General features: G+C 43.1%; 8 protein-coding genes across 16 annotated transcripts in view; 5 read left to right on the forward strand and 3 right to left on the reverse strand.

Annotated features, from left to right (window-relative positions):
- The first annotated feature begins 7,356 nt into the window (after nt 1-7,356).
- LOC106584957 (fibroblast growth factor 10) lies at nt 7,357-21,729 on the forward strand. The gene is made up of 3 exons (XM_014170643.2): nt 7,357-8,479; nt 18,316-18,419; nt 20,795-21,729. Exons 1-3 carry the CDS (start codon nt 7,984-7,986, stop codon nt 20,984-20,986), a joined length of 792 nt encoding a protein of 263 aa, XP_014026118.1. The 5' UTR covers nt 7,357-7,983; the 3' UTR covers nt 20,987-21,729.
- Nucleotides 21,730-24,076: 2,347 nt separating this feature from the next.
- Nucleotides 24,077-46,999, forward strand: LOC106585163 (polyadenylate-binding protein-interacting protein 1). The gene is made up of 11 exons (XM_014171070.2): nt 24,077-24,519; nt 40,093-40,241; nt 40,793-40,990; nt 41,108-41,220; nt 41,378-41,489; nt 43,552-43,677; nt 43,885-43,991; nt 44,154-44,268; nt 44,461-44,515; nt 44,597-44,678; nt 45,353-46,999. Exons 1-11 carry the CDS (start codon nt 24,330-24,332, stop codon nt 45,441-45,443), a joined length of 1,338 nt encoding a protein of 445 aa, XP_014026545.2. The 5' UTR covers nt 24,077-24,329; the 3' UTR covers nt 45,444-46,999.
- Nucleotides 47,000-68,558: 21,559 nt separating this feature from the next.
- Nucleotides 68,559-96,138, forward strand: LOC106585162 (rapamycin-insensitive companion of mTOR). Of its 2 annotated transcripts, XM_014171067.2 has the most exons (39): nt 68,559-68,646; nt 68,772-68,819; nt 70,528-70,625; nt 73,143-73,207; nt 73,415-73,546; nt 74,365-74,428; nt 77,920-78,046; nt 78,143-78,312; nt 79,108-79,175; nt 79,289-79,356; nt 79,630-79,712; nt 79,832-79,919; nt 80,052-80,142; nt 80,392-80,458; nt 80,575-80,655; nt 80,868-80,968; nt 81,066-81,231; nt 81,341-81,442; nt 81,551-81,597; nt 81,694-81,829; nt 81,991-82,190; nt 82,441-82,567; nt 82,710-82,874; nt 83,024-83,100; nt 83,225-83,303; nt 85,398-85,507; nt 85,817-85,904; nt 85,987-86,079; nt 86,312-86,418; nt 86,496-86,725; nt 88,539-89,580; nt 89,943-90,110; nt 90,381-90,449; nt 91,712-91,971; nt 92,099-92,317; nt 92,416-92,565; nt 92,725-92,848; nt 94,041-94,179; nt 94,514-96,138. In XM_014171067.2, exons 1-39 carry the CDS (start codon nt 68,598-68,600, stop codon nt 94,592-94,594), a joined length of 5,379 nt encoding a protein of 1,792 aa, XP_014026542.1. In that variant the 5' UTR covers nt 68,559-68,597; the 3' UTR covers nt 94,595-96,138. The 2 variants fall into 2 exon arrangements, with proteins under 2 accessions (XP_014026542.1, XP_014026543.1); XM_014171068.2 differs by lacking the exons at nt 89,943-90,110; nt 90,381-90,449.
- Nucleotides 96,139-99,420: 3,282 nt separating this feature from the next.
- On the reverse strand, nt 99,421-140,307 carry LOC106585161 (elongation of very long chain fatty acids protein 7). 4 transcript variants are annotated; one of them, XM_014171064.2, is made up of 12 exons: nt 139,856-140,307; nt 136,560-136,673; nt 135,610-135,691; nt 135,125-135,219; nt 134,425-134,493; nt 106,163-106,251; nt 105,619-105,809; nt 105,284-105,364; nt 104,894-104,950; nt 101,964-102,069; nt 101,485-101,621; nt 99,421-101,356 (listed from the first exon to the last, which is right to left on the reverse strand). In XM_014171064.2, the coding sequence occupies exons 5-12, from the start codon at nt 134,442-134,444 to the stop codon at nt 101,093-101,095; spliced, it is 945 nt and encodes a 314-aa protein (XP_014026539.2). In that variant the 5' UTR covers nt 134,445-134,493; nt 135,125-135,219; nt 135,610-135,691; nt 136,560-136,673; nt 139,856-140,307; the 3' UTR covers nt 99,421-101,092. The 4 variants fall into 4 exon arrangements, with proteins under 4 accessions (XP_014026539.2, XP_014026538.2, XP_014026540.2 ...); XM_014171063.2 differs by lacking the exon at nt 135,125-135,219; XM_014171065.2 differs by lacking the exons at nt 135,125-135,219; nt 135,610-135,691.
- Nucleotides 140,308-140,400: 93 nt separating this feature from the next.
- Nucleotides 140,401-177,822, forward strand: LOC106585159 (NADH dehydrogenase [ubiquinone] 1 alpha subcomplex assembly factor 2). The gene is made up of 4 exons (XM_014171060.2): nt 140,401-140,631; nt 173,047-173,136; nt 173,933-173,973; nt 176,098-177,822. The coding sequence occupies exons 1-4, from the start codon at nt 140,517-140,519 to the stop codon at nt 176,338-176,340; spliced, it is 489 nt and encodes a 162-aa protein (XP_014026535.1). The 5' UTR covers nt 140,401-140,516; the 3' UTR covers nt 176,341-177,822.
- LOC106585160 (small integral membrane protein 15) lies at nt 177,668-183,282 on the reverse strand. 2 transcript variants are annotated; one of them, XM_014171061.2, is made up of 2 exons: nt 183,142-183,282; nt 177,668-178,717 (listed from the first exon to the last, which is right to left on the reverse strand). In XM_014171061.2, the coding sequence occupies exon 2, from the start codon at nt 178,690-178,692 to the stop codon at nt 178,468-178,470; it is 225 nt and encodes a 74-aa protein (XP_014026536.1). In that variant the 5' UTR covers nt 178,693-178,717; nt 183,142-183,282; the 3' UTR covers nt 177,668-178,467. The 2 variants fall into 2 exon arrangements, with proteins under 2 accessions (XP_014026536.1, XP_045562635.1); XM_045706679.1 differs by having other exon boundaries at nt 183,146-183,224.
- Nucleotides 183,283-187,642: 4,360 nt separating this feature from the next.
- LOC106585158 (zinc finger SWIM domain-containing protein 6) lies at nt 187,643-235,546 on the forward strand. Of its 4 annotated transcripts, none has more exons than XM_045706720.1 (15): nt 187,643-188,349; nt 219,903-220,259; nt 220,638-220,786; nt 221,845-221,995; nt 223,463-223,642; nt 223,882-224,052; nt 224,246-224,392; nt 224,542-224,718; nt 225,117-225,377; nt 226,454-226,589; nt 230,087-230,244; nt 230,389-230,552; nt 230,640-230,721; nt 231,002-231,846; nt 234,454-235,546. In XM_045706720.1, the coding sequence occupies exons 1-15, from the start codon at nt 187,923-187,925 to the stop codon at nt 234,562-234,564; spliced, it is 3,516 nt and encodes a 1,171-aa protein (XP_045562676.1). In that variant the 5' UTR covers nt 187,643-187,922; the 3' UTR covers nt 234,565-235,546. The 4 variants fall into 4 exon arrangements, with proteins under 4 accessions (XP_045562676.1, XP_045562677.1, XP_014026532.1 ...); XM_045706721.1 differs by having other exon boundaries at nt 187,645-188,349; nt 224,572-224,718; nt 234,454-235,543; XM_014171057.2 differs by lacking the exon at nt 234,454-235,546 and having other exon boundaries at nt 187,645-188,349; nt 231,002-232,707.
- A 30,575-nt stretch (nt 235,547-266,121) lies between these two features.
- Nucleotides 266,122-281,698, reverse strand: part of pgm5 (phosphoglucomutase 5) — a 49,133-nt gene continuing 33,556 nt past the window's right edge. The window contains exons 8-11 of the mRNA XM_014171055.2: nt 279,456-279,591; nt 278,415-278,598; nt 275,425-275,562; nt 266,122-267,065 (exon numbers count right to left, since the gene is read on the reverse strand). Of these exons, the coding sequence (XP_014026530.1) occupies nt 266,976-267,065; nt 275,425-275,562; nt 278,415-278,598; nt 279,456-279,591 (548 nt within the window). The 3' untranslated portion in view covers nt 266,122-266,975. The remainder of the gene's footprint in view (nt 267,066-275,424; nt 275,563-278,414; nt 278,599-279,455; nt 279,592-281,698) is intronic.

Raw genomic sequence — 281,698 nt, forward strand, 5'->3', positions numbered from 1 at the left:
TCAAGGTGATGTGAGTATAGGAATGGATGCGTTGGACGCCGAGGTGTAGCCCAGTCCCTCCCATCTGGGCCAATCAGACTGTGTACCTACGCAGTAACACAGGCATCCCTGTCTGTACTGTACTGTACCAGCCCTGTTCCTTTAGCAAAGAGAATATATTGCCCACCTGTCAAATCGCTGACGTTGTCATTTTGAACAGTCCATCGGAAATCATGCCATAAACGCTCTGCTCTGATTTCAAATCCACTTTTGGTATGAGGAACGTGTCAACTCAAATCCTATTTGATGCACGTGTATCTATGGTGTTTTCCATTTCAGTGTTCCTTGTTCCTTGGTGTTTTTGTTTCTGCACGGTACAAGGCCAGCTGCTGTAGCCTTCAGCTGGAGATCAGAAACACATTGGCCTGTTGCATTGTCTTTGCTTTTTGAACTTCAAAAGCAATACTCTGAGATAGATCAATAAAGATAGGGTAAACACTACATCCAGGGAGAGGGTAGAGAGATGAGACCCTGGCCACTCTCCAGTAACTCCAAAGTCTACTTATATTGTTATAGGAGAAAAAAACACAGGCATGGTTGCATTTACAAGGAATTTGCTCTTCGAATTTGCTCTTCCGCTTCTCCGCTCGGATGCACCTGCAAAGGACAGTATCCTCTGTCTGAAAGGAAAGAAAAACCACTCAATAGAAGGGAATATCACGATACTTAAAAAAACGTCACCTTCACCTAGAAAAAGAGAGATGCCCACCAGAAACCAGGGTACAGTGCCTTTGGAAAGTATTCAGTCCCCTTGACTTTTTCCACATTTTGTTAGGTTACAGCCTTATTCTAAAATTGAGTAAATTGTTTTTTTCCCCTCATCAATCTGCACACAATACCTCATAATGGCAAAGCAAAAATAGGATTTTAGAATTTTTTGCTAAAATGTTTTTAAAGAATAAACTGAAATATCACATTTACATAAGTATTCAGACCCTTTACCAAGTACTTTGTTAAAGCACCTTTGGCAGTGATTACAGCCTAGTCTTTTTCTTTTTTTTTTAGGGGTGGATCAGCTTAATATTGCGGAAAGATTGTTGCTTCCATTAATGTAGTTGTCTGCATCATTTCCAATCCCCCATATTTTTTGGTCAAATATATATATCCATATACATACACGTATGCATACATATCTACATATATACATACACATACCTATATAGATACACATACTTTTTTAAGAATATACCTTTATTATTCCCCGCAAACCCTACCACCCTTCCCCCAATTGGAGTAAACTAATAAACACTTAGGCTTCTACCTTCAGTTTATACATCTTATACACATTTTACAGACACAATCTATTTTACAATAGTTATATTTTGTTTGTTTTTAGTCCTTCCTCTATTTCTGATGTCCATCCAGTTTGATTTCTATTTGTAACTGTGCTATTTCACAAAATTTGTGAACCTATATACATTTTACAGACCCCGTATGTTTTACATTGGTTATCTTGTTATTAGTCCCACCCTTCAGCTCCATTGAACCCCACCCATCTATCTCTCAACATCATCCATTTTGGATTTCTATTTGTCATGCTCGTCGTTTGAAATGGCGGACCAAAACGCAGCAGGTATGTGTATACTCATCTTCTTTATTTAACGGAAAAGAAGGAAAAAACCAAACAAACACGTATACAAAAAATAAGCAAAACGATGAACGACAAAATGACAGCCTTGAAGGCAACACAGCAATCCAAAGACAATCTCCCACAATTAGACAAACAAACACACCCAACTAATATAGGACTTCCAATCAAAGGCAACACCACACAGCTGCCTTCAATTGGAAGTCCACCCCAATTAACCAAACATAGACATACAACTAACTAGATAACACATAGAAATACATAAACACAGACCATAAACCAAAAACCCGGAAATACTAAATCAAACACCCTATTTTCCAAACCACCACCCCGAACCACATAAAACAAATACCCTCTGCCACGTCCTGACCAAACTACAATACCAATTAACCTTATACTGGCCAGGACGTGACAGTCATATATTTTTCAACTGTGCTGTGATGCTTCACAAAAGTACTGAACCTTTCTATTCTCATTGCTTATACAGATTGTAAATTTAAACATTTTGCTAAAATAATCATTATATTATTGATTGATTGACTATAGCTTTTCAAATCACCCAGTTTGCTATCTGCAGCGTTAGTTCTAGGCAAATGTTGCAATTCTTCAGCCATTCCTGGACCTGTGACCAAAAACGAGCTACATATGGACAGTACCAAAATAAATGATCTAATGACTCTGCCACCTCACAGCAAAATCTGCAGAGCTGGGAAGATTGTATCCCCCATATATATAACATTCTATTGATTGCAAGAATTTTGTATAGTAATTTAAATAGAAAAATTAGAAGTTTTGAATCCGGCGTTGTTTTGCGTATCAATTCATAAACCATGTGCCATGGTACATCGAAAATCTCTTCCCAACTTTTTTACAATTTATATGGCACAGCTGTCAGTTTTTGGTCCTTAAATGAAATTGGTATATGTTTTTATTTATCACACTTTTCTTTAACCATTTATGTTCTTTAATACAGAGCCGACATACAAGTTCCTTACTTTTTTCCCCTTCTACTTGCCTCTTCCATTTTTGTGGTAATGCTGCAATTAGTTGGTTGTAATTATGGGTAGAGCAGACATTTCCATATGTCTGTGTTAGCTGCATGTGTGACATAACTCCACCAGTCCTATTTATGATATCATTCACAAAAATTATACCTTTTTTTAAAATGTCTTCAAAAAATACATATTTTTATCAATTAGTATATTTGAGTTTAACCACAATATTTGTTGTATTATTTGTTCTGTGTTTTCAGGTGGATTAAACTGAAATTGCAACCAACTTTCTAAGGCTTGTTTTTTAAAAAACTATATTTTGGAGATGATTTCCTTTTCAAACAACCGAAAGTGAGCAGGTGTAATCTGAATAAAGGGAAAAAGGCCATTCTTGAACATAGGATGAGACATTCCTACCAATTTACTAGAGATCCAGTTTGGATTTAAGTATAACTTTTGTATGACTGATGCGTTTAGTGAGAGGTCTAATGCTTTAATATTTAATCATTTCTGCCCTCCTAATTCATATTCGTTATATAAATAGGCCCTATTAATTTTGTCTGGATTACCATTCCAAATAAAATGGAATATATTTGAGGAGTTTCTCCCATTCTTCTCTGCAGATCCTCTCAAGCTCTGTCAGGTTGGATGGGGAGTATTGCTGCATAGATATTTTCAGGTCTCTCCAGAGATTTGTTTGATCGGGTTCAAGTCCAGGCTCTGGCTGGGCCACTCAAGGACATTCAGAGACTTGTCCCAAAGCCACTCCTGCGTTGTCTTGGCTGTGTGCTTAGGGTCATTGTCCTATTGGAAGGTGAACCTTCACCCCAGTCTGAGGTTCTGAGCTCCGTTCATCTTTCCCTCGATCCTGACTAGTCTCCCAGACCCTGCCACTGAAAAACATCCCCACAGCATGATGCTGCCACCACCATGCTTCACCGTAGGGATGGTGCCAGGTTTCCTCCAGATGTGACGCTTGGCATTCAGGCCAAAGAGTTCAATCTTGGTTTCATCAGACCAGAGAATCTTGTTTCTCATGGTCTGAGAGTCTTTAGGTGCCTTTTGGCAAACTCCAAGCAGGCTGTCATGTGCATTTTACTAAGGAGTGGCTTCTGTCTGGCCACTCTACCATAAAGACCTGATTGGTGGAGTGCTGCAGAGATGGTTGTTCTTTTGGAAGCTCCTCCCACCTCCACAAAGAAACTCTAGAGCTCTATCAGGGTGACCATCGGTTTCTTGGTCACCTCCCTGACCAAGGCCCTTCTCCCCCGATTGCTCAGTATAGCTTGGAGACCTTCAATGCTGCAAAAATGTTTTGGTACCCTTCCCCAGATCTGTGCCTTGACACAATCCTGTCTCGGAGCTCTACGGACAATTTTTTTGGCCTCATGGCTTGGTTTTTGCTCTGATATGCACTGTCAACTGTGGGACCTTATATAGACTGGTGTGTGCCTTTACAAATCATGTCCAATCTATTGAATTTACCACATGTGGACTCCAATCAAGTTGTAGAAACATCTCAAGAATGATCAATGTAGACAGGATGTACCTGAGCTCAATTTTGAGTCTCATAGAAAAGGGTCTGAATACTTATGTAAATAAGGTATTTATTTGTATTATTTTTAATACATTTGCAAAATTTTCTAAAAACCTGTTTACACTTTGTCATTATGGGGTATTGTGTGTAGATTGCTGAGGATTTTTTTTACATCCATTTTAGAATAAAGCCGTAACGTAACAAAATGTGGAAAAGGTCAAGGGGTCTGAATACTTTCTGAATGCACTGTATATGAGGAGATTTGGGATTATGATATCTGGATAAAGGTTTTCAAATACATACCTGCTGTATCTAATGGGGCAATAACTATAGATGGGGCATTCAGCCTGTCAGAGAGAGAATGTTATATTGGCTCTCACATTTTCCATGAGAGGAACACAGGTTGTGCTTTAGCAATTGATTGGGATCATCAAAAAATACTTAACTATCAGAACCAGTGGTGGAAAAAGTACCTAATTGTCATACTTGAGTAAAAGTAAAGATACCTTTATAGAAAATGACTCAAGTCAAAGTGAAAGTCACCCAGTAATATATTACTTAAGTTAATTTCTAAAAGTATTTGGTTTTAAATATACGTTAGTATCAAAAGTGTCATCATTTTAAATTCCTTATATTAAGCAAACCAGACCGCACAAATTTCTTGTTTTTTATTTATTTACAGATAGCCAGGAGCACACTCCAACACTAAAACATAATTTACAAACTAAGCATTTGTGTTTAGTGAGTCCGCCAGATCAGAGGCAGTAGGGATGACCAGGGATGTTGTCTTGACAAGTGTGTGAATTGGACCATTTTCCTTCCCTGCTAAGCATTCAGAATGCAACAAGTACTTTTGGGTGTCAGGGCAAATGTATGGAGTAAAAAGTACATTATTTTCTTTAGGGATGTAGTGAAGTAAAAGTTGCGAGAAATAGAAATAGTAAAGTAAAGTACAGATACCCCAAAAAACTACTTAAGTAGTACTTTATAGCATTTTTACTTCAGTACTTTATACCACTGATCAGAACATACAGTGTAAGGAAGGGCCTCAAATGCGGCGCGGTTAAAAAAGAAATGTAGTTATGTAAATTCCATGGGAATCGTATGGATGTTCATTATAATTAGGTCAATAATCAATATCAACTTATCCCTGCTCCTCCCAGCTCTGTTTCCTTTAAGTGCTGATTCCGGCTATCATGGTGGGAAGGTAGACAACAAAGGAAGTAGTCTACTGATAAGATTTTGTTTGTGGGGTACCTGATGAACACAGACAGCTAGCTTAAGACCAGACTTAGAACCCGACCAATGCTCTGGCAGCATGTCATTGACAGACATTAAAGCAGCCACTAAGAAAACCGTAGGGACTTCAGGAGACAAAGCAGAAGGCAAGACATGGCATCAACTTCTAAAGGGATGAGAGGAGGAGACAAGGAAAAAAGGTGGTTTCAGAAGTATAATTTACAGTTACACTCAGAAAGATCATGATTTACAACAATTAACACTGGCAGTCTTGACAGATTTTAATTCTTAGTTTTTTTCTCTAAGTAGGAAATTACTCCCCTGTGTATGATGATGTCATCTTGCTGAGTCTACCTTTCATTTCTTAGAGATTCAGTAACAGTCTCAGAAACCACCAATTCACAGATTGGAAATGTAGTTGAATAAAGTTAAATGGACTAAGTTATATTCTCCAACTAAATTGAATTACTGAACATTTGACAACATGACACAGTTCTGAGTAGGGGGGTAAAAGAGCTTCTACTTGGCTGTGGGCCATGTGACACCTGACTCTCAGAGGAAGGTAGGTGAGATGAGAGAGGCCTGACAGATTCTCTTAGAGCAATTGGATTGAAACCAGCAGTGGTAACCTTATAGTGTGTTTTATCAGGAGAGATAAGAAAACACACACACACACACTATATACTCACCATGCACACTAAAACAGCCATCTCAGTAAAGTGTTTGAAACACCTATGTAACTGGTCTATTACTTCTACACATACCTCCATGTTATCTACCCAGATATATCCTATCCTGGTCTCCTTTCCCACCACCACCCTTGTCGTTACACCCCATATTCTCTCACACACACACACACACTCACACAAACACACATCACCCTGACACAGCTCACTCCAATCTCTTACAGGGGGTGATGGGATATGAGAGAAGGGTAAGTGGAGTGGAGTGGGAGGGAATGCACAAGAGATTTTTGGTTTGGGAATGCACGAGAGAAAGAGAACTTATGTAAACATATGTTTCCTATGCCAATAAATCCCTTTGAAAGTAATTTAATTTAATTTAGAGAGAGAGAGAGAGAGAGAGAGAGAGAGAGAGAGAGAGAGAGAGAGAGAGAGAGAGAGAGAGAGAGAGAGAGAGAGAGAGAGATGTGGAGTGGTGAGAGAGGTGGAGGGGGAGAGAGAGGTTGGGAGTCTCATATTCACATACACAAACACAAAGACACATCTTTCAGTGACAGGTAAAGAGATCAGACCAGGCGTCCTCCTATCCAGCCTGGCCTCAGAGCCATACGAAAAAAGAAAAAAAAATGGAGCACTTCCAAGACTTATGATACTTACAAATAGTGTAGTTACTTTAGACAGAAATGAAAGCAAGGAGGTTGGTCGGGGAGGATGGGTGGTTGTAATCCGTGACAGTCTAGCAATCCAAAGGTTGTGTGTTCAATTCGCCTAATCTGCTACGTAAATTCTAATTCTAACCTTTGTTGTTTTAGTTCCGCTAACCTTTCACGTAAATTATCCTAACATTTGTCGTTAGTTCTCCTAACCACCAATTCTCCCAGTAATTCTCCTTTATTGTTATGAGGCAACAAGCAACCTGGTTTCAGAGAAAGATGTATAATACTACACGTCATCCAAGATGTATAATAAGTTACGCCTTCCAATTCGTATGCTATTGTTCGACCGAGTAAGACGTATGATACTATAAGTCCTATAATTCGTATTATATTGTATGACTGCTATCCCATTCATTTTGTAACCTAACATTACGTTACATATCATACTAAATGTTGTGTCACAGATTTACATACTGAAAAATACAAATTACCCTGAGACCCCGTCACATCAAACCCAGCAAGGGGAGCAAAACATCTTTAACACACACATGCACAAACACACACACACCCCTCCTCAGCCTGTCACCTCAGTGAAGGTGGAGCCACTGTAGAGAGCGGGAGAGAGAGAGTCCACTCCACACTCATCCATGGAGAGAGAAAGAGAGGCGAGAGCAGCGGAGGATTTCACACTCAAATGTATTTTACCTTCTTTGTGAAATCTGGTTATCTGTGGAATGTATCTGGCAGTAATGAGCTGTTGAATGTTTGAGACTTGAGGGATGAACCTGGAGAAAGTGTTATAGCAGAACGGTCTTATACCAGTGGACCTTTCATTATTGGAGTAATCATCTGAGGAGCTCTGGTTTGGAATTCAATTCAGTGGGACATAGGACAGCTGCTTGATTTGTCATTGGAATACACTAACAGTATTTGCACTGGTAAAAAATAAGGTGGGTGTTTTTTGTATTTATTTATCTACCTGGACATCTGTATAGGAAGAAACGTGAAAGAGAGGACTCTCAGATTTGTCACTGGAATTCATTGACTTTCAGTAGAGTAACTGCTCTAGCTACCAACAAACAGGAGGAACAGAAGGACATCTCTTTTTGCGTAGTGACCTGGTAGAAAAGGTATCAGATAGCCCCATTTCCCAGGAGGGCTCCCCTCCCTGCCCTCCCAGCCTCCCCTGTCCCCAGCAGCATGTCCCAGGCTGTGAGGCTGATTCCAGTCCTCCCCAAACCACTCTACCATGAGCACATGGGCTGCTGGAGGGAGTAAGGCTGCCTCTGCCTGGTCCACCTCTGGGTCTTGGTTTAGGTCTGGCTCTGGGTCCAGGTTTAGGTCTGGTTCTGGGTCTGGGCTAAGGTCTGGCTCCAGCTCCATCTCTGGGTCCTCCTTTTCCAGCCTGTCACTGTCTCTGCTGCTAGCACTGCTGCTCTCCCTTTCCCTCCCTTTGGTTGTCTGTCATCAACCTCTCTACAGAGGCAGGAACCAGCCCCACAGCCCCAACAGCACTCTTAGTGCCCCAGTGAACAGTTCCCTGGCTGGGTCCAGGATTGGAGGAACTGGGCAGACTGGGGATCCCTTAGGAAGGACAGGGGGTCCACTTGGGAGGCATGTACGCAGCTACAACCACCTGCAAGGAGATGTGCGGCGGAGAAAGCTCTTCTCCTTCCAGAAGTTCTTCCTGCGGATCGATAAGAATGGCCGAGTCAACGGAACCAAGAGCAAAGATGACCCACTCAGTAAGTAACCACAAGAGTATGTTTTTCAATTTGTAGGAAAGTGAAAGAGGGGGAAACAGAGGTTCAACCATAGTATATTAAAAATGAACCATTGTGTTGTTTAGGCTTTCTCAAACCTTCTGGCACAGTCTTCACTACAGGATATCATAGAAATTACAGAAAAAAAGAAAACAAATTCAAATGATTGACTTGAGTTGAAGAACTGTACTGAATAACTGTATTTTTGCATTGATCATTTCAAATACTGTATGTTGAATCAAAATGGCAAGATTTGTCTCCTAGCAGTTCACGGATGTTAAACCTCTTAGTTTAGTTCACATTCCTGATTAGAAGCTCCTTTTTCCATCTCCAGCAAACATCCTTGTGATATCTGGCCTCCCCAAACATTCAGCACAATGATGGTAGATCTCAGATGGCTAAAACAGGACAAGGGATTATATTACCAACCTGTTATCTGTCATTATTCACTGCCCAGGGTAAATAGCACTGATAACAACTAGACAGGAGCAGGACTGGGGGAAGGAGAGGAAACGTCAATCACTACCATGCTGTGAGACTCTCTCACACACAGCCAGTCTGCTACATAATGCTGATACCGTCTGGTTTATGATCAATGCAGTATAATGCGAACGTGATCTGAGACATTTACACAGGTACAGTAACATAAATGGGGATGTTTCTTTTACTCACGTCAAATGTTTGTGCCTGAATATCCTATTGTAAATGGTGTAGCATGACCAGTAACGTGTCTAAGCACTTTGTTGCCGTCTTCACTGCAACTCTTTTTATTTAGTGTTCTCAGTGATCACTTGAAAAAAAAAAAACGTTCTATCAACCCACTTCCCAATTAGCTACGTGTGTGAGCCTATCTGTGTGCGGGCACTCACATGCTCAAGTGGGTGTGTGTTCGGATGTAGAAACCAAGGAACCAGCGGCACATGTGCCCACTTAAACTACAACCTCCACCCACCCACCACACCTACCCACCCCCCATCCCCGGTATATGGTACTCTAACATTTCTCCTGGGAGTTCTTAACCACACATTCAATCAAAGACACTTATGGGAAACAGTAAGGGATGTAAAAAATGCCACTAATGGTGTTTGTTTTGACAAGAATATGACAGAAATGTCTTTATAGACTCTACACTTTTATATAAATGTATTTATAGACTTTAAACTGTCTTTATTTGACAGTGAGGCAAAAAATGCAATGAATTTCAATGTGCCCCTTTCGGGTATTTGGGAAATAGTACAAACAGCCAGGCTAGCAATGTCTTTACTAAGATGATTGGTTGGTTCAACTTGACGCTACAGTACGTGTAAACCTATTTAACCTATCAATTATCTCTCACCATTACTCATCACAATTCTTTACATTTCTAGGCTATAATACTACTGTACTAGTAGTATATATTAGTAATATGCTGTCGTAGATATTACAAAGCATTTGCAGAAGGTGACCAAGTTTATCTTTGGGTTGGGTATGAATGCAGTGGTAAGGGCGAGGGGGGGGGGGGGGGGTACTAATTCATGAATGACATGGTTAACGTCATTGTGGTCACATCAAAGCTACGAGTGTTCAGTATCAATGGTGGTGCCGTCACAAAGCCGTGTCCTGGGGGGGGACTGGGGACAGTGTGTGTGGATTATATGGCCCACGATCAGGTTCACAGGGAAAGGGATACTACAGAAGAGCAGCTCTAGTTTCTAGACATGATCCCTGGGAGGATGTCCTAGACATGATCCCTGGGAGGATGTCCTAGACATGATCCCTAGGAGGATGTCCTAGACATGATCCCTAGGAGGATGTCCTAGACATGATCCCTAGGAGGATGTCCTAGACATGATCCCTGGGAGGATGTCCTAGACATGATCCCTAGGAGGATGTCCTAGACATGATCCCAGAGAGGATGTCCATTGTAGGCCCTTGAAATGGCACTACATCAGGTTTTTGGCACTGATTCTGTGGTAATGCCCAGTTAAACACTCCGGGAAAATAGAAAATAATAACATAGAACAGATATACTGTATGAATAAAACTAGAAAAGGCCATTTCCTAAACTGCTAGGAGCAATCACATTAAATATGTTGAGTTAAAGGTTTGGTAATCTTTCCATAGATATGCTAAATCATGATTATGTTTATGCACTACAAACGCATATCTGGAGACAATGTTACCAGTTTATTATTTTTTTTAAACATCCCTCACTCTCTCACTAGTCATTCTTATTACTCCTCTTTAGAGATATGGTTTACGTCAAGTTTGTTTGTGTGCAAGGCTGAGACCCGACCTTTGAACCCTGGTTACAACAGTACAGCAATAGAAGGGGAACAACTGGTTTGGGGTTTGAAATACCAACCTTGCTAGCACAGATCTCTACAGATGTAGAGGTAGTGGTTTTGGGGGCTGCCCATGGCCCTGTGAGGACCCTGTTCTGTTTAAGAGCCTGTATCCAACCTCCCACAGATTTATAGGGATGCCAGTGCAAAACTGTCCCACATGGCACTCCATCATGCTGGGATTCTGCTGGGAGCTTACAGAGAGAGGGGGCTGGAATGGAAACCCCAGAAATATGGAGCTTTGCTAAAATAAGCACATGGGTATAAAGATACACAAGCTAGCCGGCATGCAGAGTAACAAAAAATGTGCTTATCGATAACTTAATTTGCTATACATTGTTACATTTCACCAAATTTGAACAACCTAAAGCATTTCTAATGAATTGTACATTGTTACTGAGAACAGTAATGGTAGACTCTAGCAGTGCTAACTGAGGCACTAACAGATGTGTGGCAGCAGACGGATTAGTCTAATTACCCCAAATTGGGATTGTGTGAGTATGAGGCCAGCCTGTCAAGAGCGCAGGAGGCAAATATAGGAGGCCACCAAACGTGTCTGTGTGTGTCTCTCTCTCTCTCTGCCAGGGGCCATATGTGCTGAGGCGCCATCGGACTTGGCCTGACATGGTCCCCACTTGCTCTCTCTCTCTGTGTGTGTGTGTGTGTGTGTGTGTGTGTGTGTGTGTGTGTGTGTGTGTGTGTGTGTGTGTGTGTGTGTGTGTGTGTGTGTGTGTGTGTGTGTGTGTGTGTGTGTGTGTGTGTGTGTGTGTGCGTGTGTGCGTGCGAGCGTGCGTGCATGCGTGTCCCACAGAACGGAAACCACAGCCAGTACTCTCAGGGACACTGAGATAGAGATGTAAAGTTGTTTATGGACGTGGATAGAGGAAGGATATGAACAAACTAATTACATTCAATGTGGTCCTCATCTGCTTAACAGCTGATTTATGTTTCCATCAATCCCATATTTCAACATGACAATACAGTTCGAATGGTTCCAGATCTCGAAGTATATTTTTCCTCATTCTTAAATCAAGCAGTCTACCGTATCTGTACTGTAAGCTCTGTCAAATTTTTCGGAGACAACACATATTTTTCAAAGAGTAAACTTCCAGTTACCAAGAATAACAATGCAAACTGCAAAACACATCTGAACTTGGCAACCCACTGTGGAAAATCCACCTTTAATTCACATTGGCATTGTCTGCACCCCTTCGACCCTAACGCACCATTTACTGTAGTAACTTCAAACAGAGCGTATCAAATGAGCCACACATTAGGAAAAAGAATCCAGTATGCAACAAATATTTCCCTAAATAAACAGATGGAAATGTGTGGTTGACCCAGGGCCATGTTTTTATGCGTGGTGTTTCAGAATCACCACTACACAACACACAGGTGTCACATTTGGTGCTGGGTGTTGTAATGTGTAATATGTTGAATGAAGAACACATTTGTCCTAATGACTTTGTTTTGTGGCATTGTGGATATCATTCCTAAGTGAGCAAGTAGACATTAATCATCACAGACTGAGTGGATACAGGTGGGAACTACTATAGACTAGAGTGTGTGTGTGTGTATGTGCATGTGTGTGTTCACGCATACAGATGTGGGTCTTAATTTGAGCCAGTTTGCTACAGCAGGAAAATGATCCTGCAGCAACAGGAAATTATAATTATTATGTGGATTATAATTAATGGAAATTTTTGAAGGGGTTGCTACATTTTTCGTTAGGGCAAATTACATTTTAATGTGGAAATTACAAACACTGCAAGTTTGCATTTCCTGCAGGGAAATTCTCAGCAACAAAAGAGTGATCCAATTAAGATCCTACATCCAAATGGGTGTGTGTACGCAATGTATACAATGTATACTCTATGTTTGTGTGGGGGGGAGACTCTTTGTGTGTGTGTGTGTGTGTGTGTGTGTGTGTGTGTGTGTGTGTGTGTGTGTGTGTGTGTGTGTGTGTGTGTGTGTGTGTGTGTCTCAAACTTTATAAGAGCCGTCTCGCCCTAGCCTCCGGCGTGTGTCTTTGATCAGCGGTCATTAAGTTATTTCTAATCCTCATCTCCCTGTCTCTCTGTCATGGCCTCTGTTCTCCTCTGTTCTTTCTTCTTTCATCCCTAGCATGTTTACAGAGGGGCCAGAGACGGCCTTAGATAGTCTTACATCCTCACGCGATACCGGACACCTGATCCCTTACAGAAGCAACTCTCAGATCTTCAATAGCCGTTGTGTCATAGTCCCCGCCACCACTTCACCTAACGGTAGAGCTGGGCGATATGGTCAAAAATCCATATCACTTTGTAAATGTACTGAATTATCACGGTAACGATACATTTAACGATTAGTTTATAAAATTAAAGTGCACCACAATTTGTTATATATATAACCCTAAAAACAACTACTACTTTGAATGTTGTAGCTGTCCATAGTCCCATTTTTTATTTTATTTAACTAGGCAAGTCAGTTCAGAACAAATTCTTATTTTCAATGACGGCCTAGGAACAGTGGGTTAACTGCCTTGTTCAGGGGCAGAACAACAGATTTGTACCTTGTCAGCTCGGGGATTCAAACTTGCAACCTTTCGGTTACTAGCCCAACACTCTAACCACTAGGCTACCCTCACGCCCTATAGGCAGGCTGGCTGACAATGTCACGAAAATGTCCACCTTTACTCCACACACAGAGAAGCATACAAAGCTCTCCTTCAACCTCCATTTGGCAAATCTGACCATAATTCTATCCTTATTCCTGCTTACAAGCAAAAATAAAAGCAGGAAGCACCAGTGACTTGGTCAATAAAAAAGTGGTCAGTTGAAGCAGATGCTAAGCTACAGGACTGTTTTGCTAGCACAGACTAGAATATGTTCCGGGATTCTTCCTATGGCATTGAGGAGTACGCCACATCAGTCATTGGCTTCATCAACAAGTGCATCGATGACGTTGTCCCCACAGTAACTGTACGTACATACCACAAACAGAAGCCATAGATTACAGGCAACATCCACACTGAGCTAAAGGCTAGAGCCGCCGCTTTCAAGGAGTGGGATTCTAACCCGGAAGCTGATAAGAAATCCCGCTATGCCCTCCGACGAACCATCAATCAGGCAAAGTGTCAATACAGGACTAAGATAAAATCGTACTACACCGGCTTCGACGCTCGTCGGATGTGGCAGGGCTTGCAAACCATTACAGACTACATAGGGAAGCACAGCTGAGAGCTGCCCAGTGACACGAGCCTACCAGACGAGCTAAACTACTTCTATGCTATTCATTGACTACAGCTCAGTGTTCAACACCATAGTGCCCTTAAAGCTCATCAATAAGCTAAGGACCCTGGGACTAAACACCCCCCTCTGCAACTGGACTTCCTCACAGGCCGCCCCCACGTGGTAAGGGTAGGTAACAACACATCCGCCACGCTGATCCTCAACACAGGGGCCCCCCAAGGGTGCGTGCTCAGTCCCCTCCTGTACTCCCTGTTCACTCCTGACTGCATGGCCAGGCACGACTCCAACACCATCATTAAGTTTACCAATGACACAACAGTGGTAGGCCTGATCACCGACAACGACGAGCCAGCCTATAGTGAGGAGGTCAGAGACCTGGCCGTGTGGTGCAAGGACAACAACCTCTCATGCAACGTGATCAAGACTAAGGAGCTGATTGTGGACTACAGGAAAAGGAGGACCGAGCACGCCACCATTCTCATCGACGGGGCTGTAGTGGAGCAGGATGAGAGCTTCAAGTTCCTTGATGTCCAAATCACCAACAAATGAACATGGTCCAAGCACACCCAGACAGTCGTAAAGAGGGCACAACAAAACCTATTCCCTCTCAGGAGACTGAAAAGATTTGGCATTGGTCCTCAGATCCTCAAAAGGTTCTACAGCTCCACCATCGAGAGCATCCTAACTGGTTGCATCACTGCCTGGTACGGCAACTGCTCAGCTTCCGACCGCAAGGCACTACAGAGGGTAGTGTGTACGGCCCAGTACATCACTGGGGCCAACCTTCCTGCCATCCAGGACTTCTATACCAGGTGGTGTCAGAGGAAGGCCCTAAAAATTGTCAAAGACTCCAGCCACCCTAGTCATAGACTGATCTCTCTGCTACCGCACGGCAATCGGTACCGGAGCGCCAAGTCGAGGTCCAAGGGGCTTCTAAACGGCTTCTACCCCCAAACCATAAGTCTCCTGAACATCTAATGAAATGGCTACCCAGACTATTTGCATTGCCCCACCCCCTTTTATGCCGCTGCTACCATCTGCTATTATCTCTGCTTTAATAACTCTACCTATACGTACATATTACCTCAATTACCTCGACTAACCGTTGCCCCCGCACATTGACTCTGTACCGGTACCCCCTGTATATAGTCTTCCTATTGTTATTTTACTGCTGCTCTTTAACTACTTGTTACTTTGATTTCTTATTTTTATTCATATTTTTTAAACTGCATTGTTGGTTAGGGGCTTGTAAGTAAGCATTTCACTGTAAGGTCTACACCCCTTGTATTCGGCGCATGTGACTAATAAAATTTGATTTGAAGAAGCTGTAATTTTTTTATTTTACTAGGCAAATCAGTTAAGAACAAAGCTTTATTTACTAACCCGGCCCAATTGTGTGCTGCCCTACGGGACTCCCAATCACAGCCGGAAGTGATACAGCCTGGATTCGAACCAGGGACTGTAATGACACCTCTTGCACTGAGATGCAGTGCCTTAGACCACTGCACCACTTGGGAGCCTAGTCATGTGGGGAATCCTAGGCTAGTTTTATCTTGCTCTTGATACCATGTCTTCGTTTTGAGTTTTTTTGACTGATTTCATGTCAACGCTAATATGGCAAAAAATGTGCTAGCTAGCTAACCAACAACTGTAACGATGTATTTGAAGGACAACAAGTACTGATTGTGCAAATGAATGTATCTTCTCAAACATTTGGAGACTAAATATAGTTCACATGTCAACAATCTAAGCCAACCCCATCTGTTTTGCCCCATCACTGCGCACGCATCGTTTTTATTCTATAGGTGATTTATTCGTAATGAACGATATCAGAAAAATGTCCATGATAGGTAGATCAGTTTGGTCGGTGTCGATAATTTCCAATTTATCATCCCAGCTCTACCGAATGATGCAGACCTCACTGCCACAAGGTCATTTTTTGTGGGGGTGCAGCTCATTTCATTAGTCAGCTATGAAATTAGTAGATAGAATTGGAGTTTATCAAATAACATTACTTGCATAATTTTCCTTTTAGACGGTCTGACAATAAGACAGGGAGTTGGACAGGGACACAGGCAGCCACACAAGCACTCATCAGGGAGAGGAAGGAGGGGAACCATGCCATCGTCGTGACAACTCCCTACAGTTCCTAGCTGTGTGTGTGTGTGTGTGTGTGTGTGTGTGTGTGTGTGTGTGTGTGTGTGTGTGTGTGTGTGTGTTGCAAGATAGGATAACACCACCACACAGGAAGTGGGAAGAAGAAGTCAAGGAGTGAGGCATGAAATCAAACGTGCCATGGGAAACAGAGAGGTGTCATTAACACACACCAGCATCAGATTAGATAAGTGTGTGTGTGTGTGTGTGTGCGTGTGATAAGTGGGCTCTCTGGTCAAAGGACACATTAGGAAGCTGTATCTCTCTGACCTCTGATAACACACACCAGCATCAGATTAGATAAGTGTGTGTGTGTGTGTGTGTGTGTGTGTGTGTGTGTGTGTGTGTGTGTGTGTGTGTGTGTGTGTGTGTGTGTGTGTGTGTGTGTGTGTGTGTGTGTGTGTGGATGATAAGTGGGCTCTCTGGTCAAAGGACACATTAGGAAGCTGTATCTCTCTGACCTCTGATACTAAGAGCACAATTAATAACCTCAGCTGTCTACAACAACAGCATGCTATGGTTACTAGGGTATAATTCAACCTTTTCGAATGGCTTTTAGGTAACCAGAATATTTGCACTGTGAATTGGTGGCCTACATACCAAACGAGCCAAACTGTTCACACATAAATCTAATCTGCAATTATTATAATCCTCATGCCAAATGTAATGTTTGTACCATGTTTTGTGCTGCTACCATGCTGTGTTGCTACCATGTTGTTGTCATGTTGTGTTGCTACCATGCTGTGTTGTCATGTGTTGCTGCCATGCTATGTTGTTGTCTTCGGTCTCTCTTTATGTAGTGTTGTGTTGTCTCTCCTGTCGTGATGTGTGTTTTGTCCTATATTTATATTTTATTTATTTTTAATCCCAGCCCCTGTCCCTGCAGGAGGCCTTTTGGTAGGCTGTCATTGTAAATAAGAATTTGTTCTTGACTGACTTGCCTAGTTAAATAAAGGTTAAATAAATAAATACAAAATAAATTAGTTAAGGTGAAGTCTGTTGTTTTGTGTAGAGGGGATATAGATGAAGCAAGCTTATTTGGATGAAATCAAGGATGGGATGGACAGATGATGGATGGATGGATGATGGATGGATGAAAACTACCCTACAGTTGAAGAGATTCTTTAGGATTTTCTCTGACTATGAACTAGAGTATTTTATCTATTTACTGAGCACCATAAGTAGCATGACAGTTAAAATAGGGAGTGTTGATATCTGTCCTGTTGATATCTGCCCTTTCTCACACATGAACAACCTGTACAAGTGTGTGGTGTGAACTTGAAATGTGTTTTTTGAATATCCCACTTCCCCTGACATTATTGATGCGACCTTGGAGCAATTAGGGTTAAAGCTGCAATATGTAACTTTTTGGGAGACCCAACAAAATTCACATAGAAATATGAGTTATAGCTCTGTCATTCTCATTGAAAGCAAGTCTAAGAAGTGGTAGGTCTGTTCTATGTGCGCTTTTCTTGCTTGTTTTGTCACATAAACAGAAATTAGGCAAACTATATGAATTTTAGCCACTGGGAAATGGATTTCTACATAGTGCATCTTTAGGTGCCTTGCTCAAAGGCAGATCGACAGATTTTCACCTAGTTGGCTCTAGGATTTGAACTAGCAACTTTTTGGTTACTGGTCAAATGCTCCAACTGCTAGGCTACCTGGCACCTAGTTGGCTATGGACCCACACAATTTCACCTAGAGGCTTTCTCAAACACATCCAGCCAATGTGTTGTCTTGAGAAAGGCTCTAGCCGGAACATTTATTGTGTCAATTATTGATGGGCTTGGCTTGCGTAACAATGGATGGAATCCTGTCGCCTCACTTGACAGTCTGTGCTGCTGTCCATGGACCATATAGATCTGTCCATTTCCCTTTATCTGACAGAGCTGGTGGCTGGGCCTTTGTCTTCCTCAGTCAGGAGGGGCAGGCAGACTGCTGACTGTTTTACAAACTCTTATCTGCAGTGTATATGACTACAGCAGATCCAGAACACTAGCTTTTATTTCCTCTGCCTCTGATGTCCCTTAAATCCTCCCCTACAAATGGTCATGATGATTATAAATGGCTTATAAAAAGGTGGGGGGGTTTTTGTGTTTATTCTCAGGTATTCTGGAGATTACATCAGTGGATGTGGGCGTGGTGGCTATCAAAGGACTGGGCAGTAACTACTACCTGGCTATCAGCACCAAGGGAGAGCTGTATGGAGCGGTCAGTATCCATGTCAGGGGGTCATTCAACAAGCCGCAAAGAGATTCCCTTAGATTCTTCAGTCTTTCTCACAAGATTGTTTAACTATGTAGCTGCTTTCGTGTTTAACCAATGGTGCAAGTGGAAACTATGAAAAGTGCAAAGAGCACACTCTCCAAGCATTTAAAGACGAAATTGGAAGTCAGCAAGTCATGACTATAGTTCTAAATAACACAGACATTAGATTACATCACATTTATCACTGATTTGAATAATTAACCATTTCTATTGAATGTACCCCTCTGGTACATCTTGACTAAGTTGAATTGGTTCCCACTGGGCAAAATCAATGTTGTTTCAACTTAATTTTTCAACGTATTGTGACGTGGAAACTAGGTGGAAAATATATTGGATTTGAAAAAAGCCATCAACTGTTGCTTTGAGATGAAATTTCAGCCACAGGATTATGCCATCATGGTGATTCATTTTCAACATTGACCAACGTTGTAATAAATGTGTTGAATTTGTACCTTTGAAACAATGTCAGATCTTCAACTCAACATCCACTATAAGAAAGAAACAAAATGCTGGGCAGCGCCTCCTACTGGGTAGTTGATCTATCTACAGCTACCCTTTAGTCTCCCACCAACGGTTTTAATCAAGCCTAGCTTTGATATTTATCACTGACTGTTACCAATGGGCTTTTGTGAGAATGATTGTTGAGAAATCTCCACTTAATAGATTCACTGTTGCTATCATAGTCATTCCTAAGCGTAGGTTTAAGAGAGCAAATGAGATGTAACCATATATTTTCAATCATGTATCATCAATGATGCTATTTAGGCCTATATAGCATTTGGGAAGTCATCAATAGCTATAGTTTAAATTCAACCCAGGGTTCAACTAAAACTCGACCATACATATAGGTCTAGGCCTAGGATTTTAAGCTTTGGTTGATTTCAAAAGGAATCTACAAGTTAGTAAAACAAATATGTTGGATTCACATCTCCATCCAAACCAAAAATCGAAGTTAAAGAATATAACTGTATTTAAAGTGCATTTAAAGTTAGATTTTATTTTATCCTATTAATTAGCTTCGATTTTTGGTTTTAATGAAGACATGAATCCATCGTTTCAATTATTAATTTGTAGACAAACTGGAATTAAGCCAGACACAGTGGCACAGACAGAACTATCCTTCAAATGTTGCTATTTGGTCAAGTATCACTTTTGACATACAGTAAATAGTCTATTAACTTGTTGACCAGTTAAAAAAGGACATGTTGGATTCAGGTCTCAATCTCAACCAAAAAATAAAAGTTAAAGAATAGGACTAAGCAGATACATCTCCTTTAAATGTTGACATTTGGTTTCATTGTTAACCAAACACAATTCAATATTACTTTTGTAATACAATAATGTAACAGTATTTATTCACCACATCCCTTGCCACATTCTGAGGTTACTGTAACAATACATGTCTCTTATGTAATCAAAGAAAGCTGCATGTTCAAGATAGCACGCAAATGTCACAGGTCTATGGAGACCTTCAAAACGTATATAATAATATGCGCAGAATCTCAAACTCCGTTGACCACTTGCACTATGCACTTAAATAATCTCACTGTTTTGTTAGCTTTATTTAACTAGGCAAGTCAGTTAAGAACAAATTCTTATTTACAATGACGGACTAGGAACAGTGGGTTAACTGCCTAGTTCAGGGGCAGAAAGACAGATTTTTACCTTGTCAGCTCGGGGATTTGAATCCAACGCTCTAACCACTAGGCTACCTCCCGCCCCACAACATTGTGCTTATTAGATGAAACACAATGTTAACACATTAAGTTGTTGTACAAATAAACACAAATATCTAACGTTGTATTCCACTTTGATCTTTGTTGTGCTTTTAAACGGTTGAACGCGCGGTAATAACACATTTAGGTGACTTCTAAAACAAAAATCGGACATTGATTTTCGATTGGAATTTCGTTGTGCTTTTAGATTGTTGAAAGCATAGCGACAACACGTTGGGAATTAAACACACGTTTGAATGTCTTTTTGAGTGGCTGAAAATAGGTTGTAATATAATTGATCAATCTATCAACCAAATATTACCCAATACTCCAAATTGGAATTACGTGGTGTACCCAGTGAGTTATCAGTTAGCTAATTAGATTGAATTAGGTTGAATAAATACCGGGAAATATTTGGATTTTGATTTAAACTCTTGTATGAACAGGACACCACTGGATTAACTATAGTGGTGGTGTTTTTACATCCTTTGCCAGTGTATGCACTTCAAAATGGAAATGGTTGAATCAGTATGAAATGGATTCAGTCAATATCCAAATACACATATGTGAATGTAACCCAATAATGTCCCTTTGTTCTTCCAGAAAGAGTTTGGCATTGACTGCACACTGAAGGAACGTATTGAAGAGAACGGCTATAACACCTACGCCTCAGCCGAGTGGAGGAACAAGAAGAGACAGATGTTTGTGGGCCTGAGTGTCCAGGGGAGGCCACTGAGAGGGAAGAAAACACGGAGGAGGAATACGGCCACACACTTCCTCCCTATCATGGTGTGATGATGAGGAGCTTTTCACTTCTAATCTGGACAGAGAGCATCTGAACTAAAATACATATTTTGTCTAAGGAAGTTACTTAACTGCGCAGATGCTGCCTCCCACTGGGCACGGACGTCAATTCAACGTATATTCCACGTTGGTTCAATGTGATTTCATTGAAATTACGTGGAACAACGTTGATTCAACCAGCTGTGCCCAGTGGGCTGCTTCTCACTTGGCTTGAGATAGTTTATTGGTTTGGGGGATGGACAGTGTTTTCTGTGGCACTGGGTGAAATATAAACTCTATTCTGTGCCAAATCATTGGAAGGAGATGGACTGAAGGAGGACGTGACATGGGGGGGACAAAGTAGGAGGCTGTTTCACACATCAAGTGGATGAACTGAGGAAACACTGGTTTTGGGTGTACAAAACACTTGTTACAAACTGTTATTCGCGGTTCTCAATCGCATTTCAATAATCTGAACAGGTTTGGAAATCAGGAAGAAGGGCTAACAGATCATTAAATGCGAAAACAGCAATAAACTCTTGAGCAAGATCTTAGTGCTCATTTTAAGCCTGAAACCATAACAAAAGTGAATATATAATGTATACTTAACCACTGAGTTCTGACTGTGTTGAAGCAAATTATTTATTTTGTGTAATATTTAACTGGAGGTGGAAAGAAGGTGAACATTTATTTGCATTCTTTTACACCTTTAATGTCTAGAAGAGAAAATAAAACGAGACGTTTCCTCCTCTGTATCCAAATGTTCTCATGTCCATCACTAAAGTGTGCAACTAAAACTGGTTGGCTCAGTAAACATCCGACAAATACACATATGAGAATGTGAACGAATACATCTTATACTATAGAATATAAAGTAGATATCTACATAGTAACAGGTTATGGTAAATGAAAGGTAACCCAGAGCACAGAAAACAAGTGTAGTTTTCGAGTGACTAGTCTTATCAGGCTGACTGAGGTAGGGGAATGACAAAAAGCAACCATTACAGGCCCACCAGATATTCCATGTGGCAGCCATTGCGCTAATGATTAGAGTTCCCAAACAAACTGGAAACATACAGGCCAACCACATCAAAACGGAAGGGAGGTAACTACCCTGGTATGGGCTGTAGATGCTTACATCATTTTTTTTCAACTATCACCCCATTACCGTGGAGCTGCAACATTCCCGAATGTTGCGGAGGCCTTGGGCCACATGGATACAGCAAGAAACCCTTTTTTCATACAGTAAGTAATACGAAAAAAAAGGTTGATAGTATGTAGACCTCACATTTCTGCATTGTATTGTCCCACATCAAGCCCTTACTAGAATGTGGTGCAGGTTATGTGGGGTAGGAGGCTGTGAGTGTGTGTTTGTGTGTGCATGCATGTGGGTGCATGCGATGCGTGCATGAGAGAGATGTCAGTATGACCTGTGTCTCGCCACCCACTTCCTCCTGTAATCGTCAACAAATGCTCTAATCAATGACAGCTGTCAGATGCCAGATCAAAAGACCAGGGGGAGAATGTTAACACCACGAACGCTCGGTCCTGTGCCTCTCTCATCTAAATATATGTTTATGTAAGTGCGTGAAATTGGGAAAAGAGCACAAAGTGTGTGCAAAACTAACATGAAAATGCCCAGATTTATCCCATTCAACAAGAGAGCGTGATTCCTGGCCTGGAACTACTGTAAATGCTTGGAGATACAGTAGGATGCCAGGGATCATGACGGAATTTGCTTTGAGCTAGAAATGCTAATATTGTCCCCGTAATAATGGCTTATGGATTCACAACAAATTATTTTGTGACGTTGCAATGCTTTTCCAACATACTGTAATGGTCCTTACTGTATGAGCCAAGTTACATTTCCACCAAATGGGGTTAACCCTGTTGATGCAACGCGTAGGGGGTTTGAGTCCTTGCCGTGCTGTTCGCTACGTTGGTGTCAGAAGTGGAATGGTGACTGTGAGGCCATTGGAGCGCATGGCTCAGATGTGTGAGCGGGCTGAGTAGTCGAAGTCTGCCTTCCCATTCCGAGGGAACAGTATAGCAATCCTCGCTGAGCTACGTTACAATTTCCACCATGGCCTTGATATCGTCCCTTTTTCACTGCATTTCCATGGATTTTAACATTATGCTATATTGTTACTTGGTCACAGATAGTAGTATAGCCCATATGCCACAAGGCTAATAGTCAAACTAATTGCCCTGAACACACAGCCAGTGCCCCCCCACACACAATGCCAGCTAGCAAGGACTCCAAAAGGCATTGTTGTCATCTTTCATCTTCTTTGTGTTCCTAAGACTTGACTTGTGAATGTTTGAACTCCCTCCAAGATACCCATTTGGGGGAAAAACAGCAATACCAGAAAATAGGGGAAGTAATCTTTTATCAAAGTGTGTCTCCACATTTCTGGAACGGGAATGCTCTTTGACATAATGTGATCCAGCTTTGGGAAACAAGTGGAAAATGACTGAAGGCTAAACAACTAATGAATGCTTATTCTGTTTGGTCTGGTGAAACACACATGTTTGTTGTGGGCAGCTACTGAGAGAGCAGCAGAGGGAGAGTGGCACATGTGAGAGGGTTTGATCCACAAGGATCCTGATTCTGCTCTCTGATGCATGCGTCTGTGGTTTTATAGTAGTGTGGGAGGTGGGTGGTATGTTTATATTATTCGGCCACCCCACTCTCTTTCATTGCTAAAGAACCTGCGTCACATCTATCCTGATATGTGTATTTGATTAACTTACTTTTTTGTTTCAGATCAATGCAGTCCTCCTGGGACTATTTTTCCAGTCTGCTTCTGCTCGGTTATCACTAGTTACCACAGCCACAAAGGAAACATTGACTATGTCGTACAAATGTATGAAAACAAACATTTGAGGTTAGTTTAAGGTTAGGACTAGGCATAATGTTAGCAGTGTGGTTATGGTTAAACTCAGATTATAAGAAGATACATTTTAAAAATAGGAAGGCTTTTAATCGTAATTATGACTTTGTGGCTATGATAACTAGTCTACCGACGACCCACTCCGCTCAGCTCCAAGTTGCTCTGCCACTCCCTTCCCCTAGAGGTCACCAACACCTTCACATGCATATGAATAATCAACCGATATCCTGATTTGTTGTTGAAGGAAGTGGCCTTACAGAAATATATTTTAATATCCAATCGAGAAATTAAACGTAAATATTAAAGTGAAATAGGTGAGTGTTTGAGGCCAAACTAAATAATAATTTAATAGCACGTTATTGGAATTACCAAACCCGCTTCACATTTGTTTGGAGGGAATGCCAGGTGTTCTGTAGTGTTGTGCTTTACCAAACAGGCCGTAGTACAAACAAGCAGCAGAGATGACAGAGAATTTCGACCGAGCCCCAGGCGCAGGTAGAGCCCGTATAAAGCCAACAAGCCCCGGCCTCGCAGATGTAGGAGACGGGGACGCAAACTCTGTTTTCAACCAGCGTGAGCCTCTACGACAGCCTCGGACGTCTCCACCTTTGACTGAGTACAACACAAACACTAGTGAGGCTATCGGCGGAGGTAAGATGTGCTGTCAGTTCAAATATGTTTTTACTGTAAGTAATTTGCATTAATGAGCTATGTCATAGACAAGAAGGGAAACCTTATAAGTTACTGGATTACTGTTTTAGTTACCAGCATCTTTGACTACATTCTAACAGGTATTTAGCTAGACCTGTGTGAAGCTAGCCACAATAACGATTAGCCACAATAGTTGAATTTAGGGGTTCACCTTCAAAATAAAAGTCCCTCATTGAAAGTGATTCAAACTGATACAAATAGTGGATTCATGCCATTTGGACTAGATAATACTAAACAAGATCGGAATGTTGTATGAATTCAACACAATACATAGTTAATTTGATACTAAAAAAGTTAAAATCAGTTGAAATCGCACTGGATGTATTAGACTTTAGATTTGCATTGGAGGCATACTTATATCAGAGAAGAAAAGGAAGAGAGAGGTCCAACTCGGCAGAAAATCTCTCTGTACAGCAGGTGGCGTTGTTTCGCCCACCAATGAAGGTGTTTTTGTATGGAGTTCAATAGAGCCCCACAGTGGCGTAATAATACCCATAAAACCTAGTGGTCAAACAGGGAAAGGGTTCCAATAGTTTTTCCACCATTCATTTTCCCCATAGGGTATTTTAGAAAACACTTAAAATATGGGCTGTGTTTCGTGTAGACTTACCCTATTGTGACATTTTGATAACCATGTAAATCCCTTGGACAAGGTGACTTATAAATATATTCAGCTCTATTTACTCTGATTAAAAAATGCTAATTAGCACCAAAGTTGACATGCAAAACTACAATCCCTGCAAGTTCCTGCACGTCATCGGTAGTTGACACCTTTGCTAACAGGTATTGTCAATTTAAAAATTGCACAAGATGGTTCACAAAATTGTCAATTTTAAAGAAATGTAGCCAATTTATTCATTACTACATTTAGCTAGCATTAGATAGTTAATCCAGATATTCTTACCTTTGCCTTGATTCGGCAGTCTCACCCATGTCATCATGGCATTTGCAGTTCTTTATGATAGCCACATTAGCAGCTGATTAGCATTTCTTCTTTGGGGGGTAAATACAGGTGAATGTGTTGATAAAAGTCACCTTGTCCTAGAGAGATTTACTCGGTCATCAAAACATTATGCCAGGGTAAGCCTACACTAAACACAGCCCTTAATTTATGTGTTTTCTAAAATCCCCTATGGGAAAAATGAATGGGGAAAAACGATTGGAACTATTTCCCTGTTTGACGCTTGGTTTTATGGGTATTATGCTTAAGTTGTTGAGTGAACTGCTATAAGTAGGACTCGTGACATCCCGGCAACTTTGAGGAAAAAACACTATCGGAGTTGTCTCATGGCCGATTAATTAGGGCCGATTTCAAGTTTTCATAACAATCGGAAATCAGTATTTTTGGATGCCGATTTGGCCGATTTAAAAAAAAAATATATATATATATATATATTTATATATATATATATTTTTTTAACCTTTATTTAACTAGGCAAGTCAGTTAAGAACACATTCTTATTTTCAATGACGGCCTAGGAACGGTGGGTTAACTGCCTTGTTCGGGGGCAGAACGACAGATTTTTACCTTGTCAGCTCTGGGATTCAATCTTGCAACCTTACGGTTAACTAGTCCAACGCTCTAACCACCTGCTTTACATTGCACTCCACGAGTGCAAATGCAGTAAGAAGCCAAGGTAAGTTGCTAGCTAGAATTAAACTTATCTTATAAAAACAATCAATCAATCATAATCACTAGTTAACTACACATGGTTGATGATATTACTAGTTTATCTAGCCTGTCCTGCGTTGCATATAATCGCTTAGGTACACGTTGCTCCAACCATAAACATCAATGCCTTTCTTAAAATCAATACACAAGTATATATTTTTAAACCTGCATATTTAGTTAATATTGCCTGCTAACATGAATTTCTCTTAACAAGGGAAATGTGTCACTTCTCTTGCAAACAGAGTCAGGGTATATGCAGCAGTTTGGGCTGCCTGGCTCGTTGCGAACTGTGAAGACTATTTCTTCCTAACAAAGACAGCCGACTTCGCCAAACGGGGGATGATTTAACAAAAGCGCATTTGCGAAAAAAGCACAATCGTTGCACGAATGTACCTAACCATAAACATCAATGCCTTTCTTAAAATCAATACACAGAAGTATATATTTTTAAACCTGCGTATTTAGTTAAAAGAAATTCAGGTTAGCAGGCAATATTAACCAGGTGAAATTGTGTCATTTTGCGTTCATTGCACGCAGAGTCAGGGTATATGCAACAGTTTGGGCTGCCTGGCTCGTTGTGAACTAATTTGCCAGAATTTTACGTAATTATGACATAACATTGAAGGTTGTGCAATGTAACAGGAATATTTAGACTTAGGGATGCCACCCGCTAGATAAAATACGGAACTGTTCCGTATTTCACTGACAGGAAAAATGTTTTGTTTTCGAGATGATAGTTTCCGGATTCGACCATATTAATGACCTAAGGCTCGTATTTCTGTGTGTTATTATGTTATAATTTAGTCTGATTTGATAGAGCAGTCTGACTGAGCGATGGTAGGCACCAGCAGGCTCGTAAGCGTTCATTCAAACAGCACTTTCCTGCATTTGCCAGCAGCCCTTCGCAATGCATTGCACTGTTTATGACTTCAAGCCTGTCAACTCCCAAGATTAGACTGGTGTAACCGATGTGAAATGGCTAGCTAGTTAGCTGGGTGCGCGCTAATAGCGTTTCAAACATCACTCGCTCTGAGACTTGGAGTAGTTGTTCCCCTTGCTCTGCATGGGTAACGCTGCTTCGAGGGTGGCTGTTGTCGATGTGTTCCTGGTTCGAGCCCAGGTAGGAGCGAGGAGAGGGACGGAAACTATACTGTTACACTGGCAATACTAAAGTGCCTATAAGAACATCCAATAGGTAAAGGTATATGAAATACAAATTGTATAGAGAGAAATAGTCCTATAATAACTACAACCTAAAACTTCTTACCTGGGAATATTGAAGACTCATGTTAAAACCTGTCTGGGCTAGGGGGCAGTATTTTCACTTTTGGATGAAAAGCATGCCCAGAGTAAACGGCCTAATACTCGGGCCCAGGGTCAAATATTTGCAAAGTATTAGTAGATTTGAATAGAAAACACTCTAAAGTTTCCAAAACTGTTTGAATTATGTCTGTGAGTATAACAGAACTCATATGGCAGGCAAAAACCTGAGCAAAATACAACCAGGAAATTCAATCTGGTGCCTGTAGTTTTTTCAGGTCCTTGCCTTTCTGACACACAGTGAGTTAGGGTTCATTTTGCACTTCCTAAGGCTTCCACTAGATGTCAACAGTCTTTAGAAAGTTGTTTGAGGCTTTTGCGGTAAACACAGACCGAACGAGAAGGCTGGGAAGTAGGTGACTATAATCTATAATTCTTTGAATAACAGTTTAATATTTTATCAACGTTTATAATGAGTATTTTTGTAAATTGTTGTGCTGATTCACCGGAAATTTTGGGGAAATACATTTCTGAACGTCACGCGCCAATGTAAAATGCTGTTTTTGGATATAAATATGAACTTGATAGAACAAAACATACATGTATTGTGTAACATAATCTCCTAAGAGTGTCATCTGATGAAGATCGTCAAAGGTTAGTGCTTCATTTAGCTGTGTTTTCGGTTTCTGTGACATATATCCTTGCTTGGAAAATGGCTGTGTGATTATTTTTGTCTATGTACTCTCCTAACATAATCTAATGTTTTGCTTTCGCTGTAAAGCCTTTTTGAAATCGGACAATGTGGTTGGATTAACGAGAAGTTTATCTTCAAAATGGTGTAAAATAGTTGATTGTTTGAGAAATTGAAATTATTCGATTTATTTGCTGTTTTAACGGGATCCTATCTCAAAAGGGTCCCCAACAGGTTGGAACCACCAGCTTTCACATGTTCTGAGCAAGGAACTTAAACGTTAGCTTTTTTACATGGCACATATTGCACTTTTACTTTCTTCTCCAACACTTTGTTTTTGCATTATTTAAACCAAATTGAACATGTTTCATTATTTATTTGAGGCTAAATAGATTTTATTGATGTATTATATTAAGTTAAAATAAGTGTTCATTCAGTATTGTTGTAATTGTCATTATTACAAAAAAATAAATAAAAATTGGCCGATTAATCGGTATCGGCTTTTTTTTGGTCCTCCAATAATCTGTATCGGCGTTGAAAAATCATAATCGGTCGACCTCTAGTCGCGAGATGGCTATGCATATTCATGGCATGAGTCTCGTAGCATAGTATCTCTCTCCGTTGAATACAGGCGGTTGATGTCATCAACCCTCATCAAATATTCAGAAAAGTATTACAATTATGAGATGTATCCACCAATCCAAAGAAAGGATAACCGGGTCCTAGACAGCGAGCCGTGCCACTTTGTGGACAACGACTCCCATTGTTAGGGCGGAGAGACATGCATCTTGTCAGTATCTGCAATCTGTACTTATATGCACTGTACAGCCTTACCTATGGCTCTTTGGACCACGAAATGGGGGTATCAAGACCTCTGGTAAAAAGATGAGAAGTGGGGGAGATGGAGATTTGGAATATTCACTGAGAGGATCTGGCATAGAATTTACATGGTAGAATCACAGTGAAAAGCCTAAGAAGATCTCTATGGGGTCTGGGATCATTGAATTAAAGCATAAGGGAATTTCTTTAGACCACAGATAAGATACATTTGCAGACCACACAGAAGGAACATGCCTAAATATAGGTTGAAATAACCTTTTACCTTCAGTAATAAATGGCAAATAAAGTGGCTTTGTCCAAATCTGATAGACACTAATCACTCTGCAAGAGCTGAAAAGGGAGTTGGGATATGGTGGGTGATTGGTGTCTGCATTTTAGTACAGAGTATCTACGCTATAAATGTTTGTGTTTTGTTTCAGTTCACATAAAAACAAATAAATACTTTTTTGCTCTTGGCTACTTTTGGTTTGCTTCCAATGATAATATAAATTGTTGCTTCCACATAAGGCTGGCCAGGGCTCAGTCATCAACTGGTGATAAGGACTGACTGCATGTGATTGCCTTAATGGTGCCAAATTGCGATCATCAACAGGTGATTGTGTGTAATGGCAGATACAAAGATGCTATAGAAATTAGAGGTCGACCGATTATGATTTTTCAACGCCGATACCGATTATTGGAGGACCACAAAACAAGCCGATACCGATTTAATCGGCCGACTTTTATTTATATATATATTTGTAATAATCACAATTACAACAATACTGAATGAACACTTGTTTTAACTTAATATAATACATCAATAAAATCTATTTAGTCTCAAATTATGAAACATGTTCAATTTGGGTTAAATTATGAAAAACAAAGTGTTGGAGAAGAAAGTAAAAGTGCAATATGTGCCATGTAAAAAAAGCTAACGTTTAAGTTCCTTGCTCAGAACATGATAACATATGAAAGCTGGTGGTTCTTTTTAACATGAGTCTTCAATATTCCCTGGTAAGAAGTTTTAGGTTGTAGTTATTGTAGGACTATTTCTCTCTATACCATTTGTATTTCATATACCTTTGACTATTGGATGTTCTAATAGGTACTTTAGTATTGCCAGCCTAATCTCTGGAGTTGATAGGCTTGAAGTCATAAACAGTGCAATGCTTGAAGCACAACGAAGAGCTGCTGGCAAATGCAGGAAAGTGCTGTTTGAATGAATGCTTACGAGCCTGCTGCTGCCTACCACCGCTCAGTCAAACTGCTCTATATAATATCAAATCATAGACTTAATTATAATATAATAACGCACAGAAATATGAGCCTTAGGTCATTAATATGGTCAAATCCGGAAACTATCATTTCGAAAAACTAAACGTTTATTCTTTCAGTGAAATACGGAACCGTTCCGTATTTTATCTAACGGGTGGCATCCCTAAGTCTAAACATTGCTGTAACATTGCACAACCTTCAATGTTATGTCATAATTATGTACAATTCTGGCAAATTAATTACGGTCTTTGTTAGGAAGAAATGGTCTTCACAGAGTTTGCAATGAGCCAGGCGGCCCAAACTGCTGCATATACCCTGACTCTGCTTGCACAGAACGCAAGAGAAGTGTCACAATTTCCCTAGTTAAAATCAATTAATGTTAGCAGGAAATATTAACTAAATATGCAGGTTTAAAAATATATACTTGTGTATTGATTTTAAGAAAGGCATTGATGTTTATGGTTAGGTACACATTGGTGCAACGACAGTGCTTTTTTCATGAATGCGTTTGTTAAATCACCCGTTCGGCGAAGTAGGCTATGATTCAATGATAAATTAACAGGCACCGCATCGATTATATGCAACGCAGGACAAGCTAGATAAACTAGTAATATCATCAACCATGTGTAGTTAACTAGTAATTATGTAAATTTTTTATATAAGATAAGTTTAATGCTAGCTAGCATCTTACCATGGCTCCTTACTGCACTCGCATAACAGGTAGTCAGCCTGTCACGCAGTCTCCTCGTGGAGTGCAATGTAATCGGCCTTGATCGCTGTCCAAAAATGCCGATTACCGATTGTTATGAAAACTTGAAATCGGCCCTAATTATTCGGCCATTCCGATTTAATCGGTGGACCTCTAATAGAAATGTGGTTCTTGTATTTGATGCACTAATAGACGGACATGCCTGTCTAATTAGCCAGTTTGTCCTATTGATGCTTTTTAAAAGAGCGACTGCCTCTAAAAATCAACTTAGGCCGTTTTCAAAGGTATATGTGGCATCAGAGTTAAACATTGATTATAGTGTCAAAATTGACTGCAAAGTGTGAATAGGATAACTTTGGTCATAAAGTCAGTCTCGTCTAAAATAGAGTTTGGAACCTCAGTGCGTCACAAGTAGTAAATGGAAGTTGGGTTTGGATTACAATTATGTCAACAAATCATGCCCCCTTTTGCCAAGCTCCACATGCAAATTGCCCCTCCGCCCGCTTCGCTTCATTGAATGGTGTTCCGTTGCTTCATCGCCCCCAACCAACTCGCTAAAAGGATCATGGCCGTTTGAGACTGGGAAGTTCTATACGGATTGACCATGCAATGCGTGCTTCCAGCAGGATGCACAGCCAACAACTATGGTTTGCATGCTCTGCTCAAGGACCCTATCATGCGGAATAGGTGGTTGGTGGTTGGAGTTTGTTGGTCCCCAGTGGTGTACTGGTAGCTAGACCTTAGACCGCTCGTTATATAGATGGTTATGTATCTTTTGATAATCATTATCATCGCTAGCATAGCTGATATTAGCTAGCTAACTACCGACTTGCTACCTAGTTAGCTAGCTGGCTAACGTTAGCGTACCTCAATGGAACTCTGATTTGGTTTGGAAACACAATAACATTTCAAAAGAAGACAAATAATTAGTATGAAAACCGTTTGTCATGAGTGTGATGTCGCCAGATTGACTTTAGATGCACTGTAACTTTAGCCAGCTAACTAAGATTGAGGGGTCCACGGTATTTTAGCTTGTCTACATTAGCATTGCCAGCATTTTTAGATACTGTGCTGGCAACATTAATGGCAACATTGCCATCTCTCTGAAGTAAACTTAACGGCATCATATGGCAAAGTTGTTTCCTACTACTTATTTGCCTATTTTAGAAATGTCATCGTATTTCCATGCCACTCTAAGTAAGTGTAATTTAGACAAAACAGTCACATTAGCCTCTGAGGTGCAACCCATGTCTAGGGCACAAATGAAATTGGATGCAGCTATCATGGTACTAGCTGACTACAACAGTGTACTAACTAGCAGCAATAAACTCAAATCAACCCAGGGCCATAGCAAAACATGTCACAGTTGGTTCCGGACTGTAGTGGTGTCACCGGACTGAATTTAATACAATCTGGAGCCAGTCAGTCATTCTACAGTGCATTCAGAGTATTCACACCCCTTGACTTTGTCCGCATTTTGTTGTGTTACAAAGTGGGATTTAACTGTCCATTTTTTGGGATCAACGATCTACATAAAATACTCTGTCAAAGTGGAAGAAAAATTACCCAAAAAATGTTTTTATTAATGGAATATAAAACTGGGTAAGTCTAAGAGCTTTGCAAATCTGAATTGTATTATATTTGCCCATTTATTCTTCAAGCTCTGTCAAGTTGGTTGTTGATCATTGCTAGACAGCCATTTAAGTCTTGCCATAGATTTAAGTCGAAACTTTAACTAAGTCACCCAAGAACATTTTAATGTCGCCTTGGTAAGTCACTCCAGTGTATATTTGGCCTTGCGTTTTAAGTTATTGTCCTTCTGAAAGGTGGATTTGTCTCCTAGTCTATGTTGGAAAGCGGGCTGAACCAGTTATTCCACTAGGACCATGTTTGTGCTTAGCTCTACTCCTTTTCTTCTTATCCTAAAAAAAGTCCCTAGTCCTTGCCGATGACAAGCTTACCCATAACATGATTCAGCCACCGCCATGCTTGAAAATATGAAGAGCATACAGCCCAGTACATCACTGGGGCCAAGCTTCCTGCCATCCAGGACCTATATACTAGGCGGTGTCAGAGGAAGGCCCTAAAAATTGTCTGACTCCAGTCACCCAAGTCATAAACTGTTCTCTCTGCTACAGCATGGCAAGCAGTACCGGTGCGCCAAGTCTAGGTCCAAAAGGCTCCTTAACAGCTTCTACCCCCAAGCCATAAGACTGCTGAACAATTAATCAATCAAATGGCCACCCGGACTATTTGCATTGACCCCCCCCAAATCCCCTTTGTTTTTACACTGCTGCTACTCGCTGTTTTATCTATGCATAGTCACTTTACCCCTACCTACATGTACAAATTACCTTGACTAACCTGTACCCCTGCACATTGACTTGGTACCGGTACCACCTGTATATAGCCTCATTGTTATTTTCTTGTGTTACTTTTTTTATATACTGTGCCAGTCAAAAGTTTGGAAATGCCAATTCATTCAAGGGTTTTTCTTTATTTTTACTATTTTCTACATTGTAGAATAATTGTGAAGACATCAACACTACGAAATAACACATCGAATCATGTAGTAACCAAAAAAGTGTTAAACAAATGAAAATATGAGATTCTTCAAAGTATCAAATCAAATTTATTTATATAGCCCTTCTTACATCAGCTGAAATCACAAAGTGCTGTACAGAAACCCAGCCTAAAACCCCAAACAGCAAGCAATGCAGGTGTAGAAGCACGGTGGCTAGGAAAAACTCCCTAGAAAGGCCAAAACCTAGGAAGAAACCTAGAGAGGAACCAGGCTATGAGGGGTGGCCAGTCCTCTTCTGGCTGTGCCGGGTGGAGATTATAACAGCACATGGCCTAGATGTTCAAATGTTCATAAATGACCAGCATTGTCAAATAATAATAATCATAGTAGTTGTCGAGGGTGCAACAATTCAGTAACACAAGAGTAAGTGTCAGTTGGCTTTTTCATAGCCGATCTTTGAGAATATCTCTACCGCTCCTGCTGTTTCTAGAGAGTTGAAAACAGCAGGTCTGGGACAGGTAGCACGTCCGGTGAATTGATCAGGGTTCCAGCAGGTCTGGGACAACAGGTCTGGGACAGATAGCACGTCCGGTGAACAGGTCAGGGTTCCATAGCTGCAGGCAGAACAGTTGGAACTGGAGCAGCAGCACGGCCAGGTGAACTGGGGACAGCAAGGAGTCATCAAGCCAGGTAGTCCTGAGGCATGGTCCTAGGGCTCAGGTCCTCCGAGAGAGAGAGAGTGAGAAAGAAAGAAAGAGAAAGAGAGACTTAGAGAGAGCATATTTAAATTCACACAGGACACCGGAAAAGACCAGAGAAATACTCCAGATGTTACAGACTGACCCTAGCCCCCCCGACACATAAACTACTGCAGCATAAATACTGGAGGCTGAGACAGGAGGGGTCAGGAGACACTGTGGCCCCATCCGATGAAACCCCGGACAGGGCCAAACAGGTAGGATATAACCCCACCCACTTTGCCAAAGCACAGCCTCCACACCACTGGAGGGATATCTCCAACAACCAACATACCATCCCGGGACAAGGCCGAGTATAGCCCACAAAGATCTCCGCCACGGCACAGCCCAAGGGGGGGCGCCAACCCAGACAGGAAGACCACGTCAGTGACTCAACCCACTCAAGTGACGCACCCCTCCCAGGGACGGCATGGAAGAACACCAGTAAGCCAGTGACTCAGCCCCCGTAATACGGGTAGAGGCAGAGAATCCCAGTGGAAAGAGGGGAAACCGGCCAGGCAGAGACAGCAAGGGCGGTTCGTTGCTCCAGCCTTTCCGTTCACCTTCACACCCCTGGGCCAGACTACACTTAATCATAGGACCTACTGAAGAGATATGTCTTCAGTAAAGACTTAAAGGTTGAGACTGAGTCTGCGTCTCTCACATGGGTAGGCAGACTATTCCATAAAAATTTAGCTCTATAGGAGAAAGCCCTGCCTCCAGCTGTTTGCTTAGAAATTCTAGGAACAATTAGGAGGCCCGCGTCTTGTGACTGTAGCGTACGTGTAGGTATGTACGGCAGGACCAAATCGGAAAGATAGATAGGAGCAAGCCCATGTAATGCTTTGTAGGTTAGCAGTAAAACCTTGAAATCAGCCCTTGCCTTAACAGGAAGCCAGTGTAGGGAGGCTAGCACTGGAGTAATATGATCACATTTTTTGGTTCTAGTCAGGATTCTAGCAGCCGTATTTAGCAATAACTGAAGTTTATTTAGTGATTTATCCGGGTAGCCGGAAAGTAGAGCATTGCAGTAGTCCAACCTAGAAGTAACAAAGGCATGGATTAATTGTTCTGCGTAATTTTTGGACAGAAAGTATCTGATTTTTGCAATGTTACGTAGATGGAAAAAAGCTGTCCTTGAAACAGTCTTGATATGTTCTTCAAAAGAGAGATCAGGGTCCAGAGTAACGCCGAGGTCCTTCACAGTTTTATTTGAGACGACTGTACAACCATCCAGATTAATTGTCAGATTCAACAGAAGATCTCTTTGTTTCTTGGGACCTAGAACAAGCATCTCTGTTTTTTCTAGCCACCCTTTTTCTTGATGACAGCTTTGCATACTCTTGGCATTCTCTCAACCTGGAATGCTCCACCTGGAATGCTTTTCCAACAGTCTTGGAGTTCCCACATATGCTGAGCACTTGTTGGCTGCTTTTCCTTCACTCTGCTGTCCAACTCATCCCAAAACATCTCAATTGGGTTGAGGTCGGGTGATTGTGGAGGCCTGGTCATCTGATGCAGCACTCCATCACTCTCCTCCTTGGTCAAATAACCCTTACACAGACTAGAGGTGTGTTGGGATTGCGTATCACTGCAGAGTGCTGTGGTAGCTATGCTGGTTAAGTATGCCTTGAATTCTAAATAAATCCTGGACAGTGTCAGCAGCAAAGCACCATCACACCACCACCTTTATGCTTTACCGTGGGAACCACGCATTCCAAGATTATCTGTTCACCTACTCTGCGTCTCACAAAAACATGGCGGTTGGAACCAAATTTGGGCTCATCAGACCAAAGGACAGATTTCCACCGGTCTAATGTCCATTGCCTGTGTTTCTTGGCCCAAGCAAGCCTCTTCTTCTTATTGGTGTCCTTTTAGTAGTGGTTTCTTTGCAGCAATTTGACCATGAAGGCCTGATTCACACAGTCTCCTCTGAACAGTTCATTTTGAGATGTCTGTTACTTCAACTCTGAAGGATTTATTTGTGCTGCAATCTGAGATGCACTTAACTCTAATGAACTTATCCTCTGCAGCAGAGGTAACTCTGGGTCTTACTTTCCTGTGGGGGTCCTCATTAAGAGCCAGTTTTATCATAGCACTTGATGGTTTTTGCGACTGCACTTAAAAAAACGTTCAAAGTTATTGACATTAAAGTAATTATGGACTGTTGTTTCTCTTTAATTATTTGAGCTGTTCTTGCCATAATATGGACTTGGTCTTTTCCCAAATATGGACTTCGTCTTTTATCAAATAGGGCTATCTTCTGTATACCACCTCTACCTTGTCACAACACAACCGATTGGCTCAAAGGCATTAAGAAATTCCACAAATTAACTTTTAACAAGGCACACCTGTTAATTGATATGCATTCCAGGTGACTACCTTATGGTTGAGAGAATGCCAACAGTGTGCAAAGCTGTCAACGCAAAGGGTGGCTACTTTGAAGAATCTCAAATATAAAGTATATTTTCAGTTTAACTTTTTTTTGGTTACTACATGATTCCATATGTGTTATTTCATAGTTTGTATTTCTTCACTATTGTTCTACAATGCAGAAAATGGTAAAATAAAATAAAAACCTTGAATGAGTAGGCGTGTCCAAACTTTTGACTGGTACTGTATTTTAATGTAGTTCATTTTAGCTTTTTCTGTTTTTCACTTTAGTTTATTTATTAAATATTTTCTTAACTCTATTTTCTTAAAATGGCATTGTTGGTTAAGGGCTTGTAAGTAAGCATTTCATGGTAAGGTCTACTACACACACCTGTTGTATTCAGCGTATGTGACAAATAAAATTTGATTTTGTACTCAGTGATTCATTGTGTTGGATTTGGCCTAAACATAGTGCTTTGTATTCACGGCCGGTCTCGGCGACTCCGGGATGCTAGCCGTCTAGGTGGTGTTCCTCTGTTCAATGTCTGTGTTCTTTTTCCTATCTTAATCTTTTTTTTTTATTGGCCAGTCTAAGATATGGCTTTTTCTTTGCAACTCTGCTAATTTTTGTATCTATGAAACATTTGATCTCAATACAGTTTTCTGTACCCAAAACTAGAATATATTATGAAAAGAGAGGACAAAGTTTTGTGGACTTTACTCTTTGCCAAAGTTTTTCAAAAATTGCATGGTTTAGGAATGCAAGGGTGAATTGAGTTATTGGAAATATGCTAATACATGCTAGAACGTGCCAATAGGATCTCGCTAGCTTGTCTGGCTCTTCCCACCTCCTTGCTTGTTCTGCCCACTATGATTCATTTGCTCAAATTGGAAACAGGCTGTGGTCTATCTTGGGTTAGTTATAAAATCTTTTGCTGTACAGTTCATATACAATGCCTTCAGAAAGTATTCACACCCCTTTACTTTTTCCAAATGTTTTTGTGTTACAGCCTGAATTTAAAAGGGATTAAATTAAGTCACTGACCTACACACAATACCCTATAATGTCAAAACATAATTATTTTTTTCTAGATTTTATTTCCATTGCCAGAGAGAGAACCGCTCAGGGATTTCACCATGAGGCCAATAATGGTGACTTTTTAAAAACGTTAGAGTTCAATGGGTGTGATAACTGAGGATGGATCAATAACATTGTACTTACTCCCCAATTTTAACATAAATGACTGAGAGAAAAGAAAGCCTGGACAGAATAAAAGTATTCCAAAACATGCATCCTGTTTGCAACAAGGCACTAAAGTAATACTGCAAAAAATGTGGCAAAGCAATTCATTTTTTTGTCCTGAATACATAGTTATGTTTGGGGAAAATCCAACACATCACTGAGTACCACTCTTCATATTTTCAAGCATAGTGGGGGCTGCATCATGTTATTTCCATCAGACACTGGGAGATGAATTCACCTTCCAGCAGGACCATAATCTAAAACCCAAGGCCAAATATACACTGGAGTTGCTGACCAAGAAGACAGTGAATGTTCCTGAGTGGCCAATTTACAGTTTTGACTTAAATGTACTTAAATCTATGGCAAGACCTGAAAATAGTTGTCTAGCAATGATCAACAACCAATTTGACAGAGCTTTAATTAAGACTTTTGAAAAGAATAAAGGGGAAATGTTGCACAATCCAGGTGTGGAAAGCGCTTAAGACGTGTTCACATAGGCAGTTTGAAGTGACTCAAATCCTATTTATTTGCATATCCGATTCGAATCTGTTATTTTTCCTACAGTCTGAACAGCCAAAAAGCACATGGAATCGGATATTTCAAGCCACATTTCAAAGCACCTTTGTAGGTGGTTTGAAGTCGGATACAAATCTAATTCCTGGCCATAAGACTTGTCTGACTGGTCAAATCAGATTATATATTTTTTTGCCTTCAAGTGGAATTTAGACTTATTTGGCATATTTTGTTGCTCGCTAGCTATTATGTTGATAGTTTGACAAGAACATGTGGTAGCTAACTAGCTTGTTAATTGTTTACAAACACATTTGTGAATGTGCTATAAAGCTAATCAGCTAGCCAAAAAAGACAATTTGAAAGTTGGATCATCTAATCCTTTGAGGCTTTGAAGGTGTTCTTACACTATGATTTTGAACAATCAAAGCAATTGGGAAACGTCAATGGCAGGCATTGTCACCTTAGCTTGCTACATAACTTCTGGGTGATAGGAAGCACAAGCAAAACCAACAAATCAGCCTACGCTATTGCACACACTGACGTCGTTACTATGACAAGCGTAACCTCGTCAGCAAATTACTGCTGTCTGAACACACACACATCCAATTTGGTCACTTGTAACTTGCTGTTTGGACAGTCAGTGGTCGAAAACGGATTTGAAAAAAAACTGATGAGCATTAAGGCCTGCGGCGTGAACAAGGCTTTAGATACTTAGCCAGAAAGACTCAAAGCTGTAATCGCTACCAAAGGTTATTCTACAAAGTATCTTTGTAAATGAGTTATGTCTATTTTCAGTAAACTTGCTAACATTTCTAAAAACATGTTTTCACTTTGTCATTATGGGGGTATTGGATGTAGATGGATTAAAAAATCAAATTTACTCATTTTGAATTCAGGATGAAACAACAATGTGGAATAAGTCAAGGTGTATGAATACTTTCTGAAGGCACTGCCACTATGTATGCTACAAATTCAATTATAAAGTCTAATACATCCAGTGCGATTTCAACTCTGTCAAGTAAACTAATTGTGTTTTGTTGAATTTATGTAACATTCTGGCCTTGTTTAGCATTATCTAGGCCAAACATATCATGAATCTACTATTTGAATCCATTTGAATCATTTTCAAAGGGTAACTTGTATTTTGAAGGCGAAACGGAAATTCCACTTGTGGCTCATACTTATTGTATCTAGCTTCACACAGGTGCTAGTATGTAGCTAGCTAGCATAGGCAACAAACGGGTGAATTTCCTGACTTTGGACCTCGAGCGTGAATCTACACAACATTCTATCTCGCGGGCATGGGGTGAGCGCGCCCTGTTTGCTCACGTCAGCTAGGCACAAGCTATCAATTTAGATGACTCAATGCTGCTCACACGTTTGACAAATATTAGTAGCTACACAATTTAAACGTGAATTGAATTACGTCAATGAATACATTATACTAAAAGCGAGAACAACTTGAATCCCCCCTGTCACACCGACAAAATTCGCCATTCGTCGCACGAATTACCCATAGCTAAATTGTAAGTCTATTTTTAGACATTGGTCAGTGAGCTAGCTGCTAAATAAAGCGCAAGGACAGCGGCCAAATCACCTCACATGACTAGCTAGGTCCGTGCCACCCAGTGTCCCTTGTGCCAGACCTCTATTGCTAGCTATGGTCTTCAGCATTTCCTTCATTTCCCACCCAGAAAGCAGAAGACCAAGCAAACCCCACCAGGTCATTCACAACAACAGCACTCCTGCCTCCAAAGTGAAAAGGGTGGACTCTCTGGTGAACACCTCCATTCTGTCAGCCAACGCACCCGAGTTCTACCCTTCCAGCTCCCCCCCCTATGAGGTATTAAAGCAGTGATCCCCCAAACCCACAATGTGCAAGCTTCTCCCCCATGAGGTATTAAAGCAGTGTTCCCATAATGTGCAGGCTTCCCCCCCAGTACTACTAACACAGCTGGTTCAACTAGGGCAGGGTTTCCCAAACTCAGTCCAGGGGTCCCTACTGGGTGCACGTTTTAGTTTTTGCCCTAGCACTCACTACACAGCTGATTCAAATAATCTAAACTTGATTATTTGATTATTTTAGTCAGCTGTGTTGTGAGTGCTAGGGCAAAAACTAAAACGTGCAACCAGGAGGGGCCCCTGGACTGAGTTTGGGAAACCCTGAACTAGGTTGACCAAGTAATAAAGCCCCTTATTAAATGAAATCAGGTGTTGTGGTGCTGGGTTCACACCCTGTACAAATGGATAATGATAATGGGTTGCGTAGTACCTCATCAACTGCACTTTACATTATAAGGACTGAACTAATCAATCACCTCATCCACTACCAATGTCTAGCTAGTATCCATATTTTTCACCAATCCTTGATTACCGGTATTCTCAATTTTAAAGGAATCTGTTTCGGAGGATGGCAGCGATGGCTATTATACTGAGACAACATTGGCTGAATTGGTTGAGGAGTTTCTCAGCCACCTAAACTCCTCGCCGGGGTCCTTTGAGAACGACATTGAGCACATAGCAAACATGCTGAACAGCTGGGTCACTACAGAGGAGACGCTGCAGGAATTGGTGGAACTCCTCTACACACAAGTATGTGTATCAACACACACACGGTTCGGCCATCTACCTGCTGTATGTAGTTTACTGTTATGTTTTACTGTCATTTTTAAACTAAATTTGTTATGTTGTGTGATGCCTGTTTTGCAGTCTACTGTTATCCCCAATTTCTCTTACACGGGGGCAAGGCTCTGTAACTTTCTGTCTCATAACCTTGCACTCAGCCCAGCAAGTGGCAACTTCCGTCAGCTGTTACTAAAACGGTGAGCTTTGTTTATGTTAGTAACATTTTATCAAGTAGACCTAACATCTACTTCATCACTTTTGTCATCATGGGCTTCGTCCTGATGCTTTATGCCTACCATAAGTAACACTTGTAGCCATTAAAACAGAAACACACTCACTCTCTTCCCCCTGTAGGTGTCAGACAGAGTATGAACAAAGGGATGTAGCGGTGCGGGGGGACGCAGCGACTCAGAAGAAGTTCCATGCCTATGTGCTCTTCCTGGGGGAGCTTTACCTCAGACTGGAGGTGAGCAGGAGCCCCTCTGTCCTGTCCCAGTCTTTTGGGGGTCTTTGTCTCTGTGGATCTGTGCCATTTCAACCCCTCAACTTTGACACTTGCTTCCCATAACCCAACTTCCATAACCCCTCCCCCTAGATACATTTTGAGTTGATAATAAACTCTAGACAGAACCTAATCTCTTGTGGATAGACTACCTAAACATAACTGGTACAGTAGATCTGTCGGCATGCTATGGGATCTGTGAGATAGCGAGCAACAGTTGGGTTTTTGTCACTGGTTATTTGGACGTATCAGGATTGGGAGAAGGAGTTGCTTAAACAGATTCACTTTAACTGATGATGAACACAGTTGAAAATATCAGAGGTGGGGGGGCTTTGGCTGAGTTTCCTTTTGCAAGGGTGGAGACTTTGAAAACCTGATATCCTCATTTCTAACTAGGGCTGGCACAATTCTTATAATCGTGTAATCAACCATTATGGACATTAGATTGGATTTTTGTTATTTTTTTTAACATATCTTAATAGGGGGATCCAACTTTATATTCAAGTCGTCTTGGTAACAACTCCAGTGTACATTTGGCCTTGTGTTTTAGGTTATTGTCCTGCAGGAAGGTTAATTCATCTCCCAGTGTCTGATGAAAAGCAGACTGAACCTGGTTTTCCTCTAAGATTTTACCTGTGCTTAGGTCATTACGTTTATTTTTTTATCCTGAAAAACTCCCCAGTCCTTAACGATTACAAGCACACCCATAACATGATGCATTCACCACTATGCTTGAAAATATGGAGAGTGGTTTTCAGTAATGTATTGGATTTGCCCCAAACATAACTTTGTATTCAGGACAAAAACTGAATTGCTTTGCCACATTTTTGCAGTATAACTTTAGTGACTTGTTGCAAACATGATGCATGTTTTGGAATATTTTTTTATTTCTGCTTTTCACTCTGTCATTTAGGTTACTATGTTTAGCATACTACGATGTTGTTGATCTATCCTTAGTTTCCTCCTATCATAGCCAGTAAACTCTTAACGGTTTCAAAGTCACCATTGACCTCATTGTGAAATCCCTGAGCGGTTTCCTTCCTCTCCATCAAGAGCTAGAAAGGACGCCTGTATCTTTGTAGTGACTGAGTGTATTAATAGACCAACCAAAGAGTAATTTATAAATTCACCATGCTCAAAGGGATATTCAATGTCTTCTTTTTAAAATACCAATACCTACCAATAGGTGCCCTTCTTTGCGAGCATTGGAAAATTTCCCTGGTCTTTTGTGGTTGAATCTGTTTGAAATTCACTGCTCGACTGAGGGACCTCAAAGATAATTGTATGTGTGGGGTACAGACACGGGGTAGTCATTCAAAAATCATGTTAAACACTATCGCACACACTGAGTCCATGTGACTTGTTAAGCATATGTTTACCCCTGAACATATTTAGGCTTGCCATAACAAAGGGATTGAATACTTGACTCAATAAATTTAACCTGACATTTAGAAATAATTTGTACAAAATTTGAAACACGTAATTCTACTTTGACATTATGGAGTATTGTGTGTTGGCCAGTGACAAAAGAAATCTAAATTTAATCCATTCTAAATTCATGCTGTAACAAAATGTGGAAAAAGTCAAGGGGTGTGAATACTTTCTGAAGTGACTGTATAGTTTACCCAATAGCAGTTTTCATTTTTACATGAAATGGGTTATGTTGGTAATCATTTTACGAGCAGAACAGCAGGGTCTGGAGTAGCAGCATAATTTCCAAATGGGATAGGGGTGTCACCAAGCTGTGTTGTATTCATTGAGTATGTCGTAGCTATTTTTCTAAGATGCATTATAAATTGAAAACATCTTTCAACAAAAATGACCATTACGACAATAACCGAGTTCATTTTGCATGACAATTCATCGTCTCCCAAAATTCCAAATTCGTCACAGCCCTATTTTTTTTAAAACACGCTTCCCCCAGAACGTATTCAAGCATCTGACCAAATGGTGCTAGATTTTAAATGCTGGGTTAACTGAGATTAGACCGAACCTGACCGCTGTCTTGTATGATTGGTTGTCTCAGCTTAAGAGTGCGAAAGGGCCTCCGTCTCGAGCTGAGATCCTGCTTACTGCCCTGAGGGAATTGATGAACGCCCTCTTCTCCAACCCCGTGGATGGAAACCTCATCTGTGCTGTCAAACTGCTCAAGGTGATTTCACACGTTATCTGATCTCTAATGTCAAGTTGCTTCAATGTTCCACAACTGTGGTACACCGTTAATTCATGTCTATTGAAAGAAATCTGCAGGCCACAATCCAAATTATAGTATATTACAATGTAATGTCAAGCTTGTTGTAATGTGCACGAAAAAATTCCCCTGTGTTACAATGACGTTTACCTGTGATGTCATCTGTAGTTGACGGGCTCGGTTTTGGAGGATACGTGGAAAGAGAGCAGGAAGTCTGACATGGACCAGATAGTCCAGAGGATTGAGAACATTGTGCTGGATGCCCAGTGCAGCAGGTGTGTGTGTGTGTGTGTGTGTGTGTGTTACCTCTGCCAGATTCAGAAGTAAAATGAATGCTTCTTCTATTAGGTAAAAGATGGTAGGATGAGTTGTGTGAAGAAGATGCTGTTGACGCCCAGTGAGTGATTACATAAAAGACTGTCTTGTGTTTTCATCAGAGATGTGAAGCAGATGTTATTGCGACTGGTGGAGCTGAGGTCTAGTAACTGGGGCAGAGTCCATGCTGCTGCTGCTGCCGAAGCTACACCTGACAACGACCCCAACTACTTCATGGTGAGGAGCTACAAGCTTTTAAATGTTTCACTCATGTTTCTTGCCAACTCCTGCTTTAAGCCATGACACAAAAGGAATTGCTGGCGATCCAACATTTGGGCGAAACTGGTTTAAATGTTCAAATGGAAGTTCATGCCCACCAACCTTTCACCTCTTTTCCTTGTGTTTGTCTTTGTGTGTTTCTCCTGTCAGAATGAGCCTACGTTCTACACTGCAGATGGCACTCCCTTTACAGCAGCCGACCCTGGTAAGTATTATCCTCAGCATTCATCAAGGTGAAACCCTGCAAGCTACGCATTGTCCCTAAATTTATGTTTCGGTGTTACAGAATATTCTGAAAAATACCAGGAGATCCTGGATCGGGAAGATGACTATTTCCCAGAGGCCTATGAAGAGAATGGAAATGAATCGTGAGTATTAATTGTCTGTGATTTAGTTTTGGTCATGTTCCCTTGCTTTTTCAGTTGACTTGGTTCCCATGTGTGTGAGTCATAATGGAACTTAATCCGTAAAATATTCCTATGTAGTTCTAGAATGCTATTCTGGTCTAGAAAATTCCTCTATAGTTCTAGAATGCTCTTCTGTAGTTTTTGAACATTCCGCTGTAGTTCTAGAATATTCTTCTGTGAGAACCAGCTGACCACAGAAAATAAGTCACAGAATCCAGTGCCATAGTCACTAATGCCAGTGTAGCATTTGTCTTGTGACCTTTCTCCCTCACTCCTGTGTGCATATGCCAATGCAGTGTTTCCCCTAGGATTTTTCTCAGCAGCGGAAGCAGAGTTAGCGGGGGTTTGGGTCTGTAATGCATAACCTGAGAGCCACATGAGGTTGTTGACTTGTGTGTAATTGTTTAGCCCACAATTGGAACAGGGGAAGCCAGAACCTCCGAGTCAGATGAGTCCGCAGACGAAACAGAAAGAGCGCTTAGTTGACCCGTCTACCTCTCACTCAACTGTGTGTGTGCGCACGCCTTTTCCTTTGGAGGACTGTGACTTTGATCTTTAGTGGTATACTGAATGGCATTTGAAACAAACCTTTTTATATTCCCTTAATAATTTTGCCTGCGTTTTGTGTGTTCCAGATCATTCAATGACGAGGATGAGATGGACCCTGAGATCGAGGAAGCTTTTGAGAAGTTCTGCTTAGAGTCTGAGCGAAAAAGACGACCATGAGACTAGTATGAGAGCATAGCGAGAGACTGAACTTACCTTTCGTGTTCGACTTGCTGGAGTGTTTGCGACTGGGGAAAAATCAAAGATAACCAGCAATTGATATGTTTCAAAAATATATATTTTTTCGCAAAATAAACTGTATAGTTTGCACTTCAGTTACAGGTTTTTTTCTGGCTGGAATTTGTGTTGGTTGGAAGATTGGGGACAATCAACTGGATCATTATTCCGCTGAGTTGTAGTGACTGTTCTGGGTGGGGCAGTTGGTTTTCTGCTTCTTTTGATTATTTCATAAACGCTACTTTCCCTCACTCTTCCTCATAACGCCGTTGGGAAAAAAGTATGTGAGGTGGATTTTAGACTACTAAGTAGCTCAACAGCAGAGTAGCATCATCAAATCTGTGCGTAGTTTGATTTCATACTAACTGTATAAGCAACGACAGAATATGGGGTTCAGCTACAGGGAGTAGTGCAGGGGAGGCAACACTCAGAACATTTACAATACAGGGCTTTTTCAGCAGAAAAAATAAGAATATGCTTAGACAGGCCGCCAAGTATAAAAATAAATAACGCTTTCAGGAAATTAGCTTTAAAACTGCAAAAATGTATCTCCGCTTCATGGAGAAGTCTGCAGAATTGCAGGAAATTTGATAAATATATATGTTTGTAAAAAAAAAAAAAATACACCGCCAAGATGAGCCCGACGGGCCAGCCATGCTCATTGCCATGCTTCCTGTCACACCATCACCTAAGCCCCTTTTTTGATCTAGAAAAAAAAACTTGCAATAGAAATGTGATGTGTTGAATTTTGCTACATGGGGCTTATAGATACAGTATTCAAGAGAATTGTCTGTTCTATATGGTACTTCTCTGTTTTCAGTGTTCTGAATGTTGCACCCTACTGACCTCCAGGGACATTTTGTTAAATTGCACATTGAGGATTTGGCCATTTAGTTGGTCAACCACCCTTTTAACAAGCTATGCTATGCATTTAAGGAGGTGGGTTTGTGAAACGAATAAAAGAGCTAGAAATACTGAATACCATCAAGTGGCAGCAAACTGTCTGCAAAAGAGAGCTCCAGTTGTTTCAACTTTAGAGGTGTTTTTGTTCTTCCTTTTACTGGTTCAAATGAGCCTTTTTAGAATTGTAAGTTATTGGAAAATTGTTGAGTACAGTACTGGGGTGTATTCATTACGGAAACCATTTAAGAACCAAACGGAGCAGAACAAAATTTATTTTGTTTATTTTGGACAGGTCCCTCCTGATCCATTTGCTTCAGTTTAAGAAACGTTTTGCAACATAATTGGCGGAATGAATACACCCCTGGCTCTGGTATCATTTTTAATCCAATTTGTCTATCGAACACGGCTTTAAACCTTTTGTAGTCCTGCAATTTGGACCTGTCATTGAGAAACACCACTAAAACAGTAATCTCTCAAAGGATGCACCTGCAAGTTCAAATTTGTTTTCATCAGCAGCAATTAATCGATCCCATACAAAGGAATGTTTGTACATATTAACAGTATTGTTTGCCTGCAATAAATTATTTAAAATATGAGTATTTCACTGCCTGACTCTTATTTTGAGTGTGTGCAGGATGTTGCGAAATGTAAGTTACCTGAAAAGCACAGTAGATGATGCTCCTTTTGTCCACTACTAAAATGTTTACTAGAAGAAGAAGAATGAGCATCCATCCAATGGGACACAGTATAGTGCACCTTTTCAAGTTGTGGGAATTTGGTTGACAGTGTTGCACACCAGCAGAAAGTTATTTGGTTTTGTTACTAGCTAGCTAAATCAACAACACCAATATCAATTTGATGATCACGAGAATGAGTTGGACGTCCGTTACGGAGATGATTCCCGTCTGCATCCTTCGGCCTGTACTGTGGTTCTGTGTTGGAGAAAGCCCCTGCACCCTGCACTGACATGTTTCAAGTGTTAGCGAAAGGGAGAAGCGGAGATGTTCAAGTTGTGGAAAAGATCATATGTGTTTTAAAAGTGATGAAAATGTTACAGGGTGCAATTGTGGTGGGAACCATGAAGCCACGTCTTTGGAATGCCCAACAAGGACGAATGATAATGAGCTGGCCAAAGTAAGGGCTGTCCAGAGCATTTCATATGCAGGGGCTGTTAAAAGGGTTGAGGGTTTTCGAATGGTGCTTCTGAAGAGTCCATGGTGGTGGATAGGCCTTCACTGAAGGCTGCCTGGGTTGTCGCTTAACAGTGGGACCCAGATATGTTAAAGGTTAAGAAGGTGGATTTGTAGCCTTTAACTATGGTGATTAATGTCACTGCCAAGGTGGAGAGGAAGTCCAGGAAAATAGAAATTATTGTGGATGCGGCGGAACGGCTCCTGGGACTGAGACTTTTTGAGTATTGTCAGAAGCCGTACCACCCCCTCAGGTCATAGAGCATGAGAAGGGAGATATGGAGATTTGAAGGAAGAAATGGGATTTTTTTAAATTGTTTTTTGGGGGGGGTTGGATTAAGTTAGTTTTTCCCATCACGAATGGGTTTTATTTATCCTTTACGAAAGAAGAAACCTAGAGGCGAAGGAAACAGAGTTGGCAAGAATAAGGGCAGTCCAAAATGTGTCCTACCTCGAGGCGTTGAGAAGAGTGGAAGAAAGAAGAAAGGAGTGAAGTTGAAGAAGTAATGATCAAATCAAATCAAACTATATTTGTCACATGCACAAAACAAATGGGGGCGGGGGGGTGACAATTTAAATAGTCCAGTGGCCATTTGATTCATCGTTCAGCAGTCTTATGGCTTGGGGGTAGAAGCTGTTAAGGAGCTATTTGGTCCTAGACTTGGCGCTCCGGTTCTGCTTGCCGTGCGGTAGCAGAGAAAACAGTCTATGACTTGGGTAACTGGAGTCTGACAATTGTTTGGGCTTTCCTCTGACACCGCCTCTTATATAGGTCCTGGATGGCAGGAGGCTTGGCCCCAGTGATGTACTGGGCCGTACGCACAACCCTCTGAAGCGCCTTACGGTCCGATTCCGAGCAGTTGCCATACCAGGCGGTGATGCAACCGGTCAGGATGCTCTCGATGGTGTAGCTGTAGAACTTTTTGAGGATCTGGGGACCCATACCAAATTGTTCAGTCTCCTGAGGGGAGAAAGGTGTTGTCGTGCCCTCTTCACGACTGTCTTGGTGTGTTTGGACCATGATAGTTCATTGGTGATGTGGACACCATGGAACTTGAAACTCTCGACCCGCTCCACTACAACCCCGGCGATGTTAATGGGGGCGTGTTCGGCCCGTCTTTTCCTGTAGTCCACGATCAGCTCCTTTGTCTTGCTCATATTCTGAGAGAGGTTGTTGTCCTGGCACCAGGTCTCTGACCTCCTCCCTATAGGCTGTCTCATCGTTGTTGGTGATCAGGCCTACCACTGTTGTCGTCAGCAAACTTAATGATGGTGTTGGAGTCGTGTTTGGCCATGCAGTCGTGGGTGAACAGGGAGTACAGAAGGGGACTAAGTACACACCCCTGAGGGGCCCCAGTGTTGAGGATCAGCGTGGCAGACGTGTTGTTGCCTACCCTTACCACCTGGGGGCGGCCCGTCAGGAAGTCCAGGATCCAGTTGCAGAGGGAGGTGTTTAGTCCCAGGGACCTTAGCTTAGTGATGAGCTTTGTGGACACTATGGTGTTGAACACTGAGCTGTAGTCAATGAACAGCATTCTCACATAGGTGTTCCTTTTGTCCAGGTGGGAAAGGACAGTGTGGAGTGCGGTTGAGATTGCGTAATCTGTGGATCTGTTGGGGCGGTATGTGAATTGGAGTAGGTCTAGGGTATCCCGGAGGATGCTGTTTATGTGAGCCATGACCAGACTTTCAAAGCACTTCATGGCTACCGACGTGAGTGCTACGGGGCGGTTATCATTTAGGCAGGTTACCTTCGCTTCCTTGGGCACAGGGACTATGGTGGTCTGCCTGAAACATGTAGGTATTACAGACTCGGTCAGAGAAAGGTTGAAAATGTCATTGAAGACATTTGCCAGTTGGTCCTCGCATGCTTTGAGTACACGTCCTGGTAATCCGTCTGGCCCCGCGGCTTTGTGAATGTTGACCTGTTTAAAGGTTTTGCTCACATCGGCTACTGAGAGCGTTATCACACAGTCATTCAGAACAGCTGGTGCTCTCGTGCATGCTTCAGTGTTGCTTGGCTCGAAGTGAGCATAAAAGGCATTTAACTCGTCTGGTCGGCTCACGTCACTGGACAGCTCACGTCTGGGTTTCCCATTGTAGTCTGTAATAGTTTTCAAGCCCTGCCACATCCGACGAGCGTCAGAGCCGGTGTAGTAGGATCCAATCTTAATCCTGTATTGATGCTTTGCTTGTTTGATGGTTCGTCTGAGGGCATACCGGGATTTCTTATAAGCATCTGGATTAGTGTCCCGCTACTTGAAGAGTAGAGACATATGACATGCCTTGTCAACAGAGGAATCCTGACATGTTGCATGTTAAGAAGGTGTATTTTGTAGTGTTTATTACTTTGGTTATCAACTGCATAGCACAAACGGAGAGGAAACCGGAGAAAATAGACATTGTGAGTGCAGCTGAGCGTATTTTGTGACTCTGGGATTTTTCTGCAGAGGCATTACAACGAATCCTGTTGATTAATGTTCAGTCCTCACAGACACGAGCCTGTGTAGGGATGTGATTTGAATGTGACTGAAGGACAGGAGGAATGCATGACTGTTTGGTCAGGTTTAAGTAGGGTGGTAGTGGTGATTTAAGGAGAGTTAGACCAGGTCTGGAGGCTGATTAGCAGCTGCAGGTTGTTTAAGGAGTTACGTTCAAGGCAACTAGTTAAGTGTTGTAAAAAATAGTTGAGGCCGATTGGCAATGGGTAGCAGCTGGTGCTTGTTGAGTTGCTGGCGCTGAATTCAAGGCAGCTAGTTAAGGGTTGTGTTCAAGTCTGGGGGTCAAGCTCATTCCATGGAGGGCCTAGTTGTTATGTATGGTACGACGTGCTGTACGTCATACTATACGTTGTTATGGTTTACGACAGTGTGCTGCTTTACGGATGAATGGGTTGTCAGGATGAGTGGCACATGTCATTAAACGACAGAGTGATGTACAATGTGAAACCGTGCAGACGTGTGTTCTTCTACAGCTAGGCTAGATATAACATTGGCGACGAAGATGGCTGAATACAGTTTACCACCGCCGGCACCATTCCTCGCCGTGCCTGGCGAACCTCCAGTCCCGTGGAATAACTGGCTTGATAGCTTTAACACTTATATCGAAGCTATGGACTTTTCTACAATCTCCGACAAGCGGAGGACAGCACTGCTCCGTCACTGCCTCGGTACAGAGGGACAAAGGATTTTCAGAGCGCTTGGATCGGCTACTACATTCACTGCTGCAGTCAGCCTCCTACGGAACCACTTCGCCGGGAAAGAGCGAGTGCTCCTCCGACGCTACCGGCTACGGAAGAGACACCAACGGCCGGGTGAGTCCATTCAAAGCTACGTGGCTAATCTGAGGGATTTGGCTAGCTCTTGTAACTATGGGACACTTCAGGACGAGATCATCAGGGATCAGTTGATAGAGGGGACGTTATGTGAAAAGACAAGGGAGAAAGTGCTTTTGGAATCGGATAATTTACAACTAGATGGAGCTATTAAAATAGCACTCCAGGTTGAAGCGGCGTTGGAATGCTCTACTATGCTAACAGACAGATCTGCAGCGTACACTCGGCCCCCAGCCATTCTCACACAGCAGCTTCAGCCCGAGCAGGCGCACTACAACGATCACGCGCTGTGCATGGCCTCCCACGTTGATAGCTGCATGGACACAGACACCGGCATGCCCGTGCAGCAGGCACACAGACAAACGAACAGAAGTAGCTGTGGCAACTGTGGGGCTAGCTCTCACAATTCAAGGGCTTCAAACTGCCCAGCCCGTGGGAAAATATGCAAGAACTGTTCAAAATACAATCACTTTGCAAAAGTGTGTCGTTCTGCCCCAGCTACTAGCTCCACCCAGCACAGGCCCTTAGTTTCATCTCACTCTCAACATGAACGCACGGAAATTCGAACTGTCTCCACCAACCATGTGTCAGGACATTCAGGACATGCACTGTGCAGCTGGGTGAGGTGGGTTTGCCTTTGCTGCTGGATACTGGCGCTGCGGTGTCATTGCTCAACCTTGCCACTTACTACAAGTTTTTCAGTCACCTACCACTCCAACAGCCCTCCACTGCCCTGTGTGGGTACGGTAGATCCAAGATAGACATTGTAGGCACCCTCCAGGTCCCAGTACACTACGGCACCAAGAATCTGCCATCATTCACATTTCATGTTGCAAAGCGGGGTGCCAACCTCTTGGGCCTCGACCTCTTCACGGGCTTGGGATTCACGCTGAGAGATGACAGTGGGTCAGCTATCCACCAGGTTACCTGCACATGGCAACAGAACCGGCCAACTCTATTTGATGGACTAGGCTGCCTCACAGCCTTTACTCACAGGCCCCTAGTGAATCCGGAAGTGACCCCAGTCATGCAGCCCCTGCGGCGCATTCCCTTTGCACTGCATGATGACGTCACAAAAGATCTCCAGGCACAGTTGGATGCAGGCATCATTGAGCCAGTCAACGCTGCCCCCTGGATTTCAAACTTAGTCATTGCAACCAAAAAGTCAGGTGGAATCCGGACCTGCGTGGATCTTCGTGCTGTGAACAAGGCCGTTGTCCCGGATAAGTACCCCTTGCCTACAGCTGAGGAGCTGACCGCACAATTCCATGGCTCCACGATCTTCACAAAGCTTGACCTTCGTCAGGGTTATCTTCAGGTACCCCTCCATGCAGCTAGCAGAGATCTCACTACCTTTGTCACACATGCTGGCGTGTTCAGATATACATGCATGCCTTTTGGACTTAACTTGCTTCCAGAAGGTGATGAGCACCATCCTCGCTGGAATACCTGGGGTGGCGGTCTATCTGGATGACATCGTGGTCCACGGTCCTGACCTCCACATCCATGATTATTGACTCCACAGAGTATTCAGCGCTCTACTGCAGAACAACCTGACCCTTAACGGTGGAAAGTGCACCTTTGCAGCTCCAGCCGTCGAGTTTGTGGGGTTCCGCCTGTCGGCCAAAGGCATTGCCCCACTCATGTCGAACATTGAAGCCGTCCACAGGATCCCGGAACCAACCTCAGCCTCTCAGGTGGCATCATTCTTGGGCATGACAGCCTACTACCTCCGGTTTCTGCCCCAGTACTCCCAGACCACAGCGCCCCTTCGCCAGCTCCTCAAGAAGGATGAGCCATGGGCCTGGACGGCAGCCTGCTCAGACGCGGTCCGCTCACTGAAGAGCTCACCACAGCCCCAGTCTTGGCTCACTTTGACCCCGTCTGCCCCACCATTGTCACATGTGACGCCTCAGCTGGAGCACTAGGAGCTGTCCTCTCACAGCTGCAGAATGGCATTGAGAGGCCCGTCGCCTTCGCCTCAAGGGCCCTGAGCCCCACAGAACAACGGTACTCTGTGGGCGAACGAGAAGCACTGGCCTGTGTCTGGGCGTGCGAAAGGTGGCACCTCTACCTCTATGGCCGTCTGTTCACGCTCCGAACCGACCACCAGTCCCTCACAACGCTACTGTCGGCATCAGGAACTGGCCACAAGCCACTTCGGCTGCACAGATGGGCCGACCGCCTCAGACAGTATGACTATCAGCTGAAATTCACTCCAGGGAGGGATAACGTGGTGGCAGACCTCCTCTCACGCTCCTTTGACACTCCTACTCCGACCGTCTTGCCAGACGACAACGAAACAGAGCTCGTACAAATGCTTTACGCTCCTCTTCAGTCAGTCGTCTCACTGGAGGAGCTGAAGCAAGCATCGGAACAGGATCCCACACTGTCTACCCTGCGCACCTACATACGCACTGGATGGCCAGCACACGTGCCGGAAGAGCTGGCGACTTTCGCCAGGGTGAAGCACGAACTGTCTTGCTGGGAAGAAGTCTGTGTCTCTCGAGGGTTTTGCACTGTGGTCCCAAGTGGTCTGCGTGCGCGTGTTCTATCCATGGCGCACGAGGGGCACTTGGGCATAGTGAAGGTCAAACAGCGATGTCGAGACCTTGTGTGGTGGCCAGGCATCGACCACGACATTGAAGCCCTGGTCAGGGATTGTGCTGCATGCCTCCTCAGTGGGAAAACAGGACAGTCCGCCCCACCCCCCCTGCAGCCTCTCGCATGGCCGTCCCGCCCCTGGGAGCACATCCAACTGGACATCTGTGGTGAGATCCATGGTCACGCAGTCCCTCACCATCAGCGCTTCCTGGTGGTGGTGTATGACCTCCACTCTAAGTGGCCAGAAGTGGTTCCTGTCGGAACTGTCACAGCACAGGCCATCGTGGACATCCTAGACAGCCTGTTCACAAGGTGGGGCCTGCCCCTCACCCTTACCACAGCAGCTAATCTCTGCCGAGTTCTCCTCATATCTCAGCAACAAGGGAATCAAACACATCCGCACGGCCTACTACAACCCACAAGCTAACGGAGGGGTGGAACGCTTCAACCAAACGCTGAAGAACGGCATCAGAGCGCACCTGGTCCAGGGGTGCACGTTCCAAACTGCTTTGAATCAAACGGTAATGCACTACAGAGCAAGCAAACACACAACAACACAGGCCTCCCCGGCATCTCTCATGCTAGGTCGTGAGATGGAACTGCCACTGGACAGACTCAGAACACAGAGAGTTGCAGAACCGGCGACTAGGTGCACCCAAGAACAGCAGGCAGTGACCAGGCACCAAAGAGCAATGAAACAGCGTTGTGACAAGGCACACAGGGTGAAGAAGTCGATCATCCAAGTGTCTGACTGGGTCCGAGCCCGACGGCCTCAGCGGTGCAACAAAATGGCCTCATTCTGGTCGGACCCCCTGCAGGTCAGTCGACAACTGGGGCCCGCCACATTCATGTTGAGCAATGGATCACGCTGGCACGCCAGCCGCCTCAGGAAAGTCCCTGCCCCTCAAGGAATACGAATGCACACAGAACAGACATGCAGGCCAGACGCCACCGGATGGACCTCCCCCACCACTACCACCCGAGCCCCAGCCTCTGTGGGCTCCCCAAGGGCCAGAGCCACAAGCGGTGGCGGTTGAAGAAAGGCCTATGCGGGCACGAACTCGCCCTGCTCATCTGGGGGACTACTTAACCTCTTTTCATTCTTAGGCTCCGATTGGTGTCTTAGTCAACCTCCAGGTTAATGGACTGAACTGGCTAGTTTGGAGGGTCCTTCCGTTTAAAGGTTAATGTTTTATTTCTTACAGGTATCACTCTAGGTTCTTGCCCTATGGACATTTTCTATATGGTACCAGTCCTGGTTTTGGAAGGGGGGGGAAATGTTATGTATGGTACGACGTGCTGTACGTCATACTATACGTTGTTATGGTTTACGACAGTGTGCTGCTTTACGGATGAATGGGTTGTCAGGATGAGTGGCACATGTCATTAAACGACAGAGTAATGTACAATGTGAAACCGTGCAGACGTGTGTTCTTCTACAGCTAGGCTAGATATAACACTAGTGTCTGCTGGTTTTTGGTTTTGACTTTCAATTAAGACCTAGACAAACAGGTGAGGGGAGTTCCTTACTAATCAGCGACCTTAATTAATCAATCAAGTACAAGGGAGAAGCGTAATCCCGCAGCCACTCGGGCCTCCGTGGAATGAGTTTGACACATTCTTAACGCCATTAAAAACTATAAAACAACCCTTTACTAATCCTGACTTGTCAATATTCTAGGACCTGAATGCTTTATGCTTTGAATAAGTATGCGACACGACCTTACCTGCCAGAATGACTAATCCCTGACGACCACAGAAAGGTACCTAGCTAGCAAACAAACAGTTTTGCTTGCAATTTGTTTTGAAATTCATTACCACATTATGCCTTCGCTTAATTTGTGTAATTGGGGAATTTTTTTAAATCATATCTTCACATACACAGGTGAAATTTTTTGATAATTGTAACAGTACATTATTTTGCCAAGAGTTGTACAATTGCCACCAGGAAACAATTTAACCTTTCACCATTGAGGATGTGCTTCTCACCTTGTCTTCCAGCAAGTCTTCAGCATTGACACCGGTGGAGTGGTTTGCATGTCATTCCAGTAACACTGAGGAAAAATCAAATGGAGAGAACATTGTCAGCTCAGTGGAGGGGAGGGCCAGTCTGCTGCTTTCTCCCTCTGGAGAAGAGTTCTCCGTAGGCTTCACCTGCACGCTCAGTCACAACACCACAGGCCTCGGAGCCAAGAGCCAGTCACTGAACACACAACAAGACAACCAAACCTGTAGGTCAAAGACTCCTTCTCAAATAAGTAACACGTGCTGAGCAGCCTAAGGTAAGGCTTGCCATGGAGCAATGCTCAAAGTGCTCTGTATTCTTGATGGTTGTTTATGTTTTTAATTGTAATGTGAAGCCAATGGCAAGTTTCTTCATCATGTGGACAATAAACTATTCTAAGCCAAGATAGGTATATCTGTCCAGCACCACTATGTCTCCTGTGTTCCTTTGGTATGGTGTTGCCCTCTCTCTCTGGCCCTTCTCCTCTGGAGCACCCAGGCCTCTGGCGAGAAGAGCAGGGGAGACAGCAGAAAAGCCAGGCAGGGAGAGCGAGCCCCCACTCCACTTCAGTCAATCGGATCATGCCTCTCTGTTCCTACTCCTCGCTTACAAGCAAAAACTCAAGAAGGAGCCACCAACACAGAGAATAGTGAGGTGCTGGATAGAGGAGGCAAAATCAGTACTGCAGGACTGTTTTGAGAATACTGATTGGAAAGGTTCATCCACCCAGGACTCATCCATTAACATTGAGGATAATATACGGAACAAAAATATAAACGCAACATGTAAAGTGTTGGTCCCATGTTTAATGAGCTGAAGTAAAAGATCCTAGAAATTGTCCATATGTACAAAAGCTTATTTCTCTCAAATTTTGTGCACACATTTGTTTACATCCCTGTTAGTGAGCATTTCTCCTTTGCCAAGATAATCCATCCACCTGATAGGTGAGGCATATCAAAAAGCTGATTAAACAGCATGCTCATTACACAGGTGCACCTTGTGCTGGGGACAATAAAATGCCACTCAAATGTGCAGTTTTGTCACAATACCACAGATGTCTGAAGTTTTGAGAAGCGTGCAATTGAGCATGCACCAGAGCTGTTGAATGTTGATTTCTCTATCATAAGCCAGCCTCACAACTGCAGACCATGTGTAACCACGCCAGCCTAGGACCTCCACATCTGGCTTCTTCACCTGCGGGATCGTCATAGACCAGCCACCCGGACAGCTGATGAAACTGTGGGTTTGCACAACCTGTCAGAAAACGTCTCCGGGAAGCTCATCTGCATCCTCACCAGCGTCTTGACCTGACTACAATTCGGCATCGTAACTGACTTCAGTGGGAAAATGCTCACCTTCAATTGCCAGTGGCACGCTAGAGAAGTGTGCTTCTCACAGATGAATCCCGGTTTCAACTGTACCGAGCAGAAGTCAGACCACGTGTATGGCGTCGCGTGGGCGAGCGGTTTGCAGATATCAACGTTGTGAACAGTGCCCCATGGTGGCGGTGGGGTTATGGTATGGTCAGGCATAAGCTACGGACAACAAAAACAATTACATTTTATCGATGGCAATTTGAATGCACAGAGATACCGTGACGAGATCCTGAGGACCATTGTCGTGCTAGTCATCCGCCGCCATCACCTCATGTTTCAGCATGATAAAGCATGTGACCCCATGTCGCAAGGATCTGTACGCAATTCCTGGAAGCTGAAAATGTCCCAGTTCTTCCATGGCCTGCATACTCACCGGACATGTCACCCATTGAATCGACTTGTACGACAGCGTGTTCCAGTTCCCGCCAATATCCAGCAACTTCACACAGCCATTGAAGAGGAGTTGGACAATTTTCCACAAGCTACAATCATCAGCCTGATCAACTCTATGCGAAGGAGATGTCGTGCTGATTGAGGTAAATGGTGGTCCCACCAGATAATGACTGGTTTTCTGATCCACACCCCTACTTTTTTAAAAAAGGTATCTGTGACCAACAGATGCACATCTGTATTCCCAGTCATGTGAAATCCATAGATTAGGGCCCAATGAACTTATTTCAATTGATTGATTTCCTTATGAACTGTAACTTTGTAAAATCTTTGAAATTGTTACGTGTGGAGTTTTATATTTTTGTTCAGTGTACATTGTCAGTCACAGGCTTCATTAGGAAATGTGTTGACGTTGTACCCACAATAACAATCCAGACATACCCCAACCAAAAACCCTGGATGAACAGAGATATCCGCACCCTGCTGAGAGGCCGTACTGCAGCATTCATACACTATGTGGCAACACTACAGAATATCAGACTACAAAGGCAAATTCAGCTGTGTGGTGGCCACCGAAGCCTCCCTCCCAGATGAGCTTAACACATTCTATGCTCACTTCGAGGCAGACCATACCGAACCATCCAGGAAGACTTGCTGCTCCGGACGACCAGGTGCTTTCCCTCTCCGAGGCTGACGTGAGTAAAACTCTCAAAAGAGTGAATACGTTCAAAGCAGCAGGCCCAGATGGAATCCCTGATCGCGTCCTCAGAGTGTGTGCTGACCAGCTGGCGGGCGTCTTCTCAGACATCTTCAACCTGTCTCAGGCTGCTTCAAGGAGACCACCATCATCCCAGTGCTTAAGAAAAACAAGGCGACATGCCCAAATGCCTATCGACCGTCGCACTCCTCATGAAGTGTTTAGAGAAGCTGATCATGGCCCACCTCAAGGCCAGCATGCCAGGCGCACTGGACCCACTCCAATTTGCCTACCTAGCCAACAGATCCATGGGAAATGCCATTTACATCGCTATTCACAAGGCCGTAACACATCTGGACAAGAGGAACACCTATGTAAGAATGCTGTTCATTGACTACAGTTCAGTATTCAACAATATTGATTCCTCCAAGCTCAACACCAAACCCTGGGTCTGGACACCATCCTCTGCGACAGATTATAAGGATTGGCAACAACACCTCTTCCACACTGACTCTTAACACAGGGCCCCGACATTGGTGTGTCCTCAGCCCTCTGCTGAACTCTCTGTTCACGCACGCCTGCATGGCTTTGCAAGACACCAACTCCAAGTTTTCTGATGACACCACGGTTGTAGGCCTGATAACCAACAACAATGAGTCAGCCTATAGGGAGGAGGCAAGTGAACTAGCATTGTGCTGCCAGGACAACAACTTCTCCCTCAATGTCAGCAAAACAAAGGAGTTGATTGTGACTTCAGGAAGCAGAGGAGGGAACATGCGGGACAGCAGTAAAGAGAGTCAGCAGTTTTAAGTTCCTTAGCGTCTACATCATTGAGAACTTGACATGGACCAACAACACCACCACTCTTGTCAAGAGGGTGCAGAGGCGACTGAAGAAACTGGTTGCATCAACGCCTGGTGCGGAATTGCTCCGTCCACGACTGCAAGGCCCTCCAGCTGGTGGTGAAGACGGCCCAATACATCACTTGGGCGTGTTTTTACTGTAGGTGGAAGTTCAGGGACTCTCTGGTACAAGATGAACAGGAGCCGGACCAAGACCTACCTACAGAACTGGTTAGATTGGTGTTGTGCCAAGGGGTGCTGTACAGGTACCTGTATGCAGTATGATCCATATTAACTTGATAGGGTTTGCTGATTAGTTAATAAAGATACTATATTCTGCTTTTTAAATCATAGAAAGCATGTTACACCTTAACTCTTTTAGAAAGACAGACAATAAAAATAGATGTGTCTTAGTCGACAAACCTTGTCCAGTTATTTTCTTCTCTTTAACCATTCGATCCATCTGTCCCTGTCTGTCTCCTGTCCAGGACAGTGTATGGAGCAATCCCAGTCAAGGTAGTTTCTCCAGAGGATAGTTCAGTCATTCGGTCTAACGGAGTGCTGGCTACTTCACCCACCACAGAGCTGGCCATGGGCCAAATGTCAACTAATCACACTTCAAATTACAAATTTACTCTTGAGGGTGCCCTAAAAATAGATGTTGATACTTTTGTATATATAGTGTATGTGGACAGCCCTTCAAATTAGTGGCTTCGGACATTTCAGCCACACCCATAGCTGACAGGTGTACAAAATTGAGCACACAGCCATGCAATCTCCATAGACAAACAATGGCAGTAGAATGGTCTTACTGAAGAGCTCAGTGACTTTCAACCTGGCACCATCATAGGATGCCACCTTTCCAACAAGTCAGTTTGTCACATTTCTGCCCTGCTAGAGCTGCCCCGGTCAACTGCAAGTGCTGTTATTGTGAAGTGGATACATCTAGGAGCAACAACGGTTCAGCTGCGAAGTGGTAGGCAACACAAGCTCACAGAACGGGACCACTGAGTACTGTAGCACATACAAATCTTCTGTCCTCAGTTGCAACACTCACTAGAGTTCCAAACTGCCTCTGGAAGCAACGTCAGCACAAGAACTGTTCGTCGGGAGCTTCATGAAATGGGTTTCCATGCCTGAGCAGCCCACACAAGCCTAAGTTCACCATGTGCAATGCCAAATGACGTCTGGAGGGGTGTTAAGCCCGCCGCCATTGTACTGGAGCAGTGGAAACGCATCCTCTGAAGTGATGAATCACGCTTCACCATATGGCAGTTTGATGGACAAATCTGGTTTTGGCGGATGCCAGGAGAATGCTACCTGCATGAATGCATAGTGCCAACTGTAAAGTTTGGAGGAGGAATAATGATCTGGGGAAATCTTAACGCTACAGCATACAATGACATTCTAGACAATTCTGTGCTTACAACTTTGTGGCAACAGTTTGGGGGAAGGCCCTTTTTCTGTTTCAGCATGAGAATGCCCCAGTGCACAAAGCGAGGTCCATACAGAAATGGTTAGTCGAAATCGGTGTGGAAGAACTTGACTGGCCTGTACAGAGCCCTGACCTAAATAAATTACTGTACATCAACAATACCATCCATGATTGTGGCTAATTCCATTTTAACTCAATGTTAATTCAAGTTATATTCATGAGTATAGCGTTATTGCAACTGTTTTGACAGGATCCTGAATTGCTACAACCAGGCAAGGCACTCTGAAGCTCCCTGCTACACCGAGCTGTTTGAACATGGTTAGACCATGCACATGTTTCATCCATCCATCTTTTAAATGTTTTATTTTTTACTTAACCTTTATTTAACTAGGCAAGTCAGTTAAGAACAAGTTCTTATTTACAATGACAGCCAAACGGCTTTATATTCTCTTATATCATCTTGTGCAATTTAGTCCATTTTGTATTGGCCCATAGAGATACGTTGTATTTATCTCTGTGCAGGCGACTAGTTCAGAGCCAATGTAATTTGTACAGGAGTCAGGACAAAGCAGGTACGTTTTTTTTCTTTTTTTAAGCAGGCCTGTGTACTTAAGACATCGAAATGTTGCACTTGCTAGCATAGCTATTTTTATTAGGTATGTGAATGTTACCATTTTTCAGTTTCAGGCCTAACTGTGTTGCTGGAGAAGATCAAACACTTCAACTGTATCCTTAGTGTCACTATTCTGGGTGGTGGTCATGGATGATGATCCTGGGTACGGTACATGACTGTTCTGCATTCTACAAGACATTGTTGTCTTTAGCAAGACGGCACCAAAGTTGGCTTTAGAAGAAAGAGACCAGGCTAATGCATCAAGGCTAACGGGTACCTGTCCTTGATTAGCAATCTGTGTTCCTTTAACCAGCTCTGTCCAGTTCTATTGGAGAATCGTCATCTTCTCGAGAGGGGTTCTACAGGGGTGGGTTGTGGTTCGAGCAGTTCTAAAGAGAACGTGGCCCACTGTGAGCCGTCAGCAGGAGCAGCATCGCGGCGGGCCTCCAGAGCTAGGATATCGACAACCTCTTCTCAGCCACTACACTCACACTAGAAACATCCCTGCATGATGGGTAAAACAGCCCTGCATGAAACAAGACTTCTTGAAAATGAGGAACATAAATATTAATTGGATTCAGTTTCATTAAGTAACACTTGTCAGCAAATGCAACATCCTCTAGTGCAGTTTTATCGCTTCTTTACTTGCAGTTGAAGTACAGACTGCGGGAAAAATAAAATAAGAGTTTCCCATGATTGTGAGGCATAGATACAGTTGGTAGAGCATAGCTCTTGCCACGCCAAGATAGTGGGTTTGATTCCCAGGACCACCCATACGTAAAATGTATGCATGCATGACTAACTCGCATTGGATAAAAGCGTCTGCTAAATGGCATATATATATATATTATATACAGAAGGTCATGGTATTGGCACCTGTAACTTTAATAGATGCTCAGCAACAGCCTCAACCCATGGATGGTTAGAGACCGTGGTTAGACCAGGCTCAATATAAAGAAGATCGTGTGGTGTGTAAAAAAATTATTCCAATAAAATTGTCTATCTGCACTGTCTTCATTTCATATCATGAGGCTTCTTATAGAGCGACGATCATGACTAAGTAATTTAAATAAATTAAACTCAACTCATCTGTGGTTCCATTTGACCTAGAGTTGCTAGTGCTCTTTGAACAGTACAGTTTGATGATAAAAAAAACAAGTGACATGATGCCCCATTTTTAATCAAATTCCTCTGTTTTTGGTGGTCTCGTAAAATAGAAATGCAAAAAATAACTCAAAGTACTGGATTATAATGTATATTTGGAAATACTGAACTTGAAAAATAAAGCCATGTAAAAAAAAAAAATGCTGGAAATGACTTTGTGTGCTGTAAGTCTACAGCATGTGTTTGTCATTTATATATTTTTTATGAATACAAGTAAAAGGAAGAATGCCTTACAGTAGAATAGGCTAGATGTGTTTTTTTTGTGTTTATTTTGCTGTGGCAATTTTAGCATGTAAATCCCCCAAAATGTTTTGTTGATGCATGCCAGCAAAGCCACTACACAACACTAAACAATACATTAATTGGACTATAACGGTGACAAACCGTGAACACAAACTGTTAGGGCCTACATAAAGCTCTCCCAACAGCAGAGTCCCAACAGCAGTTCCAACACCTTACCGCTGTTACACCTTGCTTATAGCGAAGCCTTGCCTGGCAGCAAAACAGTTAATTCAGCTTCATTTACTGCCTTTTAAAAAAACATATCTAATATGGCTGACTTGCTTTAACAAATGTGGTTTCCACTGACGATTAAGATGTCAGTAGATAAGAGGCAATCCCTAATTTAGATTAAGACATTAATGAGCAAGCTAGGACGGACGTAATCAATATAACTATTTGTTCAGCTCTTTTGAAATGTACAGCGACAGAATTCAGAACCAGCGCCGTTCTTACAGTATTCTCCCTGTACACCAAGTCAGAACCGAAGGATGAATAAAGTTGGCATATAAGCAGACAATGAAAGCTCTTACAAAATTCGATGAGGACATTTCTCTAAAACAGGCTATAGGCTACATGTGCACCACCAAGTCAGAACAGTAAGCTAAGTTATGCGGGGGAAAGGGACCAAATGATTAGGGTGAGGCACATGGATTACTAACAACTTAATATACACTTAGTATTACATTCTTAGCTACAGTATACATATCTCCTTGGCATTTCACAATTTATGCAGCAGCATACAAGACATTTATGGACTTACCTTGTTGTGCTGTGCTAACTTGAACAGGAAGGTGGCGCAGCTGTCCTAAGTGGGCACATTTTGCCATCAAACTTTGTCATCAAAGTCTGGCATTCCCTGGATTTATGGTGTTTTCAAGACAACTGTGAACATAGAAAAAAACAAGGTTGAATCATGACGTTAGTGGTCTTCAGGTGGGAGCTCTGAAAAGAGACCCGAGTTCGTGACTTGGAATTCTGAGTTGGATGACCGTTCAAAACGTATTTTCCCAGTTAGAGCTAGTTCCCAGTTCTCTTGAACTCACTGAAGTATAAGATTTCCCAGTTCTGAGTTTCCAGTTGTTTTGAAAGTGGCAGAAGTCATGTTGGATGACAGCAGGACCAATGTTGAATGTGTATCCTTTTACGCTTGGGAAAGAGACCCTTAAACCCAGACTTGGACCACACATCCACTCCACTGAATAGCAGGCTAGTGATTGCTCTGCAATGCTTGCAGTTAGCCACTGATTCCTTCCAAATCACTTATTGTTGAATTTGCGATTTCCAACTTGTTGTGTGATGTTTATGTCCAATGGAAGATGAGCACTGATACGTTTTATCTATAATTTCTCTTCATAAGACAAGCATTGAAAAGGATTTGCCAGTAGATTGTCGACTTGATTCATGATGACGACTGCTAGCTTGCTAGCTAAGATTTTGAAAGTATGATGTTGACATTATCAGACCAATCAAAACTATTGTAGATATAACGTGATTTGACATCATTTTATCTGTGGCCAATGATCTTCAGCCTTCTTGGATGGGCACTTCTAATTTAACTCTATGGCAGCACCCAAGGGGCTTGAATTTTCGAGCTCTCCCGGTAGATTTTGTGGTGACGTAGTGTCCCCATGAGTGACAGAACACTGAGCAAATCACAGCGCAACTAGAGAACATCACCAACCGCTACGCTCTGTATTTTCCGCTGGCTGCCCCACCACCACAGAAAGCACTGAGCTAGGCTGAAACACCTGCATTTTGGAGCTGCCATACTCAAGAAAGCAAAAAAGAGACCATGTTTGTATGCAGTTTTTAAACTCAATGATTATAAAAAATAAAAAATAAATGTGCAAACTGATATGTTACACATATTAATGCCAAAATAATATGTAAAACAGGCAACAAAAACAAGCTAAACAGGTAGGGCTCGAAATGTATAAAACCAGCAATGGGACCACCTGTAAAGTACAGTAGAGGGAGAGCTGTGCTGAGAATCACTTTTAGTGCTGCTTTCCCCACAGAGAATCATGGTGAGTCACTTACTCTTTCTCATGACACTTAAATTACAAAATGATGGCCAGACTTCATCAACGCAACTATTTTCCTACAGTCCCAATTGATTGCTGATACATAGAAACATAGCCTACTATACCTACTAGAGAAGCCTACTAGAAGCAGCTATTCTGATAATACAGAATCTTCATTAAGAGTCTAGGCGTCAATCTAATGAATCTAATCTAAGAGATATCTTGTATATCATATAGAGATATTTTTTTGCATGTGGTGCATCTCAAGCCACCTCATCCGAATATGTCACACTTATGCATCTGTGGTGGAAAGTGACAGCTCTACAGGCTGTTTGTCAGACCAGGAGACATTCCAAAAATCGGTCTTCTCACGAAAACGGAAGCATTATTCTATTCTATGTGACAGGTCCAAGGTTGAGGACTGTGGCCCCTCCTCCCTCACCTCCTGCCCCCCATGCCAGCAGTTTTCCTGTCCCTCTGCCTCCTTGCCTTCTCTCTCACTCCCCTGCAGCTTTGTAAGTACACTACTCTTCTTGTGAGAATCACAGATTCAAGAATGAACTCATATAGCGTACTACAGTTACTGGGATAGACTTTTGGTTATTATTCCCAAAATGGCTATAACTGTAGAAGTACAACTATGTTTATAAAGTAGTGTAGTGGAGTAACATGTATCCCTGTATGTAGCTTTCAGGGCCAATTCAGGTGATTCACATAGCCAATGCTTGGGTGGACTGTGAAGGAGGAAAGACTGACTTGCCACTAAAGCAGGGAGAGACTATAGATAGCATATGCATCACTGACAACCCAGTGGGATGTTGGCTGGCCAGGAACAATGTAGGTAACTGTAAGTGTATACACATACCGGTAGATATCCAGCAAATGCACACATATAAACACACACGACAAGTGCGAACTCACACACACACACACACACCGCCACCCTCCACCCTCTCTTTACCTGTTCTTAATGCCTCCTGCTCCTTGTGGGTTCTAGATGGGTATGTAAGGACCAGTGGTGTAAAGTACTTAAGTAAAAATACTTTAAAGTACTACTTAAGTAGTTTTTTGGGGGTATCTGTACTTTACTTTACTATTATATTTTTGACAACTTTTACTTATACTTCACTACATTCCTTAAGAAGATTATGTACTTTTTACATAATCTGACACCCAAAAGTACTAGTTACAATTTCAATGCTTAGCAGTACAGGAAAACGGTCCAATTCACACACTTATCAAGAGAACGTCCCTGGTCCTCCCTACTGCCTCACATCTGGTGGACCCACTCAACATAAATGCTTGCTTTGTAAATTATGTCTGAGTGCTGGAGTGTGCCCCTGGCTGTCAAAAAAAGTTAGAAAAAACTAAATTGTGCTGTCTGGTTTGCTAAATATAAGGAATTTGATGTATAGCATTTACTTTTACTTTGTAATTTTACTCAAGTATGACAATTTAGTACTTTTTCCACCACTGTACTTAAGTACTTTTAAAATTTGATACTTTTAGACTTTTACTCAAGTAGTATTTTACTGGGTTACTTTCTCTTTTACTTTAGTCGTTTTATATTAATGTTACTCAAGTATGACAATTGAGTACTTTTTCTACCTCTGGTAAAGACTAAGTCAGTGGATCTTGACATCGACCTTCTGAAGCAGGTTTACAATGACGTAGCCATCCAGGACAAAGCCTGCAGGTAAAATAAACAAAATAAATGACATGTTAAATGTTAGAGGAATATTTGTCAATATTTGTCAAGGTATGACAGTTTCTTATCTTTGTATAGTATTTGACTGACATCTAGCGGTCAGAAATGTTATTGCAAAAGTCATGCTGAAACAGTGGCTCATTGTCAAATAGTTTAGTCTTTATCCCTTCTTTCCTTTATGAAAGACCCTGAACCCTTTCCCATGTATAATCTCAATACCTGAACCCTTTCCCATGTATAATCTCAATACAGTGAATACACCATCTGGATCTTTTTGTTCAATAATGGTGTAATCTCGATTCTCAGATTTCCCCCTCCACCACCTCCACTGTTTACAGATGGAGGTAATGATACGATCACTTGTTCACTGGGAAAGTGAAGAGCAGCCGTTTCTTTCCCAGTCAAATTATTTCCCTGTATTCTATAAATAAAACCCCTATTCTATTTGTTGTTCTGTACAGTGTAAACTGTAAAATCGAGTTAAAGATGTGTGTTGCTTCATTGGTTTAAAATATGTGTTCAGCAGTACTACTGATGACCTTTTTTGTCTTTATGTCCATAGACAACATATATAACAGTGTGGAGTCCCAGAGCGTCCCTGCCCCTCCTCCTCTCAACAGGTGAGAAGATGGTCACCGTGACATAGTTGGGTCGACCAACTATACTCTCGAATAGTCAGCTCAGACACAAATGAGCTTGAAATCAATTCCTGAGTTGAATCATTTTGTGTTTCTCCATTTCAGTCTCCTTCAGCTGACACCTAGGGAAAAGCAAGGGGGATTAGACCACAAGAAGAAAAATAAGTTTGAGAAAGAGGAAAAGGAAACCGGAAGAAATTCAAAGATTTCTCATTTTGACTGGAGAAAACATAGTAACGTAATGTAGTTGAGGCTGGCACATAACTGTCTCCCTTCTCGTTTCATACTATCCATATCTGATTAAAGTGAAAATACAGAAAAAATATATTTAAAAAAACAATGTAGTTACACCCAGATAACATTCTTAAATGTTGATAAACAATTTATATTTTTTATGTGATCAGATTGATATTGTACGTGATTTGTAGTAACACTGTTGACATTTTCCACTGTCAGTTTGAAGGGGAGATCCAGGTGTTATATGATGTTACTATAGCTCCTACATTGGCCAGTAAGAAATGGGGGAACAAATACTTACAGTTAAAGCCAGGAGAGGTGATCGATGTCATTGTGAAGGCAACAGACGACAAACTGATCGTCAGGAACAGAGACGGGAAGTGTAAGTTGGCATCAGTTGTGATTGCTGTGGATGAATTATTCACAATCAATATGAATGAACCTTGAAGTTTGATTCATTGCAATATTTATCCCTCTTTTCCACTTGGTTATGTGTCCATGGTCAATGTTGGACAGTGAGATCAAAAGTTATTTCTGTTTGTAGAAACACACATGCATGCATGGGCTCACTCAAAAAACATTTACACGTACATGCGGACACACACACGCACACAAATTATACACAACTAATGTTTTGATATATGATTTTACTTCATCAGGGATGGTGGAGATATTTATGATGACATTGGAGAAGGTATGCCTCTTAACCATTCTAGAAAATATTTTACACTAACTGGACAAACATTTGTTGAAACATTTGCATTGCCAGCTGTACAGACTGCTTTCAATATGTTTGTTTGCAGTGAAAATTGGCCTACCTATAGAATCATGACAATGATAGGCCTTTTTTATTGTATGTGTTTGGAATACAATGTATCATTTCAAACATCGTCATTGGTGCTCCCGAGTGGCGCAGCGGTCGAAGGCACTGCGTCTCAGTGCAAGGTGCGTCACTACAGTCCCTGGTTTGAATCCAGGCTGTATCACATCTGTTTGTGATTGGGCGGTGCACAATTGGCCCAGCGTCGTCTGGGTTTGGCCAGAGTAGGCCATCATTGTAAATAATAATTTGTTCTTAACTGATTTGCCTAGTTAAGTAAAGGTTAAATTTAAAAAAAGAAAATGACAGCTTCTTCAAATCAAATTTTGTTTGTCACGTGCCGAATACAACAGGTGTAGAACTGGTACTATGTGTTTATTTCTGGTGAAAAAACAATGTACTTCAAATGTGTAATTTGATTGTGTTGAAAGAATTACAGATACATGTGCCTTGACTATTGTTGTTGTGTTTGTTCAATTTGAATGAATGGGTTGCAATGTAAATGAATGTGTTTAAGAACAATTGCTCTCTCAGCATGTGAAACATTTGCTGTGTATTTTAGTTGGTGTCTTAATATTAAAATATGCTCTCAGACTGGAAATGGCTATATAAGGACACTCCTGACCTGCAAACCGATATTTAATTTCAGAATTGGTTAAAATTAGGTTACGGTCAGGGTTAAAGGTTTGGTTAAGGTTAGTCGTTTTACAAGTCAGGAGTGTCCTCAGTTTGCCTCTCACTAAGACCATTCGTACTAGTCAATGCGCGATAAAGCAATCCCAATTATCTCGCGAGATTTCACGAAGTTTCCGGTGTTGTGTATGTTCCTGGAAACATGGCGGTCAGCATCCGCGGCCGTCCGATCCGAAGTCTTCGGATGCGAGGTAAGCTTGAAATACTCACCCCGACATAAGCTTTATAAACTTGAAATTGTAAATTACTATTTACTCTAGTTTCTGACGACCCAAGTGTGTTGCCTTACAATGTCCCCGTTGTCTATTTTTGACAGGTCGGAATGACAGTGGGGAAGAGAACGTACCGCTCGATCTGACCAGAGGTAACGTTAAGCAGAAAGTATTCACACGAAGTGAAAGCGATTATTGTACAAATGGATGCTAATGTTTGCAGCAATATATGGTGATGATGGGGATGGAAAATGGCTCAAAATACCTTCTACGGCTTATTGGTTGTTGACTACTTTCACAACCAGTTTGCAGAATCTTAAGGAACACCAAAGAGGCGTAACGTCAGCAAGGGTGTATGTTTTACACCGATTATGTTAAACGTTCTTAAACGGCTGAAAACTGAACGAAACCGGGAGGGACCTAACTGATTTTGTCCAATACGAAATCTCGTTTTAGTTGCAAAACACAACTGTTTGGACTAATTAAACCCCAGGGCGTATTTATTACGCCGATTTTGTTACAAAACGTTTCTTAAACGGAGCGAAACGGGGAGAGACTTAACGTTATATGAATATGCCAAATAAACGCTCGTTTTGCTCTGTTTGGTTCTTAAACGGTTTCCGTAATGAATACGCCCTAGCTCTCATAGGCAAGATAATGCTCCTGTGTGTTGTTTTGATTAGTGACTAGTATTAGCTCGCTTTGCTATACAATGTATTTGTTACGACTGGGTTGAGTTAGCTGGCTAATTATTTGGGCGTGTGGCTAGTTATATGGCTAGCTACATTCCTAGGATTGTAATGTGGTAAGCTAGCAAGCTATTAAATTGTTGTAGCTAGCTAACGTTAACACGGCCAATCATACAGCCGCTAGGTTTGTTTGAAGGTCGTTCACAACTCAGTTGCTAGCTAACGTCCAGCTGAAACCGGCGGTGGGCGTCACATTTTGACAACTCGAGTTCATGGTTAGATAGACATTGAGTATGAGTATTTACTAGCCAATACACTCTGATGGCTTTTCCAGCACAGTGTGTCAACTCCTGCCCTGCCAGCGTTTCACTTTTCGCGTGATAGAAGCCCCTGACTCAGTAATGTCCCTATGCAATCACTTGCATCCTACAACCATGCCCTCCAATTGTTCCCGATGCCGCATCCACTCCTGTGACCGATTGTAAACAGATTAATAGGAGTTCATCAATCATGTTTTCAATAAGGATAGAGCATGTAACGTTAATTGTAAACAACTGCCTTCAAGCATTGCACTATGTATCTTCACTAACACCAGTTCTACCCTCAGTATTTCATGTATGAGATGGAAGGGGGTACCTCGTCAGTTGAACAACTGAATGTTTTCAACCAAAATGTGTCTTCTGCATTTAACCCAACCCCTCTGAATCAGGGGCAGAGCATGGATATACCTGTGGGAAGTCAAATTGCATCACATTTTCCCTGTGCCATAGAATAGGTTGCAGTTTGGGATCCAAAGCAGCTTAGTTGAGTGGCTGCCTGAGCACCCTTTTCCTCTGGTACATTATCATTAACAGCCCCAGCCTGACACAGATGGAATGGAATTATATGAGATACTGTAGCTAGATGTGTTTATGTGCATGTATCTTTTAGCTACCATGTAATGGTTGAGGTGAATGAGATGAAAAACAGAAGGAACTTCCTACTTTTGACCCTGCCTAAACATGCCTTCTATTTAGATGTCCAGGGTGTGTTTACTGTTCACAGTGCATTGGTGTGACCAGCTAAAACGAGTTCATGTTAGATAACGATATAGGTGCATTGGTTCAGTATTACTGGAATATCAAAAAGATTTGATGTTTTGTTAGTATTTCAACTCCCTTCTTTTTTACAGAACCCTCTGACAACTTGCGTGAAATTCTTCAAAATGTTGCCAAGCCACATGGCGTCACCAACATGCGGAAACTGGGCCACCTGAACAATTTCATAAAGGTATTACTGATTTATGTAATGATGATAATGGCAGTTGCCCTCATTATTGAAGTGCATGGTTTAGCTTTGCTGTATTGTGCCCCAACGTAACATTGTTGGACTGTCTGTAATAGTTTAGGGTCAAAGCTAAAATAAAATGTCACAGCTTATAAGTGCCGACATGGCCGTAATCGTATCTGTAAATTGACATTCGAATCGGATGATACTCGTAATCGGAAAAAACTGAAGTGTTTTTTAATATAGGTAGAGCAATTGCTAACTAGCGTTAGCGCAATGACTGGAGGTCCAATCATTGCACTAACGCTAGTTAGCAATTGCGCTAGCTAAAGACACAATAGTATCCATGATTTCATCTGACTCTGGGGAAGTAGATAAAGGGCCTCATTGACAAAATCCGAAAGTATCCCTTTAACATAAGATCAAACTAATGAAAAGCACAAATGGGACTAGTAAGATCACGATTAATGTGGATAATCAGAGGAAGCGTTTGGTCTGCTGAAGCTGGTCATAGAGATCCAGTGTTGGTCAATATGGACTGGAGATGGAATATTGTTAATCGTATGGCCTATTAATGACACACATACACTGAGTGTACAAAACATTAAGGACACCTTCCTAATATTGAGTTACACGCCCCCTTTTGCCCTCAGAACAGCCTCAATTCATCGGGGCATGGACTCTACAAGGTGTTGAAAGCATTCCACAGGGATGCTGGCCCATGTTGACTCCAATGCCTTCCACAGTTGTGACAAGTTGGCTGGATGTCCTTTGGGTGGTGGACCATTCTTGATACACACAGGAAACTGTTGAGCGTGAAAAACTGTAACACTGCTGGGTTTTTGACAGTGCGCCTGGCACATACTACCATACCCTATTCAAAGGCACTTAAATCTTTTGTCTTGCCTATTCACCCTCTGAATGGTACACAATCCATGTCTCAATTGTCTCAAGGCTTAAAAATCCTTCTTTATCCTGTCTTCTCCACCTCATCTACACTGATTTGAAGTGGTTTTAACAAGTGACACCAATAAGGGATCATTGCTTTCACCTGGATTCACCTGGTCAGTCTGTCATGGAAAGAACAGGTGTCTTTAGTAGTCAAAGTTTTTTGGGGTTTAGGTGTCTGGTGCTGCATTGTGCATTCAAGCTGTTAGTTAGGTGAAAGTGACATTTGACCCATCTTCACCTAGTGGCTTCATCATCCTGACCAATGTGCTACAACTGGTCAGGTGACAGTTAATTACTGGCAGATATACACTATTGCTTTCACCTAGCTTTTCAAATCAGTGCTGATGAAGGAGAGGAGATGAAACTACTTTAGGCTGCTGATATCCACCTAGGGCTGATCAAAATCACATGACATGCAACCTTCATTTAGGTTAATTTAGCTTTAATTTAGGAAGCAACTTTAGAGTATTGAAATGCGTCTGCTGAACATATTCTTCTATGTGTAGCTGTTGACCTCTCCTTGGCCCGCTGTACCTCAGCTCTTGCAGTCAGGCCTAGCTGAGTTTGTCATTGTGATGCTGACAGTGATGGTAATAGGAGCTCTGGCCATGGGGCCTCATGTGCGTCAACAGCACTCTGACTTTGAAACCAGAGATTGTTGGTATTGTTGTTCTTTTGAAACTGGAGATGTTGCATGTGGTCTCTGTTTTCCAAGGTTGTAGCAAGTAGATCTGCAGGTTTAGTTTCCCTCCAGGTGCCACACCATGTCAAGGATATTATTCTGATAGTTGCGGCGAGGTTATCGCCAATCAGGTGTTTGGTGGAAGATGTTTAGTCAAATTGTATGGTGACATCCCCACTATAACTTAGCATGGCCTGTCCTGATAGGACAATAACACTTACACTAACCTATGTAAGATTAGAGAGGTGACGGCAGCTACCAGATACAGTTGGTCTGAGCTGTGTGTATACACCTGACTCTCGGTTTACCACTGGACTGAGTGAGTGTGGTGTTGAGGCCTGCAGCTCCTTTTAAGGATTCCAGGACAGCGAGAGGTGACCTAATCCCCCTGTAGCATGTTCAGTGCCCCCCTTTCCGCCCCCTCCTGCCTGCCTGGGCTCTGACATCACTGCTGACTCCAAACTCACTCACACACTGACCTACTCCCTATCCCTCTCACTCCGCTCCCACCCTGCACTGGGGTTTACGGAGTGTGAACGGTGGTTTTTTTCAACCCTACTGCAAACTGTTTAAGCGCATTGATTTAAAGCATTAAAACACTATGAATTGAAGCTTTTGTCAGTTTGTCGCACTGTGCAAAAGATGCCATGGCCATACAAGCTATGAACAAGTAATAAACATGTCCTTGTTGTAATGTTGCCATGCTAAATATCAGGGGAAAAATCCTTATGAATGTAATGTACATACCCCAAATATATGGCTCTCTGTCTCAATTCATATGTTCGCTATATATCAAAATGTCTTCAGTCTGTATTGTTATGGACAGCCAAAGGATTCAATGCATCCTCTGTCAACTGGTTGTAAGTTTAGTCCTTTCTTTGTTTCAGCTGCTAATCAGCATTGGCCACTGCGAGGAGAAGTTTGGGTTTACATATGAAGAAATCATCATCTGGTAAGTAGTCCCATATAGTGTAACCTAGAACACTTTAAATGCCACTTAGCAGACGCTTTTATCCAAACACTTCTATTGTTTGTGGAACATATCCAAATTAGTGACAGGTCATTGTAACCAATTTTTGTGGCCAAGCTATGCGAGTGTCCATTCTGTGTACGTTGCCATTTAGTGTCAATCTAAGCTGTGTTTTGTGTCCCTCCCCAGCCTGCGGTTAGCCCTGCTGAATGAGGCCAAGGAGGTGCGTGCTGCAGGCCTGAGGGTTCTGAGGTACCTCATCAGAGACAGCAATGTGCTGCAAAAGGTCCTCAGATTGCAGGTGGACTACTTGATTGCCAGGTGAGAGAGATACTCTGTCGCGTCACCACACCTGCGCAGGAACACACTGGATTAATCTTGTACAATTTAGCATGCAGGTAACTGCCAAAATAAAGGAAACACCAACATAAAGTGTCTTAGTAGGGCTTTGGGCTAGCATGAGACAGAACAGCTTCAATGTGCCTTGGCATAGATTCTACAAGTGTCTGAAACTATATTGGCGGGATGCGACACGTTCTTCCATGAGAGATTCCATAATTTGTTGTTGATGATAGTGGACAACGCTGTCTTAGGCGCTGCTCCAAAAATCTCCCATAAGTGCTGAATTGGGTTGAGATCTGGTGACTGAGACAAATACACACACAATCTTTAAACCCTGTATGCTCCTTTGAGACCCCTCTTTTTAAGTCACTGAGATCTCTTCTAGCCATGGTAGCCAAAATAATGGGCAACTGGGCATTTTTATATATGACCCTAAGCATGATGGGACGTTTTAATTGCTTACTTAACTCAGGATTCACACCTGTGTAGAAGCACCTGCTTTCCATATACTTAGTATCCCTCATTTACTCAAGTATTTCCTTTATTTTGACAGTTACCTGTATGTTACATATGTTTAACATATTTTACAACAATGTAGTTCACAAAAATAAGGGAGTTAATAGTTGTTGCACTCGAGTATACTACTGTGGTAGTCTGTTGCTTGCGAAGTTGTTACTACATCAGAGGTACCATAGAATCATGGGGACTATTATTCCATAGTGATAGCATGATGATTTATAACCTGGTGTGATATGAACCGTAGCTGTGATGTCATACCCCCTGTGTGCTTTGATCAGGTGCATTGACATCCAGCAGAGCAATGAGGGGGAGAGGACTCAGGCCCTCCGACTGGTCAGAAAGGTAAGTCTGCTTTCTTCATATTGCACTAACTTCATATTTTTTTCCTGTAATATCATGTGTATAATTAAGCAATAAGGCCCGAGAAGGTGTGGTATATGGCCAATATACCATGGCTAAGGGATGTTCTTGTGAATGACGCAAGGCGGAGTGCCTGGACACTGCCCTTAGCCGTGGTATATTGGCCATATATCACAAACACCGAGGTGTCTTATTGCTATTATAAACTGGTTACCAACATAATTAGAGCAGTAAAAATAAATATTTTGTCATACCCATGGTATACGGTCTGATATACCATGGCTGTCAGCCAATCAGCATTCAGGGCTTGAACCACACAGTTTATAATTTAAATTATTGCATAGGCATAGCAGACCTGCCAACATGCACGCATTTTGCATACCAACTACGCAATTCTCTGTCCATGTATGGAGATACTAGATCCGAGTTAAAAGTACAGCAGAAATGAATGGGGCCTGATTTCTATAATTTTATTTTATTTTTTACATGTTATTAATAAAAAATACATCCACTGAGTAAATATAACATCCCGATTCTCGAGCTGCAACACACAGACATGTACGGAGTTTGTGTCAACGGACATGGAGATTAATACATCATTATTCGAGACAGCTATCCCGTGTTTGCCCCTCCTGTTGGACAAATCCCTTTTGGACTCCGTGTGTTGTGGAAAGGTAAACACTAATTATTTCAAGCTAACATTAGCGAACATAATATTGACTTTCAGTGGGCTCTAAAGTGCCAGCAGTTCACTCGCATTTGCTAGTGAAATAAATAAATTAAATACAAATACGAAAAATAACTGGTCGCATTTGTGCGAGTGTGATACACATTTAATTCTGCGTCCCATTAGTTGTATTTCCCACGTAACATTACGAGGATCACGCAACCTGATAGACTGTAACTGTAATTATGATCCACGTATAAGTATAATAAAAAAAATATATAAACACATTGGCATTAAATGGAGTCGGGAGTTTAGAAGACTGCGCGATGAAGAATGGAGTGTCGATTATTAGCTATAGAGGCAATGCTTCTAAAATGCATTTGCACTAGATTTGAGATTTTATCAATTTCGAAAATCTGAAATGATGTATGCGCTGCAAGGAAATACGAAAGGCACCTTTACATTGACTGAAACACCGGACTCTTCTAGCGAACAGCGTTCAGATTCCCATTGCGGTAGCCTACTTAAGCTTTGTGTAGCCAGTTTGCGGTCTGTGTCGATGCAATCATTTGTTTTTGTTATTTTTTTTCAAAATTATTTTGCTTTTAGTGTTGATAGGATACCGGGTCTATAAAGCTACTTTTGAGTTGGCCCTAGTGATTGGCCCTGTTTGAGAGGTGACAAGCGAATCTCCGATTTGCCGCGCACGTCTGGTACTCCAAAAAGTTGGACAGGGTTGGAAGGTCTGGCATAGTAATTACTCATTACGTTTACACTTTACCTGACTATGCTATTTGAGTGTACTAGATATAGTCTACTTGATTTTCGTATATTCACTGGCAGCACAGAATAGGGGCATAGTACCAGCATAGGCTGTTATTGGATGATCTGCGCTGGTGTGAGCTTGTGGACAGTTTGCACATGTCTGGAGTATTTCTTTTCTGCATTCTCTGCAGTTTACTGTAAATGCTAACACATACAACTATTACAATTAACAAGTAACTCACACCAACATAAAGTTTCTTAACAGTGCCTTGGGCCACCACAAGCCAGAAGAGCAGCTTCAATGCGCCTTGGCATAGATTCTACAAGTGCCTGCGACTATTGGAGTTATGCGACGCCATTCTTCCATGAGAAATTCCATAATTTGGTGTTTTGTTGATGGGGGTGGAAAACGCTGTTTTAGGCGCCACTCTAGAATGTCCCATTAAATGTTCATTTGGTTTAGGGATGGGCACTGTTATTCGAATATCTGAACGGATGTTAGGATTTGATTACTTGGCAGATTATTGATTTTTTTTGAGAGAGGAAAAAATAGGCTATTTTATTTTAAAGGCTTTGTCTAAAATAAAACGATCTCTTACATTGCTACATGGCTTACAAGAATATACATTTTTTTTGTATTTATCTCGGCAAGTCAGTTAAGAACAAATTCATATTTACAAGGACGGCCTACCCCGGCCAAACCCTAACCTGGAAGACACTGGGCCAATTGTACGCCGCCCTATGGGACTCCCAATCATGGCCTGTTGTGATACAACCATTACATTATACATTTTTATAACACGAGTTTTGAGTGCGCCCCCCAAAAAATACATTCTGTCTCTCTGACCACGCCTTATTGTCTGTCAATCAAAGCGGCTTTACTGTCAGAGGCTCCATAAGTTATCTACCATACCATCTGGTAGTGCCTGTCATGACCGCGTCAAATCGTTGTAAAGAAGCTAGCTAGCTACAGTAGCCAGCTAGGTTAATCAGCTAGCTAGCTAACGTAGTAAGGCTAATTGGGGCTATTTTTCCACGTTCCCCGTACTTGTCTACAACTCCATTCATATTAAACAACAGCCTACCTGTTGGTTGACCATTTTAGCCTACTCCTTCTCATTTAGCCAACTTAATACCGTAAGTTTAATTCCATTTTGCATCGTTTAGAAATCTCCCACTTCACTTTCTACTCATGTAGCCTCTGACTGTAGCGCCGCTTTTGATTGACAGCAGTGTCACATAGAGGAATTTTAGACAAAGCCATTGTTAAAATAGGCCTATTTTTAATTTCTAAAGAAAATGAATACTAATGTCCATTCTGAGTTTTGAATATTCAAATAACCGTGCCCATCCCTATATCTGAGAAAATATCATGGTATTATTTGAATAGTGAAATCACTTAAAATGCTCATCACTAAATTGGGTCGAGCTCTGGTGACTGACACATACACACACCCTTTAAACCTCCTATGCTCCTTTGAGACCCCACTTTCAAAGTCACTGAGTTCTCCTCTTCTAGCCATGGTAGCCAAAATAATGGGCAACTGTGCATTTTTATACATGACCTTAAGCATGATAGGATGCTAATTGCTTAACTCAGGAACCGCAACTCTGTGGAAGCGCCTTCTTTCAATATACTTTGTATTCCTAATTTACTCAAGTGTTTCCTTTATTTTGGAAGCTACCTGTATACTAAGCTACATCGACAGTAGCCTACTTAGCCCAGGTTGGTTAGCCAGCTTGCCTCTTCCAGCTGGTAGTCTGTGTCCTTGCCAGTTAATGTGGCTTAGCTTGATTAGATTAATCCGGAGAAAGTGTCTGGGAGGAAGGGCCTAGACTTTAAAGACTTGCTCTACTCACACACAGATTAGACCCACCACCTTCTGAAAGTGGCACTCATGCTGTGTGACCTATTTGCTGTAATGTTGCTTCTAAAATAAACTGAAGTGCACAATTAGTGCTGTAACCTTTGCTCTCAATCTCTTTCTCCCCCTCTCTCTCTCTCTCTCTCTCTCTCTCTCTCTCTCTTCGTTGTCTCTAGATGATCACAGTGAACGCTCTGCTGTTCCCCAGTTCTGTCACCAACTCTCTGATCGCTGTGGGAACAGACGGGCTGCAGGAGAGGGACCGCATGGTGCGCGCTGCCATTGCCATCGTCTGCGAACTTGGTGTGTGGAGCCTCGGCACTGAGAGAACCATCCTGAAGCTACACACATAGTTACTGTGTAATAACACTGTGTCTTTATGTCAACCACACTCTGCAGCGTTGAAGAACCCAGAGGTAGTGGCCAATAGGGGGGGTCTCAGCACCATATTAAAGAGTGTGATCGACTGTCAGCTGAGCCGCATCAATGAGGCTCTGATCACCACCATCCTCCACCTGCTCAACCATCCACACACCAGGCAATATGTACGCAATGATGTGGAGCTGGAGGTACGCACAGCCGCCATGCACGTGCCAGTATGCACATACAGGCATCAAACTAGAGGTTCACACACTCCCAGTCACACATCACACTTTGTCAGTCGGCGGTGACTTTCTCTCCTCGTCTCCAGGCTAGGTAAAAGCAATATGGTGTGTTCTTACTCATTTTCATGGGAAGCCTCTTGGGAATTGGCTTTCACCGGTACCGTTCTTTCCCATGAGTGCAGAGTGCAGGCTGAGGAACAGAGACTAGGAGAGGAGGTCAGTGTAGACTATTTAGACACAGCCACTAGCCATGCCAGTGAGGATTCACCCTTGGGTTGTTTTTCTCTTTCCCAGGGAGATTACAGTGATCAGTTACATCAGCCCTCTAAAGCCTCTCTCTCCAACACATCCTGTCTGTGTGTAAACTGATACTCCCCCCCCCCTTCCTTCATACCTGCAGCATGGCCACTCCAGTAACCACTCAGTCTTAACAAGTTTATGGAAGAAGAATGCAAATATTATAATATGGATTATGTGATCATATGGATGAATTACGGATAATGTATGTGATCTGTTTAGAGAAATATCTGTGTCCCTATGACTTGGAATGTCCAACCAGGAAAAATTATGTAAACGTTCAATAAAAATCTGGCCTATTGCTGCTATGCTTGAATGTTTTGTCCCATTTAAGTGGAATCTCAGCAATAGGAGAAGAAAAATCCACTCATGATATTGGGACATTATTTAGCCTTGCTGATAATGAATACATAGACAAATGTTTTGTTGTTCTGTGTATGAACCTGTGTTCTGCTCTTTCAGCAAATCCTAGCACCTTTCACAGACTTCCACTACCGTCACAATGCAGACACGTCAGAGATCCAGCTCAAGTAAGTTGTGTGTGTGTTGTAAACAGAGGCTCTGTTCCGCTGTTCTGTTTAGTGTGTTGTGTCCCTATGTCGTGTAGATTGTGATCCTGTTGTGTGTGTGTGTGTGTAACCAGGGAGGACCGCGATGCTCGTTTCCTGTCCAGCAGGATGGCTATAGTAGCTGCCTTCCGCTCCTGGTCTGGTGAGTCTCTTTCTCTCTGTCATTCTCTTCAGCTTTCCATTCAGTTTGGCTCGGCTGGTTCTCTTTGCATTGTGGGTCATGACTTGAAACGTACCTTTAGTATTTGTTTAATGCCAACAGCTTTAAATGGGTCAACGCTCAAATACCCCTCTGAAGAGAATGCTGAGTAGATTCCCTTTTTAAGCTAGTATCGCATTGTTTGTGCTCTGTCTTCACTTTTGCTGCCAAGTCATGAATGTGTTAATGGTAGACTCTGTCTCCGTTGCGATCCAGGGATCATTAACCTCTGTAGGGCCGGGAACTCTGGGATCCAATCCCTTATTGGTCTGCTGTCTATACCAAATGTGGAAGTGAGGGTGGGTACTGAAATATGAGATTTGTTAAAATAAATATAATGAAAAGTATGCCTTCTCGATCTGTTCTTCGAGAACCACTAATTGTTTGTGTCTCTGACCTTTCTCCTTGCCCCCTGCAGAAAGGTTTGATGGAGGTATTGTATGAGATATTTAGGATACCTCTCCCCATTGTAACCCAGGACTTTACGGAAGCACTTCTCAGCGTGGGTGAGTGATATTAGCGTTTCTAATTTCTTTACCCCCCCCCCCCCATGCCCTGGTTTTAAACATTTATCAAACATGCATACAAAAACTACTAGGTTTAAATCGTTTATTTTGTCGATCTGTGTTCCCCTGTAGACCCCAGTAGGTGCCAGGACAGCTGGAGACTGTCTGATGGCTTTGTGGCTGCGGAGGCTAAAGTCCTCCTGCCTCATCGAGCCAGGTCCAGGTAACGCATGACACCACAGATAATAAATCCGTTTAAAAAAAAAAAAAAATTAATCAATATCGCTTTATGCTCCCAGGTAGGAAATGTATTCTACCCACAGGAATTTACAATATAGAACATATAGAATAGCAAGTTTTACACCTTTATTACACACTTGACAAAAAGTGTGAATATGGGTGCCTCTCAGACCCAACCACCATCTCTCCTGTGGCTATAATGTCTGCTTGTTTGTCCTGCTGTGTTTTTCAGGCCTGACCTGATGGATAACTACCTGGCTTTGGTACTGGCTGCCTTCATCTCCAGTTGCCTGCTAGAGGTAAGGAGACAGGAACGCCCAAACATGAGATTTTTGTTGTTGTTGTGGGTTATGGATATTATTTTATGTCTCGCTCGTTCTTTCTTTTTCTCCTTTTCTTTCTCTCCACCCTGTAGGGTCTGGTAGAAGTTGTGACCAGCAGTGAGGACCAGATATCAGTGAGAGCCACCATCCTACTGGGAGAACTGCTACACATGGTAACACACAGGGACATGGCTCTCTGATATACCGTATATAGCTACTGTAGCTCCTTCTGAGGAGCGTGCTGCTCTGCTATTGATGTGGCTCTATTTGAGGACACGTATGTACTTGGTAGTTGCCTTCATTCAGCTGTGCATAAATGGTTTATGTGTTTGCTTCACTTTCTCTCTTTCACTTTTTCTCTCTCGCGCTCTCTTTTTATTGCTAGGCCAACACCATCCTCCCTCACTCCCACAGTCACCACCTGCACTGTCTACCCACCCTTATCAACATGGCTGCCTCTTTTGACATCCCCAAGGAGAAACGCCTGTGAGTGTACACACACACACATACATGCACGCAATCACTCACTTTTTCACTGCTCTGATTTATTTGTATTTTTTGGGCACCTTTTCTGTATTTTTAGACGGGCGAGTGCGGCAGTCAACCACTTGAAGCGTTTCCATGACAAGAAGAAACAAGGACCCAAACCCCATAGTCTGTATCTGGACCACATTGTCCGCAAGTCTGTGTCTGCACACCACCGGAGAGAGACACACACACGCGTACACAGAGACATCTATGCTATTAAGGTACACCTCACACAGGCATCTTTGCCATCTAGGTTAATTGTTCACCTCCAGCCCCAAAGCCTTCCTTAGCAACATTCAGTGACGCAAACTGTGTGTGTGTGTGTTGTAGGACACGGAGGAAGCCCTGATGTTGAACCTGAGAGACAGTCAGATCCTTAACCACAAACAGAACCTTGACTGGAACTGGCTCCTCATCGCAACTATCCTCAAGGTCAGTTATAGCAATACTATAAAACATGTGGAAGACTGACTGGGAGTGTGTTTCAGTTGGTTGATTTGCTATTGCCATATTTCATATGTTTTGGTTTTCCTCTCCCAGTGGCCTAACGTTAACCTCAGGAACAACAAAGATGAACAGATGCACAAGTAAGGCCCACCTTCCATTCACTACTACAACTAGTGAAATTCTGAACTTGACTGTGGTAAGGTGCCCCCCTTTATAACTGTGTTTGCGTGGTCCAGGTTTGTACGGAGACTGCTGTACTTCTATAAGCCCAGCAGTAAGCTGTATGCAGGGCTGGAGCTGGACCATCCTAAAGCCAGACAGCTCACTGTGGTGGGATGCCAGTTCATCGAGTTCCTCATAGAGTCTGATGAGGTGAGGAAATAGACCAGAGAAATAAAGGTGCAGAGGAAACTTCTATGTGGGACACATTTTTTCTTTTGGTGTCACCTTTTTTAAAGAAAGGTAGCTTTGAAATTGACCTAGCCCCAAACCAATAGCCTTTTTTTCTCATGTTTTTCCCCCCCCCTTCCCAGGATGGCCAGGCGTACCTGGAGGAGCTGGTGAAGGACATGGTGGCTTGGCTGTCCTTGTCCTCTGGTCTGAAGCCAGACCGCTGTCTCCAGAGCAACGGGCTGCTCACCACCCTCAGCCAGCACTACTTCTTGTTCCTGGGGACCCTCTCGGCCCACCCACACGGGGTTAAACTGCTGGAGAAGTGCGGCCTCTTTCAGAGGTCAGTCTGGACTATTGCCCTTTATAAAAATTGTCAGCGTGAACTTGAACAGGAGGAAAACACTGATTGGTTGAAATAACAGCAGCTCCATTTTAATTGGCCAGATGAGTCAAAGGCAGTAGGCTATTGAGTGCCAAAAATCCATTGTTTGGACTGGGTTCCTACTGAATGTCTAGGTTGTGGGGAATAGAGTTCCAGTTGTCAGACAGCTCAGACAACTGCCTGATTCCATGTGTGTTCTCCTCCACAGTCTGCTGAACCTGTGCTCTGTGAAGAATCAGGACGCTGTGTTGAAGCTGGCTGTGTCTACTCTGGACTACAGCACAGATGGACTGGCCAGAGTCATCCTCTCCAAGATCCTCACTGCTGCCACTGATGTAAGGCCTTACACAGGAGGGATGGATGGATGGATGAATGAATGAATGCACGGGCTTCAATGTGGGTGATGATGGTTAAGTTGTTGCTCAAACAATACTGATCCTGAACAATCCCTTTTCCACCCTCTGTGTCAATACACAGACGTGCAGGCTGTATGCCACCAAGCACCTGCGTGTGTTGCTGAGGGCAGGGGTGGAGTTCTTCAGTAACTGGGGCATGGAGCTGCTGGTCACCCAGCTGCACGACCACAGCAAGGCAGTCTCCATGGAAGCCCTGGACATACTGGACGAGGCCTGCGAGGACAAGGTGGGAGAGGGGCTGGGGAAAGTGCTGAATATGTTGGAGAGGGCTGACGATGGGCAGAGGGCTGGGGAATGGAAGAACGAGGGGTATGGAGTGAATGTTATATTATGTTGTCTCTAACAGCTCCATGATGTTTTATTGTGTCCCCCCAGGCTAACCTCCATGCTCTGATCCAACTCAAACCAGCTCTGACCCACCTGGGAGACAAGGGCCTTCTGCTGCTCCTCAGGTCAGTCTGACACACACACACACACACACACACACACACACACACACACACAAATTAATACACAGACACACAGGTGTGCTGAGAGGTTGTGTTCCACCTCTAAAAACCAGTGTCCTTTGTGCAGGTTTCTGTCTATTCCTAAGGGCTTCTCCTACCTCAATGAGAGGGGTTACGTCAGCAAACAGTTGGACAGATGGCAAAAGGTAAGCCTGCTCGTTCATTCATTTCCCCATTAGCTGCAACCGCTACTCTTCCATTGGTCCACACAGTACAAAACAATCATTCAAAGATAGTAAAAAAACAAGAACATAAAGACAGATTTCTAAATCAAATGACATTTAAAGCTGCAATATAACTTCTTGGGCGACCCGACCAAATTCGCATAGAAATGTGTTATAGAACAAGTCTTAGAAGCGCTAGATCTGTTCAATGTGTGCTATTTCTATGCTTTCCTTTAAGTTTTTAGTTTTTGCATCTTTTTCTTTCGATTTTGTACACCAGTTGAAAATACAATATTGTTGGTTATGGAAAATACACTGCTCAAAAAAATTAAGGGAACACTTAAACAACACAATGTAACTCCAAGTCAATCACACTTCTGTGAAATCAAACTGTCCACTTAGGAAGCAACACTGATTGCCAATACATTTCATATGCTGTTGTGCAAATGGAATAGACAACAGGTGGAAATTATAGGCAATTAGCAAGACACTCCCAATAAAGGAGTGGTTCTGCAGGTGGGGACCACAGACCACTTCTCAGTTCCTATGCTTCCTGGCTGATGTTTTGGTCACTTTTGAATGCTGGCGGTGCTTTCACTCTAGTGGTAGCATGAGACGGAGTCTACAACCCACACAAGTGGCTCAGGTAGTGCAGCTCATCCAGGATGGCACATCAATGCGAGCTGTGGCAAGAAGGTTTGCTGTGTCTGTCAGCGTAGTGTCCAGAGCATGGAGGCGCTACCAGGAGACAGGCCAGTACATCAGGAGACGTGGAGGAGGCCGTAGGAGGGCAACAACCCAGCAACAGGACCGCTACCTCCGCCTTTGTGCAAGGAGGAGCAGGAGAAGCACTGCCAGAGCCCTGCAAAATGACCTCCAGCAGGCCACAAATGTGCATGTGTCTGCTCAAACGGTCAGAAACAGACTCCATGAGGGTGGTATGAGGGCCCGACATCCACAGGTGGGGGTTGTGCTTACAGCCCAACACCGTGCAGGACGTTTGGCATTTGCCAGAGAACACCAAGATTGGCAAATTCCCCACTGGCGTCCTGTGCTCTTCACAGATGAAAGCAGGTTCACACTGAGCACGTGACAGACGTGACAGAGTCTGGAGACGCCGTGGAGAACGTTCTGCTGCCTGCAACATCCTCCAGCATGACCGGTTTGGCGGTGGGTCAGTCATGGTGTGGGGTGGCATTTATTTTGGGGGCCGCACAGCCCTCCATGTGCTCGCCAGAGGTAGCCTGACTGCCATTAGGTACCGAGATGAGATCCTCAGACCCCTTGTGAGACCATATGCTGGTGCGGTTGGCCCTGGGTTCCTCCTAATGCAAGACAATGCTAGACCTCATGTGGCTGGAGTGTGTCAGCAGTTCCTGCAAGAGGAAGGCATTGATGCTATGGACTGGCCCGCCCATTCCCCAGACCTGAATCCAATTGAGCACATCTGGGACATAATGTCTCGCTCCATCCACCAATGCCACGTTGCACCACAGACTGTCCAGGAGTTGGCGGATGCTTTAGTCCAGGTCTGGGAGGAGATCCCTCAGGAGACCATCCGCCACCTCATCAGGAGCATGCCCAGGTGTTGTAGGGAGGTCATACAGGCACGTGGAGGCCACACACACTACTGAGCCTCATTTTGACTTGTTTTAAGGACATTACATCAAAGTTGGATCAGCCAGTAGTGTGGTTTTCCACTTTCATTTTGAGTGTGACTCCAAATCCAGACCTCCATGGGTTGATAAATTGGATTTCCATTGATTATTTTTGTGTGATTTTTGTCGTCAGCACATTCAACTATGTAAAGAAAAAAGTATTTAATAAGATTATTTCTTTCATTCAGATCTAGGATGTGTTGTTTAAGTGTTCCCTTTATTTTTTTGAGCATTATATATATTTGACAGCGGTTTAGATGGTATAATGATTCTCTACACTATACTTGCAACCAGGAAATGGCAGAGCGATTTCTGCATAGAGCACCTTTTAACTGTACTGATTGTTTTTAAAACTCTCTATCAGTACAAATGTAATCCGCTAATGATTTGTTTCCCCCCCCGACTGTGTGGTGAACAGGAGTACAACCTGAAGTATGTAGATCTGATTGAGGAGCAGTTGAATGAAGCGTTAACTACATACCGGAAACCTGTGGACGGAGACAACTACGTCAGACGCAGCAACCAAAGGTGAGACTTCTTACCTTACTAAGCTGGACAGTTAGCCATGATCCAGTGGTCACCAGCCCTGGTCCTGGAGGGTTGCAGGCACCGTGTGCAGGCCTTTGTCCTGGCCCAGCACTAACTTGCCTGATTTGGCGCGTCATACTCTTGTTTAGATAAGTGGAAGCTGTGCTGGGCTAAAACAACTGTAAAGCCTGCATACCTTGTTGCTCTCCACCACCAAAAAAAAACATGGGCTGTGATCTTGAGCCAACTGTATTTATTTTTCTCATTTGTTGAACATGACTACATTGTCTTTGTGTGTTTTGTCTCTAGGTTACAGAGACCAAATGTTTATCTTCCTGTGCACTTGTATGGTCAGCTAGTCCATGATAAGACAGGCTGCCACCTACTAGAGACTCAGGTAACTCTGCTTTACAAAGGGCTTTCTTAATGTGAAGAATCTATGGGTTTTGGTATCTTACCGACTGTCTCACGCTCTCCAGAGCGTGGTCCCTGACCTCAGCTACACGGTTCGCTCCCCGATGCTGGACACCTGGGAGGGCATCAAACAGCTGAAGGCAGCCCTCTGGGCTCTGGTCAGTCCCCCTAACCACTCGGCACATAAATCACAACGTTGTATGATAAGTACACGTGTTGTCAGTTACAGTAAAGAAAGAAAAAAAAAACACACCATTGGTTCATAATGGTCTATTTTCTCTTGGGTAGACGCTATAGACAGTCTGCGTCCTCCAGTGCTCTGACATTGGTTCCGACTGTGGTTCCCAGGGTCTGTTGTGTTAATGATACTGAATGTATGTCTGTTTCCAGGGTAACATTGGGTCATCAAACTGGGGTCTGAACCTGCTTCAGGAGGAGAACGTCATCCCTGACATCCTGGCCTTGGCACAACACTGTGAGGTCCTGTCCGTACGGGGGTAAGGGGACACACGCGCACACAGAGATGAACCTGATGTCTCGCCAACAGTCTCATGTCTGTTTTCTCTACCTCCAGAACGTGCGTGTACGTCGTTGGCGTGATCTCCAAGACGCGGCAGGGCTGTGAAGTGTTGAAACAGTATGGCTGGGACACAGTCAGACACAGTCGCCAGACACTGTGGCCCGTCACCCCAGACGAGGTGGACAAACCGATGACCTCTAAACTTTCCTCCGTACCGAGCACGCTCAGTCTCAACTCCGAGTCCACCAGCTCCCGACACAATAGCGAGAGCGAGTCCCAACCCAGTGAGTTAACCATGAAACTCTTCACCAGGCAACAAGGACAGTTTCTGTTAAACACATCCTCAGTAGCACTTTCTTTACTATTTTTTTTTTTTTTTTCATTCGATTTGTATATGTTATGGATATATGTAGCTTCTGTAGGTGTTCTTAAGCAGGGAATAATTGTTTGTTTTGTGTGTATTTTCTGTCAAGTACAGTACCAGTCAAAAGTTTGGACACATCTACTCATTCAAGGGCTTTTCTTTATTTTTACTTTTTTTCTACATTGTAGAATTAACAGAATTCTCACATACTGTACACTACTGGTCAAAAGTTTTCGAACACCTTTTTCTTTATTTTTACTATTTTCTACATTGTAGATTATAGTGAAGACACAAACACTATGAAATAGCACATATGGAATCATGCAGTAACTAAAGAAGTGTTAAACAAATCAAAATATATTTGAGATTCTTCAAATAGCCACACTTTGCCTTGATGACAGCTTTGCACCCTCTTGCCATTCTCTCAACCAGCTTTGAGGTGGTCACCTGGAATGCATTTCAATTAACAGTTGTGCGTTAAGTTAAATTGTGGAATTTCTTTCCTTAATTCATTTTAGCCAATCAGTTGTGTTGTGACAAGGTAGGGTGGGTATACAGAACATAGCCCTATTTGGTAAAAGTCCATATTATGGCAAGAAGAGCTCAAATAAGCAAAGAGAAACAACAGTTCATCATTACTTTAAGACATGAAGGTCAGTCAACACGGAAAATGTCAAGAACTTTGAAAGTGTCTTCAAGTGCAGTTGCAAAAACCATCAAGCGCTATGATGAAACTGGCTCTCATGAGGACCACCACAGAAAAGGAAGACCAGGAGTTACCTCTGCTGCAGAGGATAAGTTCATTAGTTACCAGCCTCAGAAATTGCAGCCCAAATAACAGACACATCTCAACATCAACTGTTCAGAGGAGACTGTGTGAATCAGGCCTTCATGGTCAAATTGCTGCAGAGAAACCTCTACTAAAGGACAATGATAATAAAATAAAGAGAGAGAGACTTACTTGGGGCAAGAAACGTGAGAAATGGACATTCAATCGGTGGATATCTGTCCTTTGGTCTGAGTCCAAATTTAAGATTTTTGGTTCCAAAAAACTGTCTTTGTGAGACGCAGAGTAGGTGAATGGATGATCTCCGCATGTGTGGTTCCCACTGTGAAGCATGGAGGAGGTGGTGTGGGGGTGCTTTGCTGGTGACACTGTCAGTGATGTATTTTGAATTTAAGGCACACTTAACCAGTATGGCTACCACAGCATTCTGCAGCGATACGCCATCCCATCTGGTTTGCTGGTTTGCGCTTAGTCCCACTACCACAATGACCCCAAACATACCTCCAGGCTGTGTAAGGGCTATTTGACCAAGAAGGAGAGTGATGTAGTGCTGCATCAGATGACCTGGCCTCCACAATCACCTGACCTCAACCCAATTGAGATGGTTTGAGATGAGTTGGACTGCAGAGTGAAGGAAAAGCAGCCAACAAGTGCTCAGCATATAGGAACTCCTTCTAGACTGTTGGAAAAGCATTCCAGGTGAAGCTGGTTGAGAGAATGCCAAGAGTGTGCAAAGCTGTCAAGGCAAAGTGTGGCAACTTTGAAGAGTCTTTAACAATTGTTTGGTTTCTACATGATTCCACATGTGCTATTTCATAGTTTGATGTCTTCTACGATTCTACAACGTAGAATAAAGTACAAATAGAAAACCCCTTGAATGAGTAGGTGTGTCACCTTTTGACTGGTACTGTATGTTGTGTAATGTTTGTCACGTGTGTGCATTTAGACATGTACATCCTGGATGATGACAAGTCTGAGATGTTGGACCAATCAGACGACGCCTCCCTCTACCTGCGTTCCAAACCCATGAAGGACCGCAGCCCCTTCACCATCCTGGCCTCCACCCGTTTTGTACGCAACCGCTTCCTCAACTCCCTGTCGCTCCCCAGCAAGAAGTTGCGCTCCACCAGCGACCCCAAGTCAATGGGGGGCAGCCGCACCCCCACCGAGCCCAAACTGGGAGGGCTGAGGAGGAACAGGACGGTAACGGAGCCCTCCATCTACTCCTCGTCGCCAGGCGATGTGTTTACGTCTGTGTTCAATGGGAGAGGCATGCCCAAGAGTCCCACAGTCAGCCTGGAAACCTCCTTTGTGGGGATCAGGGACTCTGTGGGGGGGTCTGTGGAGCAGCTGGGAGAGGGGAGGCTATCCCGGGCTGGTGGAGGGGGGTCTGGGCTGGGGGGTCCTGGAGAGCCCCCGTCCAGGGAGCAGAGTAGCCGGGAACGTCTAGCGGGAGATGGGGGAGGGACTCAGTTTAAAAGCCGCAGTCAGAGCTTCAACACAGACACCACCACAAGCGGCATCAGCTCCATGAGCTCCAGCCCCTCCCGCGAGACTGTGGGAAACCCTGAGCATCCCGAGCCAGACTCGTCGGACTGTGTCAGCCTCAACACAGTGGTCTCGGCTAAGACGGTCAAAACGCTGTATACCCTCGCCCCAACCCAGGCCCACACCAACCACCTGCCTCTCTCCAAGTCTAACTCTGTCTCCCTGGTCCCCCCTGGCTCCTCACACACCCTCCCCCGCAGAGCCCAGAGCCTCAAGTCTCCCTCGGTGGCGGCCATTAAGAGCCTTGCAGACTGCAGTTTCATGTACACCAGCCCGCGGGATGCACTAGGCTATGCTACTCTGAAGAGGCTGCAGCAGCAGAGGATCCACCCGTCTCTGTCTCATAGTGAGTCGTTAGCGTCGCCCGCTAAAGACGTGCTCTTCACTGACACTATCACTATGAAGACCGGTAGTCTGGACTCGAGGCTGACGCCGCGCAGGTAAGTTACGTCGCACGCTACACATAAGGTATCTGAACGCTTCACACAAACGCACACATATATGGGAAATGCAATATGCACGTACAAATGCACACCTATATTCACACTCGCACATTGAACTCACACAAGTAAGGACAACTTCTCCTGGTGGGTTTTCACTGCCCGTCATGGCTGCTGGCTGCCCTTGCTCATGCTTTTCTCAGTCATAGGTCCTTGTGTCTGTCTCTATGTGACTGGTCATATCAGTGTTCTACTGCTCTGTCTAATCATTCTCCACTCTCCTTTTAATCAATTTGTCTTTTATTGTGGGTGGGTGTGTGTGTGCTGGTTTGTGAGGTCATTGAACTCTCTGTTCTTTCTAGCTCAGCTTGGGCTCCTGAAGGGTTCTTCCCCACAGCCCAGTCTTGGTCGGTAGACAGAGAGAGGCAGACTGAGGTGGAGTATCTCAGGTTGTCTGCTAAGAGAGTGAGCTGTCCAGCCCCCCGCCCCTCTGATGCCCACCGCAGGCCATCCAGAGCCTACGTCCCTCGGTGGGTGGACCACTCCAGTAGTGTCCACCCCTTCCCCCTTTAGATACCTGGATGTGCTGGTCTGTCAGCTTGTCTGAGGGTTAGCTGTAGTCTCTAGCTGTAACGGTGGCGTGTGTGTGTGTTTAGAGGTAATGGCTCTGTGTGCTTGTGTGTTGTATCTCCGGTTATTAGTAATCTTTAGCAGCAACGGTGTCTCTCTCTTCTGGTTCAGAGCAGTAACAGCTGTGTGTGTGTGTGTGTGTGTGTGTGCATGCGCTGGTGGTCTCTCAGGTTGTCTGCTAAGAGGGTCAGCTGTCCAGCTGTCCAGCCACTCCGCAGGATGTCCATCTCTATGCCTTGGTGGGTGGACCAACCTAGCCTCCCATTTGTAGAGCAGTTTCCCTCATGTGTTGAAATTGGTGTCCTTAAATGCTTAATGTTAATAAAAAAACGATACAGAAAGTAGATGCAGAAAGTTAAAGACATAGTGGGTTAATTTCCGCAACTAAGGGCGTCGACGATCGAGGCTCAACTTCTCCACTGTTTTGGTGACCTGGCTACCACTCTGTGAACCCGTGCACATGCGCAGATACTGTGAGAGAGAAGTATTGCATCTCGCGCATCTCAATATCCTAGCCTATTCATTGATGATATACCCTGCTTTACTGAAATTGCAAGCCAAGAAATTGCGAGATACAGCATTCCATTGAGAGTTTTTGATTGCTGATAGATGGGCCTAGTCCACGGTTTGACTCGTGGCTGACCTGCCTATACTGTGCCCCTCCATACTCTGTCCTCTCTCTCGCTATGAAAGATGCAAGTGTTTGTGTTCTCGGAAGTACGGCAAATAATCAAGTGTGCTCCGTTCCAAAAATACAGAATCTTCGGAGTCACACACACACAAATGGGAGTTGACACTGGCAGTCGACGTGCAAGGAGTCGAGGAATCAGTCATTTTGGTGTTTGACGCTCCAACGTTACGTCATCGTCGTTAACAGTTGGAAAAATGGCGACGGCAAGCGACAGCAGCGAAGTCCTGTATGGCAATACTTTGAGAAGTTAAATGAGAGGGAATTGGAAACTTTGCTAGGTGGAATTGAGGTATAGTAATGGTAGTACAGGTGCAATGCTTAACCATCTGAACGGGACGCACCGTGAGACCCAAACCGTTGCTGGCAGCAGCGTTGTGAATTCATGTGGAATTGTATTCATTTTTCTTATCGAAAAAAATGAATTGCAGTTCAAACATTAAGAATTTTTTTCCCATTTGTCACATCCCTACTACTCAGTTTCTGCTTACACAACACAGTTTCATAGGCATTTCTTAGTGTTGACTGTCCTTCCCACAGTTCTGTTTTGGAGTATACTGATAAGACTAGGAGGCTAGATTCCCTTTATAGATTCAAGCAGATGAACCCTGCTGTCTTACAGATGGCACTGTGTAGTTGTGGTGTGGATTAGGAGTCCCACATTTCCGTGTGTTTTTGTGTGTTTCTCTCTGTCAGTTTTTCATTCTCTCTCTACTTCTCTCGCCATATAGCGACGTCTAACTGTGTCTGCCCTCACTCCCCTCGCCCACTTGTCACCGCTCTCTCTCTCACCCGTCTCCCTCCGCCCGGCAGGTTTCTGAAGGCGTTGAGTTTTGCGTCTCTGGACAAGGAGGATCTGCTGAGCCCCATCAACCAGATCACTCTGCAGCGTTGCTCGTCGGTGCGCTCCATGGTGTCCAGCGCCACCTACGGCTGTAACGACGACTACGTGGGCCTGGCGCTGCCCATGGACATCAACGACATGTTCTACATCCGAGACACGCCCTACTTCCAACAGAGGACTAGCCCGCCCGCCGACGAGAAGTGTCCGTTCTACTTTGGAGACTCAGACAGTAAGGAAGGACAGGGAGCGATTGAGAGATGGGTGGATAGTGATGATAGTTTAACGTGAATGATAGAGATGGTTTACTTCCAGTTTCAGTGGGTGTGACTGCGCGTTCTATGCCCTGTGTACTGTAGGTGACGGTGGTCGTCCCTATCCTCCTATCCCACTGCTGAAGCAGCAGTTCAGTATCTCAGAGCTGATGGCCAGCAGAGAGAACAACCAGAACCATATCCTGGGTCCAGAGGAGACGGGTCTACAGGAACACACTGACGACAACTGTCTCTACTGCGTAGGAGCTACTGTACTGGGCTACCCCACACAGCCTCAGATCAACAACGCACACACACGCACTGGTGAGAGAACACACACACACCGACTACTCTGAGTGCACACACATGCACACTCAGCGTAATGGTTGCCTTACCCCCCTGCCCCATCTCTCTCTTCATAGACTACATAGACTTTCAGTGGTCGAGTCAGACCAGCCATCGTCTGGAGGTGATGCCTCAGTCCAAGTTCTCTGGCGTCTCCGGCTGCAGCGACGCTGCTGTGTCACAGGGATCCGTCTGCAGCACACCTACTCCTGCTGACATAGTGCTAGGTATGCACACACACACACTGCAGTCTCAGGAGGCTGTCTGCAGCACACGCACAGACTGCATATGTACACCTTTGTTGAACATTCTAATTCCGATCAAAATGTCTGATTTGGTCGGGTTGTGTGAGTGAGCTCTGATAGGCTGTTGTGTATGTCCGTCAGGTGGCAAGGCAATATCTGAAGACGGCCCGGCCTGTCGGGTCCTGCTGAGGAAGGAGGTGCTTCGCCTCGTCATCAACCTCAGCTCTTCTGTAGGAACCAAGGGCCACGAGACAGGACTACTGACGTAAGACACACACACACAATTAAACCCCCTCCCCCCAACACAGATTTTCCTGTGTTTTATATACAGTTCCACACTAAGGTTGGAGTAATACTGTGAAATTGTGAGAATTATGATAATGGCCTTCCATGGTGACATCATCATGCGGTAAATTAGTTAATAGGCCAATAAGAAAGAGTTTGAAACCTCTTTTCCAATAGATGTGGTGAAGAGGTCAATGGAACGCAGACTGGGGGATAGAAGAACGCTGATTGGCCCACATTCAACAAATCTGATCTAACTAAGTGGATATTCGTCAAATTCGTCATGATTGATGCATTGTAAAAGGCCCACAATGTGGTTAATAAAGTCCGATTTGGATATATTTGGCTGTTTTCGCTGCATAACATTTAGAAGTAGTCTCTTTTCAGGTTTAGAAGAAGTGACTGCTAAATGCTAACTTGCGTACGTATAAGCTGATAGCATAGCTAGCATAGAGAAATCAGTAATGTTAGTCATTTTTAACTGTAATGCAGTTGGTTGGTGACGATGACATAAATGTATTGGGGTTGACATCCATACAAGCATTACACCGATTAAAAAAAAATATATAAAAGAAAATATATATATATAGTTATTTTCAAAAACAGTGTGTGAAATGCACATATAAACAGTAGCCTAATGTAACAGTATATTTCTTCTGTCCCTCTCCTCGCCCCTATCTGGGCTCGAACCAGGGACCCTCTGCACACATAGACAACTGCCTCCCACGAAGCATCGTTACCCATCGCTCCACAAAAGCCGCGGCCCTTGCAGAGCGAGTGACTTCACCGATTGCAACGCTATTAGCGCGCACCCTGCTAACTAGCTAGCCATTTCACATCGGGTACACTAAATATAGGCTAATTTTGCTGAGGGGCAGTGAGGAGATTCAGGATCTTTCCCCCACGCATTTCCATTGTTTTGGTCGAGTTCCATTGACCTCTACCGCATCCATAGCTAATATTCAGTTTTCCACTCCGATAGTCCTAGCAGAATTCTTGCTTGAGAAATTGCCCTTTGCTATGAAGGCATTTGTTTATTTTGACCATTTTAATTGGAAACATTCACAGTAAGGTACTTAATTGTTACCCAGAAATGATTTTGATATTAAGATACAAAAAAAGAAATGGCTGCATTGGAGCTTTAATGGTGTCTGCTTTCTCTGTCTCTCCAGGATAAAAGAGAAGTTTCCCTATGCGTTTGATGATATCTGTTTGTACTCTGAGGTGTCTCACCTGCTGGCCCACTGTATGTTCCGCCTGCCCTCTCGACGCTTCATACAGGAACTCTTTCAGGACGTACACTTCATACCGGTAAGGTCCTCATCTATACGGTCTTTCCATTTCTCCCCAGTCCCAAATTCACTCCTAGCCCCCATCTCTAGTTACTTATGTAGATCTGGAAGAATTAGATGGGTTTCTGGTAATGGCTCCACGTCTTTGTTAGGTGGATTTGTTTTTGCTGTGTTGCTTATACGTCCTTTCAGATCTTCTCTAGTAGTTAGGATTTATGGGTGATGGGTTGCTTGGCAGAGAGAGGAGACCGACGCTCCTCAACCCCTACACTTCCGATTTTACGCTAGTGGTTACAACAGAAATATGACTGTGACCTCTGACCTCATGCTCATGTCACATCCTGTTCCCTCAGATGTACGAGGAAGCAGAAGCGATCCTGTCGAAGCCACCAAAGCCCGTCGGAGTGGATATAGACCCTCCCACGAAGTTCTGACTTTCCTCATCTCTGTCCTCCCCTCCCTGTTGAGACGCTGCTTTCCCTCCAACCCTCACATAGAGATACAGAGAGCAACATAGTGAAAAAAGGGAGGGATGGAGAGAAAGGATAAAAGAGAAGAGGGGAGAAGTTTTGCTGAAGTTCAAGATGGAGGGAGCATGGGTGAGAGAAGGAAGGGATCATGGATGTTAAAGAATGAGTGTGAAAGGGTTGTCTCCCTCCGGTTGCTGGAGAAAGAGGAGATGGACTATCTGAACAAATGAAACCTAACACGTCTAGTTTTGTTCCTGCCTATGGCCAACAGGGGGAGCAGTTTTACCAAATGCTGTTTTCAGACGGATGTACAAGCCTGACCAACTGACATGACAGGAGACACATCAACTACTTAACACATCACACTTAACCTAAACACAAGCTGGATGAAATATGACTAAGTCTTGAAAAATGTGATCTTGCTCTGGTGTATGCTGATATGAAATGAAAAGGGCATGTTCAGTCCATCCTAGTCAGTGCTGGACTCATCCTCTTCTCCCTCATAATGGAAACACTACAGAAGGTTCTAGAAGCCTCCCTCATAGTTATACCCTCAGTCTGTTTCTGCTAGAGATGGTTGTGCTGTGATCTCATAAGTTTATTATTTCCAACTCCGCTTATGATCAAAATACATTTTTCTATTTATGTCTATAGACTGTCAGACAATCAAACATCAGTAGTGTATTGTAAAAAAGAAAAAATGTTTAGCCATCACACTCTTTTCCCATCTGGACACATAGAACATAACTGCTGTGGCTTGCTGTCTGTCACCCTTTCTGTATTCCTCTATCTCTGACCCTGGTTTGGAAGGACACTGCCTCTGACAGTGGCAACAGCCGGGTTCTCTCACCTTTTCATTGGTTCTCTTTATGGAGGTTGTCAGAAACCCTACCTCCGTGCTTCGCTCTCACTGCATGTACAAACGGCATGTCAAAACTGTAATATTAGATCATTGTCACTGTTTCTGAAAAGTGTTAATTTATTTCTTCCAAATGCTTCTAATAGTTTCATTGTCTTAAATCATAATAGGTTGCCATCACTTGTTTGCAAGCTGGGGAAAGTAATGGTCCCTAAGTTGTTTTCACAATGCAGATATTGCTGTCTATCATTGGCTGAGATGAGAGGACAGGGTGACTTGATCATTTATGGATTGCTGTAAGGTTTCCATGGGAACAGGTTTCTGTTTCTATTGGTTAGTTTTGCTATTATGCTGCTACACAAGTGGACTCCTAGGGTGATTTATAGGTCTGCTGAGTGATGTCAGATCTATTTATTGTATCTGTACCATAGCAGAGTGACTGAGATGAGAAGAGTTATTTATATATTTTTTTCCTTGAGACTGTATTATAATTTAAAGATTTTTCTTTTGTGTTTTTTTTGCTTGAATCGTGGTTTCCCTTGTATAATGTGTACAGTGTGTTTTGGGGCATTGCTGACCTAAAGAAGCATACAATCTTATTAAAGGGATACATTGTTAATAAATTAAAAAAAAAAAATCTTGAACTACACACTGAGTGGTAGTCTGTTTTTGTCTATAACAGCCTGTTAAAAAGTTGTTGATAGTTGGTATTATGCATTTTAATCAGCTTTCACATACACATTGTCATTCTCAAATATTAATCTTTATCACCAAATGCACACTTTTTTTAAAGTAACCTAGCTGATGCATAAACTAATAGGGGAAAATGGAGAGTATTCCAAGTTTCTTATAGGCCTACACCAGGGAGATTGGTTCTGGTTTAATAATGGGGGAATATACTCCTCTACACTTCATGCATAAATAAAGATGATTCAGAATGTGACTTAAACTCTGATGTACATATGGCATGTAACATTTTCCTCCCTCTTTACTTTACCCAAAAGAGGTACATAAAATGTCTCCAGATATTCTGAATGATTTTGTGTGAGTAGGCCCAATGTAGGCCTACTGTATGAGTTCTAAACGTCACATGTCCACATCAATAAACTATCCTGGTCCAAACGCACCAAGACAGTCGTGAAGAGGGCACGACAACACCTTTTCCCCCTCAGGAGACTGAAAAGACTTGGCATGGGTCCCCAAAAAGTTATACAGCTGCACCATCGAGAGCATCCTGACCGGTTGCATCACGGCGTGGTATGGCAACTGCTCGGCATCTGACCGTAAGGCGTTACAGAGGGTAGTGCGTACGGCCCAGTACATCACTGGGGCCAGGCTTCCTGCCATCCAGGACCTGTATACTAGGTGGTGTCAGAGGAAGGCCCCAAAAAATTGTCACCGACTCCAGCCACCCTAGTCAGACTGTTTTCTCTGCTACCGCACAGCAAGCGGTACCGCTGTTTATCTATGCGTAGTCACTTTACCCTTACCTACATGTACAAATGACCTCAATTAACCGGTACCCCCTGTGTATAGCCTCTTTGTTTTATTGTTGCTTTTTATTTTACTCTATTTCTTACTTTATTTAGTAAATATACTGCTCAAAAAAATAAAGGGAACACTTAAACAACACATCCTAGATCTGAATGAAATAAATAATCTTAAATACTTTTTTCTTTACATAGTTGAATGTGTTGACAACAAAATCACCCAAAAATAATCAATGGAAATCCAATTTATCAACCCATGGAGGTCTGGATTTGGAGTCACACTCAAAATTAAAGTGGAAAACCACACTACAGGCTGATCCAACTTTGATGTAATGTCCTTAAAACAAGTCAAAATGAGGCTCAGTAGTGTGTGTGGCCTCCACGTGCCTGTATAACCTCCCTACAACGCCTGGGCATGCTCCTGATGAGGTGGCGGATGGTCTCCTGAGGGATCTCCTCCCAGACCTGGACTAAAGCATCCGCCAACTCCTGTACAGTCTGTGGTGCAACGTGGCATTGGTGGATGGAGCGAGACATGATGTCCCAGATGTGCTCAATTGGATTCAGGTCTGGGGAACGGGCGGGCCAGTCCATAGCATCAATGCCTTCCTCTTGCAGGAACTGCTGACATACTCCAGCCACATGAGGTCTAGCATTGTCTTGCATTAGGAGGAACCCAGGGCCAACCGCACCAGCATATGGTCTCACAAGGGGTCTGAGGATCTCATCTCGGTACCTAATGGCAGTCAGGCTACCTCTGGCGAGCACATAGAAGGCTGTGCGGCCCCCCAAAGAAATGCCACCCCACACCATGACTGACCCACCGCCAAACCGGTCATGCTGGAGGATGTTGCAGGCAGCAGAACGTTCTCCACGGCGTCTCCAGACTCTGTCACGTCTGTCACGTGCTCAGTGTGAACCTGCTTTCATCTGTGAAGAGCACAGGGCGCCAGTGGCGAATTTGCCAATCTTGGTGTTCTCTGGCAAATGCCAAACGTCCTGCACGGTGTTGGGCTGTAAGCACAACCCCCACCTGTGGACGTCGGGCCCTCATACCACCCTCATGGAGTCTGTTTCTGACCGTTTGAGCAGACGCATGCACATTTGTGGCCTGCTGGAGGTCATTTTGCAGGGCTCTGGCAGTGCTTCTCCTGCTCCTCCTTGCATAAAGGCGGAGGTAGCGGTCCTGCTGCTGGGTTGTTGCCCTCCTACGGCCTCCTCCACGTCTCCTGATGTACTGGCCTGTCTCCTGGTAGCGCCTCCATGCTCTGGACACTACGCTGACAGACACAGCAAACCTTCTTGCCACAGATCGCATTGATGTGCCATCCTGGATGAGCTGCACTACCTGAGCCACTTGTGTGGGTTGTAGACTCCGTCTCATGTTACCACTAGAGTGAAAGCACCGCCAGGATTCAAAAGTGACCAAAACATCAGCCAGGAAGCATAGGAACTGAGAAGTGGTATGTGGTCCCCACCTGCAGAACCACTCCTTTATTGGGGGTGTCTTTCTAATTGCCTATAATTTCCACCTGTTGTCTATTCCATTTGCACAACAACATGTGACATTTATTGTCAATCAGTGTTGCTTCCTAAGTGGACAGTTTGATTTCACAGAAGTGTGATTGACTTGGAGTTACATTGTGTTGTTTAAGTGTTCCCTTTATTTTTTGGAGCAGTGTAAATATTTAGTGCTATTTCTTGAACTGCATTGTTGGTTAAGGGCTTGTAAGTAAGCATTTCACGGTAAGGTATACACCTGTTGTATGTGGCTCATGTGACAAATAAAATAGTTTTTTTGATAGAAATAACACCATTCTCCAAATCCAAAGTAGATGCTTTTCCCGCTTGGAACCGGTAGGTTCGCTAGACCTTCATGGTTTCCTCGCACATAAAGGTGGTGGAATTAGCCTAAATCAAGGTCAGAATATGGCGTATCTGTACACACCGCCACACCTTAAAGGTCTGAATTGGGCCCATAGTGTCATTTTGTTGCATTAAAGCTCAGGCTCTAATCAATGTCCACAAACAATTCCAGTTCTGAAAAGGTTGAAGTGTTAAGACAATTCTGAATAAAAAAATGTTTAAATGAACAAAAACTGATTGAAATAATTATAGTCTAGTTACAGACCAGTGTAAAACATTACACTGTTTCAAAGCACCTCCCAGTGGGAAAAAATGTATTCATATGTTCTCAGAGGAGTGTTCATGTGCCTCTGAGGTTAGCTGTGCTGCTTTTTACTTCTCATCATTCCAGTGTCTAAAATTGTCAAAATGTGGACTCCAGATTCATCCATCCAAGATTCACCCATTTCAAAAAGTTATACTACTACTTCTAATATCCAGCATTGGTTATGGGTGAATGACTGTTGAAAACAGTAAAATATGCTGAAGCAAATATTTGAACTGCTACAAACTAAGCCCCAAGAATAGAACACAGGTGATGTATAAAACAGCATTATTTTTATATAAATACAAAAATAATTACTTTACACATTACTGTTTTTATACGGAATTAGCGACACGTCTGGAGGACACTCATAACTACAACGTGGAGCTGGAGGGGCTTTGACAAAGGCACTGAACAGTAACCCATGTGGATAACACGCTCACACTAGAACTAACATCAGCAAATACATTTAAAATCAGCTAGATCGCTGTTGCTTATTGGACTCAGCCTACACCCAAGGCACTGGGGTTTTACTACACCTGTGGAGGCCCATCCTACACTTAGCTAATGCTGTGTCCTCAATCACCTGTTGAGCAGAGCTCGGAGGCGAAAAACCAAATGTGAACACACCCAGTGAGAAAGCATACTAACTGTCATAAGCATGGCATCAGGACTGAACTCAATTTGGAAGAGTGGATATAAAACGTATATGCATGCAGTGGTAAACAATGGCTACAGTTTTTTTTTTAAATGTGTCGTTCTTTGCTTGCGACAGAGCTAAAGCGAAATGTGCACTCTGCTCCAGTTACTGCAAGAACAGTGCCACGCTTTTCTCTCTGGCTTCAAATGTCACACCGTCACTTCTGTTGGACATAATACAGACAGATTTCAATGAGATTCAAGTAGGCCTACAGCTCTTTAACAGTACGAGCAGGTTGGCATCCAAAGTTTCTCAGCACCAGTAGAGGCTGTGACTCAAACCAGAGAGAAATGGGTGCGGAATTTATGAAAAGGGGGGGGGTGGTGTCAACACCAATACACTCCACTCAGTATACATGTAAACATCGGTTCTTACTGGCAAAATGGTTATGCTGTATCCTTCCACCATTACAGGTGTACTATGGGTAGGGCCCAGAGTTTTTCCCAGCCATGTGACCAGACCCAGGAAATACATCAGGCCTCAACTATGGAAGATGGCTCACATACTCAGACAAAATCCTGCTAGACTTTCAGTAGCAGAATATATCAAATGTTTACAATTAAATGCACAGACAATGTATTAAAATTATAAAAAAGTACAGGTATTGAAATATAGAAACCAGCTGAAAGCAAGGTCACATTATAAAGCTGAATTCTACAGCCAAAGCTAGAGAGGTTCAGCACCAACTCTAAACAGCAGAGGTCATTTGGGCTGGTGGGACAAAGCTACTGAAGTGCCCCAACATTGGCTAACCTAACACACGTCTAACAAATACAATCTATTTATAAAATAAAAAAATATTTAAAAAAAAACACTCAACTTGTGCTTTCACCCTGAACAGGAAAGAAAAGCACAGGTATAAAACTTTAAAATATCTAATACAAAAAGTCCAGTAGAGCTTTGGGTCATAACTCTGAGAGATTGCTGTAGCAGAGAGAAAAGAAAATATCAGAAGGTCCAGAGGTGAGGGGTCAATTCTCTTTCAGTTCAATAGTGCAGTGACTTTTATACTGGAAAACAAAACTCCTGCATACCTAACCTGGGATGTAATCATTAGTCCAACAAAATGTTGCAATGGAAAAAGACAGTTTCTATTAGACAAATTCAGGTAGGTACCTATCCGTTTGGTTCCTAGTGAATACACCTCAGTACTCTAAATTCCATGTCTAATTTCAGTTCATGAATAGGCTCATATTCAAATGAGATCGACCCTTGATCGTGAGCCTGATTGATTGATCTCCTGTCACTTATCCTTGTCACAGTGGAAACCATTCCCATTGGTTATTTCGCCGTTGGTTTTGTTGTAGGGGTGGGCCCAGGTTTTGGCCTGAAGTACCTTGGGAAGCCTCTTTCCCTTGGTGTAGGCGTGGTACCAGAAGTTGAGGAAGAGGAGGAGGAAGACCAGGCCATAGAGGCCAATGATGTAGATGAAGATGGGGAACTGGTAGGGACAGTCCTTCATGAAGAAGTACTGCCAGATGTGGGTGGTAACGATCACAAACTGGATCTGAGGACAGACAGAGGAAGGTCAAATATGACTTGTTTTTAACATAATCATATCCTTGTTCATAAAAACGTATGACTTCTGATTCAAATTCAAGTTCAATTCCCACACTAGTGCAGTGCAGTACGTACCAGCTGAATAGTGGTGAGGTACTTCTTCCACCAGAGGTACTTCTGGTAGGCGGGGCCCAGGGCAGACAGGCTGTAGTAGGAGTACATGATGACATGGACCACACAGTTCAACAGGGCATGGAATGTCCCCTGGCCACCTAGAGAACGAGATGAGCAATTAGCAGCTATGATTTTTTTTGTTCTATAGAGCAGTGGTTCCCAAACTTTTTAGTCCCGTACCCCTTCAAAAACATTAAACTTCCAGCTGCGTACCCCCTCTAGCACCAGGGTCAGCGCACTCTTAAATGTTGTTTTTTGCCATCATTGTAAGCCTGCCACACACACACACACACACACACACACACACAATACATTTATTAAACATAAGAATGAGTTTGTCACAACCCGGCTCGTGGGAGGTGACAAAGATCTCTTATAGGACCAGGACACCAACGTGCTAATACAGTCACTGTACCAATTCAAGCACTTGTATACTGTACCTGCAGCGAACCGGACCCCAAACCACCAGGTAAAGGGCATGATAGAGTGATGGTAGACATGGAGGAACGTAATCTGACTGTTCTTCTTCCTCAGAACAAAGAAGATCTGAAAGAAGGGAGAATTCAGCCATTTAACTTAAAGGCCCAGTGCAGTCAGAATTCTGTTTCTTCCTGTGGTTTATATCATATTGTACAACAGCTGATGAAACTAACACTGTAAAAGTGTGAAAAAAATGTGATCAGTGTAATTTCCTAAAAGTTGCTGGTTGAATTTACAATCTACACAGGACCTTCTCAATCAGCAGGTTTGAACGGGCGGGAGTGTCTGCTTTCCATGGTGACATCACCATGCAGTAAATTGGTGAATAAACCAATGAAGAGTGTTCCAAACCGCTTTGCCAATAACTGCTATTTTTCAGTTTCTCTCTCCCCACTCAGACCACTTACAGACAGTCCTAGTAAAATTATTGCTTGAGAAGTAATTTAGCTAAAAAGCTATTTTTGCTCAAATTAATGGGAACCTATTACAAATCAAATTTTATTAGTCACATGCGCCGAATACAACAGGTGTAGAGCTAACAGTGAAATGCTTACTTACGAGCCCTTAACCAACAATGCAGTTAAAAAAAATACAGATAAGAATAAGAAATAAAAGTAACAAGTAATTAAAGAGCAGCAGTAAAACAACGAGACTATATACAGGGGGGTACCGGTACAGAGTCAATGTGCGGGGGCACCGGTTAGTTGAGGTACTGTGTACATGTAGGTAGAGTTATTAAAGTGACTATGCATAGATGATAACAACAGAGACTAGCAGCATTGTAAAAGAGGGAGAGTGGGGGGGGGGGCAATGCAAATAGTCTGGGTAGCTATTTGATTAGATGTAGAAGCTGTTTAGAAGCCTCTTGGACCTTCGGCTTGGTGCTCCGGTACCGATTGCCATGCGGTAGCAGAGAGAACAGTCTTTGACTAGGGTGGCTGGAGTCTTTGACAATCTTTAGGGCCTTCCTCTGACACCGCCTGGTATAGAGGTCCTGGATGGCAGGAAGCTTGGCCCCAGTGATGTACTGGGCTGTACGCACTGCCCTCTGTAGTGCCTTGCGGTCGGAGGCCGAGCAGTTGCCATACCAGGCAGTGATGCAACCAGTCAGGATTCTCTCGATGGTGCAGCTGTAGAAGCTTTTAAGGATCTGAGGACCCATGCCAAATCTCTTCAGTCTCTTGAGGGGGAATAGGCTTTGTCGTGCCCTCTTAACTACTGTCTTGGTGTGCTTGGACCATGTTAGTTTGTTGGTGATGTGGACAGCAGGGAACTTGAAGCTCTCAACCTGCTCCACTGCAGCCCCGTTGATGAGAATGGGGGCGTGCTGTGTCCTCTTTTTCCTGTAGTCCACAATCATCTTCTTTGTCTTGATCACGTTGAGGGAGAGGTTGTTGTCCTGGCACCACACGGCCAGGTCTCTGACCTCCTCCCTATAGGCTGTCTCGTCGTTGTCGGTGATCAGACCTACCACTGTTGTGTCTTCGGCAAACTTAATGACGGTTTTGGAGTCATGCCTGGCCGTGCAGTCATGAATGAACAGGGACTGAGCACGCACCCCTGAGGGGCCCCTGTGTTGAGGTTCAGCATGGCGGATGTGTTGCTACCTACCCTTACCACCTGTGGGCGGCCTGTGAGGAAGTCCAGTTGCAGAGGGGGGTGTTTAGTGCCAGGGTCCTTAGCTTATTGATGAGCTTTGAGGGCACTATGGTGTTGAACACTGAGCTGTAGTCACTGAATAGCATTCTTACATAGGTGTTCCTTTCGTCCAGGTGGAAAGGGCAATGTGGAGTGCAATAGAGATTGCATCATCTGTGGATCTGTTGGGGCGGTATGCAAATTGGAGTGGGTCTAGGGTTTCTGGGATAATGGTGTTGATGTGAGCCATGACTAGCCTTTCAAAGCACTTCATGGTTACAGATGTGAGTGCTACGGGTCGGTAGTCATTTAGGCAGGTTATCTTAATGTTCTTGGGCACAGGGACTATGGTGGTCTGCTTAAAACATGTTGGTATTACAGACTCGTACAGGGAGAGGTCAAAAATGTCAGTGAAAACACTTGCCAGTTGGTCAGCGCATGCTCGCAGCACACATCCTGGTAATCCATCTGGCCCTGCGGCCTTGTGAATGTTGACCTATTTAAGGTCTTACATCGGCTGCGGACAGCGTGATCACAGTCTTCCGGAACAGCTGGTGCTCTCATGCATGTTTCAGTGTTATTTGCCTCGAAGAGAGCATTTAAGTAGTTCAGCTCATCTGGTAGGCTCGTGTCACTGGGCAGCTCTCGACTGTACTTCCCTTTGTAGTCTAATGGTTTGCAAGCCCTGCCACATCCGACGAGCGTCAGAGCCGGTCTAGTACAATTTGATCTTAGTCCTGTATTGACACTTTGCCTGTTTGATGGTAAGTCAGAGGGCATAGCGAGATTTCTTATAAGCTTCTGGGTTAGAGTACCACTCCTTGAAAGCAGCAGCTCTAGCCTTCAGCTCAGTGTGGGTGTTGCCTGTAATCCATGGCTTCTGGTTGGGGTATGTACATACCGTCACTGTTGGGACAACGTCATCGATGCACTTATTGATGAAGCCAATGACTGATGTGGTGTACTCCTCAATGCCATCAGAGGAATCCCAGAACATATTCCAGTCTGTGCTAGCAAAACAGTCCTGTAGCATAGCATCTGCTTCATCTGACCACTTTTGTATTGATCTAGTCACTGGTGCTTCCTGCTTCAAGTACAGTAAGGTACTTGATTGTTACCCAGAGATGATTTCATATTGATATAAAAACAGCTGCATTGGGCCTTTAACAGAACAAGACAAAGAAAAAAAACAGACAACTGAACAAGCGAGACACAAACAGTCAGAAAGCTGTACTAAAGGGAATCAGCTTACTGTGTCCAACATCTCTATGAACTTTGAGAAGTAGTAGAGCCAACACGTCCCAGCCATCTAAAAGGAGGAGAGCGAGGTTATTTGTAGCAAGACAGGAATAATTATATTTCTTACAGATAAGCAAAACCATTAAATTCAAAATGGTGGTGACCTAACAGGCCTCACCACACGACTAATGACATTATGCAACACAGAAAACTTGGTGTGAGTCACGGCTATGGAATGGCCTGCTCTCAATGATTCTTTGTTCCAACAGTTTGTTAGCATTCTAGAGTCAGTGGAGGAATCCACAGGTGAATGGGTGTTAGAGACAAAGGAACTACCAGTACTAGTAGTTTGAAGATCTCTGCCTGTACTGTAGCAGGTTGCGCCACATTCTACAGCTCTTACCCTCACTGCCTGCGGCGAGTCCGAGTAGTCCACTAGGTCACAGTGGAATGTGTAGCCCGTCCCCCAGCCCGACATCACATACTACAGTAAGAGACAATTCATTAAAACATACTCCTAATCACAACACAGTTGTTGTTGCACTTGCTCTCCTTTAAACAAAGACTAGACGCCAACTGAAATGCATTGTCTCCACATTGAAACTAAAGAATGTAGTGTAAAGTATTACAAATTAGAAATCACGATTGTTGAGTTTGCTGCTAAACAAGATGGTATTGCTTGACGAGGCAGTAACAAACACTAGAGCCTGTCAGAAGTCCATTGAGAAAGAGACCCACCTCATAGCACATGTAGAGGGACAAGGCGACCACGCTGAAGTTGTAGAAAATGAGAACTTCTTTGAGGTGGAAGGCCTTGCGGTTCTCCATGAGTCTGGGCCCCAGCCGGGTGACAAAGTAGATGTACGCCACGATTATTATGGTTTGGGGGAGCGGCGACGACATGAGAAACCAGTCTTCTGTCCTGGGGTCTGGAAAGCAGAGAAAGGTTGAGTGTGATTCAACATAGCATGATGTATTGAGTTATCTAGCCAACCATTCAACTGAGATGCACCAATATGAACAAGTTTAAGGGGTTAGATTTAGAGTCGATTCCCATGGCTTGTAATTACCAGCACCATGTCATCAACCCCAAAAGACCAACCATGGCTAGATGAAGAGTCAATATCTGTCCGTTTCCACCAAGTAACACAATGGAAGAGAATGTTGCATAATGCTTTTATGCGTTATCCTCTGGCTTCCACTGGAATTGCGCATTTACCTTTTTAATACCAAAACTAAAAATCTATGCATCGCTGGACAGCAGTTAGTGATGGATCCTCACCTGCATTCTTCATGAAGTTTTCATACCAGAGTCCGGCCCTGGCCGTTAGATCCCTGAACTCCATGTCTCTCTGAGCTCCTGTAGCCGTCCTGGAGGAGGAAACACACAGGTCAGAGGTTAGAGATCAGTGCTGTGACAGAGGTAAGACAGTGGTTCTTGCTATCGGGGATCCTTGGGACATCCAACTATGACGTCACCCAATTGAAGTAGAAATGTAAAAGAGTGCGGGTTAGCTCAGGGTTATGGTTAGGTTAAGGGTAGGGATGTCCCAAGAATTCCGTATAGCACTAAACGTTCAGGCAGTCCTACAGTAGTTTTCTTGGACGGGATGATCCACATGAAATAACATCCCTTAAATCTCAATCTTACTCTCTTGACTTAAATGGTCATAACATTTACATGATCTAGTCCTAGATCACCCCATTTCCCTCTAATAAATAAGCATGTACCATATTCAAATACTCTGTGACCAAAGTGGATGGGTCATATACAATATACCAGCCCTGAATGAAAGGCTGTATTGTTGAAGTGAAATGAGTCTAATCAGCATCTCTCTCTCTCCTCTTGGTCAGTATCTCATTGGAAGACAAGGGATGGAGTGTTGACAGTACAATGGCCATCAGTCAGTCTTCCTCACCCATAGGGCTCTGGTGCACTAAATAGTGAATGGGGTGCCATTTGGAAATACAGACAGTCAGCATGCAGGGAACAGCAAAGCACTCATTCACTGGAGTGCGTGGCACACGTGCACACAGGGACAGTCATTATAATGAAGACAATATTATAATAATTCAGTTATACAACTAATAGCCCATGTAGTCCTACTCAAAGTCTTCCCATTCAAGATGACCTGCATTCTAAATATCAGTCTACCGTTCCCAAGCCGACATGCCTGCTGCTAAGCGGGAGGGAAAGATTAAGATACACACAGACAGATTAAGGACCAACACTGGATCGGTCAACCAATGATACCCATTAAGAGGGAGGGAGCTAAGGATAAATGGCATTTACAGAGAACAGCTACATGAGGCTATGGTTACTATCCTGACATCTCTCTATTCAATAAAATTACAACCTGAAGACACAGAATGCCAAGCCAGATAACAAAGCTCCATTCTAGAACAATTAGGCCAATACTCAACACAAGTGGATTGCTGACTGACATGTACACCATGTCCATGTCAGATTTCCATTCAAACAGTCTACTGCAAACTAAACCAGCGGATAGCTATGCCGTCATGCAATATATTATAAGCAGGGGGGGGCATTTTATTTAACCCATGAGACACAATGCTCTTTAAGATTCAGCCTAACATGATGTAGGCCTAAGTACTAGTAAAACAAGACAACATTTAGAGCCATGTGAAGCAGTCCCTTTACATTCCTAGAAGGGTGGGGGGAGGAAGACGAGCTGAACCCTTGGTCTCTTTCCCATCACTGGAGACACCAAGAAACCAACTGATTCTAAAAGATCCACACAATGCAAGATCATCCTACATGCCTGAAACTATAAATTCAGTCCATTGGAAGTACTTTACTTAAAAGTATTCCAAAATACAAACAAGTATTGTGCGCAGCGTGTAGCTGAGAAGAGACTTCTCCATCTCAAACCGGCAGTCTACAAAGTCCAACAGAACAGACCGTGTAGAAAGTTCCAGACTACGGGATACACAGTGTTATCTGGCAAAGCCTGCCATGTGACACTTCCAAGATAAGTAAGCTTTAAAAAAGGTGCATTATACAGATATCGCTCTGCCATTTCCTGGTTGCTAAAATTCTGATAGTTTGCCTAAATCAAATCAAATTTTATTGGTCCCATACACCTGGTTAGCAGATGTTAATGCGAGTGTAGCGAAATGCTTGTGCCTCTAGTTCCGACCATGCAGTAATAGCTAACAAGTAATCTAACAATTTCACAACAGCTACCTTATAAACACAAGTGTAAAGGAATGAATAAGAATATGTACATATAAACATACGGATGAGCGATGGCCGAACGGCATAGGCAAGATGCAGTAGATGGTAAAGAGTACAGTATATACATATGAGATGAGTAATGTAGGGTACGTAAACATTATATAAAGGGACATTGTTTAAAATGACTAGTGATACATTTTTTACATCCAATTTTTAATTATTAAAGTGGCTAGAGATTTGAGTCAGTATGTTGACAGCAGCCACTCAATGTTAGTGATGGCTGTTTAACAGTCTGATGGCCTTGAGATAGAAGCTGTTTTTCAGTCTCTTTGATGCACTTGTACTGACCTCGCCTTCTGGATGATAGAGGGGTGAACAGGCAGTGGCTCGGGAGGTTGTTGTCCTTGATGATCTTTTTGGCCTTGCTGTGACATCTGGTGGTGTAGGTGTCACGGAGAGCAGGTAGTTTGTCCCCGGTGATGCGTTGTGCAGAGCTCACTACCCTCTGGAGAGCCTTACGGTTGTGGGTGGAGCAGTTGCCGTACCAGGCGGTGATACAGCCCGACAGGATGCTCTCGATTGTGCATCTGTAAAAGTTTGTGAGGGTTTTTGGTGACAAGCCAAATTTCTTCAGCCTCCTGAGGTTGAAGAGGCACTGTTGCGCCTTCTTCACCACACCGTCTGTGTGGGTGGACCATTTCAGTTTGTCCGTGATGTGTATACCGAGGAACTTAAAACCTTCCACCTTCTCCACTGCTGTCCCGTCAATGTAGATAGGGGGGTGCTCCCTCTGCTGTTTCCTGAAGTCCACGATCATCTCCTTTGTTTTGTTGACGTTGAGTGTGAGGTTGTTTTCCTGACACCACACTCTGAGGGCCCTCACCTCCTCCCTGTAGGCCGTCTCGTCATTGTTGGTAATCAAGCCTACCACTGTAGTGTCGTCTGCAAACTTGATGATTGAGTTGGAGGCGTGCATGGCCACGCAGTCATGGGTGAACAGGGAGTAAAGGAGAGGGCTGAGAACACACTCTTGTGGGGCCCCCAGTGTTGAGGATCAGCGGGGTGGTGATGTTGTTTCCTACCCTCACCACCTGGGGTCAGCCCGGTAAGCAAATTGGAGTGGCTCTAGGGTGTCAGGTAGGGTGGAGGTGATATGATCCTTGACTAGCCTCTCAAAGCACTTCATGATGACGGAAGTGAGTGCTACGGGGCGATAGTCGTTTAGCTCAGTTACCTTAGCTTTCTTGGGAACAGGAACAATGGTGTCCCTCTTGAAGCATGTGGCAACAGCAGACTGGGATAGGGATTGATTGAATATGTCCGTAAACACACCAGCCAGCTGGTCTGCGCATGCTCTGAGCACACGGCTGGGGATGCCGTCTGGGCTGGCAGCCTTGCAAGGGTTAACACGTTGCGGTGAAGGAGAGTCCGCAGGTTTTGGTAGCGGGCCGTGTTGGTGGCACTGTATTGTCCTCAAAGCGAGCGAAGAAGTTGTTTAGTTTGTCTGGGAGCAAGACATCGGTGTCTGCAGCGAGGCTGGTTTTCTTTTTGTAGTCCGTGATTGACTGTAGACCCTGCCACATTCCTCTCGTGTCTGAGCCGTTGAATTGCGACTCTACTTTGTCTCTATACTGATGCTTAGCTTGTTTGATTGCCTTGTGGAGGGAATAGCTACACTGTTTGTATTCGGTCATGTTGCTGGTCACCTTGCCCTGATTAAAACCAGTGGTTCGCGCTTTCAGTTTTGCGAGAATGCTGCCATCAATCCACGGTTTCTGGTTGGGGAAGGTTTTAATAGTCGCTGTTGGTACAACATCACCAATGCACTTGCTAATAAACTCGCTCACCGAATCAGCGTATACATCAATGTTGTTCGACGCTATCCAGAACATATCCCAGTCCACGTGATCGAAGCAATCTTGAAGTGTGGAATCAGATTGGTCGGACCAGCGTTGAACAGACTTGAGCACGGGCGTTTCCCGTTTTAGTTTCTGTCTATACGCTGGGATCAACAAAATGGAGTCGTGGTCAGATTTGCCAAAAGGATGGCGAGGGATGGCTTTGTATGCGTTGCGGAAGTTAGAGTAACAATGATCCAGAATTTTCCCAGCCTGGGTCACGCATTCGATGTGCTGATAAAATTTAGGGAGCCTTGATTTCAGATTAGCCTTGTTAAAATCCCCAGCTACAATAAACGCAGCCTCAGGATATGTGGTTTCCAGTTTACATAGAGTCCTATGAAGTTCTTTCAGGGCCGTCGAGGTGTCTGCTTGGGGTGGATGTACACGACTGATTATAATCGAAGATAATTCTCTTGGTAGATAATGCGGTTGGCATTTAATTGTAAGGAATTCTAGGTCAGGTGAACAAAAGGACTTGAGTTCCTGTATGTTGTTATGATCACACCACGACTCGTTAATCATAAGGCATACACCCCTGCCCTTCTTCTTACCAGAGAGATGTTTGTTTCTGTTGGCGCGATGCGTGAAGAAACCAGGTGGCTGTACTGACTCTGATAACGTATCCCGAGTGAGCCATGTTTCCGTGAAACAGAGAATGTTACAATCTGTGATGTCTCTCTGGAAGGCAACCCTTGCTCGGATTTCGTCTACCTTGTTGTTAAGAGACTGGGCGTTGGCTAGTAGTATACTCGGGAGCGGTGGGCGATGTGCCCGTCTACGGAGCCTGACCAGAAGACCGCTCTGTCTGCGGCGACATTGTTTTGGGTCGCCTGCTAGGATCCAATCCATTGTCCTGGTCGTATTAAGTCGTATTCCTGGTCGTAATGTTGGTAAGTTGACGTTGCTCTTATATCCAATAGTTCCTCCCGGCTGTATGTAATGAGACTTAAGATTTCCTGGGGTAACAGTGTAAGAAATAATACATTAAAAAAAAATCAAAAAATACTGCATAGTTTCCTAAGAACGCGAAACGAGGTGGCCATCTCTGTCGGCACCAGTTTATGTGACAAAACAAGCTAGTGTAGAGAATCATTGTACCATCTAAAACGCTGTGAAATATATTTTCCATAACCAAAAATATTGTATTTTCAGCTGTTTGATGCAAAAAGGAAACTTTATAGGAAGCACAGAAATAGCACACATAGAACAGATCTACCACTTAGACTTGCTTGCAATGAGTGAGATCTATAGTTCACATTTCTATGTGAATTTGGTCAGGTCGCCCAAAAAGTTAAATATTGAGCTTTAACATTCAAATGATGTCTGACTGGTTTTGGGGGAAAAAGTCCAATACAACTGTTTTTATCTCAATATCAAATCATTTCTGGGTAAAAATGAAGTACCTTACTGTGATTTTTTTCAATTCAAATGGTCAAAAAGAAACAAAAGCTTCTAGCTTCTTAGCAAAGAGCAATTTCTCTTTGGAAGGGGAAAACTAAAAACTAGCAGTTATTAGCAGAGGTTTGGAACTATTTCTTATTGGTCTATTAACTAATTTATCGCATTGTGATGTCACCAGGCAGGCCAAAACTCCATCCCACAAAAACAGACTGACATTTTCAGGCAGTCTTTTTAAAACAGTTTACACTAATTTTCACAATATTATTCCAACCTCAGTGTGGAAATGTATATAAAACACATGGAAATCACATTTGACTGCAGTGCGTCTTTAACAGAAGAGTGTTTATTATGAGGGAAACAGTGGCCTTTGCTCAACTCCTGCATCCTCTCTCGTATCTGGCATTCTTTTGAATAAGGTCAAAGGTAATCGAGGAAAGACTGCGAAGAGCATGAAAGTGGACGAAAATACGCTTGTATGAAATGAGACTCTCACCAATCGCGCGTCATCAGGCAAATTACATTCACAGGGTGGAATCCCCTCCAAAATGTATATAGCTATCAAAACAAATGATGTTGTAAATGGATAAGTAGCATATCGTTTTTAAATGTTTGCATGCTTTTCTCCTTCGAGAAAACAATATCTGATTCAAAGGGGGTGTGGCAGATTTCTAAAGTCTTCGGTGAAGAACTCCGGTAGAATACACTTGTGCTTCCTCGCCGAAAGGAGGCTATCGAAGTGGGGAGGACCGTCTTCTGTTTGGCTACTAACGAATTGACTCACTCCTCGGTTACCGGGTCACGGAGGAGAGAGGATGGGCTTCTGCTCAAACGGAAAAATGCCATCGTCTTAGTGGAGCAGCTCCCGTTAATGGCACAAATCCCCAGGGCCATCACTACACCCAGAAAAGGGGATGATGCATGGGCCATTCAACACTAGATTTCCATATATAATTTAGATACGAGTACAAGTAAGCCTACAGGATATGCCCTGAACTGGCTGTACATGTTCAAGCACCGGGTTTCCCTGGATAAAACTTACATCCATTAAAGCCACCATTGTTCCTGTACCCAAGAATGCAAAGGTAACTGAACGAAATGACTATCACTATCACTTCTGTCATCATGAAGTGCTTTGAGAGACTAGTCAAGGATCATATCACCTCTACCTTACCGGTCACCCTAAACCCACTTCAATTTGCTTACTGCCCCAATAGGTCCACAGACGATGCAATCGCCATCACACTGCCCTATCCCATCTGGACAAGAGGAATACCTATGTAAGAATGCTGTTCATTGACTATAGCTCAGCATTCAACACCACAGTACCCTCCAAGCTCATCATTAAGATCGAGGCCCTGGGTCTCAACCCCGCCCTGTGCAATTGTGTGCTGGACTTCCTGACGGGCCACCCCCAGGTGGTGAAGGTAGGAAACAACATCTCCACATCACTGATTCTCAAATTGGGGCCCAACAAGGGTGCGTGCTCAGCCCCCTCCTGTACTCCCTGTTCACCCATGACTGTGTGGCCATGCACACCTCCAACTCGATCATCAAGTTTGCAGATGACAACAGTAGTAGGCATGATGACCAACAACGACGAGACAGCCTACAAAGAGGAGGTGAGGACTCCGAGTATGGTGTCAGGAAAACAACCTCACACTCAACGTCAACAAAACAAAGGAGATGATCGTGGACTTCAGGAAACAGCAGAGGGAGCACCCCCCCCCCCATCCACATCGACAGGACAGTAGTGGAGAAGGTGGAAAGATTTAAGTTCCTCGGCGTACACATCACAGACAAACTGAAATGGTCCACCCACACAGACAGTATGGTGAAGGCACAGCAGCACCTCTTCAATCTCAGTGGGCTGAAGAAATTTGGCTTGTCACCTAAAACCATTAAACTTTTACAGATGCACAATTGAGAGCATCCTTTCTGGCTGTATCATCGCCTGGTACGGCAACTGCACCGCCAGTAACCGCAGGGCTCTCCAGAGGGTGGTGCGGTCTGCACAACGCATCACCGTGGGCAAACTACCTGCCCTCCAGGACACCTACAGCACCCGATGTCACAGGAAGGCTAAAAACATAATCAAGGACAACAACCACCCGAGCCACTGCCCGTTTCCCCCGCTACCACCCAGAAGGCGAGGTCAGTACAGATGCCTCAAAGCCGGGACCGAGAGACTGAAAAACAGCTTCTATCTCAAGGCCATCACTAGCACAGAGAGGCTGCTGCCTACATACAGACTTGAAATCATTGGCCACTTTAATAAATGGAACACTAGGCACTTTAATAATGTTTACATATCTTGCATTACTCATCTCATATGTACACTGCTCAAAAAAATAAAAGGGAACACTTAAACAACACATCCTAGATCTGAATGAAAGAAATCATCTTATTAAATACTTTTTTCTTTACATAGTTGAATGTGCTGACAACAAAATCACACAAAAATAATCAATGGAAATCCAATTTATCAACCCATGGAGGTCTGGATTTGGAGTCACACTCAAAATTAAAGTGGAAAACCACACTACAGGCTGATCCAACTTTGATGTAATGTCCTTAAAACAAGTCAAAATGAGGCTCAGTAGTGCGTGTGGCCTCCACGTGCCTGTATGACCTCCCTACAACGCCTGGGCATGCTCCTGATGAGGTGGCGGATGGTCTCCTGAGGGATCTCCTCCCAGACCTGGACTAAAGCATCCGCCAACTCCTGGACAGTCTGTGGTGCAACGTGGCGTTGGTGGATGGAGCGAGACATGATGTCCCAGATGTGCTCAATTGGATTCAGGTCTGGGGAATAGGCGGGCGGGCCAGTCCATAGCATCAATGCCTTCCTCTTGCAGGAACTGCTGACACACTCCAGCCACATGAGGTCTAGCATTGTCTTGCATTAGGAGGAACCCAGGGCCAACCGCACCAGCATATGGTCTCACAAGGGGTCTGAGGATCTCATCTCGGTACCTAATGGCAGTCAGGCTACCTCTGGCGAGCACATGGAGGGCTGTGCGGCCCCCCAAAGAAATGCCATCCCACACCATGACTGACCCACCGCCAAACCGGTCATGCTGGAGGATGTTGCAGGCAGCAGAACGTTCTCCACGGCGTCTTCAGACTCTGTCACGTCTGTCACGTGCTCAGTGTGAACCTGCTTTCATCTGTGAAGAGCACAGGGCGCCAGTGGCGAATTTGCCAATCTTGGTGTTCTCTGGCAAATGCCAAATGTCCTGCACGGTGTTGGGCTGTAAGCACAACCCCACCTGTGGACGTCGGGCCCTCATACCACCCTCATGGAGTCTGTTTCTGACCATTTGAGCAGACACATGCACATTTGTGGCCTGCTGGAGGTCATTTTGTAGGGCTCTGGCAGTGCTCCTCCTTGCACAAAGGTGGAGGTAGCGGTCCTGCAGCTGGGTTGTTGCCCTCCTACGGCCTCCTCCACATCTCCTGATGTACTGGCCTGTCTCCTGGTAGCGCCTCCATGCTCTGCACACTACGCTGACAGACACAGCAAACCTTCTTGCCACAGCTCACATTGATGTGCCATCCTGGATGAGCTGCACTACCTGAGCTACTTGTGTGGGTTGTAGACTCCGTCTCATGCTACCACTAGAGTGAAACCACCGCCAGCATTCAAAAGTGACCAAAACATCAGCCAGGAAGCATAGGAACTGAGAAGTGGTCTGTGGTCTCCACCTGCAGAACCACTCCTTTATTGGGGGTGTCTTGCTTATTGCCTATAATTTCCACCTGTTGTCTATTCCATTTGCACAACAGCATGTGAAATGTATTGTCAATCAGTGTTGCTTCCTAAGTGGACAGTTTGATTTCACAGAAGTGTGATTGACTTGGAGTTACATTGTGTTGTTTAAGTGTTCCCTTTATTTTTTTGAGCAGTATATATACTGTATTCTATCTATTGCATCTTAGCCTATGCTGCTCTGTCATTGCTCATCCATATATGTATATATTCTTATTCCATTCCTTTACTTACATTTGTGTGTATTATGTATTTGTTGTGGAATTGTTAGATGATGCACAAGCATTTCGCTACACTCGCAAAACATCTGCTAACCATGTGTATGTGGCCAATAAAATTTGATTTGAAATCACTTGAGTTGAGCCGAGGGCAAATAATGTTACCACGGCAAATTGAATAAATAAATCAGAACAAAGAACACACAAATGTGACCATTAGCTTCTCCTTCACCCAAATCCAGATAGCAGATGTTCTGAAAGAGCTGCAAAACCTGGACCCATACAAATCAGCTGGGCTAGACAATCTGGGCCCTCTCTTTCTAAAATGATCCCCTGCCATTGTTACAACCCCTATTACCAGTCTGTTAAACTCTCTTTCGTATCGTCCGAGATTCCTAAAGATTGGAAAGCTGCCGCGGTCATCCCCCTCTTCAAAGGGGGTGACACTCTAGACCCAAACTGTTACAGACCTATATCCATCCTGCCCTGCCTTTCTAAAGTCTTCGAAAGCCAAGTCAACAAACAGATCACTGGCCATTTCAAATCCCACTGTACCTTCTCCGCTGTGCAATCCGGTTTCCGAGCTGGTCACTGGTGCACCTCAGCCACGCTCAAGGTACTAAACGATATCATAACCACCATCGATAAAAGACAGTACTGTGCAGCCGTCTTCATCGACCTGGCCAAGACTCTGTCAATCACTGTATTCTTATCGGCAGACTCAACAGCCTTGGTTTCTCAAATGACTGCCTCGCCTGGTTCACCAACTACTTCTCAGACAGAGTTCAGTGTGTCAAATCGGAGGGCCTGTTGTCCGGACCTCTGGCAGTCTCTATGGGGGTACCACAGGGTTCAATTCTCGGGCCGACTCTTTTTTCTGTATACATCAATGATGTCGCTCTTGCTGGTGATTCTCTGATCCACCTCTACACAGACGACACCATTCTGTATACATCTGGCCCTTCTTTGGACATTGTGTTAACAAACCTCCAAAACGACCTTCAATGCCACACAACACTCCTTCCGTGGCTTCCAACTGCTCCTAAACGCTAGTAAATCTAAATGCATGCTCTTCAACCGATCGCTGCCCGCACCCCCGACTAGCATCACTACTCTGGACGGTTCTGACTTAGAATATGTGGACAACTACAAATACCTAGGTGTCTGGCTAGACTGTAAACTCTCCTTCCAGACTCATATTAAACATCTCCAATCCAAAATGTAATCTAGAAATCGGCTTCCTATTTCGCAACAAAGCATCCTTCACTCACGCTGCCAAACATACCCTCGTAAAACTGACTATCCTACCGATCCTCGACGATGTCATTTACAAAATAGCCTCCAACACTCTACTCAGCAAACTGGATGCAGTCTATCACAGTGCCATCCGTTGTCACCAAAGCCCCATATACCACCCACCACTGTGACCTGTATGCTCTCGTCAGCTGGCCCGTGCTACATATTCGTCGCCAGACCTATTGGCTCCAGGTCACCTATAAGTCTTTGCTAGGTAAAGCTCTGCCTTATCTCAGCTCACTGGTCACCATAACAACACCCACCTGTAGCACGTGCTCCAGCAGGTATATCTCACTAGTCATCCCCAAAGCCAAGAGCCCCTTTGCCCTCCTTTCCTTCCAGTTCTCTGCTGCCAATGACTGGAACGAATTGCAAAAAAAAAAAAAAATCACTGAAGTTGGAGACTTATATCTCCCTCACTAACTTTAAGCATCAGCAATCTGAGCAGCTTACAGATCACTGCAGCTGTACACAGCCCATATGTAAATAGCCCATTCAACTTCCTAACTCATCCCCATATTGTTTTTATTTACTTTTTTTGCTCTTTTGCACACCAGTATTTCTACTTGCACATCATCATCATCATCTGCACATTATCACTCCAGTGTTAATTTGCTAAATTGTAATTATTTCGCTACTATGGCCTACTTATTGCCTTACGCCATTTGCACACACTGTATATAGACTTTTTCAATTGTGTTATTGACTGTACATTTGTTTATTCCATGTGTAACTCTGTGTTGCTGTTTGTGTCACACTGCTTTACTTTATCTTGGCCAGGTCGCAGTTGTAAATGAGAACTTGTTCTCAACTGGCCTACCTGGTTAAATAAAGGTGAAATAAAACAAACAAAAAAACTAATGGCATCAACATAATCAACATAAGATCAACATAATAAAATAGTAGGTGATTCCTTGGGCAAACTGCACTACCATGTGGATCTACACAACACTTTACAGGTCATGCAGGTTTCCTCTTTGACTGATAAGGTGTGGTGCCACACAATGGGATAGCACTGGATGTCTGCGTCATTCAAACCCTTGGTTGACATGGTGACACCATTATAAGACACACACAAGCTTTCACATGTTCATTTCAGTTTATGCAATTGACACCTTTCCTGTCTGACAGCTCCCACCCCTTACAAAAAAAGATTGCAGTCAGAGTGAAGTATAACTGCAGTATGCTGCAAATACTGTGTCCAAAAGACACTTTTTTTACTGGAGTAATTTTGCAGTGGAACTGTAGTTCAACTGCAGTTATTCTGCAATGACTGCTTCCAAAATACCACATTCGACTGCAGTTACTGCACTTTTATTGCAGTTTCAAAACTGCAATCTTTTTTTGTAAGGGACCCTGATGAAGCTAGTCCAACTGGCCACCAGATGGCACTATTATTCCTTTTACATCATTTGTCATCTGCGTCTGACTTTAAAGTGCCCAGCCAGCTAAACACTCATGTCTCATGGCAGCCTACTTGTACATAAAGAATCCTCAATTCAGGCTGCAAAAGTGTCAGTTTCCTCCTTAACTCGATTTGACAGGGAAAATATGTGTACCGTCTTAAAACAATTTTCCACCACTATTTTCGGACAACTTCTAGATGTTGCACACTCTTTTCAGTGCAGCAGTCTTTTTTGCCTGTGAAAATGGTGCTGGAAAATTGTGATTTATTATGACAGTATGCATATTTTCCCAGTTCTTTTAGGCAGGCGGGTCATTAAATCGAGTTAAGGAGGACACCGACACCTTTGCAGCCTGAATGGAGGATGCTTTATGTACTAGCCGGTCTCCGGGGGACACGAGTGTATAGCTGGATGGGCTGAGAAGGGTAACAAATTCCCCCACCTGTTGGGCATTGCTTTCCTGCAGGTCTGTCAACGACGGCAGGTGTTTAGCAGGCAGGAGCGAAAGACATTGTGTGCGTCGGTACACAGCAGGCAGGATAGGTAGCTAGCTAGGACACGGTAAACTGTTTCCTTCAACCCCCGCCTGCTTGGCACTGCTTTCCCACAGTTCTGTTAACGACGGTGAGGGCAGATGTTCGGCAGGTGTTAGCGAAGGACATTGTGTGCGTTGACGGTCCTTTGCCCCCCAAAAGACTTTGATAATACTTTCATTTTCTTTTTGACCCACATCTTTAAATCGTATAGACAATGAGGGGAAATCCAGGAAACCAGTCAGTATCTGGTGTGACCACCATTTGCCTCATTTGCAACATCTCCTTCGCATAGAGTTGATTAAGCTGTTGATTGTGGCCTGTGGAATGTTGTTCTACTCCTCTTCAATGGCTGTGCAAAGTTCCTGGATATTGGCGGGAAATGGAACACGCTGTCATACACGTCGATCCAGAGCATCCCAAACACGCTCAACGGGTGACATGTCTGGTGAGTATGCAGGCCATGGAAGAACTGGGACATTTTCAGCTTCCAGGAATTGTGTACAGATCCTTGCGACATGGGGTCGTGCAATATCATGCTGAAACATGAGGTGATGGCGGCGGATGAATAGCACGACAATGGGCTTCAGGATCTCGTCACGGTATCTCTGTGCATTCAAATTGCCATCGAAAAAATGCAATTGTGTTCGTTGTCTGTAGCTTATGCCTGCCCATACCATTACCCCACAGCCACCATGGGTTCACAACATTGACGTCAGCAAACCACTTTCCCACATGACACCACCATACACGTGGTCTGCGGCTGGTTGGACGCCAAATTCTCTAAAATTATGTCGGAGGCGGCTTATGGTAGAGAAATTCGCCTAACATTCTCTGGTAACAGCTCTGGTGGACACACCTGCAGTCAGCATGCCAATTGCACCCTCCTTCAAAACTTGAGACATCTGAGGCATTGTGTTGTGTGAGAAAACTGCACATTTTAGTGGCCTTTTGTCCCCAGCACAAGGTGTAACTGTGTAATGATCATGCTGTTGAATCAGCTTCTTGATATGCCACACCAGTCAGGTGGATGGATTATTTTTGCAAAGGAGAAATGCTCACTATCAGGTACTTAAATTGCGCACACATTTGAGAAATTAGCTTGGAACATTTCTGGGATCTTTTATTTCAGCTAATGAAACATAGGACAAAACTGTATATTTGTGTTCAGTGTTTGTTTGTCCTCTGTTTTCCATACTGTTTAATAAAATGTTAAATACAACCACCAACTGTTACCTCATTGCTGTTGCTATAACATGGCAACTCAGCTCAATGCACATGTGACAATTGAATCTCAACAAGCAAACAGTCAGTCGGTGGTTGTATTTGATTAACGTTTTTTTAATCTATTTCAGCAAACAAAGAAAGGCACGCAACAAAAGAGGACGACCATAGGTACACGGTAAGGGTTTAAGAATGTAAATGTTTTAAGTATAGATTGCATAGCGAAGGATTCGGAGGTTCATACAAAAATAAACAGGTCTTGATATACTTGTCTATTTAAATACAGGACTGGGTTGGTGAAAGGGGAACCCTTAATGTCACCTCTCCAGACACGTAAAATCAGTGAGTGATTACTTCAAGTGAGAATGCATGCATTTAAGTATTCCAATAAGGCCCAGTAGCATAAAACGTCTTACGTGTATTTCCCACTTTAAATCAGTTGCACAAAACATTTTAGGGCGAATTACCACCTTAAATTAAGTGATCAAGTTAAGGGTGCCCATGATTTCCCTTAACTGCATCATTCAGTACGGATATCAATGTAAACAGCATTTGTGGAGATCAATGATGCTTTCCTCTGTCCTGGTTTAAAAAGGAATACAGCCACCAGCTAGCTGGCTAAACAATGTAAGGTGCACAATCCAAGACTTACAAAGCTACCTACTCTAAATTAGCTTGACGTGCTAGAAAGTAATAGAAACAAGTTGAGAACTAAAATAAATGGTTTAATATCTTCCGAATCAATTCGTTTCTCCTTTCTTGAACGCAGAAGTTCTATTTTGCGATCTAGTTAAGACGTTCAGTGACTCAAGTCGTCTCCATGGTAACCGGAGTCTTTCTGTCGTACCTGCCTTCAAACTACCGTGAAACCTTTCAATTATGTCCTTACCTAAGGAAATGTTTGAGGGGCTCTATGCAACACCCTTAGGTATGAGGAAGTTATTCCTTAAGGGAACACTTAAGATGTTTTATGCAATTAGGCTTCACAGAAAGGAATTCCGTCATAGTAATCCCGGTAGTAACTCGTCCGTCAAGACTCATCACCGGCCCACGAAGACCAGCGCTAGAGGACTGGCACGAGACCTGATGAAAACAGGAATCGTTCAGCGCTGCAGCAACACAGAATAACAGGCATCCCAAAAATGAATGCCACAACACGGACTTCAAACTTAAAAATCCCTTCATCCTCAAATGTCGGACAAACTGTGACGTCACTATCAATTAAGATGTTTAGCCTATCACATACGGTAATATGACATCCTCACAGAGTAGACTGCTGAAGTAAAGTTATTATTCAATGTATCAATGCCGTAACATAGCCTAATTCACAAACCTTCAATATTGTGAGAGCATCCTACTACTCCGTCCTACGTTACTTCTCCTCCAGTGCTTTGCCGGTGGATCAGTTGTGAGCGTTTGACGAATGGGGTGTCAAACTCTAGCAATTTGCAAGGAGTCCCATAGTCCCCTCCCTACTGTGTAACTGCCGTGCATTGATATGGAACGAGGGCGGAGAATGAGCCTGACGTTTGCTTTCTTCGAGAAACCCGTCGAAACGGATTGCCAATATTAGGAAATCTGTCGTTATGAACTTTGAATAATACTTTTAAGATAAATTGTCCTAAACATTTCTTAAAGAATCCAACTTCAATTTGGAATGTCATCCCTCATATCTTCTCCCATTTTGGTGGGTTCAAATTTGTTACTTTGTAACTATAACATTGATAAGATTCCTACAAAATGATTTGCTTTTCATAGACGAGTATTAGCGTGGTCGTTAATATAAACTCCCCCCCGCATAGGTATTTCATTTGGAACAATAAGGATATTTTGTATAGAAACAAGTCTTTTTATTTTTTAAGAACTGGTTCAATAATCATATCCTGCTGGCGAGTCAGCTTTTTAATGCAGAAGGATTGTTACTCAATTATGAGGAATTTTTATCACGTTACAATATCCCTGTTACACCTAGAGTTCGCCATAGTCTTTGATGCTATTCCATCTGGAACTCTCATGTTGTTTAGAGGCGTAACCAGACCTCACCTTCTTGACCTACCCTCCCTTAATCCAGTTGACTCCCCAATAGGGAAAATGTGTTTCTCCTTGCTCCCTCAGAACAACAGATCTATACATGCTTTATTTCAAAGGGATATTGTATCCATTCCTTATGTCACAACTTACTGGAATACATTTGTCAATAATATCTGTTGGAAAAAAGTCTGGTTATTACCACACATACCTGCTTGTTAACAAGGTCAAAGAGGTCTCTTTCAGAATGATCCAGAAATATTACCCTGCAAATGATTACCTGAAGAAACTCAACAACAAAAAACATTAACTGTACTTTTTGTGGTGAGCATCCAGAAACAGTTTTGCATTTATGTTGGCATTGTCTACATGTAAAAAAAATAAATATGGAAAGATATTCATAGTTTTATAATTGTTAATATTCTTGATTACTTTTGTTTTTCATGAGAGAATGTGCTGCTCAGTTTCCTTAACCATAATAAGGATAGAGAAAAACAACTTTACCTCCAATCTAATTGTGCTAATGGAAAAATGTAATATTCATAAATGTAAATTCACTAATAAAAAAACTCTTCCATGTTTTCTATAAGGAATTTGAGCAGTACATTAAGACCATTCTACATTCTTCTAATAAGAAAGCTGTTAAAACAATCAGTGTGTTTCTTTTAAGGTCTTTGTATAATCTGTCATTTGTTGTACCCCCTAGCGTATGTTTTCATTGTCTGTTTGTATACTTCTTGTGTGTATACATTTGTGTGTGAATGGATGACAGAAAGGTGCGTCTCTTGAGCTTCATGTTCAAAGAGGCTATGAGGACTGGTTTGGCTCCAGTTCTGCTGGTTTTACTCTGCTCATCATTGGAATAATGGAAAGCTGATATGAACACCACAGATTCTATAGCTCAATGTACTGTGCAGATACCCATCCATAGGTTAATCTATGTATAGTCACTTTACCACTACCCACATGTATATATTACCTCAACTAACCTGTGCCCCGCACATTAACTCTGTACCAGTACCCCCTGTATATAGCCTTATTTTATTATTGCTCTCTAATTATTTTTCTATTTTCTTTTTATTTATTTACTGTTTACTTCAGTTTATTTAGTAAATACTTTAACTTATTTTTTCTTAAAACGACATTGTTGGTTAAGGGCTTGTAAGTAAGCATTTCTACACCTGTTGTATTCGACGCATGTGACAAATAACATTTGATTTCAAATGCACAAGTCACCAATACTATACATTTCCATTTTTCTATAAAAAATGAAAACGATAAATCAGTTATTACAACAGACATTCAAATTCTGTTAAGGTTTATTCTCTAACACCACAGTAGGTGTTAAACTGCATTTGTAGTTTTAGAGAAGTCTTCAGTAGCACCATGATTTATTTGTACATTGAAGCTAAAACGTTTAATTTGGCTCTATACTCCAGTATTTGAGATCCAATGTTTCCTATAAAGGGACAGTGCAAAATGTCACCTTTTATTTTAGAGTATTTTTATACATGTGTGTTATACCTTTAGAAATTAAAGAACTTTATCTATCTAGTCCCCCCATTTTGACGATGTCACAAGAATTTGGACAAATTCACTTTATAGTCTATTAAATTTTGTCAAGTTTAGTATTTGGTCCCATATTCTTAGCCATTCATAGAAATGAATGGTAAATAATGTAATGTGTGATTTTGGAGAAACTTTTATTATAAGATTACAATGATGTTTCTGAAAACCTCTACATTAATGTGGATGCTACCATGATTACGGATAATCATGAATGAATCGTGAATAATGATGAGTAAGAAAGTTTGAGGCATAAATGTGATTGGTAATGGTGAGAGGTTAGCATGTCTTGTCGGGTATGATATGTGTGTCTAACTTTCTTTTTCATTATTCATGATTCATTCATGAGTATCTGTAATCATCCACTTTAATGTAGATTTAAAAAAAATATTGAACCTTTGTTTATCTAGGGAAGTAAGTTAAGAACAAATTCTTATTTACAATGACGGCCTACACCGGCCAAACCCGGACGACACTTGGCCAATTGTACAGGTAGGTGTGTTTATGCATCAGTCCTCATCACGGCTCCATGCGTCTTCAAAAGCAGGGTACACCGTAGCCTGGCTCCCACCCTGGGACGGAAAAATACCTTGTTGTTTTGAGTGAACGCGATTAGGTAATCAGGAAAGCATTACATACATTTCCTAAGTGCAAGCAATTGCAGTCATTGTAAATAATAATTTGTTCTTAATTGATTCGCCTGGATAAATACAGGTTTATAAATATATATATTATTCAGTTTCCAAAGCTAAATATAAAAACCAGTGAAGCTGGATAGGGAGGTGGCTTAAGATACTTAGGCAATTTTATCAGCACCTGGGAAATGTAGCCAAGGTGAGGCAGCGTGACTGTGTGTGTGTGTGTGTGTGTGCGCGCATGCACCTGGTTACCCGAGTAAGGTGCAGCACAAGCCACAACCCCTATGATCTCATTCCTGTGTGCACAAAGGCTTAGTCGGTCTGCATTGTTGTGACTGGAATCAAAGAATAAGTCCCTAATAGATGGCTGTCTATTAGCTTGGCTAATGCGATTGCATTTTAGAACGAGAACAGGGACCTGCCATCCCCCAAATGTGTTTTAATTGTTCCTGCTTATTCCGCCTCCTACTTTCTTGGCGGCTGGCCCTTCTTCCATGTCTGGGGGTCGGAGAACAGGAACCCAGGCTAGGATGTTAGTCTTTACCCCCGCTGTACAGAGGTACCACCCTGGACACACAGAGGAGAGCAGCACTTTAGCCTGGGTATCAATACTCTTCAGTGCTATTTACTTCCTGGCCAGAGCCATATACAGTCAGGTCCAAAACTATTGGCACCCTTGATAAAGTTGAGCAAAAAAGACTCTACAAATAAATACTGAGCTGTATTGTACGCACACACAAAAAAAGGGGGAAATTATTTTATACCAATACAATTTCTCAGAGAAAGAGATTTTGTTTAAAAAGTAATAAAAGATAAGGGTCAAAATTATTGGCACCCTGTTTACAATACTCTAGCGGCCTCCCCTTGCGAGGATAACGACACTGAGCAATTTTCCCAAATGTTTTATGAGTTTGGAGAACACGTTGGGAGGGATCTTAGACCATTCCTCCATACTGAATCTTTCCAGATTCCTGTTATCCTTCGGCTGCTCTTATGGGCTGCCATTAGAGCAGCCGAAAACCACAGGTTTTCAATGGGATTCAAGTCTGGAGACTGAGATGGCCATTGCAAAATGATGATTTTGGGGTATTTTGATTAGTGCTTGGGGTTATTGTCTTGGAAGATCCACTTGCGGCCAAGTGTCAGCCTCCCCGCAGAGGCAACCAGGTTTTGGGCTAAAATGTCCTGGTACTTGGTAAAGTTCATGATGCCGTTGACCTTTAACAAGGATCCCAGGACCAGTGGACGCAAAATAGCGCCGTAACATCAAAGATCCACCACCATATTTTACTGTAGGTATGAGTTATTTTTCTGTATACAGGTATGCTTCCATTTTGATGCCAAACCCACCACTGGTGTGCGTAGACAAAGAGGTATATTTCCATGTCATCTGACCATAGAACCTGTTCTAATCCAAGTGCCATTGCCGTTTACCAACTCCAGGCTGTGCTATGGTCAGATGACATAAAAATAGAGCTCTTTGGCCATGAAAACCAGTCTGGCGACAAAATCGGAAGCATACAGTGCATTTGGAAAGTATTCAGATCCCTTGACTTTTTCCACATTGTTACATTACAGGCGTATTCTAAAATGGATTAAATACATTCTCATCAATCTACACACAATACCCCATAATTGCATAGTAAAAACAGAAATACCTTATTTACATAAGTATTCAGACCCTTTGCTATGAGACTTGAAATTGAGCTCCGGTGCATCCTGTTTCCATTGATCATCCTTGAGATGTTTCTACAACTTGATTGGACATAATTTGGAAAGGCACAAAACTGTCTTTTATAAGGTCCCATAGTTGACAGTGCACGTCAGAGCAAAAACCAAGCCATGAGGTCGAAGGAATTGTCCGTTGAGCTTGGAGACAGGATTGTGTCGAGGCACAGATCTGGGGAGGGGTACCAAAAAATGTCTGCACCATTGAAGGTTCCCAAGAACACCGTGGCCTCCATCTTTCTTACATGGAAGACGTTTGGAAGCACCAAGACTCTTCCAAGAGCTGGCCGCCCTGCCAAACTGAGCAATTGGGGGAGACGGGCCTTGGTCAGGGAGGTGACCAAGAACCTGATGGTCACTCTGAAAGAGCCCCAGAGTTCTTCTGTGGAGATGGGAGAACCTTCCAGAAGGACAACCATCTTTGCAGCACTTTATGGTATAGTGGCCAGATGGAAGCCACTCCTCAGTAAAAGGCACATGACATTCTGCTTTGAGTTTGCCAAAAAGCACCTAAAGGACTCTCCGACTATGAGATAAAAGATTCTCTGGTCTAATGAAACCAAGATTGAACTATTTGGCCTGAATGCCAAGCGTCACGTCTGGAGGAAACCTTGCACTATCCCTACAGTGAAGCATGGTGGTGGCAGCATCATGTTGTGGGGATGTTTTTCAGCAGCAAGGACTGCGAGACTAGTCAGAATCGAGGCAAAGATGAACGGAGCAAAGTACAGAGAGATCCTAGATGAAAACCTACTCCAGAGCGCTCAGGACCTCAGACTGGGGCGAAGGTTCACCTTCCAACAGGACAACAGGACAGAGCTTGAGAGGTTCTGCATAAAATAATGGGAGGAACTTCCCAAATAGAGGTGTGCCAAGTTTGTAGCTTCATACCCAAGAAGCATCGAGGCTGTAATCATTGCCAAAAGGTGCTTCAACAAAGTACTGAGTAAAGGGTCTGAAAACGTATGTAAATGTGATGTTTTTTATTTTTAATACATTTGCAAAAATGTATAACTTGTTTTTGCTTTGTCATTATGGGGTATTGTGTGTAGATTGATGAGAAGAAAAAAAATATGAATCCATTTTAGAACAAGGCTGTAACAAAATGTGGGAAAAGTCAAGGGGTCTGAATACTTTCCGAATGCACTGTATGCAGAAAAGTACCTCATGTTAGCATTTGGTCCTAAATTAGCAAAGGTAGTCAAGTGGAAAGAAACATGCTGAGGAAGTATCCTGTCACTCAAGTGTTGATGGCAGGAGGAAGTCAAAAGTTATTACAGCAGTGTCTACCTTTATGAAACAGTAGACTCAAAACAATGACATAATCTTCATCCAGGGAGAGAACAATGGAACCAACCAATAGAAGTTCAAACCTGCCAATCATTTGAGGTGGTGTATTTGTGGCATTAGCCTACTTCAACTAAAAAAGATAAGCAAAGATTAATTCAAATAAAAAAAATTACTCTGTGACAAGTTGCGCTGCCACATTCTGACAACTTACATTTTATTTAACCTTTCTTTTGACAGGGAGTCCTGCTGAAACCAAGGTCTGTTTTACAATTGAGCCCTGTAATTACAAAAATATACACATACAATATGAAACAGTACAATAAGTATGTACGGCATTAGGTGGATAGACCAACAGCATAACTAGTTCAGTATTTCCTCTGATTAACATTAGTGGAAGGCGACAGTGTTCCTTGCCCTGTCATATTATCTGTGCCGACTATATACCATAAACTGACAATGCGTCAGCTATCTACTGATAGCATCGTCAGGATCCTGATAATGTGGGCAGAATGTGTGGCCAGGGTAGTATTAATTTGGAACCAAACGGAAGCAAACGGGTCGAAACAGGAAGGGACCTACCGGGTTTTCCGTCGCAAAACATTTTGCTATGATTCGCTAGAATGAGCACTAATGAATACGATCCAGGTCTCAGAGACCTTGGTTCATCTTAGGAACAATATGACTGCACATGAGCCGATTTACATGAACATGCGTAAGGTATTGATAATGAATTAACATAATATTGATATGCTGATAACACTATAAATTCTTAGTGCCTTCAGAAGGTATTCCCACCCCTTTGACTTTTTACACATTTTGTTGTGTTACAGCCTGAATTTAAAATAGATATATTTTGTCACTGGCTTACACACAATACCACAATGTCAAAGTGGAATTATGTTTTTTACATTTTTACAAATTAATTAAAAATGAAAAGCTGAAATGTCTAAATGAGGCAGTGACTGAACTGAGAGAGAAAACATGCAGGGTATTCTACACCATTAATAAAGAAATTCAAATTGAATAGCATATTAAAATGCATCTAAAACTAACAGAATGTATCATTGGACCAATTGCTTTTTATGGCAGCGAGGTATGTGGTCCACTTGCGAAACACGATTTCACACAATGGGACAAACACCCCATTGAAACCCTGCATGCGGAGTTATGCAAGATTCTCCTACATGTCCAGAGTAACACTAAGAACAATACATACAGGGCAGCATTCGGGCAATATCCACTAATAATAATACTTTTTTAAAAAGAGCTTTGGAAACATCTAAAATACACTGACACCCTCTCATATCATTACCAAGCCCTGCAATGCTAAGAGGTAAGCAAAGAAAATAGTACCTTATCCAGCTTGGTCCTGGGACTGAGTTCACAAACCTGTTCTAACACACCGAAGCCTCAGGACCAGAACATCACATCAATCAACCAAATTACAACAGGGTCAAAACAAAACTAGATCACTTATTGGGAAACACAAGCACAAAGCAAAATGAAGTGCTACCTGGCCCTAAATTGACAGTACACCATGGCAAACTATTTGACCATGGTTACTGATCAAAACCTTGACAAAATACAGACTTGATGCTATTGAGAAGGGTAGACACAGGAAACTTGGCTCCCTGTAGAGAACAGGTTGTGCAGTCACTGCACCCCTGCAGAACCTGAGACAGAGCTGACACTATGTAAAAAATATAATGCAATTGGAGAGTTCCCCCCCCAAAGAAATTTGTTGAAAAAAATCATTGAAGGTTTCCACAACCTCTCTGATGAGAATAGGCTACCCGTCCTGTTGGGGGAGGATGTAGAGAGCTGTGGGTTGGCAGCGCACTACATTGCTGCCTGCCATAAAATGAGGGACAGGAGTAGCAATGTTTCCATGAACTTGTCCAGTGATGTTTTTGTAGACATTTGGATAGTTGGCATAGAAAATAGATGTGACAATTGTCTGCTACGGTGCTTTTCCTTTGAACTGTCGTGTGTCTATAAAAACAGCTGGAGGTAATGACGTCAAACCCCCCCCAACGACTTTCTTGCAAAAAATAGTGGTCGAAGTGTTTACATTATCCATTTAGGCAAATTGCGCATTAATAAATTGCCAACAGCCCGTATGCCCTCCCACCTATCTCTTTCTCGTCTCGGGTAGCTCGCAGTAGCCAGAATGGATAGAATGCAAGAATTTACTTTTCGCCATTTTCAAATAATTCTCATGTGCCAAATATCGCCACAGCCAGTACCATGGTGAAACTTGCACAGCTGTCGATATGAAATAATTGGACGGGGAAACTTGCATCCAGCCAACCAGAAAGCAAGGCGAAGCAATTCAGGCGTTCTTGAAAGTCAGGACAATCCTTGTCCTGCAAAGAAACATTTATTTAGCAAGCTTGGCATCACGTGCCCTGCGTACCTTCAATTATTCGGCAATCATAATTTATTTGAAAAAAAACCCCCCACAGTTTCCATCCTCATTGCCACAATACAGAGAGTTATACACAAAAGAAAATCCACCCGTCGAACAGATAAACAATGTCGATCTATAGAAAATGTGACATTGTTTTTGTCGATTTAAACCTGGGTCAATGGCAACCTGCCTAGTGACAGACCAACCAAGTGTTATCTACTTATTGATTTAAATTTCTAATACAACCCAATCCCCCCGCAACCCTTGATTATTATTGATACTGATGGTCCTGTTTGTGACAATATTTATTACCTTTAAGGATGTTGTTATAATCCCACAACACCCCCCCCCCCCAAAAAAAAATAGAAAAAATTACACCCTTGCCTTTCATGAACCAACACTTGCACTATACTTTCCCCCCTCCTACTAGCACTGACGTTAATGATTGCTACTTTGAGGAAAAATGTACTTACTATGACTGAGATAGGTGGTTGTCCCATCTAGCTATCTTAAGGATGAATGCACTAACTGTAAGTCGCACTGGATAAGAGCATCTGCTAAATTACAAATTTTTCTAAATATATTGTTAATGAATCATTCCATTTGCAATAAGTACATTGTTACATTATGCCAATAAAGAAAATGGGACAAACACCAAATTGAGACTGCATGCAGAATTAGGCCGATACCCGTTCATTTTCAAAAATCCAGAAAAGAGCCGGTAAATTCTACAACCACCGAAAAGGAAGCGATTCCCAAACCTTCCATAACAAAGCCATCACCTACAGAGAGATGAACCTAGAGAAGTGTCCACTAAGCAAGCTGGCCCTGGAACTCTGTTCACAAACACAGACCACACAAAGCCCTAGGGCGGCAACACAATTAGACCCAGCCAAGTCATGAGAAAACAAAAAGATAATTACTTGACACATTGGAAAGAATTAACAAAAAACAGAGCAAACTAGAATGCTAATTGGTCCTAAACAGAGAGTACACAGTTGCAGAATACCTGACCACTGTGACTGACCCAAAATTAAGGAAAGCTTTGACTATGTACAGACTCAGTGAGCATAGCCTTGCTATTGAGAGAGGCCGCCGTAGGCAGACCTGGCTCTCGAGAAGAGCCAGGTCTGAGCTGCACTTCCTAACCTCCTGCCAAATGTATGACCATATTAGAGAAACATATTTCTCTCTGATTACACAGACACACAAAGAATTCTAAAAAAAATCAAATGTTGATAATCTCCCATATCTATTGGGTGAAATACCAGTGTGTAATCTCATCAGCAAGATTTGTGACCTGTTGCCACAAGAAAAGGGCAACCAGTGAAGAACAAACACCATTGTAAATACAACCCATATTTATGTTGATTTATTTTCCCTTTTGTACATTAACTATTTGCACATCGTTACAACACCATGATATGACATTTGACATTTGATATGTCTCTTCCTTTAGAACTTTTGTGAGTGTAATGTTTTCTGTTCATTTTATATTGTTTATTTTATCATCTATTTCACTTGCTTTAGCAATGTAAACATGCCAAATAAAGCCAGTTGAATTGAGAGAGTGTGAGAGAAGAGCGAACCCTAAAATCAACAGCTTTCTATTTCTCACCTATCCCTCAGGGGACATGTGACAGCACCCTCAGGCCCTATAGGGACATATAAAGGGCCCTTACATAAACGTCCCCTAACTGGTCTGCGGGTGAAGGTTCACATCACTGGGGATAAACAACGTACAGATGTAGGGTCTTATTTTGATCGCTCTTTTGTTGCTGAGAATTTTCTTGTACTACAGGAAATGCAAACTAGAATAGTCAAGGTTTAAAAAGGCTTCTAAAATGTGTAATTTCCACTTTAAAGTGTGACTTGATTTGCCAGAACAACAAATGCCCATTAATTATAATTCACATAATTCACATTTCTTGTTGCTGCAGGATTATTTTCCTGCTGTAGCAAACTGGCTCGAATTAAGACGGCATCTGAGTTTGAGTTTATTTTTACTGGGACGGTGCACAATAATCAACGTTTCAGTAAAACTGCCGGTTTTAACCAGCCGGCTAATTTTCAACCTCAGTCCCTGGGCAGGTTATTAAAAACAATTACAATAACAATACAGACAATCGATGAGCAGTGAGCGCACGCAGAGCAACATAGGACAAGCAAGATGTAGCATGCAGACAGAGCGCAACAAGACAAAATCCATAAAAGCAACAAAGCATTTCCACACCTCACAAGCTACAGACAACATGGAAAGCAGAAATACACAACTAGGGATTATGTTCACAATTCTGATTGGCCTTTAGCCATGGCTTCATGTTTTTTGTGAAAGTGTGATAGGTGGTGCAGTTGTGTGTGTCTGATGGCAGTGTATTCCAAACATGGGAAGCTCTCACAGAGAAAGAAGATTGACTAAATGTGCTACTCCTTAAGGGAACTATACAGTCACCTCTCATGGCAGACCTTGTGGATCTGCTGCCATATGTTTGGGTTTTCTGTTTAACAAAAATACTGAGTGGAGGGGGAGCCAGGCCATTTAGGATCTTGAATACAAGACATGCGTCGATGTATTGCACCGATTTTTCCAACTCAGGAGCTCATGCTTTCTGAGGATGTAACAGTGATGATGGCTATTGGGCTTCCTATCAAGCACTTTGAGAGCCTGTTTGTAGACAGACTGAATAGGTTTTAATGTTGTACAGCAAGCTTGGGCCCAACTAGTCAAGCAGTATGTTAAGTGGGGGAGTATCATAGATTTGAAGTACAGTTTTGCTACCTCTGTAGTCAAACAATTTTGTATTAATCGGAAATTAGCTAGGTTGAATTTGTTTATGAGTTACCATTTTCACCTGCTTTTTAAAAGAGAAGTTGGAATCAAGTATGATGCCAAGGTACTTCAAATCAGATACCACCTGGAGCTTCTCCCCTGACACATAGAGATCTGGCTCAGTAGCATCAGTTGCCCTCTTTGAAGAACATGCAGAAAGTTTTTTTCACATTGAGATGCAAACATGAGTCACTGAGCCACTTTGTAACCTGGACCATTACAGTAGTGAGTTCTTGTGCAGCTTGTTGTTTGCTCTTTGCATGCACATATATCATTGTACCATCTGCATACATTTGAACTTCAGACCCAATACAGACAGAAGGCAGATCATTAATGTACATACTTAACAGGAGGGGCCCCAGTATTGATCCTTGGGGCATGCCCACATCATAGCTAAGAGCGGGCGACAGCTCATTGCTCACTCTGACACGCTGAGTTCTGCCTTCAAGGTATGATTTCATCCATCTCAACTCATCGAGGGAAAAGTTTAACTTGGACAATTTTGTGATGAGAACCTCATGGTTAACAGTATCAAAAGCCTTCCTTAGGTCCAGAAACACAGCCCCAACAACACCCCCTTTGTCCATCTTGGACTTCACATTTTCCAGAAGAAAGCAGCTGGCGGTTTCTGTGGAGTGTTTTGCTCTGAAGCCAAACTGCATGGAGAGTAATGTGAAGGAGCTATTGTTGAGGTGGGCAATCAGTTGTTCTGCTACACACTTTTCAACAGCCTTCCACACCACAGGTAGTATACTAATGGGCCTGTAGTTACTCACGTCAGCAGGGTCACCCGATTTAAAGATTGCTGTTATTATCGCGGACTTCCAGACCCTTGGAAACACCCCCTGACCAATAGATGTGTTGGTGACCTTAGTAATGGGGCCAATGAGTGACTCTGGGCTGGACTCTACCTTTCTTAAAAACTACAAACATATCTTTGGCTTTAGCATTCTTTAGTGAGCTAATCACCTTGTTCCCCTCTGAAGACCGGTTGAGTGTCATTCACTAGCACTGAGCCCAAGAAACAAGTGGAGGGGTTCTGTGTCAGTACCCTGACAGAGTCAACAAACTAGGAATTGAAGGCTATTGCTATTTCGACTGCATCCTGTGTTAGATTGTCATTCACCGTGATTTCTAGAATTTTAGCAGTGTTACTATGCTCTTTCCCTGTTCACTTTTTTAGATTCTCCCAGATCAATTTAGAATTTCCCTTTGCTTCACCAATTATGTTAATAAAAATGTTTGCCTTGGCCTGTCTGATTTTCTTTCATCACCTTATTTCTCAACATGGTAAACCTACGTCTGTCATGCTCTAATTTGGACTTAAGGGATGTTTTTAGAGCATAATCTCGTTCTTTCATCAGTTTCCAGATTTCTCCATTTAGCCAGGGAAGAGTGCTCTTTTGGCCAGGTTTGGATTTGATTTTCTTTAGGAAGCCATTTATTGTAGTCTGGATTGTGGATAGAAAAACCTGACTATCAGCTTCCACATCTGTATCGGACAAGAGATCATTCCAGTTAATTCCATTAATTGCGTTTTTAAAAATAATTTTTGTTCACAGTAGAGGTTAAACCTGTTCTGTAACACTACAACTACCACAATGCCACATAGTCCCTTCAATTTTCCAGCTCTAGTGCCTCAAATTTCCTGAAAATAGCCCTCCATACTAAAAAAGAATATCACTCCATACATTTCCAAAGACAGTGTCCTTCACTGTCCAATTGCCCATGTTATCAGTAGCAGTTCAAGCATGCCCAGATGTTTTTCAAATCACTTACAGCCCAAAGGGACAGTGATATGATCCCAATGGTTTAATTAGCTGATCTAATTTGGCGTAAACCAGGTGGGTATCCTGCCTGCCTGCACTCCCAGGGAATAGAGGCTAGTTCCCAGGCAATGCCATGGTCTCTTGGTGTGCCTGAGGGAGGTACATGTATCTAAAGGCATGACACGGTGGTTGTTGTTGTATCTCTCCAGCTGTGGTGTTAATTGGCCTACCTGGCTGTAGCTAAAATGTGCTCATATCTTGGCGACCACCGGACAGATAGGACCTCTGTGACCTGAGGTGTGTGTGCATGAGTGCGTGTGTGCGTACGGCGCACTCACCCTGCAGAACCTAGATGCATGAGCCAGACTTCAGATCACAGAGCGGTAGTTTCTGGTCTTTGGTACCCACTGAGAACACACAGATCAAGGGATTCATTGAGAGGTTACATACATGACTAAGACAAAGGAAAAACATCTTTACTTTCACTTTGTGTATAAATGCTTTGTAACCGAGAGGAGAAACTGGAGGCCCTGGTTCTCTCAGATGAGACAGGAGTGTAGCTATATATGAGAGCACTTATACCAGCCATTGATATACATGAGCTCACAACACAGATCATTATTCACACAGAGGGTGTGAGCAGTCAGGGAGCAAGATAATTGACAGAGATAGACACAAGATAACCAGGTTTGAGTCAATTATTTTCAAACCCGGCAGAAATGAAATTATAATTTTGGTCTGAGTAGCACCAGGGGGGTGGGCGGACAAAGGGAGAGACAGCAACATTGAGAAAGTCAGAGAAAAACACACGCACAGAAAGAGAGAGAGCGAGAGACCCTTTGAAATGCATTGAGAGAGCGATGAAGAAAGAGAGCAGTGTGGGTGTTAAACAAGTGATTTGGCAGGTATGTACAACCAGTCTGTCCTGCTCTGTCAGCAGGGGGGGCACCGCCTGGATTCCTATCATGTCTATCTAAACTGTTCTGGAGTCATTTCCAACTCCTGAGACCCCAAGGGGCATACACTTTGTTAACCCACCACACCGCTGTTTCACAATCAGCCGTCATGCTAACAGCTTTCACAATCCGTGGAGAGGATCATTGCTGCAGGCCTTGCATCAGAACAGAGGTATACTGTGGAATAAGTATAGCAAAAGGGGCAAATGAATACCTTGTTGACAGGTTTACAGAATGGACTGCCTGGAGAGTAGAGCCAATGTTCCTTCTTAGATTATATCAGTAAGACAGACTGTTCCCTTGTAGCGTCAGCTGTGTTCTTTGTGTCAGTTGGCCTGTCTAGTTGTGTCCATTCTTTTTTTTCCTAATAGGTTTTTATTTTATGCACTTTGAGATTATTCTGTATAATGAAAATAGCTTTACAAATGTAATAACTGATTATTATAGAGAGTAAATAATGTTTTAAGCGCACAAACTTGCTATTATTGGTCTGATTGGTCAAAAGACTAATAATTGGGGGGGAAAAAATCAGAATTGGGCTGCGTAAACGCAGCAACACACACACACCTGCAATGAGGCTGTGTTTCCTAGAGATGGGGGACATGTGGTGGCAGTAGACGTTCCCTTCAAACTGGAACACTTCATTGGGCTACAGACACACAGGAAGGAGAAGGAACTATCAGCTTCAGTTCAACCTGAACATAAACCTGATATCTATGTGCTGTAGAGAGACAACAATACTGTTCGGTCAGCCGGCCAGCATGACAGGAAAGAGCACTGCCGTGACTGACACAATGGGACCAGGAGACAGAAATGAAGAATGTGGCTGTGAGACTGGGAGAGAGATGGAGGGGAGGAATGGAGGGGAATGGAGGAGAGCAGAGAAGGACATGGCAGTGTGGGAGAACAGAGCACGGCAGGGGACTAAGAGGCTGGAGGAAGGCAGCAGAGCGACAGTTACAATGCAAATCCATCTGCAAACACAAGTGCCCTCTCTGGTGCCTTGGCTGCCACTGTGTGCCAGTACTAGCAAGGGCTGACCCAATGGGTACACACAGAGGGGGCTCTGTCTCAACACACTGTCACATACACTTATCTCTTAACCATTCATGGGCTCAGAAAATGTCAGTTTAATATAAATGACATACAATGCTGATGCTTATCGAGGACATAGCTAACCCACGCATACATACTGTAGCTAGCTAGACCTTTTCTATTATACAAGGCACTTCTTATCTGCTTAAGTGTGGTGCAGGTACTGGATACTGATTCCTGGATCTGAATTCCTGTGTGCACGCATGTGCGTGCCTGTGTGTGTGTGTGTGTATGTTTTACTGTCCTTTAGCTGACCCTTTGCGGTAACCATGGAAGCAGTGTAACTCTAGCTCAGCATAGAGCGCACCATATGAGGCAGAGATAGAGACGGAGTGTGCTAGAGAGCGAGAGAGAAAGAAAGTGACAGACAAAGGATGTATGTGAGAGAAAAACAACGGAAGAGAAAGAGTATGTAGGTATACCTTTTAGTGTCTGTGTCCCAGGCCTTCATGGTTTTGTCGAAGGAGCTGGACACAATTATGCCCGTGTCGTACGGGTACCACTGCACACTGAACCTGTGGACATACCGACTGGACCTGCAACACACACTCCCAGTGACCATCAGAGCCTCTCTCACACACACTCACTGTCTCTCACACTCTCACACACACCCATAGTCTCACACTCGCTCTCTCTCACACACTCGCTCTCTCTCTCTCACACACACTCGCTCTCACTCACACACTCGCTCACACTCTCTCTCACACTCTCTCTCTCACTCTCTCTCTCACACCGCATTTGTAACATCACAGGCTCTAGTTTGATCTAATCTTGACTATTGCCCAGTGATATGGTCAAGTGCTGAGCAGCAGTCTTGCCCTTCAATGTACACATTGGGCTAATGTCAACAGTATGTACAGTACCAGTCAAAAGTTTGGACACACCTACTCATTCAAGGGTTTTTCTTTATTTTTAAATTTTTTTACATTGTAGAATAATAGTGAAGACAAACTATGAACAGCTTTGCACACTCTTAACTAGCTTCATGAGGAATGCTTTTCCAACAGTCTTGAAGGAGTTCCCACATATGCTGAGCACTTGCTGGCTCCTTTTCCTTCACTCTGCGGTCCAACTCATCCCAAATCATCTCAATTGGGTTGAGGTCGGGTGATTGTGCCAGGTCATCTGATGCAGCACTCCATCACTCTCCTTCGTCAAATAGCCCCTACACAGCCTGGAGGTGTGCTTTGGGTCATTGTCCTGTTGAAAAACAAATGATAGTCCCACTAAGCGCAAACCATATGGGATGGCGTATCGCTGCAGAATGCTGTGTTAGCCATGCTGGTTAAGTGTGCCTTTGAATTCTAAATAAATCACTGACAGTGTCACCAGAAAAGCACCCCCACACAATCACACCACCTCCTCCATGCTTCACGGTGGGAACCACACATGCGGCGATCATCCATTCACCTACTCTACATCTCACAAATACACAGTGGTTGGAACCAAAAATCTCAAATTTGGACTCATCAGACCAAAGAACAGATTTCCACCGGTCTAATGTCCATTGCTCGTGTTTCTTGACCCAAGCAAGTCTCTTCTTTTTGGTGTCCTTTGGTAGTGGTTTCTTTGCAGCAATTTGACCATTAAGGCCTGATTCACACAGTCTCCTCTGAACAGTTGATTTTGAGATGTCTGTTACTTGAACCCTGTGAAACATTTATTTGGGCTGCAATCTGAGATACAGTTAACTCTAATGAACTTATCATCTGCAGCAGAGGTAACTCTGGGACTTCCTTTCCTGTGGCGGTCCTCATGACAGCCAGATTCATCATAGCGCTTGATGGTTTTTGCGACTGCACTTGAAGAAACTTTAAAAGTTCTTGAAATTTTCCGCATTGACTGACCTTCATGTCTTAAAGTAATAATGGACTGTCGTTTCTCTTTGCTTATTTGAGCTGGACTTGGTCTTTTACCAAATAGGGCTATCTTCTGTATACAACCCCTACCTTGTCATAACACAACTGATTGGCTCAAACGCATTAAGGAAAGAAATTCCACAAATTAACAAGGCACACCTGTTAATTGAAATGCATTCCAGGTGACTACCTCATGAAGCTGGTTGAGAGAATGCCAAGAGTGTGCAAAGCTGTCAAGGCAAAGGGTGGCTCCTTTGAAGAATGTTAAATATAAAATATATTTTCATTTGTTTGACACTTATTTGGTTACTACATGACTCCATATGTGTTATTTCATAGTTTTGATGTCTTCACTATTATTCTACAATGTAGAAAATAGTAAAAATAAAGAAAAACCCTTGAATGTGTAGGTGTGTCCAAACTTTTGACTGGTACTGTATGACAGTCTCTCTTGACTCAAAGTAGAGGAGAGATTGACTGCATGTTCTTGTAAGAAATATTGTGTCACATTTCTGTATAATCCACTTACAATGCATTCCGAAAGTATTCAGATTTTGTCATGCCAAATTTGTTACGTTATAGCTTTATTATAAATGGATTCAATAGTTTTTTCCCCTCATCAATCTACACACAATACCCCATAATGACAAAGCAAAAACAGGTTTTTAGAATGTTTAACAAATTGATAATAAAAAAATAAGTATTCAGACTCAGTACTTTGTTGAAGCACCTTTGGCAGTGATTACATCCTCGAGTCTTCTTGGGTATGAAGCTACAAGCTTGGCACACCTGTATTTGGGGAGTTTCTCCCATTTTTCTCTGCAGGTCCTCTCAAGCTCTGCCAGGTTGGATGGGGAGCGTCACTGCGCAGCTATTTTCAGGTCTCTCCAGAGATGTTTGACTGGGTTCAAGTCTGGGCTCTGGCTGGGCCTTATCAAGGACATTCAGAGACTTGTCCCAAAGCCACTCCTGTGTTGTCTTGGCTATGTGCTTAGGGTCGTTGTCCTGTTGGAGGTGAACCTTCGCCCCAGTATGAGGTCCCTTCTCCCCCGATTGCTCAGTTTGGCCTGGCGGCCAAATCTAGGAAGAGTCTTGGTGGTTCCAAACTTCTTCCGTTTAAGAATGATGGAGGCCACTGTGTTCTTGGGGACCTTCAATGTTGCATACATTTTGTGGTACCCTTTCCCAGATCTGTGCCTTGACACAATCCTGTCTCAAAGCTCTATGGGCAAATCCTTCAACCTCATGGCTTGGTTTTTGCTCTGACATGCACTGTAAAATACACACACTACTGCTTGCACACTCATTGGCAGATAAGTGCTTTCGATGAAGCACAATAGCACATACCCTCTCTCTCACACCCACTCCTGTCCACCAATATTTAGTGAAGTACACAGTTATAGTGATGCTGCCATCTAGTGGGTGCCATCGGGTGTGCGTACCATGCACACTGCTTTACAGGTGTACTGTGGTTTCCTGCTTTTGTTCTCCAGGTCAAATCACCACAACCACTCCATCTGCCCCTCTAGATAGCATGCTACAGAACAGCCAAGAGGAGAGGGTTAGCTTCCAACAGCACCAGGAGGACTCTAAATATGTGCTACCTAGGCAACACATGTCCATGTTGAGTTGTAGGTTGCTTGCTCATGTATCAAGTTATGTTGAAATCAGGTTTTGAGGGAAGCATGCATTACGTTATAGGCCTAGGCTATATGGTAATTATAACAAAATAATGTTCTCAATTGCCATATTGTCAGACCTACTACCAATGACAGAGTGAAGAGAGTTTCATATTTCATGATACAAATAAACATTGATTTGATTTTACACATCAGGAAACAAGCATCCTTCAAACTCACGTATAAAAGTGAATCCATCAGAGAAACAATAGAATAGTGTTCCCAGATGGGATGATGATTTGGCCAACTTTCCTCCTCACTGTTGACCCTGCCCGTCTCAGGCAAAGTGTGTCGTCAAGTCCAGCCTGTCTTGCTGTTAGAAACCCAAACAACTTCCCTCAATATATGTATATTTAAATAATTTAGCTAGCTAGCATGACTGTTTGTTATGGTTGTTCTAAAGCTAGCATAGCATAATTAGCTTGGCTAACCATGTACAAATTCAATATCGTTAACGTTAGCTACTAAGCCAGTTTTGCAAACGTTTTTTGTGTAAATAAATCTCTGTGATCTGGATTTATAAAAGTCAATATAAATAATTTGAATCAGTCAAATTTCACGCTCTGTCTTATTTAAACTCATTTAGCAAGCTAGTATAGCTCCAGCCAACAAGGGGTGTACGCGGCCATGTTGTTACGTCAGGATTTTTGAGCCCTCGCTGGTATAACAAGTGTACTGATTGGTTCCTCTGATTCTGTCATCCAATTAAAACATATCTTACTGTTGTCTGTTTTTAGATACGGGAGATTGCATAAACAATAAATCCAATTGAACATGCGTTGAGAGGTGAGGTTGTGTGGTGAAAAATACGAGCCCGATAGCTAGATCATATTTTCTCAATATGAGCAGGATCGGGGGTCTATTACGCCGGAGCTTTGGGGTGATAAAAGAACATGTGGGCACCGACCATTTCGGAAATAAATACTACTGGCAGCCCGAGCAAAAAACTTGGACGGGTAAGTTGTTAACGCTTTAGCTACCTCATCCCTAGAAACTTTGACCTAGACAGCCACCTCTGTAACGTTATTGTTGTCCTAGCTACATAACTAGTTACACGTAACGTTAGCTGTCTTCTGGAATTCTCCAGTTTTATTAGCCATCTACTTTAACTAGAAGCTACACGTTTAGATGGCTAGCTAACGTTACAGTAAATGGTATAGGCTACAAAGTAATCAAATGTAACAGTAGCTATGTTAGCTAGCAAATATTCGTTTCAATATGTACAATTATAGCTTGCTCAAACTGTGACCAAATCTTCCTACACATTTTAATTTTAATCGAGATTATTACATTAGTGGCATTGAATTCTGATCTCTTTGCAACATGTTATTGAGATCTTGGCTGTCGCTTTTTGTTTCATGTAATATATGACCACTAGATGGAGTACGTGTACCTGTTTTGATATATCCCAAACAAATCACATCAGTTTCTTCAATACATTCCATACACTCCTCTTCCTTGTGTGTTAATTGAAACACATTTGACACGTCAAAGCTCAGTGAAGCCCATCTCTGTTAAAACATCCCATCAAAATATGGCACTGCAACCCTGTCACATAATTACAATAAATTAATCTCCCTCTACTCTTCACACACTTTCCATTCAACCTTCTTATGAGGATGTAGAACGAGGTCAGATTTCTCAGCTGAGAAAGATAGTGTGTATGTAGCTTAATATATAAGCCAAGCCTCAGATGTGAGTCAGCAGACTTAGCCGTGGTGACTAGGCACTGTTGTCCCTCAGGTAGCAAGGTCCTTAGTAGGCAAGGTCGAGGACATTCATGCTGTTCTGTAGACTGAATTAGCTTCCTTACCTCGTCCCCTTTCCTTCATCAATGACTTGACATTGTAGCAGAGATGCATCCTTCTTCAATTTATAACGTAAGGAGTGTGTGTTGTCTCAGCATCTAGTTTGAAAAATGCAAAACAATGTGATTGAAATTCACCCAGTCCTTTCACGTGTCAATACTATCCAGGAGAGAGGAGATTTAGGATCAGTATAGCCTTTTAGATCATAATGAATCCGGTTAGTATGGATGGGGGGGACCTGATCTTTGCTGAGAAATCTCAATGTACAAGGGAGTTGAGCGTTGACTAGTGTGGGTGGATTGGAGCTCCGACTACATTGAGTCGCTGTCAATTGATACCTGTAAAATCTTAAACGCTTACATGTTTGTCCTATGTAAAGTCGGGCCTGTCTTTGTTTGCTGAAATCCATACTTTTGAATACAACCACCAACCTTTTCTTAGTTTCAATGGCTCTAAAACGTAGATTACCCTACATAATCTGAGATTAAATTGGGGCATTCGCGCTGAGTTGCCATTTTAAAGCAATAGAAACTAGGAAACAGTTGGTGTGGATATCAGCAAACAAAGACTTTACACAGGACAAACACAGGTACACGGTAAGGGTTTTACATTTACATTTTAGTCATTTAGCAGACGCTCTTATCCAGAGCGACTTACAGTAGTGACTGCATACATTTCATTCCATGCATTTTTTTAAACATTTTTCTTTGTACTGGCCCCCCGTGGGAAACAAACCCACAACCCTGGCGTTGCACACACCATGCTGGCGTTGCAAACACCATGCTCTACCAACTGAGCCACAGGGAAGGCCCACATTTTACAGTATCGACTGACAGCGACTCGATGTAGTGAGAGCTCCAGTCCGCCCACACACGTCCTGTTGAAATGGTTTAACTAGGTCTGCATTTCAATCCGTAAACCCATGTTAGCTTTATTCATTTACCAAGATGATCTCCCTCTCGTGGTGTAGGATTTCGCGAGGAGATATTGGCCTGGCACCCATTCACTCACTAACTGCGTCGTTTGTGGGGGATGACATGTTTACTGTTGCCTTGTTGTTGTCGTCGTGTTTGTTTGCTAGACCTTTGCCCACCTCGTTTTATTTATTAACTTGAAGATATCCGTAAATTATTTCAAAGCATGTAGGTGGCTGGGTATTCAAACATCGTAGAGCACAGGGAGAGACCTCTTTTGTTATTCAGTCATTAGGCCTACGGTGATTTCCCAATGGGACCTCTGGTGCATGAATAGCCTAGGCATCAAGTACATGCACACTTATGTCATCACATATTGGCTGTGTAATGACACGGGTCATAATGGTTGATTCTCCACTCACTCTTCCACACCACAGGGAGGCCAGAGCTTTGCACTGTCTTCAGCTACTACCACACACACACACACACACACACACACACACACACACCCATTGGTGTAGCACACAACCCCGTAGCCCCGACACGCTTTACACCCTCCCACCCCATGTCCTCATTACATGCAGTGCAACGAGAATACTCACGGTCTGTAAAGTTCTCTACTTTTGATAGATTTAAATGAACAATATCGGAATCACCATAGTCACAACTATAAACTGTCAACTCCTTTTGCCTGATAGATTAAAATAGAATATGCTTTTTGGTTCAAATATGTGACATTTTAACTAGGTTTTAAAGTCATAAAGCAACTGAGGAAAACTAAATTGCTACTGTGTGAATGAAGAAGAAAGGAAAAAAAAGAAATCACCTTTTGAAATGTTGTGTAATGTCAACTCAACTCCGTCAGAGTGCGGACAAATCTGCAAGAATGGTTGTTTTATTGGGGATTTTCAAATGAAGAATTTTCCATATTTTGCGCATGTTTGTATTGAACTTTCTATTTTTAAAGACACAAATGTCTGTTTTGAGTATCTGTTGTCAACTCAGTCCGTGGCTTGTCAACTCCGTCACTGATTGCTAACGCCCCTTAAACTTTTTTTTCTCTCTTTTTTCTCAATATTCTGCCAAAAAATATTTTCATCACTGTTCCGCAACACATGCTTAAACAATTGAGGTATTTGCCGTGCAAGACCTAAGGGATAATGTTTGCTTTAGAAGTGTTTTATGTTCTAAATCTAGGGAAACGGGTCATAATGCTAACGAAATTAGAGCATTTAGTAGTGCTATAAAACAAAGCAAAAAGAAGTTTGGAGATTTGTATTACATATTACCTTGCGCGGGGCCCCTGCAAAACTGAGCGGGGCCCCTGCGAAACTGCGCTACGCCACTGACGCACGCGATCTCTCCTCTTTCTTTCGCTCACTCCAACCTTGTAGAAATAAAGGGGATATATTATTAAGTTCATACGTCTTGCTCTTTTTTGAAATCTTAAACTGCACAGACAGACTGCAGGCTCTTTACAACAGCAACGCAGGATGGAGGAGGAAACTATTTCTCTCTCCCTCCCCCTCTCTTTAGTAAATTCATAGGTAACTCTCTTTCTCTCAACTATCTGCTCAATCTATTCACCTGGCCCTATTCATGTCCTCCTTTGATTTATTTATTTTTTGTACTTTAGTGCTCCTGTTTTCTATCCCTCTCAATCTGTTGGGCTGTATGAAACTGGGGCGTAAGTAATATAATATTCGGTTCGGTTTCCCAGGACAGAATTGTGAAAAAGCAGAGGGAAAAATATTCCAGTGTTATTTTGTTCAAGCTATCTCTATCCTCTCCCTTCTCTTTTTCCCCTCTATCACTTTATTTTTTCTCTCTCTCTCGCTCTCGCTCTCTCTCTTTCTCTCTCTCTGTACTCCAGCTCTTTTTGATGCCTGTCCAGAGCTGTGTAGAATATCAGAGTGGTTGTGTTATGTGAAGGGCCCAGCAACATACTACAGTACCCTTGTAAATGTACACAGAGCCTCTTTTAGCCTGGTTGCCAGTCCATTCTAGCTTTAGCTAACTCCTTTTGGCTTTGTTTCTCGTTTAGCATTTCTGACTGGCTATCTGATAAATGGAACGAGTACACAGAACAGACTATCTATGCCTCTGCCATAGAAATGAAAAGTAGGCCTAACTCCATGTCCCTAGCCTGGGCTGCCTGGTGGTTATTGGTTAGCCAGATCTGTTTCCAAACATGACAACAACAAAGGAGTTGGCTGAAGGCAAATTCGGCCTAGATCTGGCTACCAGGCTACGATGCCTCTGTCCGTATGAACACAGAGCATAAGCCTATCCCTTTCTGTGCTCCTCTGTCTTTCTGTCTCTCTATACTGTATGTACCCAGACTGGCGCAACCTCACTGCAGGGACGCCCTATCACACTGACTGGAAGAAAGCAAGGCATTCTGGAGATTGGCCCATTTGTCTTAATGGCAGCCGGGCTGCAGCACTGACGCCCATCCCCTCTTATTTAGGGAGAGCGGAGAGGAGAGCTGACATTATCGCCCGCTGCAGGCGGATTGGAAAATAATTGCCTTTATGATTGCTATTTTTTTCCCCCCTTGCCTCTTTGAGGAGGTGTAGCCTTTGTCTTGGAATCAGTGGCTGCTCAATAGTGGACAGGGGAAAGGCAGCCCCCTTTCATGTGGCAGTGAAAAGGATGTATTTTTAGTGCTATTCACTTAGCGCTGTATGCTATGCAGTTTTAATCTATTGGTCCGTGCACTGTGCGAGGAGGAATCTGGGGCTTCAGAGGTGCACCACACTGTGTGAGAGAAAAGAGGCATTGACTTGTCCTCCTGTTACTATCCTCTCCCTTTTGTCTATTATTTATTTGATTCTGAGGCTCTGTTCCATGAAGTGAAAACTGAAAGGCTTTCGGTTGGTTCTGCCTTTTCAGGTTGTCTAGTGTGGGAGGGGAGGTTGTGTGTGTGTGTGTGTGTGTGTGTGCCGCGCGCGTTTGCAAACCTAAAGAGAACGAGCTAGTGAATTCTCAACACTTCATGCCTTAGCACACTTAACACAACAACAGATGGCTGTGTGTCATCAGAGCGTTAATTCAGGCTGCATATATTCCATGAACGAAGTCACAGCCGAGAGCGACTGGGGTCCAAATGGCTGTTTACTCAGCCACAAGCTGTCCCCAGGGGGAGATGAAGGAAGCTGTAGGCCTCTCTTCAACGCCAGCACTGGGTTTGTCATGGAGGCCTATGACCAAAGCTGCCTGGGGTATTAAATCGTCTTCATTGAATGGCAGCGTTGCCATGCTTGGGCTTTCAATGAAGGTTGTTTACCCATCATCATGCCAAGTTCATCTAGCAGCTAGCAATGTTATCCTCCTATGGACACACATTAGCCAGGCCTTAAGTGTTATTTTATTGGAACAGGTTTAGATTTAATAATGTGTCATTCCACCTCAAAAAGCACAAGAAAGAAGATTTCAACACCCACCATCTCTAGTTTGTTCTCTACTGTACGGGAAACTGTTGAGCGTGAAGAACCCAGAAGCTTTGGTGCGCCTAGCAACTACTACCATACCCTGTTCAAAGGCACTTAAATCTTTTGTCTTGCCCATTCACCAGCTGAATGGCACACATACATAATCCATGTCTCAAGGCTTAAAAATCCTTCTTTAACCAGTCTCTTCCCCTTCATCTACACTGATTTTTTGAAGTGGATTCAACAAGTAACATCAATAAAGGATCATGGGCCGGTTGCATAAAACACCTGAAGTAAATTTTCCACTTACCTTTTTCCTTAATTTCCTTAACTTTTTAAGTCAGTTGCACAAAACATTTTAAGGTCAATTTCCCTTCATTCAGTATGGATATCAATGTCAACAGCTTTTGTGGAGGTGACTGTTACTTTCATCAGCACTGGTTACAAAAGGAAAACATCAACCAGCTAGGTACTTAGCTAAACAATGGAAGGTGCACAATCCATGGCTACAAAGCTAGCTGGCTACATGTACTCTGTAAGAGCTTGACGTACTTGAAAGAAATATTAACAAGTTGGGAAAAAATTAACCGCAATAAATCTGATTCATCTTCTGAAGCAATTTGGTTATCCAGTCTTGATTGTAGCAAAATAGCTTTCATTTTGTGAGAGAGAATTTCTATCTCATTAAGGAGGTTTAGTTAGTGAATCAGGCCGTCTCCATGGTAACCAGATACTCTTTCTGCCATACGGGCCTTCAAACTACCGTAAAACTCCTTAAGGGTTAAGTATGCCCTTACCTAAGGAAATATTTTAGAGCTCTATGCAAAGCTTTTAAACAATTCTCTTAGGTAAGGGAAAATTATTCCTCAAGGTAAGCACTTCAGATGTTTTATGCACCCGGGGGGCCTTTAATGCCAAATAATGGCCCCCAGCCCAAAAAATTCCCCCCTAAATTACATTATTTTCATCCCCGCTATGCAAACAAGGCTGATTTCCGTGACAATTTTTGCTATTTAAACAAGCTTTGTTTAGCTAATAAGATGAAAACATTACTTCAAACTACTTTTGGGTATCATGTTAAACATTACAACATGAAATCCATGTCTTAAACATTGCTACATTTCGGAAATAGCAAAGAACAAGTGTAATCTGCTTGACACAATGTTACTTACCTTACAGATCAGAGTCAGATAATTTCCACTCCATATGCAAATCTGTTTGATTCATACACTGGCTTGTCTGGCTGTCATGTTTTCATTTTAAGCTGCCCTTCCTTTATCTACACTGAAATAGTATTATTTCATTTGTCCTCTTATGATTTAATTGTTCTCTCGCATAGCTCATTAGTACACATTTGTGGTTGAATATATATATATATATATATGTGTATAGTATGTGTGTGTATTTTATTTATTGTAGGTCCTAGGATAAAACAATGAATAATGTGGAACTAACAAATACCATCAAGAGATACCTGACAATTTACAATAATGAACACCTTGTGAAACAGCAGTGAAAACCAACCTGCCGATATTTACGATTTAAATATACAGTGGGGAGAACAAGTATTTGATACACTGCCGATTTTGCAGGTTTTCCTACTTACAAAGCATGTAGAGGTCTGTAATTTTTATCATGGGTACACTTCAACTGTGAGAGACGGAATCTAAAACAAAAATCCAGAAAATCACATTGTATGATTTTTAAGTAATTCATTTGCATTTTATTGCATGACATAAGTATTTGATACATCAGAAAAGCAGAACTTAATATTTGGTACAGACACCTTTGTTTGCAATTACAGAGATCATACGTTTCCTGTAGTTCTTGACCAGGTTTGCACACACTGCAGCAGGGATTTTGGCCCACTCCTCCATACAGACCTTCTCCAGATCCTTCAGGTTTCGGGGCTGTTGCTGGGCAATACAGACTTTCAGCTCCTTAAAAATCATACAATGTGATTTTCTGGATTTTTGTTTTAGATTCCGTCTCTCACAGTTGAAGTGTACCCATGATAAAAAATTACAGACCTCTACATGCTTTGTAAGTAGGAAAACCTGCAAAATCGGCAGTGTATCAAATACTTGTTCTCCCCACTGTATAAACGTTTAGATTTTGTTGTTGGTACAGTTGTCATTAATTTATTTTCACAGAATATTTGTATACTCACATGGTAATCATAGACTTGTTCTCAACAGGCAGCCAGTCTCGGAAAGGGGGATTTGAACAGGGAGACAGCGAAGTCCAGGCACTGCTGCTCTCTTTTGTTCTGAGTTTTTGCAGTGCTAGTGTTTTTAGTTCATCTGTGTATTTCACATTATGTGCCCAGTATGATCGAGCAAGACAACAGTAGCTGTAGATGATGTAATGAACTGTTGGAGGGTGGTTGGTAATGGAGGACATCAGGTGGATCTGGGTGTTGGCCAAAACCCCTAGCTCTTGGTGAACAGGAGCGGAGTTAAAGGGAACATGGTAGGAGACAGACGTAAACATGCAAACACACAGGTTACACTTTACTGTGAGAAAATGTATGGATAACTGCATTGTTATAAATTAGAGATGTACTTTAACAGTTTTTTTGAAAGTATAGCCTACTACAAGCTGGTCCCCTTCCGACTCAACACAGAGAATCCGACTGATCCGAATTCACTAGCTCTGGTGGATGGGATACCTCCTGGGTGGCTCAGACAGTCGATGGTCCTAAAGTCATTTTTCAAAGTAAATTGAAGAGGTAGATGTTTATAAGCTCAGCATAACTACCATTTCTTGCTTTTTCAAATGTCAACCAAAGCTTAACATATTTTGTCTATTGGGCTTCAACGAAGTGTATGGCGTCAGAGCTTTCAGTGGTCGACCGTCCAACTGGAGAAGATTGCTGGCTTCCACCGAGGGAACCATTGGAAGACAACAATATCAGTGTTAGGCGAACAGGAGCAGTGTTAAAGGGGACAGGGTATATACAATTGCATTGTTTTCCTCAGTAAACAGCTGCGGCTCCTGTCTGTACAGCAGGTGATAGAGCGAGTACTCGGTGGAGGCCTGGACGCTGTTGTTGTGTGCAAAGAGAATTACCTTCATGTTGTCCTCCCACCGTTCCTGGTACACGTCAAGGGACTTGCCCATGGCAGTCTTGAGGGTCTGGTTGGTCCATTCAAACAAACCTGGAGGAGGGGGTAGGAAACACAGTTGAAGTCGGAAGTTTACATACACCTTAGCCAAATGCATTCAAACTCAGTTTCACAATTCCTGACATTTAATCCTAGTAACAATTCCCTGTCTTAGGTCAGTTAGGATCACCACTTTATTTTAAGAATGTGAAATGTCAGAATAATAGTAGAGTTAATCACTTCAGCTTTTATTTCTTTCATCACATTCCCTTGGGGTCAGAAGTTTACATACACGCAATTAGTATTTGGTAGCATTGCTTTTAAATAGTTTTACTTGGGTCAAACGTTTTGGGTAAACTTCCACAAGCTTCCCACAATAAGTTGGGTGAATTTTGACCCATTCCTCCTGACAGAGCTGGTGTAACTGAATCAGGTTTGTAGGCCTCCTTGCTCGCACATGCTTTTTCAGTTCTGCCCACAAATCTATGGGATTGAGGTCAAGGCTTTGTGATGGCCACTCCAATACCTTGACTTTGTTGTCTTTAAGCCATTTTGTCACAACTTTGGAAGTATGTTTGGGGTCATTGTCCATTTGGAAGACCCATTTGCGACCAAGCTTTAACTTCCTGACTATTGTCTTGAGATGTTGCTTCAATATATCCAAATAATCTTCCTCCCTCATGATGCTATCTATTTTGTGAAGTGCACCAGTCCCTCCTGCAGCAAAGCACCCCCACAACATGATGCTGCCACCCCCGTGCTTCACGGTTGGGATGGTGTTCTTCAGCTTGCAAGCATCCCCCTTTTTCCTCCAAACATAACGATGGTCATTATGGCCAAACAGTTCTATTTTTGTTTCATCAGACCAGAGGGCATTTCTCCAAAAAGTACGATCTTTGTCCCCATGTGCATTTGCAAACCGTAGTCTGGCTTTTTTATGGCGGTTTTGGAGCAGTGGCTTCTTCCTTGTTGAGCGGCCTTTCAGGTTATGTCGATATAGGACTTGTTTTACTGTGGATATAGATACTTTTGTACCCGTTTCCTCCAGCATCTTCACAATGTCCTTTGCTGCTGTTCTTTGATTGATTTGCATTTTTCGCACCAAAGTACGTTCATCCCTAGGAGACAATGCGTCTCCTTCCTGAGCGGTATGACGGCTGCGTGGTCCCATGGGGTTTATACTTGCGTACTATTGTTTGTACAGATGAACGTGGTACCTTCAGGCGTTTGGAAATTGCTCTGTCTAAACAATTGTTGGAAAAATGACTTGTCATGCACAAAGTAGATGTCCTAACCAACTTGCCAAAACTACAGTTTGTTAACATAAATTGTGGAGTGGTTGAAAAAAAAGTTTTAATGACGCCAACCTACGTGTATGTAAACTTCCGACTTGAACTGTATCTATTGACAATGTAAGATATTGAAATACACTATATATACACAAAAGTATGTGGACACCCTTTGAAATTAGGGGATTCGGCTATTTCAGCCACACCCGTTGCTGACAAGTGTATAAAATTGAACACACGTCCATGCAATCTCCATAGACAAACATTGGCAGTAGAATAGCCTTACTGAAGAGCTCAGTGACATTCAAGGTGGCACTGTCATAGGATGCCACCTTTCCAACAAGTCAGTGTGTCAAATTTCTGCCCTGCTAGAGCTACCCCGGTCAACGGTAAGTGTTGTTATTGTGAAGTGGAAACGTCTAGAAGCAACAACAGCTCAGCCGCGAAGTGGTAGGCCATACAAGCTCACAGAACGGGAACGCCGAGTGAATTCGTCTGTCTTCAGTTGCACCACTCACTACCAAGTTCCAAACTGCCTTTGGAAGCAATGTCAGCACAAGAACTGTTAATTTGGAGCTTGATAAATGGGTTTCCATGGCCAAGCAGACGCACTCAAGCCTTAGATCACCATGCGCAATGCCAAGCATCGGATGGAGTGGTTTAAAGCTCTCAACAAGTGGACTCTGGAGCAATGGAAACGCAAGTGTTGTCTGGCGTGATGAATCGCGCTTCACCATCTGGCAGTCCGACGGATGAATCTGGGTTTGGCAGATGCCAGGAAAACGCTACCTGACACAATTTAGTGCCAACTGTAAAGTTTGGTGGAGGATTAATGGTCTAGGGCTGTTTTTCATGGTTTGGGCTAGGCCCCTTAGTTCCAGTGAAGGGAAATCTTAACGCAATAGCATACAATGACATTCTAGACGATTCTGTGCTTCCAACTTTGTGGCAACAGTTTCGGGAAGGCCCTTTCTTCTTTCAGCATGACAATGCCCCTGTGCACAAAGTGAGATCCATACAGAAAGGGTTTGTCGATCGATGTGGAAGAACTTGACTGGCCTGCACAGAGCCCTGACCTCCTTTGGGATGAATTGGAATGCAGACTGCGAGCCAGGCCTAATCGCCCAACATCAGTGCCGACCTCTTGTGGCTGAATGGAAGTCCCCGCAGCAATGTTCCAACATCTGGTGGAAAGACTTCCCTGAAGAGTGGAGGCTGTTAAAGCAGCAAAGGGGGACCAACTACATATTAACGTAAATGATTTTGGAATGAGATATTTGACGAGCAGTTGTCCACATACTTTTGGTCATGTAGTGTATGTCTGATCATGTATGACGGAAAAACAAAAAGTAATTGTAAAAAATAAACAAAACAATCCATTGGTGACAGAATATAACCTATAACATCCGTACCTTGTTCCAGAGTTCACGACCTTGGTCAGTCAAGATGACCTCAGGAGAACCTTGGGTGTTAAAGATGTCCATCATCGCCTTGGTGGCCTCGCCAGTCTCGTCCTTGATCGGTATCATACAAAATGAAAATCACATTTCGGTTTCAAGCACCCTTTTTAATGGGTTACAGAAGGACATTTTAGAGTTAAGCACGTAATCTTCCTTTACTGGCCTTAATGGGCATTTCCTCCACCCACTTGGTAAAGTGTTCGGTCGCCATCAGACACCAGCTGTTGCCATTCCTGGATTTCGTGAAGGGTCGGATGAGGTTAACCCGTAACATTTTAAAGTGTTAGAGATTACTTTATTCTTACCCGTATTTGTGTCGTACAATATGCAGATGTTTGTAAGGATACTGACACATACACGTTCTATAATATTGAACTCTGCTGTGAACGAATAAAGCAACCATTACAAAACAACTTATCGGGGCAAAATGTGAATTGTGACACTTACCGTCCATGTGCCATGGTGAAACAACTGATGACCTTCAACTCCGGCGCCACAGTCTTCGCCCTCTCAAACTTCTGGAAGGCTAGACAGGTACTGACCTTCAAGCACAAAGTGACAAATTGAAACATTGTGTGCTCTCTGATATGACATTCATTGAAAACATGATCATTTCACATATAAAAGAATGCGATTTATAAACAAAAGGTTATTTCACATGCCCAGCTATCCACATCCTTTACAATCTCACGCCAGAAGAAGCGTAGGTTGATTTTTGGCAATCATGCACTTCACTCTGAAATGGCCAGCATGCATCTCGGTCAGCATGGCCCCCCTTTCTTCCTTAGTGAAAATCACTCTCCTGTGTGGCTGGCCATCCTTCCCCTGTAGGTACATGTGATTGCCTAACAAGTTGGAAGAGAAGAGTTGTTGAAATACTCAAGTCTTAAGTACATTTGCACTGCTGTCTTCCACTCTCTTTAATTCTCACTCCCCCCTCCCCTTTCTCTGTGTCTATTTAAGGGCAGTTTGAATTACCATAATTGCTTTACCTATCCATTTGATTGATCAGGTTTAATTTATAGCTAGATACCTCAACATGATAGATGTATAGATGGCAACATGTAGATGACCAACTAGCTAGATGGAAAATGGTTGTACATAGCTAAATCCTTCCACTTGTCTATTAGAATCTACTCACCTAACCTCATAATGACAAAGCGAAAACAGTTTTTTTGAAATGTTTGCAAATGTATTAAAAATAAAAAACAGCTTATTTACATAGGTATTCAGACCCTTTGCTATGAGACTCAAAATTGAGCTCAGGTGCATCCTGTTTCCATTGATTTATCCTTGATGTTTATACAATTTGATTGGAGTCAACCTGTGGTAAATTCAATTGATTGGACATGATTTGGAAAGGCGCACAGCTGACAAGAACACAGTGGCTTCCATCATTCTTAAATTACAACAACCTGATGGTCACTCTGAGAGAGCTCCAGAGTTCCTCTGTGGAGACGGGAGAACCTTCCAGAAGGACAAACATCTCTGCAGCACTCCACCAATCAGGCCTTTATAGTAGATTGGCCAGACGGAAGCCACTCCTCAGTAAAAGTCACATGACAGCCCGCTTGGAGTTTGCCAAAAGACACCTAAAGTACTGTCAGACCAACAAGATGCTCTGGTCTGATGAAACTAAGATTGAACTCTTTGGCCTGAATGCCAAGTGTCACGTTTGGAGGAAACCTGGCACCATCCCTACGGTGAAGCATGGTGATGGCAACATCATGCTGTGGGGATGTTTTTCAGCGGTAGGGACTGGGAGACTAGTCAGGATCGAGGGGAAAGGTGAACAGAGCAAAATCTAATTTTATTAGTCACATGCGCCAAATACAACAGGTGTAGACCTTACAGTGAAATGCTTACTTACAAGCCCCTAACCAACAATGTAGTTAAACAAATATGAATAAGAAATAAAAGGAACAAGTAATTAAAGAGCAGCAGTAAAATAACAATAGTTATACTATATACATGGGGTACCGGTACAGTGTCAATGTGCGCATGTAGGTAGAGTTAGTTATTAAAGTGACTATGGAAAGATAATAACAGAGTAGCAGCAGTGTAGTCTGGGTAGCCATTTGATTAGATGTTCAAGAGTCTTATGGCTTGGGGGTAGAAGCTGTTTAGAAGCCTCTTGGACCTAGACATAGCGCTCCGGTACCGCTTGTTCTCCCTGCTACCGCATTGCAGTCTATGACTAGGGTGGCTGGAGTCTTTTTGACCATTTTTTAGGGCCTTCCTTTGACACTGCCTTGTCCTATATGGCAGGAAGCTTGACCCAAGTGATGTACTGGGCCGTACGCACCCTCTGTAGTGCCTTGCGGTCAGAGGCCGAGCAGTTGCCATACCAGACACTGATGCAACCAGTCAGGATGCTCTCGACGGCGCAGCTGTGGAAACATTTTGAGGATCTGAGGACCCATGCCAAATCTTTTCAGTCTCCTGAGGGGGAATAGGTTTTGTCGTGCCCTCTTCACGACTGTCTTGGTGTGCTTGGACCATGTGAGTTTGTTTTCCTGTAGTCCATAATCATCTCCTTTGTCTTGATCACGTTGAGGGAGAGGTTGTTATCCTGGCACCACACGGCCAGGTCTATGGCCAGGTCTCTGACCACCTCCCTATAGGCTGTCTCGTCATTGTCGGTGATCAGACCTAATACTGATGTGTCGTCGGCAAACTTAATGATGGTGTTGGAGTCGTGCCTGGCCATGCAGTCACGATTGAACAGGGAGTACAGGAGGGGAATGAGCACGCACCCCTGAGGGGCCCCTGTGTTGAGGATCAGCGTGGCGGATGTGTTATTACCTACCCTTACCACCTGGGGGTGGCCCGTCAGGAAGTCCAGGATTCAGTTGCAGAGGGAGGTGTTTAGTCCCAGGGTCCTTAGGTTATTGATGAGCTTTGAGGGGTATTATGGTGTTGATCGCCTAGCTGTAGCCAATGAATAGCATTCTCACATAGGGGTTCCTTTTGTCCAGGTGGGAAAGGGCAGTGTGGAGTCCGGAACAGCTGATGCGCTCATGCATGTTTCAGTGTTATTTGCCTCGAAGCGAGCATAGAAGTAGTTTATCTCGTTTGGTAGGCTCGTGTCACTGGGCAGCTCTCAGCTGTGCTTCCCTTTTGTAGTCTGTAATGGTTTGCAAGCCCTGCCACATCCGACAAGCATTGGAGCCGGTGTAGTATGATTTGATCTTAGTCCTGTATTGACACTGCCTGATTCATGGTTCGTCGGAGGGCATAGCGGGATTTCTTATAAGTTTCTGGGTTAGAATCCCACTCCTTGAAAGCGGCAGCTCTAGCCTTTAGCTTAGTGTGGATGTTGCCTGTAATCCATTGCTTCTGGTTGGGGTATGTACATACGGTCACTGTGGGGACGACATCATTGATGCACTTATTGATGAAGCCAATGACTGATGTGGTGTACTCCTCAATGCCATCGGAAGAATCCTAGGACATTTTCCAGTCTGTGCAAGCAAAACAGTCCTGTAGCTTAGCATCTGCTTCAACTGACCACTTTTTTATTGACTGAGTCACTGGTGCTTCCTGCTTTAATTTTTCCTTGTAAGCAGGAATCAGGAGGATATAATTATGGTCAGATTTGCCAAATGGAGGGAGAGCTTTGTACGCATCTCTGTGTGTGGAGTAAAGGTGGTCTAGAGTTTTTCTTTTCTTTTTTCTTTTCTTTTTTTTCTCTCTGGTTGCACATTTAACATGCTGGTAGAAATGAGGTAAAACGGATTTAAGTTTCCCTGCATCAAAGTCCCCGGCCACTAGGAGCACCGCCTCTGGATGAGAGTTTTCCTGTTTGCTTATGGCGGTGTACAGCTCATTGAGTGCATTCTTAGTGCCAGCGTCCGTCTGTGGTGGTTTGTAGACAGCTACGAAATATACAGATGAAAACTCTCTAGGTAGATACAATATACATCCAGCCAGCTGTATGTTGATAATGTCCTTGTTCAGCCACGCCTCCGTGAAGCATCAATTATTCGTTTTTAATTTTCTGTTGGTCAGTTAATCTTCCTCGGAGGATGTCGATTTTATTTTACCGTGATTGCATGTTAGCTAATAGAACGGAAGGCAGTGGGGATTTATTCGATCGCCTACGAATTCTCAGAAGGCAGCCGACCTCTGTCCTCTTTTTCTTCGTCTTCTCTTCACGCAAATGACAGGAATTTGGGCCTGTTTCCGGGAAAGCAGTATATCATTCACGTCGGACTCGTTAAAGAAAAAAAAGATTATGCCAGTTCGTGGTGAGTAATCACTGTTCTGATGTCCAGAAGTTATTTTCGGTCATAAGAGATGGTAGCAGCAACATTATGTACAGAATACGTTTTTTAAAAGTAACAAACAGAGCAAAAAAACGAACAAAAAACACAATTGGTTAGAGCACGTAAAACATCAGCCATCTTCTCCGGCGCCATGATACAATTCTTCAGAGATCCTTGATGAAAATCTGCTCCAGAGTGCTCATGACCTCGGGCGAAGGTTCACCTTCCAACAGGACAACGACCCTAAGCACACAGCCAAGACAATGCATTAGTGGCTTCGGGACTAGTCTCTGAATGTCCTTGAGTGGCCCAGCTAGAGCCCGGACTTGAACCCGATCGAACATCTTTGGAGAAACCTGAAAATAGCTGTGCAGCGACGCTCCACATCCAACCTGACAGATCTTGAGAGGATCTGCAGAGAATGGGAGAAACTCCCCAAATACAGGTGTGCAAAGATTGTAGCTTCATACCAAAGAAAACTCGAGGCTGTAATCACTGCCAAACGTGCTTCAACAAAGTACTGAGTAAAGGATCTGAATACTTCTGTAAATGTGATATTTCAGTTTATTTGTTATACAGTTGCAAAAAATTCTAAAAACCTGGGTTATGGTGTGTAGATTGCTGAGATATTTTATAATAAGGCTGTAATGTAACAAAGTGGAAAAAGTCGAGGGGTCTGAATGTGTTTTCTGAATTAACTGTATAAAGACATATATGGTAAACAAAGTATTCTCCCTTTTTTTCTGAAGCAGTAGGTAGTCAGCAGGTAGTCGCTGTCAAAAACACTGTCCTTGGTGAGAAATTCTGAGGTAATAATGTTGCGTGGACTGAGCGAGCACTTATGAGGTGAAATAGAACCAGTTCTGTCTGAGGCCTCCGTCCTTTGCGACCACTACGAAGTAAAGTGGACCCAATCAACCAGCATGGCAACAGACGTTTTGGTTAATTATTTAGGCCGGTCAAAATTTTGAAAGTTCTAACAACAACCCTAGCAACAGAATCTAGAACTCATCGAATCCCATTGTGATGCAGGGGGAGACACTTTTTGGCATGACAGGCCCATAGCTTTCACCTTGTTAGTCAGTCATGGAACGAGCAGGTGTTCTTAATGTTTTGTGTACTATTACCACAATGAGGTTGGAATAATATTGTGTAAGTTATTATAATGCCCTTTTACTGTAAGAGCTGTTTGAAAAGACCGCCTGAAATTTCTTCCTGTTTTGGTGGAAGGGAGTTTTGGCCTTCCATGGTGACATCATCATGCGGTAAATTTACTTAATAGACCCATAAGAAACAGTTCCAAACCCTTCTGCCGTTAACAGCACATTTTCCGTTTTTCCCTCCCCATTCAAACCATTCCCAAACAGTCCTAGCAAAATTATTACTTGAGAAATTGCTTTTTGTTTTCTTTTTTTTAAATAAAATGGTTTCTTAGCAATCACAGTAAGGTACTTAATTGTTACCCGGAAATTATTTGATATTGAGATAAAAATGGCTGCATTGGACCTTTTTTTATTTTTTATTTTTTTTAATACTTTTTCTGCTAGATGTTTTCTAAGACCCCTTTTCGAGGAAACAAAGCCTTTGCTTAGACCTATTCCCAAATTTGTTGAGTGGAAAAATGTAGACCCTTCGCTTTCATTTGACACCAAATTTGATGTGCTCCTATGAACTTCTGTGTTGCTGCTCATTGGGGTTTATCCATGGAAATGTCCATAGGCTGCAGTATACGATATAGACCTAATGGTTATTTGTACACCACTAGGCATAACCTCCTAGGCTACCTCAGGAGTCCATTTTCTGCCGAGGCTAGTTTTTTTCCCCCTCTTTCAACAGGGGATCGAAGATGGAGAGACGTTGGGCCTATGTGTGAAGAGAGGAGAAAACAAATAAGGCTATTTTGAGTCTGTTTTCCAGTTGAGCTGCAGGGAGCTGGCTGGCATCAATCTGAGTCAGTTGGGTTCGTTCTGGACTGAGAGGGCTTGACACTTCTGTCTGTCAGAAAGCCAACAGGTCAGACGGAAAAGACAGACGGCCTCCTCCGCTCCTCAAATCTGCTCCACTGCTTTTTGAATTCACGTTATTCTCATAAAACCGACAGGCTGAGAGATACAGGGAAGGAGGGAGATAGATACAGGGGCTATTCTGACCAAGGGGGAAATAAGACGGTAGGGGGAGACAGGTGGGGGATTACTTACAGAAATTATGATTTGGGGGAGAGAGAGAAGGTGGGGGACATGAGAAGGTGGTGGGAACAGATGAGTACAGAGCGAGAGAAGGTGGAGGTGGCAGAAAGACAAAGAGAGGGGTTTGTTGAATGGTGTGATGGATGGAGGAGAATAGAGAGGGGTGGACAGCTCTCTTCGTGGACATCGTGTGCTGGGCGGGCGACGCAACATACAGCTCAGAGCGAGAAACGGGTCAGCATCCGTACAAAAAGACTAGCTTCACTACCTGTTTTATAGCCCATGTTCCACAACGTAACAGTAAGATGCAGTGGTTTGTGAGGCGAATGATTCCGACAGCCCTTTAGAGAGTGTTAATAGGTGGTGGCCAAGCTTGAAATGAACGTCTAGAACAATGACATCACTACTGGCTGCTTCTGAGTGGAGCCCACCACTACAGATTACATGTGAAGGTTGCGTAATAATCTAGGCTACTTATCTGACTGAAAAGTGTGTGTGCTGGGTGGGGGCTCTCTACATTATGAATGTAGCGGCTAGAGAGAGCTGATGTGTGGCGAATTAAGTACACATTAGCTGTTGTAAAGGATGAGGGGAAGGATATTGAGGGGAAGATGTGAGTGGGGTAGGGTGGACTATACTAGCTGGGCTGGGTGAGGTGGGCTGCACCTGTATTTCTTCTCCTTATCAGATCACTCTCTTCATAAAACTGTCCATTGCCGTGCAGAGGTTTAGGACAGGACTACTCTACAGCCAGCTCACAGCAAAGGCAGGAGAAAGGCTCTGGTCAAAGCTTCTGGACAAAATAATCAATAAAAAATGAAACTAATTCAAGATTCGGAGTGCTGGCTGGATGGATGGATGGATGTAAGGTACTGTCCCAGTTTTGTGTCATGGATGACATTGCAGAGGGTAAAAAACATGTCAGGTCCCCCTCAGTAGAACTTCTTTGGAGTGTGTGTGTGTGTGTGTGTGTGGAGGCATAGGGGTGTGTTGGGTGTTGAAGCAGATGATGGGAGTTTAACAGGGTCTGTTCAGGTTTCAAAGAGCCCACTCGCAGCACATCATCCCTCAGAACAGAGGAGAAACACACTGATTGGCTGCCGCTCTCGCTGCCACGGTAACCCCTCATCCGTCCATTTCCCTCCTCCCTCCGCTCCTCCCTCAACCTGGTCTCATCGCAGCCTCGCAGATGAATCGTGCTCAGACCGGTGAGATGGCTCATTAATATTCATGAGGAGGGATTTAATCTGATTGTGCGTGGCCTCTCCTTTGATGCACTGCATTCGTCCTTCATGGTGAGCAGCACTGTCCTCCCTCCCATCCTGCAGATTCATCTGGGCCTGTTTGTTTGTGTGTGCGCACGCACGTGACGGGACTGTGTGCCCCCCTGGTGAGTGAGGGGGAGGCAAGCCTAAATGATCTAACTGGAACATTCTCAAAAAGGAGATTCAAGGTTTCTTTTTAGTATTTATTTCATTCAGGGGTAAGTAGATAAACGCAGGGGCGCCGCCGGGGATTTTGGGCCCCATGAAAAGATAATCACATTGGGCCCCAACACCACAGGCCACACCAACCCTGCGCAATTGCTATAACCACACACCTCCAGAACCCAATCGACCCATTCAAAGCTTTAAATAACTCTTACCTTTGCAGGCTTGCACTCTCTTGTAGTCCAATATTTACTGCACAATATTTACTGACAGTAAGCTGTGAGAATATAACACTGTGCAGACATGCATGCAACATTCTGCATACAGTGGAATTCACTATTTGATGCAAGACTGATACCCTCTATAAGAAATGTGCTAAAGGCCATCTTTTACAGTCTTAATGTCATTTTAATGGTACAATTCTTGAATAGAAAATTCTCTTAACATGAATGAATAACTTATATTTATTTTAACTTAAATATACATTAAACTCTTCAATTAAAATAAATGAGCATCTATAGAATGATATAACAAAGAAAATAAAAAAATCCGCATCAGACTTTTGAACTAAGTATACATACCAACTAGAAAATAAGCAGCTGTGAAAGTGGAAATGGAAAATGGAAAACAAAATGGAAATGAAATTGCCTGATGGTGGCGCTAGAGGAAAGGTCAATAGGTTTCTTCTACTTGGGGTCTTGATTGTGCACAACAAATTTTATGGCAATCCAGCCATTACTTTGAGATATATCTTGTTCTCAGTCTTGTTTTTCTCAGCTTATGGATGTTTAACTTTTTGCCAAAAACAAGAAAAGAAAAAGAAACCGTTAGTTTTATTAGTACATTGTAAATAAAATATTATATTAATGATGAAAGGTTAATAATTTAATATTGAAAAAAAAATGTTTTACCTAATGTTCTAATATTTCTTTTGGGCCCCTGTCAGTCACAGCCCCCCCCCATACAGCGCCCCTGGATAAATGTTTCGGCCTAAGCCTTCCCCTGAGGAGGCAAGCCTGTCATAGGGTCAGACTGAGAGAAGGAGCCCCTCACACACTCTCTCCTCACACACACTCTTTCCTCACCCCTCCCCCTTCCCCCAGGTCTGGGAGAGAACACCGAAGGTGAGGGAGTGTGGGGTAAGACGGGGTGTGAGGGTTCAGCTCTAAACTGGGAAGCAGAAAACACCCCCACACTGACTGGCTCAAAACTCCTAATAATCCCTGTTAGGCTAGGGGTATGTAGGCTATTCACTGAAGGTAGGCATACTCTGTGTGTAGCCTGCCTATACTGAGAGCTCTGCTCTGAGGTGGTTGTGATGAAACCCACTGACAGAAATACTGTGGGGGATTTCCACCTATTGTCCTGTCTGAGAATGATCCAAATGGTCCATTAAGACTGGCCTAGGTCCATTTTGTCATGTGATGATGGTTTCCCTCTAAATCTGGTGAAGCACAGCAAAATTTGGCTTGGTTTGGTCGCTCTCTCCACTGGCTTCCAGTTGAAGCTCGCATCCGCTACAAGACCATGGTGATTGCCTACGGAGCTGTGAAGGGAACGGCACCTCCATACCTTCAGGCTCTGATCAGGCCCTACACCCAAACAAGGGCACTGCGTTCATCCACCTCTGGCCTGCTGGCCCCCCTACCTCTGAGGAAGCACAGTTCCCGCTCAGCCCAGTCAAAACTGTTCGCTGCTCTGGCACCCCAATGGTGGAACAAGCTCCCTCACGACGCCAGGACAGCGGAGTCAATCACCACCTTCCGGAGACACCTGAAACCCCACCTCTTTAAGGAATACCTAGGATAGGATAAAGTAATCCTTCTAACCCCCCCCCTTAAAAGATTTAGATGCACTATTGTAAAGTGGTTGTTCCACTGGATATCATAAGGTGAATGCACCAATTTGTAAGTCGCTCTGGATAAGAGCGTCTGCTAAATGACTTAAATGTAAATGTAATGTAATGTAAAATCTAACAATGTGTGACTAGCCTATACCACCTCTGTGGGCCCGTTTTTCTAATTGAGTTGCACCCCCTTTTGCCCTCAGAACAGCCTGAATTCTTTGGGGCATGGACTCTACAAGGTGTCAAAAGCATTCCACAGGGATGCTGGCCCATGTTGACTCCAATGCGTCCCACAGTTGTATCAAGTTGGCTAGATGTGCTTTGGGTGATGGACCATTCTTTATATACACGGGAAACTGTTGCGCGTGGAAAACCCAGCAGCGTTGCAGTTCTTGACACACTCAAACCGGTGTGCCTGCACCTACTACAATATCCCATTCAAAGGAACTTAAATCTTTTGTCTTGCCCATTCACGCTCTGAATGGCACACAATCCCTGTCTCAAGGCTTAAAAAGTATTCTTTAACCTGTCTCCTCCCCTTCATTTACACTGATTTGAAGTGGATTGAACAGGTGACATCAGTAAGGGATCATAGCTTTCACCTTGTCAGTCTGCCGTAAGAAGAGCAGGTGTTCCTAATGTTTTGTACACTCTGTGTATATCATATTATAACCTGTATTGGTATAATATTTGCCTGACAACAAAGTCAATGTTGAGGTAGCTGACCTTATTCAATCTAACCAAACCACTGTCTCATTACTTCCAACCTAGAAGAAACCTTAGTTGTTGTTGTAGATTTGGTTGTAGTATTTAGGATGATCTGTTTTGATTGTGGGTTCTGTTGCAGCTGTAATTGGATGACGTGTATAATGAAATGTCGATATTGCCCTGAAACAGACAGTAGAGCGGAGAGAGGTTTACCTCTGACAGATGGACGGACAGACAGGCAGCTCTCCCTCGTATGTGGGGTTGTGAGTCGTTCTCACAAACTTGGTATTACTCTAGATAAATAAAAAATAACATCTATTTTGTAATGGATAAAATACCATCTCAAATTGTCTGTTAAATTAATCATCTTAACTGTTCAGAGTGAATGATTATTTTTTTTTTTTACATGTTTTCCAAGACCGTGCACAAAAAATCTCATTACCGTAACACTTGTAAAGTTAGAAAAAACATGGCACGGTAACAATTTTGCACTTAAAAAAAAAAATTGCCTAAGATTCAGGAGAGTTATTACAATAATAATATTAGTAAATGAGCAAATGGTACTTGATCAAGAGCAAAAAATATAATTTTGAAGCATTAAGAACAACATTAATCATGAACTACCCAGCTCCATCCCATCCCCCTCCCAGTACCATGTTTTTTTGTGTTCTTTAGAAATCAAGTCTGTCACAACTTTAAGAAGTCCATTTCTCTTTTGTTTTTAGTACCTGTGAAAATAAGGAAAATAATCAAATTACATTTCATTATCAACAGTCCCTCCCAATCCCAACAGTTAAAATTACATTAGTATGCAATAACATGGTTACAATGTTACTAGTGAAGGTTGACTACAGTGTTGCAACAAGTGCCTAAAATAATGCTAATCGCTAACTAACTAGCTGGCTTGCTAAATGCCATTTAGCTAAATGCACTAGCTCGGGCAAAGCAAACGTTACCTCTAATACAGGTTGCTACCAGTGGTGGTGTAGATCAGCATGTTTGTGCAACGGCATGTTCTGAATCAAATGTGATCAGGATCCCCTGGGAAACACTTTGTGTCCTACCCTGTCATAACTCCTACCTGGCTTTCTCATTTGTTGTCATGCCAAACAACAATTAGAATAATCATTCTATTTCTATGATTCCAACAGTTCACCCAAGTGTTTTGATCCATATCGCAAGTGAAATTGCAATCTTTGGTTGAAAAATCGTAATTCTATTTTTTTTTTGCCCATACCGTGTAGCCCTACTAACAACCTGGTAACTTTACCTATGCAAACATTTGGTGGCACAGAAAGAAAAATTGATGTATTCTTCAGGGAGATGCAATGTAGACTAAATCTCAATAACAAACAAAACAAAAATTCTACCAATGAAAAATGTTGATTTAGAGCCCTGGCTACAACACAGGTATAAAAGCAATGAATGTCATGTGCATTGTTACCAAACCTTTTTGTAAGGTCAAGTATGTCATCAATAACACTCTGGACTGCAACTTTACTCTCTATATACAGTGCATTCAGAAAGTATTCAGACCCCTTGTCTTTTTCCACATTTTGTAACGTTACAGCCTTATTCTAAAATGGATTAAATAATTTGTTTTCCTCAATCTACACACTACTGCATAATGACAAAGCGAAAACGTGTGAAAATTTATAAAAATAAAAATACCTTATTTACAGTAGCATTCAGTAGTATTCAGTATCCTTTGCTTTGAGACTTGAAATTGAGCTCAGGTGCATCCTGTTTCCATTGATCATAATTTCATTATTTCAACAAATTGATTGGAGTCCACTGATGGTAAATTGAAATGATTGGACATGATTTGGAAAGGCACACATCTGTCTATATAAGGTCCCACAGTTGACAGTGCATGTCATAGTAAAAACCAACCCTTGAGGTTGAAGGAATTGTCCGTAGAGCTTGGAGACAGGATTGTGTCGTGGTACAGATCAGGGGGAGGGTACCAAAAAAATTCTGCAGCATTGAAGGCCCGTAAGAACACAGTGGCCTCCATCATTCTTAAATGGAAGAAGTTTGGAACCACCAAGACTCTTCATAGAGCTGGCCGCCCGGCCAAACTGAGCAATCGGGGGAGAAGAGCCTTGGTCAGAGAGGTAACCAAGAACCCGATGGTCACTCTGACAGAGCTCCAGAGTTCCTCTGTTGAGATGGGTGAACCTTCCAGAAAGACAACCATCTCTGCAGCACTCCACCAATCAGGCCTTTTATGGTAGAGTGGCCAGACGGAAGCCACTCCTCAGTAAAAGGCACATGACAGCCCTCTTGGAATTTGCCAAAAGGCACCTAAAGGACTCTCTGGTCTGATGAAAACAAGATGGAACTCTTTCGCCTGAATGCCAAGCGTCTCGTCGGGAGGAAACCTGGCACCATCCCTACGGTGAAGCATGGTGGTGGCAGCATCATGCTGTGGGGTTGTTTTTCAGCAGCGGGGACTGGGAGACTAGTCAGGACCGGGGCAAAGATGAACAGAGCATAGTGCAGAGACCCTTGATGAAAACCTGCTCCAGAGAGCTCAGGACCTTGGGACGAAGTTTCACCTTCCAACAGGACAATGACCCTAAGCCCACAGCCAAGACAACGGAGGAGTGGCTTCGGGACAAGTCTCTGAATGTCTTTGAGTGGCCCAGCCAGAGCCCGGACTTGAACCGGATCGAACATCTCTGAGACCTGAAAATTAGCTGTGCTGCAATGCTCCCCATCCAACCTTGACAGAGCTTGCAGAGAAGAATGGGAGAAACTCCCCAAATACAGGTGTGCCAAGCTTGTAGCGTCATACCCAAGAAGACTCTAGGCTGTAATCACTGCCCCAAAGTACAGAGTAAAGGTTCTGAATACTTACGTAAATGTGATATTTATTATTTTTACATTTGCACCAAAAAAAAAAACGTTTTGCTTTGTCATTATAGGCTATTGTGTGTAGATTGAGAAAAAAATTATTTTAGTATAAGGCTGTAACGTAACAAAATGTGGAAAAGTTAAGGGGTCTGAATACTTTCCGAAATGCACTATTCCTCTTTCCTTTCTTATGTTCTCCTCCAGCAGCTCTAGATTTCTGTACAGTTGCTCTCTATGCTTCTTCACCCTAGCTTTTGATGCAGCCCTCTTTCTTTCTTTCTTTCTTTAGGAACAAGACGTTTGATTAATCAGATTTGTTCTGTTTTATTAGACTACTACATTATTACAGTGCACAACTCTTAAAGGGGCATTACACAAACAAATGTGAAGTTGTTTTCCTACCTCAAAAGTAGTCTTATGGGGATAGTTCACCCAAATTACATTAGTACATTGGTTTCCTTAACATATAAGCAGTCGATGAAGAAGGTACTGTAAGACAGCAATCCATGCTTTGGTTTTGTTTAGCATTTATAACACAAAACCATGTCCAAATCATCCCAAAGTGTTATGATTGTATAGCTCAAAGTTACTTTAAGATGATTTGGAAATTAAATGTGAAAAAATGCTAATATCAGGGATATTCACTTGCATTGGTTTTGTGCTATTAATGCTAAAAAGTTGGAGACAGTGACGAAGTAAACACAACCCAAGCATGGCTTGCTGTCTTGTCTCGTTCATAGACTGCTTACGGGTAAGGAAGCCAATATGTGAGTAAGCTGTAGGCTATAAAAATGAAGAGAATCACACACTTTCTATATGTACAGTGCCTTCTGAAAGTATTCATACCCTCTGACTTATTCCACATTTTTTTGTTGTTACAGCCTGAATTCAAAATGGATGAAATATTTTTTCTCTCACCCATCTACACACAATGTCCAATAATGACAAAGTGAAAACATGTTTTTAGAATTTTTGCAAATGCATTGAAAATGAAATACAGAAGTATTCACACCCCTGTTAGAATCACCTTTGGCATTGATTTACAGTTTGAGTCTTTATGGGTAAGTCTCCAAGAGCTTTGCACACCTGAATTTTGCAATATTTCAAATTTCCTCAAGCTCTGTCAAGTTGGTTGTTGATCATTGCTAGACAGCCATTTTCAAGTCTTACCATAGATTTTCAAGCCAATTTGAGCCAAAACTGTAACTAGGCCACTCAGGAACTTTCAATGCTGTTTTGGTTAGCAACTCTAGTGTATATTTGGAGGTGTGTTTTTAGATTATTGTCCTGCTGAAAGGTACATTTGTCTCCCAGTGTCTGTTGGAAAGCAGACTGAACCATGTTTTCCTCCAGGATTTTGCCTGTGCTTAGCTCTATTGTTTGTTTTTATCCTAAAAAAAACTCCCTAGTCCTTGCCGATGACAAGCATACCCATAACATGATGCAGCCACCACCATGCTTGAAAATATGAAGAGTGGTAGTCAGTGATGTGTTGTTGGATTTGCCCCAAACATAACACTTTATATTCAGGACATGAAGTTAATTTATTTGCCACATTTTTTGCAGTTTTACTTTAGTGCCATATTGCAAACAAGATGCATGTTTAGATTTTTATTTTTTAAGTATGGGCTTCCTTCTTTTCACTCTGTCATTTAGATTAGTATTGCAGTATAACAACAATGTTGTTGATCCATCCTGTTTTCTCCTATCGCAGCCATTAAACTCTGTAACTGTTTTAAAGCCACCATTGGCCTCATGGTGTAATCCCTCAGCGGTTTCCTTCCTCTCCGGCAACTACGTTAGTGACTTGGTGTATTGATAAACCATCCAAAGTGTAGTTAATAACTTCACCATGCTCAAATGTAATATCTGCTTTTTTAAATTTTCACCCAGCTTACCAATAGGTGCCCTTCTTTGCGATGCGTTGGAAAACCTCCCTGGTCTTTGTGGTTGAATCTGTGTTTGAAATTCACTGCTTGACTGAGGGACCTTACAATTACATGTATGTTTGGGATACAGATATGAGGTAGTCATTCAAAAATCATGTTCAACATTATTATTGCACACATAGTGAGTCCATGCAACTTATTATGTGACTTTTTAAGCACATTTTTACTCCTGAATGTATTTAGGCTTGCCATAACAAAGAGTAATACTTACTGACTCAATACATTAAAGCTTTTTATTTTTAATTGATTTGTAAAAATGTCTAAAAACATCGTTTGACTTTAACATTATGGGTTATTGGGTGTAGGCCAGTGGCACAAAATCCCATCTTAAATTCAGGCTGTACAGAATGTGGAAAAAGTCTAGGGGTGTGAATACTTTCTGAAGGCACTGTAAGCTCCCAGTAATGTGTTGGGTATAAACCACCAACGTTTCGGCATCATCTTGTATTCATCTTTGAATTTGAAAAAATGAAATAATATTCGGATCCCAGTGTCCTGTTGAAGAAGCAGAAGCTATTATTCCTGGGGTCCACACAGAACATGACAAAATACAGACTCTAATGGACAGGAACAGCAACACAAATGGAAACTAAGAACAATATGACTAAAAAACAGTATGACTATTTAAAAAGTATTAATAAGAAAAAGAAAACAAATGTAATACTAAGAATAATGTTTTTGGTGTCTCTTCACAGCCCGCAATGTTCCTTGAGGTTGCTATATTCGTTTTTTTAAACAGATTTTATTGCTTGCCTGAGTTACCTAAGGCGGAAGACAATTCCATGTAGTCATTGCTCTATACAGTACTGTGCGTCTCCCAGCCTCTGTGCTGGACTTGGGGACTGTGAAGAGACCCCTGATTGCGTGTCTTGTGGGCAGAGTTTCCATAAGCCATTAATTGCCGGCTTTTGGCTCCCCCAAAAAATGAAAAGCCCGATTTTTAAAGAAAACTGCTGCCAGCCAAAATGACCGGGAGGAAAAAAAATCTCATTGCAAAGTAATGATTTTTATTCATTGATATAAATACGTTTGACATCTTGCTTAACAGTCTATAGGTTCATTTGCATCATTTAGTGGAATTAAATTGGCCTGTGTGTATCTTTGTTAGCCATCATGTAGCTTATTTATCCAACACAACGATCACACGCGCACAGCATACACAGCCTATTTTGAGCGGGATTTCTCCTGCAGGTACTCAGCTGGTTGCTACTGGAGTAAAACGTGCTTTTATAAGCCCTTTCATTGCGCAACAATTCTAAATGCAATCGCGTGTTAAAAACAGTTTTGGTGCAGTATTAAAAAGCGCTACGATTTTTATTTCTCAACTGGTAATTGTAGCGCATCTCCCATTCACCGTTCAAGTGCAGGCAACAGGCTGTCAACGCGTCACCCACCACTTTACAATGTGAGCTAGAAGCAGTATGCATTTTGAAAATATACTTGTTGAAACCTGACTGTTTTCTTTAATATTATTAGGCATGTCTTACCTTGCTTTAAAGTAGCCTATAGGCAGAATTCGACCATGGAAACATGGAGGTCATTATTTTATAAAGACTTCATAGGCGGTGAGTTTCAAGTTTGGGAAAGCTTACAATTTATCCTACCATTTCTAGCATTCTGCGTGGCAGTTATGATTTTTTTCATTTCAATAATGTTTTAATTTCTCAAAAATCATTATCGTGTGGTTAATCATAAAAATCTGAATCAAAATGATTCAAATCTAAAAATTAAAAGTCAACTAATGTGAGATCACCAGCCTCTGCCAAATGGACATATTGATATACCGTGATCCATTGGTGGCTAAAGAAAATCAGCGCATGGAACTCCGTCTATAGGCCAATAACTTTATTTATTTTTATTTAACTAGGCAAGTCAGTTAAGAACATTCTTATTTGCAATGACTGCCTACACCGGCCAAACCCGGACGACGCTGGGCCAATTGTGGCCGCCCTATGGGACTCCCAATCACGGCCGGATGTGATACAGCCTGGATTCAAACCAGGGTGTCTGTAGTGGCGTCTCTAGTACTGAGATGCAGTGCCTTAGATCGCTGCGCCACTCGGGAGCCATTGCTCTTTCACACCGAGGATTGGTGATTATCGAGGGGGAGACTTGGAATTTTTTTCAAATAGTTTACTTTGATACAGTGGGGAGAACAAGTATTTGATACACTGCCGATTTTGTAGGTTTTCCTACTTACAAAGCATGTAGAGGTCTGTAATTTTTATCATGGGTACACTTCAACTGTGAGAGACGGAATCTAAAACAAAAATCCAGAAAATCACATTGTATGATTTTTAAGTAATGCATTTGCATTTTATTGTATGACATAAGTATGATCACCTACCAAAAATGTAAAACAACACTTTCCTACATTTCTACACAGCCATCCAGGTACTTCTATAGGTGCTCAGGTGCGTGCGTTCCCTCAACATGATCAAGACAGAGAAACCATACACGTGCTCATTGCTAACATGGAGCACTCCAAACGAAAGACAATGAAAAAATTGACAATGACCGAAAATTATGGTTATGAAATAAACCAAAACTTGTTTCTCACAAGTGTAGAAGGTTGTGAACTCTGCAAACAACGTTTCCACTCCGAGAATGAGTACGGTAAATTACTGTAATTAATACATGCATTAACAGAAATGTATGTAACCAAATGACAAGGATTAACAAAACATTTACTACACGTGACATATGTAATGGGGAATTGCTGGGGGGAATCAAAGGGCAAACAATTGACACAATGAATGCACAAGAACTGGCGGGAGCCATTCTGCAGAGAGACTCGCCTATATCTTTGCCAACACACCCCTCCCCTTGTCTCAACATTTTAAATTATACTCGACACATTATCTTCAAACATAGTTTAGATGCTTTTCACTGACAGCCACAACTCAATAATCAGCTAGGCCTTTTGCCACGCACTGCCCAAATTGTGGGCTTTCCAAATAAATAAGGCCTACGAGCGTGTGATTTGAAACAATTCAACAGCAATTTTTTTAAAGAAGCTAATGATCATCGATTCCTCTGTGGCTAAATCATGCTTTCTGGTGAACTATTTTTAATGATTCTATTTATTTATGTATAGACAGGAGTAATTATATAATTTTGAGCCAATTTGTTTGCATTTACTTCCCTGTTGGCCCCACCGCTATACCATTTCTCTCCTGTTCCATTGGCTTTCATATCAACTTTTTTTTCCGTTGTCCAGAAGCCAAGGGCATAATCCTAGTCATATTAGCAAGCCATCCTAGTTGTTCCATCTTTAGATTCCACCTCTTTCTAAGTATGGAACCGTTATCAGATGCACTGTTTAGAATTATTTCCCAGGATACCATTTTTTGGCGTCTGGGAAAAATCGGAATATATATATTTTTTTGAGTGTAGTTACCCTTTAAATCAAGTGTGCATGCACATAGCACTGTTTGGTTAGCAGTGTATCTGTTGCACACACAGTGTGATGGGAGTTACATTGTACATGAATCATAAACAGTTTTTTTCCATTACCGTAACTGAACGTCTAATTACCATAACAGACAACCATATAGTAACAAGAAATGGGCATTACGGTAATGAGAAGCCCTTAGCGAATTTAGTTAACAATGGCAGAAGCCATTATTGACATAAATGCATGCTCTTTCTAATCTGTTATACTGTAAGTTATTTAAATCAATAATTTTGCTCAAACATTACACAGTTATGGTAATGATAATCTAAAATGGATAAAGGGGGTGAATTATCAAATTTAAACACGAGAAAAGACTAGCTTATCTTGTAGCCATCTTTGAGCTTCTCTTAGTAATAATTGCATTATGGGTCGAAAAAACGTAATACAAAAAACACTCTACTTTGTGCAGAAATGCTACGGTAATGAGAAACGTGCTCGGACACCTTTTTTTAATAGATTTTTTAATGACTAGTTTGTAATATGAATAGCCAGAACTGATAACTGTCTTTGAATATGTACCACTTTAAACAATATTTCATTGGTTTTAATTAAATATGTTAGTTATTTTTATAAATGTAATGTATTTAAAGTCCTACAAAATTGACCCGGATACATTACGGTAATGAAATTGAGTAAACATTTTCTTTAAAAAACTTAGCTGGCTCTGCAGTTTTAGAATTTAAGCTCAAAACAACTTAACGAGCCAGAAACCAAGCAAAGTGAGCCTTAATATGATAGTCAATTATTTAAAAAATGTGGACGATATATAGCTGAATTCATCACAGACTTGGTTTCATGAGAATTGCCAGTGTGCGCGAAAGCTTGCACGGGTGGGAGGAATGGGCATGTTTCATAAATATATGTACATATTTTTTATTAAAATCCAAGGATAAAAGCCATGGTAGAAGGATTTAGTCATGCCAGCAATTCAAAAGTGGCAAGACGAGGGAAGCAGAGAGAGAGCGCCGGAGAGAGAGGGCGTTGGAGAAAGCAAGAGGGGGAGGTAAATGTGTGAGAGGTGGGGGGTGATTGCTTCTCTATGCTTAAGCGCTAGCTAGGCTATAGTTAAGCAGAACGCTTGTGGGGACTTGTATAATTTTAACCATATATTTATCCTCCACACCCAATGCAAATGTGGATAACACCTGTTTATAATTAGCTTATTACCTGTTTTAAATGTATTTGTTGGTATTTCCTAGGATGCCAGTCTTTTTGCTTGGATTTGATGTCCTCTGGGTTTTCCTATGAAGCTGCTCTCAGCTGAATGATAAAGGCCCGTATGTAAACAAATAGAACGATTATATGATCACTTTCCTCATCGGCTGAACCAACTGACAGGCCTAGCTACTATGTAGGCTACTGTGCAGTGGGCTTATGTAATTTAGTAACTACTGTAGCATAGCTCCCTGTACACTAGTCAATAGTCTAGAGTATAGCTAAGAACTAAAGAGTAGTCGGCCTGATTTTACTATGGGTGTATCTCAACGGCCTAAAGGGCCTTCCTTTCCTTGTCTCCTTTCCTTCACCTGCATTGTTGTGATGGGAAAATGAGACCGGTGAAAGCAAATAGGCCTACCTGGCATACATCTTATTGCTTTCACCTGTCCTGTGTCTTAATGAAGGAGAGGAGGCTACATGTTGGATATGGACCGTGGTAGACTAGCTTTCATACTTCTCCAGCCTTATCATATCGATCTTTTTATCATTGGAACAACAATCAGGCTCATCAATCTGGTGCGTGTTTGGAGACGGTGGTGCCATTTGTCCATGTCCACTGGTCTTTAGCTCTGTGAAGACTAATGGAGTTGACTGGGGTGGAATGGTGATGGAATGTTGACATATTGGTCTGTGTTTGGAAGTTGATGGCATGTTGACAGATTGATCTGTGTGTGGACTGTTGTCCATCCATTCATCCTTCACAACAGCTGATGTGCATTGCATTCACCACGCATCATCTCTCTCTCTAGAGAGCCCCCATCCCTATCACTCACTCACTCCCTCCCTCTCTCCCTCACACACACACTTCTGGGAATGTGATGTGATATGTCAGTGTGGCAAGGAGGGCAGACATCATTCATTAGTGAAAGTTTGTGCGAACCTCTACAGCTGTGTCCTAAGGATCATGGTCTAAAATCATTTGCCTCTCTCTTACCCTCTCTCCATCCTTCCATCCCTTCAACCTCCCTCCACCTGAATGTCACTGGGCCCGCTCGGCTTGTTTAATCAGCAGTTTTCCCCCGAATAATTGGTGGTGTTGCTACTAGTGCTGTAGGATACAGAATGTGAGAGAGAGTGTTTTTAGTATTCCTCTCAGCTTATCTCTCGTGTTGCCTGTGATATCTGACCTCTTTTGTCTCCTATACGGCTTGATGTTGATTTGGGGGGCATTGTTGGATGGAGGGTGTCAGTGGGGGGGGGGGTTGATTTACATAAGGCTTAGCCCAGATTTCGACACACTTGGAGAGATCTGAGAAGCAGGCCTGAGGGCCACGAGCTAATCATCCATGTCCTGTCATGTGCGTGCGTGCGATATCTAAAATGTTTGTCTGTGTGTTTTAAAAAATATATTTTTTAATTTTTTAATGCGCTTGATCATGTGTATTTTCATGCATTAATGTTTTTTCAAAAATCTCTCTCTCTCTCATTGTTTACTTAGGGAGGATTGTTCGAGCCAAGCGGATGGTGGTGGCTGTTAACCCTACAGAGTTTGAGTACCTGGAAGGCAACATACCCTCAGAGTGGGATGGTAATGCTGAAACACTGACACTTTAGCCATATGTCTGCTAGTCTCCATGATATGGTGTCATGGATACTGTGAATCTGGAGCTCGGAATACACTGTAGTACAGAATAGTGCTAGGCAACAACAACAACAACTGTACTAGAACTAACATTAATCGCTATTTATTCAGAAATGTATTCATTAATGTATCAAAGTCACCCGATCTGCCAATGTCAAAAACTATTTCCATTTTCCATACAACTAGATACAAAATGTTCTGTCTCTGACTTGCTTTATCCACATTAAGCCCTCATCGTCCCGCTCTCATGCATTTTCATCAGGATGCAAATAAGAGGGAGATAAGAAGCCTAGAGTCCCGGCATGCTGAAGGAAAAGCTGGGAAATCTCTCTTTCTCCAGAGCCTGCCCTTCCAAAATACACCTAAAAAAAGAACAGAGGAGGGAGAGCTAGATAGATGTAGAGAGGTTGATCTAAGGATCAGAGGAGGACAAATCTGCAGTCTCTTGCCTTATGCAGTAGCAGTACTACAGTCCCCTTTCTGCTTAGACTGGCAAATCAGAGGGATGCCGTATTCTGTCTGTTGTCAAGCTGGAATTGTAATGAATGGAAACGGGCCAAAATCTGTTTCAGATCACTTACTAGCGAGATACTGTTTTTAATTGACCTATAGAGTAATTACACCAGTGTGATGCCATGCAACTGACGTTACATTGGATGTCAGGTGTCACTGTTCATTTCGTTGGCGTGGTATGTGTGCAGTGTGGGCGCTCTAACTCTCGTCTGTCTGTTCCCTCATCCAGCTTGGATCCGAGGCAGACGGAAGCAGCCCCCTTCCATTGAGGTGCGTATCCCTGCTGGGTTTGTGGGGGACTCTGTGGGACGGGGTAACAGGGAGGGAAGACGCTCAGAGAAACACTTTGATTTGCTTTCTCTCAGTTTCCAACAGAGCCAAGGAACTTTGGGGGGACAGGTGTTTAAAAATAAACTGGAGCTGGCGTGGGATGGTGCTAGTGAGTGTAGACAGTCACGGCGATATGCCTGACATTTCTTCCTCCGAGGAAACATCAGTCATCTTTTCGCATCCTGTACAATGGATTAAAGTGAGCATAAAGAAATCAATCTCTGCCTTTTTTTTTTGTCGAGGGCTCCAACTCCTTTTTACCTCTAATTAGTCCTTTTGGACGTTTTTCTTGGTAAGCCATTCTCATGATTTTTGTCATTGTTGAGCTCTCCTCCTCTCCTTTTGTTTGCTGAAGCGCGAAGGCCCACCTGAACTCTGACACCTTAATGTTTCCTTGTTAATAGAGGACGATTTGACTTGAAATTATACACTGAGTGTCCGAACATGCTCTTTCCATGACGTAGACCGACCAGGGTAAAGCTATGATCCTTAATTAATGTCACTTGTTAATCCACTTCAATCAGTGTAGATGAAGGGTTAAATAATATTTTTTAAGCCTTGAGACAATTGAGAAATTGTGTGTGTGTGTGTGTGTGTGTGTGTGTGTGTGTGTGTGTGTGTGTGTGTGCCATCCAGCGGGTGAATGGGCAACACAAAAGATTTAAGTGCCTTTGAACGGGGTATGGTAGTAGGTGCCAAGCGCAAGTCTTCCCTGTGGCTCAGTTGGTAGAGCATGGTCTTTGCAACGCCAGCATGGTGTGTGCAACGCCAGTGTTGTGGGTTCGATTCCCATGTGGGGCCAGTACAAAAAAAAAATGAATTGTATGCATTCACTACTCTAAGTCGCTCTGGATAAGAGCGTCTGCTAAATGACTAAAAATGTCAAATGTAAAAAATGTTTTTGTCAAGAACTGCAACGCTGCTGGGTTTTTCCATGCTCAACCGTTTCCTGTGTGTATCCAGCGAACATGACACAACTATGGGAAGCATTAGTCAACATGGGCCAGCATCTCTGTGTAACGCTTTCGACACCTTGTAGAGTCCTAGCCCCGACGAATTGAGGCTGTTCTGAGGGCAAAAGGGGGTGCAACTCAATATTAGGCACCTTAATTGGGGAGGACGGGCTTGTGGGAATGGCTGGAGTGGAATTAGTGGAATGGTATCAATTACATCAAACACGTGGTTTCCAGGTGTTTCGATGCCATTTCATTTGCTCCCTTCCGGCCATTATTATGAGCCGTTCAGCAGCCTCCACTGGAAGGTTCATAATGTTTTGTACACTCAGTGTATAACTGCCTTTGTAGTCTCAAGAAGTCATATTAAGTTTTAGCTTTGTTGGTATACAAGGTTCGTCTAATCGACTATAATTATTATTATTTGTCCATTGAAATGGAGGCTATGGGAAAGCCTTTAGAAAGCAAATACCCAGGCACCCCCGTCTGTATAGTCCATGCCAATGGCCAATGCCATCCCACCTCAGTGTTGCCAGAACATTCTATTCCAATTTTCTGCCTACTGTCTGCCCATTCGCAGTCATCCACAGCTGGATAGTGGTGTAGCCAAAACCACTCCCCCGGCATTTTATGTCCCCTTCTTAACGTTTCCTCTCGTCCCTGTCCAAGTCGACATAAATTGATTGGATTAAATCCTGTCATTAACAAGCTGGAAAAGCATCTCAATATGCTCGCCCTGCTCCCCGAAGCAGGGCTGTATTGCCCTGGTCTCCCATCGCCGTTCCCAGCCCACTAGTTCTGCTGCCAACACGCAACATCAACACATCCAGGCTTCCCTCGCTCTCTGACTCTGCCAAGGCAAGACTAACACCACAAACTGGACACTAGTTTATGGATGAGGACTTCACTGTCACCAGTAGCTATCCCTTCAAAGGACTGACTCTCTGTTGAAACTCCTCGGTTAATATTGTGTGTGTGTGTGTGTGTGTGTGTGTGTGTGTGTGTGTGTGTGTGTGTGTGTGTGTGTGTGTGTGTGTGTGTGTGTGTGTGTGTGTGTGTGTGTGTGTGTGTGTGTGTGTGTGTGTGTGTGTGTGTTCCCTACTCCCCACAGGAGCTGGTGAAAAACCAGCACTACAGGGACCACATCAAAGGAAAGGCGAGGGAGGTGGATGAGAGAGAGCTGGCTCTGCAGGCTAAGGAGTATGAGGAGGGCCTGGTGTCTGGGCCTGCTCAGACCATAGCCAAGGGCCACGCAGCCGCCACCAGCTTCGGCCAGCCAGAGACCAGTGAGGAGCCTGTCAGTACAGCCAACACATTCCAGCCTGGCTCCTGGATACCCGCAGCCAAGAAATAGCCACGTACACACACTCACTGGGTCATGATACCAGTACTGCGATATTGGATTTTTCCATGGTAAAAAAAATAAAAACATGAAGCAAACTGAACTCCTACTGTTGTGTGATATAGCTTGGAAAGTAAACAATTACTCTGGGTAACAACAGAAGGCTGTGTGTTTACAAGATTAGAACTGTTTTTCTGCTTCATGATTTGTTTCCTTTGCCATGGTACTTCTGAGTATCGCGATACTGGTACCTAACACACAGTGACACTATGGTACACACAAGAAATACACACAGGCTATATACAGTGCTATTCATAGTTTGCCCACACACAACTAAGAAATAGACACACGCATACATACATACATACATACTGTGCATATGCACTCTCTTCATACCTACATCCAAAAAAACTAGACGTGTAAACAAGTATAGGCCTTCCCTATGTGAGTATTCACAGGCTTCCTTCCATCATTACCACCATGGATCGGCGACCTGAAAAGACTGAACAATTGAAATCAGCAAGATGGAGAGAGAATGATGGGAAGGAAGCATGATCTGGCCAGCTTCAATGGCCTTTTCTCATTTGCGCATAAATTCGTCCTCTACCCTCTCTTCTGTCCTCTCCTCCGTGACCCAGAAACCGATAAGTGGTTGAGATGCCAATTCGTTAGCAGGTGAACAAAAGTGTCTTCCCCTCCTCGATAGCCACCTTTCATCAGGGAAAGTCATGTCTATCCTACCGGAGTCCTTTGAAATCTTAAACACCCTCATTGAATCAGCTTTTGTTTGTCGGAGGAGAAAAGTATGCACACGTTTAAAAACAATATGCTACTTATTGTTTTATCTATAAAATGTCTTGCACAAGTAACTCGTTTAATGAATATGACCCTGATTAATCAGGGAGTACTTGACAGTGAACGGCATTCATGGGATGTGGAAGACAATTTATCTGATCTCCCTGACCCCACTGTAAACTCTTTCAATACAAAGTTCAGTTGTAGGTAGTCAAGATATCTTGTTTGATTTGTTGTGGATTATAAATGAAACTGCCAGGCTTGAGAGAACTGGGATGTGATGTAAGTACTGGAAAGTAGGTGGTCCTGTGTTTCTCAATTGGTAGATCATGGTGTTTGCAATGTGATGATGGTGGGTTCGATTATCCACAGCAAATGACGTTAGTGCACTCATCTTAAGGTAGCAAGGTATGTATGCACTAGTTGATTTTGATACATTTTCTGCTAAATGGCATACATAAATATTTTTCTGCATGACAAGGTGTAATTTATTTAATGGCTTTGTATTTTATATATACACCCCCAACACATCACACTACAAACCTTTTAAACAATTATTTTATTTTTATTAAATGAAGGAAAGGATATCGCACGGCTCACAAGATGGTTGCCGGTCTCAGGAGTAGACGTCCCTTTACAAGAAGTGTGTGTTACATTGTCTAGATTTTAAAAACACTGAATAAAACCCATGTATGAAAATTGCCTGACTCACTTCTTGGTCGAGTTCCTGCCAGATGTCAAATCACTTGGATAGGTGTTTATAAGCAAAACACATGATATAGCTATCCATCTATGCCCGACTGAACAATTGACATGGCATGCAACCATTGGTTGATGCACTGCATCTAGTCAGGCAGGAACTCAAACTTTTCAATTAAGCATCATTCAGGCAGGGTTAGGGGAGAGTTATGACTTGGAAGGAGAAAACAGTTTTTTTGAAATTCAGAACTTCATTTCAAAACAAGAAATATAATTCTGATATTTAATTAGTAACTTAAAATGGATATTTTTTTTTTTTTTACTAGTTAATGAAATCATGGAGTGGAGTTGTTACAAATGGAATGCAAAGTACTGCAACACCACCAAGCTCAGACGGTGGGTGGATCTCCACATTGTGATGATAGTCCCATCGAATGAGCCTCCCCGGTCTATACCGTTCCCTCAGCGCTGTAAGGCCTCCATGTAGGGCCTACATCCCTCCTACACTGGACAAGAGTAATAGGTTGGGGACCTGCGCTGGGCTGAAGAGACGAGGGGTGGAGGTGTGGCAAGTAAAGAGAGCGTTGAGCATAGCTGTGTACTGTAGCTACTCTTCTCTCCTGATCCCGCTCTCCCTCTTACGGCTCAGTCTTTCTTGGTCCTCTTGGCTTTGGCGATGTTCTCCTGGCGTTTCTGCTTTTTCTTCTGCTCGCGGTCACGTGCCTCAATCATTTTGGCCAGTTTCCACGACAACAGGGCGCTTGCGATGAAGAGGGGTGTGAGCGCCAGGATAACCGTCGTCAGAAAGCCGTATGGGTCCTTAGCCGCCCACTCCACCACGTACTCCGCCCACGCCCGCACGTCAATCATCCTGATCGCCAACAGCAACTCCAATCTGGAATATGGGAATAACGAAAAATGTAATTATTAACAAATTAGAAGCTTGGGGTAAAACTTAACCACAAATCTACATTCAGATGATCCAATCCTAAACTAAACAATTATGGGAAGAAATAATGTCAGAGAAATTCATGTTTAGGCCTATATCTTGTAACTATACACTGGGTGGACAAAACATTAAGAACACCTGCTCTTTCCATGACAGACTGACCAGGTGAAAGCTCTGATTGCTTATTGATGGCACTTGTTAAATCCACTTCAATTCAGTGTAGATGGGGAGGAGACTGGTTAAATTAAGATTTTTAAGCCTTGAGACATGGATTGTGTATTTGTGCCATTCAGAAGGTGAATTGGCAAGACAAAAGATTTAAGTGCCTTTGAATGGGATATAGTTGTAGGTGCCAGGCGCACCGGTTGTGTCAAGAACTGCAACACTGCTGGTTTGCCCTTGTTTATCAAGAATGGTCCACCACCCAAAGGACATCCAGCTAACTTGACACAACTGTGGGACGCATTGGAGTAAACATGGGCCAGCCTCCCTGTGGAACGCTTTCGACACCTTGTAGAGTCCATGACCTGACAAATTGAGGCTAAACTGATGGGCAAAAGGCGGGGTGCAACTCAATATTAGGACGGTGTTCATTTTTTGTATACTGAGTGTATTTTCCAAAGGCACTATGCCAAAGGTGCCACTGTCCCACACACTGTTGTCCTGCTGAACATTGAACAGCTAACTCTAACATTTCTACTCACCAACAGGTGCTGCTACTCTAACATAGAAGTAGCCCAGTCTCCATCGATACAGCCACACAGCTTCAGATTTCAAATCTAATCAATTCACATTGGATATATTGTATGCTTGACTTTATACCTACCGGTATACAAGAGGAAAATCAAATGTGCACTACATTCAAGCTGCCCCTGTAATTTTACAGTCTCAACCACAGACATTTCATGACAAAGTATGTGGACACCTGCTCGTCAAACACCTCCTTTGAGAGAGTTGGTCCCCCCATTTGCTGCTATAAAAGCCTCCACTCTTCTGGGAAGGCTTTCCACTAGATGCTGGAACATTACTGCGGGAACATGCATCCATTCAACCACAGGAGAATTAGTGAGGACGGGCACTGATGTTGGGGGATTAGGCTTAGCTCGCAGTTGGTGATCCAATTCATCCCAAAGGTGTTCGGTAGGGTTGAGGTCAGGGCTCTGTGCAGGCAAGTCAAGATCTTCCACACCGATCTAGACAAACCATTTCTGCATGGACCTCGCTTTGTGCACAGGGGCATTGTCATGCTGAAACAGGAAAGAGCCTTCCCCAAACTGTTGCCACAAAGTTGGAAGCACAGAATTGTCTAGAATGTCATTGTATGCTGTAGCGTTAAGATTTCCCTTCACTGGAACTAGCTCCAACCATGAAAAACAGCCCCAGACCATTATTCCTCCTCCACCAAACTTTACAGTTGGCACGATGCAGTTGGGCAGGTAGTGTTCTCCTGGCATCCGCCAAACCAATATTTGTCCGTCAGACTGCCAGACTGAAGCACAATTCATCACTCCAGAGAACTAATTTCCACTGCACCAGAGTCCAATGGCAGCGAGCTTTACACAACTTCAGCCGAAGCTTGGCATTGCGCATGGTGATCTTAGGCTTGTGTGCGGCTGCTCAGCCATGGAAACCCATTTCATGAAGCTCCCAACTAACAATTCTTGTGGTGACGTTGCTTCCAGAAGCAGTTTGGAACTCGGTAATGAGTGTTGAGATTTTTATGCGCTTCAGCACTCGGCAGTCCCATTCTGTGAGCTTGTGTGACCTACTACTTCGCGACTGAGCCGTTATTGCTCCTAGATATTTCCACTTATCAATAACAGCACTTACAGTTGACCGGGGTAACTAACTGGGTAGACATTTGACAAACTGACTTGTTGGAAAGGTGGCATCCTATGACGGTGCCACATTGAAAGTCACTGAGCTCTTCAGTAAGGTCATTCTACTGCCAATATTTGTCTATGGAGATTGCATGGCCGTGTGCTCGATTTTATACACATGTCAGCAACGGTGTGGCTGAAATAGCCGAATCCACTAATTTGAAGGGTTGTCCACATTTACTTTTGTATATACAGTGGGGGGAAAAGGTATTTGATCCCCTGCTGATTTTGTACGTTTGCCCACTGACAAAGAAAGGATCAGTCTATAATTTTAATGGTAGGTTTATTTGAACAGTGAGAGACAGAATAACAACAAAAATATCCAGAAAAACGCATGTCAAAAATGTTTTAAAATGTTAAAAATGCATTTTAATGAAGGAAATAAGTATTTGACCCCCTCTCAATCAGAAAGATTTCTGGCTCCCAGGTGTCTTTTATACAGGTAACGAGCTGAGATTAGGAGCACACTCTTAAAGGGAGTGCTCCTAACCGCAGCTTGTTACCTGTAAAAAAGACACCTGTCCACAGAAGCAATCAATCAATCAGATTCCAAACTCTCCACCATGGCCAAGACCAAAGAGCTCTCCAAGGATGTCAGGGACAAGATTGTAGACCTACACAAGGCTAGAATGGGCTACAAGACCATCGCCAAGCAGCTTGGTGAGAAGGTGACAACATTTGGTGCGATTATTCGCAAATGGAAGAAACACAAAAGAACTGTCAATATCCCTCGGCCTGGGGCTCCATGCAAGATCTCACCTCATAGAGTTGCAATGATCATGAGAACGGTGAGGAATCAGCCCAGAACTACACGGGAGGATCTTGTCAATGATCTCAAGGCAGCTGGGACCATAGTCACCGAGAAAACAATTGGTAACACACTACGCCGTGAAGGACTGAAATCCTGCAGCGCCCGCAAGGTGACCCCTGCTCAAGAATTCATATACATGCCCGTCTGAAGTTTGCCAATGAACATCTGAATGACTCAGAGGACAACTGGTGAAAGTGTTGTGGTCAGATGAGACCAAAATGGAGCTCTTTGACATCAACTCAACTCGCCGTGTTTGGAGGAGGAGGAATGCTGCCTATGACCCCAACAACACCATCTCCACCGTCAAACATGGAGGTGGAAACATTATGCTTTGGGGGTGTTTTTCTGCTAAGGGGTCAGGACAACTTCACCGCATCAAAGGGACGATGGACGGGACCATGTACCGTCAAATCTTGGGTGAGAACCTCCTTCCCTCAGCTAGGGCATTGAAAATGGGTCGTGGATGGGTATTCCAGCATGACAATGACCCAAAACAAACGGCCAAGGCAACAAAGGAGTGGGTCAAGAAGAAGCACATTAAGGTCCTGGAGTGGCCTAGCCAGTCTCAAGACCTTAATCCCATAGAAAATCTGTGGAGGGAGCTGAAGGTTCGAGTTGCCAAACGTCAGCCTCGAAACCTTAATGACTTGGAGAAGATCTGCAAAGAGGAGTGGGACAAAATCCCTCCTGAGATGTGTGCAAACCTGGTGGCCAACTACAACAAACGTCTGACCTCTGATTGCCAACAAGGGTTTTGCCACCAAGTACTAAGTCATGTTTTGCAGAGGGGTCAAATACTTATTTCCGTCATTAAAATGCAAATCAATTTATAACATTTGACGTGTTTTTCTGGATTTTTTTTGTTGTTATTCTGTCTCTGTGTTCAAATAAACCTACTATTAAAATTATATAGACTGATCATTTCTTTAAGTGGGCAAACGTACAAAATCAGCTAGCTAGTAGCCAATTCAGACGCTAAATAGGGTTAGGGTTCGCAAAAGGCCATATTTCCATGTTACTGCGCATGTTATTGGAACACTGATGGAAGACAGCATTGACTAACGTTACCTGTGCTGATTAGCTATCTGCGTCTCCGAACACCTGTGTGTAAACGGAAGGCGCAAACGTGTTGTCACTGAAAAATACCGTCTGCAACTGTGTTAAACAATACGTGTATGTCTTGCATTTGTGAACTTATTTTGATGCGATATGAAAGTAGAGAGCTTTATGTTTCTAGAACCGTACCGCAATTGAGAATCCATTTCCGTTTAGATGGTATATTTGACTGTCAGAGCCAATTCGTCTTTCAATAGGTAGCCCAACAATGGATTAAATGCGCCTATTTAGCGTATCAAACAGTAAACTAGATACTCTAAAAGTTGGTGACGTGTAGTTAGCTAACGCTAACTAGTATTCTTTTCCATGACAATGTTTAAAGGGAGGTTTTAGTACTCGAGAAGCAAAAGACACATTGCCTCTTTACAACGAACATTACCTAATTTAGCAAGCTACATAAAACTGTTAGCTTCATTGCGTTAGCTTCTGTAAACAATTAAGCTAGCTCCTTTATTTACATTGTAAAACAGCTTCATCGCCCAAGCAACTTTGATCTAGTTTAGCAGTAAGCACAGAGACAACAGTTCAAATCAATGATAATCGTATAATTAAGTTAAACATACTCAACTAAGAGAAGTTTTTATTTTTATCCCACGTTGATCTGGCACCAGGAAGTGAGTTCTCACAATTGGTTATGACGTGACACCCTAGCATATAGGGAACTGTAGTTTTATTGTGATCGAACATGTACGTTTACAGGCACACTAGAGGTGCGTTTGTATATTCAAGTTGGAGTGCCAGAGTAAACTTTGGGAGTTCGTAAATTCAGAGCGTTGTCAGATTGTACGTTCGTAAAACAGTGTGTTTCGCTGTCGGAACGTTCAGAGCGCTGTAGCCGAGGAATAGGGTTGAGCTGAGCCTTCTGGCTTCACCAGCAGTCAAACACCCAGCTAACGTTGGCTAGCTACTTCCAGACACCCATGAGAGAACACCTCACTCTGACCATTTTCCTCGCCCTAGGCTGGTTTCATGTTATCCAGTTCGTTGGTGACTGTAACTGTGCTGATTGCAACAATTTAATTACGTTTTTTTGCCGACGTTTACTGGCACCAGTCATATTCAACGGGTGTCGCCCATTCGTAATTTAATCAGTTACTCCGCTTTACGGTACACTCAAACGAGAGCGCTCTGAAATCGGAGTAGATAGCCAAAGTGAATTTACGAACGCACCCGTAAACACCGTAATGGGCGTTCTCTGCGTTCTAGCGGTGTATTTGAACTGCGCATGTGCTAGGACCAGCCGAGCGAGAGTCTCTTTTTAGTATGAGTGAAGTGAGTTCGGGGAAACTGATTGTAACGTTATGCGTCTTTTATAAGTAGTTTTCATATACAAGCTTTATGTCCTAACTCAGAATCAAATATGCTTCCCAAAAATAACATGTTCGCTGTGGTAGAACATTTATATTTTGATTGGCGATTTTCTGCTTTCAGATGTGTCCATGTAAACAGGATTATCAGGGAAATCGTTCTTCCTGCAAAGCATGTAAACGTTTTAATCGAACTCTTATATTAATATGACTATCAACAATAATCGCATTATTGTGTGCATGTAGTGAGTCGAGAGCTATCCATATAAAAAACGCGGTAAATTCAAGAACTTTTTTTGCTAGTGTGACTATCTACCCATTTTTAACAAAGGACTCTAATTTTACCTTTATTTAAATTGGCAAGTCAGTTAAGAACAAATTCTTATTTTCAACGACGGCTTAGGATGCCTGTTTAGGGGCAGATTTGTACCTTGTCAGCTCGTTGGTTTGAACTTGCAACCTTTCAGTTATTAGTCCAACGCTCTAACCACTAGGCTACCCTGCCACCCCTAATCAATTGTGAACAGGTAGACATGTATACAACCACCCCTAGACCTTTTCAGGTGAGCGCTTGGTGGCTTCAATCTGAATGTCTTGTGCTGTGTCACAAGTGTGTTTCTTCGGAGGAAACCATTTTGGGACCCTGCTGTTTTGACAATTGTTATGTTCAAAGGGTAGGCCTATGTTACTTCATCTGCGTCAATGTTTGTTTATTTGAGTTAAAACTGAAGAAGGCAGTGTTAAATGTCCTTTGATGGTCAAAATAAGCAACCAGTTTTCTGACCCTGAGTGACAAGAAAAACAAGAATAACTTGACAAAGGAGCTGCAGGCTGTTTGAACTTCCTGTGAGGAAGTATTGAAACCAAATCGGGTTTGGTCACATCTGCTCCATTCATATGGCACAGATCACTTTCAGAGAAGTTCAAAGGCCCCTGCACACAGGGGAAGGAGAGGGGTCAGACTGAAACACATGCAGGACATCCAGACAGGCAAATGCACATACCAAGCAGAAGGCTTGCAGTTGGGATTTTTTATGCTCATTTAAACCGGGCAAGGTTTTTCTTTCCTGTTCAGTGAATGAGTCCATGACTTTCCATCTGTTTTTGTTAAGGCAAATATGTTTTTTTTTTTAAATCACAGCATTCAACAGACCATATAGGCTTACAGTATACTACAGTACATCAAAATATTATTTGCCTACTTGGAAGGTGCACCTTTCTGGACCTAAACTTAATTTCCTTTACAAATGATGTAATGGGCTTGTAATGGGTTTATAGAATATGCCCTATTTAAACAGTTTTGTTTATTCCATCATTTTGGTGCTTGTGATAGAGCTTTGCTGAAATGGCTGCTATGAACTGAATATACTGGATTAAAAAAAGCTAGCAGATTGTAACGGGCTGATGTGATGCTCCATTAACCGTTACAAGTTAGTTATTTTTTGGTGTAGCACAGAGAATTTTCAACCAACTTTAACTTGGCGATACATCCTCAATTCCCAACTTGGAAGACAACCAATGTCATCTAAATATCAAGGTCTAGTTGCACGGGGGTTTGTTTGAATCTCGAAAATTCTCTGCTGTTAAGTGTTTTTTTGCTCCATGAAGTAATCTAACAATGTGTACGCTGCCATCTTGTCTTTCAAATCTACTCTCATTGATCGAGACAGATGAGTGTCATCATGACACGGGGCACTTTGGGGTGGACTCTCTCAATCAATGAGAGAAGATTTGAAATAGACAAGATGGTGGCAAACACGTTGTTGGATTACTTCATGGAGATTTTTATTTATTTAATTTAATAGTGGAGCATTTTTCTAAATAAAATGAACCCCCTGCAACTTGACATGGACATTTAGAACACATTGGTTGCCTTCCAAGTCGGATATTGACAAAGTATCGACAAGTTGCAAAAATCGCTGAAGTTGGAGACTTTTATTTCCCTCACCAACTTTAAACATCAGCTACCTGAGCTGCTAACAGATCGCTGCAGCTGTACATAGTCCATCTGTAAATTGCCCACCCAATCTACCTACCTCATCCCCATAATGTTTTTATTTTATTAACTTTTCTGCTCTTTTGCACATCAGTATTTCTACTTGCACATCATCATATGCTCATTTATCACTCCAGTGTTAATCTGCTAAATTGTAATTATTCGCTCCTATGGCCTATTTATTGCCTACCTCCTCATGCCTTTTGCACACACTGTATGTAGACTTTCTTTTTTTTCTACTGTGTCATTGACTTGTTTATTGTGTTATTGGCTTGTTTATTGTTTACTCCATGTGTAACTCTGTGTTGTTGTCTGTGTCACACTGCTTTGCTTTATCTTGGCCAGGTCGCAGTTGTAAATGAGAACTTGTTCTCAACTAGCCTACCTGGTTAAATAAAGGTGAAATAAAAACGTTTAAAAAATAAAAAGTTAAAGTTGGTCAAGAATGTGCTGTGCTACGCCAAACAGTGCCTAATAATGCCTATCAGCCAGCTGGAACAGATTAATGGTCTGTCTAGGTAATATTTTTAATAGCTATGGATAAATATAAATATTTATCATTCCATTTCTAAACTAGCCTACAGTTTCTACGTGGTCTAGGCATATAGGCTAGTTATAAAGTAATGTAAAGAACAGCAGGACAGGGAAGTGAACTTGGGTCTTAGGCGTGAAAGGCAAATACCTTACACATCGTGCCAATAGGGTTAACTCAATTAACAGGAATTGGAATATGGCCCATATAGGAGCTCCGGAGTGGCGCAGCAGTCTGAGGCACTGCATCTCAGTGCTAGAGGCGTCACTACAGACCCTGGTTCGATTCCAGGCTGTATCAGGGCTTCTACATCTGCATTGCTTGCTCTTTGGGGTTTTAGACTGGGTTTCTGTATAGCACTTTGTGACATCGGGTGATGTAAAAAGGGCTTTATGAATACATTTGATTGATTGATATCACAACCGACCGTGATTGGGAGTCCCATAGGGCGGCGCACAATTGGCCCGTGTTATGGTTTGGCTGGGGTAGGCCCTCATTGTAAATAAGAATTTGTTCCTAACTGACTTGCCTAGTTAAATGAATATAGTGAGGATCGCTACATTGCCCCCCTCCAAACGGGAAAGCACATCCCGGTGCTTTGACTACTCAGCCCCCTTACATGTCCGGTGGCCACATCCCACTTCTGACACCAATGTAGTGAACGGTGGAGCAGAGAAGAGAACCCTGTTCACATCGCACCAATAGGGTTAACCCACTTGGTGGGAACTGTAACTTGGCTCATATAGCGAGGATCGTATTCAAACCCTTTAATAAACATGGGAATTCATAAAAAGTGTTGAATTTAAGGCACTTTGTTGAGCATGCAAGTGGACTGTGTGTGTGTGTGTGTGTGTGTGTAAGCTTGATGAGGTAGAAAGCAAGGAGCAAGAGAGAGGACCTGTATAGAATAAGACCTGTATTTATAAAATGACTAGAGAATTGACTCATCCATATCCTCAGGTTCCTCTCAAGCCCTCTCCCCTCGCCTATGGTTGAGAGCCCTCTGAATTTAGAAAACAACCCAGTCACTCGTGATGTTATTGAGACGAGAGAGCCTGCGGTTGGTTGAAGTCTTCAATTCAGACCCAGTTTAAAATTCGGTTTTACATCAACTCTTGCTTCTTTTACCCCAATGGGGAACTATAAGACCACACATGGATTAGACCCCGCCTTTAAACTCAAACAAACTTCAAAGTCTCTTCGGCTGCAAAGGCCCCGCCCTCTCGCTCGGGAATGGCTTTACAAAGGATTTGCCGACGTTCGGGAATTCCGCCTTCAGTTCCTTTTTTAGCGCCACTCGTGCGCTGGAATCTGTCCAGGATCACACCCATCTCTGTTAATTTGACAACACAAAGGACTTCACTGAACCCGAAGACACCGCCTACTATTCCAAATAAGGGTCGTCTCTCCATGTACGGAAAACAATCGGCTGGAGAGCGTCCTTTTCTCTTCCTTATCCCGTTTATATGATCCGAGAGGAACTGCGCTACAAGTTACAGCGGTGCGATCATGGCGGAGCGAGTCCAGCAGCCCCCGGCCAAGCGGCTCTGCTGCCGGCCCGGCTACAACCCGGCATGCAGGCAGGGGCAGCGGGCTGGAGGAGTACTTTGTGGCGGTCCGGGGTCCGCTCCAGGGGGATTGGGAAAAACACACAACCCCGAATCGCTGCTCGACATCGCGGCGCGGAGAGTGGCAGAGAAGTGGCCATTCCAAAGGGTGGAAGAACGGTTCGAACGGATTCCAGAACCCGTCCAGAGAAGGATCGTGTACTGGTCGTTTCCGAGGAGCGAAAAGGAGATCTGCATGTATTCTTCGTTCAACGCAGGGGGAGATGAGAGTGGAACTAGCGGGGAAAACAATGACGAGACCCAGCTGCCTTTCCTACGGGGTGTCACTCTGCTGGAGGGCGGTTGGGTGGACAACGTACTGCAAGTCGGTGAGTAGCTTTCGCTAGGCTACTGGGAAATATGATGCTGGTCGGGGAGTAGCTAACACAGTTCCAACCTAACCCACATTGCTTGGAATTTCAAGGGAACCATGTTAGTCAAAAGGCTAAATATGTGCTTGAATAGCAGATGGTTATTTAAATTATCACAGACTAAGTCATTTGCCATTTTCTACCCACACTCATCCCATGCGATTCTATATTTTCCAGTAAGGGGGTAGGGTAACCTACAGAAAACAACCCAGTTACCCTACCCCCTTGTTTTTGCCCAGTGCGCATATAAAATTGCTCTGAGCCATTCCCAATTGAAAGCTTAGCACTTTGTTCCTATTTTCGTGATCGTTTGTGTCTTTTCAGCTTTCTGTCCCCCTCCAATGGGTAACCAGACAAAAGCCCCCCTTTTCACCACTGGCTAAATAGAAGATATTTAGAAAGGTTGGGAGGGACGGGGATTTAAAGCCACAGCGCTTCTATTTTGTTTGCTAAACACCATGTAAGCTTTTGCTCTGCTACGTTTTCAGCATTCGTGAGATTTTTTTAAAATCAAACGCGAGAAAGACTATGAGATGGTATGCGCTAATGTATGCCAACAACGCACAATCATGCGTCCTGTTCAATAATGCATTATTTGTGGGTTATCCAAATATAAATAAATACAGGCATTTAGACTGCTATTGGCTCAACTGCTTCCCTTTGCCAGAGCCATAATATTTCCCTGCATTCGTCAGTGCAATAAACTCAGCTGTCACTCTTTGCCTCCCCGCCCTTGGAAACACTTCAGCATTTTAATCCCATTACCCTCCCCAGTTCATGTGAATTTATAATGCAATCTGCAAACATGATTTTATGCATGATCTTTCCTCAGCCTCCTCCCCTTGTTCTTTCCCTTCAGAAGGATCTGTGTTGCTCTTTGGGGCTGCTCACAATAGTATCACTCCACCAGCTCCTATCTGTTTACCAGATTCCTCAGCATTAGGGCTTGTTTATGTTCTGCTGTTTGGCTTCTCTGGGAGACATAGATTGTCAGTTCTTGCAAATGAGTGTTAGCTCGGATTTGGTGAGGTGTGTGTGTGTGTGTGTGTGTGTGTGTGTGTGTGTGTGTGTGTGTGTGTGTGTGAGAGAGAGAGGGAAAGTAGAATGAAAAAAGGGAGTGTGTTTGTGTGAGAGGAATAGAAAGAGGGGGAGTGTGTGTTGTCTGTCTCATTCTGCATGCTAACAGGAAGAGGGAGGATGACCGGTGAGCCCACAGCAGGAGTGCCTGTTGTGCTGATTGACATTTTCACCCCAGATTTTTTTTTTGCTGTGAAAATAAAGCCAAGGAAAGAATATGATAAATAAATGATGCCATCTTCTCCAGGGGACAGGCTGTCACTGGAGGAACGGCTTAAAAGCAGGGTGACATGGGGTGGAGCGGGCTGTCAACCGCATCACAAACCACAGCATGTAGGGACACATCAAACACAGGGGAATTTGTCCTTAAGTGTGTGTGTGTGTGTACTGTTGGGTGATGAGGATGAAAGACAGTACAGGAACAGAGAGCGAGAAGGCAGAGGTTATTGTGTGTGTGTGTGTGTGTGTGTAGGGAAAAGCTAATATACTTGAATGAATCTGCATCTGTACTTCTCCCCCTCTCTCCTCCCCCCTCTCTCCTCCCCCTCTCCGTCTCTCCCTGGTGAACAGCTATAAAACTCTCCATATTTACTACCCTAAGGCCAACTAGCAGCCCCCTGGTCTCCTGTGATTATTTATCTGTTTCTCAAAGACATTAATCACACATTATTTTATACCCCCCCCGTACATCGATGCTGGGTTTGAGGAAACAGAGGGGGGTGCTGTAGAAGGAGGAGGGGGTAGGAGAGATTGTGGAAAAAGATGGAGAGTGAGAGAGGCGGGGAAGGATAAACAGTAGATCCAGTATGTAGTATAATGAAACGCTCTCCCTGACATTCCCCACACTGGGAACACTGATGCTCCAGAGGAATATTCTGCAACATTACATACATGCACATTATACCAAGGTCATTTCTTTCAGGAATAACTTATGTAATTAGCCTAATGACAATGTACAGGCTAGAACATCGCCTAGTTAGGGCTATTGCTCTTTGCTAATTCTGTTTCCCAAGAAAATCCAAACATAAAAATAATTATTAAGGATACTAGTTTCTCAACAGCCCCAGGATTCTAGGGTAGTGGTGTATTCTATCATTGTGATGTGGGCTTCTTACCAGTCACTGTGTGGTCTGCTTGGTCAATACCTACATGCTTGACAATGCCAAACGAGCACATTGAATTCATTTGAACAATTGAACTGAATTCCAGACAATGTGCTCATTCTGATCAGTGCCATAGGGAACCACACATGGCACCTTGTGTGGACTGAGAATGCAGTTTAGGGATGGCCAACATAGCATGACAAAAGCATGTAGGGACGCTGCTCTCCTACCCTCACCGTCCTTTTCCGTTACTCTCATCCAGGTCATATTTTGCTCTGCCTGAAATATCGCTGAGGGAAATATCACGCCTGCATGAGTGTCAATGTCATCCTTCCTTGGTCCGCTTATGATTTTGTGTGTGTGTGTGTGTGTGGTGTGTGTGTGTGTGAGAGAGAAACGGGTTAACCTCTTTACGCCCTGGTGAGTCTTGATTAAGGCTATGCACTGGCCCCTCTTCCATTACCTGCTAGCATGTTAGCCAGAAAAATGTGTTTTGTACTGCTTTATAACAGGGTACCCATTATGAGCTATGGAGATGATTGTTATCATGTTGCAATTATCTTGGCATCAAGCTGTTTACTCCATGATTTCTCTCTCTGTGTGTGTGTGTGTCCTAGTAAACCATGTCTTAAGCACTTATATGCCAATGATGAGTGGGCAAGCAGTACTGTCATCATTACGTATTTCATCCTATCTTTTAGGCCTTCACATCGCTCATATCGCCCCCAGGTGGTGAGGGTAGGCAACAACACATCCTCAAAACGGGCCCCACAGGGGTGTGTGCTTAGTCCCCTCCTGTACTCCCTGTTCACCCACGACTGTGTGGCCGCGCACGACTCCAACACCATTAAGTTTGCTGACAACATTACGGTGGTAGGCCTGTTCACCGACAACGATGAGACTGCCTACAGGGAAGAGGTCAGTGTGATGCCAAGACGACAACCTTTTCCTCAACGTCTGAAAGACAAAGGAGCTGATCGCGGCGTAGAGGAAACGGAGGGCCGAGCACGCCCCCATCCATATCGACAGGGCTGTAGTGAAGCGGGTCAAGAGCTTCAAGTTCCTTGGTGTCCACATCGCTAACGACCTATCATAGTTCAAACACAGTTTTGAAGAAGGCACGAAACGCCTCTCCCCCTCCAGGAGACTGAAAAGATTTGACTTGGGCCCTCAAAAAGCTCTACAGCTGCACCATTGAGAGAATCTTGACTGGCTGCATCACCGCTTGGTACGGCAACTGCTTGGCATCTGACCGCAAAGGGGCTTCGTACGGCCCAGTACATCACTGGGGCCGAGCTCCCTGCCATCCAGGACCTCTATACCAGGCGGTGTCAGAGGAAGCCCCTAAAGATTGTCAAAGACTCCAGCCACCCAAGTCATAGACTGTTTTCTCTGCTACCACGTGGCAAGTCTGGACCCCCCCTTTGCACTAACTCTTTTGAATCACCTTGGGGTAAATGGCTCCAGAGAGAAAGAGGGGTAAATGAGGGAGAGGACTAGCCTCCTTAGCAGGGGATAAAACAACAGACCTCACCAAGGGGAAAGGGGTGTGTGTGTGTGTGTGTGTGTGTGTGTGTGTGTGTGTGTGTGTGTGTGTGTGTGTGTGTGTGTGTGTGTGTGTGTGTGTGTGTGTGTGTGTGTGTGTGTGTGTGTGTGCGCATACTCGCTTGCACTTGAGGACGAGTTGGTGTACGTGTTTGTAAGATAGTTTAAATGTCTATGACTTAGAGACGGTGTCATTGAGCATGTGTGTATTGAACAAATGCACAACACACATGTACACCTGTTGTTTACAAAGCATGTGACATAACATTTTATTAGATTTTCTCTGCTTCAGTGCTTCAGCAAAAGCCACTTAAAGAATTTACCAGGGCTATCCGGGGCCTTTTCAGGGGCCTGCTTTGACATTTTAAGCATTTTGTTCACAGAAGTGCAGAATTTAATATCGGGAACTTAAATCTTGCATGAGCATGTTGTCTTTGAGTCTCTCTGTGGCTCCATTTGCACATTAAGCAACCAGAAAGCTCTAGGCCTCTACTTTCCAGTTATAGAGAAGCCTTTTTTTTATTTATATTTGTATTTATGTATAAAAAAATTTTTTTGGGGGGGGGTTAGAGGAGCCTTTATTTACTTATAGTTTGCTCCTTTATTTTACCAGGTTAGTTATCTGAGCACACAGATAAAAAACAATAGCGACATGGCCGAGGGGTAGTTTACAGTTATCTCCTTTTCCAACTCTTAAAGCACACTCAGAAGGCTTCTAGACATTGCTTCTCTCATTTATTTTACTGTGTGAAAGAGAAAAGAAACTCAAGCACAAAGTCTTTCAGACTTAAGGCCTACTCTGGTGTTATTTTTACCTTAACCCAGTAACCAGGTTAGCTTGTTGTTATTGAATTGAGCCCTGAGGCTCTCTTTTCCCCCTTGCCATGTGACTGACCCTGGGATCTTATCGTCATGGAAACATGGCTGGGCCCTGGGGTAGTGTAAACAGCTGACTTTCCAAAGGGAACAGTAGCTCCATCCAAGGGTAAGGAGTGTTTGGTGGAAAAACAGTATTTTCCCCCCCTCTCCTCTATTCTCTTTTTCTTCATAATTAATTCCTCTTTGCACCAATGGGCTGCTGCAGAAATAAGCATTAATCTCTCCAAGCCACCGCTGACTGTGGGAGGAAAGTGATCCTGTGTGTGCGCCTGTATACCGTGTGTGTACTAACCATGCTACACACGTTATCATTACGACCATAGAACAGTGCTTCTCTGTGGTGTGTGTGTGTGTGTGTGTGTGTGTGTGTGTGTGTGTGTGTGTGTGTGTGTGTGTGTGTGTGTGTGTGTGTGTGTGTGTGTGGTCAACAGCTGTTTGTTCCTTCACACCTTCAGTCGCTAACGAGCTTTGAATCGGCCCAAAGGCAAAATCTGAAAGGTGCGTGCATGTGTGTGTCTGAAAGAGTTCTCTGTATTTTCAGCTCCGCCACAGCACCTGATGAACAGGCTCCCCTGCCCCCATAGCACCTGGATCCCGGTTTGTGTGTACGTGTCCCTGTCCAGGTCCTCAGTCATTTTAAGCCTGGAGCAGAGAGGTGGATGCTTAGCCTACCTGCTGTCGTTACTGATTTGAGAACAAACATCTCTATCTGCCCAAAACAAACATGGTGAGCGACCAGTCACCTTTGGGGGGGGGGCGGTTTGACTGTTGCTTCCTGTCCCTAACTGAACCAAGACTGGTTTGTGTTGTTTACGGCTCAACGGTTACTGTTGTCTTTGGATAGGGAAATTCTAATCTGAAATGAGTTTCTAAAGATAAATTGGAGATACAGTATAGCCTACTCTAGTCATTTGTGTGTGTGTCAACTTGGATATAGTTTAGGCACTGTAATGATAAGAGGGTGGATGGCATTCCCGTCAATCAGCATTCTCACCCTATCTTGTTTCCATTCTCTCATACACACACTTGTCTCATAGCCTTGGGGCGCCAGGCAATTTTTATATAAAAAAATAATAATTCTCTGGTGCCTACACAATAAGCAATACCAGACGAGGATGGGGGTTTACCTGGCTATGAGGCAACGCACGCACTCACACGTCGGGTGAAGGTGTTCACTCAACGGCTCCGCCCTCCTCAGTGACAACGAGGTTCAGAATAGTCAGAGAGTCGCGTGATTGTTTTCCGATAAACACAACTTAACTAGCAGAAAGAGCTTGTACGTGGATATAGAGGACGCTGTTTCTAACTGTTCTCGTTGGAGAGATGTCAACGCTGCCTGTCACTCAGGCTGATTGGAGAGAGAGAGAGAGAGAGTGCATGATCGTCATTTTCCAGATACACATTACACGCATCAGAAGACGTGTTTTTTTTAAATGGTGTAGGAAAACCCTGTACAGGTATCTGGCTGAGGACACACAAACGCCCCAAGAGTAACACAAAGCACAATATAACACTGAGTTAAAAAAAGCACAAGTCTATATGACACCACTGAGTATGTAGGCAGGTCTACTGTATATCGCAGTAGCATATGTGATATAACTGCTGTATGCTTAAACTTGGTATTACGATGATGAATATCTGAATTTGATCCCGTATGGGTGGTTAATTAAGTCTATTGACGCGCCCGTGCGTCAAGTCTAAGGAACATAATCGGCATCAAAATCCATCAGTTTCAGCAAGATTTTTTTTTTTTTTGTATGGGCTGAGCTTCAATCCACCGCACCTGCCTATATCGGCCTTCCGCATCTGCGGTGGAAGGTGGCCCGGGCTACAGCGGTGTTTGTCAGATCGTCCCGAAAAATCGGTCTTCTCACAAAAATGTATTTTTCGTCCGAACAGTTTGGTCTACATAACTATTATGACCACTCCGTTTTGCTCTATGACCCCACAAGTGTCACGGGACTCATCTGAAGGTAAACAATACAAAATAATGGAAGTATGGAGGTAGTTTTATGCTAACAAAAAGAAGGGGTTAAATGTGTGTCCAAAAAGGAAAAAAAAGACACTTCAAAACCTTATTTCTTGTGATTTTAGTTATATTATTTTTTTAACCAATTTATGACTATGTTATTCAGTGCGTTTTCTATGAGCTAAAGAAGTAAAGCCCAAATTAAATATTTGATCTAATTATTTTATATATTTTTTTTATACCTAACGAGGTCCTAAAATTCCAAATCAAATGGCTAAATGATCCATGGTATGACCATCCTTAAAACAATTCCATATGTTATCTTAGTAACAACTGCTTTTAGAGGTTAAGCTCAACTTGTACCTGGAGCCTTTGTGTATGTCCCAAAATGGCACCCTATTCCAATAAGACTCTGGTCAAAAGTAGTGTACTATATGGGAATAGAGTGCCATTTGAGACAGTATTTGTGTCTGTGTGAGGAGCCTGTGGCTATTCAGAGGCTACTGCTGTAGTTGAGTTGGGTGGTATGTCAGGTATGCATGCACTGCTATGTGGAAGTGGAAGTGAATGGCTCTTCAGGCATGAGGGGGATGAGAGCTGTTTTAAAGGACCAATGGAATTTAGTTTGGCCCTCAAGTTTCTTTCCATCTTAGATTCTCTTTCACTCTCCCATCTCTCTCTCTTTGTCTGTTCTCACGCTCTCCCCTACTATCATATCCTTCTACATTTTTAAGGTCCAATGCAGCTGTTTTTATCTCAATATCAAATCATTCCTGGGTAACCATTAAGTACCTAACTGTGATTGTTTTCAATTAAAATTAACAGAAATAGCTTCTTAGCAAAGACCAATTTCTCAAGCTAGAATTTTGCTAGGACTGTCTGGGAGTGGTCTGAGTGGGGAGGGGAAAACTGAAAACTAGCTGTTACTGGCAGAGAGGTTTGGAACTCTCTTTCTTATTAGTCAAACTATTTTACCACCTGGTGATGTCACCAGGCAGGCCAAAACTCCATTCCACCAGAACAGGCTAAAATTTCAAGCATTATTTTTAAAACGGCTCTTAAATTAAAAATGCATTATCATAATTTCACAATATTTTTTCCAATGTGGAAATATATATATACGTTTTTTTTTTACTGCACTGGGCCTTTAAATTCGTCTCATTTTCAACTAATTGAACACCTGATTTACTTAACAAAAGGTACCTCACAATAGGTTGTCCAGGTATCCTCATGACATGACACAAGTGAGGTGGTGGCCTTTCCTCTTTTGTTCTCTAGTGCGCCTCTATTGTTTCTCAATCAAGTAGCAGACCAATGACATAACAAAGTGGCCTTCAGACCAACTTCTTGAGTGCCCTACTCCTTGAAGTTTGCAGTGGTCAAAAAACCCACACCCTTTAGTGTGTGTGCTTTATTGTATTTATACTCAATAGGAAAAGTAAAAAAACACTGGAGGACATTTTTTTTAAGCATGGTAATAGAAGCTCATATCTTATTTACACTCGTCCATCTAGATAGGCCCACAGTGTTTCTATACTACTTCCTGTGTCCGTAAGGCTCCCACAGGAAACTCTACTCCCTGCTCTAGTACCATGAGCCAGACATGACCTGAGGCTCTATGCTCTCTGAACCACACCATTCCTATCCGAAGCAACATTCAGCGGTGGGGAGTGCGGACACCAGTGGCCATATTTGGTGTACGCTACCATTTGGAATGCTGGCTTAGCAGAATTCATGCAGTGTTCTAGATTTGTGCCTGTGTCTATCTGATGTGGCCCATTCTGTCCTGCCTGTTCCCCCGGGCAGCCCAACCCACTCAGGCCCTCCCAGCCCAATCCACTGAGGCTCATAGAAATAGAATGGTCAGAAAGTCATTATATTTCTATGCTCAGGCCCTCCTTGCAGCCTCAGCAGAGCCCTTGGAGACATGGGTATTCCAGGGAGAGATGGGTAATGGCCCACTCTCTGACATAGTCAGTCTATTGGACTGGATGGCAGACACACCTATAAAAACAAAATAAAGCAAAGAGAGAGTGGGGGAGAGAGAGGGGAGCGGTCGGATCGATAGAGCAGGGACAAGTCTCCTAATAAAGATGTATTCCTTTTTTCCCTCCCTCCATCCGCCGGGAAGGGAAGGAGAGAATGTGATTAGCAGCCTGGTTTTCCCAGGGTGCCCCCGTGTGTGTGTGTGTGTGTGTGTGTGTGTGTGTGTACTATGCAGTTCACATGTCTCTGTGTGTATTATTTGGACGGGTGGGGTGGTGGGTGTGTGTGTGTGTGCGTCTCTTTCTTTCTCTCTCAATTCACAGGGCTTTATTGGCATGGGAAACATGTTTACATTGTTTATTTCACTTTTCCTGAGGCAATCAGAAATTAACAGTAAACATACTCAGTTTCAATAGAATGGAGACATTTCAAATGTTATGGCTATTGTAGCAATGTGCAAATATAATTTACAAAAATATAAACTCAACATGTCCCATGTTTCATGAACTGAAATAAAAGATCCCTGGAGTTTTTCATATGCATAAAAAGCTTGTCTCAAATGTTGTTCACAAATTTCTTTACATCCCTGTTAGTGAGCATTTCTCCTTTGCCAAGGTAATCCATCCCCCTTACAGATGTGGCATATCAAGAAGCTGATTAAACAGCATGATCATTACACAGGTGCACCTTGTGCAGGGGACAATAAAAGGCCACTCTAAAATGTGCAGTTTGGTCACTCAACACAATGCCACAGATGTCTCAAGTTTTAAGGGAGCGTGCAATTGGCATGCTGATTGCAGGAATGTCCACCAGAGCTGTTGCCAGAGAATTGAATGTTAATTTCTCTGCCATAAGCTGCCTCCAACGTTGTTTTAGAGAATTTGACACTACGTCCAACCGGCCTCACAACTGCAGACCACGTGTAACCACGCCAGTCCATGACTGTGGGTTTGCACAACCAAAGAATTTCTGCACTAAATGTCAGAAACCGTCTCCGGGCAACTCATCTGCGTGTCCACCAGGGTCTTGACTTGACCGCAGTTCAGCTTCCGTCTAACCGTCTTCAGTGGACAAATGCTCGCCTTTGATGTTAGCTGGCATGCTGGAGAAGTGTGCTTTTCACAGATGAATCCTGGTTTCAACTATACTGGGCAGATGGCAGACAGCGTGTATGGCGTTGTGTGGGCGGGCGGTTTACTGATGTCAACGTTGTGAACAGAGTGCCCCATGGTGGCGGCGGGGTTATGGTATGGGCAGGCATAAGCTACAGACAACGGAACGCAATTGCATTTTATTGACGGCAATTTGAATGCACAGAGATACCTTGATGAGATCCTGAGACCCATTGTCGTGCCATTCAGTTTCAGCATGATAATACACAGCCCCATTTTTCAAAGATATGTACACTATTCCTGGAAGCTGACAACATCCCAGTTCTTCCATGGCCTGCATACTCACCAGATGTCACCCATTGAGCATGTTTGGGATGCTCTGGATCTATGTGTACGACAGTGTGTTCCAGTTCCCGCCAGACAGCTCTATGCATTGAAAATGTCAATACTTCGCACAAATACAAGTAGTGATGAAGTCGATCTCTCCACTACTTTGAGCCAGGAGAGATTGACATGCATATTATTAATGTTAGCTCTCCGTGTACATTTAAGGACCAACAATGCTGCCTTTTTCTGGGCCAATTGTAATTTTCGTAAGTCCTTCTTTGTGGCACCGGTGACCACACGACTGGAAAGTGGTCCAGGTGCGTCAACTAGGGCCTGTAGGAAGTGCCTTGTTGATAGCGTTTTTAAGAAGGCAGAGGTGCGCATTATTATCGACAGACATCTCCCCATCTTAGCTACTGTTGCATCAATATATTTGGACCATTAGAGTTTGCAATCCAGAGTTATTCCAAGCAGTTTAGTCTCCTCAACTTGATCAACTTCCAAATGTTTCATTGCAAGATTTAGAGGTTAATGAATGATTTGTCCCAAATACAATGCTTTTAGTTTTAGTCCTAAATATTTCTAACTTATTTCTTCCCACCCATTCTAAAGCTGACATCAGCTCGTTAAGTGTTGCAGTGATTTCACTTGCTGTGGTAGCACCTGGACTACTTTCCAGACGTGTTGAGTCATTAGCATACATACACAAGTTTTACTCAGAGCCAGGTCATTAGTAAAGTTTTTTTTAAGTAATGGGCCTGGATAGTTGCCTTGGGGAATGCCTGACACTACCAGGATTATGTTGTTAATTAAAGAACACCCTGTTCTGTTACAGGTAACTCTTGATCCACAATGTAGCAGGGGATGTAAAGCCATTATACAAGTTTGTCCAGCAGCAGATTATGATCGATAATGTCAAAAGCTGCACTGAAGTCTAACAAAACAGCTCCCACATTCTTTTTTAAAATCAATTCCTCTCAGCTAATCGTCAGTCATTTGTGTAAGTGCCGTACATGTTGAATGCCCTTTCCTATAAGCGTGCTGAAAATCTGTTGTTTTAATTTGTTTACTGTGAAATAGCATTGTATCTAGTCAAAAAAAAATCTCCAAACGTTTACTAAGGGTTGGTAACATCCTGAGCTATTTGAGCCAGTAAAGGGTGCTTTGCTATTCTTGGGTAGCGGAATGATGTTTGCTACCTTCCAGGTCTGAGGGCACACACTTTCATGTAGGCTTAGATTGATGAGATGGCAAATAGGAGTGGCAATATCGTTAACTATCCTCCTCAGTAATTTTCCATACAAGTTGACAAGTAGACTGTAATTTTGCTGTTATCTGATAGGGGTGTCAGTGGGCTGACTGTGAACGCTCTGAGTACCTCTGGGTTGAGGTCAGTGATAAAGTAATCTGCAGCGCTACTGCCAAGGGATGAGCTGTACATTTTTTTTGTTTTGTTGTAGGGGGCATATTGGGGAGGGAATGCTGTCACCTCTAGGTAGGTGTTTGTCCCCCTTTGTGCTGAGAGTGTCAAGTTCTTATCCAGTTCTGGCGTTTAGGTAGCCACAGACTAGTGCATGTCCCTGAGCCTGCAAGTGGTTGATCTCCCTGTCTATGATAGGGAAGCTGTCATCGTTAAAGTATGGGGATTCTTTCTCCCTCCGTCTCTCTGTCTCGCTTCTTGTGCCCCCCCCAATCCCACTCACTGTTCCTCTCAAACTCTCATTCTGTCCTGTCACATGGGTCTGGGTTTTCAGCACTGTGTGAGTATTGGGGCGTGTGTTTTGGGTCATGACTACAGGCCATGGGTGATGAATAGCTTGACTGTTGCAGAGTCACAACTGGTAGGGAGGGAGGGAGAGAATACAGCATGGATGGAGAAGAGAAGGGAGGGTTGGATGGATGGATGGATAGAGAGAGAGAGAGAGAACTCTTCAGTGACCTATAGAGGATAAAAGCAGTCTCCATTGTCCTGGAGGCAGGCAGGCAGCAGCAGCAGCTGTGTCTCTCCCCTGTGTTTGTGTCAGCTAATATTTAGTTAATCTCTGGTCTGGGACCTGCGGGACCGACCGGAGCCCCTGGTCCTCCATCCATCTCCCACTGATCTATATTCCACATTGTATCCCTCTGCCATTAACCCGCAGAGGAGAGGCGACAGCTAGTCTTACTGGTGTCCGACACATAACGAAAAAGACATTACAGACCAAAGTCCCCCTCTCTGTTCCTCTCAAAACACTCATTCCGTCCCTTCACATTGGTCTTCAGCAGGGATGGGTTTTCAGCGCTGTGTGAGTATTAGAGCTTGTGTTTGGGGTCATGACAACAGGCCATGGGTGATGAATAGCTTGACTTTTGCAGAGCCACAACTGGGAGGGAGTGAATACAGAAGGGAGGGAGGGAGGGAGGGAGGGATGGATGGATGGAGAGACGTAGGGAGGTAGGAGTGGTGAAAGAGGAAGGGAAGAGCTGTTGCAAACCCAGTGAGTCTTAAAACCTCTTTGGGATCGGTGTCCCGCTAGCGTTCCACTACGACAACATCCGATGAAATTGCAGAGCGCGAAATACAAAAATCGTAATATTAAACATTCATGAAAATACAAGTGTCTTACATCGTTTAAAAGTTTAAACTTCTTATGGCTCAAATCCCGTTAACAGGATCGATTTGACAACATCCGGTGAAATTGCGCCAAATATTTAAAAATAAAATATTTAACTTTCATACATTCACAAGTGCAATACACCAAATTAAAGCTGAACTTCTTGTTAATCTAGCCACCGTGTCAGATTTCAAAAAGGCTTTACGGCAAAAGCAAACCATGCTATTATCTGAGGACAGCACCCCATCAAACAAACACAGACAATCATATTTCATCCCGCCAGGCGCGACACAAAACTCAGAAATAATATAATTCATGCCTTTGACGAGCTTCTTCTGTTGGCACTCCAATATGTCCCATAAACATCACAAATTATCCTTTTGTTCGATTTATTTCCGTCGTTTATGTATCCAAAATGTCCATTTATTTGGTGCGTTTGATCCAGAAAAACACCGGTTCCAACTCGCGCAATATGACTACAAAATATCTCATAAGTTACCTGTAATCTTTGTCGAAACATTTCAAACAGCTTTCCTAATACAACTTTTTAGGTATTTTTTTAAACGTAAATAATCGTTAAATTTAAGACGGGATAAACTGCGTTCAATACCGGAGGAAAACAAAGTGGAGCGTGCTTTTCCAGTCACGCGCCTCTATCAAACAGTACACTTCACTCGACCCTCGTTCTGAACATATACTCACAGACATCATTCTTTAGAGTGTTTTCTATCCAAATCTACCAATTATATGCATATCCTAGCTTCTGGGCCTGAGTAGCAGGCAGTTTACTTTGGGCACACTTTTCATCCGGACGTGAAAATAGCGCCCCCCAAGCCATAAGAAGTTAATCCAACCGCGTTGTCAGATTTCAAAAAGGCTTTACGGCGAAAGGACAGCGCACCACATCAAAATACTTTTTCAAACCAGCACAGGCGTCACAAAATCCCAAATAGCAATAAAATAAATCACTTACCTTTTGAAGATCTTCCTCTGTTTGCAATCCCAAGGGTCCCAGCTACACAATGAATGGTCATTTTGTTCGATGAAGTCCCTCTTTATATCCAGAAAAGTCTGTTTAGTTGGCGCCGTTGATTTCATTAATCCACCCGTTCAATATGCATACAAACGAATCCAAAAAGTTATCGGTAAAGCTCATCTAAACAAGTCAAACAATGTTTCTAATTAATCCTCAGGTACTCTAATATGTAAATAAATGATAAAATGTAAGACTGAGAATAGTATGTTCAATAGGGAAGATAAATAAATCATTCACGCGCGCAACAAGACTACCTTTCTAATGAGGGACACCTTGGAAAAACTACAACTACTTGTTCATTTTTCAAAAAACAAGCCTGAAACCCTTTCTAAAGACTGTTGATATCTAGTGGAAGCCATAGGAACTTCAATCTGGGTCCTATCTATTTGTTTTTCCCATAGGCTATCATTGAAATGGCCTGTGACCTAAAAAAAACAATTTCAAGATGGATTTTCCTCGGGTTTTCGCCTGCCATATCAGTTCTGTGATACTCACATGCATTATTTTAACAGTTTTAGAAACTTGAGTGTTTTCTATCCAATGCTACCAATTATATGCATATCCTAGCTTCTGGGCCTGAGTAACGGGCAGTTTACTTTGGGCACGTCATTCTTCCGAACACTCCCCCCCCGAGCCTTAAGAGGTTCCCACCCTCTGTCTGTCTGTGCTGAGTGCTGTGTTTTCTCTCTCTCTCACAGGCTTCTAATGGGTTTTCCACTATCCTGCTTCCAAACCTCCATTTCTTCTCTCTGCCCTATCCCTTCTCTCCATCTTCTCTGTTCCCTCTCCTTTCTCTCTCCATCCCGCCTCTCCCTCCAGCAGCGGCCAGGAGAACAGCTGACTAAATCTGGAGCTTGTGGCCCTGGTTCAGCCTCAGCCTCCTCCCCTGGCCCCTGGCTCCAGCCCCAGCTCTGGTCCTGCCCCAGCTGAGCTCTGGATCTAGTGCTGGCTCTCTCTGGCCCCCACTTTTAGCCATGGCCTTCAACCACACACTAGCTTCCACAGACACATGCACACACCCTGCACGTACACATGCGCATATACATGCACACTCGTATGAACACACACACCACCTCACCACAGCCTTTGCTCTGCCCCAGCCCTGGCTCTTTCTCTCTGGCTGGCTGCTATCTCTAGCCCTGGCCCTGCCTCAGCTACAGCCTCCCTTTGTCTGGCTCCCAGCCCATGTTCCTGCCCTAGCCCTACCCTATGGAGACCCCTACAGAGGCTTTTTTGTTTTGGCTCATCTCCAGTTAGTTCTGGTCCTAGCTCCATATTTGTGTACTATACAGTTCTGAAACAACACAAACCCTCTCTGGGCTGTTTAGTCTAAACCTCTGACTGAGCTCATTTGGGATGGTTTGGTTTGGCGTTGCTGATGGATAGTTAGTTTCATCCAAACCCACTCCCCACTGGGCACAAACTTGTTGAATCAACGTTGTTTCAACGTATTATGACATGGAATCTACGTGGAAAATACATTGGATTTGAAAAGAGACATCAACGTAAACTGTTGTTTTGAAGGTGAAAATGTATCTACAAGATTATGTCATCATGGTAAACAATGTTCAACGCAGACAAACCTTTTATATAAAATATGTTGAATTTGTACTTTGAAACAAAGTCAGATCTTCAATGTTTTTTCCACTATCAGAAAAAAAAACTATAGGCAGGGCAGCGCCTCCTACTGGAGAGTATGATCTACAGCTACCCATTTGGTCTCCCATCCAGGGTTTTAACCAAGCCCAGCACTGCTTAGCTTTGATATAACAGAGCAAATTAAATGTAACCATATTTAAGTCATATCATTCATGATACTATTTAGTAGAGCTAGGACAATAAACCTAAAATTACTGATCTCACATTGCCTTCCTCTTACCAAAGCATTTTGCATATGTAGGTCATTTTTGGGGATTTTGCTACACATTGTTCTAAAACCATTATTTGGTCAACAGTAATAGCTAATGCATTGTGGATTCCTGCTATAAAAGTATCTCCCTGTCTGTTTCGCTATTGGCTGCTGTTTGAGTGAGCCACTCTCACTCCCTATCCCCACTGTGCACACGTAGGAGGGAGAGATGCGTTCTGAGAAGCACAAGCATGACCGTTGCACAAATGCAATTGTGGGAAAAATAAGGTTTTCAAAACAACTACTGTTGTTCTAGATACAAAAAGCTGCGTCTCTCCTCTCTGTAAGTATATACTTTATTTCAAACCTCTTAATATTGTGTTCATGGCCTACTTTCCAACCGGAGTAGGCTGTAGTATAGTTTTGATGTGCCCGCGGAGCATAGCGCGAATAGGTCAACATCAAGTAGCCTAGGCCTAGTGCTGGAAAAATGTTCATAGGACATTATTCTATATTTACTGTTCGATTAGTCAATTAGCCTACATTGCTATAGAGCAACAATATCACATTTAGAGTTAGCAATCTCGCTTAGTGTTTTAAGTTCCCACTTCCTCAGGTGGTGAATAGTATAGCCTTTAGGCCAGTATGCACAAAGATGTCGGCAAATTCTCTAAAGAGCCAAATAGAAATCTGATCATTCTGGATCCTATTTTGACAGGTTGCACATCAAAATATTAATTCTTCATTCCCTGGATATGTTAGATGAAATAGCTGACTTTTTTAATCATAGGCTACTGTCTCAGTTGTCTTATTTGGCACGTCACGTGCGCGAGCGTTGCAAAATAAATTTAGAAATCTATATTATTCAATTATTGCACCCACACTGCTCGTGCTCGCCAACGAGCGTCTGCGTTGCCAAGGGCTAAAATAGAAGTCAGTTCTATTTCTGATGCAGATCACGCTGCAAGTCCTGCCTCTCCCATCTCCTCATTGGTTTATAGAAGCAGGTACCCACGTGCCATCTCCTCATTGGTTATACCCACGTGGGTGACTGAAGACGAACGAGGTCAGTGGCGGTAATGCACCTAATTTCTGGAAGTTGCCAATCGCAATATAAAGTCAAGAGAAGAAAAGGCCTGGAAGGATGAGAGATGACTAGAAACGGTTCGGTTGACCGTTTTATATGTGGATTAATTGGTGGAGTAGAGTTGTGCATTTCAGGTAAAATAACAACTCAATGTTTATATCCCAGGACAATTTAGCTAGCAACAGCAAGCTAACTAAATAGGACAAATTAGCTACAAAGTGCTAGCTAGCAAGTGCTAGCTAGCTAAATTGCCATAAATGTTTAATGCTTTTCAACCTGTCCCCAAATTAATATAATTGGTTGAGTTTGTTTTGATATTTTAATCTGTGTGTCGTGATCGCGTTTGGAGTGGGGGGACAAAATACATTTATGCACGATGGTTCATGGTGGCACGTGATGGTGCATGCACGCAGCCGGTTTGGGTTCCGTGTAACTGTCCATAAATTGTTTTTTTTATCATTATATTTATTTTTATTGAGAAATGGTTACATTTATCACAATATGACTTTTTGGCTATATCGCTTAGTTTTAGCACCTCCCCAAAAATGTATTTATTGCTTATTCTTCATTATCGCAAAAAAATCTGTCAATTTAAGGTGCTATGAATTTTTGTCCATATTGTCCAGCTCTACTATTTAGGCTTATATAGCATTTGCGAAGTCATCAGCAGCTCTTTTTTTTTTTATTCAACTAAAAATAGACAATACATATAGGGCAAGGGTTTCAAGCTTTTGTTTTTTTATTTTATTTAACCTTTATTTAACTAGGCAAGTCAGTTATGAACAAATTCTTATTTACAATGACGGCCTACCCCGGCCAAATCCGGACGACGCTGGGCAAATTTTGCTACTGTCTTATCTATCCTGTTGCATAGTCACTTTACCCCTAACTATACTGTATGTACATATCTAGCTCAATTTCCTCTTACCCCTGCACATCGACTCAGTACCGGTACCCCGTGTGTAGATATATATATATCCAAGCTATCATTGCTCATTGTGTATTTATTCCTTGTGTTACTATTTTAGTCTACACCTGTTGTTTATGAAGCAGGTGACAATTAAAATTTGATTTGATTTCGTCCTTCACAACTAACCTGCACCGGGGCAGGCTAACTAGATTTATTCTGAATGAAGTGTCTGAGCCACGAGTTGACGACCAATGAAATCAGATACCCATCCTCTCGCAAATGTTGTCTTCATCCCCTTCATTTGAGGAAGAGGACTGATTTTAAATATTTTATTAATGAAATGTTTTTTGGTGTGTGAAAAAAATAATGTTAATACCTATCACATTACACATTTTTCTGATGTTGAAATTTGCGAGAGGCAAACTGACAGCTGCAAACAACCATAGACATATAATCCATAGATGGCAGTTCCCATTCAAGTCAAGACTGTCAGCCATTGCTTGCGTACCCATGATTGTAACAGTCAAATTGCCAAGTTTAGAAGTTCAAAAATCCTTCTATGGGTTATTTGTCTATGGCCACAACGCAACAAGAGGTTCCACATATAGAAGGATCGATAGAGTGCGAAAAAGGTGCTTGTGCATTGATAAGCAAACCGAAGACGGTATTTATAATGAGTAATAAAATAAAGATGGTAATTTTAAAAGCCTATTTCACATCATAGCTTGCTGAATTTCCAAGATAACTTTTCTTTCATTTTGATTTCGGCATAAATTAAAATGTGGCGCTGACTCGCCATGGATTGATGTTTCGGCATTGTCTCTAATGAGGAGTTCAGCGTTCAACTAGCGATGTGAGACATGCATGCTCAGTTACAAGCCTGCTAGAGTTAGCGACAGGCGGACGTGCAATATCCACTGTCATAGTACAGATTAAGCCTGGCCTGGAATGTGAAGCTAACTGAAGCTGGCTAGCTTTAAAAAAGCCTGAGTAGATCTAGCTTGCTTCGTAGTATACCACTTAGGATGTGTACTTGTACATCACGCTAGCCTACATAAACGGGAGATAGGCTCCTGCCTTATGGGCCGTTCTGGCTGGGACAAGACTTGCTTCCAGAGAAGCAGGGTTGAAACCAGATTTGTTGCTTTCTGTAATTGTCACTCAGCTGTATGGTAAATCATGCTTTATGGGCTCAGCTCTGCCTGTCTCTTCACCATAACCAATATAGACAGCACTCCCCCAAACCCCCACCCGACCCTACACACAGCCTGGGCACACACTAACACAGAGAGAGAATAAAACATGTGACATATGATTGATTGGGGGAGGGGGGGTTCAAAATCAGACACACACACCCACACAAACACACACACGCTCTCTGGAAAAATAAAACGTGACATATGATTGGCGTTGGGGGAGGTAGGGAAACACAATGGGCAGGAGAAGTGGGCCTTCTCGCGTCCCGAGGCAAGCTAGACCAGTTTGATGGTTGCCCAGGGGGGGGAGTGCCTTTTGTCCCCCATCCCTGTCTGTCAGACTGGAGGAGCTGGAGGATGCTGTGATGAGGCCGAGCCAGGCCTCTGGTGCGTCACATAACAGTGGGAGACGTGAACCACGTCAGACACCTGTCAGTGTTTCTCTGTGTGTTTGACAGACGACTGTAAGTCTAGTCTAGGGCAAGGGGACACATCAGACAGTACTCACACGGGAAAGTTGAGAGAGACCCATAGCTGTAGCCTGCTGTGGTGCACTCACACACATGCAATCACATGCACTGTGACACACACACACACAAATACTACTACCCTTTTGTGTAAAATAGGCCGAGACAACCCATTGAGAATCAGCAGTGACATGACAGCCTATGGGTCCAGTACAGCAACATTGATAATTAGGCCAACCACGGCTTGGTTCTCAATGCAATCTTTGCTGTTGTTGTCGTTTTTGGAGAACTTTCAAAGTTTCCTTTGGAGCCCCACTTTTCTTTGAGCTGTTTAAACCAGGCGCTGACAGCGCTGTTGATGAAAGTGAATCAAACCTGTTGGGGACTTCAAAGTCTTCTCTGTGTTGCCATTTATTATCTAGAACAGAACAACCTCACATACCATATATGGATTCTTCAAAATGCCTGCCTCGGGGTGAAAAAATCAGAAAAGGAGGATAAAGAAGAAAACAGCGTGGGGGGGGGAGAGGCAAATGGTTATACTTAAAAGCGTTGTAACTGAAACTGACTGCTTTTCAAAAGCGTTTCCAATCAAAACAAATCTGTGATGCATGCAGAGTGTTTGTGATCAGATATATTTGTGGAGAAGAAATTGTTTTGGCTGAAGATTGATGTGAAGGAGATGCCTTTCGTGTGTATGTGTGTGTGTGTGTGTGTGTGTGCACGCTAGTGTGTTTCTGCATTTTATTGGCCTGTAGCAGTAATTAGCTGTCTAACCAATATGATGAACTCAGCTTAAGTCAGCTGTTTTGGTTCTGCTCCCATAACCACATTAGTCCAGAGACTCCTCTCACCTGTCCCCTCTTCCCACTCTGGCTGTCTGTCCAGAACAGCACTGCGTTTAGACCCAATATCATTGACCTAATTCAAGGATGGATACCGTCTTGATCAGCAGAGGGGCCTCTGAACCCCCATTACCATTGCGACGGTCATTGGTTGTACCCCCGTTCACCACCCAACCCCCGCCCTGCTTAACCAGGGTACCATCTCAAATTGAGCTAATGACGATCCCCGACCACAGGCATGTAACAAAAGATGAAACATTGCATTAATATGATTAGTCAGAGTTATCATTTTTACAGATGATGTTGTAATAGGCCTGATTCAAGCAGTTAATAACAGCCTTGAATACTGTGTTGTCTACTAATGGTATAGAATACACATTTGAATAGATACCAGTTAGGCGTGTGAATCATTGGTACTTAGTTTATTCGGATCCCTATTAGCTACTGCACATGCATCAGCTACTCTTCCTGGATTCTACATAAAACATGCAAATACATGACAGGTACAGAAGTAGTACAGAACAGTAATAGACAAGGACGTTTAAATTCGTTTTTATTGTAAACATTTTTACGTATAAAATACGAGCTGTATATTGCAAAGAAATCAAGAGACAACAAAAATACTGTTTACATACTATTCATACGGTATAGACACCTGAGTTGCCGAACCCATTCACAGGATTGGTTAACTCTTGAGGCTCCTAGGGTTTCCACTGAGCTAGGTAAATATACCTTTTAGTTTTAATGCACCGTATTGCTGGAACAAAATTCTAAATAGATTTAATCTTGATGTTCTGGTGCCGTTCGGGCAATTTTTAAAGTATTGATTGGGGACGTGTGTGTGTGTGTGTGTGTGTGTGTGTGTGTGTGTGTGTGTGTGTGCGCGCAAGGTGCATTCCACATTTTTGTTATGTTACAGCCTTATTCTAAAATGGGTTAAATTGTTTTTTCCCCTCATCAATCGACACACAATACCCCATAATGAAAAAGAAAAAACAGGTTTTTAGTTTTTTTTGCAAATTTATACAAATTAAAACAACGAAAATTTTACATAAGTATTCAGACCCTTTACTCAGTACTTTGTTGAAGCACCTTTGGCAACGATTACAGCCTAGAGTCTTCTTGGGTATGATGCTACAAGCTTGGTACACCTGTATTTGATCTCTGCAGATCCTCTCAGGTTGGATGGGGAGCATCGCTGCACAGCTATTTTCAGGTCTCTCCAGAGATGTTCAATAGGGTTCAAGTCCGGGCTCTGGCTGGGCCACTCAATGACATTAAGAGACTTGTCCCGAAGCCACTCCTGCTTTGTCTTGGCTGTGTGCTTAGGGTCGTGGTCCTGTTGGAAGTTGAATCTTCACCCCAGTCTGAGGTCCTGAGCGTTCTGGAGCAGGTTTTCATCAAGGATCTCTCTGTACTTTACTCCGTTCATCTTTCCCTCAACCTTCCTAACTAGTCTCCCAGTCCCTGCGACTGAAAAACATCCCCTCAGCATGATGCTGCCACCCCCATGATTCACCGTAGGAATGATGCAAGGTTTCCTCCAGACGTGATGCTTGGCATTCAGGCCAGAGAGTTCAATCTTGGTTTCATCAGACCAGAGAATCTTGCTTCTCATGGCCTGAGAGTCCTTTAGGTGTCTTTTGGCAAACTCCAAGCGGGCTGTCATATGCCTTTTTACTGAGGAGTGGCTTCTCTCTGGCCACTCTACCATGAAGACCTGATTGGTGGAGTGCTGCAGAGATGGTTGTCCTTCTAGAACGTTCTCTCATCTCCGCAGAGGAACTCTGGAGCTCTGCCAGAGTGACCATCGGGTTCTTGGTCACCACCCTGACCAAGGCCCTTCTCCCCCGATTGCTCAGTTTGGCTGGGCAGCCAGCTGTAGGAAGTGTCTTGGTGGTTCCAAACTTCTTCTGTTTAAGAATGATGGAGGCCACTGTGTTCTTGGGGACCTTTAGTGTTGCATACATTTTGTGGTACCCTTTCCCAACTCTGTGCCTTGACACAATCCTGTCTCAATGCTCTATGGACAATTCCTTCAACCTCAAGGCTTGGCTTTTGCTCTGACATGCACTGTCAACTGTGGGACCTTGTATAGACAGGTGTGTGCCTTTCCAAATCATGTCCAATCAATTGAATTTACCACAGGTGGACTCCAATCAAGTTGTAGAAACTTCTCAAGGATGATCAATGGAAACAGGATGCACCTGAGCTCAATTTCGAGTCTCATAGCAAAGGGTCTGAAAATGTATACTTTTTTATACATTTGCATACATTTCTAAAGAACTTTTATGGGGTATTGTGTGTAGATTGAGGATAAAAAAATATTTTATCCATTTTAGAATATGGCTGTAACGTAACAAAATGTGGAAAAAGGGAAGGGGTATGAAAACATTCCGAATGCACTGAGGTGTGTGTGTGTGTGTGTGTGTGTGTGTGTGTGTGTACACTAGAGGTTGACCGATTTATGATTTTTTTTTTCAACGCCGATACCGATTATTGGAGGCCCAAAAAAAGCTGATACCGATTAATCGGCCGTTTAAAAAAAAATGTTTTTAAATTTGTAATAATGACAATTACAACAATACTGAATGAACACTTTTTATTTTAACTTAATATAATACATCAATAAAATCAATTTAGTCTCAAATAAATAATAAAACATGTTCAATTTGGTTTAAATAATGCAAAAACAAAGTGTTGGAGAAAGTAAAAGTGCAATATTTGCCATGTAAAAAAGCTACAGTTTAAGTTCCTTGCTCAGAACATGAGAACATATGAAAGCTGGTGGTTCCTTTTAACATGAGTCTTCAATATTCCCAGGTAAGAAGTTTTAGATTGTAGGAATTATAGGACTATTTCTCTCTACACCATTTGTATTTCATATACCTTTGACTGTTGGAGGTTCTTATAGCCACTATAGTATTGCCAGCCTAATCTCGGGAGTTGATAAGCTTGAAGTCATAAACAGCGCAATGCTTGAAGCACAGCGAAGAGCTGCTGGCAAATGCAGGAAAGTGCTGTTTGAATGAATGCTTACGAGCCTGCTGCTACCTACCACCGCTCAGTCAGACTGCTCTATATAATATCAAATCATAGACTTAATTATAATAACACACAGAAATATGAGCCTTAGGTCATTAATATGGTCAAATCCGGAAACTATCATTTTGAAAACAAAACGTTTATTCTTTCAGTGAAATACGGAACCGTTCCGTATTTTATCTAACAGGTGGCATCCCTAAGTCTAAATATTGCTGTTAACATTGAAGGTTGTCCAATGTATGTCATAATTATGTACAATTCTGGCAAATTAATTACGGTCATTGTTAGGAAGAAATGGTCTTCACACAGTTCGCAACGAGCCAGGCGGCCCAAACTGCTGCACATACCCTGACTCTGCTTGCACAGAACACAAGAGAAGTGACACAATATGGCACTACCCAGACTCTGCCTAGAGCTGGCCGTCAGACCAAACTGAGCAACCGGGCAAGAAGGACTTTGGTCAGGGAGGTGACCATGAACTCAATGACCAATTTGACAGAACGACAGAGTTCCTTGGCTGAGATGGAAGAACCTGCCAGGAGGACAACAGTCTCTGCAGCACTTCACCAATCTGAGCTTTATGGTACAGTGGCCAGACGGAAGCAACTCCTGAGAAAAAGGCACATGACGGCACGCCTGGAGTTTCCAAAAGGCATGTGAAAGACTCTGAGAGCATAAGGCAAAAGATTACGTGGTCTGATGAGACACATTTAACTCTTTTGGCCTGAATAGAAAGAGCTATGTTTGGAGAAAACCAGGCACGGCTCATCACCCGTCTAACACCATCCATACCGTGAAGCATGTGTTGTGTGCTGCCTACCTGGTGCTGTAAAATACCACTCACTGTGGGTGGGGTGGGGGGGGGTCACTTACACACTTTTACATAGGGCTGCTAGCCATACTGAACACACACACACAACAGACAGCGTTGTCATGGCACCTCAGATGTCAACAAAGAGCTCTGGGGGGGATATTCCTTTCTGCCTAGTAGCGGGCAATTTTTCTCAATCATCCATCAGTAAAGGGTAGCTATTTACAAGTAATGAGAGCCATTTCAGGGAAATAGGATTCTGAAAGGGTTTTGATAATATCAGCTGTCTGCGTTCTTTAGCTGGAGAGACCGAAACCAAAAGTGGCTGCAGAGCTATTCAGAGTGCTTGGTTCCCTATTCTAGTTAACCGCTCTTAGGCAAGTCGTTGACGCGTTCAGTAGGCCCACTCTTTGCCTTCTCCGTGTGTGTTTGTTTGAGGAAAGAAAATTGCTACTGCCTATAATGTCGGATGCTTACAGCATTAAGAGACAATGTTCGCTATGCATTTTATAGCCTATCCATTTAGAGAATATCCTTAACCTCAACGTCAATATTTACAGGAATTGCCTACAGGCAGGAGAATCGACCATATCTTAAGAACAGTATTATCTCCTCTCTCGCTCTCTCATCCTCTTCATCTCTCTATTCCCTCTCTCCTCCTCAGTATCTGTCGATCGCAGCACTGGGCTGGTGAGATGTTTTGACTTTTTTTTCCTCCCTTTTCTTTGTTTTGATATTTGTGTGTGACGGCTGAGGCTTTGACACAGACTCAGCGGAGGGCTGAGAGATGCTAGATGACGTGTGTCAAGTGATATTAAACGTGAGAGCCCTCCATTCCTCCCCTCTCGTCCCTGGCTTTGTCCACTGTGGTTAGTGTGAAGAATGACACGTCTCGTCTCTGTTTGGGGGTAAAAAAAGAAATGGCATGTCTGATGTATTACCCCTCCAATCGTGCTGGGCAGAATGACCCGGACTCACTCTGTCCTACATAGACAAAGGCAGGTTCAGGAAGGACAAAGTCAAGCTCAAATAACAACCTATCCCCAACATATTCCATATATAGTGGCGTTGGTCGAAAGCAGTGCACTTTATATGGAATTCGGTGCCAATTGATAAACAAGGCCCAGTGTAGGTCTATGTGAAGTAGTCTTAAGTGCAAAGGTAAGACGGCGTAGTGATATGTGTCTTGTACCATATGTGCAGTAACATGCTTTGCGATTTCATATGGGAGCTAATCAGGGCCTGGGGCGGTGAGGGACTATTAGGACACGTTAGCTAATCTAATTGCTAATGAATTAGTGTGTAAGCTGTTGTGGTTCTGTTCCCTCTCTGCAGCCTTTGTCCTTTCAATGAGGAATTTAATAATAATATAGTAATAGTTTGGTGGGTGTAAATATTTGTCCTGATTCACACACTTGTACAAGTGTGTATTATACACATGTGTGAAATGGCCATTATCAATTAGGGTTAAAGGGATAGTTCGCCCAAATTACAAAATGACACATTGGTTTCCTTACCCTGTAATCAGTCTATGGACAAGCTATGACCGCAATCCATGCTTCGGTTTAGTTTCCCTGACACTGTTTCCACATGGTAATGTTTTAGCATTTGTGGCACAAATCTCATTCAAGTCATTTGGACCGATTTTTATTAGCATTTCATGTTCAAATCATCTGTAAGTATCTAAAATGGATTGTAAAGCTCAACAAAAGTCACTTATAGATGTTTTGAACAAATTTAATATATATGACTTGATGGGATTTGTGCCACGAATGCTATAACGATATCATGTGGAAACAGTGCCAGGGAAACTACACCATAGCATGGATTGCTGTCATACTTTGGCCATAGACTGCTTCTAGGGTAACGAAACAATGTAATTTTGTAATTTGAGTGAACTATCCCTTTAAGTGCCTTGCTCAAAGGCACATGGACAGATTTTTCACGTTGCCAGCTCAGGGATTTGAGCTAGCGACCTTTCGGTTACTGGCCCAACGCTCTAACCGCCTATGGGCTACCCGCCTATGGGCTACTACTTGAAACCAGGTCATTCACAAATGGATAGTAAATGTGAACTATATCCTAAATGACACTGTTGCAAAAAAATATTTGAGTAGTGTAGAAGTGAGAGAGCTAGGCTTATTGATCTGGGCTCTCAGGATAGTAGGCAGTACACACTGTGAATGCAAAATGCCAAATAAAGAAATATTGGTGTGTGGGGGTTAACTCTTCCAAGCTGTCGTTTTCCTAGGTGTTTCATTTTTCTCTCTGTGTGATGGGACCAGAGAGGTGTGTGTGTGTGTGTGTGTGTGTGTGTGTGTGTGTGTGTGTGTGTGTGTGTGTGTGTGTGTGTGTGTGTGTGTGTTTGTTCCACAGCACCCCCACTACTTCTCTCACCCATGCATTCAGGATTGCTAGTTGTTAAATTGGCATGTATGGGTGTGTAGGCTTTTAGTCATCGTTATCTTGGACTGTGTGTGTGTGTGTGTGTGTGTTAATTTGAGCTGTGTGTGTTAATTTTGTGTGTGTGTGTGTGTGTGTGTGTGTGTGTGTTAATTTGGGCTGTGTGTGTGTGGTTAGGGTGGGGGCTGGGGTGTTAGTAAATCTGGATGTCAATAGTTGATGGTAAACAACCCAAGTGACTCCAGGAAGGAAGGGGTTAAGTCCGAGCCGGCAGGGCTGCGTTACGCTAACGGCAGCTGGCTGAAGCAGAAAGGGGAAGTACTGAGCTCAGAGGAACCCAGACGGTGAAACCTCTCTCTCCCTCGCTACAGCTGAGCGCTCCCAATGCTTCCCACCCATGTGTGTGTTTTCTGTTCTGTGTTTGTGTGTGTGCGTGCGCAGTGCTGGAATGCAGCTTCCCCCCTCTGGGTGTGTGTGCCTGGTGTGTGACGTCAGCACACACACACACACAGCGGGTCAGTTTAAGGTCACTCCGTTGATCTACATCCGTGGGTTGTGGGATTTTTTGGTGTAGCGGACACCATTGGGTAACATGATATCCTCGCCGGTCCCACTCCCAGTCACAAGGGGGCGATGGCAACGTTTACATGTAATTTTCATTTTGTGAAAGCAAAGAGTTGCCTTCCCTTGCTCGTAGTAGCTAGCTGGCTTTAGCCTGGCTAAAAATATATTAATATAGAAATATATTAAGCTAGCTAGCCTTTCCAGCTTCCTACATCTCCATGTGAAATAATCAGATTTATAATGAGAAAAATATACTTGTATACAACACTCAATCTTGCGTCTGTGTAGAGCGTGTAGTATGCTTTAGGGCTAGGCATCACTGAGAACATGTGTCGGGAAGGGGAGCAAGGGAGGTGTCACATATTAGAGAGAGGAGGAAGGAAAGAGGAGGGGTGTGTTTGTGGGAGTAGGAGATATACTTTAGAAGTCAGGAATGTGTAGTGTGTCGGGTGACTTTCCAAGTGGAATGTTTTTAATGTGTGTTTTTTCCCCAGCGTGGATTTGTGCCATTCTCATGACTTTATGGCCGTCGTAGCTGTTTTGATGCAGGTCTAGCCTCGTTTGCCCTCTTGTCACTGTTTGTAATCCCCTTCCTAATGTAGAGGGTTGTCCTTACAAACACACTCCGCCTTAAAGAGCTGACATTGGCTTTTCAATGGATCCCCAGTACATTAATCTTCACACACACTCACACACACACACCAACCCGTTACATTCATCTTCAGCCAAGAGACCGTTGAGGGACTTCTCTTGGTAATTACGCACGTTCATTTCCATGCATATATAATTTCTCTCCCATTAATGAACTCCACACATGGATTGGAGGGGATGTATAGACCAAAGCCTAGTTTGAGGCATGTGGTTTCAAACATAGGCTAGCCAAAGCCCTGCTTTCCAGATAGTTCAGTTGAATGTCCCATGGATAGTCAAGACAGCCATCCTCTTGCCAAGCTACACAATCACTCAACAGGCCAGTAAACTGGCTGGGCCTGAAAAGTCCAATTCAATCAAATTAGACTCCATTTTGTAAGTGATAGTTTGGAAATGATTCTTGACGGATCGTGTGGCAACTAAGTGGCGGCTTCACCCAACGAGACCAGAGTAGACTGTCATTTCAGCAGCCGTAGGATGACACCTCCAATCATACACAGACGTGAACACACACACACACACACACACTCCATCCTGATGATTAATATACAGATTTGCAGTCACATTTGCATGTCGAAGTAATTGAATTGAAATTCACAGAATGTTTGAAAAAAAAAAAATATATATATATATATATACACACACACACAGCCAGGTGTATAAAATTATATATATGTCATTTTATACACCTGGCTGTGTGTGTGTGTCAGCACCTGTGGAGGACAAGGCCTTTGCTCTGTTAGAGGGGTCACGGCCCAAACAGGGCCGCCCTTGGTGCTCAGCTGTGTTATTCCAGCCTGTCCCTCACCTAGAGCACACACAGTTTAACAGCCCTAAAACAGCGGCCCTTGCTTAATGCATTGATCTGTGTTTATGATCTCTGTACGGGGTCTTCCTTATAGGACCACACACACTCTTCTCTCTCTAATAAGCACCTCTTATGCCCCCCCCCAGTAAGACTGCACACATGTGAGGTGTACACCCTAAAACCTCTGATTCTTTATTTTCTTCTCATATAAACGTAGAAACTAAGCACTTTTGAGGTCATTTCAGATGGATGACAACATTAAGGGCTGAACAGATTGCTCACTCACTTTTCGACGGGTTCCTAGTTCCACCCAGAACTCCAAGTGTCCATCCCAAATGGCACCCTGTTCCCTGTTTAGTGCACTACTTTTGACCAGGGCCCATACGGATATGCATCCCAACTCTGGTCCTACAGTAGATCTTCTTTCAGGCCAGATGGAATTCCAGACTACCAACATGCTCTTTAGCTACCATAGGGTCCCTCTGGCTACCATAGGGTCCCTCTGGCTACCATAGGATCCCCTTCTATTGCTTTCTTCTGCTAAGCTGAAATTGGGGTAATTTGATTAGATCTCAAAGCTAAAGGGGCGAATGAGCCTTCTCTTCTCTCTATCCTCTTCTCTATAAAACACACACACACACACACACACACACACACACACACACACACACACACACACACACACACACACACACAGGACTGTGTCATATTATATCGAAGTGACAGTTACTCATAAACCAATTCAGCAAATACATTTCATGAACCACCCGCCGCTGTGGCTGAATTGTCTGCATTGACTTGGAAATATATGTATGATGCTCAGTCTAATTTACCCCAGTGGTTGCAAACTGAGAGCTTTTGTGCTTAGGCAAGCAGCCTCCCAGCCTCAACTAGGTCTCTTAATGTGGGAATGCTCAAATCCTATATAAAGCCTACATTCTTCCTCCTGTGGGTCGGAGTGGGTTAATTCTGGAGGGGCTTTGGCCTCTCCTTCTCCCTGAAATAAGATCAGGGTTTTGGTATTTTGGGGGCCCCATGTCGTTGAATGAGAGGAAGGAGGGCTTGTAGCTGGTCGAGAGAGCTTGCTGGCTTATCACCACTCATACGGTTTCAAAAGCAGAGAGGGAGAGAGAGTATCTAGGCTAGTGCTTTGATGTGGGCCCCCAAGTGTATGGGTGGTCCAGGGGCCCTGTGGGTTTACACATACACTCACTCTCTACTGCTTGCATACACTCCTCCCGTTTTCACTCTTCACTCACTCTCACACACACACACACACACACACACACACACACTCAGGGTGTGCTTGAAGCCAAGTGTGATTTCACCAGACCGGTCATGAGGGGTTTCTAGGGCAACCTCACAGAGGCCTTGTTCTAAAAATGTCCGCCACGGTTCCTTTGAAAGTCCACCCTGGCCTTTCCAACACACAGCAACAGCCCTAAGCTGCTCTCTGCAGCTGCAGGTGACGGGAACACAGTCTAATAGCTAGCACATGAGATACTGAAGGCCTCATACCAACCAGCAGTTGGGGGAAGAAGAGTGAGAGAAAGGTGTGTGTGTGTGTGTGTGTGTGTGTGTGTGTGTGTGTGTTGTGCGTTTTCATGTTTTGTATGTGTGTAAGAGAGGGAGGGAGCACCCAATAAAGAGCCATGGCAGCAGTCTTAAAATGTGATAGGCTTTGGTGTTTTATTGTGTTATGGAATCTATCTGGACTCTGCTTTTAAGAGTTTGCCATAGGTTTTGTGTTTTATCAAGCTTTTGTTTGCCGTCTCCATTTGTATTCCTATTAACACTATTGGTCATTGTATGGTGTAGGTTTCTGGTCTGCTAAAAATAAGGGATAGGTAGGTGTTAGTTTTTCTACAGGCGTGTATCAGAGCTGCCGAGTTCTCTTTTTGAACCGCACATGTTTCTGATGTTCTTGTTATTCCCGCTCTTTGGACTGGGACTTGCTTGTGAAAGGTTGGAGAGCACACGCTGGACCTGTTTCTGAGCCGCGCGCGCACACACACACACACACACACACACACAGACGCACTGTTTTTAAGAGTAGCATTATTGCTCTGAGACGCGGCTTAGGCCCGACTCCTCCCGCCCGAAGGCCGTGGGGCTCAAACAAACAGCATGGGGTCTCACAGGTTAGATGACTACCTCTACCCGCTCCCCCATTTTCGCTGTTCATTCTTCATAAAGGGTTTATTTTAGCATGGGGGGGTAGGCTTCGGGGTTCCGACTCATTCTGTTGCGGTCTCGTCTTGTATGGGATGCCGTATTCAAGCCTCCTCCTGGTAATGCACGGCCCCATGTCGAGTAGCGGCGGCAGCTTTGATATCCCTGTTATTACACTGCTGATATCACAGCAAGCCACATCCCTTTTGATAAGCGTATTTATGCATGTATGTCTCCACTTGGCCCCAATATGTTTTTCTCTCTCTTTTACGAAGCGCATAAATTAATTCACACCACTCTTGTCTCCCTGGCCCCTCCCCAATATTAATAAATGCATGATCTCACGCTGGCCGCGTCCCTTTCATATGCTCATCAGTGTGTGTTTTAATACCAGCGCTAGCAGCCCTGCCCTCCTCATGCATATTCATAGTGGAATAATGCCCCCGCCTCTGGAAACGCAGCGCTCCGGAGGAGATCAAACACTATTCAAATGAGCGGGTTCCATTATTGATACACACACACACACACACACACACACACACACACACACACACACACACACACACACACACACACACACACACACATACTTTGCATCTCTCACTCTCCCTATCTGTGCTGCTATCGTTGTTGACCCAACCTGCCACAGGACGTCAATCTGTACTCAATGTGGCCCTGCTTTCATGTTCGGAGAATATGGAATATCTATGCACCCCTTTCATAAGGTTAAGGAAGGTTTACGTGATCCTTACGCGTGACATGCCTTTTTACTGAGAGGACATGGCTTCGTCATTTTAATTCAATAAAATGTAAATTGCTTAATTAACATCTCCCTGATGCTTTTGTGTTGTTTAGTGGTTTTAGACAGGGTTGGGCTTCTGTGTCCTAAGTCCTGCATGATGTCCCAATCATAATGGGCTTGAAATTCATATCCCTGTCTTTTTTTCCCCTCTCCTCTTTTATATCCTATCTCTCACCCCTCTTTCTTTCACCTCTCCTCTTTTATTTTATAGTGGATTCACAATAAAGGATTGTTGAAATGAATTATTATTTATTTTTTCTTCTCTCTTCCCAGGGTTCCATCTGAGTGGTACGGTAACAGACCCGGCCACGTCCTCTCAGCCTGAGATGGTCTGCAGCGTGAGCGTCAGCTTCGACCGCTGTAAGATCACCGCGGTGACCTGTAGCTGCGGCAACAAGGACATATTCTACTGCGCCCACGTGGTAGCGCTGGCCCTGTACCGCGTACGGAAGCCCGAGCAGGTCAAACTGCACCTGCCCATCTCAGAGACGCTGTTCCAGATGAGCAGAGATCAGCTGCAGAAGTTTGTCCAGTACCTGATATCAGTGCATCATACAGAGGTGTTGCCCACCGCACAGAAACTGGCAGATGAGATCCTGTCAACTAACTCTGAGATCAACCAGGTCCACGGTGAGTGTGTAGGCCCCGCTGAGGACATTGACTGTGCTAAAGGTAAAGGCTGGGCAGATCAATGCTGCTCATTAGTCTGATCCTGCCTGTAAATTAAAGCTCTGTCCACCTCTAAACAACACTAAAAACCTGGTCTTTATTTACCTTAGAGAGACGGGTAGGTAAAGGGGTAAAAGGATGACTGAAAGGTTTCTACAGCTCCACAAGTTACCTTAAATTAGATTAGAGTTCTTTATTAAACAAATCAAATGTAGAATGTCTCATTGTGTGTTTGTGTGCCTGCCTGCGTAGGGGCCTCGGACCCCAGGGGCCAGTGTGGATGATGAGAAATGTGTGTGTAACTAACCTTGCTCTCTGTCTCGCTCTGTGTGTGTGTAGGGGCCCCGGACCCCACTGCAGGGGCCAGTGTGGATGATGAGAACTGTTGGCACTTGGATGAGGAGCAGGTCCAGGAGCAGGTGAAACTCTTCCTGTCACAGGGAGGATACCATGGCTCTGGGAAACAACTCAACCTCCTGTTTAGCAAGGTAACACCACACACACATGCCCATCAGACACACACATGCCCATCAGACACACACAGGAGCGTCAGACACACACACACTCCCCTCCTCTAGACACTCACCGCGTCTCTATGTAAAACTTTGCAATGACTATTATTACCACTGGAAGAGGCTGAAACGTTGCATTATATCTCCTTTCATATATAAACGCATTAACATCAACATCGCATTTCTCCCAGTGTATTTCCACAGCCAAGTTGTTTCTGTTCAGTTCAAAGCCACTGTTTCTCTGTTAGTCTAAAGAGCCATTAGCATGGCAGTCGGCACATACATTAAACCGTACAATTGTTGAGGTTTGATGTTTCTTTTAGCCCTTGATGTATACCTGTCTCTACACCAGATGAGTGTTAGTCTGGCTGATGTGCCAACCTCAGCAATATGATATGCTCTTCTAGTGTAGATTTAGCCTAGCGCTAATGTAAAATATTTACTCTGTGTGCCAAAGGACTTTCACCTATGTTGTGCACTATTTTTTGATAATGGCCCATCTGGACACTGGTCAAAAGTAGTTCTTATAGAATAGGGTATGGACTTTCGTCAGAAATAGTGCGCTACATATGGAAAAGTGTGCCGTTAGGAACACAGGCTAAAGCCTAGCGCTAATGTGAAATATTTAGCCTAGCGCTAATGTGAAATATGTAGCCTAGCGCTAATGTGAAATATGTAGCCTAGCGCTAATGTGAAATATGTAGCCTAGCGCTAGTGTGAAATATGTAGCCTAGCGCTAGTGTGAAATATGTAGCCTAGCGCTAGTGTGAAATATGTAGCCTAGCGCTAGTGTGAAATATGTAGCCTAGCGCTAGTGTGAAATATGTAGCCTAGCGCTAGTGTGAAGTATTTAGCCTAGTGCTAATGTGAAATATTTAGCCTAGCACTAGTGTGTTGACCACTATGTAAATACTGGCTGGCCATTAGAACCTCCGCCCCTAGTTTTAACATCTGCCTGCATTAAGCTCTACATACATACATACATACATACATATACACACACACACACTGATGCTGTCCTCCCTGTCCCATAGGTGAGGGAGATGCTGCGTATGCGTGACTCTAACGGAGCACGGATGTTAACACTGATCACAGAACAGTTTATGGCCGACCCTCGCCTGGCACTGTGGAGACAGCAGGGCACCACCATGAACGACAAGTACAGACAGCTCTGGGACGAACTAGGTGAGTGTATATACACACACACACACACACACAGACACACACTAATGAACCGCAGGATAAATTCACATTTGCAAACAAACATGCATGCTCACACACATACAGTAGGCTACTTTATGTACTGTACATCTTTACTGATAGACAACACAAACGGCAACCTTACGTACTGTTGTATTTATCATTAAACTCTGCTGCCGTCTTCTCCACACGCAATCACCATACCATACTCCCTTTATCTCTGCTTAATTATTTATTTATCGACTTTAGATAGGAAGCACTCACATGTCCACTGTGGCCTTCAATACAGATTACTTGTATACACACACACACACACACACACACACACACACACACACACACACACACACACACACACACACACACTGATTGAGGTTTTGGGGTTATGCAGCCTATGTTATGTTAGTTGTGCTCTCCTGCTAATGTGCGAATGGGGACAAAAAAAGTCTCTGGATGTCAACCTCCTATTTTCATTTCTGTATTTTCACATTTATTATTCACTATGTTGACAGACAGACAGAAAGACAGTTTTCTGCTTTGATTTTCTGCTTTGATTTGTATTTTTAGAAGTGTAACAATGCGTTGACGTCCAGACTCTGAGTCCTTCTCTGACTGCTTGATATGTGGCAAATCCTGCCTCGCGGCTCGGCTGCTTTCCACTTTTGTCTTTTAGTCCTCGTCAGGGCCGGCTACTTCTCTCCTCTCATCCAGACACCGCCGTCCTTCCTTCATTTCTCCTCTACTTCATCTCTGTTGGCTAACCACCCCGTTTCCTTTTTTTTCTGACCATCTGTCCTTGTTGCTCTCTCTCTCTCTGCCTTTCTGAACGTTTTCATCCCCCTTTATGTCCATCAATCGTTGCCACATCATAGTGTGTGTGTGTGTGTGTGTATTAGCTGATGTGTTTTTGGTTTGTCTCTGTGACACTATCGTCCTACATCTTCCTGAATGTGTTACGATATCCATGGAGACTTCTTCACTTTTAGTCTTGAGTTTGTTTCTGTTTACCTGGTATTGATGTATGCAGTGTGTGTCTGTGACGGTGCGTGAAGGACAAATACAGTTCCCGCTTTTCAAAGAGTTTGTCGACAAGAAAGGTTCGTGCGTCAGCGCAAGACTGTATCTACAACTACAAAGTATCCAACTCCCTGACGTTTTTGCGCGGGGGGGGGGTGATTTTTTTTTTACAGAATATCTCAACTTTAGATTTCTTTGAAAAGTTGGATAAACTTTAAAACCCATCTCTAAATAACAACACAACAATAGACCAAAAAATGTGGGTCCAAAACAAAAGATTGACGGGGATCTCTTTTTTACCTGCAGTTTAGTTTGGTTCTGTGGGTTTACCACCTTCAGACCACTCTCCTGATTTTAGCCTGAAGTCAAACATGACCTTGGGTGGGATAAGACCTAACCTGTGTGTGCGTGTGCATGTGTGGTTTGTGTGTGCAGGTGCCCTGTGGATGTGTATCGTGTTGAACCCCCACTGTAAGACGGAGCAGAAGTGCTCGTGGCTCAGAGAGCTGAGGAGGTGGAACAGCGTGGACGTGTGCCCCTGGGAGGATGGTAACCATGGCAACGATCTGCCCAACCTCACCCACTCCCTGCCTCAGGGTGCCCATGGCAACCAAGGTGAGAGACGGGACTCTTTCTTTCTCCACATCAACCCTCCATCTTTCTTTCTCTCTGTGTATATCTGTCTTTCTTGTCTTCTCGGTCTCCCTCGCTCCATCTCTCTTTTTGTTAGCCTGCAGCCAACGTTTGAACTCTCCCTCCCTCCAGTACCCTCTCCCACTCCATCCCTCTATCCCTCCTCCTCCCTTCTCTCTTCTCTGTTTAATGCGAGTCTCTCTCCCTCTCCATCCTGTCAGAGTCGCGTCCCCACAGGACGGTGTTCACACGGGCAATCGAGGCGTGTGACCTCCACTGGCAGGATCGTCACCTGCAGCACATCATTGCCAGCGACCTCTATGCCAACTACTGTTACCATGACAACCAGGACGGCTCGCTCTTCGACACACGTGGATGGCCCATGTGGCACGGTGAGTGTGTGTTTGAGAGTGTGTTTTTATTTTTTGTGTGTATCGTGATGCTTGGTGTGTGTAAAGGGGAAACGGAGGACTGTGTGTCAATATGTGTGTTGTCTTATGTCAAGTGGTCACATTTTGCCAAAAGCCTTATAGAAAGGGATAAAGACAACATTAGTTCATCTCTCTCTGTCTCTGTGTCTCTCAGAACACGTCCCGACGGCTTGTGCTCGGGTGGACGCCCTGCGTTCCCATGGTTACCCCCGCGAAGCACTTCGATTGGCCATTGCCGTGGTAAACACACTGCGGCGGCAGCAGCAGAGACAACTGGAGCACTTCCGCCGACATAAGAAAGGTCAGACTGCACTTATTAGATGACGTAGGACTGCTATAAAGCCCTCAATGGACTCTTATAAAGCCTCATAAGTGCAGATATAGAGCTCTGTTACATACTAAAGTAGCAGTGTCAATGGGGTTGACACTATGTTACTATGTGCCCTGTAGTTGACATGTGTTGCATCCTGTCCGTGACAGAGCTGCTCCATAAAGCCATCACCTCCATAACCAACATGGAAGGCTGGGTGGGTCACCCCCTGGATCCCATCGGCACCCTGTTCAGCACCCTCACTGAGACGGGACGGGGGGCAGAGGAGGGGGCCAACACCTGCCTTGACCTCTCAGGTACTAAAAAGAAGAATCAATCTAGTCTTCTTTGTCTCCATCTTTTGATTCTACTCTTCTCCTTTTTTCTCACTCAGATGGTCCCTCTCTCAGCCCTTGCTTAAAAATTCCCCTTTTCTTATCCCTCTGTCTTTCCTCTCCTAGTAAAAAAAATTGTCAAGGCACACACTAAGCTAACCCGGTGATATGGAAAATTACGAGCTGGAGGTCTTGGGCCCGTCCCAAATACTTTGACCTGGGACGTGGTCAAATGTGCAGTCTATATTGAATAGGGTGCTGTTTGGGACAGACTGACCCTCAGTGTTGTGGACTAGGAGGGAGGCTCCAAACCTCAGAGAACACTGAAAAACGGACTACTAGGTACTGACCCTTTGTGTCTCTCTCTCTCTCTCGCTTAGATTGTTCCAGTGTGGTGAGTCGTGCGGAGCTGCAGCGGTTGCCAGTGCAGAGGTTGCTAGGCGAGGGCGAATCATACGGGGCGCTGGCTGTGGAGACTGCTCTGATTGGCTTAGGCCAGCAGAGGGTGATGCCTGATGGGCTGTACGCCCAGGAGAAGGTGTGTCGCAACGAAGAGCAGCTATTGGCCAAGCTGCAGGAAGTGGAGCTGGATGACACGCTGGTCAAGATCTTCCGCAAACAAGCCGTCTTCCTGTTAGAGAGTGAGAACACACACACACACACACACACACAGTGTCCTTTTACTTTGGTTATCGGATAAAGCGTAAAATAATCTGCCATATGGTTGTTATGAATGTGTGGAGTATGTGTTTCCATGGCTGAGCTGTAGCTGTGTGAGGTAAAACGAGAGCGGGCTTTTGGTCTCTCCTTCCCTCTCTCCTTCCTTCTCTCCAAGCATTGAGGCTCTATGCTGAAGCATATTTCACTCCTCCATCTCAATATTTATTATCTTATTATCTTTCATTCAGTGGGGTAAATATAACTAGAACCGCCTTAAGCCAGACCAAAATAAGCCTCACACAGTAAAACTAGCGATGTGTCGGCAGCCACACACACACACACACACACACACACACACACACACACACACACACACACACACACACTGTACTGACATCTTGTACTGGGACAGAATGTGACTGCTGTGGTTTGGTTATGGGAGTGGGAGAGATGGTAGACCCAGCCCTCAAACCTCCAGTCCCACCCTAACCCCTGCCTCTGCCCAGGACGACCACCCACCTCTGGGCTGGTTGGTAATTGAGTCCCAGGCTCTAAGGCCTAAGACTGCTGGAGACTGTAATGGGGCTTGTGGTCGGGGGGCGGGGAGGGGCTGTTCAGTCTAGAATAACCCAGCGGAGACGAGGGGGAGGGAAGCCTAGTCTGCACATCTGGCCATATGGCATTCACCACGTCATGGTGACCGCTTTGTGCTGCGTGGCCTTTTCTCCTCTGGACTGAGACTGGGAGGAGGAAACTATGATAGCCACTGTCTAGCCACGCAATAATACACACACACACACACACACACACACACACACACACACACACACACACACACACACACACACACACAAACTTATAAGTATACTGTACTCACACATTCTCCTTTTTATACGGCACCACAGACCGAAATATAATGAAATGTATTTTCTATTTTTGCATCTGATATTTCAATGTTCTTTTGATTTGTTCCAGACTGTTTCACCCTACTCTCTTCCTGTCTGAAACACACTGGCCTGTGGGTTAACATGTTCTTCCTCCCTCCGTGTGTCCCCAGGTGGGCCATACAGTGGCCTGGGAGAGATTGTCCACAGAGAGAGTGTTCCCATGCATACCTTCACCCGCTATCTCTTCACCTCTCTCCTACCTCACGACGCTGAACTGGCGTACAAGATTGCACTGAGAGCCATGCGGTGAGTCTCTCACCTTATCATTATTTGTGTTTTGTGTGTGTGTGTGTGTTGTTTGTGTTGTGCGTGCGCTGTGCATGCGCGTGTGTTGTGCAGATGGGGCGGCTCTGTTTTGATGTTCGTAGGGGGACCTGGATCAGTGCATATTAATGATGTTAATGAGAGTTTAATTAGTGTGTGTGTAATGAGCAGGCTCGCACACGCCTGGCCTACAGGGACAGGACAGCTACGTGGCTAACGCTAACATCTCTCTACCATTTTCACTTCTCAACGAGCTGCGCTTTGAACCATGCTAACAATGTGGTGATGCTAAATGAACGTGAACGAGGAAGAGCTACGTCGCGTACGGAAAGATGCAAGCCGAAGCAGAGGCTGGAGTGTAATGAAAATGCACCGCAGCATTTCCACAGGGCTCCAGCCCTCCCCAGTCCACTTCTCCCCCCACCCAGCCCTGTGGAAGGGGGTGAGGTAGAATAATGTGGCCACTACTTCGAGCTGCTCCAGGGTCCTGGTTGTCTGACTGCTCAGCACGTAATGAATGTGTGCAATGTAGCGTGGTGCTGCCGTAATATGATAGCAGTGTGTGCTTTCCCAATCCCATGGGAAAGGTGCTGCTGGTTAAATATAGTGCTAGGTAAAAAGACTGGCTTTTAATGGCCCATTACAACACTATCATAGACTCAGACAGCCTCTCCTTATTCACACCTCTGCTTAACGCTACGGAGGAATTGATCTTCAGCTCAAGGAACGTACAATAGGCACACCCATCTGATTTCACTAGTGCAGGGCGGATGGAATATTATGTAGAAAGACATGATAATACCCTCATATTGTTAACGCTTCGGGAGTTTTAGATTGATGAAGATGCATATCCATCAAGATGTTCTAATGTCTCTACCTTGGAGCCCTGACTCGTCTTCGCGGTGGCCTAGGGAGCGTTTTGTATAAAGAAGAGATCTCGAGTCGAAGTCTTCCAGCGGATGCCGTGATTTGATCGATTTGGGGAAGTGAATATAGACGTCTGTGAAGCGTTTACTTTGTCTGAGGATGAAAACCAGGAAGTAGGAAGTTCAGTCGTCTCACCGATGTTCACCGGAAACCAGGACCAGTCTATGAAGGAACCGGATAGTTTCTCTCTTTCACATCCCATCTATGGGTCGTTCCACCAATTTATAGGTGCCTTTTTTTGCGTGGTGTTAACTAGGTGAATAAGTAGTGTAACTTCTTTACCAAATGTTAACATTCTGTCATAAAGAGCACCCTTTTAACTTAATAAAAAAAACATGTTTTCCCATTTCAAGAGGTTAAATAAAAACAAAGGACTATAGTAAGTGCCTGCAACTTATCGGGTAGGCAGCAGCCCGCCTGGTTTTCAACCTTCCCAAGTTCTGTCATTTCTCTTAACCAGCACTTGCACTTGACCCCACCACCACAAAACACTAGAAAATTGCCATAAATAGTTAGAACTAGCTCACCTACTTTTTAAACTATAATTGACTATTAGATGTTCAATATATCTTTTTGAAAAAAATGTTTTTCAAAAGTTATGGTTTCAACATATTAAAATGAGAATTCAGTTCACGTAACAGGGTTGACCTTAAAATTAGGGACAGGTTTTTTTTCTTCAAAATTAATCACACATTTTTTATTATTTTTGTCATTTTTTAAAAGCTGCAGCTACTCTTCCTGGGGTCCATGGGAATCACATTAAATAAATAATAATCTTCCGAAATGACATTGTCAAAGCAACAAAAGTAACTAGGACTTTACAATGATGGTGAAAACTTGAATCAATGTTGGAGTAAAGTGGGTTAAACTTCCTAGAAGTCACAGAGGACGCACAGAGGGACATGTCAAAATGCAGAATTTTGGCAGTTTAGCAAGTCTTTATTCATTATTAAAAAAAAAAGGTAAAAAGATGTATTGACATTTTTCATGCGGTCCATATTAAAGGACACTTCATTTAATATAACAGGCTTTTAAAATGCAATATTCGTGCACAATTTCAGAGCCCCTTGCCCTGAGGCCCTGGCACCCTCGCTCTTGAACACCTCTGGTGTGAAAAGTATTCAAAGCATCCCGTTGTGACGTTTCACACGGCACTATAGTGCCACAGGACCAATCGGGCACCGTAACTGTCCTCATCAGTGGCTTGGGACTGAAGGGTGTGTTACGGCTTACTGTTAAATGGATACACGTGTCATTGTAAAAATGGGACTTTTACGGTTCTGTTTTGAGTATTTGCTGTAAACACGGCATTGAGTGTTTTACAGTGTCATCGATATGGTAAGATCATAATGTTTATGGTTGATGTATAGCCTAGCTTGTGCGTACATATACCTGTAGTAGGCTGTATGAGTAGGAGAGACAGAGAGAGAGAGAGCAGGAGAATACTAGCCCTAGCAATGGATTTGTTTTTGAGGTGGAATAAAAGATGCAGCTTCAGGAAAAGAATGTACGATTTTCACTCAAACATGGAGTATTTTCCAAGCTTTGGCTTACCGAAGCTCCGTAACCAATTTCGGTAAGTCACACAAAGACAGGAATGTTGACGAAGGCTCCAATCTTTAGGGAATGCCTTTTTTTGTTGTTGCTTCGTTCCACCCCATGAATGGTCCAGAAGTCGTCGTCGTCGTCCCCCCCCCCGGTGTGGTGGTGCTTTTAGCAGCTCTTTAGATGTGTTTGGAATGAACCCCTTGTTGCTATGGCATCAGCACGTCTTCCGTTTCACACCGAGTCTGTGTTCACACTCACACAGCTCTCACCTTGCTTTTCCCCCCACCTTTTATCTAGCACGACTGTTGGCCAGACCAACCCCTTATTACCTTGTCTAGGACCGACAGGCTTCAGATCAAGATGTTTTAAATACACATTTTGTTGGTGCTCACGTGGAAATTGTATCTCTGGCCCTTTTCTCTGAAGTGCGTGCGCAATGCGTGTGTGAGTGTCCGTGCACCCGCGTGCGTGTGTACATGCGCTGATGTGTGTAAGTATGTGTTTGATGTGTGTCCAGCCATAGAGGCCTGGAAGGTGAATCCCCTAATTTCCCCATGGACTCAATTAGCTTTTGTGATTGGTTGATCTGCCCAGGTTCTCTTCTCTTTCAAAGGCAGCGAGACCTTTGAAACTGGGCTGGAAGAAGAGGGTTGAATTAGAGATGAGCTGCCCACAGTAGCAGACATGAAGACGACTGTGTGTTTCTGTGTGCTGTCAGTCTGTCCTATAGGGCCTGTTTAATACATTAGCAGGTGTTCCAAGCCGATGTCTTCATTAACAGCAAGAAAACAGTCGTTCTGCTACAGTTGATTCATTTCTGTAATTAAGGACTAGGTTGGAAGTACATTTCAGTAATGGGCTAACAACCGTAATGCACTCCAGAACACTGTCAGAACCTTGCTGGAGGTCCGTTTGCTGATTGCGCTTTGTGCACGCGCCTGTGTGTGTTCGTGTGCGTCTGTGTGTGATCATAATCAGCCATATGGTTTTTCTGTGCTTCTCAGGTTGCCTGTGTTGGAGTCCACAGCCTCGTCAGGTGACCTGTCGCGACCCCATCACATGGTGTCTGTGGTCCCCAACCGCTACCCTCGCTGGTTCACACTCTCCCACATAGAGTCCCAGCAGTGTGAACTGGCCTCCACCATGCTGACCGCAGCCAAAGGTACACACACACTTACGTACACACACACTTACGTAAACACACACACACGTCTGTAAACACACACACGCGTACGTAAACACACACACATACACATTTGGGTTCCTTTGTCATTGTGCTGTACGTGTGTTGTCCCTGTTGTCCCAGGTGATAGTTGTAAGCTGGAGACAGTGTTAGAGTCCATCCAGAAGAACATTCACTCCTCGTCTCACATCTTTAAACTGGCCCAGGACGCCTTCAAGATCGCTACACTGATGGACAGCTTGCCAGACATTACACTGCTCAAAGTTTCACTGGAGCTTGGGCTACAGGTACACAAACACAGACATACAGATACACACACACACACACACACAAACACACCTCTTTGCCACTGCTAACCGTCTCTCGTTCATCAGGTGATGAGGATAACCCTGTCTACGTTAAATTGGAGGAGGAGGGAGATGGTACGGTGGTTAGTTACCTGTGCAACCGAAGTAGGTACGTGTACACCGTTTTCCCTTTTGACTTTCTATAATATAGTACAGATTTAGTTCATGGACAGGATGAGGGCTTGAAAATGGATTGTCTTGTTATTCAAATTACTCTGCTAATCCCCTGACTTCTCCCTTGTGTGTGTGTGTGTGTGTGTGTGTGTGTGTGTGTGTGTGTGTGTGTGTGTGTGTGTGTGTGTGTGTGTGTGTGTGTGTGTGTGTGTGTGTGTGTGTGTGTGTGTGTGTGTGTGTGTGTGTGTGTGTGTGTGTGTGTGTGTGTCTCCCAGGTGTGTATGCGTTGGACAGCATCATGCAGAGTTGGTTCACCCTCTTCACCCCGACCGAGGCCACCAGCATCGTGGCCACCACCGTCATGTCCAACACCACCATTGTCCGCCTGCGCCTGGACTGTCACCAGCAGGAGAACCTGGCCTCCTCCGCCCGGACCCTGGCCCTGCAGTGTGCCATGAAGGACCCCCAGAACTGTGCTCTCTCCGCCCTCACCCTCTGCGAGAAGGACCACATCGCCTTCGAGACGGCCTACCAGATCGTCCTGGACGCGGCCGTCGCGGGGATGAGCTACACGCAGCTGTTTACGATAGCCAGGTACATGGAGCACAGAGGGTACCCTATGAGGGCGTACAAGCTAGCCACGTTAGCCATGGCTCATCTAAACCTCAGCTACAACCAGGACACCCACCCGGCTATCAACGACGTGCTGTGGGCCTGCGCTCTGAGTCACTCGCTGGGAAAGAACGAGCTGGCTGCCGTCATCCCCCTGGTGGTGAAGAGCGTGAAGTGCGCCACGGTGCTTTCCGACATTTTGCGGCGGTGCACGCTGACCACGCCGGGGATGGTGTCGGCGCTGCACAGCCGCAGGAACTCTGGGAAGCTGATGTCGCTGGACAAGGCTCCGCTCAGGCAGCTGCTGGACGCCACAATCGGGGCCTATATCAACACCACGCACTCTCGCCTCACGCACATCAGCCCGCGGCACTACAGCGAGTTCATCGAGTTCCTGGGGAAGTCCCGGGAGACGTTCCTCATGGCCCACGACGGACACATCCAGTTCACCCAGTTCATAGACAACCTCAAACAGATCTACAAGGGCAAGAAGAAACTCATGATGCTGGTAAGGGAGAGGTTTGGCTGACCAGGGTCGGTCCCTCGTACTTTTCTATTAACTCGAGTCTGCCTTTTTGAACTTCTTTTGGACTTGAACATGGACAAGTAAAGAGAGAGACGAAGCGAAAGAAGGAGAGAAGAAATGGTCAACAGAGCCACACGGTATTATCGTGATTTGCTGTTATTGTTATGAACGTTATTACCATCATTGCTATGTGTACAGACGTGTTCTATTTTCAGAAGAAGAAATGTGTCAAGTTGTGAATGTTGTATTTCTTTGTGTGTGCGAGAGGAAAAACAGGATAACGAAAATGACATTTTCTGTTTTTATTTTTTATTATTAGCATTTTTTTTATTGTGTTTTTTTATTTTGGTTTTATACTGAGTATATGTTGTCAAGTGGCTAAAGGCCCTTGTGCAAAAGCGCTTGTGTAAAAACGCATTGGCAGCCTCAAAGAGACACTATGGCTTTAAAACCACACAGCACCTCTTGGCTATTGGCTACCGAACGTAGGATGCACTGCACAGCTTGGCTCCTTGAGAAAACCACCATTAGCATTTCTGTTGACTCGGCACTTGCGTTTTCTCTAGGTCATAGGCATGAGATAGGTTGTAGAATAATGCTCTTAACAGACTCGTTGTTTCAGATGTAGTAATAATGAATATCTGTTAGGTTGAGGACGGCAGTACAGGACTACAGTAATGCCACGTGCACCGTAAGATGAGGATATGGAGTATTATCAAAAGCGATTACTAGCATTTGATGTATTATGGCAGATGTATCCCAAAATGTACTTAGAACCCATCAAACTTGTAATTGTGGCTTTGTTTTTTTGGTTGAAGTCTTAAGATAAACTGTTGCTGGAGACATTGTCTCATACCTTCTTCAGTTTAACCCAGTCTTTGCTAAATTTACTGTGTTGGTGTTTCAGAAATGGAAGAAATCCATTAGAGATCAGGTGGATCGGAATACTAGCCTGGTTACCTGACTGTTTCTGTACTCAGAAGACTAGCCTGGTTACCTGAATGTTTCTGTATTCAATGCTACAGTACATCGCTGCCTTGGCAAGACAACCAGACACAGGTTAGCTAAAAAAGAAACAGACCGGCACCGAATAGTGACCCAGGCTACTGGAAGATGTGTCGGGCTGGGTAACTAACTACAGATCATGGTTATAGTTGTGGAGTGTCGCTCCAGAACGGGCCAGTGTCAATGCTTTCTGTGCGTGTGGAACCATAGAACAATTAGAATACCATTAGAATTCGGGTTCTAATAGGCCTCTTCTATGTGTAGAACCTTCAGCAACTGTCAACAGACGTTCTCAGGGATTTCTCTAAAACGAAAAGGAAAAAGGAAGAGCGAACGAGTACAGGAAAACAAAAACGTGACACGAGCAAGCATTTATTGTACTGTGTGTATATATACAATAGTATAAGTCTGAATATGGAGGATTCAAAAGTATACGTTAACTAAATTATACAGAGTATTCTATGTAATGTGAAATACTTGAAGCCGCTGTAGCTCGCTCTTTTTCTGTTAGTCTTTCTGTACTTTTATTTACCACGGAACATGGCAGAAAGACTGAATTGGCTAATGGAGGGTTGCTGTAGGCTCACAAGTAGTGTCAGTACTAAAACATTGGCTGAGATTATTGTACTGGTATCGACGGTTCGATTGGTATCTATTCAAGTTATTAGAGTACCGTGAAACTCTGTTATTGTTTCACAATTAAGAGATGTATGTATTTGACTGATGTGCAGTATTCCAATGACACTGTACATGGCATATGGCAACCTGAGCATAGATTTTTCATAACATTGATCAGCTGTTGAGAAATGACTTTAGAGCTCTAACTTTAGACCAATACCTGGCTAACCAGTAGTGTGAAATCTCTGGTCAATCAATGACACAGATTGATCCAATAAAACCAGAAGGACTGTGACCCCCGAGGACAGGAATTGTGCTCCGCTGCAATGTACTACAGTTCTCCTCCTGTCTGCTTGCATCTGAACATGGCACAGACCAAGTGTGTCTCTCTCTCTCTGTATAAGGTCGGCAATTGTACTCATAACTTGCCTTGTTTCTTTATTTTTCTTTCTTTCTTTTTTTTGTTGAAGCGCTTTCTCTTGTTCTTTTTAAAGAAGAAACAGCCTTTTCTCTTGCCTTGTCTTAACACTTTTTTAAAGTAACCAAACAGGAGTTCTAACAACCAAACAAATGTGTTCCAAGAAGTGAAAGCCAAGTCGCCTTGGTCCCAGCTTTAGTGTCCTTAATTAGTAACTGAATGGGCTCTGTAAACTGTGCTTTTAACAAAGCATTTCCTCGTGTGTTTGGTGGAAAAACGTCGTCCTGTGTCTCTCATCCTCTAATGAAAGGATTTCCTCTTTCTTTCTAGCTGTTTTATTATTTTTTTTGTTCTGTTCGTGTAGGAAATAGAATCTTCTGTTTTTCCATTTTATTTATTACAATGATCCATGTATACATGCTTATGAAATTAAGATTTGATACACCAATATCAATTTATTTATGTAACTAAAATCACTGTTTTATAATCTTGTTAATGAGTCGCTTGATTTGTGTTTTGTTTTAATTAAAGTTTTTTTTTTTTTTAAGGTACATTTTGGCCTCCTTGGTTTTGTGAATGGTTACAGTACATCTCTTTCTGAGGCACAAGGCTGTTCGACAAGATGTGTTGGTCGACATAGAAACAGACCAGCGAGTTGAGCTCAATCAGGAGAGTTTGGATCAGCAGCAACATCAACCACACCAAAAGAAGAAAATAATTATGCAGTTTTAAACTATCACCTCTGGGTGAATTAATACAGCAGTATTAATTCACATCCATAGTTTGTGAATCAAGATTTAGGGGAGCCTAGGCCAGTCCCACAAACCTGTACAGTGTGTTCAGAAAGTATTCATACCCTTTTGACATTTTGTGTTACAGCCAGAATTCAAAATTGATTATATTTTTCTCATCTACACACAATACCCCATAATGACAAACTGAGTAAACACATATTAGAATCACCTTTTGGCAGCGATTACAGCTGTGAGTCCTTCCTGGTAAGTTTCTAAGATCTTTCCACAGCATTTGCCCATTTTTCTTTTTTACATTTTTTTCAACCTCTGTCAAGTTGCTTTTTGATCATTGCTAGACAGCCATTTTCAAGTCTTGCCATAGTTTTTTAAGCTGATTTAAGTCAAATCTGTAACTAGGCCATTCAGGAACATTCAATGTCATCTTGGTAAGCAACTCCAGTGTATATTTCGCCTTGTGTTTTAGGTTATTGTCTGGCTGAATGGTGAATTTTGAATGGGAAGCAGACTGAACCAGGTTTTCCTCTAAGATTTTGCCTGTGCTTTGCCCTATTCTGTTTCTTTTTATCCTTAACTCCGTAGTTCTTGCTGATGACAAGCATACCCATAGCATGATGCAGCCACCACTATGCTTGAAAATATGAAGAGTGGTACTGTTGTTGGATTTGCCCCAAACATAACGCTTTGTGTTCAGGACCTGTTTGCCTGATTGCAGATACTTTGCCTTATTGCAAACAGGATGCATGTTTTGGAATATTTGTATTTTCGTACAGGCTTCCTTCTTTTCACTCTGTCATTTAGGTTAGTATTGTGGAGTAACTACAATGTTGTTGATCCATCCTTAGTTTTCTCCTATCACAGCAATTAAACTCTGTGACTGTTTTAAAGTCATCATTGGCCTCATGGTTAGCGGTTTCCTTCCTCTCTGGCAACTGAGTTAGGAAGGACGCCTGTATCTTTGTAGTGACTGTATGTATTGATATACCATCCAAAGTATAATTAATAACTTCACCATGCTCAATGGGATATACAATGTCTGCTTTTTTTAAATTTGTACCCATCTTACCAATAGGTGCCCTTCTTTGCGAGGCATTGGAAAACCTCCCTGGTCTTTGTGGTTGAATCTGTGTTTGAAATGCACTGCTCGACTGAGGGACCTTACAGAGATGAGGTAGTCATTCAAAAATCACGTTAACCACTATTATTGAGTCCATGCAATTTATTGTGACTTGTTAAGCAAATTTTTTATCCTAAACTTATTTAAGGTCGCCATAACAAAGGGGTTGAATACTTACTGACTAAAGACATTTCAGCTTTTCATTTTTTATTCATTTGTAAAAAATTTTTTTTTTAAATCAATAAACACAATTCCACTTTGACGTTATGTGGTAGTGTCAAAAAGAAAAAGTCTGGAAAAAGTCTAAGGGTGTGAATAGTTTCTGAATCCACTGTATGTAACAAACATGTATGTTCCATTCCCCACAGTGTTGAGAGAACATGGTTTATCAGTCATCGTGTGTGTGTGTGTGTGTGTGTGTGTGTGTGTGTGTGTGTGTGTGTGTGGCGTTAAGGGAGGGAGTGGGAACAGGTGGTACCTCAAGACTACAGGCAGTCCTGACAGCCGTAGGGTCCCTAGACTCCCATCCCTCATTAAATATTGACACAGAAACACTGGAACTGTCTGTGTGTGAACAGTAATGAAGCACAGACACACAGAGGTGGGCACAGCAACGCAGCAGCACAAGCTGTGTGTACGTGTTGGTACAGTAATAAGGTACGTTTGTCCACAGAGATATACACACAGATACTTCACAATTAATCACAATTACATCAGTCAGAGGGAAGTTAGAGCTGTCCATTTGTTGTGATGTGATGGATACCTTCTTGTGACATACTGTTGGTGCTTGTGAGTCTGTAATCCTGTTGACAATGTTGCCACACCATCCCAATTCCCCAAAGTGTTGAGAGAACAAGGTGTGTGTGGTGGGGAATGGCCATAGCATAGAAAACCGGTGCAGTGCAGGTGTTAATGATGTCCCTTGGGTCCCTACTGTACAGCAGCTTGTACAGACCTGTCTCACTGTATACCTCTAATGAAATCATGATCACACACGGCCCCCTTGTGCCAAAAGCCCTTTTCCTCCCCATCAACATCAATCTCACACACATCTCTTTATCTGTCCCTAACACACACACACACACACACACACACTCTAAAACATCTGTCAAATCACGTTCAGATATCACCCTAATACTTGATGTCTATACAGCAAATTGGCCAGTGTTACCTAGTGTTGATTTTTGAGTAACATTTCTAGTGTTGATTCAGGTGTTAAATTAATTCAAAGTGTTAAATTAAAACTCATTGGTGCAAAATAACCCCAGTGTTGGTGTTAATAACCAGTTAAACCAAAACCATGCAGATCATATTTCCCAGCATGCTCTATTGCAGGTAGCTTTTTAGAATTGTTTGTTTTCAATATCTATGTTTTTGCATGTACATTGATTCATTAGCGTTATGCTACTCAAAAATAAATAGGATACCATTTTCTAAACTAATCCAATCTGTTACTTGGATTTATTGCACCCATTACTGAAATGTTGTTCCAGTTTAGCTGGTTTAGGCAGTTTCATATCTTAGTATTCCCAACCCGACATTCATTATGAATGCAAATGTTGGATTTCCCCACTCTGGCTAGATTACAATAGGAATTACACATCACTTTGCAAGCCATCATAATGTGACTTGCAGGCCTGAAAACCATGAGTTTCAGGCCACAGTATTATGGTAAAACTAGGCCCTCAAAATAAGCTCTAATTAAAACCCCCTAGAGTCAATGTCCATGCTCCCACAGAACTGTAATTTCCATAATAAAAAAATTCCCATAAAAATCCTGTCAGTTCAGGGCTGAAACATAATGAATGCAACAACCATGTCTCTGTCACTAACAAATACAGTCATGGGTGGTAAACTCTACAATTCACTCAACGGGCAAGGCACTCTGGGAAATATGCAAATAAGGCTTTACACTAAACGGTGTGTTCATTTAACACTGAAAAGGTATAGCCACTGGACCAGTGTTAAATTTAACACAGTCAGTGTTAAATTAATACTGGAGAATTTGCTGTGTAGTTGAGAGAAAACCATTAGTACTATACTGTAAACATTTTGCGGATACATACAGTACCTAATGTATGCTTAATTGCATCTTATCACAAGTGTCGGTGGAAAATCAGTGATACTACGGAAAGAGGTTGTGTGTATATAGTATGGAGAGTCTTGATGCATGTCTTTTGTCAGGAAACGAGGTGGCACCTTGCAATCAATGGACTCCGAAAGAAGTGCCAGCGTTTTCAAGGTGACCCTTTTTTCTTTCTTTCCCCCCACATGGTCCTTCGAGACAGATTTGAACCAACAACCTACCAAAGGATAGCATACAACACCCTCTAAAACGATAGTGTGTATGCTCACTAAACCACCATCGAAAAAGGTTTTGGATAGTGTTTTGGTGATCAGTGGGACCTCCTGTTCTCTGGCTGTTTTAATTTGATTCCCCCTGAAAAGAGTTCCAGACCTTTATGGCACAAGAGAGAGTTTTTCCAGCCTTTGTGCCATAAACCACCATACAAGAGGAAAGATCATAGGCCTACTCATGATATGCTAGCGAGCAGTGCTCCCAGCAGTTTGGTCACCAGTGGGACTGTTCTTCTTTCTCTTCTGAGAGAGCTGTTACAGTTTGATCTTCTTCTCTCCCCTCCACCAGCCCCGGGGCGTCTGATTAAATGCTAATTAAAGCCGTTAGCCATGCTATCGCTGGCGCTAACTCCTCTCTCTGTCACCGAGATTAATGCCCCTCGTTTATCATTCTACCTCACCGGCCCGGGATACCTGCCCACAAAACCTGATCAAGACATCCGTTCCCCACTCCCCTCCCGCTACCTGCCTCATGGAGATCGAGGAGGTTTTTAACATTTAATTTGAAAATTGCCCTCAATTACATCGACAGTGAGCGACCACTTGCTGGAGCGCTCTCTCTGGTTGAGTGGGAAGGGGTTGGCGAAGCGGGTCAGTGAGCGCGATGAGCGATACGGGGACATTAATAAAAAGAGAGAAGTTCATTTCAAGCCGAGGGGACTTCAGTGCGGGAGCAGCTCTCATTATTTAACTCCAGTTTTATTTAAAGGACTTTATTTAAGGGTACCAAGTTAATATGTCCTCCAGGACAGAGAGTTAAAGCGCCTGACACAGTGAGAAAGTTAGGGCCATAAGTTATACCCCGTGGAAACACAGTAGACTCATCTTTTTATTCCTTTTGACAAGTAGACCTTTTCAAGCATAAAAGCCAGGATAACTTTTAGAGGCGTATAAACTTGATAGAACAGTGTTAGACGGCACATTGACTTTTATACTTTCACAATCATTGCCTCACAAAAGGTAGAGTATGTTCCAGTAGAACTCATCAGAATGGGTGGATGTTATGCATAGTAACAGGGCAGCCAAGTGCAGCTTGAACAGTCCCAGGATGATCATTTCATTTAAACAAGAGAACCTTGTCCTTCAGAGTCCTGATGAATCTCAATTTTGTATTTCTCATGTTCATTCTGAAATAGCAGAGGGGGACGAGACTTTGAACCTAATACTATGCGGTGATTGACAGGGATTAGCTGGAGTCGGGTTGGAGCTCAGGTTGCCATGTGATCCAACGACCCTGCGTTGAAAGCTGTGAGCTACAATCATTCGCCTTTTCAATCTCTGCATAAAACTATAAAAAAAAACACAAGCTCAGAGTTCATGAACAGAACAATCAACTGCTAATATAATATCTATAATCAGGATCAGTGCAGTGAAGGTCATCAGTTCCAATGCAAGTAGCCATTCTTTCTACTTGCTCTTCATATCTCTGCTCCAGTATAGTACAGCATTAAAAATCCTATGCCATAGTGCACACCAGGAGTCAACTGTGGCAGTAAGACACTCCCATCTCTCTGCTCCACAAATGGCCTACCCTTCTGGCTCAGAAATGTGCTGGGCCCGAGAGTGTTGCTATGAAATGGTTTCCAAGGACAATTAACAAATATAAGGACATTTTATGTGGCAGTGACCAGTTGGCAAAAACACTTTCTCACTTCATCTCACACTGTCAGTGCCAGGACATTGCTGGATCTGCATCCAAGCCTCCTAAATCTCTCTCCCGGTGTTTAGAATCCTGTTATATGAACAGGGAGAAATGGAGGAAAAACCCACTGCGCTGCCCAGTCGTCCTCTTAATGCCTTAATATAATTCTCCTATTGTTCACTTTAATGCTTTCTACATTTTATTGTCTCACAGTAAAGGACCCTAATAAAGAATATTTCTGATTATTCAATAGAAGCTACGGTATGGAAGTCGGTCAAAGGCATGATCAATAGCATGACAATGGTTAATGTACTGTACTGAGCTGGAGATATACCCCGCATTAAAAAATACGATAGTATACTATGGTATAATACTTTGCTGTAGTATTCAATTTAGTGTATACTGTAGTATTTACAGTTAACCATAGTATAAATACTGTAGTTAAATAAAACTGTAGTATACTATAGCAATGAATGTATTGTTTTTGTGGATTGTAGTATACTGTAGTATTCACTGTAGTGTTTTTGTGGACATTACTGTAGTATTTACTATAGATGTTTTTGTTTTATCTTTGACATAGAAGTGGAGGCTTTCTCCTTCAGGAAACCTACCAGAGAAATACAAAAATATCAATTTTTCACAACTTGTAGGTAGGTTGGACAGGGGTCTGAATGGAGAGTTCAGAGCTTCTGCTCTTTTCTATAACCTGTAGGGAAAACAATATATGGTCTATATGTGGCATGTACTGTAGGTTTCTCACTTTTATAGGTGGCACAAATTGCGATATGGGGGAGGGGAATGGACAGGGTATATGCAAATGAAATACTGTAGTTTTTACTATAGTTAAAGTGTAGTGTTTTTGCGGATAATACTTTAGTATTTACCATAGAAAAGTGTAGTGTTTTTGCAGACTAGAGTTTTTGCTGACTTTACTGTGGTATTTACTACAGTTTTTTTGTGTGGATAATACTGTAGTATTTACTATAGTATTCTACAGTATACTACAACATTCTATAGTAAGTACTACACATGATTGTGGGATACTACAGTGTGTAGTGTCGTATTCAACAGTATACTACAGTTTACTATATAATTCTAGTAAGTACTGTGGTATTCTATAGCAAATAAGAAACTGAGATTAGCTCTGCTTCTCTCCTCTGCAGCAGGCATCCTGTGCCCAATGAGCAGAGACAAAGGAAGGAAAGAGAGGGATAGAGTGAGAAATAAACAAGGACGTTCATGTTCAGTCAGTGAGACTCACCAACAACGCATGGAGAGCAGACCTGAAGGCTACAGAACATCTAACCATGATCATTTACATTATTTCCCTGTGCTATATCAACTGGGGACAGAACATTTTTGCATTTCTGGGTGAAGCCCACACTTCCTGTGTGAGGTGGTAGGGACGCTACCACCAGTACAACATAACTGTTGCACGCAGCTGGCTCTTTTGAGGGTGCAGGCCTAGGCTGCTAAGTAAAAATGAAGTTGTGAAAAGTATTAGCTATGTAAATAAAATCTGATTTGTTTATTGAATACTGGTTGTTTTTGTATGAAATGCATGGGTCGGTTGCTGTTCTATAGATATGACACATAGTAATGGATGTAGAACTTGTATGGTTCACGCATACCCTTCTCACACTATCGTACCAGCCGAGTTTGATTATCCTATCCTGTGTTCTCGACCTCTGCAGTCACCAGTCTCCTTTTGCTCTGCTGTAAAGAGATAGCGAGTCAAAGGGATGCACATTTCATCACTACCCCATTCCCCTCCCCCGCATGCAAATGCAGATGGCCCCAGGCTAGTCCCATGCTTCTCTATATGCAGAACCAGTGGCAGGCGTTACACACCATTCTCCCGACTGTTACAAAATGTTCCCCTTAACAACCTGCCACTGTGTCCCTCTCTGGAAGTCCATCACTCAGTATGGATGGCTGTGATTGGACCAGGCACCCCGATGAAGGCTTTAATGATGAAACATGTTGTTTTGTAATGGTGGCTGAATATCTCAGTCATTCAATTAACAGACATTTATTGGACTGCGAGGTAACAATAGTATAATTTGTCATTATACCTCAGCGCTATACCTCATCACTCAGCACTATACCTCAGCACAGTGAATAATGTGCTACTTGTACTCTCTGTCTATATGTACATACTGCATAAATGTACAGTTGAAGTCGGAAGTTTACATACACTTAGGTTGGAGTCATTAAAACTTGTTTTTCAACCACTCCACAAATTTCTTGTTAACAAACTATAGTTATGGCAAGTCTGTTAGGACACATACTTTTGTGTCATTTTTCCAATAATTGTTTACAGACAGATTATTTCACTTATAATTCACTGTATCACAATTCCAATGGGTCAGAAGTTTACATACACTAAGTTGACTGTGCCTTTAAACAGCTTGGAAACTTCCTGAAAATTGTGCCATGGCTTTAGAAGCTTCTGATAGGCTAATTGACATCATTTGAGTCAATTGGAGGTGTACCTGTGGATGTATTTCAAGGCCTACCTTCAAACTCAGTGCCTCTTTGCTTGACATCATGGGAAAATCTAAAGAAATCAGCCAAGACCTCAGACATTATTTGGGGACCTCTAAAAGTCTGGTTCGTCCTTGGGAGCAATTTCCAAACGCCTGAAGGTACCACGTTCATCTGTACAAACAATAGTACACAAGTATAAACACCATGGGACCACGCAGCCGTCATACCGCTCAGGAAGGAGACGCGTTCTGTCTCCTAGAGACGTGCGAAAAGTGCAAATCAATCCCAGAACAACAGCAAAGGACCTTGTGAAGATGCTGGAGGAAACAGGTACAAACATATCTATATCCACAGTAAAACGAGTCCTATATCGACATAACCTGAAAGGCCGCTCAGCAAGGAAGAAGCCACTGCTCCAAAACCGGCATAAAAAAAGCCAGACTACGGTTTGCAACTGCACATGGGAACAAAGATCGTACCTTTTGGAGAAATGTCCTCTGGTCTGATGAAACAAAAATAGAACTGTTTGGCCATAATGACCATCGTTATGTTTGGAGGAAAAATGGGGAGGCTTGCAAGCCGAAGAACACCATCCCAACCTTGAAGCATGGGGGTGGCAGCATCATGTTGTGGGGGTGCTTTGCTGCATGATGGACTGGTGCACTTCACAAAACAGATGGCATCATGAGGGAGGAAAATTATGAGGATGTATTGAAGCAGCATCTCAAGACATCAGTCAGGAAGTTAAAGCTTGGTTGCAAATGGGTCTTCCAAATGGACAATGACCCCAAACATACTTCCAAAGTTGTGGCAAAAGGGTTTAAGGACAACAAAATAAAGGTATTGGAGTGCCCATCACAAAGCCCTGATCTCAATGCTGTAGAAAATGTGTGGGCAGAACTGAAAAAGCGTGTGTGCGAGCAAGGAGGCCTACAAACCTGACTCAGTTACACCAGCTCTGTCAGGAGGAATGGGCCAAAATTCACCCAACTTATTGTGGGAAGCTTGTGGAAGGCTACCCGGTACGTTTAACCCAAATTAAACAATTTAAAGGCAATGCTACCAAATACTAATTGAGTGTATGTAAACTTCTGACCCAGTGGGAATGTGATGAAAGAAATAAAACCTGAAATAAATCATTCTCTCTACTATTATTCTGACATTTCACATTCTTAAAATAATGTGGTGATCCTAACTGACCTGAGTTTAAATGTATTTGGCTAAGGTGTATGTAAACTTCCCACTTCAACTGTATGTACTCCTCCCTTTTCTCTACCTCAATTTTCTCTTTTCTACTCTCCTTTCATTTTCACTGAGAGATGTGACAGTGTTAATGAGTGTGTGTGTGTGTGTGTGTGTGTGTGTGTGTGTGTGTGCTGCCAGTTCCACATTTTTACTTTAAGTTGTCGCTGAACCGGGTGATAATCCATGTCTTCTACAGGGAGGGAAAACAATAACAAAAGGATATAGGTACTAATGAAATCCTAGGGGGAGAGAGATGGAAAGGAAGAAAAAAGAGGACAGCGAGAGAAGGAAGATAGAGGTGGAGGGAGAGAAAGAAGGTGGATGAAGTGGGGGATTGAATAAAGGGAAAGAAAAGGAAAGAGAGAACTACAGAGAAAGAGAAAATAAAGTGGGACACTGAATAGACGAGTGAGAGGGAGAGTAAACAGAGCAAGGCTGCTGAGAGTTCAATATCAGTTGAGACAGCGTCACTCTCTCCAGTGTCTGTGCATCCACTTGCTCTCTGACACATTAGTCTTGACTTGAATAGGACTCAGGCCCAGAGCCATTCTCCATCAGGCCCTCACTCGCCACTGGGATTGGATTAGGGCAACTCATTATACTGTTGCCATGGTGACCTGGACACCTCCGCTGATGAAGTGAGAGTTTGAGAGCAATAGCCAGACTGAGTTGCAGAGGTGTGTGTGTGTGTGTGTGTGTGTGTGTGTGTGTGTGTGTGTGTGTGTGTGTGTTTGTTTGTTCATTTATTTCAATTACTCAAACTTAAAGAGATACTTTGGGATTTTGTCTATGAGGCCCTTTATCAACTTCCCAAGTCAGATGAACTTGTAGATACCATTTTTTATGTCTCTGTGTGCAGTTTGAAGGAAGTTAGAGGTAGTTTCGAGAGCCAATGCTAACTAGCGTTAGCACAAATCAAAATCAAATCAAATCAAACTTTATTTGTCACATGCACCAAATACAACAAGTGTAGACTTTACCGTGAAATGCTTACTTACAAGCCCTTAACCAACAGTGCAGTTCAAATGACTGGAAGTCTAGTTACCCATAGATAAAGGGTCTCATTGACAAAATCCTGAGGTATCCCTTTAAACATTTGAATTGATGGTATTACATTTCATATTATTTTGATTTCATTCCCTTCAATAACCTTTCTTTGATTATTGAAATGTCAGTGCTGGCTGCCCTGCATGTTTTAAATACATCTAACAGGCATAATTCACATACAGAAATAACATTTATTTAAATAAAAGACTGAGCAAACTTTTATTAAAATTAAATTGCAAAACAAAAAGAAATACACAGGGAGGTCTATTCAGGAATCAAATGACAGAGATTATTATAAAGCTCAAGAGCTTGTTTGGATTTAACCAATTTCAACGATTGTTTATATAACTTTACCTCGTTTACCTGCATGTTGATGTATATGGGTACTATTGTGCCCGCTTCATATGCAAAATCCAAAGGAAACACTGAGCAACGCAGTAAAACCATTCACAGCAGAACATTCCCACTGGGGACAGACATCAGTACAACGTCTAGTTTTGATTTACATTTGGTTGAGTTGTCAACAAACATGAATAAAATAAATAAAGAATCACCATGTCATGGGATTTAGGTTAAATGTTGGGTAAAAAAAAATACACAATTCCCTAACATTGATGACTTTTTTTTAAATCCAATTAGTTTTCCACGTTGATTCAACGTCATCACATTGAATTTTTATTGTTGAAATGATGTGGAAACAACGTTGAATTAACCAGTTTTTGCCCGGTGGAATGTTCTTCAATCATGCCCAGTCCTTGGGAATTCAACTAGTCAACGGCTTGATGATTCGTTGCCTAGTTGAATCTGGTTTGTTATAGCTGGGCTAGAACAAAAGAAGGCACAGCCCAGTCTCCAGGACCAGGATTAAAGTGGGGTGGCTGGTTGCACAAGACTAGAGTATGTCACAAACACTGTCTTAATGGATGGCCGGAAAAGAGATGCCATCCAACGCACCATCTGGCTAATGCCCTGTCCTCCGGTTATGAATGACACTAAATTGTGCCCAGGAGAGAACAGCCACATGTTCCTGATGAAGGCTGCTAGGGTATTAGGGATCCCCAGATCCCTGCCAAATGAGCCGTTTGTCATAAGACGGTGTGACACACAACAGGATGTGGCTAATGAATAAAAAGATACGGTTTTAATGGATGGTATTTGTCCAGCACCTTTCCTTTAGCTTTGACATACAGTACATGGCCATAAGTAGGTGGACACCCCTTCAAATTAGTGGATTTGGCTATTTCAGCTGTATAAAATCAAGCACACAGCCATGCAAATCTCCATAAACAAACATTGGCAGTAGAATGGCCTATACTGAAAAGCTCAGTAACTTTCAACGTGGCACCGTCATAGGATGCCACCTTTCCAACAAGTCAATTAATCAAATTTCTACCCTGCTAGAGCTGCTCCGGGTAACTGTAAGTGCTGTTATTGTGAAGTGGAAACTTCCTGGAGCAACAACGGCTTGGCCGTGAAGTGGTAGGCCACACAAGCTCACAGAATGGGACCGCAGAGTGCTGAAGCGCGTAGCGCGTAAAAATCATCTGTCCTCGGTTGCAACACTCACTACCGAGTTCCAAACTGCCTCTGGAAGCAACTTCGGCACAAGAACTGTTCTTCGGGAGCTTCATGAAATAGGTTTCGATGGCCGAGCAGTCACACACATGCCTAAGATCACCATGTGCTTTGGCAAGAGTCAGCTGGAGTGGTTTAAAGCTCGTCGCCATTGGACTCTGGAGCAGTGGAAACGAGTTCTCTGGAGTGATGAATCACGCTTCACCATCTGGCAGTCCGACGGACGAATCTGGATTTGGCAGATGCCAGGAGAACACTACCTGCCCAAATGCATAGTGCCAACTATAAAGTTTGTTCGAGGAGGAATAATGGTCTGGGACTGTTTGTTATGGTTAGGGCTAGGCCCCTTAGATCCAGTGAAGGGAAATCTTAACGCTACAGCATACAATGACATTCTAGACAATTCTGTGCTTCCAGCTTTGTGGCAACAGTTTGGGGAAGGCCCTTTTCTGTTTCAGCATGACAATGCCCCAGTGCACAAACAAGGTCCATACAAAAACAAGGTCCATACAGAAATGGTTTGTCTAGATCAGTGTGGAATAACTTGACTGGCCTGCACAGAGCCCTGATCTCAACCCTATCGAACACCTTTGGGATGAATTGGAACGCCGACTACGAGCCAGGCCTAATCGCCCAACATCAGTGCCCGACCTCACTAATGCTCTTGTCACTGAATGGAAGCAAATCCCCGCAGCAATGTTCCAACATCTAGTGGAAAGCCTTTCCAGAAGAGTGGAGGCTGTTATAGCAGCAAACGGGGGACCAACTCCATATTAATGACCATGATTTTGGAATGAGATGTTCGACGAGCAGGTGTCCGCATACTTTTGGTCATGTAGTGTAGCTTTTTATCAGTGGGATCCACCGTTGATGTGGTAGAGAATGCATCTTGGTCTGTTGAAGTTCCACATAGCTGTTTACATTGCAAGAGGAGTAACTCACCTCTCCTCACCGACCAGTGATATGTAGCACCCACCTTGAGGATGCACGGCAGCCATTTTGTGCCAGAGTGTTCCCCACATCGTGTGTGAGTGTGCCATCGTCTGTCCGTTTCTCCATACATCCCAGTATTACTAAATAAAAGACTGGGATGGGCCAACTCAGTGAGGGACTGAGGGTTAGAGAAGCCCAATAGGGAGAGATGTGGAGAGGAGAACTCGTCTGTTTTTCAATTCACCACAGTGTGCCGTGGCCAGGCAGATGGGGGAGGTGGAGGTAGAAATAAAACATGCATGAGTCGCCTGCAGCCCAGGAAAATAATTACTGTCATTTAGCAGACATGTAGAGGGAGCAGCGCAGCCCAGCCTGCCCCCACCTCCCTCACTGCTACAGCCAGACCCTGCCTGCATACCGATGAACAGAGAGAGAGGGGGAGAAGAGAGAGAGAGAATGGCCACTCAAGAGGAGAACCATGAAGTTACAAGTGTGTGTGTGTGTGTGTGTGTGTGTGTGTGTGTGTGTGTGTGTGTGTGTGTGTGTGTGTGTGTGTGTGTGTGTGTGTGTGTGTGTGTGTGCGTGCATGCATGGTGTGTGTCTTACCCTGTAGAGGACTATACATTCCAGGAGGGCTAGGGAGTTGAAAGTGTACCGTTTTTCTCCTGCTGGAAATACTAATAATACCAAACTAAATGCAGGAGATAATTGAATTTTATCCTAACTCTTGGTCTAAGATTTACCTCTAATTCGATGACTGTAAGCACGCATCACATGAGCAAAGATGCACATTTGCAGCTCTATTCTCCTCAGTTCATACTGCCGTAGCATGCAATATCTGGTCCACTGGCTTAATGAAGAGAAGCTATTTACTTCCCTTACTGGAAGATCAGAGAGAGTTTTGACCTGACTGTGTTTGGGGGAAGACGTAAATCCTGTTTCTCTCTTCTCTCTCTCTCTCTCTCTCTCTCTCTCTCTCTCTCTCTCTCTCTCTCTCTTGTGTTTATCTCTATCGCTGCTGCTCTCCCCCTCTCTCTTTCCCTCCTCTCTCTCTAACAAGCCTGAACTCAAGCAACCATAGATTTATACTACATGGAGTGCTGCCAGCGTAGGCCAAACGCATGAGGTGCTCCCCTAGTGACTCCCTATCATTCTTTATGGTTGATCCACAGGTCCTGCGTTCATTAACGTGAGTTATACTGTGTGATTATTACCTTCCCCAGCCCCAACCTCAGTCATCCTTTTCAGACCCAGAGGAATGCAACACTGCAACTCTATAACCCTCCTAACGTACTGTACTGTACTGTACTGTACTGTACTGTACTGTACACTGCAACATCTGCCTCCAACATGTTCTGAATCAAGGTCTGCATCTATGGGCCCAGGTCAAAAGTAGTGCACTATACAGGGAACATGGTGCCATTTGGGAAGCAACCCAGGTACGCGCTTAGAAAAAAAGATGCTATCTAGAACCTAAAATGGTTCTTCGGCTGTCCCCATATGAGAACCCTTTGAAGAACAGTTTTGGGTTTCATGTAGAACCCTTTCTGTTACAAAGTCATTCATAATAATTGTCTTTGTTCATGTAAATACATTAAGATATAAAGATATAAATACATTAAGATGTAAAGGTGTAACATATACAGTATATACATTCAATATAATTTTGAGTTGAATCAAATGTTTAGACCCTTTCTCATGCTTGGAGTCTTCACAGTTTTAGCAAAAATCCTGTGACATAAAACACTACCTTTCTTTCATTATATTTATGCTGTTATTTGTTGTTATATCATATACTAAGGGCTCTATTCAATCAGATCTGCTTTAACCGACATCCACATAGCGGTTGTTTTGGTGGTGTCGGAGGTGGAATTGCATTAGAGCTGTCAAATCCAAAAGCTGCTCCTGGCATTATACCTAAAGTGGACATTGGCATAGGCTGTACAGAGTCACATAAAAAACGAAAAATGTAGTCGATGTCCATGCCTCCGTAGAAATCTAGTTAGCATAATACAAAAATTCCCATAAAAATGTGTCTGTTTAAGCTAGAGATATGTTTTTTTGCATGGGCTGCGTCTCAATCCACCGTGTTTGTCAGACCAGGAGACAAAAATCGGTCTTCTCACGAAAACCTCTGTAGGGTCCAAGTTGGTTTGGCCTAGAAATTATGACCCCTCTATGGAATGATGAGACACTCACGAACACGATTGTGTTCTCCGTTTTACTGTGTCCTCCACAAGCGTCATAGGACTCATCTGGCGGAAGTACTGCCGATCTGTCAACTTCTGTCTGTAGCGACTGAATAGTTTGGGCTCCACACTAATATGACCCCTCTATGGAAAGGTGAGACTCCCATGAACAAGTACATGTCGGTGTTCTCCCTTTTGCTCTAGGACACCCACAAGCCTCACAAGACAAGTCTGAAGGTAGCCTGGTACCAGTTAAAAAAATGAATGGAAGTACAGTATACAGTGCATTCGGAAAGTATTCAGACTCCTTGACTTTACGTTACGTTACAGCCTTATTCTAAAATTGAATAAATTCATTTTTTCCTTCAGAAATCTACACACAATACACCATAATGACAAGTGAAAACATGTTTTTAGAAATGTTTGCAAATGTATAAAAAGAAAAACAGAAATAAATCAAATCAAATGTTATTTGTCACATGCGCCGAATACAACAAATTTCACCTTACAGTGAAATTCTTACTTACAAGCCCTTAACCAATAATGCAGTTTTAAGAAAGGTGTTCCTTTTGTCCAGGTGTGAAAGGGCAGTGTGGAGTGCAATAGAAATTGTATCATCTGTGGATCTGTTGGGGCGGTATGCAAATTGGAGTTGGTCTAGGGTTTCTGGGATAATGGGATAATGGTGTTGATGTGAGCCATGACCAGCCTTTCAAAGCACTTCATGGCTACAGACGTGAGTGCTACGGGTCATTAGTCATTTAGGCAGGTTACCTTAGTGTTCTTGGGCACAGGGAGTATGGTGGATTGCTTGAAACATGTTGGCATTACAGACTCAGACAGGGAGAAGTGGAAAATGTCAGTGAAGACACTTGCCAGTTGGTCAGCGCACGCTCACAGTACACGTCCTGATAATCCGTCTGGCCCTGTGGCCTTGTGAATGTTGACCTGTTTAAAGGTCTTACTCACATCAGCTGCAGAGAGCGTGATCACACAGTCGTCCGGAACGGCTGGTGCTCTCATGCACGTTTCAGTGTTACTTGCCTCGAAGCGAGCATAGAATTAATTTAGCTCGTCTGGTAGGCTTGTGTCACTGGGCAGCTCTCGGTTGTGCTTCCCTTTGTAGTCTGTAATAGTTTGCAAGCCCTGCCACATCCGACGAGCATTGGAGCTGGTGTAGTACGAATTGATCTTAGTCCTGTATTGACGCTTTGCCTGTTTGATGGTTCGTTGGAGAGCATAGCGGGATTTCTTATAAGATTCCGGGTTAGAGGCTTGCTCCTTGAAAGCGGCAGCTCTAGCCTTTAGGTCAGTGCGGATGTTGCCTGTAATCCATGGCTTCTGGTTGGGCTATGTACGTACAGTCACAGTGGAGATGACGTCATCGATGCACTTATTGATGAAGCCAGTGACTGATGTGGTGTACTCCTCAATGCCATCAGAAGAATCCCGGAACATATTCCAGTCTGTGCTAGCAAAACAGTCCTGTAGCTTAGCATCTGCTTCATCTGACCACTTTTTTATTGACAGAGTCACTGGTGCTTCCTGCTTTCATTTTTGCTTGTAAGCAGGAATCAGGAGGATAGAATTATGGTCAGATTTGCCAAATGGAGGGCGAGGGAGAGCTTTGTACGTGTCTCTGTGTGTGGAATAAAGGTGGTCTAGAGTTTTCTTTCCCTCTGGTTGCATATTTAACATGCTGGTAGAAGTGAGGTAAAATGGATTTAAATTTCCCTGCATTAAAGTCGACGGCCACTAGGAGCGCCACCTCTGGATGAGCACTTTCCTGTTTGCTGATGGCGGTATACAGCCCATTGAGTGCGGTCTTAGTGCCAGCATCGGTCTGTGGTGGTATGTAGAAAGCTACAAAAAATACAGATGAAAACTCTCTAGGTAGATAATGTGGTCTACAGCTTATCATGAGATACTCAGGCAAGCAAAACCTCGAGACTTCCTTGGATATCGTGCACCCGCTGTTGTTCACAAATATACATAGACCTCCTCCACCCTTTGTCTTACCAGAGGCTGCAGTTCTATCCTGCCGATACAGTGTATAACCCACCAGCTGTATGTTATTCATGTCGTCATTTAGCCACGACTCGGTGAAACATAAGATATTACAGTTTTTAATGTTCCGTTGGTAAGATATACGTGCTTTTAGTTCATCCAATTTATTATCTAGCGATTGTACGTTGGCCAGTAGTATGCATGGCAAAGGCAGATTAGCCACTCGTCGGCAGATCCTCACAAGGCACCCCGATCTCTTTCCGCGATACCTCTTCCGTCTGTTCGGGTGTCTGGAGGAAATCCTTCTCGTCCGACTCATTAAAGAGAAATTCTTCGTCCAGTTCAAGGCGAGTAATCGCTGTTTTGATTTCCAGAAGCTCTTTTCAGTCATAAGAGATGGTAGCAGCAACAATAATCTGTACAAAATAAGTTACTTTTTTTTTTTTTTAACACACAAGATAGCACGGTTGGTTCAAACTATAAAACAGCAGCCCTCCCCTCCAGCGCCATCTTCTCCCTTATTTACATAAGTATTCAGACCCTTTGCTATGAGACTCGAAATTGAGCTCAGGTGCATACTGTTTCCATTGATCATCCTTGAAATGTTTCAAGTTGATTGAAGTCCACCTGTGGTAAATTCAGTTTATTGACAGTGCACGTCAGAGCAAAAACCAAGCCATGAGTTTGAAGGAATTGTCCATAGAGCTCCGAGACAGGATTGGGTCGAGGCACAGATCTGGGGAAGGGTACCAAAACATTTAAAATAAAAAAGAAATTGTCACATGCGCCGAATACAACAGGTAGACCTTACCGTGAAATGCTTACTTACAAGCCCTTAACCAACAATGCAGTTCAAGAAATAGAGTTAAGAAAATATTTACTAAATTAACTAAAGTAATAAAATAAAAAAGTTACACAAGAAAATAACATAACAATAATGAGGCTATATGCAGGGGGTACCGGTACAGAGTCAATGTGCGGAGGTACAGGTTAGTCGAGGTATTTTGTAAAGTGACTATGCAAAGATAATAAACAGCGAGTAGCAGCAATGTAAATAGTCCGGGTGGCCATTTGATTAATTGTTCAGCAGTCTTATGGGTTGGGGGTAGAAGCTGTAAAAACTTCATACGACAAGTTTGACAATAGCCAGTGAAAAACCACAAATCAAATCATTTAAATTTCTCAAACAATTGACTATATTACACCATTTTAAAGATACACTTCTCTTGAATCGAACCACGTTGTCCGATTTCAAAAAGGCTTTACAGCGAAAGCAAAACATTAGATTATGTTAGGAGAGTACATAGACACAAATAACCACACAGCCATTTTCCAAGCAACTAGATCCATCACAAATACCCAAAACACAGCTAAATGAACATTAACGTTTGACGATCTTCATCAGATGACACTCCTAGGACATCATGTTACACAATACATGCATATTTATATCCAAAAGCAGCATTTTACATTGGCGCATGACGTTCAGAAAATATTTTGCCTCCAATACTGCCGGTGAATCAGCACAACAATTTACAAAAATACTTGTCATAAACGTTGATAAAATATTAAACTGTTATTCAAATATTTATAGATGAACATCTCCTTTATGCAGCCGCGGTGACAGATTTCAAAAAAGCTTCAAGAGGAAAGCACACTTTGCAATAATCTGAGTACTGCACTCAGAAAAATACACTAGGCAATACAGATACCCGCCATTTTGGAGTCATCTAAAATCATAAATAGCATTAGAAATATTCACTTACCTTTGATGATCTTCATCAGAAGGCACTTCCAGGAATCCCAGGTCCACAATAAATGTGGTTTTGTTCGATAAAGTCCATCATTTATGTCCAATTAGCTCCTTGTTGTTAGCGCATTCAATTAGCTACTCCAAATGTAGGAAGTACGCGGAAAATGTCACGACTAAAAGTAAAAAAAGTTATATTTACATTCGTTCAAACATGTCAAACGTTGTACATCTTTAGGACCTTTTTCACTTAGAACTTCAATAATATTCCAACTGGACGATTGCAATGTCTTGAAAATCATTTTGGAACACAGCTACCTCCTCACGTGAATGCGCGCCAATGAACTGATGTCCTTCTGTCACGTCCTGACCAGTAATAGGGGTATTTTGTTATTGTAGTTTGGTCAGGACGTGGCAGAGGGTATTTGTTTTATATGGTTTGGGGATTATGTGTATGTAGAGGGGTATTGTATTTATGTGTTCCGGGGTTTTTGGTATATGTTCTGGTGTTGGTGTTGTAGGTTTTTCTAGTTTGTGTATTTCTTTGTTGGCTTGGTGTGGCTCTCAATCAGGAACAGCTGTACATCGTTGTTCCTGATTGAGAGTCATATTTAGGGAGCTTGTTTTCACCTGTTTGATTGTGGGTAGTTGTATTTTGCACTGCTGTTATTATAGCCTGTGAAACTGTTGGTCTGTCGTTCTTTGTTTCTTGTTTTCGTGTTCACTTTAATTAAATAAAACAATGATGAGCACGCAACCCGCTGCGCCTTGGTCCCCTTCTTTCTTCAACGACGGCCGTTACACCTTCCCTGAGTCAACAACTTCCCCACCTTCTTGTTCACTCTCTGTTCATCATAGACGCCTCAAACAACTTTCTAAAGACTGTTGACATCTAGTGGAAGCCTTAGGAAGTGCTAAATGAATCCTTAGTCACTGTGTGTTCGATAGGCAATGACTTAGAAAGATTCCACGCATCAGATTTCCACTTCCTGGTAGAATTTTTCTCGGATTTTTGCCTGCCATATGAGTTCTGTTATACTCACAGACATCACTCAAACAGTTTTAGAAATTTCAGAGTGTTTTCTATCCAAATCTACTAATACTATGCATATCCTAGCTTCTGAGTTTGAGTAGGAGGCAGTTTAATATGGGCACGTATTTCATCCAAAAGTGACAATACTGCCCCTATGCAATTGGTGTCGTAAGAGGTTAAGAAATCTTTTGATCCTAGACTTTTGGATGCCGTGCGGTAGCAGAGAGAAACCAGGCGGTGATGCAACCGGTCAGGATGCCCTTGATGGTGCAGTTATAGAACTTCTTGAGGATCTGAGGGGGAAAAGGTGTTGTCATGCCCTTTTCGCAACTGTCTTGGTGTGTTTGGGCCATGATATTTCATTGGTGATGTGGACACCAAGTAACTTGAAACTCTCGACCCGCTCCACTTCAGCCCCGTCGATGTTAATGGGGCCATGTTCTGCAGCGTTGAAGGTCCTCAAGAACACAGTGGCCTCCATCATTCTTAAATGGAAGAAGTTTGGAACCACCAAGACTCTTCCTAGAGCTGGCCACCCGGCCAAACTGAACAATCGGGAGAGAAGGGCCTTGGTCAGGGAGGTGACCAAGAACCCGATGTTCACTCTGACAGAGCTCCAGAGTTCCTCTGTGGAGATGGGAGAATCTTCCAGAAAGACAACCATCTCTGCAGCACTCCAGCAATCAGGCCTTTATGGTAGAGTGGCCAGAGAGAAGACACTCCTCAGTAAAAATAACATGACAGCCCACTTGGAGTTTGCCAAAAGGCACCTAAAGACTCTCAGACCATGAGAAATAAGATTCATTGGTCTGATGAAACCAAGATTGAACTCTTTTGCCTGAATACCAAACTTCACGTCTGGAGGAAATCTGGCACCATCCCTACGGTGAAGCATGGTGGTGGCAGCACCATGCTGTGGGGATGTTTTTCAGTGGCAGGGACTGGGAGACTAGTCAGGATTGAGGGACGATGAACGGAGCAAAGTACAGAGAGATCCTTGATGAAAACATGCTCCAGAGCTCTGAGGACCTCAGACTGGGTCGAGGTTCACCTTCCAACAGGACAACGATCCTAAGCCCACAGCCAAGACAACGCAGGAGTGGCTTTAGGACAAGTCTCTTAATGTCCTTGATTTGCATTTTAATGAGGGAAATAAGTATTTGACCCCCTCTCAAACAGAAAGATTTCTGGCTCCCAGGTGTCTTTTATACAGGTAACGAGCTGAGATTAGGAGCACACTCTTAAAGGGAGTGCTCCTAATCTCAGCGTGTTACCTGTATAAAAGACCCCTGTCCACAGAAGCAATCAATCAATCAGATTCCAAACTCTCCACCATGGCCAAGACCAAAGAGCTCTCCAAGGATGTCAGGGACAAGATTGTAGACCTACACAGGGCTGGAATGGGCCACAAGACCATCGCCAAGCAGCTTGGTGAGAAGGTGACAACAGTTGGTGCGATTCTTCGCAAATGGAAGAAACACGAAAGAACTCTCAATTTCCCTCGGCCTGGGGCTCCATGCAAGATCTCACCTCGTGGAGTTGCAATGATCATGAGAACGGTGAGGAATCAGCCCAGAACTACACGGGAGGATCTTGTCAATGATCTCAAGGCAGCTGGGACCATAGTCACCAAGAAAACAATTGGTAACACACTACGCCATGAAGGACTGAAATCCTGCAGCGCCTGCAAGGTCCCCCTGCTCAAGAATACATATACATGCCCGTCTGAAGTTTGCCAATGAACATCTGAATGACTCAGAGGACAACTGGTGAAAGTGTTGTGGTCAGATGAGACCAAAATGGATCTCTTTGACATCAACTCAACTTGCCGTGTTTGGAGGAGGAGGAATGCTGCCTATGACCCCAAGAACACCATCTCTACCGTCAAACATGGAGGTGGAAACATTATGCTTTGGGGGTGTTTTTCTGCTAAGGGGACAGGACAACTTCACCGCATCATTTGACGGGGCCATGTACTGTCAAATCTTGGGTGAGAACCTCCTTCCCTCAGCCAGGGCATTGAAAATGGGTCGTGGATGGGTATTCCAGTATGACAATGACTCAAAACACACGGCCAAGGCAACAAAGGAGAGGCTCAAGAAGAAGCACATTAAGGTTCTGGAGTGGCCTAGCCAGTCTCCAGACCTTAATCCCATAGAAAATCTGTGGAGGGAGCTGAAGGTTCGAGTTGCCAAACATCAGCCTCGAAACCTTAATGACTTGGAGAAGATCTGCAAAGAGGAGTGGGAAAAAATCCCTCCTGAGATGTGTGCAAACCTGGTGGCCAACTACAAGAAACGTCTGACCCAAGTATTAAATCATGTTTTGCAGAGGGGTCAAATACTTATTTCCCTCATTAAAATGCAAATCATTTTATAACATTTTTGACATGCGTTTTTCTGGATTTTTTTGTTGTTATTCTGTCTCTCACTGTTCAAATGAACCTACTATTAAAATTATAGACTGATAATTTCTTTGTAAGTGGGCAAACGTACAAAATCAGCAGGGCATCAAATACTTTTTTACCCCACTGTATATATATTTTTTACAGCTTACATTGGTGCAAATCTGTGTGTGTATAGTAATGGAATGAAACATCCAACCAATGCTTCAAGTGTCATGCTGTAGGTTCCCCACACACCCAACGGGCTGTGGGGCAGTGTCCAGAAGCAACCCCTAGCCCCAACCCCTAGCCCCAACCCCTAGACACTTGTGGAGATGCAATACTGCAAGAATTCCACCAAACCTATTAGAGGGTAAGGTGGCACTCTCATCATCTCACCAGCCATCCATCCCTCTCAGATCTCCACAAGTGTCTAGACTCTGGGCAGTAGGGGCTAGGGGTTGTTTCTGGACAGACCATGGGTATTATGGTAGCTCAGTCAGTCAGTCTATCACTGTCTAAAAATGTTAACGCTTCCTCTGTCCTTCGGAGAATCTCTATTGCATTTCTTTGATTCTTCACATCCTCTCTCCTCGTCTCTTTCTTAAAACCCATTGGATGAGAAGTTCAGAGGTCCCGCCCCTCTTATTTTCTTATCCAATGGGTTTGAGAGGAGAGAGGATGTGAGGAATGAAAGAAAATGCAATTGAGATTCTCCCCTTGTTTCCTCAAATCCCTCTCAAAGCACATTGGGGAGGCGAGGGAAGGTTTCTCCCCTCGGGCTCCAATGCACTTTCAAGGAGAGGCAAGGAGTGAAGGGAAAAAAGACAAAGCAATAATTGGATGTTTACTAGGCATGGCAACGACGTTTTGAATGACATGTAGATGTTTTGTTGTTGCTAGGTGGAGTTAAGGTCTCATTGTGCCTATCTAGACTATTTTCCCTGCAACTACACATGTGAAGCTGCAAGAAAATAACATTTAAATGTATATCATTTTGAAATGTTGACCCCACGATGTCACACATTGGCCCCTTTATTTCTAGAAAGAACCATCGATTTTTTTTCCTTCCATGGTATGTCTGATCTGAGAATATCATAGTCTTATTTTTAGAGATCCGGAGTAAGGAACCAAAGAGAAAACCAAAGAGAAAACCACAAAAAAATGATGTTACCTCTGGAGTCAGACGTCAATTGCCACACTGCCTTGTGACAATCTATTCAAAACAGTTTTTTTCAATACCCTATCCTTAGAAACTCATGTCTTCACGCGAACTATAGTGGTATAGACTGTTGCAGTGTATTTTGGAGACAAGTGTAAATAAATAACCAAGTGTGTGTGACATCCATACCCCCTGTCTGCTGAGCCCCGCTCTCTCTGTGTGTGCGTGTGTATGGTTCAGCCGTGGAGCAGTAACAGGCCTATTAAAACTCCCTTGGACTCCATCGATCTCCACATTGATCCTCTACTGCTCCAGCCTCCACCTAACAGGGGTAGTCTAGACGACGGACTAACTGCCTGGATATCGTCCACTACTAGAAGGGGAAGCAACGTGTTCCACTACAGCCCGATCCCAATTCAACACCATAAACACGGATCTGAGTTGGGGACTTTAATGGTTAGTATTGCCCTGGAGGTAAATCTACTAACATGGCTGTAATGGAATTAAATGAGCATCATCATGTTTTTGGGTTGAATTATATATTCCTAAATGCTACAGCAGGAAAAACACCCATCGTATTTTGCGTTGTGGTATCTCTCACTGTGACAAATCCCAAGAGGGAAAGACGGTATGTATGGTGTGAAGGGGTCATTGGGTGAATGAGGTGAGAGACATGTCTTTGTTGAAACATGACAGAATAAAAAAGCAGGCCAGTGCATGGAGCTGCAAGCACAACACACTTCACACACACACACACACACACACACACACACACACACACCTGTATATACCCGATCTGATTCTATACATATGACACATCTGGCAAGCACAACCTCTCCACAGGCACATGAGGGGTAGCCTAATAAAAAAATAGCATTTCATGGACACAGCACCAGAGTGTTCTGAGAGTATGACACGTGTTTCAAGCTGCTTGGTGATGCAAAAAGTGGTGACGCAAAAATATATCTTATTGTTGAATGAATAGTCACTAGTACTACTGCTTCTCAAAGTTGCAAAACAAAAAGTAAGCTTGCATGATGACATCATCTGTTAGCTTGCCTCCCATGTTCATAGTTGAGTGATAAGACATTTCTCCATAACAATAAAGATTGATGTGATTGTAAAATAAGTGCATAGTTTCAGACAGACGTTATTTGCTGCCTGGAAACCAGAAGAGCTGTTAGATGGGACAATGTGTGGGAAATCTCAACCACAATTCCCTGTGTTAGACTTTGGTTATCAAAACCAGACTGACAGCATCAGTCATATCCTCTCAAATTGTTCTGATTAGTCCTATAGAACTGCAAGTCATTACATTAATAGTTATTAAAAAATATCATGTTCCAAATGTTACTCTATCCCACTGGGCAAAAACTGGTTGAATTAACGTTGTTTACGCGTCATTTCAACAAAACAAGTCAAAGTGATGACATTGAATCCAACGTGGAAAACTGATTGAATTTGCAAAAAGTCATCAAGGTAAGGGAATTGTATTTTTTTTTCACCCAACTTTTAACCTAAATCCAATGACATGTTGACATTTGAGTTTTTTTTCTTCACGTTGGATTCATGTTACTTGACAACTCAAAACTAGGCGTTGAAATGACGTCTGTGCCCAGTAGGATGTTACTCTGGTATCGATGCAACACAATCTTGCAACACAATCTTGTCACTGCTTCCAGCAGACCATGAAAGTACAGTTGTTTTTTGTTTTCCACTTATGTTTGGTTCTGGTTCATGTAACTGTTGCCAATAGTACTAGTACACAATGCTAAAAGTTGATCATGTATATAGTTTGTTATATATTGCATGCCCCTTGACCTAATCCCAACCAAATGGGCCTCGTCATAGAAGTAGAAGTTTAAGACCCCCTCAAAAAACAGTCTAATAGCGCCCCCTCTGGATCTCTGGAGTTTTCCGATGTCGGCTCCTCTGCATTCACTGCAGTCAAGAAATATTATGTGTGTGTGTACGGCAAATCCCCAAAAGTCCCCATAGCGATAGTAAAAGAAGGAAAATTCTCCCTCCTGGAGACATTTCCCTCATCCCCACGAGGGGTTCGATCTAGGTTTAGGGGTTAGGTTAACCCTGTTAGGAGTTAGGGTTTAAGGTTTAGATTTTGGGTTAGGTTTAAGGGTAGGATTAGTGGTTAATGTTAGGCTTAGGGTTAGGGTTGAGGTTAAGGTTAGTGTTATGTGTACATTTAGGGGTTATGGAAAATAGGATTTCAATGGAAATAAATTTTAGGTCCCCACAAGGATAGTAAAACATATGGTGTGTTTGTGTGTGTGTGTGTGTGTGTTTGTGGGGGGGGGGGGGGGGGCTCACCAACAGCACACATACACAAACATTCAGGAGGCTAGTTTGATGTTTTTGATGTTCATGATAACATGTTTTCTTGTATGCCGAATAAGCCAGATATTGTTGTTGTGGAGGGAAGTGGGCTGCTCTTTTGATAGTTACAAGGAGCAGGCCTAATCTGACAAGCCCCTCATATCACACCTAGTCGGCCTGGGATACAGATGCAAGTTGGTGGCATTGATATTTGTCAGTCTGGGACACGTACATAGGCTTACGGTACGTGGCCTTCAGATTGCAAGCCTGCTTAAGAGTAGAGCAAAACAACTCTGTTTCAGCCGTTATGGGCAACCTAGCTGTGTGGAGGAGAAGCTACTGCTCTGTTTCAGCCGTTATGCTAGGACACTTATGGAAACAAGCTGTTTGTTTCCTTAAGTGTCCTAGCATCAATGACCTTTGAAATGTTTGAATCCTTTATGATGTAACGTGATTTGCGGATTCAAATAAAGTATTTAAAATCTGTGTGTGTGTGTGTGTGTGTGTGTGTGTGTGTGTGTGTGTGTGTGTGTGGGTGTGGGTGTGCGTGTGTGTATATTTTGCAAGCTTGTGTTTGTGCACATGTGTATTGTATGTGACTGCCTCTACGTGACATCCATGTACACTTTCATCAATATAGTGTGTGCTCTGTGCTTGCGTTGTCCTGCCGTGGCATGATGTGCGTATGACATTATAACAGATGAGTAGTGTAATGTTCGATATTGCTGAGAGTGTGTGATGTGTATTAATGATGTTAGGAGGAAGGAAGGGCAGGTCTTCATCAGGGTCCAGCTGATTAATGAGCAGTCCTTCAGTTCTGTCCATGTCCCCAACACTAATGGGACTGGCTACCTGATGGATCTTCATACATCTATAATTATAACTCAGTTATAAGCCCTACATCAACCCCCAAAGACGGTCTCTGAGCTCACACCAAAGTTGTTTAGTGATTGTGTGTCCTTGGATGTTTGATTAGCTTCTTGTTTTCATTTTCATGCTGGTTACAACCAGTGGTTCGATTGAGGATTCATAGGTAAGGGAGTTCTATTTAGATGGGTTAGGGATAGGGTAATGGCTAGGATTAGGGTTGAGCCAGGGTTGAACATAAGGGTTAAAGTTGTGGTTAGGGTTAGGATTGAGTCGGAGTGTAGACATAAAGCTAGGGTTAGGATTAGGGCTATGGCTATGACTAGGGTTAGAGTTGAACTATGGCTTGGACGTGAAGCTAGGGTTAAAGTTAGGGTTATGGCTAGGGTTAGAGTTGCACTGAGGTGTGGACATGGAGCTAGGGTTAGGGTCTACTGTCTTGTGTATTTCTGCAAAACGCAGGTTAAGACAATCTTCATGCTTCTGTCTCAAATGGTCAGTAAGTGCTAGGAACAGTTCGTTAGACCACAAATCACTAGCTACAGACAAAACTGACAAACAGGTCAAAACTATCTCATTTCAACCAATAGGCTGAAGTAAAAACGATTAAGATTTGAAATTTATATTTATTATGATTTATTTGAGGTGTCGGACAACATGGCTCATTGAACGCTCGGGCTAGGCCATAGGGCCATGATTGGTGAGAAGAGTTTGCCGCTGTAAGGGGATGTTGGAATATAGCATTGCAGGCGAACAAATGATATTATTCTTCTGATGTATGATTAATTACTAATTAGGAATGTTTAAAACAACAATAAACACAAGCCATGAAATTCTATTCCGTAAGATTCATTCCGTTGTCTTACAGCGAGGCCAGTAATATCCTACAGTGTATTTGCAGTTCACTGTTTCTTTTATAAGGCCCTTATTCATCAACCTTATCTATCAGTCTGGACATTGAGTAAAGTTCTACTGACCAAGGTTACACTTCAGGTGCCTTGAACACCTACAGTACCTTTGGAAAGTTTTCAGACTCCTTGACTTTTTCACATTTGTAAGGGTCTGAGTACTTATGTAAATGTGTGATATTTACTTTTTTTTATTTTAAAAAATGTTCTAAGATTTTAAAAACTTGTTTTTGCTTTGTCATTATGTGGTATTGTGTGTTTTTATATATGTATTATTATTTTTATTTCACCTTTGTTTAACCAGGTAGGCCAGTTGAGAACAAGTTCTCATTTACAACTGCGACCTGGCCAAGATAAAGCAAAGCAGTGCGACACAAACACCAACACGATGTTACACATGGAATAAACAAACATACAGTCAATAATACAATAGAAAAAGTCTATATACAGTGTGTGCAAATGAGGTAGGATAAGGGGGTAAGGCAATAAATAGGCCATAGTTGCGAAATAATTACAATATAGCAATTAAACACTGGAGTGATAGATGTGCAGAAGATGAGTGTGCAAGTAGAGATACTGGGGTGCAAAGGAGCAAAATAAATAAAACAGTATGGGGATGAGGTAGTTGGATGGGCTATGTCCAGGTGCAGTGATCTGTGAGCTGCTCTGACAGCTGGTGCTTAAATTTAGTGAGGGAGATATGAGTCTCCAGCTTCAGTGATTCTTTTCAGTTCGTTCCAGTCATTGGCAGCAGAGAACTGGAAGGAAAGGCGGCCAAAGGAGGAATTGGCTTTGTGGGTGACCAGTGAAATATACCTGCTGTTTACGGATTTGGGGTTGTACCTGGTAAGTTCATTGATAATTTGTGTGAGATTGAGGGCATTAAACTTAGATTGTAGGATGGCCGGGGTGTTAAGCATGTCCCAGTTTAGGTCACCTAACAGCACGAGCTCTGAAGATAGATGGGGGGCAATCAATTCAAATATGGTGTCCAGGGCACTGCTGGGGGCAGAAGGTGGTCTATAGCAAGCGGCAACGGTGAGAGACTTGTTTCTGGAAAAGTGGATTTTTAAAAGTAGAAGCTCAAATTGTTTGGGCACAGACCTGGACAGTAAGACATAACTCTGCAGGCTATCTCTGCAGTAGATTGCAACTCCGCCCCCTTTGGCAGGTCTATCTTGTCAGAAAATGGTATAGTTAGAGATGGAAATGTCTGGGTTTTTGATGGTCTTCCTAAGCCAGGATTCAGACATGGCTAGGACATCCGGGTTGGCAGAGTGTGCTAAACCAGTGAATAAAACAAACTTAGGGAGGAGGCTTCTAATGTTAACATGCATAAAACCAAGGCTTTTACGGTTACAGAAGTCAACAAATGAGAGCGCCTGGGGAATGGAAGTGGACCTAGTCACTGTAGGGCCTGCATTAACCTCTACATCACCAGAGGAACAGAGGAGGAGTAGGATAAGGGTACAGCTAAAGGCTAAAAGAACTGGTTGTCTAGTACGTTCGGAACAGAGAGTAAAAGGAGCAGGTTTCTGGGCATGGTAGAATAGATTTAAGGCATAATGTACGGACAAAGGTATAGTAGGATGTGAATACAGTGGTGGTAAACCTATGCATTGAGTGACGATGAGAGATATATTGTCTCTAGAAACATCATTAAACCAGGTGAGGTCACCGCATGTGTGGGAGGTGGAACTAAAGGGTTAGCTAAGGCGTATTGAGCAGGGCTAGAGGTTCTACAGTGAAATAAGGCAATAATCACTAACCAAAACAGCAATGGACAAGGCATATTGACATTAGGGAGAGGCATGCGTAGCCGAGTGATCATAGGGGTCCAGTGAGAAGCTCGGCAGGCTGGAGACACGGCGATTCGGACAGCTAGCGGGCCAGGGATAGCAAGCTAGCAGAAGGGCCTTAGAAGGACGTCGTGACGGAAGAAGTCTGTTGTAGCCCCCTCGTGCTGTTACGTCGGCAGACCAGTCATGATGGATCAGCAGGGCTCCGTGTGGTAAAAGGGTCCAGGCCAATTGGCAAAATTGCTATAGTGGCCAAAGAATTTGTTCAATGGGCCTCTTCAGCTAACAGTCCGATATGCTCTAGACAGCTAGCAGGCCGTGGCTAGCAGGCTAGCAGATGGGCATTCACGGGACGTCGCGACGGAGGAGCCAGTTGAAAAAAACCCTTGGGCAGATTACGTCGGTAGTCCAGTCGTGATGGATCGGCAGGGCTCCGTGTCAGCAGTAAAAGGGGTCCAGGCCAATTGACAAAATAGGTAGCCCAAGGAGTGGCTGATGGACCTCTTCGGCTAGCCGGGAGATAGGCCTAGCAAAGGCTAGCTCCAGGCTAATTGGTTCTTGCTTCGCGACAGAGACGATAGCGAGGAGTGGCCACTCGGATAGCAGCTAGCTAGCTGCGATGATCCAGGTGAAAAGGTTCAGAGCTTGCGGTAGGAATCTGGAGATATGGAGAAAAATAAGTCCGATTTGCTCTGGTTTGAATCACGCTGTGCAGACTGGCAAGAGCTGTCCGGGCTAAAGGTTAGCTGATGACCGCTAGCAGTGGCTAGCTGACTACTAGCTAGTAGCTAGTTAGCTGGCTAGCTTCTGTTGGGGGTTCCGGTTCAAAGGTAAAGAAAATAGCAGATCCATACCACATTGGGTGAGGCGGATTGCAGAAGAGTATGTTGAAGTTGAGGTTAATAAAAAGAAAAATAAATATATGCGAAGAAAAAAGATATATACACGGGACACGACAAGATGAAGACAAAGACGTCTGACTGCTACGCCATCTTGGAAATGATGTGTAGATTGAAGAGGAAAAAAACAATTGAATCAATTTTAGAATAAGGCTGTTACGTAAGAAAATGTGGAAAAAGTTAAGGAGTCTGAATACTTTCCGAATGCACTGTATTACTTCATCACATGGGACACAAGTCACATGATTGAAGTGATTTGGTTATTATTATTAAACTAAACTGAACCAATCAGGGTTGAGTAAAACCTTGGGGATACCCAAATTTTTCTTTCCACCTGTTGTCTATTCCATTTGCACAACAGCATGTGAAATGTATTGTCAATCAGTGTTGCTTCCTAAGTGGACAGTTTGATTTCACAGAAGTGTGATTGACTTGGAGTTACATTGTGTTGTTTAAGTGTTCCCTTTATTTTTTTGAGCAGTGTATATTTTTTGCTCTCAAATTCCCACTGGGTACAGATGTCATTTCCACATCTAGTTTTGATTTTACATTTGGCTGAGTTGTCAACTAACGTGAATTCACCGTGAAATCAACAAAAATTCAACATGTCATTGGATTTAGGTTAAAACTTGAAATTACCCTACATTGATTACTTTTTGCAAATCCAATCAGTTTCCCACATTTATTCAACATCATCACATTACATTTTTTGTTGAAATGACATGGAAACAACGTTAATTCAACCAGTTTTCCAATGCAGATTCCTTCACCTCCAATGTCCATTTTCAGACTCACATGTTGACAGTTACCCTGTGAATAATGCAAAGACAGAGTCAGTGAAAACATTCCACACAAGAAGAATTAGGGGTTTATGTTCATTAACATCAAATTGATACTTATGATGTAGATTCTTTCACCTCCAGTGTCCATTGCTGACTGACAAGTTGACAGTTACCTTGTGGATAATGGAGTCAGTGAAACAATTCCACACAAGATAAAAAATAAATAAGGGGTTAATGTTTGTGAACACATTTTTATTTAATTGGGAACTAGCTAACTAGCTAAGACTACTTACATTGGATGGGGTCTGTCCATAGGCAACTGTGCTCCAGACCAGAAGGATCCACTGCAGGAGGTACAAATATGTTTTTTGTTGTTGCTATAAATAATCCAGCTGGCTAGCCAGTTCTATCAGAAACACCCCCCTCACTAAACCTAGCTACGTTAGCTAGCTAGCAAGCAACACATTGCTTGGCTAGCCAAGAACATTTAACAATAGTTTTGGCAATGAAATGATATCTAATCCATAACATTAACTCTACTGAACTCTACTCAACTTTAATTTTCAAAACAATTCTTACCAGTCACACTGCACGTTCGTGGCTAGCTAAAGAAGGAGCTAGCTAGCTAGGTAGCTAGCTGTGTTAGCAAGTTCGATGAAAACTCTTGCTTGCAGTTGAATAAATTATCTTCTTCCTTCGTCACCCATCAGGTTAAAAACATATTTTAATGAAATGTTATGAATGGATAATAAAATAAAATGAACAAAAGCTTTTTGGCGGTGACAACTGCTCTTCTCCTTCTTCTGAAGAAAATTCAAAATTGTAAAGTCTACTCCATCAGTTGGAGGTGGGGCTGTGGATGGGGATCGGGAACATTTCAAATTGTGATCGACAGCTCGGGAAACATATTTTAGCGTATTAAAAAAGAATTACGTTCAAGTGTCTTAAGTTTCTGAAATAACACCTCATTTATTTTTACAATGTTTCATAAGTGGCAGGTAGGCTATACCTCAATTGCTGTAGAATTGATTTTCAACTGCAACTCAATGATCCAACTTAGCATTGCAAAACATCACTCTGGGAACCTAATGCTAAGGATGGAGAAGGTTGTGAGGTGAGTGTGTATTTTACAAATATACATGTATATGTACACATTTTATTTATTTCTATATTTGATAAATACATTTCCCACATATATTTAAATATATTTATATTTTATTGAAATATATTCCAATATATAATTTTTCTGTATGTGCGATTTACCCCTGGCTAAAGACAAACATACTAGGAAGAGTGTGTGTGTGTGTGTGTGTGTGTGTGTGTGCGTGTGCGTGCATGTGGCATAAACTTCCTGAAAGGTGAAACGCTGCTTTAAATTATACTATGTTAAAAATTATATCGTAAGAAAACATGTTGTATAAACAACTGGACTTCTGCCTTTAATTCCGTCAGTCACCTTTATAATGATAAGGCAAACAAATACACACACATAGATAAAGACACAGGCTTTGTGGCTGTAATTTCACGCATCCAGAACATAAAACTTTCATAACAGAGGCATGATATTAACAATTGGTGTCTTATCAACTGCTGAAATACACAGCTTGCTTCTTTTCTTTGCAGACCACATAATATTTAAAATGTTGAGATAAATAGGGAGTGAATAGCGCTTGCTTGCTATTGGCCCCAGGTGTGGCAACAAGCAGGAAGTGGTGGCCTCAGAGATGTGTGTGTGTTTTGTGGGGTGGAGCACTCAGGTGTGTGTGTGTGTGTGTGTGTGCGTGCGGCGGAGCAGAGCTCAGGTGATGACGGTGGGGCTGCGGCGTCCTGTCCTCTCGTGGATGTCAGAGATCTTCAGGGCGATGGCAATGAGGGGACCCAGCACCGCCTGGGACACAGAACACACACACAGCTTTATACGCACTTCACACAATGCACTAATACTGACAATGGGGGGACCAAGCACCGCCTGGGATACAGACAGCACACACTGCTTCATACACACTTCACACAATACACACATTACTGCCACTACTTCAGGCTTTCTTTTCTAATGGAGAATGCCCATAGAGACCTTGAAAGGATGCACTACCACTGCTCATGTTCCAATCAGTGTACAATGTGAGTGTGGTATTGGTATACTAGCAACATAGTTACAGCATACTCAAAATGCAGGACGGCCAAGGGACAGTGACTGAGAATATGTTAATCCCTTACATCCCTGTGTAAAAGGCATTGAAGGTAATCAGTAGTAGTGGTAGATTATACGCCTGACTGCATTGGCATTCTCCTTAACTAGACAGCCATAACCCCAGAGCCTTCTACACTACCCACAGTGGTTCCTACTAAGAATCCAGTGTTGGGGAGTAGTGAACTATATATAGCTGTACTGTACAAACTTAATCAAGCATCTAAAACCAGCTTCAGAAATCAGGTGTATACTGTAAGCCACCAAAACAAATGACAACAACAGCCTGAACATAAAACCAAAAGCCCTCCAGTCTTACAGATAACTGTCCAACCAGACACCATAAACATCAACTCTATACACACTGAAGATACAGTATGGCAATTCTTTATAGGTTAAGCATTTAACAGCTGTTACCATTTGATTGGGTTTGTTTAGTAAGGGAAGACTCACCTACAGTCACAAGTGAAAGTATACAGACCCCTTTCACAGTCTTCACATTTTCTGCCTTAAAATTACATTTAAAACTGAAATACATTGTATTTTCTTCCTCCCAATCAACACAATCTACTCCATATTTTCAAAATGAAATAAAATTATAGAACATTTTCCAAATGAATACAAAATAAAGAAACTAAGATGTCTTGACTGTGTATGTCTTTACACCCCAGAGTAAAAGGCCCAGTGCAGTCAAAAATGTTTTATATATAGTTCCACACTATGAAGTTGGAATAATACTGTGAAATTGTAAAAAATTATGATAATGCCTTTTTAGAGTAAGAGCTGTTTGAAAAGATCGCCTGAAATGTCAGCCTGTTTTGGTGGGACGGAGTGCATTGGACCTTTTAATACTTAGTGGAAGCACCTTTGGCAGCAATTACAGCTCTGAATAATTTTGAACAGGATTCTACTAACTTTGCACAACTCTTAGGACAACATTGATCCATTGTTTTTGTCAGAATTGCTCAAGCTCAGTAAATTTGGTTGGGAATCATTGATGGACAGCAATATTCAAACCTTGTCTCTGATTTTCAAGCAATTTTAAGTCAGGACTGAGACTGGACCACTCTGAAATACTTAACACCTCTTGGAAAGCCATTCTGGTTTGATTTTTTGTAACTTAACATTTTTGGGCATTAGAATTTGTGGATTGTCCTCCTTTCATGTTCATTGTGATCCTGAGAAACTCACCAGTCCCTGGCGGTGACAAGCATGCTAATAACATGACGCTGCCAACACAGAGGATTTCACTCTGTGTTGTATTCGATTTGACCCAAGCCTGTAGTTATTAATTTGGGCAAAAAAGTTAATTACTTTGTCGTGTTTTCTTGCATTATTACTTAACAGCCTTGTTGCACACATAATGGATGATTTGGACTAGATATTTGAACACAGGCTTCATTATTTTCACTCTGTCATACAGGCCAGTAATGTGGAGTGAATGCAAGGTTGTTTATCCTCTGTATTTTCAAGTATTGTGGTGGCCACATCATGTTCACTGCCAAAGGTGCTTCCACCAAGTATTATTAACTCTGGGGTGTGAAGATATACGCAATCAAGACATCTTCTGGTGACCATTGTGAACCATGCCCCTATTGTTGACAATGCCATTGTCCTTGTGGTTAAAAAATAAAGTAAATAGATAAAAAGAAAATTACAATGTTCTATACCCTTTTCCAAAAGTGTTCTTTGCGGACAGTAAGGGTTCTACCAAGAACCGTTTTCATCTGAACAACTCTTTTGGAAGACACAGGTTCTTTGTCAGGCAAAGAGTTCTACCCAGAACGTTTTTCAACAGAATAACAATTTTTTAAAGTGTTCTTTCATGATTGTTTGGAAGGCAAAAATAATTATTTGGAAGACAAGGAGACAAGAAGGAGTATTGGTGTCTCTGAGGGGTCTTTGGTCTGGTTTGCTAACTACCTCTCTGACTGCCTGTCACCAAGGGATTACCCCAAGGCTCGATCCTAGGCCCCACGCTCTTCTCAATTTACATCAGCAACATAGCTCAGGTAGTAGGAAGCTCTCTCATCCATTCATATGCAGATGATACAGTCTTATACCCAGCTGGCCCCTCCCCTCCACAACAAAGCTTTCTTAGTGTCCAACAAGCTTTCTATGCCACTGGTTGATGCTTATTTATAAAACCCTCTTGGGCCTCACTGCTCCCTATCTGAGATATCTACTCCAACCCTCATCCTCCACATACAACAACCATTCTGCCAGTTATATTCTGTTAAAGGTCCCCAAAGCGCACACATCCCTGGGTCGCTCCTCTTTTCAGTTCGCTGCAGCTAGTGACTGGAATGAGCTGCAAAAAACACTCAAACTAGACAGATTTATCTCCTTCTCTACATACAAAGACTCAATCATGGACACTCTTACTGACAGTTGTGGCAAATTGTCCAGTGTTACCTAGTGTTTGTTTTTGTGTAACATTTCTAGTGTTGATAAAGGAGTTAAAAAGAATCCCAATGTTGGTGTTAACAACCAGACTTGAGTGTGATTGTGTAATTTGTACTGTGTTTAGAGTCAAACTATAAAAACCAAGCCCATCAGTATCATATTTCCCAGCATGCTCTATTGCAGCATAAGGGCTGGATTACTTGACAGAGAGAACTTGTTGCGAAGGGGAGTGCCTCGTGATACATCAGAGAGAGTGTATTTTCTTACAAAATACAGCACTGAAACAGAGAACATTAAAAAAAATCATTAAAAATAATTGGGGAATCATCCAAAGTGATACGCTACTCCGCCAAGTCTTTCCTAAGCCACCAGTCATAAGCTTTAAGAGATGTCCTACCCTAAATGACAAATTAGTCCACAGTTATCTTCCGGGTGACTCTCAAAAAACTTGGCTTGACCACAAACCCAAGGGCTCTTTCAAATGTAACCATTGCAGAAATATTGCACAGAAGAAGTATTTTGTTGACACAGCTTCCAAAATGGAGTATTAAGTCAAGCATTTCATTAACTGCAAAACCACTCATGTCATCAATAGATTGGAATGTCCACAGTGCAAGGTGTTCTACATTGGACGGACAAAGAGATGCCTTCAAGACCACTTAGCGGAACACAAGTACGCCATACGGGTAGGCAATGAAGACTACCACATGGCAAGGCACTACAAGTCCTTACACCATGGCCAGCCTGCCTCCCTACAAGCTATGGGTATTGATCATATTCCGGCCTCTATTAGAAAAGGGGACTGTCTTAAAAAGTTAAACCAAAGGGAAAGTTTTTGGATTTACAAACTACAGGCCACTAAATACCCTGGTTTAAATGAAGATATGGATTTCTCACCCTTCCTGTAGGGTTGTGATGGGTCCATTTGCTGTCATCTAGTGGACATTTTGCTCAATTGCCCTCAGCTGTGTTTAGACTGTTGTTGTTCATGTTTTGCTGTGTTCTAGTGTACTATGGAATATATTGCGTTCTTACTCTTGACACTTCTCCCAGTCATAGTTAAGGTTAGAACTACCTTTCTAAGTGTCCTGATACTTCTAGCTTGGAGTTGTATTTTTATGATAACATAGCTACAGTATTTCACTTTTTAATGTGTATAGTGTTGCTCACTAGGTGTGTCCAATCAATTTTGTAACCACTCCCTCTTCTAATTAGGGCTAATTGGAAAAGCTGTTCAAAAGAGGACATTGTATTATTATTTTTTGTACTCCCTGACGAAGGCCATGCAGCTGAAATGCGTCGGATTTATAATACTTTGTTTCTATTGAACATGCCATACTAATAAAGGCATTTTAATTAATTATATGAAGAGTGCCTTGGTCCTCCTTTCTTTTTGATGACCAATTTACCCCTTTTACCAAAGATCACCTTCTGTCTACCAAAATGTACTATTGTGTACCTTAGTAGCGCTTCCCTTCCACCTCTTTCTAGTGTGCTTTTGTCACGTCCTGACCAGTATAGGGGTTATTTGTTATTGTAGTTCGGTCAGGACGTGGTAGGGGGTGTTTGTTTTATGTGGTTCAGGGTGTGTTTTGTGTATGTGTTTAGGTAGAGGGGTATTTGATTTATTAGTCCGGGGTTTGTTAGTCATTGTTCTATGTTAGTATATTTCTATGTTCTATCTAGTCTTTTGTAGTTCTATGTTTAGTTAATTGGGTTTGGACCTTCAATTGGAGGCAGCTGGTTATTGTTGCCTCTGATTGAGGGTCCTATAATTAGGAGTTTGTTTTTCATGGGTTTTGTGGGAGATTGTTCTTGTTTAGCTGTTTGCCTGACAAGTTTGGTTTGTATACGTTTATGTGTTTTCCTTCTTCACCAAATAAAAAAAGATGAGTGTACATGATGAGTGTACATTTTCCCGCTGCGTCTTGGTCTCTACCCTACGACACCTGTGACAGAATCTCCCACCAAACACGGACCAAGCAGCGGAGGAGGGAGCAGCAACAGAGCCCAGAGGAATCATGGACATGGGAGGAAATTCTGGACGGGGCTGGATCATGGCACCAGGCTGGGGAATATCGTCGCCCACCGGAGGAGATAGAGGCAGCCAAGGCGGTGCGGCGCCGGTATGAAGCTATGTACGCGCCGATGGGGAAGCACGAGAGGCACCCCCAATATTTTTTTGGGGGGGGGACACACGAGTAGTTTGGCTGGGCCAAGGGTGAGCCCTAAGCCAGCTCCCCGTGCTTATTATGGGAAGCATTTGGAGAGGAGAGCGCCGGAGTATGTGGTAGTGCGCACGATCTCGCCCATGCGCACGCACACTCTGGTGTGAGCGATCCCAGCCCCTCGCAAGTGCCGTGCTAGAGTAGGCATCCAGCCTGTGCGTCTCCTAGGCCCAGGCTACCCTACGCATGTTCTACGCACGGCAACCATCAGGCCTCTGCACAGCACAGTTCGCCCCGTACCAGCACTCTGCTTGTGCAGGGCTGCTATTTCCAGCCAGCCAGGACGGGTTGTGCAGGAGGTGCGCTCCAGACCTCCAGTGTTTACCCATGTCCCGGTGTATCCAGTTCCTGCTTCTCGTGCTGACCCTGAGGTGCGTATTCTGGCGTTTCCTAAACCCGCACCAGGCTTCCAGTGCGTCAGTCCAGTCCAACTCGTCCTGTTCCTGCTCCCCGCACTAGCCCTGAGGTGCGTGTCCCCAGTCTGGTACCACCACTACCAGCCCCATGCATCAGGCTTTCAGTGCGTCAGCCCAGTCCCGAGCGTCCGGCGACAGTGCCTCGTCCCGAGCGTCCGGCGACAGTGCCTCGTCCCGAGCGTCCGGCGACAGTGCCTCGTCCCGAGCGTCCGGCGACAGTGCCTCGTCCCGAGCGTCCGGCGACAGTGCCTCGTCCCGAGCATCCGGCGACAGTGCCTCGTCCCAAGCGTCCGGAACCAGGAGAGTCGGCCTACAGCCCGGGGCTCCCAGGGTCGGCCTACAGCCCGGAGCTCCCAGAGGACAGTCCAGGGTCTTCAGTGACTAGCCTCTGGCAAAGGTACGCAGTGGGGGTGGTTTGGTCAGGTAGGGGATTAAGGCCTGAGCCTAAGCCACCTCCACTGTAGGAGGTTTGGGGAGGGGGGGGGTGTAGCACAGGACTGCCTCCCTCCCTTTAGTTTTGGGATTTTGTTTTGTTTTTTGTGTGTGAGGTGCATCCGGGGTCTGCACCTTTGGGGGGGTGTGTGTGTGTGTGTGTGTGTGTGTGTGTGTGTGTGTTTAGGTAGAGGGGTATTTGATTTATTAGTCCGGGGTTTGTTAGTCATTGTTCTATGTTAGTATATTTCTATGTTCTATCTAGTCTTTTGTAGTTCTATGTTTAGTTAATTGGGTTTGGACCTTCAATTGGAGGCAGCTGGTTATTGTTGCCTCTGATTGAGGGTCCTACAATTAGGAGTTTGTTTTTCATGGGTTTTTGTGGGAGATTGTTCTTGTTTGCCTGACGAGACTGTCAAGTTCGTTTTGTTTTGTATACGTTTGTTTTCCTTCTTCACCAAATAAAAAAGATGAGTGTACATTTTCCCGCTGCGTCTTGGTCTCTACCCTACGACACCAGTGACAGCTTTCTACTATATGTGTTTTTGCATGCATGTTGATTAATCCTATTCTACACAAAGATGAATAACATCATTTTTCTAAACTAATACAATATGTTAGTAATTGGACTTATTGCACTCGTTACTGAGATGGTTGTTCCAGTTTAGATGACTTAGGTAGTCACATTAATCAAAATTCTGATTGCAGGTGATTAAAAGTTCAAATTGTTGGATATCCTCGCTCTGGCTGGATTCCAAAAGGAATTACACATCATTTTGCAAGCCATCATGTGACTTGCAGGTCAGGGGCCTCATTTATAAAACGGACTTACGATCAATTTCGATCTTAAGTGTAACTTACACACAAAACCACGTTTAAGTAGTTATTTATAAAACCTTACTTTGACTTGGAAATGATCTTATCTCTACGCAAAGTCTAGACTTGACGTAAGTGATTTTCCTGCTGGTTATGTAGGGATATTCTTTTTTTCCTCTTGCAGTTTAAGGTCAGACCATTTCTTTTTCACACCAGCCACAGTTCTGTCTTGCTGCTCCACCTCGTTCACTGCAGCGGCAACACGCTCCCAAACTACCTGTTTGGCTTTGTTTGTCAACCCACCATTTAGTCCACCGACTAATACGTGTTGCCTGTCTTCAATCTCCTCTACCATCGCCGTGATCTCGTCTTCCAAAAAGTTTGCTTTTCTCTTTTGGTCCATGGCTATTCCTGACTAAACCCTCATTTGTGCTAACATTCTATAAGGGGAAATCGCTGATTGTAAGGCACAATCAGGTGCCGTTAATTTGAGATTTATAGATCACAGGTGCGTAAGTTACAAATGGGCTTCTCAGAACCTGCGTAAGCAAGGTTTATTATGCTCAGTATCTTTAATGAATCGAACATAAGCAAACCGTCGGAAATTCTTGAGACTAAGTTCGAGTATAAATCTAATATTTTTTTAAATGAGGCCCCTGGTGTGGCCTGTAAACCAGGAGTTTCTTAACAGCACTGTGTTAGGGCAGGGGTTCTCAAACTTTTTCATTTAGGTCCCACTTCCAGCATTGGGTAATATTCCGGGGTGCACGCGCCACGTCTATTTCTATGGGCACAAGCACTGTACATGAGAAAGACTGTTCACACCCTCTCTTGTTGGTGGAAAAAAACATTGAGCAGGCTTAAAGCTTATTTCCTGCAATTTGACACATTTTGTCATGGGGTGCAGAGACAATGTTGCTGTTTTAAAGCAAATTTTCTTGCAATTCTATACAATTTGCCATGTCTAATGTGTATTCGTGTGATATTTGAGTGACTCATTACAACTAAATCTATTGGCTAAAAAACATTGGACTAGTTGATCTGGACATTTCTGACAAGTTATAAATAGCTCTCTATGGTATGCAATGACTGACATAACAAGAGGAACTGATGATGCACTACCCAATTTCAAATTGCACCTTGTGTATTCTGCTATTACAACTTTCAAGAGTAAAGTTGAAAGCTGGACTGAGTTACATTTTATTTGGGGGGGCGCCCCCCTGTCAAACCACTGTGTTATGGTATAACTAGGCCCTCAAAGAAAGGCCTTATGATATACAGTATGTAATGTATTGTCATAAAGAGTTTCATTTTAAAGGCTAATAAGGCTGGTGGAACCGTTAATAAAGGGTTCTAGGATCAACCCTTCAAAGATAAAAACGGTTCTTGGTAGAACCTTTTTATAGAGGGTTCTAGGCAGAACAATTTACAGGGGGTTCTATGAAGAACCCTACATAGAAGGTTCTAGCTAAAATCTGCAAAAAGGGTTCCCCTATTGGGACAAACCGAAGAATCATATATGGTTCTACTTAGCACCTTTTTTTCTAAGACTCTAGATCCTCTCCTTAGTTCATGGGCCTGTAAGCTTGTAAATACAGAAAAAAACAGAAAGACCCTCTTATTGCCATTGCTGAGTTGTCGGAAACAAACACACAAACATTAACACATTCACGTGCGCACACACACACACACACACACACACACGCACACACTGTAATGTTATAGTACCTATCATAATGGATTCCAGTGTAAACTCCCTACCTGAGTTTCTCTGTTTTGTCTCTCTGGGTCTCTCTCTAAGCTCTCTGCATAGATCCGGACCGTGGCCCCGGCCCCTCCCCCACTCCCACTCAGACGGAAGACCAGACGGGATGCATCAGTGAAGACGATCCGCAGACCCTGTAAATAGACAGACCAGAGGCAGTGAAATAGAGAGACAGACAGACCAGAGGCAGTGAGACAGGTAGACAGACAGACCAGAGACAGTGAGACAGACAGACCAGCAGCAGTGAGACAGATAGACAGACAGACAGACCAGAGGCAGTGAGACAGGTAGACAGACCAGAGGCAGTGAAACAGGTAGACAGACAGACCTGAGACAGTGAGACAGGAAGACAGACCAGTGGCAGTGAGAAAGAGAGACAGACAGACCAGTGGCAGTGAGAAAGAGAGACAGAGAGACCAGAGGCATTGAGACAGGTAGACAGACAGACCAGAGGCATTGAGACAGGTAGACAGACAGTCCAGAGGCAGTGAGACAGGAAGACAGACAGACCAGCGGTAGTGAGACAGAGACAGACAGACCAGAGGCCTTGAGACAGGTAGACAGACAGATCAGCGGCAGTGAGACAGGAAGACAGCCAGACCAGTGGCAGTGAGACAGACAGATCAGCGGCAGTGAGACAGGAAGACAGACAGACCAGAGGCATTGAGACAGGTAGACAGACAGACCAGAGGCATTGAGACAGGTAGACAGACCGATCAGAGGCAGTGAGACAGGTAGACAGACCGATCAGAGGCAACTGCACTGTTGGTTAAGGGCTTGTAAGTAAGCATTTCACGGTAAAGTCTACACTTGTTGTATTTGGCGCATGTGACAAATAACGTTTGATTTGATTTGATTTGAGACCGGTAGCCAGACAGTCCAGAGGCAGTGAGACAGAGGAGAGTCAGGGTTGTTTAATGCAGTATCAAATGACATCCACTAGATGCCGCTGTAGTCATATGAGTAAAGGTAAGAATTGACCCTGCTGTGTGTGTGTGTGTGTGTGTGTGTGTGTGTGTGTGTGTGTGTGTGTGTGTGTGTGTGTGTGTGTGTGCGTGCTTACCTACAGTGCAACCCTATCTGTGTTTGTGTACATGTAGTTGTTCGTTTGTGTCAGGAGAGAGAGGGTCAATGTACAATAGTATGTGTGTAATCTGTCTATGTGGTAAGAATTCAGTAGCAGGCTACAGAGGCAACCCACTCATAGCTCTTCCCTCGACATGTCATCACAGCCAGTCTGCATGTGTGTGTGCATGTGTGTTTGTTTGTATGTGCACAGCATGTGTACAGTATCTCTGTATGTGTGAACATTTGGGAGCTTGTGTCTCTGTTTTAAGAATGTATGTATACTCTGGTGTGTGTGTGTGTGTAAATATGCTTGTGTGTGTATGTGTGCGTACACATGTATGTGCGGGACAGCTGACACCGCCCTCCCTCTCACAGGCAGACAGGCAGAGGGGAGAGACAACAGCTGACACAACCCTGTGTCTATGTGGAATGTATCATGTCATAACATGGACAAGGGGGAGCAGGGTTTACTGGGGGAGGGGGGAGGGGGAATGTCACACTTTTGATTGACTGACTTATAAGCTGTAATCGTTGTGCCTCTGTGGAGCACTGTGAGCTCACGGTGACAGTGAAGGATGGCCCAGGTTTGATCCTGCTACTGTCACAGGCCCGATTTGGGACTGTGACTGACTGAAAACACACACGCACACACACATACACAAACGTACAGCTAAACACACACGCGCGAGCGCATACACACACACACACACACACACACACACACACACACACACACACACACACACACACACACACACACACACACACACACAGACACACACGCTTCCATCTCTTATGCCATCCATACATCCCAGACCAAGACTCCTGACACCAATGGGTGGCCATCAGGATTTTACGAGTCATTATTTTGTCTCTGTTTGTCTGTGTGTGTCGTATGAGCTGGGGCTGGAGGCTGAGAAATGTCGATGCCAGGCTAGTATCCACACATTCCAGGACAGAACGAGGTAGTCCGCAGGGTAAACTTCACAGACAAGGATATGATGGGGGGTGGGGGGGGGGGGGGGGCAGTGGTGTGTGTGTCTGTGTCTGTGTTTACATTCAACAACAGTAGACTGTCTTCAACACTCATCGTCTTTACTGAGGTGTGTGTGGATGGCTGACACAGACTTCCGATTCATCAGTCTTTCCACCAATCACAATAAAGGCCCCAGCCGAGACATATCTGCCTCCACCAATGACATTACAAACCCCAGACTATACCAAGTCTACCAATCAGAATGAAGGCCAAGCCAAAACATCAGCCACTGTGACATCACTGCCTTATGCACATCACTTGTTCCCAAACCGTTTAGCCCTGTGACCCACCTACAACTTTGGGAGTCTTCTCTTGACTCAACATGTCACCAGAACCAATGCCATAGACATATGGTCTAATGTGCTGAATAGCTTTGCTGCTGAAAAACACGCAGGACTCGACTGTGACCAGCGGGGCCCTCACACCATTGAAGTAAGTGTTTACCACTCAAAAGTATGTTCAACATCAACAGTAGGCCAACCGTTCCTAACCAGAGGTTGTATATCACACCACTACTCTATCTCTGCCTGTCTAGCTGCCCTGTTTCTGTCTCTCAGTACTGGTGCAAAGCAGTGCTCTACTGTATGTGTGTGTTTACTGGCTTAGGAGGAGGGATAGAGACAGCCATGCCCAAACATGGAACCCCACTCTGGGCACATGCACTCTGGGTGGTGTGGAGCAGAGAGGAGTAGGAGAGAGGGAAGAGAGACGGATAGAGGGAAGAGGAATATGTGCCGACTTTTTGACTAATAAAGTGAGCAATTATATAGACCTCATAGACAACCAAACCTCCTTTCCTTCTCCCCTCCTCCCCTCCTCTTCTCTCCCCTCTTCTCCTCCTCTCCTTCCCTCCTCTCAGAGCCGTGGGGCAGGTAGACTGACCTGGTTGCGGACCACGGTTCCGTCCACAGGGTCGACGTACTCAAAGTTATCAGCCCGCTCCACGCTGTAGACGGTATTCCCCACAGCAAACTTCTGGCTCGGGAAGGCTTTGTCTGTGATCACCCGCTCCAAGTCCTTCATCAGATAGAAGGCTGCTCTGGGGTCCACACCCTCATAGTCAAACCTGGGGACACACATACACAGGTGTGAACACAGGTGCGCGCGCACAGATTACATTAACGTTTTAGACATTTAGCAGACGCTCTTATCCAGAGCGACTTATAGGCGCAATCAGGGTTAAGTGCCTTGCTCAAGGGCACATCGACAGATTTTTCACTTAGTCGGCACGGGGATTCGAACCACATACACATACACATATGCAGTGTAAAGACAAACAAACACTCCTTGAAACCCCAAGCATAGAGACAAACACATTTGAAGACACTTAATTAACTGTGAAGCTTCTTTAAAGAAAGTTAGAGCCTTGACATTTACAGACACCGATCAATTCCTTATATAAAACTTCGTTCATGTTCAATGTCTTCACAGTTAAGCCCAAACAAAGTCCCAACAGTTTGGTCTGTGTTGAGACTGAGCTGGTTATTTCCACTCCATCTCCCTCTGTGTGCTGTGGGAAGTCTGTGTCAGGGTTTAGAAACATTTACGTGGGAATATTGAGGATTATGTATTTGGACAATGGGGAACACTGGCAGTACTAGTCTCTCTGTCTCTCCTGGGGGAGCAGCTAAAATAAGAGCTAGAAGGGGGGTGGGGACAGGGGGACGGACTGAGATAAGAGACTAATTGGGGGTGCATAACGGAGTCATCCAGGGCAGGAGAGGGGGACACCTTATGCAACACCAAGGCATTTCAGGGGGGGGGGTCAGTCTATTCAAGGACGCTTGTTATTAGATAAGTAGATAAGGGCATGATATCTTCAATGTGTCATTCTGTGTTCACAATACATTTCTTTCAGTCCATTGATTGATTGATTGATTGATTGATTGATTGATTGCATAGCAGAGTATCGACTGTAGTGACCTGCAGAAGTAGTTGCGTCCGAGCTTGGCCCAGTGGTCCTTGACGATCTCATCCACGCCCTGTTTCCTGGCAGCCATCATTGACAGCCACACCAGCACCGACCACAGACCGTCCTTCTCACGGATGTGGTCTGAACCTGTACACGAGTGGAGAAAAGTTAGCCCAGGAGAACATGAACCTTCATAACCTTGTTATAACCCTGTTTTAAACCTTCATAACCCTGTTATTACCTGTTACAAACATATGGGCAGAGTGGGATGTTAGACCAACATGGGATATTTTTTAATGGATGTTACCCTGGAGAATTCCTTGGCTAAAACTGATTAAAACAAGGTTTATTTCATAGGCATTTTAACAGACATTCTAACAGGCATTCTGACAAGAACCCTTTCTTCAGTTCAACTCTGAGCCATAGACTTTAACAGCCACTAGTTTGTTTCTCTGGCTCCCACACAAACACTGGATGGATGCCTCTCCTGAGTCTCTCTGGGAGTCTGATGGCTTTCTACAGAACAGGAAGCCAGCTTCTCACAACACATTCTGTTGGTAGTACTCTTTATATTGCTGATATTGATGTGGCTCAGTTGGGTTGGAAAATGGTGCTTGTAGAACCAGGGTTGTGGGTTCGATTTCCGCATGGCCACATATGCTGAATGTATGAGTAAAAGTTGTTGTTATTTAGTTATTTAGAAGACACTCTTACATAGAGTGACTTGCAGTATGTGTAACTGTAAAGTATTTAGGTAGGCTAGTGGTTAGAGCATTGGGCCAATAACTGAAAGGTTGCTATGTCGAATCCTCGAGCTGACAAGGTAAAAATCTGTCGTTCTGCCCCCAAACAAGGCAGTTAACCCACTATTCCTAGGCCGTCACTGTAAATAAGAATTTGTTCTTAACTGACTTGCCTAGTTAAATAAAGGTAAAAATAAAAACAAAGGTGGCTGGGGAGAGAGAGGAGTATACTAACACAGACAGACTGGTATCTCTTTAAGTGCAGCTTGACTCTGTGGAGAGATCAGTCTGTTCACACTGCCAGTGATCTCTAACTGAGGTGGGCTATTCTACATTATGGACCAGATCTAAGTGTTAGCTGCAGTGCAAAATTCACACCTGTTAGTTTTAGATGGGAATAAAAGACGCAAACAATAAAGTTATGTGCATTCAGAAAGTATTTAGACCCCTTGACTTTTTCCACATTTTGTTACGTTAAAGCCTTATTCTAAAATGGATTGAATAGTTTTTCTCATCAATCTAAACACAATACCACATAATGACAAAGCAAAAACAGGTTTTTAGATATTTTTGCAATTTTATGAGGACTGTATTTTACAACTTGATAAGAGCTAGGTAAATGAGTAATCCGTTTGGAGAAGGGGATTGTCAATACAAATAGCAACTGTTTTAGATTAGTTTTCCTTATGATCCCTGGAGAAAAAAGTTCAACGAGCGACAGTGAAATAGGCTGTAAATAGCTGTGCCGTTATTCCCAGAATTTTTATTGTGTGCCCTCATTATTTGGGTGGATGAAATTTGGACACCCAAGCTACAGGCTTCTGTAGGGCTAAACCTGCAGAGTTTATGTATGAGCTTTAGAATGTTTTAATTATAGCCAATGCCTGGGCTTTTCTCCGTTTGATTTTTTTTTTTACAATTTGTATCATGTTAAATTTGAAGCTTACATTTTGCATCATTCCCTGCATCTACCTTTCTTTCCTCTGTCACATCCGTGTAAGTTGTTCCTGAGGATCACTAGCATTAGTGGATCATATTAGGCTAACGCTGTGCAATAATTTAGGACATGTAGCCTATTTGAATAATTCTGGAACTCAGACCACACGTAGCAGGTTAAACCTGGAGCCTGGCGCACAGTTCATGACGACTGGACCGTTGTCATCACAGTTCCATGATTAGCGTGAGTTTGGGTACATTCATAGGACTATTGTACACTTTTCTTTCCACCTTCCTATATTTCGTGGTTTGAACTTGAATATGACAACTTTCAGGATGAATCAAACCACTGTATTTTTTATTCATCAATATATTTTGTGCATAAAGGCTCTCCAAACATGTTTTCTTTGATGATTCATACATACTTTTCTTAACCCTAAAATGCGCCTAAATAATCTACAAAATCAGTGTATTTTTTTATCTACCAGTTGATGCTGAAACTGAGACGAATATGCATAGATGGCTGTCTTTCATTGATCCCTATTTTCTGAACCCATTCTCTCGGTGTATTCTAG

This window comes from Salmo salar, chromosome ssa24, assembly GCF_905237065.1.
Source record: "Salmo salar chromosome ssa24, Ssal_v3.1, whole genome shotgun sequence".
Classification (NCBI taxonomy): Eukaryota; Metazoa; Chordata; class Actinopteri; order Salmoniformes; family Salmonidae; genus Salmo; species Salmo salar.

Coding starts and splice junctions, on each gene's coding strand:
- LOC106584957 (XM_014170643.2), top strand. CDS start 7,984: ATGAGCACATGGGCTGCTGGAGGGAGTAAGGCTGCCTCTGCCTGGTCC. Junction 8,480..18,315: donor GAGCAAAGATGACCCACTCA/GTAAGTAACCAC, acceptor GTTTATTCTCAG/GTATTCTGGAGATTACATCA. Junction 18,420..20,794: donor AGGGAGAGCTGTATGGAGCG/GTCAGTATCCAT, acceptor TTGTTCTTCCAG/AAAGAGTTTGGCATTGACTG.
- LOC106585163 (XM_014171070.2), top strand. CDS start 24,330: ATGACAGAGAATTTCGACCGAGCCCCAGGCGCAGGTAGAGCCCGTATA. Junction 24,520..40,092: donor TAGTGAGGCTATCGGCGGAG/GTAAGATGTGCT, acceptor TTTCCCACCCAG/AAAGCAGAAGACCAAGCAAA. Junction 44,679..45,352: donor GAAGAGAATGGAAATGAATC/GTGAGTATTAAT, acceptor TGTGTGTTCCAG/ATCATTCAATGACGAGGATG.
- LOC106585162 (XM_014171067.2), top strand. CDS start 68,598: ATGGCGGTCAGCATCCGCGGCCGTCCGATCCGAAGTCTTCGGATGCGA. Junction 79,357..79,629: donor TGCCTTCCGCTCCTGGTCTG/GTGAGTCTCTTT, acceptor GTTGCGATCCAG/GGATCATTAACCTCTGTAGG. Junction 86,080..86,311: donor AGGCAGCCCTCTGGGCTCTG/GTCAGTCCCCCT, acceptor GTCTGTTTCCAG/GGTAACATTGGGTCATCAAA.
- LOC106585161 (XM_014171065.2), bottom strand. CDS start 134,444: ATGCATCTAGGTTCTGCAGG. Junction 105,365..105,618: donor CCCTCTACATGTGCTATGAG/GTGGGTCTCTTT, acceptor CTCTTACTGTAG/TATGTGATGTCGGGCTGGGG. Junction 104,951..105,283: donor ACTCGCCGCAGGCAGTGAGG/GTAAGAGCTGTA, acceptor TCCTCCTTTTAG/ATGGCTGGGACGTGTTGGCT.
- LOC106585159 (XM_014171060.2), top strand. CDS start 140,517: ATGAGCAGGATCGGGGGTCTATTACGCCGGAGCTTTGGGGTGATAAAA. Junction 173,137..173,932: donor CATACCCTCAGAGTGGGATG/GTAATGCTGAAA, acceptor TCCCTCATCCAG/CTTGGATCCGAGGCAGACGG. Junction 173,974..176,097: donor AGCAGCCCCCTTCCATTGAG/GTGCGTATCCCT, acceptor TACTCCCCACAG/GAGCTGGTGAAAAACCAGCA.
- LOC106585160 (XM_014171061.2), bottom strand. CDS start 178,692: ATGATTGACGTGCGGGCGTGGGCGGAGTACGTGGTGGAGTGGGCGGCT.
- LOC106585158 (XM_045706720.1), top strand. CDS start 187,923: ATGGCGGAGCGAGTCCAGCAGCCCCCGGCCAAGCGGCTCTGCTGCCGG. Junction 224,719..225,116: donor CACCTGCCTTGACCTCTCAG/GTACTAAAAAGA, acceptor TCTCTCGCTTAG/ATTGTTCCAGTGTGGTGAGT. Junction 230,553..230,639: donor CACTGGAGCTTGGGCTACAG/GTACACAAACAC, acceptor CTCGTTCATCAG/GTGATGAGGATAACCCTGTC.